The sequence below is a fragment of the Ammospiza caudacuta genome, chromosome 9, assembly GCF_027887145.1.
Source record: "Ammospiza caudacuta isolate bAmmCau1 chromosome 9, bAmmCau1.pri, whole genome shotgun sequence".
NCBI lineage: Eukaryota > Metazoa > Chordata > Aves > Passeriformes > Passerellidae > Ammospiza > Ammospiza caudacuta.
In genome coordinates this window covers 39,010,139-39,273,983 of record NC_080601.1, presented here as the reverse complement: position 1 = coordinate 39,273,983, position 263,845 = coordinate 39,010,139, and the positions used below count along the sequence as shown (strand labels likewise).

Here is a 263,845-nt window from a genome sequence, read left to right as displayed (position 1 = left end):
CAAGACATGAGATACACAAACAACACACGAGGCACAACAGACAAGTGACCCGAGACACACCGGGACTGCTCTGCCGTGCACACCTCAGCACCGTGATCAAAAGTGAGTTGGCTTTTATGGGGCCTAAGGGGCCACTTCATGAACACCCCCCACCTACAAAGCGGACTCAAAAATCCCTCCCGGTAATTCCCAAACCGGCACCCTGCTTTCATCCCCTCTGCGGGTCACATCCCTCTACTTATCTGAGACATCGGGGTATGCTGGTCCCTGTCAGGTGCAATAAAAAGCCACCTCGTTGGCTGGGAAGGTCCTGCTGGCACCGGGCTGGTGTCTCTCAGACATGTATTAAAGAAAACAAAACGTCACTGCCTGACCGTGGCACCCCATTGCCCAAAACCCCACCAGTCTGCTACTCACCGTGCTCCTAGGAATGCCCGGCGGCTCAGGCTACGCACTTCGCGCACGCTCAGAGACCGAGGCCATAGTCACAGGGGACACCTGGATTAAGAGAGAATAAGGTGATTTGGCACAGCTGAAACCTGAGCGAACCCTCGCTCCTCCTCCCTACTTCCACCGCTCACCAAAACATCTCGGCAGTTGCCGAAGGCCACGCAGATAGCGCCATTAAATAGAGGAGTTCAGGGCTTCATCGCCGGGTCCTGTAACACATGCGCAGGACTCGCATCTGCAGGAAACCCGGTGCATCGGCCGGATGGCGACAGGGGCTTGGCATGCTCCGAGTAGATTGCCTAAAGCACACCAATGAGAATGGAAACTTAGAACTGCATCAACAATTGAGAGCTGAACAATAACAACTACTTCTCTCTACTGCTCACCTTGACTGCTGGTATCCAGATTGACTTCCTAAAAAGAAAAACAAAGAACAGAGCTGTAACAGAGTCATCGGAACACTTCCGCTGTTGAGACAAATGATGCCTCACCTGCTTGTGGGAATCCCCTCACCCTGGATGGGGCCCTCAGGCACTGATTTAATCCATCTGAATCTGAAAAAAGTTAGGACAAGAGTCAAACTGCTGCAGGATAACTGATGAGCTCCAGACATCCTGTGTCCATCTACAAATCCCATCTAGGATCAAACTACACCCCACATTACACATCCCAAGCCCTCAGGACTTGTCCTATCGCACCAGGCTATGCAACAGGGCAGAGCAGCTCCAGCCCAAATGTGTGCTGACACCCGTGACACGGCACAGACAGGACGTGACAAACAAAGGGTACAACCCACAGACAAAAATCTCTTGGCAAGGAAAATGGCTGCAAGGACTGAGAAAATGCAAAAGGAGATGACTGACTTGAAACTGAAGGTCAGCTGCTGATACTCAGAGAACCCTGGAAGAAGAAGCAGCTAACTCAATGATTTATTGCAAGAACAGCAAAGAGGGATGCCTAGAAATCTTATGGTCAGAATCCTCTACCTAACCTCATATTATTACAAGTCCTAATCCACCACAATGGATCCAGGTGGGGCATAGCTGTCCATACAGCTCAGAACAAGACCTAAAAAGAGACCACATGGAATGCTTCCAAAGAGAGAAGAGAGTCTGATGCCTGTCTGAGCTCCCCAGTCAGAAGTTCTATGGCCTGCGTGCCAGCCCAAGGAATGCACAGATCACAGACGCTACCAATGATGCCAAGGCTTCCGACAGGCCTGCCTAAAGTAAAAGACATGGCATACAAAAACAACACATAATGCACAACAGACAAGTGACCCGAGACACACCGAGACTGCTCTGCCCTGCGCACTTCAGCACTGTGACCAAATGTGAGACTTGGCTTTCATGGGGCCAAAGAAGCCGTTTAATGAACGCCCCACACCTCCAAACTGGACTCAAAAACCCCTCCCGGTAATTCCCAAACCAGCACCCCACTGTCATCCCCTCCCCAGGTCGCAGCCCTCTACTTATCTCTCAGACATCAGGGGATGCTGGTCCCTGTCAGGTGCAAAGAAAGGCCACCTCGTCAGCGGGGAAGGTCCTGCTGGCACCGCGCTGGTGTCTCTCAGACACCTATAATTAAGAGAACCAAACATCAGTGCCTGATCTTAGCACCGCATGGGTGAAGAACTATGTGGGCCAGATACCTGCCAGGCAGCTACTTGCCCTCTCCTGAGTGTGCCTGGCTCCTTCAGGCTCCAGCTTCATCCCGATTCCCAGGCGGTGGCCTTCATTAGTGGTGGCACCTGGCTTAGAGAAAGGCAAAGTTAAACTGCATTGCTGTGAGTGCAGTGGAGGACCTTGTATGCTGTAAGACATGGGAACACCTATGTTAGGCTTCTGAGAAGCCTTGTGTGGGGGGGGCCCTCAAATAAACACCCTTTCTCACCCTGCTGCCTGCAAACCCCCTCCCAAGAACTCCTAAACTGGATACCTGCTCTCTCTCCCTCTCCCAGTCACAATCCTCAACTCACCTGAGGCCTCAATCTCAAACATCATCCTTGACACTGGGCAGATCCCTCTTGTGACACGATGAATCTCCTGAAAAATCTTTATACCTAAGAGCTGAGCACTACCAACTACTTCTCTCCGCTGCTCACCTTGGCTGCTGGTATCCAGATTGACTTCCTAAAAAGAAAGACAAAACACAGAGCTGTAACAGAGTCACCATACACACTTCTGCTGCAGAGACAAATGGGGCCTTACCTCCTTGGGGGAATCCCCTCACCTGGGATGGGGCCCTCTGGCACAGATTTAAGCCATCTGAACCTGAAAAAAAAAAATTAGGACAAGAGTCAAAAAGTTGCATGATAACTGAAGAGCTCCAGAGATCCTATGCCCATCTACAAATCCCATCTAGAGTCCAGGTACACCCCACATTACACATACCAAGTCTCCAAGACTTCTACTATCGTACCAGGCCATGCGGCAGGGCAGAGCAGCCCCATTCCAAAAGTGTGCAGACACCCGTGACACAGGACAGACCAGACGTGACAAACAAAGGACACAAGACACAGACAGAAATCTCTTAGCAAGGAAAACAGCTGCAAGGACTGAGAGAATGCAAAACAAGATGATGGAGCTGAAACCGATGGTGAGCTGATGAGGCTCAGAGAACCCTGGAGGAAGAGGATGCTAAACTGAATTCTTTCTTCCAAGAACTGCAAAGATGGATGCCTAGGAATCCTACAATCAGAAGCCTCTACCTAACTTCGTATTATTACAAAGTCCTAATCCACCATAATGGATCCTGGTGGGGCATAGCTGTCCATACAGCTGAGAACAAGACCTGAAAAGACAACTGACTGGATGCTTCCAAACAGAGAACTTTTGACTGGGGAGCTCAGACAGGTATCAGAATTGCATCTATGGCCTGGGTGCCAGGCCAAGGAATGCAGAGATGACAGATGCTACCAATGATGCCAGGGTTTCTGACAGGACCCTCAAAGGGCTAAGGAAAAAGACATGAGATACACAAGCAACACATAATGCACAATAGACAAGTGACACGATACACACCGGGACTGCTCTGCCCTCCTGCACACCTCAGCACTGTGATCAAAAGTGAGACTTGGCTTTTACGGGGCCTAAGGGGCCACTTCATGGACACCCCCAGCTCCAAGGGGACTCCAAAACCCCTCCCGGTAATTCCCAAACCGGCACTCAGCTTTCATCCCCCCTGTGGGTCATGGCCCTCTACTTATCTCTCAGACATCAGGGGATGCTGGTCTCAGGTGCAAAGAAAGGCCACCTCGTCAGCTGGGAAGGTCCTGCTGTGACCGCACTGGTGTCTCTCAGACAGCTGTATTATAGAGAAAACTAAACATCAGTGCCTGATCTTGGCACCACATCACCCAAAACCCCACCAGTGTGCTACTCACAGTGCTCCTAAGAAGGCCCGGCACCTCCTACTCCTAACCCTGACCCTCGGCCAGGGATGCAAGGCATCTGCACCTGAAAGAAAGTTAGAACATATGTCAAACACCTCCAGGACAACTCGCAAGCTGCAAACACCTTATGCCAACCTAGGAATAGCATCTACAGCCCAAGTACACCCCACATTACAAATTCCAACTTCCCAGGCTTGTCCTACTGCAGCATGCCACGCGGCAGGGCAGAACAGCTCCGGCACAAATATGTGCAGACACCTGTGACACAGAACGTGACAAACAGGGGGACATGAAACACGACACATCATGCTTGTGGTGAGGGGATTGAGGGGGGAAGGGAAAAGGGACCCCAAAGACACACTAGGGAACGCGGCACACCGGACAACGTGACACAGACCGGAGCTGTTCTGCACTGCCCGCCTAAAAGCTGCCATCAAAAGTAAAGCCTCTCCCTTTAGCTATCCTAAGAGGCCCTTGCAGAAGATTGCTTTTCCATCTGGTAATTTTTAAATCTGGCCTAAGAACTCCCAACCTGCTACTCTCTCATCATCCCATCTCCAAGCTATAGCCTCCAACTTATCTTTTGTTTGATTGGTGATGTGGATCCACATTGCACCTGAAATGAGTCTGCCTTGGACGGGCCTCGTGGTGGCCTGTTAGCTTCTGGGTCAGCTACAATGAAAAAAACCAAAACCAAAGTATGAGTCCAGAGTTATGTGGGCCAAATCCCACCAAGGCAGCTACTTGCCCTCTCCTGAGTGTGCCTGGCGCCTTCAGGCTCCAGCTTCACCCTGATTACAAGGCTGTGGCCTTTATTAGGAGTGGCACCTGGCTTAGAGAAAGGCAAAATTGAATAGCATTCCTATGAGTGCAGTAGATAACCTTGTGTGCTGTAGGACATGGGAATACCTCTGCTAGGCTTCTGAGAAGCCTTAGGGGGGGTCCTCAAATAAACATCCTTTTCCACCCTGCTACCTTCAAACTCCCCCCACCCACAATCATTCCTAACTGTATACCTGCTCACCCTCCCTCTCCTAATCACAATCCTCAACTCACCTGAAGCCTCTGTCTCAAACATCATCCTTGACACTGGGCAGACCCCTCTTGTGACATGACGAATCTGCTGAAAAAAGCATGGTACTTGACACAACCAGGAATCTCTGGAAGCTGCACTCCTTCTAAAAAAAAATACAAAACAAAACCATACCTAAACCAGAAATTACAAATGCACTTTACCACCCCTAAACACAAAACCCAAAATCGTGAACCTAAATGCGCCTTCTATTCCACGCTGTTTACTTCACAGAATCTTCAAAGCTTCAGTTCTTTAGATGCCCAGAAACACCCGCTGAAAAGAAGCTGAGATAAGCTGAAAGAGCCTCTTCACTGAAATGAGAGGAGAGCTCTTACCCCAGCACATCCCAGAGAGGGAATGAAGCCCCTCAGCCAAGGCTGGGGTTAATATACCCCTGATTGTGCCCGCCTCTCGTTCCCATGGCACCTGGGAAAAGGGAGGGGGCGACTCCCACCAGGTATAAAAGCCCTCAGAGCAGCTGCCGCTGTTTCGCCCCTCAGACTTGAATTGAAGGGGAGTGAAGGGCTTGTTATAGAAAAAAACTCTTCAGAAAAATAACAGCGCTTTCTTTTTTACAACAACTACTTGGAGCACAAGTGAGGAAAACTGGTAAGAAATAAAACTTTCTGTTTAGGCAGCATAACTAGATAAATTGGGTAATTGGCTGTTAACTTACGTAACTATTCCTTACTAACTACGTAACTAGTGGCTACCAAGTAGTACTTCCCATGTGATTAAACTGGGTGGAGAAGAATACTAATTATACGAATAGTCTAAGTCTCCTTGGGACCTCCAATTTTGGCCATCTACCTTATAAGCAAAAATAAGAAAGATAAAAGCCTCCCAGGCAGTGTTAGGGTTAAGTGCATGCCAGGCTCATCCTTCTCTGAGATACTTGGTCCTACAGCACAGAAAGAAGTGCCCTGAAATGTAGTTTTAAACCCTTAAAATGCTGAAAAAGGCAGAGCTTCCTTCAAGTGACCTCCTTAAAAAGAGGAAATGGGGCAGTTATCTCTACTGAAGGTAATGCAATAACAAATACCTAGTTTCTGCTATTTAATTTGCTCTCCTTAAGTATTGGGAAAAGAGGGGCTTTCCACACTTTTAAATCTCTCCAGTGATGAAAAGAGAAGGATTTTTCCCTCAGTTCAAACCCTTAGGATGGAGGGACAGCTGGGCTTCTCCCTCAATTTGGGCCTCAGGACAACAAAAAGGGGGTGGCTACCCTTACTTCAAACCCATAAGAAACATTGTCAAGATTTTCCCCTTTTTTTTAAACTGCCAAATAATAGAGAATGGGGACTCACTGTCAATTAACGCCCCTAACAGCATAGAAAAGGCAGGGATTCTTTCAACTGAGACCATTACAATTGCAGGGGAATCCAAGTCCCTACCAGTTTGAACACAAAAAGTAATGGAAAAGGAAGCTTTTCCCCTTTTCCCAAAACCCTTTTTCTCCTAATAACCCTTCTCCTTTCTGGGAGTGCTCTGGAGGGTCTGGGGCTTTGGAGAGGGACTGACACAGTAAAAGGGGACAGTTGCAAGCCCTCTCCTGGAACCCCACATGCTGCCTGGTCTGCTCAGATGCTGCCCCTTGGCAAAAGGGCTCTTCCCTTGGCGTTTTCCCAAAGTGATGCTCTGTGCCCGGGTGGGTCCGGCTGCTCCCTAGTCCGTGCTGGATGCTCTGACCATAGTTCATGGAGGGACACTTGGGATACCCCTGTTAGCCCCTCTGGCCGAGCAGCTCCCTGTGCACCTGTGCCCGGGTAACCCTCTGAAAGCAGCTGGTCACACGGGGCGCTGCTAGACCTTGGACTGGGGGTGGAGGTGAAGAAAGGTCCTGTGAGGAGCTCCTTCCCCTACACAGCCCTTCTTCTGCCCCTTAAACCATGGGGTGCCAGACTTTCCTTTCGAAGGAAATTAACAGCCTTTCCTCTCTGTGTGCCCATGGCTGAAACTGCGATTCGGCCTCCAAAACTGCAGAGAACAATTTCTCACAGCCCGCAGCTGCCGACACCAAGAATTCTCGCTGCCCTTGCAGTGCCACGTGCCTCTGACGTGGACACGCAGCAGGTGTGAGTTTGGTTTTACAGGGAAGACGCCGGCACAGGATTTCTCCAGGAGCAAAGATGCCCCCACCGAGAACTCGGGCTGCCCTGGCAGTGGCAAGCACCTCCTAGTGCAAACTGGCATCAGGAAACTCAGGGGGTGAGTTTTTCTGTGCAGAAATTCTCCCGGACCAAACCTGAGAGCATCTAACCCTAACCACAACAACTTAACTGGGTCTAAAACTTACAACCTTTGGACTGGCAGGGTGGGACCCGACCCACTGTGCCACCGCTGGCCCCTTTCTAAAGCATTCCACTGCAGTCCTAAAACTCTGCCTTTTCAGAGGGTGTTTCCTCTGACCCTGACCATAATCTTGAAAATATGCTAAAGAATCATAGAATGGGTTGGAAAAAGCCCCAACAATACCCTGAAAAGTCCCTTCCAAAATCTTCTAAATACCTTTAAAAGTCCTAGACAAAAAAACTCAAAAAGACGTGCTCGTCTCCGAATTCCACCTCTTGCTGTCTAGCCCACAGACGTCACCCCTACCTTTTTGCAGTGGGTCTGTTGGTCTCTGAGGGTTCTGTCATTGACCTGGTGTGTGAAGGCTGCTGTCTGGTCTCGCTGTTAGGGTTGCTGTGTTGTGCTGCTGCTCTTGGGGGAAAAGGCTGTTTTTAGGGGGGCTGGTTAGGCTGAGGTTAGGGCTGTCTCGGTCTGACCGCCTGGACCGCGGCCGCTCCGCTGGCCGTGCCGGGGGAGGGGGGGGGGGGGGTCCTGCCGTGCGCACCGTGGTCATCGCACGGAGCGGGGTCCCGTCTGTTCTCACTCTGCTCGGCTCCCTCCGCTGCAGCCGGCGTCAGTCCCGGCTTTGTCTCTGCCGGATCAGCCGCCGTGAGCCACGCGAGAGCCATGCACGCTCCAGCTCGGTCTGCATCGGAACGGCCCCTCCGCCGATCCCGGCTGCAGATCCCGCCTCTGGAGGACCGAAACCTGAGCTGTGCCCAGTTCCCCCGTCCCGCCCTGAGCTCCGTTCCCTTGGTAACCACAGCTCCGGCTGCTCAGGGGAACTTTCTAAAGGAATCACCTTCTCGAAACACTACAAGTTCAGTTAAAAGAAAGCCCTCTCCTGCTTCTTCCTAAAAGTACGGGAAGAAACCTATAGAGGATAAAAATCAAAAAAGAATGGGATAAAGGAATTGGTCTATTTCCATTAAAAGAAGCTCCCATAGGAGGGGGCGGACCAGGTAAGCAACACTCAGCCCCCCATGTTCCTTGCTGCGATTTCTGGAGCCATTTGGGACCCTAAAACCAGACTGACTTTACGGTGGTGGCAGCTTGGGTCAGCGAGGCATCCTGCGCAATGCAGAATTTTAGCAGGCTGATGGCCACGAAGGGCCCCCGGGGCCCTGAACGTGAACACCAGCCCTTTTCTAAGGTAAGCCTGACTCAGCAGCCCAGGTTCCTGATGGGAGATAGCAGGAGACACGTGCCGAGGCAAAAGCAGCTGGAGTTTTCACTGGTGCCAGCTTGGGTCTGGGAGGCACATTTGGCAATGCAGAAATATCAGCAGGCAGCCAGCCACTCCAGGCGAGGCCTCCTGAACACCAATGCCAGCCCTTTCCCAGAAGAAGAAAACTCAGCACCCCAGGTTCCTGATGGGAGATTGCTGGACACATTTGGGGACCCTCAAACCAGCCTGACTCTGTGGTGCTGGCAGCTTGGGTCTGGGAGGCATCCTGCGCAATGCAGAATTTCAGCAGGCAGATGGCCGGCCCCTCTTGGCCAGAGGCTCCTGAACACTAGTGCTGACGCTTTCCCCAGGTAAGCAAAACTCAGCCCCCCAGATTCCTTGTTGCAGATTGCTTGAGTCGGCTGAGGTGGCAGCTTGGGTCTGGGAGGCATCCTCTAACCCAGTAAGAACCAAAAAAAACCCCAACCCTTTCTTCTAAAAAATATTCAAATATATATATCCTTATGTTTTCATATTTACATTCACAATATGCATTATAAATATAAATGTATATTGCTTACTTATACATTTATCTTTATCAATGTCAATTTATAAATAAATTTTTATTCTATATCTACTCCAAGCACTTATTTATCTATTTTATACCTATTTTTACATATTGATTATATATTCCCCTGTCAAGATTTTTACTTCTGTAACACTTATGTTTTATTTTAAATAACATCTGCCTCTACTTAAATAAAAGCCAAAAAAATTCCTTTCCTTTGGAATATATTTACATAGTTTTATATTTTTATTCCTATTTATAATTTATAGTGCCCTATAATGTTATTTATATTCTATATTACAAATCTGCATTTTACTTACTTATGTTTATATTTAAATTTATATTCATAGTTTAGCAATTTCTCTTTATATAATTATTATATATTTCTAACTTACGATTCACATTTTTATAAGACTTATAGTATTTAAAATAAAACTCCTGCCTCTATAAAAACAGAGGACATCCCTTGATTTAAACAATAGTTAAAATTCTATTCACATCTACCTTTAAAATTTTTATTTATTATATTTATAGATATATATTAGAGAGAATACCTTTTATTATAATAATAGATGTATTATTTTTATATTATGTATTTCTTTTACTTATATTTATTCATATTAGATATTTATAGATATTGGTATATAAATTATATATTTGTATATCTGGATTTCTACTTTTATATTATTTCTATTTATATTATTTATTTAAAAAAACAGCCTACAACCTAAAAAAACCGAAAAAAATCTCCACTTTATTTTAACCTTTTTATATTTACATTCTATGTTTATATATCTTTCTTAATATATATAAATGATACTCCACTCTATATATAATGTTACAATTATATACCATATATTATACTTTTATGTATGTATCTGTTATCTATGTCTACCACTCTAATTTCATATTTATTTTTAAATTTATATTTATTTCTATTTTCATGTATATGTTAGACCATGTAAGTTCATTAACCCGACACATCAGAACCACAACAATACCGTACCTTTGTCAGCACCTGTACGCAGCCCGCGCTCATCCCATTGCAGCACATCAAAACAAAACCTATTTCTATTACTAAAGGAACAAACATCCCACAACATTGAACCCTAATAAAAACTCAAATAAACCTAACTGTAAATAAATTTTAAATCCCACTATAAGCAGCCCAAAGCCTCCACACATTCTCATCATAAACTTCCTCCTAAACCAATATCTCAAACACCCACAAACTCAAATACACCTTGAAAATGACACAACTACTAATAAAAACAAACACCCATTAAAAATTAAATCTAACCAACTCACTAGACTCAAAACTGTACAACTGACCCAAAACAGTACTAAGAAAAAAAAGCTCTACGTTTATGCACAAATAATAACCGATAATCTGGAAAAGTTATTTGAAAAAATTTTACAAATTAACTAAAAGCATAAAAATAAAAAAAAATCTAAACTATTAAAATACTACAAAATATCACTAACTAAATTTAAAAAATATTGCCTATAAAAACCCACCATATAAATGCCCCTCTCCCCAACAATAAAACTAAAAACACCTAACGAACCAGAAAGAAATCGGAACTTAGGAACACTAAAACCATAGCGTTCAAGAAGTCACACCACATCCCTTATCATACACCAACTACAAACAACATAAAACAATACAGTGAATTCTTAAAAACCACCTTAAAACCACTACATTGAAAAACATTTCAAAAATGAAAAACTGCATTTAACAAAAGCCATCTAATAAATTCACACCCAAAACTCCAGCAGCCCAGCTGGCCCTACCAAAGCTGTATGTTTATACATAAATTAAACAAAACCAAAATGCCAGTAATACCTATCAGAAGTCTATGAAAGAAACCTCTTGAAATTAATCCTAGCTCAAATACAAACCAACCCATCCAGAAAGTCAGCTTCACCCAAAAAACAACTTACACAGAGTTAGTTAATAATACCAAGAAATAAAACAACACACCATATACCACCAATGAATATAATAGTGTAGGAAAAAAAATACTCCACTTTTTTTTTTTTTTTTTTAATTTAAACTAACTTATTTTATTAGCTAGAACAGAAGCTTTTGCCAAGACTGTAACAACAACTTCTTTTTCTTCTTCTCCTTCTGAAATATCCCTTCTCACTCCCAAATTCCTCACAACTTCTGAGTTTAAATCCAAGCCAAAAGCAAAATTCGTGCACTTGTGCGTTCGATGCTCCTGCCAGATTCTCTGTTTCCCTCCACATCTTCTTACACTTTCAGTCTTCAGGCTGTCCTGCCGTGATGAGTTTGTCGGAAGAATGGGTAAAGAGAGGATTTCCCTGCCTCCCCCCCAGAGCTGGTTTCCTCAGCCATTTCACTCAATCCCAAGCCGGCAATGATGCACGCTCACCTGAAGCAGGGGAATAAATCTCTAAATGTCACTAAATACATAAAATGTACACAAAAATACATAAATGTCACTAAATACATAAAAGCGCATCCCCATTGTTCCAACACTCGGCAGCCCATGCGGCCAAGGTCAGAACTCTCTGCCCCCCGAGGACACGGCAACCAGCGGGGCCCTTTGTCCCTCTCTCCAGCACGGACCTATGAAGCCAGAGAGGAGTTTACAGAGACCGGGAGGCAGCGGGACGGGGCGGGCGCCCGGCCCGACCTTCCAAAGCTGGCGGCAGCGAAGGCGGGGAGCGCCACGGCCCCGCTCCGCCGCCTGCCCGCCGCCCCGGGGCCGCCCCGCCGGGCTTGTCCGGCCCGCGGTCGCTCCCAGCGCCTGGAGCGGGGCGGGCGCGGGCTCGGGAGCTGCCGCCCTGTTCCGACGCCGCTCGCCCGCCCCCGCCCGCTGCCCCGGCCCGCGGAGCGCTGCGACCGCACCTCCGCCGCCCGCCGAAACCGGCCCCGCCCGGCCGCCCCCGCCGCGGCCGTTCTCCTCGGCCATCGCATCCCTTTGCATGACCGAATGTCCTTCACCCGCCCCCCCCATTTACAGACCCTGGGCCGACCGCCGCTGGCTCCAGCGCCCTTCCCTCGCTCGGCAGCCGCGTCCTTGCCCCGCCCCCGGCACTCAGCGGCGAGGGGCAGGGCGCTGGCTCGGGGGGGTGCGACCCCGCTCTGTGGCCACAGGGGGAGGAGATTTATGGGGGCGTGCGATTTCCCCGCCCATTTCGCCGCCATCTTGAGAAGGTCAAAGAACGCCCGCGACATTTGCGACGCGCCCCTCCCAAAATGGCGGCCGAGGAGGACCCTCGGAAGAAATAGGGTTTTACCCAGATGCCTCTCAGCAACCCGCCTAAATATGTTCGCCCACGGCGCCGCTGACCACATAGGCCGTGTCTTATACACTTAAAATGCCACATAAAAATCCATCGGGGCCGCCGTGGCGTCGGTGTTTCATGCAGGCAGCCGATTAGACCGACGCTGGCCCTCGACTTCCCCGCCCTTCTCGCTGCCATGTTAAGAAGGTCAAGGAAAAGTCCGTGACATCCGCGACTCGCCACTCCCAAGATGGCGGCCTCGCGGCTGCCGGTAGCGACAGAGCTGCAGTACCGCGCTCTGCCCACAAGGCGGCAGCACTGCCGCCCGCCCCAGCCGGGGGCGCAGCGCGCCTCGGGGCTGCGGGCAGGCAAGGTGGCAAAAAAGAACAGGGGCGACCCCCGCCAAAAACTGCTCTGAAATAAATGCCAAAAACCTGCCTCTTACCCCACCAGAATCAAACAAGGCCCCTTGCTTTAAAGCCATGTTTAAATAAATTTTTTATTTCCATTTTTCGTATTTATATTCACATGCATAGCTATAGTGGACATTGATGTAGCATGTAATTTATATAACATTATTCTATTTCTATTATTTATATTTACTTATATTTTGTGCTTTTATAAATATCTTTCCACATTGATTGCATATTTCTATGTCTAAAATTACATTTCCATCATGCTTTCACTATTTAAAATACAAATCCCATCCTAACTAAATAAATACAAAAAAGCTCTATTCTTTTAAACTACATTGAAATATTTTTATATTTATAGCGCTCATGACTATATTCACATTTATATTTGCAGTTTATACTTAAGTATTATATTAATCATTATGTATAACATGTATCCTATTCAAATAAGAGATAAATTATTTTCCTAATTATGTACCATATCTACTGGTACAACTTATTTTTCCTTACATTTTTAATTTTTATATTAACCATCAGCTATTTATGATCTATTTCTATTCTTAGATTTCTACCTTTATATTATTTGTATTTATAATGTTTATACTAAAACACCTGCTTTTGCCAAATAAAAAAAAATCCCCTTTATTTTAAACTACTTAAAAAAACCTAGAGTATATCAATCTGGTATAACATATAACAAATGATAGATATGATAGATGTAAAATTGATATAAATATTGTAGTGTATTATAGGAAATAAATAAAAATCAATATGATCCATAACACAAGTAATACTGTATAAATGTTATATTTATGTTATTTTATATTTCAAATAATTTAACATTTCTTTATATATTTGCATATACTTGACAAACATTTCTATATTTATACTTGGGTTGCGATTTTTTTCTGGGTGTTTTCTGGGTCTTTTCTTGCCCTTCTTCGAATTTTTTTCTGGGTTATTTCTTGTCCATCTTGGGGGACAAGAAATTTTCTGGGTTTTTTCTAGGTTTTTTCTTGCCCATCTTCAGACTTTTTTCTGGTTTTTTTCTTGCCCATCTCAGAGTTTTTTTTTGGGGTTTTTTTCTGGGTTTTTTTCTTGCCCATCTTGGGTGATTTTCTGGGGTTTTTCTACGTTTTTTTCTTGCCCATCTGGGATTATTTTCTGGGGTTTTTTTCTCGTTGCTTTCTTGCCCATCCTGGGCTTTTTCTGGGTTTTTTTCTTGTCCATCATGTGGTTTTTTTCTGGTTTTTTCCTGCTCATCTTCATCTGGTTTTCTGGGTTTTAAGCCAAAATCGGTACATATCATGTCAGTTCATGCAAGACAACCCGGCTGGGGATTTTTTATTCTAAATTTAACAAGGAGTCGCAAAACCTGGAAAGCAAAAGTCACACACACAAGGTTAAATCCAGTCAGCATGCACTCACACACGCAGAGACGAGCAGACACAGACAGACACAGCCACGTGCTCTCACACACGCTCACACAATCTTTCCACTTAAATGCTCACTGCGGCCCTTACTCGAGATGCTGAAGAACGTGCTGTGACACATCTTCTGGCTGCCGCTCCTTGAGGTAAAATGGCAGATCCTGGGGAAATCAGCAGCCTCGGGGACCTGTGAGACGACAGGAAGGGTCAACGAGTGGCTATCTGACAGCTAGGACTTGTCTCCTCTCTGGACTGATAAATTTTCTACCCAAAATCCAATAGAAGACAGTTGTATAGGTACATAGAACATAAGCCACCATAGGCAGATACAATACAAGCCAGGACTTGCAAAAATTCTCTGGAAGATGAATTCTTGCGCCCTATTCCCTTTCAGAAGAAGGAACCTACACAACTACTGCAGTCATCTGAGGAGGTGCATCTGAAAAAAAAGTTAGGACAACAGTCAGACGGTTCAATGATAACTGAAGAGCTCCAGATATCCTGTGTCCATCTACAAATCCCATCTAGAGTCCAACTACACCCCACACTGCACATTACAAATCCCCGGGCCCTCTCCTATTGCACCAGGCTATGTGGCAGGGCAGAGCAGCTCGGGCACAAATGTGTGCTGACAGCCGTGACACAGGATGGACAGGACAGGACAGACAACGGGGACACAACACATACAGAAAATTCTAGGCAAGGAAAATGGCTGCAAGGACTGAGAGAATGCAAAAGGAGATGACCGAGTTCAAACTGATGGTGAGCTGATGAGGCTCAGAGAACCCCGAAGGAAGAAGATGATAACTGAATGATTTCTTCTAAGAACTGCAAAGATGGATGCCTAGGAATCCTACGGTCAGAATCCTCTACCTAACCTCATATTACGCCAAGTCCTAATCCACCAAAATGGATCCAGGTGGGGGCATAGCTGTCCATACAGCCCAGACCAAGACCTGACAAGACATCAGATGCGATGCTTCCAAAGACAGAAGAGAGTCTGACGCCTGTCTGAGCTCCCCAGTCAAAAGTTCTGTGGCCTGGGTGCCAGGCCAGGGAATGCAGAGATCACAGATGCTAACAATGATGCCAAGATTAATGACAGGCACCCCTAAGGTAAAAGACATGGGATACACAAACAACACACAATTCACAACAGACAAGTAACACGAGACACACCGGGACTGCTCTGCCCTGCTGCACACCTCAGCACTGTGATCAAAAGTGAGACTTGGCTTCTATGGGGCCTAAGGGGCCACTTCATTAACACCCCCCCACCTCCAAACTGGACTCAAAACCCCCTCCCTGTAATCCCCAAACCAGCACCGTGCTTTCAGCCCCTCTGTGGGTCACGGCCCTCTACTTATCTCTCATACAGCTGGGGATGCTGGTCCCTGTCAGGTGCAAAGAAAGGCCACCTCATCAGATGGGAAGGTCCTGCTGGCACCGGGCTGGTGTCTCTCAGACAGCTAGATTAAAGAGAACCAAACATCAGGGCCTGATCTTGGCACCGCATTGGCCAAAACCCCACCGCTCTGCTACTCACCGCGCTCCTAAGAAGGCCCGGCACCTCCTGACCCTGACCCTCTGCCACACGTGGAATGCGTCTGCACCTGAAAGAAAGTTAGAACACATGTCAAACATCACCAGGATAACTCACAAGCTGCAAACACCATATGTCAATCTAGGAACAACATCTAGAGCCCAAGTACAGCCCACATTACAAATTTCAACTCCCCAAGGCTTGTCCTATTGCAGCAGGCCATGCGGCAGGGCAGAACAGCTCCGGCAAAAAATGTGTGCACACACCCGTGACACAGAACGTGACAAACAGGGGGGACATGAAACACGACACATCATGCTTGTGGTGAGGGCCTCGAGGGAAAAAGGCAAAAGGGACCCCAAAGACACACCAGGGAGCACAGCACACCGGACAACAGGACACAGATCGGAGCTGTTCTGCACTGCCCGCCTGAAAGCTGCCATCAAAAGTAGAGCCTCTCCCTTTAGCTGTCCTAAGAGGCCCTTGGAGAAGATTGCTTTCCCCTCTGCTCATTTTTGAATCTGTCCCAAGAACTCCCAATCTGCTACTCCGCCATCTCCAGACCGTGGCCCCCGACTTATCTTTTGGATGATCGGTGAGGGGAATCCACGCTGCACCTGAAATGAGTCTGCCTTGGAGGGCTCTGTGACGGCCTGTGAGCCTCTCGGTCAGCTGCAATAAAGAAAACCAAAACCAAAGTATGAGTCCAGAGTTATGTGGGCCAAATCCCTGCAAGTCAGCTACTTGCCCTCTCCTGAGTGTGCCTGGCTCCTTCAGGCTCCAGCTTCATCCTGATTCCAAGGCTGTGGCCTTTATTAGGAGTGGCACCTGGGTTACAGAAAGACAAAGTTAAATGGCATTCCTCTGAGTGCAGTGGATCACCTTGTATGCTGTAAGCCATGGGAATGCCTCTGCTAGGCTTCTGAACAGCCTTGTGTGGGGGGGCCCTCAAATAAACACCCTTTCTCACCCTGCTGCTTGCAAACCCCCTCCTAAGAACTCCTAAACTGGATACCTGATCACCCTCCCTCTCCCAGTCACCATCCTCAACTCACCTGAAGCCTCAATCTCAAACATCATCCTTGACACTGGGCAGATGCCTCTTGTGACACGACGAATCTGCTGAAAAATTGTTGTGCTTGAGAGCTGAGCAATAACAGCCAATTCTCTCCACTGCTCACCTTGACTGCTGGCATCCAGATGGACTTCCTGAAAAGAAAGACAAAGAACAGAGCTGTAACACAGTCACCATACACACTTCTGCTGCAGAGACAAATGGGGCCTCACCTGCTCGGGGCAATCCCCTCGCCCGGGATGGGGCCCTCTGGCACACATTTAATCCATCTGAATCTGAAAAAAAAGTTAGGACAAGAGTCACACTCTTGTAGGATAACTGATGAGCTCCAGATGCCCTGTGCCGATCCACAGATCCCATCTAGTGTCCAACTACACCCCACATTACACATTCCAAGTCTCCAAGACTTCTCCTATCGCACCAGGCTGTGCAGCACGGCAGAGCAGCCCCATCCCCAAATGTGTGCAGACACCCGTGACACAGGACAGACAGGACAGACAACAACAGGGGACACAACAGGAAAAGAAATCTCTTGGCAAGGAAAATGGCTGCAAGGACTGAGAGAATGCAAAAGGAGATGAGTGAGCTGAGACCGATGGTGAGCTGATGAGGCTCAGAAAACCCTGGGGGACGAAGATGATAACTGAATGATTAATTCCAAGAACAGCAAAGATGGATGCCTAGGAATCCTACGGTCAGAATGCTGTACCTAACCTCATATTATTACAAGTCCTAATCCACCACAATGGATCCAGGTGGGGCATAGCTGTCCATACAGCTCAGAACTAGACCTGACAAGAAATCTGACTGGATGCTTCCAAAGAGGTAACTTTTGACTGGGGAGCTCAGACAGGTATCAGAAACTCATATATGGCCTGGGTGCCGGGCCAGGGAATGCAGAGATCAGAGATGCTAACAATGATGCCAGGGGTACTGACAGGGCCCTCCAAAGGTAAAAGACATTGGATACACAAACAACACACAATGCACAACAGACAAGTGACACGAGACACACCGGGACTGCTCTGCCCTGCACACCTCAACACTGTGATCAAAAGTGAGACTTGGCTTTTATGAGGCCTAAGGGGCCACCTCATGAACATCCCCCACCTCCAAAGCTGAATCAAAAACTCCACCCAGTATTTCCCGAAACAGCACCATGACTTCATCCCCACTGTGGGTCGTAGCCCTCTACTTATCTCTCATACAGCTGGGGATGCGGGTCTCGGGTGCAAAGAAAGGCCACCTTGTCAAACGGGAAGGTCCTGCTGGCACCGGGCTGGTGTCTCTCAGACAGCTAGAGTAAAGAGAACCAAACATCAGTACCTGATCTTGGCACCGCATTGGCCAAAACCCCACCGCTCTGCTACTCACCGCGCTCCTAAGAAGGCCCGGCACCTCCTAACCCTGACCCTCTGCCACACATGGAATGCATCTGCACCTGAAAGAAAGTTAGAACATATGTCAAACACCACCAGGGTTACTCACAAGCTGCAAACACCTTATGTCAATCTAGGAATAGCATCTAGAGCCCAAGTACAGCCAACATTACAAATTCCCCCTCCCTATGGTTCGTCTTATTGCAGCAGGCCATGCGGCAGGGAAGAACAGCTCTGGCACAAATCTGTGCACACACCCGTGACACCGAAAGTGACAAACAGGGGGACATGAAACACGACACATCATGCTTGTGGTGAGGGTCTCGAGGGGAGAAGGCAAAAGGGACCCCAAAGACACACTAGGGAACACAGCACACCGGACAACAGGATACAGACCGGAGCTGTTCTGCACTGCCCGCCTGAAAGCTGCCATCAAAAGTAGAGCCTCTCCCTTTAGCTGTCCTAAGAGGCCTTTGGAGAAGATTGCTTTCCCCACTGCCAATTTTTAAATCTGGCCAAAGAACTGCCAACCTGATACTCTCTCATCGTCTCATCTCCAGACCGCGGCCCCCGACTTATCTTTTAGATGATCGGTGAGGGGAATCCACGCTGCACCTGAAATGAGTCTGCCTCGGAGGGCTCTGTGATGGCCTGTGAGCCTCTCGGTCAGCTGCAATAAAGAAAACCAAAACCAAAGTATGAGTCCAGAGTTATGTGGGCCAAATCCCACCAAGGCAGCTACTTGCCCTCTCCTGAGTGTGCCTGGCTCCTTCAGGCTCCAGCTTCATCCTGATTCCAAGGCTGTGGCCTTTATTAGGAGTGGCACCTGGGTTAGAGAAAGGCAAAGTTAAATGGCATTCCTCTGTGTGCAGTGGATCACCTTGTGTGCTCTAAGACATGGCAATGCCTCTGCTAGGCTTCTCAGCCTTGTGTGGGGTGCCCTCAAATAAACACCCTTTCTCACCCTGCTGCTTGCAAACCCCCTCCTAAGAACTCCTAAACTGGATACCTGATCACCCTCCCTCTCCCAGTCACCATCCTCAACTCACCTGAAGCCTCAATCTCAAACATCATCCTTGACACTGGGCAGATCCCTCTTGTGACACGATGAATCTGCTGAAAAATTGTTGTGCTTGAGAGCTGAGCAATAACAGCCAATTCTCTCCACTGCTCACCTTGACTGCTGGCATCCAGATTGACATCCTGAAAAGAAAGACAAAGAACAGAGCTGTAACACACTCACCATACACACTTCTGCTGCAGAGACAAATGGGGCCTCACCGGCTCGGGGCAATCCCCTCACCCGGGATGGGGCCCTCTGGCACACATTTAATCCATCTGAATCTGAAAAATAGTTAGGACAAGAGTCACACTGTGGCAGGATAACTGATGAGCTCCAGATGTCCTGTGTCCATCTACAAATCCCATCTAGAGTCCAACTACACCCCACATTACAAACTCCAAGTCTCCAAGACTTCTCCTATCGCACCAGGCTGTGCAGCACGGCAGAGCAGCCCCATCCCAAAAGTGTGCAGACACCCGTGACACAGGACAGGACGTGACAAACAATAGGCACAAGACACAGACAGAAATCTCTTGGCAAGGAAAATGGCTGCAAGGACTGAGAGAATGCAAAAGGAGATGACCGAGCTGAGACCGATGGTGAGCTGATGAGGCTCAGAGAACTCTGAGGGAAGAAGATGATAACTGAATGATTAATTCCAAGAACAGCAAAGACGGATGCCTAGGAATCCTACAGTCAAAATCCTCTACCTAACCTCGTAATATTACAAGTCCTGATCCACCATAATGGATCCAGGTGGGGCACAGCTGTCCATACAGCTCAGAACAAGACCTGAAAAGACATCTGACTGGATGCTTCCAAAGAGAGAAGAGAGTCTGATGCCTGTCTGAGCTCGCGAGTCAAAAGCTCTGTGTCCCGGGTGCCAGACCAGGGAATGCAGAGATTACAGATGCTAACAATGATGCCAGGGGTACTGACAGGGCCCTCAAAGGCCTAAGGTAGAAGACAGGAGATACACAAAACAACACACAATGCACAACAGACAAGTGACACGATGCACACGGGGACTGCTCTGCCCTGCACACCTCAGCACTGTGATCAAAAGTGAGACTTGGCTTTCATGGGGCCTAACGAGCCGTTTAATGAACACCCCCCGCTCCAAACTGGACTCAAAAACCCCTCCCAGGAATTCCCAAACCAGCACCATGCCTTCATCCCCACTGTGGGTCGCAGCCCTCTACTTATCTCTCAGACATCTGGGGATGCTGGTCCCTGTCAGGTGCAAAGAAAGGCCACCTCGTCAGCTGGGAAGGTCCTGCTGGCACCGGGCTGGTGTCTCTCAGACAGCTAGATTAAAGAGAACCAAACATCAGGGCCTGATCTTGGCACCGCATTGGCCAAAACCCCACCGCTCTGCTACTCACCGCGCTCCTAAGAAGGCCCGGCACCTCCTAACCCTGACCCTCTGCCACACGTGGAATGCATCTGCACCTGAAAGAAAGTTAGAACATATGTCAAACACCACCAGGGTAACTCACAAGCTGCAAACATCTTATGTCAATCTAGGAACAACATCTAGAGCCCAAGTACAGCCCACATTACAAATTCCCCCTCCCTATGGTTCGTCCTACTGCAGGAGGCCATGCGGCAGGGCAGAACAGCTCCGGCAAAAAATGTGTGCACACACCCGTGACACAGAACGTGACAAACAGGGGGGACATGAAACACGACACACCATGCTTGTGGTGAGGGTCTCGAGGGGAGAAGGCAAAAGGGACCCCAAAGACACACTAGGGAACACAGCACACCGGACAACAGGATACAGACCGGAGCTGTTCTGCACTGCCCGCCTGAAAGCTGCCATCAAAAGTAGAGCCTCTCCCTTTAGCTGTCCTAAGAGGCCTTTGGAGAAGATTGCTTTCCTCTCTGCTCATTTTTGAATCTGTCCCAAAAACTCCCAACCTGCTACTCCACCATCTCCAGGCTGTGGCCCCCGACTTATCTTTTGGATGATCGGTGAATGGAATCCACGCTGCACCTGAAATGAGTCTGCCTTGGAGGGCTCTGTGATGGCCTGTGAGCCTCTCGGTCAGCTGCAATCAAGAAAACCAAAATCAAAGAGTGAGTCCAGAGTTATGTGGGCCAAATCCCTGCAAGTCAGCTACTTGCCCTCTCCTGAGTGTGCCTGGCTCCTTCAGGCTCCAGCTTCATCCTGATTCCAAGGCTGTGGCCTTTATTAGCAGTGGCACCTGGGTTACAGAAAGACAAAGTTAAATGGCTCTGAGTGCAGTGGATCACCTTGTATGCTGTAAGCCATGGGAATGCCTCTGCTAGGCTTCTGAGACACCTTGGGAGGGGCTCTCAAATAAACAAATAAAGACCCTTTCTCACCCTGCTGCCTGCAAACCCCCTCTCAAGAACTCCTAACTGGATGCCTGCTCACCCTCCCTCTCCCAGTAACCATCCTCAACTCACCTGAAGCCTCAATCTCAAACATCATCCTTGACACTGGGCAGATCCCTCTTGTGACACGATGAATCTGCTGCGAAATTGTTGTGCTTGAGAGCTGAGCAATAACAACCAATTCTCTCCACTGCTCACGTTGACTGCTGGCATCCAGATTTACTTCCTAAAAGAAAGACAAAGAACAGCAGTGTAACAGAGTCAGTTGAGAGGTGTAACAGAGTCTGCTGCAGAGGCAAATGGGGCCTCACCTACTCAGGAGAATCCCCACACTTGGCATGGGGCCCTCTGGCACACATTTAATCCATCTGAACCTGAAAAAAAAGTTAGGACAAGAGTCACACTGTGGCAGGATAACTGATGAGCTCCAGATATGATGTGCCCATCTACAAATCCCATCTAGAGTCCAACTACACCCCACATTACAAACTCCAAGTCCCTGGGACTTCTCCTATCGCACCAGGCTGTGCAGCAGGGCAGAGCAGCTCCGGCACAAATGTGTGCTGAGAGCCATGACACAGGATAGGACAGACAACGGGGACACAACAGGAACAGAAATCTCTTGGCAAGGAAAACGGCTGCAAGGACTGAGAGAATGCAAAAGGAGATGAGCGAGCTGAGACCGATGGTGAGCTGATGAGGCTCAGAGAACCCTGGAGGAAGAAGATGATTACTGAATGATTTATTCCAAGAACAGCAAAGACTGATGCCTAGGAATCCTACAGTCAAAATCCTCTACCTAACCTCGTAATATTACAAGTCCTAATCCACCATAATGGATCCAGGTGGGGCACAGCTGTCCATACAGCTCAGAACAAGACCTGAAAAGACGTCTGACTGGATGCTTCCAAAGAGAGAAGAGAGTCTGATGCTTGTCTGAGCTCCCTAGTCAAAAGTTTTGTGGCCTGGGCGCCAGGCCAAGGAGTGCAGAGATCACAGAGGCTAACAATGATGCCAGGGTTTCTCACAGGCCCCCCCTAAGTGAAAGATATGGCATACACAAACAACACATAATGCACAATAGAGAAGTGACACGATGCACACCGGGACTGCTCTGCCCTGCTGCACACCTCAGCACTGCAATCAAAAGTGAGACTTGGCTTTTATGGGGCCTAAGGGGCCACTTCATGAACACACCACACCCTAACCCCCCCCAAAATTGGACTCAAAACCCCCTCCCAGGAATTCCCAAACCAGCACCCTGCTTTCATCCCCTCTGTGGGTCACAGCCCTCTACTTATCTCTCAGACATCTGGGGATGCTGGTCCCTGTCAGGTGCAAAGAAAGGCCACCTCGTCAGCTGGGAAGGTCCTGCTGGCACCGGGCTGGTGTCTCTCAGACAGCTAGAGTAAAGAGAACCAAACATCAGTCCCTGATCTTGGCACCGCATCGGCCAAAACCCCACCACTCAGCTACTCACCGCACTCCTAAGAAGGCCCGACACCTCCTAACTCTGACCCCCTGCCACACATGGAATGCGTCTGCACCTGAAAGAAAGTTACAACATATGCCAAACACCACCAGGATAACTCACAAGCTGCAAACACCTTATGTCAATCTAGGAATAGCATCTAGAGCCCAAGTACAGCCAGCATTACAAATTCCAACACCCCACGGTTTCTCCTACTGCAGCAGGCCATGCGGCAGGGCAGAACAGCTCCGGCAAAAAATGTGTGCACACACCCGTGACACAGAACGTGGCAAGCAGGGGGGACATGAAACACGACACATCATGCTTGTGGTGAGGGTCTCGAGGGGAGAAGGCAAAAGGGACCCCAAAGACACACTAGGGAACACAGAACACTGGACAACACAACACAGACCGGAGCTGTTCTGCACTGCCCGCCTGAAAGCTGCCATCAAAAGTAGAGCCTCTCCCTTTAGCTGTCCTAAGAGGCCCTTGGAGAAGATTGCTTTTCCGGCTGCCAATTTTCAAATCTGCCCCAAGAACTCCCAACCCACTATTCTCTCATCTCCAGGCCAAGGCCCTCGACTTATCTTTTGGATGATCGGTGATGGGAATCCACGCTGCACCTGAAATGAGTCTGCCTCGGAGGGCCTCGTGATGGCCTGTGAGCCTCTCGGTGAGCTACAATAAAGAAAACCAAAACCAAAGTATGAGTCCAGAGTTATGTGGGCCAAATCCCACCAAGGCAGCTACTTGCCCTCTCCTGAGTGTGCCTGGCTCCTTCAGGCTCCAGCTTCATCATGATTCCAAGGCCTTCATTAGGAGTGGCACCTGGGTTAGAGAAAGGCAAAGTTAAATGGCATTCCCCTGAGTGCAGTGGATGACCTTGTGTGCTGTAAGACATGGGAATGCCTCTGCTAGGCTTCTGAGAAGCCTTGTGTGGGGGAGGCCTCAAATAAACAAATAAAGACCCTTTCTCACCCTGCTGCCTGCAAACTCCCTCCCAAGAACTCCTAACTGCTCACCCTCCCTCTCCCAATCACAATCCTCAACTCACCTGAAGCCTCAATCTCAAACATCATCTTGGACCTTGGGCGGATCCCTCTTGTGACATGATCAATCTGCTGAATAAAATGTTGTGCTTGACACAGCTTGGAATTTCAGGGAGTTGCACTCCTCAATTAAAACAAAACAAAACAAAACAAAAAAAAACCCAACAAAACCAATCCCAAAAACAAACAAAGAAAAAAACCAAACAAAACCCACACAAACAATAAATCCCAAAACACCTAACTCCCCACAGAAACAAAAAACCCACAGAAAACATCAAAAAATCCAAAACCCCCACAAAAACCAACTAAAAACCCCAAAATGAAAACCAAAAAAAACCAAAAATTCCACCAAAAGAAATCCAACCAAAAAAACAACCAGAGCAAAACTAAAAATTACAAAAGCACCTTACCACTCCTAAACACAAAACCCAAAATCACAAACCTAAATACTCCCTGTATTCCATGCTGTTTTCTTCACAGAATCTTCCAAGCCTCTGTGCTTTAGATGCCCAGAAACACCTGCTGAAAAGATGCTGAGACGGGCTGAAAAAGCCTCTTCACTGAAATGAGGAGAGCTCTTACCCCAGCACATCCCAGAGAGGGAATGAAGCCCCTCAGCCACGGCTGGGGTTAATATACCCCTGATTGTGCCCGCCTCTCGTTCCCATGCCACCCAGGAAAATGGAGGGGGCGAATCCCACCAAGCCCTCAGAGCAGCTGCAGCTGTTTGGCTCCTCTGACTCACATTCAAGGGCAGTAAAGGGCTTGTTATAGAAGAAAACTTTTCAGAAAAGGAACAGTGCTTTCTTTTTTTGCAACAACTACTTGGAGCAGAAGAACAGAAAACTGGCAAGATATAAAACTTTGTGGTAAGGTTACATAGCTAGATCAATTGGGTAATTGGGTAATTTGCTGTTACCTTACATAATTATTCTGTGTTTAACAAAAGCCATCTAATAAATTCACACCCAAAACTCCAGCAGCCCAGCTGGCCCTACCAAATCTCTATGTTTATGCATACAGTAAACAAAACCAAAATCCCAGTAATACCTATCAGAAGTCTGTGAAAGAAACCTCTTGAAATTGATCCTACCTCAAATACAAAACAACCCATGCAAAGTTAGCTTGACTCAATAAACAATTTACACAGAGCTAATAACACCAAGAAATAAAACAGCACACCATATACCACCAAAGAATATAATAGTGAAGAAAAAAGAAACCACTTTTTTTTTTTTTTTTAAAGCTTTTGCCAGGACTCCAACAACAACTTCTTCTCCTTCTGAAATGTCCCTTCTCTTTCCCAAATTCCTTACAACTTCTGAGTTTACATCCAAGCAAAAAGCAAAATTCGTGCACTTGTGCGTTCGATGCTCCTGCCAGATTCTCTGTTTCCCTCCACATCTTCTTACACTTTCAGTCTTCACTCTGTCCTGCCGTGATGAGTTTGACGGACGAATTGGTAAACGTTAAGAGAGGATTTCCCTGCCTCCCTCCCCAGAGCTGGTTTCCTTAGTGCATTTCACTCAATCCCAGGCCGGCAACGATGCACGCTCACCTCAAGCGTGCAAGGCTCACAGCTGCTCGGCTAAACGCGGCTGTAATCGGCTAAACTCGGCCATTGTCATCTGCATTCGGCTGGACTCGACCCTTCGGCACGGATCGCCTCGCTTCGGCCGAACTCGGAGCCGCTCTCTGCGCCCGGCGCGGCTCGGCTCGCTTCGGCCGAACTCGGAGCCTCTCTGTGCGCCCGGCGCGGCTCGGCTCGCTTCGGCCGAACTCGGAGCCTCTCTGTGCGCCCGGCGCGGCTCGGCTCGCTTCGGCCGAACTCGGAGCCTCTCTGTGCGCCCGGCGCGGCTCGGCTCGCTTCGGCCGAACTCGGAGCCGCTCTCTGCGCCCGGCGCGGCTCGGCTCGCTTCGGCCGAACTCGGAGCCGCTCTCTGCGCCCGGCGCGGCTCGGCTCTCTTCGGCCGAACTCGGAGCCGCTCTCTGCGCTCGGCGCGGCTCGGCTCGCTTCGGTCGAACTCGGAGCCGCTCTCTGCGCCCGGCGCGGCTCGGCTCGCTTCGGCCGAACTCGGAGCCGCTCTCTGCGCTCGGCGCGGCTCGGCTCGCTTCGGCCGAACTCGGAGCCGCTCTCTGCGCTCGGCGCGGCTCGGCTCGCTTCGGCCGAACTCGGAGCCGCTCTCTGCGCTCGGCGCGCCTCGGCTCGCTTCGGCCGAACTCGGAGCCGCTCTCTGCGCCCGGCGCGGCTCGGCTCGCTTCGGCCGAACTCGGAGCCGCTCTCTGCGCTCGGCGCGGCTCGGCTCGCTTCGGTCGAACTCGGAGCCGCTCTCTGCGCTCGGCGCGCCTCGGCTCGCTTCGGCCGAACTCGGAGCCGCTCTCTGCGCTCGGCGCGCCTCGGCTCGCTTCGGCCGAACTCGGAGCCGCTCTCTGTGCGCCCGGCCCGGCTCGGCTCGCTTCGGCCGAACTCGGAGCCGATCAGTGCGCCCGGCGCGGCTCGGCTCGCTTCGGCCGAACTCGGAGCCGATCAGTGCGCCCGGCGCGGCTCGGCTCGCTTCGGCCGAACTCGGAGCCGCTCTCTGCGCTCGGCGCGCCTCGGCTCTCTTCGGCCGAACTCGGAGCCTCTCTGTGCGCCCGGCGCGGCTCGGCTCGCTTCGGCCGAACTCGGAGCCGCTCTCTGCGCCCGGCGCGGCTCGGCTCGCTTCGGCCGAACTCGGAGCCGCTCTCTGCGCGGCCCGGCTCTCTTCGGCCGAACTCGGAGCCGCTCTCTGCCCTCGGCGCGCCTCGGCTCTCTTCGGCCGAACTCGGAGCCGCTCTCTGCCCTCGGCGCGGCTCGGCTCGCTTCGGCCCAACTCGGAGCCGCTCTCTCCGCGTTCGGCTGAGCTCGCCTCGGCTCGGCTCCCTGACGGCGGGCAAGCGGCGCCGCCTCACGTTAAACTCGCCCGGCTCGGGGCTCTCCTGCTGCCGCGTCCCGCGGGCGGCCCGGCCATCGCACGGACACGATCGGGAGCGCGGCGTGGCACAGGAGCTCATTGGGCAGTGACCGCACTCGCGCTAATTAGCGCGCACGAGAGCAGCGGGCTCGGTTCGGCTGAGCTCGGCTCCGTTCAGGCAGCCTCGCAAGCCTGGCCTCGGTTCGCTCGAGGCCGTCAGGTTCCGCCGGTCTCGCCTTGGTTCGGCCGAAGGAGGCGTCGTTCGCTCGTGTTTTTACAAATATCTTTCTATATTGACTGTATATTTCTATATTTAATTTTATACTTCTATAATACTTCCATTATTCCAAATAAAAACCCCGTCTCTAACCAAATAAATAAAAAAACCCTTCTTTTAAAGGATACTGAAATATTTTTTATTTATACTTTGTATAATTATACATTCATATTTTAATTTATCGTTTCTTTGGATGTATTACATTAATAATGATATATTATATATATATAATTTTAAAATAGATTTAAATTATTATTTAAATTATGTATAATATCTACTGCTACAACTAATTTTTTCTGATATTTTAAATTTTTATATTTATCTGTATGTATTTATTATATATTTCTAAACTTAGATTTCTACCTTTATATTATTTGCATTTATAATTTTTACAATCAAAACACTGCCTATTGACCAATAAAGAAAACCCGCTTTATTTAAGTATTTTAAAAATATTTTCATGTTTATAATTTTCATATTTATATTTATAATTTGTTCAATATTACATGAGAACACACCTGCTCCTGCACCGCAGTGGGGCCCCCTCTCCTGGGGACCTTGGGGTGCCCCAACGGCATCAGAGCCCCGAGTCTTCACCCCCTTCTCCTCTATTTAGAAACTACACTGGAACTTTTTTCTGGAAATAAAGACATTACCTAAATCCTCTCCCCGTGTCCTAGACAGATGGATATTCAGTTATTAGTTGGCTGGGCAGCAGTTTCTTAAATAGAATGATAAACAAGATGTGAACATTTCAGCTACAAGCAAATAGGCAAATCTGAACAAGGTACTGGTGGGCGACCACTGAAGTTATTTTGAAGGAATTTTTTAAACAATAAAATATTGATACCACAAAAATAAAGCAAAAAGCTAACTACTGGCTAAGAAAAAATTAACTTTTGACAGCAACAACATTCCAACCACACAGGCTTTTTCCCGATGTCATACCTTATAACTACCTCTCTTGGGAATTCTCATCATGTATCCCAAAAGGAATAAATACCTCAGAGCGTCCTAAAGCAAAAAGTAGCACACATGAGCTCCTCACACTCCCGGGAGGCCTGCACAGCGTGCACTGAGTCTGCAACAAATTCTGCTCAGTGAGAGTCTGCAAACAAAGGTTCAATTGATGAATTGAACTGATTGTAAAGGGAGGTTTTCTAAGCACAGAAGCACAACAAAGAACAAGCAAAAACAATTCTTAAAAAAAACCTGCAAGTTTTATTTAGCATATATGCGACTGATTTCCACCCTGTGGCTTCTCACTTTGATTCGCGTCTGTAGGTTCAGGAAGATGACAATGCACACTCTGCCCTCCCTGAGCCCCCCACAGCAGCTGAGCGCTGCTCCGTGCGCTCAGATCGTCAGGAACTGGATTGCCCGCATGGACTGGAACTGCTCTGCTGCAGATTCAGGAGAGAGAGGCTGGCTGAGGCGTCGTCCCAATTCCATTTCTGTGTGACGAGAAGCGGTTTGTTCCCAACGGGTGCAACAATCCCCAGCTCGCTTCCATGGTGAGTACCGATGGCACACAAATGGCAGCCTGAGGAAATCGTGTTCTGGGCTCTAAGTGGTCGGGACAGGGTCTGATTTTTTGTTTTGCATCTGTATGATGATTAGTACGACAGGGCCCTGATCGATGACATGGCAGCACAGAATTAAAAACTCCTCAATAGGATTACATCGACTTCTAGGAAAAGACAAAAGCCTAGGACCCTTCTGAAATCTATTTTTAATGCGAAGCACACGGATTGTCACTATGCTGTGCCTTCCAGCTTTTCAAAGCAGCTTACCTCTGAAGACCAGAAAACATTTATTTCTACAGAAACAATGGGCAACCCCCAGGCTAATCTCAGCACTACTGTTTAATAGGGGATCTGCCAGCGTGCCAGTCCAGCTTCAAGTGTGCTTTATTTCAGTCTAACATCCCCTCAAAATTCTTCTCACATCTCCCAACCCTGACATCTTATTTTTCCCTAAAGCTTCTCATCATTAGCAATTTCCAAGTAACATGGTATTTTTACAACATTCAAAAATGTCATGCTGGACTGTGCTAGAGAGTAATTTGCAAATATAAGCTTAGCAAAGTTTGAATTGACTTGTCCAGAGAAAAAACCTACAAGTGAACACCTACACCTGCCTACAAAGAGCTAACAAGCCCCTGGCAGCTGCCAGCATCAAAGCACAGCGGATGTTTCTAATACAGGGTAAGGATAACAATATCACCTTTTGTTCTCTCCAGCTTGTTTTCCCTGCAGTCATATTTTGCTTCTTATGATTTTTTTAGTCTCTGCATCTTCTTGGACAGCACCGAGCCCGACGACAAGGATACGAGAGTCTTTCCCTGCCGTAGGGAGAGAACCAGGAAAACAGTTAAAATAAGAACAGGGTAGTTTGAAATTCATACTTCCAATGAGAAGCAGCGCCTAACAAACAGAACAAAAGTAAACAAAGCATGGTACCTCCCTGGGGACAGAAGACTTACAAACTCTCCAGGATTTACAATTCTAGCGACCAACCCCTTCAGGACGGCAGCCAAGTGTCCCATGAGGTGGTGCTGCACCAAAGAACGATCTGAGAGGTTCCAAAGAGTGAAATGCACAATATTTTGCAAAGCCGTAAAATCTTGCAAAATAACAAAAATACAATAGATGTAAACTACAGGGTAAGAGTACAAGTGTTCACTTTAAGAGCTGGAACCATCCAGGTGAGCACCTGATAACTGGATCCTCACCAGAGTTTGAACCCTTCAGGACACAGAAGGGTTTTCCCCAGAAATTTCACAGACTGAGTTTTGATACAAGTATACTTGCCAGACCCTCAGAAACATCACCCATTCTCCAGGTGTCTGGAGAGAACTGCAAATGGCTCTCACGTAGTTTGAGCTAGCTCTGTAAGGTCTCAGGGTGAATTTCACCAGATGCAACCAAACTGGGCAACTCCCAGTGGGACAGAAGGAACCCAAAGCTTGGGTTCGCAGAGCTGCAGCAAATACTGAGGAAACAAACATAACAGCGTAAAAAATAATAAACCATCCTTTTTTTTTCTCTTGCTTTTGTTTTTTTCTTATTCAGATCAGCATAGCAATTAAAGAGAAGGTGAAAAACTCGCCATTACTGAACATTTCATCATCTGTAGGCTGAGCATCCTTAGCACAGAGGACTCCAAAGTTAAAATTCACCGATCCCTGGGAAATAAAACCAAATATTGTATGATAAACAATCAAACAGCAGACGTAAAAATTTGTTTCCTCTAAGGACTTTCGGGTACGTATGTACCTTTGCATACATCCAACACATTGGAACATACACTTTATACCATCTCCTAATAAGTAAAAATTTACCTTTAAACTTTGATAGTACAGCATAAAATTATGAACTTAAATTGGTGATCTGTTATTATTAAGTTGGTGCCTAAAGTTATTTCTGCTGTCAGGTTCAAAAAAACATTAATTTTTTTTACTGGAATGAGCAATTGATTTCAAAGTCATCACAAGCCCACCAAAACACAAAGCAGTATTCACTGGATGGGTCTGTGAGCTAGAAGTAGTTAGGCTTGTACTTCCCTCTTGCTATTCCAGAACCAATAAATCCTGTCAACAAAACCAGGATCTATAGCCCACTGCTGTGAAAGATTCTACGAGGATGATGGTTTGATTTGTGTTTAGAAGTTTTGATTTGAAATGGCCAGTTCAATGGATAAAGACAGTTTAGGTAGTATTACATTGCTATTATTATTATTTCTATTATTATTTTTACTGTTACTACTGCTATTGTTATCATCTGCTACTGGAAGAAACAAACCAGTAGTACCTATACTTAATTACTTTTATTTCCAGGAAATAATAAAGAAAAAGAACCAAACCAAAAAAAGTCACTTCCTACCTTTTATATCAAGGGATGAAAAATTTCTCTTGGGCTCTTCTCCAATTTATCAAGACTCATAGCACTGAAAGGCAAACAAAACAGTGCTTTATAGAAGGGCAAGTGCACATTTCAAGGCTGAACCACCAACTGATTGCAGTGACAGCAGTTACAACATGAATCCTTCCTAGAGCCTCTGTTAAATGGAATGTTCTGTGGAACTGCCGTTTCTTTCCCAAAACACTAACTTCCAACACTTCCTAATAATATTTTGTATTTTAAAACAAAAGAAGTTAGTGAGACTCTGTGCGGAGGTCAGGTTTAAATTTATTTCCTTCTAAAGCACAGAGCTCTGTTCCATCACCCTTCACTTCGGCTCTACACTGAATCGTGGTGAGCATTTGAGGAGTGCTCAATAATCAATTCTATTTCTCTCTTTTTCTAGCTCTCTCTATTCCTAAATCATTCCAGACAAGTCAAATGAAAAATGAAAAAAACAAGTTCAGCATCAAAGTCACACTTTTTCCCGTTGTCTGGTCAAGAACAGGCTCTAAATCCACTTACTGCTGCCTTCAACGATTCAGACTTGCAAAAGCATTCTTACATATTTTACAGGTTTATCATAAAACCCACAGAACGCAAGCTCTGAATTACAGGAAAAGGTACACAGGCAAATATCTAAAGGGATCACTTATTAGTAAATACATACCTTGGTAGAGATCGCACTGAGAACCTTTCTGAGGGACTCTAAGGGACGCATGTTTTCTGAGCACCCTATAAACAAGAAAAGCTAGGATATAGTACAGGACATCCCCACTTTTTCTACATATTCAAATAGTATTTTTAATAAAAACAATTCAGTTAAAAAAGAAGGAAGAAAACCAAGCTAATTTTACTCAGCTGTATTTACTGCCGATTTAGAGAAAAATGCCGGGCAGCGTCGGCCGTTGCGGCACACGTCGCGCCGGCAGCAGGGCCTGCCGGGAGTTGGAGTCTCGGGCTGGTAGCCACTCATGTGCCGCGATAGCCGTTGCGTCACACGCCGCGCCGGCAGCAGGGCCTGCCGGGAGTTGGAGTCTCGGGCTGACAGCCACGGCTCCGTCCCCCGCCACCGGGAGCTGCAGTCCCTCCCGGGCATCAAACGGGTCCTTCGCCCCAGGGCGGGGAAGGACCTGAGGCAGGACCGCTCCTCCCGAATGCCCTCTCTTTTCCCCTCCAACTCTTTTTCTTTTTTTAACGCTGTTTTTCACCCCTTTCCCTTCCCTTCCCTTCTGCTCTCCTGCTTTCTTTCCTTTCCTTTCCTTTCCTTTCCTTTCCTTTCCTTTCCTTTCCTTTCCTTTCCTTTCCTTTCCTTTCCTTTCCTTTCCTTTCCTTTCCTTTCCTTTCCTTTCCTTTCCTTTCCTTTCCTTTCCCCTTCCCTTTCCCTTTCTTTTTCTTGTATTTGTAATCTTGGTTTTCCTTCCTAGCTTTAGAATCAAAAAGCAGCAGTAGTAACTTTCAGGCTACCTGGGAGTAAAAAAACCCCCAAAACTATAATGATTGAAAGAAAACTATTTATTCCCTGGGAGCCTGAAATTTTCTACTGCTGCACATGACACAGAGCTTTTTATTCCTTCTTATATACAGTTGATATTTTATACTCGCTTTATACACCGCCCCCTGCCGTCTGCACCGGCGCTCTGCAGGCAGAGTGCTGCGGCGTCGTTCGGTTCTGTTTAAATAAACTCGGCTAAATTAGGCTTGGTTCGGCTTAGGTCTAAAATCGTTTCGGTTCGGCTTTTCGTCTAAATTCGGCTTTTCCGGCTCTTCGGCTGAACTCGGCCCGGTTGGGCTAAAGTCGGTCATATTCGGCTCTTTGTCTAAATGCGGCCAATGTCGGCTACAGTCGGCTATCGGTTACACTCGGCTATCATCGGCTCTTCGTCTCAAGTCGGCTGTGTTCGGCTACACTCGGCTCTTCGTCTCAAGTCGGCTGTGTTCGGCCACACTCGGCTCTTCGGTGAAACTCGGCTGTTTTCGGCCACACTCGGCTCTTCGGTGAAACTCGGCTGTTTTCGCCCACACTCGGCTCTTCGGAACAATTCGGCCCGGCTCGGCTCCCTCAGGGCGGGAAAGCGGCTGTCAGAGGACCCCGGCACAGCGAGGCGTTTCCCCACATGCCTGTCACAAACCCGCCGAAATACGCCCGCCCGCGGCGCCGCTGAGACCACAGCATGTGTCGAGTACACTTGAAACGTCACAGAAAATACCACCGGGGCCGCGCCGGGGTCGGTATTCCATGCAGGCAGTCCAGTGACACCCACCCCGGTCCTCCACTTCCCCGCCCTTTTCGCCGCCCTGTTGAGAAGGTCAACCAAAAGTCCGCGACATCCGCGACGCGCCACTCCCAAGGTGGCGGCCTCTCGGCGCAGGGCTGCAGTACCGCGCTCTGCCCACAAGGCGGCAGCACTGCCGCCCGCCCCAGCCGGGGGCGCAGCACGCCTCGGGGCTGCGGGCAGGCAAGGTGGCAAAAAAGAACAGGGGCGACCCCCGCCAAAAACTGCTCTGAAATAAATGCCAAAAACCTGCCTCTTACCCCACCAGAATCAAACAAGGCCCCTTGCTTTAAAGCCATGTTTAAATAAATTTTTTATTTCCATTTTTCGTATTTATATTCACATGCATAGCTATAGTGGACATTGATGTAGCATGTAATTTATATAACATTATTCTATTTCTATTATTTATATTTACTTATATTTTGTGCTTTTATAAATATCTTTCCACATTGATTGCATATTTCTATGTCTAAAATTACATTTCTATCATGCTTTCACTATTTAAAATACAAATCCCATCCTAACTAAATAAATACAAAAAAGCTCTATTCTTTTAAACTACATTGAAATATTTTTATATTTATAGCGCTCATGACTATATTCACATTTATATTTGCAGTTTATACTTAAGTATTATATTAATCATTATGTATAACATGTATCCTATTCAAATAAGAGATAAATTATTTTCCTAATTATGTACCATATCTACTGCTACAACTTATTTTTTCTTACGTTTTTAATTTTTATATTAACCTTCAGCTATTTATGATCTATTTCTATTCTTAGATTTCTACCTTTATATTATTTGTATTTATAATGTTTATACTAAAACACCTGCTTTTGCCAAATAAAAAAAAAAATCCCCTTTATTTTAAACTACTTAAAAAAACCTAGAGTATATCAATCTGGTATAACATATAACAAATGATAGATATGATAGATGTAAAATTGATATAAATATTGTAGTGTATTATAGGAAATAAATAAAAATCAATATGATCCATAACACAAGTAATACTGTATAAATGTTATATTTATGTTATTTTATATTTCAAATAATTTAACATTTCTTTATATATTTGCATATACTTGACAAACATTTCTATATTTATACTTGGGTTGCGATTTTTTTCTGGGTGTTCTCTGGGTCTTTTCTTGCCCTTCTTCGAATTTTTTTCTGGGTTATTTCTTGTCCATCTTGGGGGTTTTTTCTGGGTTTTTTCTTGCCCATCTTCAGACTTTTTTCTGGTTTTTTTCTTGCCCATCTCAGAGGTTTTTTTTTGGGTTTTTTTCTGGGTTTTTTTCTTGCCCATCTTGGGTGATTTTCTGGGGTTTTTCTACGTTTTTTTCTTGCCCATCTGGGATTATTTTCTGGGGTTTTTTTCTCGTTGCTTTCTTGCCCATCCTGGGCTTTTTCTGGGTTTTTTTCTTGTCCATCATGTGGTTTTTTTCTGGTTTTTTCCTGCTCATCTTCATCTGGTTTTCTGGGTTTTAAGCCAAAATCGGTACATATCATGTCAGTTCATGCAAGACAACCCGGCTGGGGATTTTTTATTCTAAATTTAACAAGGAGTCGCAAAACCTGGAAAGCAAAAGTCACACACACAAGGTTAAATCCAGTCAGCATGCACTCACACACGCAGAGACGAGCAGACACAGACAGACACAGCCACGTGCTCTCACACACGCTCACACAATCTTTCCACTTAAATGCTCACTGCGGCCCTTACTCGAGATGCTGAAGAACGTGCTGTGACACATCTTCTGGCTGCCGCTCCTTGAGGTAAAATGGCAGATCCTGGGGAAATCAGCAGCCTCGGGGACCTGTGAGACGACAGGAAGGGTCAACGAGTGGCTATCTGACAGCTAGGACTTGTCTCCTCTCTGGACTGATAAATTTTCTACCCAAAATCCAATAGAAGACAGTTGTATAGGTACATAGAACATAAGCCACCATAGGCAGATACAATACAAGCCAGGACTTGCAAAAATTCTCTGGAAGATGAATTCTTGCGCCCTATTCCCTTTCAGAAGAAGGAACCTACACAACTACTGCAGTCATCTGAGGAGGTGCATCTGAAAAAAAAGTTAGGACAACAGTCAGACGGTTCAATGATAACTGAAGAGCTCCAGATATCCTGTGTCCATCTACAAATCCCATCTAGAGTCCAACTACACCCCACACTGCACATTACAAATCCCCGGGCCCTCTCCTATTGCACCAGGCTATGCGGCAGGGCAGAGCAGCTCGGGCACAAATGTGTGCTGACAGCCGTGACACAGGATGGACAGGACAGGACAGACAACGGGGACACAACACAGACAGAAAATTCTAGGCAAGGAAAATGGCTGCAAGGACTGAGAGAATGCAAAAGGAGATGACCGAGTTCAAACTGATGGTGAGCTGATGAGGCTCAGAGAACCCCGAAGGAAGAAGATGATAACTGAATGATTTCTTCTAAGAACTGCAAAGATGGATGCCTAGGAATCCTACGGTCAGAATCCTCTACCTAACCTCATATTACGCCAAGTCCTAATCCACCAAAATGGATCCAGGTGGGGGCATAGCTGTCCATACAGCCCAGACCAAGACCTGACAAGACATCAGATGCGATGCTTCCAAAGACAGAAGAGAGTCTGACGCCTGTCTGAGCTCCCCAGTCAAAAGTTCTGTGGCCTGGGTGCCAGGCCAGGGAATGCAGAGATCACAGATGCTAACAATGATGCCAAGATTAATGACAGGCACCCCTAAGGTAAAAGACATGGGATACACAAACAACACACAATTCACAACAGACAAGTAACACGAGACACACCGGGACTGCTCTGCCCTGCTGCACACCTCAGCACTGTGATCAAAAGTGAGACTTGGCTTCTATGGGGCCTAAGGGGCCACTTCATTAACACCCCCCCACCTCCAAACTGGACTCAAAACCCCCTCCCTGTAATCCCCAAACCAGCACCGTGCTTTCAGCCCCTCTGTGGGTCACGGCCCTCTACTTATCTCTCATACAGCTGGGGATGCTGGTCCCTGTCAGGTGCAAAGAAAGGCCACCTCATCAGATGGGAAGGTCCTGCTGGCACCGGGCTGGTGTCTCTCAGACAGCTAGATTAAAGAGAACCAAACATCAGGGCCTGATCTTGGCACCGCATCGGCCAAAACCCCACCACTCTGCTACTCACCGCGCTCCTAAGAAGGCCCGGCACCTCCTAACCCTGACCCTCTGCCACACGTGGAATGCGTCTGCACCTGAAAGAAAGTTAGAACACATGTCAAACATCACCAGGATAACTCACAAGCTGCAAACACCATATGTCAATCTAGGAACAACATCTAGAGCCCAAGTACAGCCCACATTACAAATTTCAACTCCCCAAGGCTCGTCCTATTGCAGCAGGCCATGCGGCAGGGCAGAACAGCTCTGGCAAAAAATGTGTGCACACACCCGTGACACAGAAAGTGACAAACAGGGGGGACATGAAACACGACACATCATGCTTGTGGTGAGGGCCTCGAGGGGAAAAGGCAAAAGGGACCCCAAAGACACACCAGGGAGCACGGCACACCGGACAACAGGACACAGATCGGAGCTGTTCTGCACTGCCCGCCTGAAAGCTGCCATCAAAAGTAGAGCCTCTCCCTTTAGCTGTCCTAAGAGGCCCTTGGAGAAGATTGCTTTCCCCTCTGCTCATTTTTGAATCTGTCCCAAGAACTCCCAATCTGCTACTCCGCCATCTCCAGACCGTGGCCCCCGACTTATCTTTTGGATGATCGGTGAGGGGAATCCACGCTGCACCTGAAATGAGTCTGCCTTGGAGGGCTCTGTGACGGCCTGTGAGCCTCTCGGTCAGCTGCAATCAAGAAAACCAAAACCAAAGTATGAGTCCAGAGTTATGTGGGCCAAATCCCTGCAAGTCAGCTACTTGCCCTCTCCTGAGTGTGCCTGGCTCCTTCAGGCTCCAGCTTCATCCTGATTCCAAGGCTGTGGCCTTTATTAGCAGTGGCACCTGGGTTACAGAAAGACAAAGTTAAATGGCATTCCTCTGAGTGCAGTGGATCACCTTGTGTGCTCTGAGACATGGCAATGCCTCTGCTAGGCTTCTGAACAGCCTTGTGTGGGGGGGCCCTCAAATAAACACCCTTTCTCACCCTGCTGCTTGCAAACCCGCTCCCAAGAAATCCTAAACTGGATACCTGATCACCCTCCCTCTCCCAGGCACCATCCTCAACTCACCTGAAGCCTCAATCTCAAACATCATCCTTGACACTGGGCAGATCCCTCTTGTGACACGACGAATCTGCTGAAAAATTGTTGTGCTTGAGAGCTGAGCAATAACAGCCAATTCTCTCCACTGCTCACCTTGACTGCTGGCATCCAGATTGACTTCCTGAAAAGAAAGACAAAGAACAGAGCTGTAACACACTCACCATACACACTTCTGCTGCAGAGACAAATGGGGCCTCACCGGCTCGGGGCAATCCCCTCGCCCGGGATGGGGCCCTCTGGCACACATTTAATCCATCTGAATCTGAAAAAAAAGTTAGGACAAGAGTCACACTCTTGTAGGATAACTGATGAGCTCCAGATGCCCTGTGCCGATCCACAGATCCCATCTAGTGTCCAACTACACCCCACATTACACATTCCAAGTCTCCAAGACTTCTCCTATCGCACCAGGCTGTGCAGCACGGCAGAGCAGCCCCATCCCCAAATGTGTGCAGACACCCGTGACACAGGACAGACAGGACAGACAACAACAGGGGACACAACAGGAAAAGAAATCTCTTGGCAAGGAAAATGGCTGCAAGGACTGAGAGAATGCAAAAGGAGATGAGTGAGCTGAGACCGATGGTGAGCTGATGAGGCTCAGAGAACCCTGGAGGACGAAGATGATAACTGAATGATTAATTCCAAGAACAGCAAAGATGGATGCCTAGGAATCCTACGGTCAGAATGCTGTACCTAACCTCATATTATTACAAGTCCTAATCCACCACAATGGATCCAGGTGGGGCATAGCTGTCCATACAGCTCAGAACTAGACCTGACAAGAAATCTGACTGGATGCTTCCAAAGAGGTAACTTTTGACTGGGGAGCTCAGACAGGTATCAGAAACTCATATATGGCCTGGGTGCCGGGCCAGGGAATGCAGAGATCAGAGATGCTAACAATGATGCCAGGGGTACTGACAGGGCCCTCCAAAGGTAAAAGACATTGGATACACAAACAACACATAATGCACAACAGACAAGTGACACGAGACACACCGGGACTGCTCTGCCCTGCACACCTCAACACTGTGATCAAAAGTGAGACTTGGCTTTTATGAGGCCTAAGGGGCCACCTCATGAACATCCCCCACCGCCAAAGCTGAATCAAAAACTCCACCCAGTATTTCCCGAAACAGCACCATGACTTCATCCCCACTGTGGGTCGTAGCCCTCTACTTATCTCTCATACAGCTGGGGATGCGGGTCTCGGGTGCAAAGAAAGGCCACCTTGTCAAACGGGAAGGTCCTGCTGGCACCGGGCTGGTGTCTCTGAGACAGCTAGAGTAAAGAGAACCAAACATCAGTGCCTGATCTTGGCACCGCATTGGCCAAAACCCCACCGCTCTGCTACTCACCGCGCTCCTAAGAAGGCCTGGCACCTCCTAACCCTGACCCTCTGCCACACGTGGAATGCATCTGCACCTGAAAGAAAGTTAGAACATATGTCAAACACCACCAGGGTTACTCACAAGCTGCAAACACCTTATGTCAATCTAGGAATAGCATCTAGAGCCCAAGTACAGCCAACATTACAAATTCCAACGCCCCACGGTTTCTCCTACTGCAGCAGGCCATGCGGCAGGGAAGAACAGCTCTGGCACAAATCTGTGCACGCACCCGTGACACAGAAAGTGACAAACAGGGGGACATGAAACACGACACATCATGCTTGTGGTGAGGGTCTCGAGGGGAGAAGGCAAAAGGGACCCCAAAGACACACTAGGGAACACAGCACACCGGACAACAGGATACAGACCGGAGCTGTTCTGCACTGCCCGCCTGAAAGCTGCCATCAAAAGTAGAGTCTCTCCCTTTAGCTGTCCTAAGAGGCCTTTGGAGAAGATTGCTTTCCCCACTGCCAATTTTTAAATCTGGCCAAAGAACTGCCAACCTGATACTCTCTCATCGTCTCATCTCCAGACCGCGGCCCCCGACTTATCTTTTAGATGATCGGTGAGGGAAATCCACGCTGCACCTGAAATGAGTCTGCCTTGGAGGGCTCTGTGATGGCCTGTGAGCCTCTCGGTCAGCTGCAATCAAGAAAACCAAAACCAAAGTATGAGTCCAGAGTTATGTGGGCCAAATCCCTGCAAGTCAGCTACTTGCCCTCTCCTGAGTGTGCCTGGCTCCTTCAGGCTCCAGCTTCATCCTGATTCCAAGGCTGTGGCCTTTATTAGCAGTGGCACCTGGGTTACAGAAAGACAAAGTTAAATGGCATTCCTCTGAGTGCAGTGGATCACCTTGTGTGCTCTGAGACATGGCAATGCCTCTGCTAGGCTTCTCAGCCTTGTGTGGGGTGCCCTCAAATAAACACCCTTTCTCAACCTGCTGCTTGCAAACCCCCTCCTAAGAACTCCTAAACTGGATACCTGATCACCCTCCCTCTCCCAGGCACCATCCTCAACTCACCTGAAGCCTCAATCTCAAACATCATCCTTGACACTGGGCAGATCCCTCTTGTGACACGATGAATCTGCTGCAAAATTGTTGTGCTTGAGAGCTGAGCAATAACAACCAATTCTCTCCACTGCTCACGTTGACTGCTGGCATCCAGATTTACCTCCTAAAAGAAAGACAAAGAACAGCAGTGTAACAGAGTCAGTTGAGAGGTGTAACAGAGTCTGCTGCAGAGGCAAATGGGGCCTCACCTACTCAGGAGAATCCCCACACCTGGCATGGGGCCCTCTGGCACACATTTAATCCATCTGAACCTGAAAAAAAAGTTAGGACAAGAGTCACACTGTGGCAGGATAACTGATGAGCTCCAGATATGATGTGCCCATCTACAAATCCCATCTAGAGTCCAACTACACCCCACATTACAAACTCCAAGTCCCTGGGACTTCTCCTATCGCACCAGGCTGTGCAGCAGGGCAGAGCAGCTCCGGCACAAATGTGTGCTGAGAGCCATGACACAGGATAGGACAGACAACGGGGACACAACAGGAACAGAAATCTCTTGGCAAGGAAAACGGCTGCAAGGACTGAGAGAATGCAAAAGGAGATGAGTGAGCTGAGACCGATGGTGAGCTGATGAGGCTCAGAGAACTCTGAAGGAAGAAGATGATTACTGAATGATTAATTCCAAGAACAGCAAAGACGGATGCCTAGGAATCCTACAGTCAAAATCCTCTACCTAACCTCGTAATATTACAAGTCCTAATCCACCATAATGGATCCAGGTGGGGCACAGCTGTCCATACAGCTCAGAACAAGACCTGAAAAGACATCTGACTGGATGCTTCCAAAGAGAGAAGAGAGTCTGATGCCTGTCTGAGCTCGCGAGTCAAAAGCTCTGTGGCCCGGGTGCCAGACCAGGGAATGCAGAGATTACAGACGCTAACAATGATGCCAGGGGTACTGACAGGGCCCTCAAAGGCCTAAGGTAGAAGACAGGAGATACACAAACAACACACAATGCACAACAGACAAGTGACACGATGCACACGGGGACTGCTCTGCCCTGCACACCTCAGCACTGTGATCAAAAGTGAGACTTGGCTTTCATGGGGCCTAACGAGCCGTTTAATGAACACCCCCCGCTCCAAACTGGACTCAAAAACCCCTCCCAGGAATTCCCAAACAAGCACCATGCCTTCATCCCCACTGTGGGTCGCAGCCCTCTACTTATCTCTCAGACATCTGGGGATGCTGGTCCCTGTCAGGTGCAAAGAAAGGCCACCTCGTCAGCTGGGAAGGTCCTGCTGGCACCGGGCTGGTGTCTCTCAGACAGCTAGATTAAAGAGAACCAAACATCAGGGCCTGATCTTGGCACCGCATTGGCCAAAACCCCACCGCTCTGCTACTCACCGCGCTCCTAAGAAGGCCCGGCACCTCCTAACCCTGACCCTCTGCCACACGTGGAATGCATCTGCACCTGAAAGAAAGTTAGAACATATGTCAAACACCACCAGGGTTACTCACAAGCTGCAAACACCTTATGTCAATCTAGGAATAGCATCTAGAGCCCAAGTACAGCCAACATTACAAATTCCCCCTCCCTATGGTTCGTCTTATTGCAGCAGGCCATGCGGCAGGGAAGAACAGCTCTGGCACAAATCTGTGCACACACCCGTGACACAGAAAGTGACAAACAGGGGGACATGAAACACGACACATCATGCTTGTGGTGAGGGCCTCGAGGGGAGAAGGCAAAAGGGACCCCAAAGACACACTAGGGAACACAGCACACCGGACAACAGGACACAGACCGGAGCTGTTCTGCACTGCCCGCCTGAAAGCTGCCATCAAAAGTAGAGCCTCTCCCTTTAGCTGTCCTAAAAGGCCTTTGGAGAAGATTGCTTTCCTCTCTGCTCATTTTTGAATCTGTCCCAAAAACTCCCAACCTGCTACTCCACCATCTCCAGGCTGTGGCCCCCGACTTATCTTTTGGATGATCGGTGAGGGGAATCCACATTGCACCTGAAATGAGTCTGCCTTGGAGGGCTCTGTGATGGCCTGTGAGCCTCTCGGTCAGCTGCAATCAAGAAAACCAAAATCAAAGAGTGAGTCCAGAGTTATGTGGGCCAAATCCCTGCAAGTCAGCTACTTGCCCTCTCCTGAGTGTGCCTGGCTCCTTCAGGCTCCAGCTTCATCCTGATTCCAAGGCTGTGGCCTTTATTAGCAGTGGCACCTGGGTTACAGAAAGACAAAGTTAAGTGGCTCTGAGTGCAGTGGATCACCTTGTATGCTGTAAGCCATGGGAATGCCTCTGCTAGGCTTCTGAGACACCTTGGGAGGGGCTCTCAAATAAACAAATAAAGACCCTTTCTCACCCTGCTGCCTGCAAACCCCCTCTCAAGAACTCCTAACTGGATGCCTGCTCACCCTCCCTCTCCCAGTAACCATCCTCAACTCACCTGAAGCCTCAATCTCAAACATCATCCTTGACACTGGGCAGATCCCTCTTGTGACACGATGAATCTGCTGAAAAATTGTTGTGCTTGAGAGCTGAGCAATAACAACCAATTCTCTCCACTGCTCACGTTGACTGCTGGCATCCAGATTTACTTCCTAAAAGAAAGACAAAGAACAGCAGTGTAACAGAGTCAGTTGAGAGGTGTAACAGAGTCTGCTGCAGAGGCAAATGGGGCCTCACCTACTCAGGAGAATCCCCACACCTGGCATGGGGCCCTCTGGCACACATTTAATCCATCTGAACCTGAAAAAAAAGTTAGGACAAGAGTCACACTGTGGCAGGATAACTGATGAGCTCCAGATATGATGTGCCCATCTACAAATCCCATCTAGAGTCCAACTACACCCCACATTACAAACTCCAAGTCCCTGGGACTTCTCCTATCGCACCAGGCTGTGCAGCAGGGCAGAGCAGCTCCGGCACAAATGTGTGCTGAGAGCCATGACACAGGATAGGACAGACAACGGGGACACAACAGGAACAGAAATCTCTTGGCAAGGAAAACGGCTGCAAGGACTGAGAGAATGCAAAAGGAGATGAGCGAGCTGAGACCGATGGTGAGCTGATGAGGCTCAGAGAACCCTGGAGGAAGAAGATGATTACTGAATGATTTATTCCAAGAACAGCAAAGACTGATGCCTAGGAATCCTACAGTCAAAATCCTCTACCTAACCTCGTAATATTACAAGTCCTAATCCACCATAATGGATCCAGGTGGGGCACAGCTGTCCATACAGCTCAGAACAAGACCTGAAAAGACGTCTGACTGGATGCTTCCAAAGAGAGAAGAGAGTCTGATGCTTGTCTGAGCTCCCTAGTCAAAAGTTCTGTGGCCTGGGCGCCAGGCCAAGGAGTGCAGAGATCACAGATGCTACCAATGATGCCAGGGTTTCTGACAGGACCCTCAAAGTGGAAGATATGGCATACGCAAACAACACATAATGCACAATAGAGAAGTGACACGAGACACACCGGGACTGCTCTGCCCTGCTGCACACCTCAGCACTGCAATCAAAAGTGAGACTTGGCTTTTATGGGGCCTAAGGGGCCACTTCATGAACACACCACACCCCCCCCCTTCAAAATTGGACTCAAAACCCCCTCCCAGGAATTCCCAAACCAGCACCCTGCTTTCATCCCCTCTGTGGGTCACAGCCCTCTACTTATCTCTCAGACATCTGGGGATGCTGGTCCCTGTCAGGTGCAAAGAAAGGCCACCTCGTCAGCTGGGAAGGTCCTGCTGGCACCGGGCTGGTGTCTCTCAGACAGCTGTATTAAAGAGAACCAAACATCAGTCCCTGATCTTGGCACCGCATCGGCCAAAACCCCACCACTCAGCTACTCACCGCACTCCTAAGAAGGCCCGACACCTCCTAACTCTGACCCCCTGCCACACATGGAATGCGTCTGCACCTGAAAGAAAGTTACAACATATGCCAAACACCACCAGGATAACTCAAAAGGTGCAAACACCTTATGTCAATCTAGGAATAGCATCTAGAGCCCAAGTACAGCCAGCATTACAAATTCCAACGCCCCACGGTTTCTCCTACTGCAGCAGGCCATGCGGCAGGGCAGAACAGCTCCGGCACAAATGTGTGCACACACCCGTGACACAGAAAGTGGCAAACAGGGGGGACATGAAACACGACACATCATGCTTGTGGTGAGGGTCTCGAGGGGAGAAGGCAAAAGGGACCCCAAAGACACACTAGGGAACACAGAACACTGGACAACACAACACAGACCGGAGCTGTTCTGCACTGCCCGCCTGAAAGCTGCCATCAAAAGTAGAGCCTCTCCCTTTAGCTGTCCTAAGAGGCCCTTGGAGAAGATTGCTTTTCCGGCTGCCAATTTTCAAATCTGCCCCAAGAACTCCCAACCCACTATTCTCTCATCTCCAGGCCAAGGCCCTCGACTTATCTTTTGGATGATCGGTGATGGGAATCCACGTTGCACCTGAAATGAGTCTGCCTCGGAGGGCCTCGTGATGGCCTGTGAGCCTCTCGGTGAGCTACAATAAAGAAAACCAAAACCAAAGTATGAGTCCAGAGTTATGTGGGCCAAATCCCACCAAGGCAGCTACTTGCCCTCTCCTGAGTGTGCCTGGCTCCTTCAGGCTCCAGCTTCATCATGATTCCAAGGCCTTCATTAGGAGTGGCACCTGGGTTAGAGAAAGGCAAAGTTAAATGGCATTCCCCTGAGTGCAGTGGATGACCTTGTGTGCTGTAAGACATGGGAATGCCTCTGCTAGGCTTCTGAGAAGCCTTGTGTGGGGGAGGCCTCAAATAAACAAATAAAGACCCTTTCTCACCCTGCTGCCTGCAAACTCCCTCCCAAGAACTCCTAACTGCTCACCCTCCCTCTCCCAATCACAATCCTCAACTCACCTGAAGCCTCAATCTCAAACATCATCTTGGACCTTGGGCGGATCCCTCTTGTGACATGATCAATCTGCTGAATAAAATGTTGTGCTTGACACAGCTTGGAATTTCAGGGAGTTGCACTCCTCAATTAAAAAAAAAAACAAAACAAAAAAAACCCAACAAAACCAATCCCAAAAACAAACAAAGAAAAAAAACCAAACAAACAAAACCCACACAAACAATAAATCCCAAAACACCTAACTCCCCACAGAAACAAAAAAACCACAGAAAACATCAAAAAATCCAAAACCCCCACAAAAACCAACTAAAAACCCCAAAATGAAAACCAAAAAAAAACAAAAATTCCACCAAAAGAAATCCAACCAAAAAAACAACCAGAGCAAAACTAAAAATTACAAAAGCACCTTACCACTCCTAAACACAAAACCCAAAATCACAAACCTAAATACTCCCTGTATTCCATGCTGTTTTCTTCACAGAATCTTCCAAGCCTCTGTGCTTTAGATGCCCAGAAACACCTGCTGAAAAGATGCTGAGACGGGCTGAAAAAGCCTCTTCACTGAAATGAGGAGAGCTCTTACCCCAGCACATCCCAGAGAGGGAATGAAGCCCCTCAGCCACGGCTGGGGTTAATATACCCCTGATTGTGCCCGCCTCTCGTTCCCATGCCACCCAGGAAAAGGGAGGGGGCAAATCCCACCAAGCCCTCAGAGCAGCTGCAGCTGTTTGGCTCCTCTGACTCACATTCAAGGGCAGTAAAGGGCTTGTTATAGAAGAAAACTTTTCAGAAAAGTAACAGTGCTTTCTTTTTTTGCAACAACTACTTGGAGCAGAAGAACAGAAAACTGGCAAGATATAAAACTTTGTGGTAAGGTTACATAGCTAGATCAATTGGGTAATTGGGTAATTTGCTGTTACCTTACATAATTATTCTGTGTTTAACAAAAGCCATCTAATAAATTCACACCCAAAACTCCAGCAGCCCAGCTGGCCCTACCAAATCTCTATGTTTATGCATACAGTAAACAAAACCAAAATCCCAGTAATACCTATCAGAAGTCTGTGAAAGAAACCTCTTGAAATTGATCCTACCTCAAATACAAAACAACCCATGCAAAGTTAGCTTGACTCAATAAACAATTTACACAGAGCTAATAACACCAAGAAATAAAACAGCACACCATATACCACCAAAGAATATAATAGTGAAGAAAAAAGAAACCACTTTTTTTTTTTTTTTTTAAAGCTTTTGCCAGGACTCCAACAACAACTTCTTCTCCTTCTGAAATGTCCCTTCTCCTTCCCAAATTCCTTACAACTTCTGAGTTTACATCCAAGCAAAAAGCAAAATTCGTGCACTTGTGCGTTCGATGCTCCTGCCAGATTCTCTGTTTCCCTCCACATCTTCTTACACTTTCAGTCTTCACTCTGTCCTGCCGTGATGAGTTTGACGGACGAATTGGTAAACGTTAAGAGAGGATTTCCCTGCCTCCCTCCCCAGAGCTGGTTTCCTTAGTGCATTTCACTCAATCCCAGGCCGGCAACGATGCACGCTCACCTCAAGCGTGCAAGGCTCACAGCTGCTCGGCTAAACTCGGCTCTAATCGGCTAAACTCGGCCATTGTCATCTGCATTCGGCTGGACTCGACCCTTCGGCACGGATCGCCTCGCTTCGGCCGAACTCGGAGCCGCTCTCTGCGCTCGGCGCGGCTCGGCTCGCTTCGGCCGAACTCGGAGCCGCTCTCTGCGCCCGGCGCGGCTCGGCTCGCTTCGGCCGAACTCGGAGCCGATCAGTGCGCCCGGCGCGGCTCGGCTCGCTTCGGCCGAACTCGGAGCCGCTCTCTGCGCCCGGCGCGGCTCGGCTCGCTTCGGCCGAACTCGGAGCCGCTCTCTGCGCCCGGCGCGGCTCGGCTCGCTTCGGCCGAACTCGGAGCCGCTCTCTGTGCGCCCGGCGCGGCTCGGCTCGCTTCGGCCGAACTCGGAGCCGCTCTCTGTGCGCCCGGCCCGGCTCGGCTCGCTTCGGCCGAACTCGGAGCCGATCAGTGCGCCCGGCGCGGCTCGGCTCGCTTCGGCCGAACTCGGAGCCGATCAGTGCGCCCGGCGCGGCTCGGCTCGCTTCGGCCGAACTCGGAGCCGCTCTCTGCGCTCGGCGCGCCTCGGCTCTCTTCGGCCGAACTCGGAGCCTCTCTGTGCGCCCGGCGCGGCTCGGCTCGCTTCGGCCGAACTCGGAGCCGCTCTCTGCGCTCGGCGCGCCTCGGCTCGCTTCGGCCGAACTCGGAGCCTCTCTGTGCGCCCGGCGCGGCTCGGCTCGCTTCGGCCGAACTCGGAGCCGCTCTCTGCGCTCGGCGCGGCTCGGCTCGCTTCGGCCGAACTCGGAGCCGCTCTCTGCGCGGCCCGGCTCGCCTCGGCCGAACTCGGAGCCGCTCTCTGCCCTCGGCGCGCCTCGGCTCTCTTCGGCCGAACTCGGAGCCGCTCTCTGCCCTCGGCGCGGCTCGGCTCGCTTCGGCCCAACTCGGAGCCGCTCTCTCCGCGTTCGGCTGAGCTCGCCTCGGCTCGGCTCCCTGACGGCGGGCAAGCGGCGCCGCCTCACGTTAAACTCGCCCGGCTCGGGGCTCTCCTGCTGCCGCGTCCCGCGGGCGGCCCGGCCATCGCACGGACACGATCGGGAGCGCGGCGTGGCACAGGAGCTCATTGGGCAGTGACCGCACTCGCGCTAATTAGCGCGCACGAGAGCAGCGGGCTCGGTTCGGCTGAGCTCGGCTCCGTTCAGGCAGCCTCGCAAGCCTGGCCTCGGTTCGCTCGAGGCCGTCAGGTTCCGCCGGTCTCGCCTTGGTTCGGCCGAAGGAGGCGTCGTTCGCTCGTGTTTTTACAAATATCTTTCTATATTGACTGTATATTTCTATATTTAATTTTATACTTCTATAATACTTCCATTATTCCAAATAAAAACCCCGTCTCTAACCAAATAAATAAAAAAACCCTTCTTTTAAAGGATACTGAAATATTTTTTATTTATACTTTGTATAATTATACATTCATATTTTAATTTATCGTTTCTTTGGATGTATTACATTAATAATGATATATTATATATATAAAATTTTAAAATAGATTTAAATCATTATTTAAATTATGTATAATATCTACTGCTACAACTAATTTTTTCTGATATTTTAAATTTTTATATTTATCTGTATGTATTTATTATATATTTCTAAACTTAGATTTCTACCTTTATATTATTTGCATTTATAATTTTTACAATCAAAACACTGCCTATTGACCAATAAAGAAAACCCGCTTTATTTAAGTATTTTAAAAATATTTTCATGTTTATAATTTTCATATTTATATTTATAATTTGTTCAATATTACATGAGAACACACCTGCTCCTGCACCGCAGTGGGGCCCCCTCTCCTGGGGACCTTGGGGTGCCCCAACGGCATCAGAGCCCCGAGTCTTCACCCCCTTCTCCTCTATTTAGAAACTACACTGGAACTTTTTTCTGGAAATAAAGACATTACCTAAATCCTCTCCCCGTGTCCTAGACAGATGGATATTCAGTTATTAGTTGGCTGGGCAGCAGTTTCTTAAATAGAATGATAAACAAGATGTGAACATTTCAGCTACAAGCAAATAGGCAAATCTGAACAAGGTACTGGTGGGCGACCACTGAAGTTATTTTGAAGGAATTTTTTAAACAATAAAATATTGATACCACAAAAATAAAGCAAAAAGCTAACTACTGGCTAAGAAAAAATTAACTTTTGACAGCAACAACATTCCAACCACACAGGCTTTTTCCCGATGTCATACCTTATAACTACCTCTCTTGGGAATTCTCATCATGTATCCCAAAAGGAATAAATACCTCAGAGCGTCCTAAAGCAAAAAGTAGCACACATGAGCTCCTCACACTCCCGGGAGGCCTGCACAGCGTGCACTGAGTCTGCAACAAATTCTGCTCAGTGAGAGTCTGCAAACAAAGGTTCAATTGATGAATTGAACTGATTGTAAAGGGAGGTTTTCTAAGCACAGAAGCACAACAAAGAACAAGCAAAAACAATTCTTAAAAAAAACCTGCAAGTTTTATTTAGCATATATGCGACTGATTTCCACCCTGTGGCTTCTCACTTTGATTCGCGTCTGTAGGTTCAGGAAGATGACAATGCACACTCTGCCCTCCCTGAGCCCCCCACAGCAGCTGAGCGCTGCTCCGTGCGCTCAGATCGTCAGGAACTGGATTGCCCGCATGGACTGGAACTGCTCTGCTGCAGATTCAGGAGAGAGAGGCTGGCTGAGGCGTCGTCCCAATTCCATTTCTGTGTGACGAGAAGCGGTTTGTTCCCAACGGGTGCAACAATCCCCAGCTCGCTTCCATGGTGAGTACCGATGGCACACAAATGGCAGCCTGAGGAAATCGTGTTCTGGGCTCTAAGTGGTCGGGACAGGGTCTGATTTTTTGTTTTGCATCTGTATGATGATTAGTACGACAGGGCCCTGATCGATGACATGGCAGCACAGAATTAAAAACTCCTCAATAGGATTACATCGACTTCTAGGAAAAGACAAAAGCCTAGGACCCTTCTGAAATCTATTTTTAATGCGAAGCACACGGATTGTCACTATGCTGTGCCTTCCAGCTTTTCAAAGCAGCTTACCTCTGAAGACCAGAAAACATTTATTTCTACAGAAACAATGGGCAACCCCCAGGCTAATCTCAGCACTACTGTTTAATAGGGGATCTGCCAGCGTGCCAGTCCAGCTTCAAGTGTGCTTTATTTCAGTCTAACATCCCCTCAAAATTCTTCTCACATCTCCCAACCCTGACATCTTATTTTTCCCTAAAGCTTCTCATCATTAGCAATTTCCAAGTAACATGGTATTTTTACAACATTCAAAAATGTCATGCTGGACTGTGCTAGAGAGTAATTTGCAAATATAAGCTTAGCAAAGTTTGAATTGACTTGTCCAGAGAAAAAACCTACAAGTGAACACCTACACCTGCCTACAAAGAGCTAACAAGCCCCTGGCAGCTGCCAGCATCAAAGCACAGCGGATGTTTCTAATACAGGGTAAGGATAACAATATCACCTTTTGTTCTCTCCAGCTTGTTTTCCCTGCAGTCATATTTTGCTTCTTATGATTTTTTTAGTCTCTGCATCTTCTTGGACAGCACCGAGCCCGACGACAAGGATACGAGAGTCTTTCCCTGCCGTAGGGAGAGAACCAGGAAAACAGTTAAAATAAGAACAGGGTAGTTTGAAATTCATACTTCCAATGAGAAGCAGCGCCTAACAAACAGAACAAAAGTAAACAAAGCATGGTACCTCCCTGGGGACAGAAGACTTACAAACTCTCCAGGATTTACAATTCTAGCGACCAACCCCTTCAGGACGGCAGCCAAGTGTCCCATGAGGTGGTGCTGCACCAAAGAACGATCTGAGAGGTTCCAAAGAGTGAAATGCACAATATTTTGCAAAGCCGTAAAATCTTGCAAAATAACAAAAATACAATAGATGTAAACTACAGGGTAAGAGTACAAGTGTTCACTTTAAGAGCTGGAACCATCCAGGTGAGCACCTGATAACTGGATCCTCACCAGAGTTTGAACCCTTCAGGACACAGAAGGGTTTTCCCCAGAAATTTCACAGACTGAGTTTTGATACAAGTATACTTGCCAGACCCTCAGAAACATCACCCATTCTCCAGGTGTCTGGAGAGAACTGCAAATGGCTCTCACGTAGTTTGAGCTAGCTCTGTAAGGTCTCAGGGTGAATTTCACCAGATGCAACCAAACTGGGCAACTCCCAGTGGGACAGAAGGAACCCAAAGCTTGGGTTCGCAGAGCTGCAGCAAATACTGAGGAAACAAACATAACAGCGTAAAAAATAATAAACCATCCTTTTTTTTTCTCTTGCTTTTGTTTTTTTCTTATTCAGATCAGCATAGCAATTAAAGAGAAGGTGAAAAACTCACCATTACTGAACATTTCATCATCTGTAGGCTGAGCATCCTTAGCACAGAGGACTCCAAAGTTAAAATTCACCGATCCCTGGGAAATAAAACCAAATATTGTATGATAAACAATCAAACAGCAGACGTAAAAATTTGTTTCCTCTAAGGACTTTCGGGTACGTATGTACCTTTGCATACATCCAACACATTGGAACATACACTTTATACCATCTCCTAATAAGTAAAAATTTACCTTTAAACTTTGATAGTACAGCATAAAATTATGAACTTAAATTGGTGATCTGTTATTATTAAGTTGGTGCCTAAAGTTATTTCTGCTGTCAGGTTCAAAAAAACATTAATTTTTTTTACTGGAATGAGCAATTGATTTCAAAGTCATCACAAGCCCACCAAAACACAAAGCAGTATTCACTGGATGGGTCTGTGAGCTAGAAGTAGTTAGGCTTGTACTTCCCTCTTGCTATTCCAGAACCAATAAATCCTGTCAACAAAACCAGGATCTATAGCCCACTGCTGTGAAAGATTCTACGAGGATGATGGTTTGATTTGTGTTTAGAAGTTTTGATTTGAAATGGCCAGTTCAATGGATAAAGACAGTTTAGGTAGTATTACATTGCTATTATTATTATTTCTATTATTATTTTTACTGTTACTACTGCTATTGTTATCATCTGCTACTGGAAGAAACAAACCAGTAGTACCTATACTTAATTACTTTTATTTCCAGGAAATAATAAAGAAAAAGAACCAAACCAAAAAAAGTCACTTCCTACCTTTTATATCAAGGGATGAAAAATTTCTCTTGGGCTCTTCTCCAATTTATCAAGACTCATAGCACTGAAAGGCAAACAAAACAGTGCTTTATAGAAGGGCAAGTGCACATTTCAAGGCTGAACCACCAACTGATTGCAGTGACAGCAGTTACAACATGAATCCTTCCTAGAGCCTCTGTTAAATGGAATGTTCTGTGGAACTGCCGTTTCTTTCCCAAAACACTAACTTCCAACACTTCCTAATAATATTTTGTATTTTAAAACAAAAGAAGTTAGTGAGACTCTGTGCGGAGGTCAGGTTTAAATTTATTTCCTTCTAAAGCACAGAGCTCTGTTCCATCACCCCTCACTTCGGCTCTACACTGAATCGTGGTGAGCATTTGAGGAGTGCTCAATAATCAATTCTATTTCTCTCTTTTTCTAGCTCTCTCTATTCCTAAATCATTCCAGACAAGTCAAATGAAAAATGAAAAAAACAAGTTCAGCATCAAAGTCACACTTTTTCCCGTTGTCTGGTCAAGAACAGGCTCTAAATCCACTTACTGCTGCCTTCAACGATTCAGACTTGCAAAAGCATTCTTACATATTTTACAGGTTTATCATAAAACCCACAGAACGCAAGCTCTGAATTACAGGAAAAGGTACACAGGCAAATATCTAAAGGGATCACTTATTAGTAAATACATACCTTGGTAGAGATCGCACTGAGAACCTTTCTGAGGGACTCTAAGGGACGCATGTTTTCTGAGCACCCTATAAACAAGAAAAGCTAGGATATAGTACAGGACATCCCCACTTTTTCTACATATTCAAATAGTATTTTTAATAAAAACAATTCAGTTAAAAAAGAAGGAAGAAAACCAAGCTAATTTTACTCAGCTGTATTTACTGCCGATTTAGAGAAAAATGCCGGGCAGCGTCGGCCGTTGCGGCACACGTCGCGCCGGCAGCAGGGCCTGCCGGGAGTTGGAGTCTCGGGCTGGTAGCCACTCATGTGCCGCGATAGCCGTTGCGTCACACGCCGCGCCGGCAGCAGGGCCTGCCGGGAGTTGGAGTCTCGGGCTGACAGCCACGGCTCCGTCCCCCGCCACCGGGAGCTGCAGTCCCTCCCGGGCATCAAACGGGTCCTTCGCCCCAGGGCGGGGAAGGACCTGAGGCAGGACCGCTCCTCCCGAATGCCCTCTCTTTTCCCCTCCAACTCTTTTTCTTTTTTTAACGCTGTTTTTCACCCCTTTCCCTTCCCTTCCCTTCTGCTCTCCTGCTTTCTTTCCTTTCCTTTCCTTTCCTTTCCTTTCCTTTCCTTTCCTTTCCTTTTTTTCCCCTTCCCTTTCCCTTTCTTTTTCTTGTATTTGTAATCTTGGTTTTCCTTCCTAGCTTTAGAATCAAAAAGCAGCAGTAGTAACTTTCAGGCTACCTGGGAGTAAAAAAACCCCCAAAACTATAATGATTGAAAGAAAACTATTTATTCCCTGGGAGCCTGAAATTTTCTACTGCTGCACATGACACAGAGCTTTTTATTCCTTCTTATATACAGTTGATATTTTATACTCGCTTTATACACCGCCCCCTGCCGTCTGCACCGGCGCTCTGCAGGCAGAGTGCTGCGGCGTCGTTCGGTTCTGTTTAAATAAACTCGGCTAAATTAGGCTTGGTTCGGCTTAGGTCTAAAATCGTTTCGGTTCGGCTTTTCGTCTAAATTCGGCTTTTCCGGCTCTTCGGCTGAACTCGGCCCGGTTGGGCTAAAGTCGGTCATATTCGGCTCTTTGTCTAAATGCGGCCAATGTCGGCTACAGTCGGCTATCGGTTACACTCGGCTATCATCGGCTCTTCGTCTCAAGTCGGCTGTGTTCGGCTACACTCGGCTCTTCGTCTCAAGTCGGCTGTGTTCGGCCACACTCGGCTCTTCGGTGAAACTCGGCTGTTTTCGGCCACACTCGGCTCTTCGGTGAAACTCGGCTGTTTTCGCCCACACTCGGCTCTTCGGCTCTTCGGAACAATTCGGCCCGGCTCGGCTCCCTCAGGGCGGGAAAGCGGCTGTCAGAGGACCCCGGCACAGCGAGGCGTTTCCCCACATGCCTGTCACAAACCCGCCGAAATACGCCCGCCCGCGGCGCCGCTGAGACCACAGCATGTGTCGGGTACACTTGAAACGTCACAGAAAATACCACCGGGGCCGCGCCGGGGTCGGTATTCCATGCAGGCAGTCCAGTGACACCCACCCCGGTCCTCCACTTCCCCGCCCTTTTCGCCGCCCTGTTGAGAAGGTCAACCAAAAGTCCGCGACATCCGCGACGCGCCACTCCCAAGGTGGCGGCCTCTCGGTGCAGGGCTGCAGTACCGCGCTCTGTCCACAAGGCGGCAGCACTGCCGCCCGCCCCAGCCGGGGGCGCAGCGCGCCTCGGGGCTGCGGGCAGCGAAGACGGCAAAAAAGAACAGGGGCGATCCCCGCCGAAAACTGCTCTGAAATAAATGCCCCAAAACAACCGGGAAGAGGAAAAAAAAAACTTCTGCCTCTAATCTAATAGAACAAAACAAAACAAAACCTCAACAATTTCTTTAAAAAAAAATTAAATATTTAAAAAAATATTTTTTTCATATTAATATTCACATTTCTATTTACAATGTATATTGATGTACACTGTCCATTTATACATTTGTTTTTATGAATACATTTCTATTCCATATTGCATATATCCCTAAAACTTAAATTTATTTTTATATGTTTATACATATTTTTACATAGTAAGTATATATTTCTGTTAGGATTTTTACTTCTGTAACACTCACAGTACTCAAAATAAAACCCCTGCCTCTACCCCATACATGGCAAATAAAACCCCCTTTCATCTCAACTGTATTTAAATTTTTTAGAAAAAAATTTTTCAAATTTATATTTAAAATGTTTACTGATGTATGATCGATTTTGCATTTATATTTAGCGATTTATTTATAAATTTATATTCTATGTTACATGTGTTCCTATTACTTATATTTTTATATACTTTTATTCATATCTTTATATATTTATTATATCTTTCTGTGTTAGGATTTTTACATCTGTAACACTTACATTATTTAAAATAAAACCCCTGCCTCTACCCACATTAAAGCCAAAAAGAACCTCAGTCTTCTCAACTGTATTTAAATATTTTTTAAAATTCTGTTTTTCAGGTTCATATTCACTTTTACATTTAAAATGTATACTAATGTATACTCTTATTTGTATTCTCCATTACATCTCTTCCTATTATTTATATTTACTTACATTTTGTGTTTATATATATATATTTATATCTTGATTTTATATCTCAATATTTAGAAATATATAACAATAATATCTACATTAATATTATTTAAAATAAAAACCCTGCCTCTAACCCAATAATAAAAAAGACCCCAACCCTTTCTTTTAAAAAATATTTAAATATGTTTTATCCTTATGTCTGATTTTTATATTCCTATTTGTATTTATAATGTATATTAATGTCTATTGCTTACTTATACATTTATCTTTACCAATGTCAAGTTATAAATAAATTTATATTCTATATTACATCTGATGCGAGTAGTTATTTATATATTTTATACATATTTTTATGCATTGATTAAATATTTCTGCGTCAAGATTTTTACTTCTCTAACACTTATAATATTCAAAATAAAACCCCTGCCTCTACTTAAATAAAAGCCAAAACATTCCCTTTCTTTTAAACTATATTTACATATTTTTATATTTATATTCCCATATAATGTTATTTATATTCTATACTACAACTCTTCATATTACTTACATATATTTATATATAAATTTATATTCATACTTTAGCAATTTCTCTTTATATATTTATTATATATTTCTATCTTAAGATCCACATTTCTATATTACTTATATTATTTAAAATAAAACTCCTGCCTCTAACCAAATAAAAACCAAGGACACCCCTTTATTTGAACCAGATTTAAAATTTAGGAAGTAAATTTATTTTTCAAAATTTAATGATATTTATATGGATATTTTTATTTATTTTATTCATAGATATTATATATATTAGAGAGAATACCTTCTAATATAATAATAGATATATATTTTCTGTATCATATTTTTTTACTTATATTTATTTAATTTAAATAAATATATACAAATATATATATACAAAAACAACCTGATAAGAGACTAAGAACTTTTTCAACAGATAACCACAGTACTAATTTCAGACTTAGAAAAACATTTAGGCGTAATCACTACCACAAAATTAACCCAAAGTAGAAAAATTACCAGAAAACCAACAAAACAAGCTAAACTCATTTCTGAGCACCATAGTCCTTCCTCACTCACAATATGCAATTAATTCTCTCCTGCCATTTACATCCCCAGCATCATCCCATACTGAGCATTCCTGGCACCAGAAGTCACTCGGAGCCAATTAACATCCAACTTTCCCTTCCTCAGGACTGTGTGCTTTCTGTGTCTTTATGCACACAAGGAGCAGCTGTCAGACCCAACTCTCAGCAGCCTAACAAGCACTCAGATGTTCTCTCCAGGTTCAGGGGTTGCTCACTGTGAGGCAGCCTTCAATCCAGTGAGGATTGCCTCGCTTCTTCCCTGGCAGTAGCCTTGCACAATTACCTCAGCTGGAAGTCAGACCCCACTCCCTGAATTCTCATCTCTGCCTTTAAGTAATGCGTTGTGTGGAAGACTGTGCAGCGGTTTCTGAAAGAAAGTGATTTCAGGAGAAATGGGAAATTCATGGTGTCCAGTTTCTCAGTTAGTTGGTGTCAGGGGTCATCTAATAACAGCACCATCAACAGTTTCAGCACTACCTCTGTGCAACCAACACTTGTTAGGACATGAAGTGCAGTGCTGTCATGGCTAAAGTGAAGAGAAGTGCTGTCATGGCTAAACGCTTTCAGGGATCAGGGAAATGGGGAGGAAGCAGGAAGGCAGGAGATCAGGAGTTTCACAGTGCCTCTCACCATAGCTCTGTGCCAAGTACTTGACACTGGCAGGGGTCTGTGCACAAATCACAAACAGGGCAGGGCTGCTGGGAACTGCCTTGAGCCGTTTGATTTTCCAGCATCAGCCTCATTCCATGGTTACGGCAATGGGAAGATGCCACCAGCTCACATCCCAGGCAGCAGACCAAGAACTCAATGTCACAACTCACTTTATCAGTTTTTTGCCCAATCACACAAAGCAAAAGCACATTGACAGTAGCTCTATCCAACCACTGTAAGCACAGGTACCTTTGGTTAAACAATGCTTGCTTATTTCAAATACAATACCTGCTTGTGAGCCTTAAACACAATGCACAGAGCTCCAGTATTAAGCCTAGAACTTCCTAATATCTTGCTAGATAAACTTTCTGTAGCTTAGGGAGTTATTCTAGGCAAGTGTTAATACACAGACCATTGTTCCATTTGTTCTTGCTTTTCCACAGTTTAAATAGTTTTTCTGCTGACCAATCTCATGGCTGCTGCTCAGCTCTGATCACAGTTCTGCTGTCTCTGAGGCCTGCCTTTTGCAGCTTTCCCAAACCCCTCTGATTTTACGCATTCCCACAGTACTCAGTGCTGGATGAACCCTAGTGCAGAAACAGAGGAAGCAGGATTTAGTGAGTCTACTCACCCAAAGTACTGGGAAAGAAACTCCCTATCAGATGAGTTCTGCAGATCACAGACAGGAGGAAATGTAGTTACAATGGGTTACGCCTGAGAACTGTGCTCACATGCAGTTTCCCGGGGGGTTTTTGGCCCTGCTAGCAAACGTCACCCTTGGAAGCACATGAGCAGAAACAGATGGGTCCCCCAGTGAGCGCCTTGCTAAGATAACCCTCACAAAAAAACCATTCCATCCCCTGTGGTAAATTATAACTGCTGAACTGCCAGCTGATGGCATTGCTGCCCCAGGGCTCTGTGTTTGTAACTCTGCACACGTTGGGAGCGACAGCAGCTGAGCTGACACCTTTCTATGGGGAAGAGCCTTCAGTTTGCACGTCTTTTTCAACCATTTCAAGCAAAGACACCGGCCCAGGGTTACAAGGAATAACAGCTGTGAAACTTCTCCTTGAAAATGCTACAGCTGAAATAAAGCTGCCAAGGTGTGCTGATATGGGCCATTCTTGTTTCTCACACAGAACCTGTCACAAAACTAAATGCTGCAACAGGAGCAGACAGCATGCCAAGCAGGCACTGCTGATCTGAAATGCATCCAAAATAACTAAACCTCCTGAGCCTGGAAATCCTGGCTTGAAATTCCATTACAATAAACTTTCCAGCACTGGCACTCTGGGATTTGGAAAGTAGAGTCTGTTCTCTTGGTCTTGTTAATTCCTTGATTTATCCTCACTTTTGTGTTCAGCCCCAAATAAGCCAGATTCCACTCAATTACAGTCTGAACTGGACAATATTTCCCTACTCAGCTGAGTGGTGTTCCATCACAGTGAAATAAAAAAAAAGGCTACAGGTCTTTTCTTTCCTTAGCTTGCTATGCCTACTTTTTTATTACTACTCCATTTTCCTAGAAACCTACTTAGACTGGGAGAATACTACCAGTTACCTGCCTATCTGTGAAAGTTATCACAAAAACCAGAAGAAATAATCCAGATTAGGACCAAAAACAGCCCCCCCAAAAATTGCCACATCTGCAGAAAAGAATTCCACCAATAAGCCTGTTCTGGTGCAGATATAGCAGGCAGAATTTTTTCCCAAGCAAAATACCGCTGGATCTTGACTAATCCTTCACATTGAAATGAAGTTGTACTTTTGTACCTGGGAAAATCACTGCCAGTCTCAGTCACAGGTGCATTGACAGAATCCTAAAAGATGCTGAGAACCAGTCCTAAATTCATTTATGACTTCAGTTCTGTTAGCAGAAGGATAGCATCAGTTTTCTTTGTCCCTATCTAGTTTTCTTCCTCGATTTTCAATTTCCCAGAAGGGAAGCCCCAGACTCCCGCATTTGTCCTTTCCTTACTGGAAGCCTCCTCAGGGAAGATGAGGTATTATCAGATGTCATTTCTTCCCTTGTCCTGGGGACCCTCAAACACCACCACAGTCTGATTACTTGTTTAGAGACAAAACCATTTGAATTAGTGCTAGGAACCTTGTCCCACCTCTATTGGACCTCTATTTCTGCTTCTCTTGTATTTTTATTTCACCAGACTGCAACTTGTTCAGATTTGTTTGTCAGCAAACGTGGCATGTCAAAAAATTGTTCAACTGAGAAGCTCCATCTCAAAGTGCTTAGGCTATCAGATAACCCAGGCAATGTTTTAACTCACACCCTGATAGTTAAAACTATTAAACTTGCATCCCACCTAGCATGTTGACACAGCATTACCAGGAAACAAAGTTCATTTTGTCTATACATGCAAAAATCATGAGGTGAAAGACGTGGCAGAGCATTTTGACTGATACAGCAAAGTTCTTACAACATAAAGTAGTGTGTGTGGTTTTCCTGGTTGGGGTTTTTTTTTTGTTTTTGTTGTTGCTGTATCTTTATTTTTTTTAATAATACACAAAGTTCAGTCATTTGAGAAAATCATCAAAGAGTAATTGCCACACCAGCGCTATTTAGCATGTTCCTTTCTCCTTTTTTCCCTGACTGAAACCCACATCAAGTAATTACATGCAATTAAACATATTCTTTCCAATGCTTTTGCCTTGTTTTCTTTTTTCATTTCACTACAATTACTGTGAATTCTCTTTTACTCATCAACTTGCACTTTTCAAGCAAATTTTCATGCATTTTATGCATCAAAAGGGCCAATACCTCAAAGAGGAGGATCTTTGTAGCCTGCCCTGATGGAGGGCCATTTCATCCAAATCTCATCATTTTCATCCAAATCTGTTCTGCGCCTCATCAAGGCTCTGATAATGGGCTCTACACAGCAGAAATAGTCAAATTGCAGTTTGAACCAGAGAAATGTTTTTTATTTGCTGCAAAGTAGCAATTACACGAATCTTCAGCTACACAAGGGAACCTCTCAAACAACAGTGCTGTAAATCAAGCAGTTTGTTCACTTGAGATAGGAACCTAATAAGAGAAAAATAGTCTCCAAAAGAATTCATCCCATCATTGAATTTTTAGGCTGTTTGAGATACAGACTGTGTCTGGATGCCTAAGGGGGTCTTAAGAGCTACACAGGCAGTGGTATGGTGCAAATAACAAACACATGTGAGTCAGCACTGACAGACAGAAAGGGTAGGATCCCTGTCCTTTATCAAATCACTATGGACAGGATCTTCCTTGTCTCAAATACTTTAGGAGCACAAACACTCTTCAGCCTCCATTAAATAACATGGTATTGACTCCTCTCTATGCCAAGGATTGAAGAAACATGCTACAGCCTCACCTAGAGGAGTTATAACAACTCCCAGTCCTATGCACAGGTGACCTGTCCAATTACTAACTAAAACAGATTAATAACAGAAATATAGTCAGAGACCAACAGAACTAATAAACCTTCTTCTATAGAACATCATACTTGTTTCTCATCCTCTCCATGAACCAGTCGACACCAAAAACATATTGGGAAACCAGAGAGCCTGAAGGAAACCATTCCTCCATGCACTCCATGTTCTTAGCACTCAAAGCTCCAGGGAATTTTCCTTGAGCAGGTAAGGATATGGTGACAATGCACTTTGAGACTATTACTGCATGATGCTCCCAGGCAATCCATTCAAACAGACTGATTCACCTCAGCCCAGCTGAGCACACCACAGGAGCAGAATAACTCTGCTAGAGCTGGTTTCTGTATGGAACAGGCTGATGAGCTCCAGCCACTGTGCTGTGCCCAGTGATTCCAGCTCACCTCTCTGAATTTCTGCTGAAATGGGAGGGCAGGTTGCCAACACAGGCTGGGATTAGACAGAAGGCAGCACTGGAATCAGCTGGGGGCTCAGGACTCTGGAGCTCCCCACCTGAGAGCTCACATGTGTTTTGTTCTGCTGAAAATCCAATTTTGTCACTGGTCTGGAAAGAGGAGTGTTCTTGAATCATTTTCATCTGAGAAGCAGTTGAAAATATGTATATAAATATATAGTATTCATAGAAATATATCTTATATAGAATATATACTTTATAGATAATATTATATCTATTGTTATATATAATTATATATTTTATATATTATATATTATTAATATATATTATATCTAATTCTATATATCTAGAGCTATATCTAGAGCTATATCTAGAGCTATGTGTTAAACCATCCATTTTTGCCTGAACATCAGTTCCCTGTCTGAAGTTAAAATTATGAACAGTGAACATGTTATGGACAGTGGAAGCTGAAAGCCAAACTAATTTACAGATGGATCCTGAAAACTCAGCAGAGTTAGACTACTGAAGTCAAAAGGCTCCAATATTTTATTTTCTATTTTAACCTAAAAAGGATAGTCTGGTGACATTTCAGGTTCAAATTGAGGTTGGGACAACAATTACAATTGAAGAAGTAAAATGCCACAAGTTCTGTACATGACTGGAATCAACTTAGTCCACACAGCTATGAAGGGGGTGATACCAGCAGTAATCAATTCCTAATGTTATTTCCTGTGAGTACAATGAATTGTATAAACATAAATGCTCAAGAGTTAAGTTTATGTTTGGATTCTTCAAAACACAAACTTTTAGGGATTATAAAAACGCCTGGCTTTTCCTTCTTCCTCAGAGAATTCTCACCTGGTATTTTGCTTTGACAATTTATGCTTCTATTCTGAATCTGAAAATAATCATCAGTAACTCAAACGGGCATAGGAAAATACATTATTTTTTGCCAGTCAACCCATGATACCACTGCACAGTTTTGTGAGGGAAAGTTTCATTTGCCTTCCAGCCATCAGGCACTGGCAAGCATTCAAGCAAGCACATCCATTCAGATGAAGGACCGGCTTGTTGCATGACTGAGCAGCCAAATTCAATTCATACTTGGAGTGAAACTAATTAATATTTGTAAATAGAATATATACTTTATATATAGTATTATATAGATTATATAGAATTATATATTGTATGTATTATATATTATGAATATATATTATACATAATTCTATATAACATAGAGCCATACCTAGAACCGTATCCGGAAGCATACTGAATACATATCTAGTACATATACAGAACATAACATTCTGGAACGTACCTAGAACTGTATCTAGAACGGAACCCAGAACACACCTAGAACACAATCTACAAAGATTCATAGAGTCTAGAACATGTCTAGAACGCACCTAGAACGCAAATCTAGAGCCTAATACAAAGCAATCTAGACCGCAATTTAGAGTCTAGAACGTGCCTAGAACACAATCTAGCGCCCACCTAGAACGGAATCTAGAACATAGCTATAACGCGCTCCATAACGCGCTCTAGAACACAATCTAGAACACACCTAGAACACAATCTAGAACGCAATCTAGAACGCGTTCTAGAACATACCTAGAACGCGCCCTAGAACGCGCCCTAGAACGCACCTAGAACGAAATCTAGAACATATGTAGACCGCGCTCTAGAACACAATCTAGAACACATCTAGAACGCAATCTAGAACGCGTTCTATAACATACCTAGAACGCGCCCTAGAACGCACCTAGAACGTACCTAGATCGAAATCTAGAACATATGTAGACCGCGCTCTAGAACACACCTAGAACGCAATCTAGAACGCGCTCTAGAACACACCTAGAACGCAATCTAGAACGCGTTCTAGAACATACCTAGAACGCGCCCTAGAACGCACCTAGAACGAAATCTAGAACATATGTAGACCGAGCTCTAGAACACACCTAGAACGCGATCTAGAACGCGCTCTAGAACACACCTAGAACGCAATCTAGAACACAATCTAGAACGCGCTCTATAACATACCTAGAACGCAATCTAGAACGTACCTAGAACGCAGTCTAGAACTAGACCTAGAACTGTATCTAGAACCTACCTAGGGCCTTTTACGACAGTCGCGCTTTCCGGCTGTGTGTACGACAGTCGCGCTTTACGGCACCTTTTACGACAGTCGCGCTTTACGGCTGTCTTTACGACAGTTGCGCTTTACGGCACCTTTTACGACAGTCGCGCTTTACGGCACCTTTTACGACAGTCGCGCTTTACGGCTCGTTTTATGACAGTCGCGCTTTACGGCACCTTTTACGACAGTCGCGCTTTACGGCACCTTTTACGACAGTCGCGCTTTACGGCACCTTTTACGACAGTCGCGCTTTACGGCCGATTTTACGACAGTCGCGCTTTACGGCACCTTTTACGACAGTCGCGCTTTACGGCCGATTTTACGACAGTCGCGCTTTACGGCACCTTTTACGACAGTCGCGCTTTACGGCCGATTTTACGACAGTCGCGCTTTACGGCACCTTTTACGACAGTCGCGCTTTACGGCACCTTTTACGACAGTCGCGCTTTACGGCTCGTTTTATGACAGTCGCGCTTTACGGCACCTTTTACGACAGTCGCGCTTTACGGCCCCTTTTACGACAGTCGCGCTTTACGGCACCTTTTACGACAGTCGCGCTTTACGGCCGGTTTTACGACAGTCGCGCTTTACGGCACCTTTTACGACAGTCGCGCTTTACGGCACCTTTTACGACAGTCGCGCTTTACGGCTCGTTTTACGACAGTCGCGCTTTACGGCACCTTTTACGACAGTCGCGCTTTACGGCACCTTTTACGACAGTCGCGCTTTACGGCTGTTTTTACGACAGTCGCGCTTTACGGCCGATTTTACGACAGTCGCGCTTTACGGCACCTTTTACGACAGTCGCGCTTTACGGCACCTTTTACGACAGTCGCGCTTTACGGCACCTTTTACGACAGTCGCGCTTTACGGCCGATTTTACGACAGTCGCGCTTTACGGCCGATTTTACGACAGTCGCGCTTTACGACACCTTTTACGACAGTCGCGCTTTACGGCCGATTTTACGACAGTCGCGCTTTACGGCACCTTTTACGACAGTCGCGCTTTACGGCACCTTTTACGACAGTCGCGCTTTACGGCCGATTTTACGACAGTCGCGCTTTACGGCCGATTTTACGACAGTCGCGCTTTACGGCACCTTTTGCGACAGTCGCGCTTTACGGCACCTTTTACGACAGTCGCGCTTTACGGCCGGTTTTACGACAGTCGCGCTTTACGGCCGATTTTACGACAGTCGCGCTTTACGGCACCTTTTACGACAGTCGCGCTTTACGGCACCTTTTACGACAGTCGCGCTTTACGGCTCGTTTTATGACAGTCGCGCTTTACGGCACCTTTTACGACAGTCGCGCTTTACGGCCCCTTTTACGACAGTCGCGCTTTACGGCACCTTTTACGACAGTCGCGCTTTACGGCACCTTTTACGACAGTCGCGCTTTACGGCTGTTTTTACGACAGTCGCGCTTTACGGCCGATTTTACGACAGTCGCGCTTTACGGCACCTTTTACGACAGTCGCGCTTTACGGCACCTTTTACGACAGTCGCGCTTTACGGCCGATTTTACGACAGTCGCGCTTTACGGCCGATTTTACGACAGTCGCGCTTTACGGCACCTTTTACGACAGTCGCGCTTTACGGCACCTTTTACGACAGTCGCGCTTTACGGCACCTTTTACGACAGTCGCGCTTTACGGCACCTTTTACGACAGTCGCGCTTTACGGCCGATTTTACGACAGTCGCGCTTTACGGCACCTTTTACGACAGTCGCGCTTTACGGCCGATTTTACGACAGTCGCGCTTTACGGCACCTTTTACGACAGTCGCGCTTTACGGCACCTTTTACGACAGTCGCGCTTTACGGCACCTTTTACGACAGTCGCGCTTTACGGCCGATTTTACGACAGTCGCGCTTTACGGCACCTTTTACGACAGTCGCGCTTTACGGCACCTTTTACGACAGTCGCGCTTTACGGCACCTTTTACGACAGTCGCGCTTTACGGCTGTTTTTACGACAGTCGCGCTTTACGGCACCTTTTACGACAGTCGCGCTTTACGGCCGATTTTACGACAGTCGCGCTTTACGGCACCTTTTACGACAGTCGCGCTTTACGGCACCTTTTACGACAGTCGCGCTTTACGGCCGATTTTACGACAGTCGCGCTTTACGGCACCTTTTACGACAGTCGCGCTTTACGGCACCTTTTACGACAGTCGCGCTTTACGGCCGATTTTACGACAGTCGCGCTTTACGGCACCTTTTACGACAGTCGCGCTTTACGGCACCTTTTACGACAGTCGCGCTTTACGGCCGATTTTACGACAGTCGCGCTTTACGGCACCTTTTACGACAGTCGCGCTTTACGGCACCTTTTACGACAGTCGCGCTTTACGGCCGATTTTACGACAGTCGCGCTTTACGGCCGATTTTACGACAGTCGCGCTTTACGGCCGATTTTACGACAGTCGCGCTTTACGGCACCTTTTACGACAGTCGCGCTTTACGGCACCTTTTACGACAGTCGCGCTTTACGGCACCTTTTACGACAGTCGCGCTTTACGGCACCTTTTACGACAGTCGCGCTTTACGGCACCTTTTACGACAGTCGCGCTTTACGGCCGATTTTACGACAGTCGCGCTTTACGGCCGATTTTACGACAGTCGCGCTTTACGGCACCTTTTACGACAGTCGCGCTTTACGGCACCTTTTACGACAGTCGCGCTTTACGGCTGGTTTTACGACAGTCGCGCTTTACGGCACCTTTTACGACAGTCGCGCTTTACGGCACCTTTTACGACAGTCGCGCTTTACGGCACCTTTTACGACAGTCGCGCTTTACGGCACCTTTTACGACAGTCGCGCTTTACGGCTGGTTTTACGACAGTCGCGCTTTACGGCACCTTTTACGACAGTCGCGCTTTACGGCACCTTTTACGACAGTCGCGCTTTACGGCTGTTTTTACGACAGTCGCGCTTTACGGCTCGTTTTATGACAGTCGCGCTTTACGGCACCTTTTACGACAGTCGCGCTTTACGGCACCTTTTACGACAGTCGCGCTTTACGGCACCTTTTACGACAGTCGCGCTTTACGGCCGATTTTACGACAGTCGCGCTTTACGGCACCTTTTACGACAGTCGCGCTTTACGGCCGATTTTACGACAGTCGCGCTTTACGGCACCTTTTACGACAGTCGCGCTTTACGGCCGATTTTACGACAGTCGCGCTTTACGGCACCTTTTACGACAGTCGCGCTTTACGGCACCTTTTACGACAGTCGCGCTTTACGGCACCTTTTACGACAGTCGCGCTTTACGGCCGATTTTACGACAGTCGCGCTTTACGGCACCTTTTACGACAGTCGCGCTTTACGGCACCTTTTACGACAGTCGCGCTTTACGGCTGGTTTTACGACAGTCGCGCTTTACGGCACCTTTTACGACAGTCGCGCTTTACGGCACCTTTTACGACAGTCGCGCTTTACGGCCGGTTTTACGACAGTCGCGCTTTACGGCCGATTTTACGACAGTCGCGCTTTACGGCACCTTTTACGACAGTCGCGCTTTACGGCACCTTTTACGACAGTCGCGCTTTACGGCCCCTTTTACGACAGTCGCGCTTTACGGCACCTTTTACGACAGTCGCGCTTTACGGCGCCTTTTACGACAGTCGCGCTTTACGGCTGTTTTTACGACAGTCGCGCTTTACGGCACCTTTTACGACAGTCGCGCTTTACGGCCGATTTTACGACAGTCGCGCTTTACGGCACCTTTTACGACAGTCGCGCTTTACGGCACCTTTTACGACAGTCGCGCTTTACGGCTCGTTTTATGACAGTCGCGCTTTACGGCACCTTTTACGACAGTCGCGCTTTACGGCACCTTTTACGACAGTCGCGCTTTACGGCCGATTTTACGACAGTCGCGCTTTACGGCACCTTTTACGACAGTCGCGCTTTACGGCCGATTTTACGACAGTCGCGCTTTACGGCACCTTTTACGACAGTCGCGCTTTACGGCACCTTTTACGACAGTCGCGCTTTACGGCTCGTTTTATGACAGTCGCGCTTTACGGCACCTTTTACGACAGTCGCGCTTTACGGCACCTTTTACGACAGTCGCGCTTTACGGCACCTTTTACGACAGTCGCGCTTTACGGCCGATTTTACGACAGTCGCGCTTTACGGCACCTTTTACGACAGTCGCGCTTTACGGCCGATTTTACGACAGTCGCGCTTTACGGCACCTTTTACGACAGTCGCGCTTTACGGCCGATTTTACGACAGTCGCGCTTTACGGCACCTTTTACGACAGTCGCGCTTTACGGCACCTTTTACGACAGTCGCGCTTTACGGCTCGTTTTATGACAGTCGCGCTTTACGGCACCTTTTACGACAGTCGCGCTTTACGGCCCCTTTTACGACAGTCGCGCTTTACGGCACCTTTTACGACAGTCGCGCTTTACGGCCGGTTTTACGACAGTCGCGCTTTACGGCACCTTTTACGACAGTCGCGCTTTACGGCACCTTTTACGACAGTCGCGCTTTACGGCACCTTTTACGACAGTCGCGCTTTACGGCCGGTTTTACGACAGTCGCGCTTTACGGCTATCTTTACGACAGTCGCGCTTTACGGCTATCTTTACGACAGTCGCGCTTTACGGCACCTTTTACGACAGTCGCGCTCTACGGCACCTTTTACGACAGTCGTGCTTTACGGCTGTCTTTACGACAGTCGCGCTTTACGGCTCGTTTTACGACAGTCGCGCTTTACGGCACCTTTTACGACAGTCGCGCTTTACGGCCGGTTTTACGTCAGTTTTTTCTTGCCCATCTTGGCGTTTTTTCTTGCCAGTCTTGGGGTGTTTGTTCCAGATTTCTTCTTGCCCATCTTGGGGTTTTTTTTTGTGTTTTTTTCTGGGTTTTTTCTTGCCCATCTTGCGGATTTTTTCTGAGGTTTTTTCTGGAGTATTCTTGCCTATCTTTGGGTTTTTTTCCGGGTTGTTTTTTTTTTTTTTTTCCTTGGTTTTTTAAGGGTTTTTTCTGGTCCATCTTGGTTTTTTTTCCTGGGAGTTTTCTCACCCATCTTGGGGTTTTTTCCTTGGTTTTCTGTGGGTGTTTTCTGGGTTTTTTCTTGCCCTTCTTGGGGGTTTTTCTGTGATTTTTCTGGGTTTTTTGTGGATCTTCTCCTTGCCCATCTTGTGGTTTTTTTTGGGGGGGTTTTTTTCCTTGCCCATCTTGGGATTTTTTCCCTTTTTTTTCCGTTTTTTTTTCTGGTTTTTCCTGGGTTTTTTCTGGTCCATGTAGCATTGTTTTTCTGGGATTCTTCTTGCCCATCCTGGGGTTTTTTTCTTGGTTTTCTGTGGGTGTTTTCTGCATTTTTTTCTTGCCCACCTTGGGGTTTTTTTTCTCGGTATTCTCACCCATATTGGTTTTTTTTTCTTGGTTTTTTGGTTCTTTTCTAGCCTATCTTGTGGTATTTTTCTGGGTTTTTACTTGGCCGGGACCAAAAAAAAAAATCAGCCAGGGTGGAAGGCAGCTGGGGATTTTTTATTCTAAATTTAACAAGGAGTTGCAAAACCTGGAAAGCAAAAGTCACACACACAAGGTTAAATCCAGTCAGCATGCGCTCACACACGCAGAGACGAGCAGAAAGACACAGCCACGTGCTCTCACACATACTCCTTCCACTTACATGCTCACTGTGGCCCTTACCTGAGATGCTGAAGAAGGTGCTTTGACACATCTTCTGGCTGCTGCTCCTTGAGGTAAATGGCAGATCCTGGGGAAAACAGCAGCCACGAGGACCTGTGAGACAACAGGAAGGCTGCCAATTTTTAAATCTGTCCCAGGGATTCCCAACCTGCTACTCTCCCATCTCCAGGCCGTGGCCCCCGACTTATCTTTTGGATGATAGGTGATGGGAATCCATGTTGCACCTGCAATGAGTCTGCCTCGGAGGGCCCCATGATCACCTGTTAGCCTCTGGTCAGCTACAATAAAGAAAACCAAAACCAAAGTGTGAGTTCAGAGTTATGTGGGCCAAATCCCTGCAAGGCAGCTACTTGCCCTCTCCTGAGTGTGCCTGGCTCCTTCAGGCTCCAGCTTCATCCCGATTCCCAGGCGGTGGCCTTCATTAGTGGTGGCACCTGGGTTAGAGAAAGGCAAAGTTAAATGGCATTCCTCTGAGTGCAGTGGAGGACCTTGTATGCTGTAAGACATGGGAACGCCTCTATTTGGCTTCTGAGAAGCCTTGTGTGGGGGGGCCCTCCAATAAACACCCTTTCTCACTCTGCTGCCTGCAAACCCCCTCCCAAGAACTCCTAAACTGGATACCTGCTCACTTTCCCTCTCCCAGTCACAATCCTCAACTCACCTGAAGCCTCAGTCGCAAACGTCATCCTTGACACTGGGCAGATCCCTCTTGTGACACCATGAATCTGCTGAAAAATCGTTATGCCTAAGAGCTGAGCAATAACAACTACTTCTCTCCGCTGCTCACCTTGGCTGCTGGTATCTGGATTGACTTCCTAAAAAGAAAGACAAAGAACAGAGCTGTAACAGAGTCACCATACACACTTCTGCTGCAGAGACAAATGGGGCCTTACCTCCTTGGGGGAATCCCCTCACCTGGGATGGGGCCCTCTGGCACAGATTTAAGCCATCTGAACCTGAAAAAAAAATTAGGACAAGAGTCAAAAAGTTGCATGATAACTGAAGAGCTCCAGAGATCCTATGTCCATCTGCAAATCCCATCTAGAGTCCAGGTACACCCCACATTACAAACTTCAAGTCCCTGGGATTCTCCTATTGCAGCTGGCTATGTGGCAGGGCAGAGCAGCTCCGGCACAAATGTGTGCCGACCCGTGACACAGGACAGACCAGACGTGACAAACAAAGGACACAAGACACAGACAGAAATCTCTTGGCAAGGAAAACAGCTGCAAGGACTGAGAGAATGCAAAACAAGATGACCGAGCTGAAACCGATGGTGAGCTGATGAGGCTCAGAGAACCCCGAAGGAAGAGGATGCTAAACTGAATTCTTTCTTCCAAGAACTGCAAAGATGGATGCCTAGGAATCCTACAATCAGAAGCCTCTACCTAACTTCGTATTATTACAAAGTCCTAATCCACCATAATGGATCCTGGTGGGGCATAGCTGTCCATACTACTGAAAACAAGACCTGAAAAGACAACTGACTGGGTGCTTCTAAACAGAGAACTTTTGACTGGGGAGCTCAGACAGGTTTCAGAATTGCATCTATGGCCTGGGTGTCAGGCCAAGGAATGCAGAGATTACAGATGCTACCAATGATGCCAGGGTTTCTGACAGGACCCTCAAAGGGCTAAGGAAAAAGACATGAGATACACAAGCAATACATAATGCACAATAGACAAGTGACACGAGACACAACGGGACTGCTCTGCCCTGCTGCACACCTCAGCACTGTGATCAAAAGTGAGACTTGGCTTTTACGGGGCCTAAGGGGCCACTTCATGGACACCCCCATCTCCAAGGGGACTCCAAAACCCCTCCCAGTAATTCCCAAACCAGCACTCTGCTTTCATCCCCTCTGTGGGTCATGGCCCTCTACTTATCTCTCAGACATCAGGGGATGCTGGTCTCAGGTGCAAAGAAAGGCCACCTCGTCAGCTGGGAAGGTCCTCCTGTCACCGCGCTGGTGTATCTCAGACAGCTATATTATAGAGAAAACTAAACATCAGTGCCTGATCTTGGCACCACATCACCCAAAACCCCACCAGTGTGCTACTCACAGTGCTCCTAAGAAGGCCCAGCACCTCCTACTCCTAACCCTGACCCTCTGCCAGGGATGCAAGGCATCTGCACCTGAAAGAAAGTTAGAACATATGTCAAACATCACCAGGATAACTCACAAGCTGCAAACACCTTATGCCAACCTAGGAATAGCATCTAGAGCCCAAGTACAGCCCACATTACAACTTCCAACTTCCCAGGCTTGTCCTACTGCAGCATGCCACGCGGCAGGGCAGAACAGCTCCGACACAAATGTGTGCACACACCTGTGACACAGAACGTGACAAACAGGGGGACATGAAACACGACACATCATGCTTGTGGTGAGGGGATTGAGGGGGGAAGGGAAAAGGGACCCCAAAGACACACTAGGGAACACGGCACACCGGACAACATGACACAGACCGGAGCTGTTCTGCACTGCCCGCCTAAAAGCTGCCATCAAAAGTAAAGCCTCTCCCTTTAGCTATTCTAAGAGACCCTTGAAGAAGATTGCTTTTCTATCTGGTAATTTTTAAATCTGGCCCAAGAACTCCCAACCTGCTACTCTCTCATCATCCCGTCTCCAAGCTATAGCCCCCAACTTATCTTTTGGTTGATTGGTGATGTGGATCCACATTGCACCCGAAATGAGTCTGCCTCGTGATGGCCTGTTAGCTTCTGGGTCAGCTACAACGAAGAAAACCAAAACCAAAGTGTGAGTCCAGAGTTATGTGAGACAAATCCCACCAAGGCAGCTACTTGCCCTCTCCTGAGTGTGCCTGGCGCCTTCAGGCTCCAGCTTCACCCTGATTACAAGGCTGTGGCCTTTATTAGGAGTGGCACCTGGGTTCGAGAAAGGCAAAATTGAATGGCATTCCTAGGAGTGCAGTACATAACCTTGTGTGCTGTAGGACATGGGAACACCTCTGCTAGGCTTCTGAGAAGCCTTAGGGGGGGGTCCTCAAATAAACATCCTTTTTCACCCTGCTACCTTCAAACTCCCCCCACCCACAATAATTCCTAACTGTATACCTGCTCACCCTCCCTCTCCTAATCACAATCCTCAACTCACCTGAAGCCTCTGTCTCAAACATCATCCTTGACACTGGGCAGATCCCTCTTGTGACATGACGAATCTGCTGAAAAAAGCATGGTACTTGACACAACCTGGAATCTCTGGAAGCTGCACTCCTTCTAACAAAAAAATACAAAACGAAACAATACCTAAACCAGAAATTACAAATGCACTTTACCACCCCTAAACACAAAACCCAAAATCGTGAACCTAAATGCGCCTTCTATTCCATGCTGTTTACTTCACAGAATCTTCAAAGCTTCAGTTCTTTAGATGCCCAGAAACACCTGCCGAAAAGAAGCTGAGATAAGCTGAAAGAGCCTCTTCACTGAAATGAGAGGAGAGCTCTTACCCCAGCACATCCCAGAGAGGGAATGAAGCCCCTCGGCCAAGGCTGGGGTTAATATACCCCTGATTGTGCCCGCCTCTCGTTCCCATGGCACCCGGGAAAAGGGAGGGGGCGACTCCCACCAGGTATAAAAGCCCTCAGAGCAGCTGCCGCTGTTTCACCCCTCTGACTTGAATTGAAGGGGAGTGAAGGGCTTGTTATAGAAAAAAGCTCTTCAGAAAAATAACAGCGCTTTCTTTTTTACAACAACTACTTGGAGCACAAGTGAAGAAAACTGGTAAGAAATAAAACTTTCTGTTTAGGCAGCATAACTAGATAAATTGGGTAATTGGCTGTTAACTTACGTAACTATTCCTTAGTGGCTACTAAGTAGTACTTCCCATGTGATTAAACTGGGTGGAGAAGAATACTAATGATATGAATAGTCTAAGTCTCCTTGGGACCTCTAGTTTTGGCCATCTACCTTATAAGTAAAAATAAGAAAGATAAAAGCCTCCCAGGCAGTGTTAGGGTTAAGTGCATGCCAGGCTCGTCCTTCTCTGAGATACTTGGTCCTACAGCACAGAAAGAAGTGCCCTGAAATGTAGTTTTAAACCCTTAAAATGCTGAAAAAGGCAGAGCTTCCTTCAAGTGACCTCCTTAAAAAGAGGAAATGGGGCAGTTACCTCTACTGAAGGCAATGCAATGACAAATACATAGTTTCTGCTATTTAATTTGCTCTCCTTAAGTATTGGGAAAAGAGGGGCTTTCCACACTTTAAATCTCTCCAGTGATGAAAACAGAAGGATTTTTCCCTCAGTTCAAACCCTTAGGATGGAGGGGTAGCTGGGCTTCTCCCTCAATTTGGGCCTCAGGGCAACAAAAAGGGGGTTGCTACCCTTAATTCATACCCATAAGAAACATTGTCAAGATTTTCCCCTTTTTTTTTAAACTGCCAAATAATACAGAATGGGGACTCACTGTCAATTAACACCCCTAACAGCATAGAAAAGGCAGGGATTCTTTCAACTGAGACCATTACAATTGCAGGGGAATCCAAGTCCCTACCAGTTTGAACACAAAAAGTAATGGAAAAGGAAGCTTTTCCCCTTTTCCCTAAACCCTTTTTCTCCTAATAACCCTTCTCCTCTCTGGGAGTGCTCTGGAGGGTCTGGGGCTTTGGAGAGGGACTGACACAGTAAAAGGGGACAGTTGCAAGCCCTTTCCTTGAACCCCACATGCTGCCTGGCCTGCTCAGATGCTGCCCCTTGGCAAAAGGGCTCTTCCCTTGGCATTTTCCCAAAGTGATGCTCTGTGCCTGGGTGGGTCTGGCTGCTCCCTAGTCCGTGCTGGATGCTCTGACCATAGTTCATGGAGGGACACTTGGGATACCCCTGTTAGCCCCTCTGGCCTAGCAGCTCCCTGTGCAGCTGTGCCCGGGTAACCCTCTGAAAGCAGCTGGTCACACGGGGCGCTGCTAGACCTTGGACTGGGGGTGGAGGTGAAGAAAGGTCCTGTGAGGAGCTCCTTCCCCTACACAGCCCTTCTTCTGCCCCTTAAACCATGGGGTGCCAGACTTTCCTTTCGAAGGAAATTAACAGCCTTTCCTCTCTGTGTGCCCATGGCTGAAACTGCGATTCGGCCTCCAAAACTGCAGAGAACAATTTCTCACAGCCCGCAGCTGCCGACACCGAGAACTCTCGCTGCCCTTGCAGTGCCACGTGCCTCCTGTGGACGGACGTCGACACGCAGCAGGGGTGAGTTTGGTTTTACAGGGAAGACGGCCGGCACAGGATTTCTCCAGGAGCAAAGATGCCCCCACCGAGAACTCGGGCTGCCCTGGCAGTGCCAAGCACCTCCTAGTGCAAACTGGCATCAGGAAACTCAGGGGGTGAGTTTTTCTGTGCAGAAATTCTCCCGGACCAAACCTGAGAGCATCTAACCCTAACCACAACAACTTAACTGGGTCTAAAACTTACAACCTTTGGACTGGCAGGGTGGGACCCAACCCGCTGTGCCACCGCTGGCCCCTTTCTAAAGCATTCCACTGCAGTCCTAAAACTCTGCCTTTTCAGAGGGTGTTTCCTCTGACCCTGACCATAATCTTGAAAATATGCTAAAGAATCATAGAATGGGTTGGAAAAAGCCCCAACAATACCCTGAAAAGTCCCTTCCAAAATCTTCTAAATACCTTTAAAAGTCCTAGACAAAAAAACTCAAAAAGACGTGCTCGTCTCCGAATTCCACCTCTTGCTGTCTAGCCCACAGACGTCACCCCTACCTTTTTGCAGTGGGGCTGTTGGTCTCTGAGGGTTCTGTCATTGACCCGGTGTGTGAAGGCTGCTGTCTGGTCTCGCTGTTAGGGTTGCTGTGTTGTGCTGCTGCTCTTGGGGGAAAAGGCTGTTTTTAGGGGGGTTGGTTAGGCTGAGGTTAGGGCTGTCTCGGTATGACCGCCTGGCCCGCGGCCGCTCCGCCGGCCGTGCCGGGGGAGGGAGGGGGGGGGTCCTGCCGTGCGCACCGTGGTCACCGCACGGAGCGGGGTCCCTTCTGTCCTCGCTCTGCTTGGCTCCCTCCGCTGCAGCCGGCATCAGTCCCGGCTTTGTCTCTGCCGGATCAGCCCCCGTGAGCCACGTGGGAGCCATGCACGCTCCAGCTCGGTCTGCACCGGAACGGCCCCTCCGCCGATCCCGGCTGCAGATCCCGCCTCTGGAGGACCGAAACCTGAGCTGTGCCCAGTTCCCCCGTCCCGCCCTGAGCTCCGTTCCCTTGGTAACCACAGCTCCGGCTGCTCAGGGGAACTTTCTAAAGGAATCACCTTATCGAAACACTAAAAGATCAGTTAAAAGAAAGCCCTCTCCTGCTTCTTCCTAAAAGTACGAGAAGAAACCTATAGAGGATAAAAATCAAAAAAGAATGGGATAAAGGAATTGGTCTATTTCCATTAAAAGAAGTTCCCATAGGAGGGGGCGGACCAGGTAAGCAACACTCAGCCCCCCATGTTCCTTGCTGCGATTTCTGGAGCCATTTGGGACCCTAAAACCAGACTGACTTTACGGTGGTGGCAGCTTGGGTCAGCGAGGCATCCTGCGCAATGCAGAATTTTAGCAGGCTGATGGCCACGACGGGCCCCTGGGCCCTGAACGTGAACACCAGCCCTTTTCTAAGGTAAGCCTGACTCAGCAGCCCAGGTTCCTGATGGGAGATAGCAGGAGACACGTGGCGAGGCCAAAGCAGCTGGAGTTGGGATAAGTGCCAACTGGGTCTGGGAGGCAGATTGGGAAATGCAGAATTTCAGAAGGCAAATAACTGGCCACTCCGGGCCACAGGCCCCTGAACACCAGTGCTGACCCTTTTCCCAGGTAAAGAAAACTCAGCAACCCCGGTTCCTGATTTCAAATTGCTGGAGGCGCTTGGGAGTCTGAAACCAGCTCAACTCGGCACAGGTGGCAACTTGGATGTGGGAGGCATCCTGCGCAATGGGGAATTTCAGGACCTAGCCGTCCACTAAGAGACCCCTGCCCCTGAACATGAAGGCCAGCCGTTTTCTCAAGAAAGCGTACCTCGGACACCCTGGTTCCTGATGGCAGGTAGCAGGAGACACGTGCCGAGGCAAAAGCAGCTGGAGTTTCCACTGGTGCCAGCTTGGGTCTGGGAGGCACATTTGGCAATGCAGAAATATCACCAGGCAGCCAGCCAGTCCAGGCCAGGCCTCCTGAACACCAATGCCAGCCCTTTCCCAGAAGAAGAAAACTCAGCAGCCATGGCTCCTGATGGGAGATTGCTGGAGCCATTTGAGACCCTCAAACCTGCCTGACTTTGCAGTGGTGGCAGCTGGGGTCCGGGAGGCATCCTGTGCAATGCAGAATTTCAGATGGCAGACAGCCGGCCCCTCTGAGCCACAGGCTCCTGAACACTAGTGCTGACCCTTTTCCCAGATAAGCAAAACTCAGCAGCCCAAGTTCCTGGTAGCAGATTGCTTGAGGCGCTTGGGAATCTCAAACGAGATCACTTAGGCACAGATGGCAGCTTGGGGCTGGGAGGCATCCTGCACGATGCAGAATTTCAGCAGACAGCAGACCACTACGGGCCACTAAGGGCCCTGGACACCAATGCTGCCCTTTACACAGGAAAGTATAACTCACCAGCTCAGTGTCCTGATGGCAGATTGCTAGAGCCACTTGAGACTCTGAAACCAGCCTGACTTTACAGTATTGACACCTTGGGTCCGGGAGGCATCCGGTGCAATACAGAATTTCAGCAGACAGCCAGTCACTAAGGGCCCCTGGGCCCTGGACACCAATGCTGCCCTTTACACAGGAAAGTATAACTCACCAGCTCAGTGTCCTGATGGCAGATTGCTAGAGCCACTTGAGACTCTGAAACCAGCCTGACTTTACAGTATTGACACCTTGGGTCCGGGAGGCATCCGGTGCAATACAGAATTTCAGCAGACAGCCGGTCACTAAGGGCCCCTGGGCCCTGGACACCGATGCTGCCTTTTAGACAGGTAAGTGTAACTCACCAGCTCAGGTTCCTGAGGGCAGAGTGCTACAGCCACTTGGGACTCTCAAACCAGCCTGACTTTACGGTGGTGGCAGCTTGAGTCTGGGAGGCATCCTGCGCAATGTTAAATTTCAGCAGACAGCTGGCCGCTCCGGGCCCCAAGCTCCCGAACGCTAATGCTGACCCTTTCCCCAGATAAGCAAAACTCAGCCCCCCAGGTTGCTTGTTGCAGATTGGTGGAGGCACTTGGGACTCTCAAACGAGCTCGACTCGGCTGAGGTGGCAGCTTCGGTCTGGGAGGCATCCTGACCAATGCGGAACTTCAGCAGCCAGACGGCCGGCCGCTCCGGGCCACAGGCTCCTGAACACTAGTGCTGTCCCTTTTCCCAGGTAAGCAAAACTCAGCTGCCCAAGTTCCTGGTGGCATATTGTTCAAGGCGCTTGGGACTCTCAAACAAGATCAACTAGGCACAGGTGGCAGCTTGGGGCTGGGAGGCATCCAGACCAATGCAGAATTTCAGGACACAGCAGGCCACTATGGGCCACTAAGGGCCCTGTGCACCAATGCCACCCTTTCCACAGGTAAATATAACTCAGCAGCACAGTTTCCTGATGGCAGATTGCTGGAGCCACTCGGGACTCTCAAATCAGCCTTTATGCTGGTGGCAGCTGGGGTCTGGGAGGCATCCTGCACAATGCAGAATTTCAGAAGGCAAACAGCCACTCCGGGCCACATGCTCCTGAAAACTAATGCTGATCCTTTCCCCAGGTAAGCAAAACTCAGCCCCCCAGGCTCCTTGTTGCAGATAGCTGGAGGCGCCCGGGACTCTCAAACCTGCCTGACTTTACAGAGGTGGCAGCTTGGGTCTGGGAGGCATCCTCTAACCCAGTAAGAACCAAAAAAAAACCCCAACCCTTTCTTTAAAAAAATATTTAAATATATATATCCTTATGTTTTCATATTTACATTCACATTAATATTCATTATAAACATAAATGTCTATTGCTTACTTATGCATTTATCTTTATCAATGTCAATTTATAAATAAATTTTTATTCTACATTACATCCACTCCAAGCACTTATTTATCTATTTTATTTTATACATATTTTTATATATTGATTATATATTCCCCTGTCAAGATTTTTACTTCTGTAACACTTAGGTTTTATTTTAATTAACATCTGCCTCTACTTAAATAAAAGCCAAAAACATTCCTTTCCTTTGAAATATATTTACATATTTTTATATGTATATTCCTATTTATAATTTATAGTGCCGTATAATGTTATTTATATTCCATATTACAAATCTGCATTTTACTTACTTATGTTTATATTTAAATTTATATTCACAGTTTAGCAATTTCTCTTTATATAATTATTATGTATTTCTACCTTAAGATTCACATTTTTATAAGACTTATGGTATTTAAAATAAAACTTCTGCCTCTATAAAAACCGAGGACACCCCTTGATTTAAACAATAGTTAAAATTCTATTCACACCTACCTTTAAAATTTTTATTTATTATATTTATAGATATATATTAGAGAGAATACCTTTTATTATAATAATAGATGTATTATTTTTATATTACGTATTTCTTTTACTTGTATTTATTCATATTAAATATTTATAGATATCGGTATATAAATTATATATTTGTATATCTGGATTTCTACTTTTATATTGTTTCTATTTATATTATTTATTAAAAACAACAGCCTATAACCTAAAAAAACCAAAAAAAACCTCCAATTTATTTTAACCTTTTTTATATTTACATTCTATGTTTATATATCTTTCTTAATATATATAAATTATACTCCACTCTATATATAATGTTACAATTATATACCATGTATTACACTTTTATGTATGTATCTATTATCTATATTTATGTCTACCACTCTAATTTCATATTTATTTTTAAATTTATATTTCTTTCTATTTTCAAGTACATGTTAGACCATATAAGTTCATTAACCCGAAACATCAGAACCACAACAATACTGTACCTTTGTCGGCACCTGTACGCAGCCTGCGCTCATCCGATTGCAGCACATCAAAACAAAACCTATTTCTATTACTAACGGAACAAACATCCCACAACATTGAACCCTAATAAAAACTCAAATACACCTAACTGTAAAGAAATTTTAAATCCCACTATAAGCAGCCCAAAGCCTCCACACATTCTCCTCATAAACTTCCTCCTAAACCAGTATCTCAAACACCCAAGAAACTCAAATACACCTTGAAAATGACACAACTACTAATAAAAACAAACACCCATTAAAAATTAAATCAAACCAACTCACTACACTCAAAACTGTACAACTGACCCAAAACAGTACTAACAAAAAAAAGCTCTACGTTTATGCACAAATAATAACCGATAATCTGGAAAAGTTATTTGAAAAAATTTTACAAATTAAGTAAAAGCATGACAATAAAAAAATCTAAACTATTAAAATATTAAAAAATATCACTAACTAAATTTAAAAAATATTGCCTATAAAAACCCACCATATAAATGCCCCTCTCCCCAACAATACAACTAAAAACACCTAACGAACCAGAAAGAAATCAGAACTTAGGAACACTAAAACAATAGCGTTCAAGAAGTCACACCACATTCCTTATCATACATCAACTACAAACAACAGAAAACAATACAATGAACTCTTAAAAACCACCTTAAAACCACTACTGGTTTTGTTAAATGCAGAAAAACTGCATTTAACAAAAGCCATCTAATAAATTCACACCCAAAATTCCAGCAGCCCAGCTGGCCCTATCAAAGCTGTATGTTGATACATACATTAAACAAAACCAAAATGCCAGTCATACCTATCAGAAGTCTATGAAAGAAACCTCTTGAAATTAATCCTAGCTCAAATACAAACCAACCCATCCAGAAAGTCAGCTTCACTCAAAAAACAACTTACACAGAGTTAATAATACCAAGACATACAACAACACACCATATGCCACCAATGAATATAATAGTGAAGGAAAAAAAATACTCCAGGTTTTTTTTCTTTTTTTTTATTTAAACTAACTTCTTTTATTAGCTAGAACAAAAGCTTTTGCCAAGACTGTAACAACAACTTCTTTTTCTTCTTCTCCTTCTGAAATATCCCTTCTCACTCCCAAATTCCTCACAACTTCTGAGTTTAAATCCAAGCAAAAAGCAAAATTCGTGCACTTGTGCGTTCGATGCTCCTGCCAGATTCTCTGTTTCCCTCCACATCTCCTTACACTTTCAGTCTTCTCGCTGTCCTGCCGTGATGAGTTTGTCGGAAGAATTGGTAAAGGTAAAGAGAGGATTTCCCTGCCTCCCTCCCCAGAGCTGGTTCCATCAGCCATTTCACTCAATCCCAAGCCGGCAATGATGCACGCTCACCTGAAGCAGGGGAATAAATCTCTAAATGTCAATAAATACATAAAATGTACATACATAAAAATACATAAATGTCACTAAATACATAACAGCGCATCCCCATTGCTCCAACACACAGCAGCCCATGCGGCCAAGCCAGAACTCTCTGTCCCCCGAGGACACGGCAACCAGCAGGGCCCTTTGTCCCTCTCTCCAGCACGGACCTATGAAGCCAGAGAGGAGTTTACAGAGACCGGGAGGCGGCGGGACGGGGCGGGCGCCCGGCCCGACCTTCCAAAGCTGGCGGCAGCAAAGGCGGGGAGCGCCACGGCCCCGCTCCGCCGCCTGCCCGCCGCCCCGGGGCCGCCCCGCCGGGATTGTCCGGCCCGCGGTCGCTCCCAGCGCCTGGAGCGGGGCGGGCGCGGGCTCGGGAGCTGCCGCCCTGTTCCGACTCCGCTCTCCCGCCCCCGCCCGCTGCCCCGGCCCGCGGAGCGCTGCGACCGCACCTCCGCCGCCCGCCGAAACCGGCCCCGCCCGGCCGCCCCCGCCGTTCTTCTCGGCCATCGCATCCCTTTGCATGACCGAATGTCCTTCACCCGCCCCCGCCATTTACAGACCCCGGCCCGACCACCGCTGGCTCCCGCCCCTCGCCCTTCCCTCGCTCGGCAGCCGCGTCCTTGCCCCGCCCCCGGCACTCAGCGGCGAGGGGCAGGGCGCTGGCTCGGGGGGGTGCGATCCCGCTCTGTGGCCGCAGGGGGAGGAGATTTATGGGGGCGTGCGATTTCCCCGCCCATTTCGCCGCCATCTTGAAAAGGTCAAAGAAAGTCCGCGACATTTGCGACGCGCCCTTCCCAAGATGGCGGCCGAGGAGGACCCTCGGAAGAAATAGGGTTTTACCCAGATGCCTCTCAGCAACCCGCCTAAATATGCCCGCCCACGGCGCCGCTGACCACACAGTCCGTGTCTTATTCACTTAAAATGCCAATAAAAATCCATCGGGGCCGCCATGGCGTCGGTGTTTCATGCAGGCAGTCGATTCGACCGACGCGGGCCCTCGACTTCCCCGCCCTTCTCGCTGCCATGTTGAGAAGGTCAAGGAAAAGTCCGCGACATCCGCGACTCGCCACTCCCAACATGGCGGCCTCGGGGCTGCCGGTGGCGACAGAGCTGCAGTACCGCGCTCTGCCCACAAGGCGGCAGCACTGCCGCCCGCCCCAGCCCGGGGCCGCAGCGCGCCTCGAGGCTGCGGGCAGGGAAGGTGGCAAAAAAGAACACGGCCGACCCCTACCAAAACCTGCTCTGAAATAAATGCCAAAAACCTGCCTCTTACCCCACCAGAATCAAACAAGCCCCCTTGATTTAAAGTCATGTTGAAATAAATTTTTCAATTCTATTTTTCGTATTTATATTCACATGCATATCTATAGTGGACATTGATGTAGCATGTAATTTATCTAACATATTCGGTCTATTTCTATTATTTATATTTACTTATATTTTGTGCTTTTATAAATATCTTTCCACATTGCTTGTAGATTTCTATGTTTAAATTACATTTCTATCATGCTTTCATTATTTAAAATAAAAGTCCCATCCTAACTAAATAAATACAAAACAGCTCTATTCTTTGAAACCGTATTGAAATATTTTTATATTTATAGCTCGCATTACTAAATTCACATTTATATTTATAGTTTATATTTAAGTATTATATTACTCATTATGTATAATATGTATCCTATTCAAATAATAGAGATAAATTATTTTTTAAATTACGTACCATATCTACTGTTACAACTTTTTCTTATATTTTTAATTTTTATATTAACCTTTAGCTATTTATGATCTATTTCTATTCTTAGATTTCTACCTTTATATTATTTGTATTTATAATTTTTATACTGAAACACCTGCTTTTGCCACATAAAAAAAAAAACTCCCCTTTATTTTAAACTACTTAGAAAAACCTAGAGTATATCAATATGGTGTAACATATAACAAACGATAGATATGATAGATGTAAAATTGATATAAATATTGTAGTGTATTATAGGAAATAAACATAAATCAATACGATCCATAATACAAGTAATACTGTATATATATTACATTTATGTTATTTCATATTTTAAACAATTTAACAATTCTTTATCTAGCCGCATATACTTGAAAAACATTTCTATATTTATACTTTGGTTGCGAATTTTTTCTGAGTGTTTTCTGGGTCTTTTCTTGCCCTTCTTGGAATTTTTTTCTGGGTTATTTCTTGTCCATCTTGGGGTTTTTTTCCAGGTTTTTTCTTGCCCATCTTCAGACTTTTTCTGGTTGTTTTATTGCCCATCTCAGGGTTTCTTTCTTGGGGTTTTTTCTGGGTTTTTTTCTTGCCCATCTGGGATTATTTTCTGGGGTTTTTTTCTCGTTTCTTTCTTGCCCATCCTGGGCTTTTTCTGGGTTTTTTTCTTGTGCATCATGGGTTCTTTTTCTGGTTTCTTCCTGCTCATCTTCGTCTGCTTCTCTGGGTTTTAAGCCAACATAGGTACATACCATGTCAGTTCATGCAATACAACCCGGCTGGGGATTTTTTATTCTAAATTTAACAAGGAGTCGCAAAACCTGGAAAGCAAAAGTCACACACACAAGGTTAAATCCAGTCAGCATGCACTCACACACGCAGAAACGAGCAGACACAGACAGACACAGCCACGTGCTCTCACACAATCTTCCCACTTAAACGCTCACTGCGCCCCTTACTCGAGATGCTGAAGAACGTGCTGTGACACATCTTCTGGCTGCCGCTCCCTGAGGTAAAATGGCAGATCCTGGGGAAATCAGCAGCCTCGGGGACCTGTGAGATGACAGGAAGGGTCAACGAGTGGCTATCTGACAGCTAGGACTTGTCCCCACTCTGGACTGATAAATTTTCTACCCAAAATCTAATAGAAGACAGATGTATAGGTACATACAACATAAGCCACCATAGGCAGATACAATACAAGCCAGGACTTGCAAAAATTCTCTGGAAGATGAGTTCTTGAGCCCTATTCCCTTTCAGAAGAAGGAACCTACAGAACTACGGCAGTCATCTGAGGAGGTGCATCAGAAAAAAAGGTTGGGACAAGAGTCAGACTGTTGCATGATAACTGAAGAGCTCCAGATATCCTGTGTCCATCTACAAATCCCATCTAGAGTCCAACTACACCCCACATTACACATTCCAAGTCTCCAAGACTTCTCCTATCGCACCAGGCTATGCGGCAGGGCAGAGCAGCCCCGTCCCAAATGTGTGCTGACACCCGTGACACAGGACAGGACGTGACAAACAATGGGCACAAGACACAGACAGAAATCTCTTGGCAAGGAAAATGGCTGCAAGGACTGAGAGAATGCAAAAGGAGATGACTGAGTTCAAACAGATGGTGGGCTGATGAGGCTCAGAGAACCCTAAAGGAAGAAGATGATAACTGAATGATTTATTCCAAGAACTGCAAAGATGGATGCCTAGGAATCCTACGGTCAGAATCCTCTACCTAACCCCATATTAATACAAGTCCTAATCCACCATAATGGATCCAGGTGGGGCATAGCTGTCCATACAGCTCAGAAGAAGACCTGACGAGACGTCTGACTGGATGCTTCCAAAGAGAGAAGAGAGTCTGATGCCTGTCTGAGCTCCCGAGTCAAAAGTTCTGCGGCCCGGGTGCCAGACCAGGGAATGCAGAGATCACAGATGCTAACAATGATGCCAAGATTAATGACAGGCACGCTAAGGTAAAAGTCATGGGATACACAAACAACACATAATACACAACAGACAAGTGACACGAGACACACCAGGACTGCTCTGCCCTGCTGCACACCTCAGCACTGTGATGAAAAGTGAGACTTGGCTTTCATGGGGTCCAAGGGGCCACTTCATGAAAACGCCCCCACCTCCAAATTGGACTCAAAAACCCCTCCCAGGAATTCCCAAACCAGCACCCTGCTTTCATCCCCTCTGTGGGTCACAGCCCGCTATTTCTCTCTGAGACATCTGGGGATGCTGGTCCCTTTCAGGTGCAAAGAAAGGCCACCTCGTCAGCTGGGAAGGTCCTGCTGGCACTGGGCTGGGGTCTCTCAGACAGCTAGATTAAAAAAAACCAAACATCAGTGCCTGATCTTGTCACTGCATCGGCCAAAACCCCACCACTCTGCTACTCACCGCGCTCCTAAGAAGGCCCGGCACCTCCTAACTCTGACCCTCTGCCATGGATGCAAGGCATCTGCACCTGAAAGAAAGTTAGAACTTATGTCAAACACCACCAGGATAACTCACAAGCTGCAAACACCTTATGTCAATCTAAGAATATCATCTAGAGCCCAAGTACAGCCCACATTACAAATTCCAACGCCCCATGGTTTGTCCTACTGCAGCACGCCATGCGGCAGGGCAGAACAGCTCCAGCACAAATGTGTGCACACACCCGTGACACAGAATGTGACAAACAGGGGGACATTAAACACGACACATCATGCTTGTGGTGAGGGCCTCAAGGGGAGAAGGCAAAAGGGACCCCAAAGACACTAGGTAACACGGAACACCGGACAACACGACACAGACCGGAGCTGTTCTGCACTGCCTGCGTAAAAGCTGCCATCAAAAGTAGAGCCTCTCCCTTTAGCTCTCCTAAGAGGCCCTTGGAGAAGACTACTTTTCCCTCTGGTGATTTTTAAATCTGGCCCAAAACTCCCGATCTACTACTCTCCCATCTCCAGGCCGTGGCCCCCAACTTATCTTTTGCATGATCGGTGATGCGGATCCACGTTGCACCTGAAATGAGTCTGCCTCGGAGGGCCTCGTGATGGCCTGTGAGCCTCTCAGTCAGCTGCAATAAAGAAAACCAAAATCAAAGAGTGAGTCCAGAGTTATGTGGGCCAAATCCCACCAAGGCAGCTACTTGCCCTCTCCTGAGTGTGCCTGGCTCCTTCAGGCTCCAGCTTCATCCTGATTCCAAGGCTGTGGCCTTTACTAAGGGTGGGACCTGGGTTAGAGAAAGGCAAAGTTAAATGGCATTCCTCTGAGTGCAGTGGATGACCTTGTGTGCTCTAAGACATGGCAATGCCTCTGCTAGGCTTCTGAACAACCTTGTGTCGGGAGTCCTCAAATAAATAAATAAAGATCCTTTCTCACCCTGCTGCCTGCAAACCCCCTCCCAAGAACTCCTAACTGGATACCTGCTCACCCTCCCTCTCCCAGTCACCATCCTCAACTCACTTGAAGCCTCAATCTCAAACATCATCCTTGACACTGGGCAGATCCCTCTTGTGACATGATCAATTTGCTGAGAAATTGTTGTGCTTGAGAGCTGAGCAATAACAACCACTTCTCTCCACTGCTCACCTTTGCTGCTGGTATCCAGATTGACTTCCTAAAAAGAAGGACAAAGACCAGAGCTGTAACACAATCACCACATAGACTACTGCTGCAGAGACAAATGGGGCCTCACCTGCTCGGGGAAATCCCCTCACCTGACATGGGGCCCTCTGGCACAGATTTAATCCATCTGAATCTGAAAAAAAAGGACAAGAGTCACACTGTTGCAGGATAACTGATGAGCTCCAGATATCCTGTGTCCATCTACAAATCCCATCTAGAGTCCAACTACACCCCACATTACACATTCCAAGTCTCCAAGACTTCTCCTATCGAACCAGGCTATGCGGCAGGGCAGAGCAGCCCCGTCCCAAATGTGTGCTGACACCCGTGACACAGGACAGGACGTGACAAACAATGGGCACAAGACACAGACAGAAATCTCTTGCCAAGGAAAATGGCTGCAAGGACTGAGAGAATGCAAAAGGAGATGACCGAGCTGAGACCGATGGTGAGCTGATGAGGCTCAGAGAACCCTGAAGGAAGAAGATGATAACTGAATGATTAATTCCAAGGACAGCAAAGATGGATGCCTAGGAATCCTATGGTCAGAATGCTGCACCTAACCTCATATTATTGCAAGTCCTAATCCACCATAATGGATCCAGGTGGTGCACAGCTGTCCATACAGCTCAGAACAAGACCTGACAAGATGTCTGACTGGATGCTTCCAAAGAGAGAAGAGAGTCTGATGCCTGTCTGAGCTCCCGAGTCAAAAGTTCTGTGGCCCGGGTGCCAGGCCAGGGAATGCAGAGATCACAGATGCTAACAATGATGCCAGGGGTACTGACAGGGCCCTCAAAGACCTAAGGTAAAAGACAGGAAATACACAAACAACACACAAGGCACAACAGACAAGTGACAGGATACACACCAGGGCTGCTCTGCCCTGCACACCTCAGCACTGTGATCAAAAGTGAGACTTGGCTTTCATGGGGCCTAACGAGCCGTTTAATGAACACCCCCCCCTCCAAACTGCACTCAAAAACCCCCTCCCAGGAATTCCCAAACAAGCACCATGCCTTCATCCCCTCTGTGGGTCACAGCCCTCTACTTATCTCTCATACATCTGGGGATGCTGGTCCCTGTCAGGTGCAAAGAAAGGCCACCTCGTCAGCTGGGAAGGTCCTGCAGGCACCGGGCTGGTGTCTCTCAGACAGCTGTATTAAAGAGAACCAAACATCAGGGACTGATCTTGGCATCGCATCGGCCAAAACCCCACCACTCTGCTACTCACAGTGCTCCAAAGGAGGCCCGGCACCTCATAACCTTGCTCCCCTGCAACACATGGAATGCATCTGCTCCTGAAAGAAAGTTAGAACATATGTCAAACACCACCAGGATAACTCAAAAGCTGCAAACATCTTATGTCAATCTAGGAATAGCATCTAGAGCCCAAGTAGAGCCCACATTACAAATTTCAACTCCCCAAGGCTTCTCCTTTTGCAGCAGGCCATGCGGCAGGGCAGAACAGCTCCAGCACAAATGTGGCAGACACCCGTGACACAGAACGTGACAAACAGGGGGACATTAAACACGACACATCATGCTTGTGGTGAGGGCCTCGAGGGGAAAAGGCAAAAGGGACCCCAAAGACACACTAGGGAATACAGCACACCAGAAAACACGACACAGACCCGAGCTGTTCTGCACTGCCCGCCTGAAAGCTGCCATCAAAAGTAGAGCCTCTCCCTTTAGCTCTCCTAAAAGGCCCTTGGAGTAGATTGCTTTCCCCTCTGCTCATTTTTGAATCTGTCCCAAGAACTCCCAACCTGCTACTCCGCCATCTCCAGGCTGTAGCCCCTGACTTATCTTTTAGATGATCGGTGAGGGGAATCCACGTTGCACCTGAAATGAGTCTGCCTCGGAGGGCCTCGTGATGGCCTGTGAGCCTCTCGATCAGCTGCAATGAAGAAAACCAAAATCAAAGAGCGAGTCCAGAGTTATGTGGGCCAAATCCCACCAAGGCAGCTACTTGCCCTCTCCTGAGTGTGCCTGGCTCCTTCAGGCTCCAGCTTCATCCTGATTCCAAGGCTGTGGCCTTTACTAAGGGTGGGACCTGGGTTAGAGAAAGGCAAAGTTAAATGGCATTCCTCTGAGTGCAGTGGATCACCTTATGTGCTGTAAGCCATGGGAATGCCTCTGCTAGGCTTCTGAGACGCCTTGGGAGGGGCCCTCAAATAAATAAATAAAGACCCTTTCTCACCCTGCTGCCTGCAAACCCCCTCCCAAGAACTCCTAACTGGATGCCTGCTCACCCTCCCTCTCCCAGTTACCATCCTCCACTCACTTGAAGCCTCAATCTCAAACATCATCCTTGACACTGGGAAGATCCCTCTTGTGACACGATCAATCTGCTGAGAAATTGTTGTGCTTGAGAGCTGAGCAATAACAACCACTACTCTCCGCTGCTCACATTGACTGCTGGCATCCAGATTTACTTCCTAAAAGAAAGACAAAGAACAGCAGTGTAACAGAGTCAGTTGAGAGGTGTAACGGATTCTGCTGCAGAGGCAAATAGGGCCTCACCTGCTCGGGAAAATCCCCACACCTGACATGGGGCCCTCTGGCACAGATTTAATCCATCTGAATCTGAAAAAAAAGTTAGGACAAGAGTCAAACTGCTGCAGGATAACTGATGAGCTCCAGATATGATGTGCCCATCTACAAATCCCATCTAGAGTCCAACTACACCCCACATTACACATTCCAAGTCTCCAAGACTTCTCCTATCGAACCAGGCTATGCGGCAGGGAAGAGCAGCCCCGTCCCAAATGTGTGCTGACACCCGTGACACAGGACAGGACGTGACAAACAATGGGCACAAGACACAGACAGAAATCTCTTGCCAAGGAAAATGGCTGCAAGGACTGAGAGAATGCAAAAGGAGATGACCGAGCTGAGACCGATGGTGAGCTGATGAGGCTCAGAGAACCCTGGAGGAAGAAGATGCTAACTGAATGATTTATTCCAAAAACAGCAAAGATGGATGCCTAGGAATCCTACGGTCAGAATGCTGCACCTAACCTCATATTATTGCAAGTCCTAATCCACCATAATGGATCCAGGTGGGGCACAGCTGTCCATACAGCTCAGAACAAGACCGGAAAAGACGTCGGACTGGATGCTTCCAAAGAGAGAAGAGAGTCTGATGCTTGTCTGAGCTCCCGAGTCAAAAGTTCTGTGGCCTGGGTGCCATGCCTAGGAATGCAGAGATCACAGAGGCTAACAAGATGCCAGGGTTTCTGATAGGCCCCCCTAACTGAAAGATATGGCATACACTAACAACACATAATGCACAATAGACAAGTGACACAAGACACACCGGGACTGCTCTGCCCTGCTGCACACCTCAGCACTGTGATCAAAAGTGAGACTTGGCTTTGATGGGGGCCTAAGGGGCCACTTCATGAACACACCACCCCCCCCCCCCCAAATTGGACTCAAAACCCCCTCCCAGGAATTCCCAAACCAGCACCCTGCTTTCATCCCCTCTGTGGGTCACAGCCCTCTACTTATCTCTCAGACATCTGGGGATGCTGGTCCCTGTCAGGTGCAAAGAAAGGCCACCTCGTCAGCTGGGAAGGTCCTGCTGGCACCGGGGCTGGGGTCTCTCAGACAGCTGTATTAAAGAGAACCAAACATCAGGGACTGATCTTGGCATCGCATCGGCCAAAACCCCACCACTCTGCTACTCACCGCGCTCCTAAGAAGGCCCGGCACCTCCTAACTCTGACCCTCTGCCACACGTGGAATGCATCTGCACCTGAAAGAAAGTTAGAACATATGTCAAACACCACCAGGATAACTCACAAGCTGCAAACACCTTATGTCAATCTAGGAATAGCATCTAGAGCCCAAGTAGAGCCAACATTACAAATTTCAACTCCCCAAGGCTTCTCCTTTTGCAGCAGGCCATGCGGCAGGGCAGAACAGCTCCAGCACAAATGTGGCAGACACCCGTGACACAGAACGTGACAAACAGGGGGACATTAAACACGACACATCATGCTTGTGGTGAGGGCCTCGAGGGGAAAAGGCAAAAGGGACCCCAAAGACACACTAGGGAATACAGCACACCAGAAAACACGACACAGACCCGAGCTGTTCTGCACTGCCCGCCTGAAAGCTGCCATCAAAAGTAGAGCCTCTCCCTTTAGCTGTCCTAAGAGGCCCTTGGAGAAGATTGCTTTTCCTGCTGCCAATTTTCAAATCTGCCCCAAGAACTCCCAACCCACTATTCTCTCATCTCCAGGCCAAGGCCCCCGACTTATCTTTTGCATGATCGGTGATGGGAATCCACATTGCACCTGAAATGAGTCTGCCTCGGAGATGGCCTGTGAGCCTCTCAGTCAGCTGCAATAAAGAAAACCAAAATCAAAGTGTGAGTCCAGAGTTATGTGGGCCAAATCCCTGCAAGTCAGCTACTTGCCCTCTCCTGAGTGTGCCTGGCTCCTTCAGGCTTCAGCTTCATCCTGATTCCAAGGCTGTGGCCTTTATTAGGAGTGGCACCTGGGTTACAGAAAGACAAAGTTAAATGGCATTCCTGTGAGTGCAGTGGATGACCTTGTGTGCTCTAAGACATGGGAATGCCTCTGCTAGGCTTCTGGGAAGCTTTGTGTGGGGGAGGCCCTCAAATAAACAAATAAACACCCTTTCTCACCCTGCTGCCTGCAAACCCCCTCCCAAGAACTCCTAACTGGATACCTGCTCACCCTCCCTCTCCCAGTCACAATCCTCAACTCACCTGAAGCCTCAATCTCAAACATCATCTTGGACACTGGGCAGATCCCTCTTGTGACATGATCAGTCTGCTGAAAAAAACGTTGTGCTTGACACAGCTTGGAATTTCAGGGAGTTGCACTCCTCAATTAAAAAAAAAAAAAAACAAACAAAAAAAAAACAAACAAAACCAATCCCAAAAACAAACAGAAAAAAAAAAAAGAAACAAACAAAAACCCACAAGAACAATAAAACCTAAAACCCCTAACTCCCCACAGAAACAGAAAAACCACAGAAAACATCAAAAAATCCAAAAAACCCACGAAAACCAACTAAAAACCCCAAAATGAAAGCTAAAAAAACCAAAAATTCCACCAAAAGAAATCCAAGCAAAAAAACAACCAGAGCAAAACTAAAAATTACAAAAGCACCTTACCACTCCTAAACACAAAACCCAAAATCACAAACCTCAATACTCCCTGTATTCCATGCTGTTTTCTTCACAGAATCTTCCAAGCCTCTGTGCTTTAGATGCCCAGAAACACCTGCTGAAAAGAAGCTGAGACGGGCTGAAAGAGCCTCTTCACTGAAATGAGGAGAGCTCTCAACCCAGCACATCCCAGAGAGGGAATGAAGCCCCTCAGCCACGGCTGGGGTTAATATACCCCTGATTGTGCCCGCCTCTCGTTCCCATGGCACCCAGGAAAATGGAGGGGGCGAATCCCACCAAGCCCTCAGAGCAGCTGCAGCTGTTTGGCTCCTCTGACTCACATTCAAGGGCAGTAAAGGGCTTGTTATAGAAGAAAACTCTTCAGAAAAGTAACAGTGCTTTCTTTTTTGCAACAACTACTTGGAGCAGAAGAACAGAAAACTGGCAAGATATAAAACTTTGTGGTAAGGTTACATAGCTAGATCAATTGGGTAATTGGGTAATTTGCTGTTACCTTACATAATTATTCTGTATTTAATAAAAGACATCTAATAAATTCACACCCAAAACTCCAGCAGCCCAGCTGGCCCTACCAAATCTCTATGTTTATGCATACAGTAAACAAAACCACAATCCCAGTAATACCTATCAGAGGTCTGTGAAAGAAACCTCTTGAAATTGATCCTACCTCAAATACAAAACAACCCATGCAAAGTTAGCTTGACTCAATAAACAATTTACACAGAGCTAATAACACCAAGAAATAAAACAACACACCATATACCATCAAAGAATATAATAGTGAAGAAAAAAGAAACCACTTTTTTTTTTTTTAAAGCTTTTGCCAGGACTGCAAGAACAACTTCTTCTCCTTCTGAAATGTCCCTTCTCCTTCCCAAATTCCTTACAACTTCTGAGTTTACATCCAAGCAAAAAGCAAAATTCGTGCACTTGTGCGTTCGATGCTCCTGCCAGATTCTCTGTTTCTCTCCACATCTTCTTACACTTTCAGTCTTCACGCTGTCCTGCCGTGATGAGTTTGACGGACGAATTGGTAAACGTTAAGAGAGGATTTCCCTGCCTCCCTCCCCAGAGCTGGTTTCCTTAGTGCATTTCACTCAATCCCAGGCCGGCAACGATGCACGCTCACCTCAAGCGTGCAAGGCTCACAGCTGCTCGGCTAAACTCGGCTCTAATCGGCTAAACTCGGCCATTGTCATCTGCATTCGGCTGGACTCGACCCTTCGGCACGGATCGCCTCGCTTCGGCCGAACTCGGAGCCGCTCTCTGCGCTCGGCGCGGCTCGGCTCGCTTCGGCCGAACTCGGAGCCTCTCTGGGCGCTCGGCGCGGCTCGGCTCGCTTCGGCTGAACTCGGAGCCTCTCTGTGCGCTCGGCGCGGCTCGGCTCGCTTCGGCCGAACTCGGAGCCGCTCTCTGCGCTCGGCGCGGCTCGGCTCGCTTCGGCCGAACTCGGAGCCGCTCTCTCCGCGTTCGGCTGAGCTCGCCTCGGCTCGGCTCCCTGACGGCGGGCAAGCGGCGCCGCCTCACGTTAAACTCGCCCGGCTCGGGGCTCTCCTGCTGCCGCGTCCCGCGGGCGGCCCGGCCATCGCACGGACACGATCGGGAGCGCGGGGTGGCACAGGAGCTCATTGGGCTGTGACCGCACTCGCGCTAATTAGCGCGCACGAGAGCAGCGGGCTCGGTTCGGCTGAGCTCGGCTCGGTTCAGGCAGCCTCGCAAGCCTGGCCTCGGTTCGCTCGAGGCCGTCAGGTTCCGCCGGTCTCGCCTTGGTTCGGCTGAGCTCGTTCCATTCGGCCGAAGGAGGCGTCGTTCGCTCGTGTTTTTACAAATATCTTTCTATATTGACTGTATATTTCTATCTTTAGTTTTATACTTCTATAATACTTCCATTATTCCAAATAAAAACCCTGTCTCTAACCAAATAAATAAAAAAAACCCTTCTTTTAAAGGATATTGAAATATTTTTTATTTATACTTTGTATAATTATACATTCATATTTTATTTATCGTTTCTTTGGATGTATTACATTAATAATGATATATATATAAAATTTTAAAATAGATTTAAATTATTATTTAAATTATGTATATCTACTGCTACAACTAATTTTTTCTTATATTTTTAATTTCTATATTTATCTGTATGTATTTATTATATATTTCTAAACTTAGATTTCTACCTTTATATTATTTGTATTTATAATTTTTACAATCAAAACCCTTCCTATTGACCAATAAAGAAAACCTGCTTTATTTAAATATTTTAAAAATATTTTCATGTTTATAACTTTCATATTTATATTTATAATTTGTTCAATATTAGATGAGAACACACCTGCTCCTGCACCGCAGTGGGGCTCCCTCTCCTGGGGACCTTGGGGTGCCCCAAAGGCATCCGAGCCCTGAGTCTTCACCCCCTTCTCCTCTATTTAGAAAAAACTACACTGGAACTTTTTTCTGGAAACAAAGACATTACCTAAATCCTCTCCCCGTGTCCTAGACAGATGGATATTCAGTTATTAGTTGGCTGGGCAGCAGTTTCTTAAATAGAATGATAAACAAGATGTGAACATTTTAGCTACAAGCAAATAGGCAAATCTGAACAAGGTACTGGTGGGCGACCACTGAAGTTATTTTGAAGCAGTTTTTAAAACAAGAAAATATTGATACTACAAAAATTAAGCAAAAAGCTAACTACTGACTAAGAAAGAAGGAAAAATTAACTTTTGACAACAACAACATTCCAACAACACAGGCTTTTTCCCAATGTCATACCTTACAACTACCTCTCTTGGGAATTCTCATCCCAAAAGGAATAAATACCTCAGAGTGTCCTAAAGCAAAAAGTAGCACACATGAGCTCCTCACACTCCCAGGAGGCCAGCACAGTGTGCACTGAGTCTGCAACAAATTCTGCTCACTGAGGGTCTGCAAACAAAGGTTCAACTGATGGACTGAACTGATTTTAAAGGGAGGTTTTCTAAGCACAGAAGCACAACAAAGAACAAGCAGAAACAATTCTTAAAACAAACCTGCAAGTTTTATTTAGCATATATGCGACCGATTTCCACGCTGTGGCTTCTCACTTGGATTCGTCTGTAGGTTCAGGAAGATGACAATGCACACTCTGCCCTCCCTGAGCCCCCCACAGCAGCTGAGCGCTGCTCCGTGCGCTCAGATCATCAGGAACTGGATTACACGTGCCCGGATGGACTGGAACTGCTCTGCTGCATATTCAGGAGACGATGGCAGAGAGGGGCTGGCCGAGGCGTCGTCCCAATTCCATTTCTGTGTGACGAGAAGCGGTTTGTTCCCAACAGCTCCAACAATCCCCAGCTCCCATCCGTGGTGAGTACCGATGGCACACAAATGGCAGCCTGAGGAAATCGTGTTCTGGGCTCTAAGTGGTTGGGACAGGGTCTGATTTTCTGTTTTGTATCTGTATGATGATTAGTACAACAGGGCTCTGATGGATGAGATGGCAACACAGAATTAAAAACTCCTCAATAGGATTACATCGACTTCTAGGAAAAGACAAAAGCCTAGGACCCTTCTGAAATCTACTTTTATTCCAAAACACGGGGATTGTCAGTATACTGCACCTTCCAGCTTTTCAAAGCTTTTCAAAGCAGCTTATTTCTGAAGACCAGGAAATATTGATTTCTACAGAAACAATGGGCAACCCCCAGGCTAATCTCAGCACTACTGTTTAATAGGGGATCTGCCAGCATGCCAGTCCAGCTTCAAGTGTGCTTTATTTCAGTCTAACATCCCCACAAAATTCTTCTCACATCTCCCAACCCTGAAATCTGTTTTTTCCCTAAAGCTTCTCATCATTAGCAATTTCCAAGTAACATGGTATTTTTACAACATTCAAAAAAGTCATGCTAGACTGTGCTAGAGAGTAATCTGCAAATATAAGCTTAGCAAAGTTTGAATTGACTTGTCCAGAGAAAAAACCTACAAGTGAACACCTACACCTGCCTACAAAGAGCTAACAAGCCCCTGGCAGCTGCCAGCATCAAAGCACAGCGGATGTTTCTAATACAGGGTAAGGATAACAATATCACCTTTTGTTCTCTCCAGCTTCTTTTCCCTGCAGTCGTATTTTGCTTCTTAGGATTTTTTTAGTCTCTGTATCTTCTTGGACAGCACCGAGCCCGACGACAAGGAGATGAGAGTCTTTCCCTGCCGTAGGGAGAGAACCAGGAAAACAGTTAAAAAAAGAACAGGGTAGTTTGAAATTCATACTTCCAATGAGAAGCAGCACCTAACAAACAGAACAAAAGTAAACAAAGCATGGTACCTCCCTGGGGACAGAAGACTTACAAACTCTCCAGAATTTACAATTCTAGCGACCATCCCCTTCAGGGCAGCGGCCAAGTGTCCCATGAGGTGGTGCTGCACCAAAGAACCATCCGAGAGGTTCCAAAGAGTGAAATGCGCAATATTTTGCAAAGCCGTAAAATCTTGCAAAATAACAAAAATACAATAGATATAAAAGCTTTGGTAAGCAGAGCTCCAGCAAATACTGAGGAAACAGACATAACAGGGTAAAAAATAATAAACATGTGCTTTTTTTTTTTACTCTTGGTTTTTTTTTTTAAATGCAGATGAACAAAACAATTAAGGAGAATGTGAAAAACTCACCATTACTGAACATCTGTAGGTTGACCATCCTTAGCATAGAGGACTCCAAAATTAAAATTCACTGATCCCTGGGAAATAAAACCAAATATTATATGATAAACAGTCAAACAGCAGACGTAAAAATTTGTTTCCTCTAAGGACTTTCAGGTATGTATGTATCTTTGCATACATCCCCCACGTTAGAACATACACTTTATACCATCTCCTAATACGTAAAAATTTACCTTTAAACTTTGATAGTATAGCATAAAATTATGAACTTAAATTGGCGATCTGTTATTATTAAGTTGGTGCTTAAAGTTATTTCTGCTGTCACGTTCAAAAAAACATTAATTTTTTTTACTGGAATGAGCAATTGATTTCAAAGTCATCACAAGCCCACCAAAACACAAAGCAGTATTCACCGGACGGGTCTGTGAGCTAGAAGTAGTTAGGCTTGTACTTCCTTCTTGCTCTTCCAGAACCAATAAATCCTCTCAACAAAACCAGGATCTTTAGCCCACTGCTGTGAAAGATTCTACGAGGATGATGGTTTGATTTGTGTTTAGAAGTTTTGATTTGAAATGGCCAGTTCAATGGATAAAGACAGTTTAAGTAGTATTACATTACTATTATTATTATTTCTATTATTATTTTTACTATTACTACTACTATTATTATCATCTGCTACTGGAAGAAACAAACCAGTAGTATCTATACTTAATTACTTTTATTTCTAGAAAATAATAAAGAAAAAGAACCAACCCAAAAAAAGTCACTTCCTACCTTTTGTATCTCAGGATGATGAATTTCTCTTGGGCTCTTCTCCAATTTATCAAGACTCATAGCACTGAAAGGCAAACAAAACAGTGCTTTATAGAAGGGCAAGTGCACATTTCAAGGCTGAACCACCAACTGATTGCAGTGACAGCAGTTACAACATGAATCGTTCCCAGAGCCTCTGTTCAATGGAATGTTCTGTGGAACTGCCATTTCTTTCCCCAGATACTAACTTCCAACACTTCCTAAACGTATTTTGTATTTTAAAACAACAGAAGTTAGTGAGACTCTGTGTGGAGGTCAGGTTTAAATTTACTTCCTTCTAAAGCACAGAACTCTGTTCCATTACCCTTCACTTCGGCTCTACACTGAATCACGATGAGCATTTGAGGAGTGCTCAATAATCAATTCTATTTCTCTCTTTTTCTAGTTCTCTCTCTTCCTAAATCATTCAAGGCAAGTCAAATGAAAAATGACAAGTTCAGCATCAAAGTCACACTTTTCCCCTTTGTCTGGTCAAGAACAGGCTTTAAATCCACTTATTGCTGCCTTCAACGATTCAGATTTGCAAAACCATTTTTACATGTTTTACAGGTTTATCATAAAACCCACAGAAGGCAAGCTCTGAATTACAGGAAAAGGTAATTCACAGGCAAATATCTAAAGGGATCACTTACTTGTAAATACATACCTTGGTAGAGATGGCACTGAGAACCTTTCTGTGGGACTCTAAGGGAGACATATTTTCTGAGTACCCTGTAAACAAGAAAAGCTACGATATATTACAGGACATACCCACTTTTTCTGCATATTCAAATAGGATTTTTAATAAAAACAATTCAGCTAAAAAAGAATAAGACCCAGGGAATTTAACTCAGCTATGTTTACTGCCGATTTAGAGAAAAAAAAGAAGTCACGGGTGCTGCAAAGAAAAAAAAGTGAACCATAAACGCCTACAGTAGAATTTTAAAACACGTGCTTGGATGAAAGAATCTCATGGAACGTGAAGTAGAAAAATAGTGAAACCAGTATCAGACCTGCCTATTTTCTCACCATTGTACAAGAAAATCCTAAAAGCAGTATAAAGTCACTGCCTAAAACCGGTCATGGGATGTAACCAAGAACAATTTAGGCATTTGCTAATCTAGACAGAAACCTTCTCTGGATGCTAGTGTCAAATCACAGGTTTTGTCTTTCAGAAGCTCGACAATGCTGGAAAGCATTTTCCCTGGGGCTCGGGAGGGCAGGGGCGGAAGCGGGGATGAGTTTGCAGCTCGCACCTGGGCCATCCGAAGGATACAGCCCGCCGGCTCCCCGCGCTGGGCATTCTCCCGGCCATCTCGGGCTTTACCGCTCAGCGCCGCTCCGTCCGTTTCCGTGGCGGAAAGAGCCACGAGCACTAACGCGGGCAGCAGCCCCGTCACACCGCCGATGTCGCAGCGCTCCCTGCTCGCAACGCCCGACACGCGGCGGAGCCGCCTCCGCCCGCAGCACCGGCAGCAGCCCGAGGGAGACGGCTGCGGCTCGGGGGCTCCTCCGGCGCCTCCGCCAGCCCGAGGGCGGCCGCCCCACCGGGACCGCGGGAGCGCCCGGCGCCGCTCGCCCGCGGCGGCTCCTGCAGCTCCCGGCCCGCGGCAGCAAAGCACCGCCTCGCCCTCCGCCATCGGCGTGCGGCAGCGCTCCCGCTCTGCCCGAGCTGAGCCCCCGCCCCCGGCACCGCTGAGTGAGGCCGAGGAACCGGGCGGACGCCCCTTCCGCGCTGCTCAGCTCCGTGCGGGCGGCCGGACGGAGGCTTCGCCCCTCCAGCGTCGCTGCCGCGGCTCCGCACGGGAGAGGCGCCGGCAGCTGCCCGCGCACAGCCCGCTCCCCCGGCGCACGACCCCGCGCGGCCGCCTGGGCCCGCCAGCCACTCATGTGCCGCGTCGGCCGTTGCGTCACACGCCGCGCCGGCAGCACGGCCTGCCGGGAGTTGTAGTTTCGGGCTTACAGTCGCCGCTCCGTCCCCCGCCACCGGGAGCTGCAGTCCCGCCAGGGCATCAAACGGATCCTTCGCTACTGGGCGGAGAAGGACCTGAGGCAGCACCGCTCCTCCCGAATGTCCTTCCTTTTTCACTCCAACTCTTTTTTCTTTTTTTTTTACTCTGCTTTTCACCCGCTTTTGCACTCTCACGTTTCCTTTTACACTCTCACCCTTTTCCTTTTTCACGTACCTTTCACTTTCCTTTCCTTTCTTTCTTTCCCTGTATTTCTAATCTTCCTTTTGTTTTCTAGCTTTAGAATAAAAAAGCAGCAGTAGTAACTTTCAGGTTACTTGGGAGTAAAAAACCCTCCAAAACTATAATGATTGAAAGAAAACTATTTATTCCCTGGGAGCTTGAAATTTTCTACTCTGGCACGTGACATAAAGCTTTTATTCCTTCTTACATATAGTTTATAATTTATACTTTCTTTGTACAGAGCCCCATGTCGTCTGCCCCGGCGCGCTGCAGGAAAAGCACGGCGGCGGCGTTCGCTTCTGTTTAATTAAACTCGGCTGAATTCGGCTTGGTTCGGCTCTTAGTATAAACTCCTTTCATTTCGGCTTTTCATCTGCATTCGGCTTTTTCGGCTCTTCGGCTGAAATCGGTACGGTTCGGCTCAACACGGTCATATTGGGTTCTTTGTCTAAACGCGGCCAATGTCGGATACAGTCGGCTATCATCGGCTCTTGGTGTAACCTCGGCAGTTTTCGGCTACACTTGGCTCTTCGATAAACTCGGTTATTTTCGGTTACAATCGGTTCTTCAGCTCTGCCTGAAATTTCCTTTTGGGAAGGGAAAAAGAATCTTGCGAACCCAAAAAGAAAGGCTTACAAACACTCTGGAAAGGAGATAGGACCAAATGAAATGCAATTGAAAAAAACCTAAAAAAAAAAACCAGAAAATGAGGAGTTTCAGTGTCTTCCAAAAATAGGCTGTGATAAAATGAGCTGCATTGCAAAGGAACAAAACATGTGAAAACTAAGCTCACAGATGTTGCATAAGCAGGGGGAAAAGTCAAGGAGGAAGACAAATCTTGGAGGGCTAGATATAAGGGACATGGCATGGATTAAAAAAACCAAAAAAAACAAAAAAAAAAATTTTCACAAAGTCTAAAGGAATAGCCCGTGAGGAAATGGGCTGCATTGCAAAAAACCAAAACATGCCAAAATAAAGCTCAAAGATGTTGCAAAAGTAGGAGAAAAAGTCAAGGAGGAAGAAAAAACTTGGAGGGGAAGATATGAGGGACATGGCATGAATACTTAAAAAAAAAAAAAAACAAAACAAAAACAAAAAAAAAAAACAAAAACAAACAAACCAAAAAAAACCACCAAAAAACAAACAAAAAACCAACCAAATTTTTACAAAGTCCAAAAAAGTAGGCTGTGAGAAAATGAGCTGTATTGCAAAGGACCAAAAGATGCCAAAACTAAGCTCGCAGATGTTGCAAAAGCAGGAGAAAAAGTCGAGGAGGAAGACAAAACCTGGAGGGGAAGATATGAGGGACTTTGCATGGGTACTTTAAAAAAAAAACAAACAAATTTTTCCTAAGTCAAAGCCATCAAAAGGCATGGCATGCCATCAAGGGCAGGGACATGCACCAAAGATTCCTCTCTTGGTCCCCATTGAAATCGCAAGATTCCTTTTCCCTTCCCGACAGGAAATGATGGATCCTGTAACCACTGATCCTGGAGGGACTCTTGGGATACCTGTGCTGCCCCCTCTCAGCTCCCTGTGCAGGTGTGCCCGTGTAACCCTCTGAAAGCAGCGTCTGGCAAGAGCTGCTCCCTCCTCAACCTCACTGGTCACACCTGGGGCTGCCGCACCCCTGAGTGGGGGGCCTGAGGTGGAGAAAAGCCCCGGCTGTCGTTCCCTTCCTTACACAGCCCCTTGTCTGCCCCTGAAACACCAGGGTGCTGGGCTTTCCTTTACGTAGAAAAGAACTGGCCTTCTCATCCTGATGCCCGTGGCCAAAATTGTGCATTCTGCCTCCAAAATTCCGTACGTCCTAGCTTTGTAATTACTGAGGAAATTCTCCATGGATCGTAAGTGATTACGGGTAATTTTTCTTCCGTAATCATTACTAACCTGTGTTTCTGTCGAAGCATTTGACAAGTTCCTTGAGGAGTCATGGGTTTGGCTATGTTGTTTATGGCTAATCCTGATGAACCTGAGCACCCCCACGGTGCTGTGCCCTGAATTTCAGTCAAATACATAAATGCTCCCTTTGCCTGCTGCACAGTCTTTTGCTGTGCATCTGCAGGGAAAACATTCACTCCATCCTTTGATCCTGACCACAGTTCTCTGGCCCAAATGCCAGTTCTCACAGACACAAACTAAGCAGACAGCTACTACAAGTGTTTGCTTTCAAAGTAAAATTCTTATTGCATATGGCTGTGCAATTAGAATAAATACATGTATTGATGGTGACCAGAGGAAAGCTTTTCAGACAAGAAGATATCCATATTGGTAGCACAAATACCATTTTGAGAATATTGCATTTTTTGGGTTTGGGAATCCTGACCACATAAGAGATCCAAAAACTGGTATTTTGCAGTTTGATATTTTGAAATGAGATAATTTTGATATTTTGGAACTTGATATTCTGGTATTTTGAAATGGAATTATTTTGGTGCTTTGGAACTTGGTATTCTAGTTTTGAAACTGTGTTACTTTGATATTTCTGAACTTGCTATTCTGGTATTTTGAAATTGGGTTGCTTTTGTATTTTGGAACTTGGGTTAGGTTAAAATTCTGGTATTTTAAATCTGTGATTTTGAAACCTGGTTTTCTTTAGTATTTTTGAAATTTGGTTTTCTATTACTTTCAAACTAGGGCTCAAAACTAGGGTTTTGAACAAAAATACACCTAGGGTTGTATTTTGGAACCTATTTTTTTGCAGGGGGGGTTTTTGGTATTTTTGTAGGCTGGGGATTTGGTATTTTTGTACCTGAGTTTCCAGTATTTTTGTAACCCAGGGTGGTTTTTTTTTGGCAACCTGTGATTGCCAAGGGTTTGGGGCATCCTAGTTGAATGTCCTGGCTTCATTTTCCTTCTTCCACCACAATTAACTTGGCATGGGAACTGTTAAATCACAGACTATACAATGAGATGCTTCCTAAAACAGAAATAAATTTTAGCTTCAGCAAGAAAACCCAGAAAAGACCATACAGGAAGTAATTCCATTTTAATAGTCTCCCAATCTCCAACATGTGAAAGGAAAAATAGAGTAAGTGTGGCAGTATACAGGCATTACCAATAGAAGCAATGTTAGTCAGCTTCTCAACGTTGCTTTTATGTATTTTATGGGAAAAACATTTGGCCTAAAACTTCTTACGCATAAGTTGTTGCGGGTTATAGGAGATGGAACCTGACCCTTGGTACATTGCATGAGAACTGCAGCTTAAAGTTATTCGATGTCTTCTGGTCTTACAGGATGAGGCAGAGGTATAACTGATTTCTTCTCTGTATCTCTGGAAAGAGCTTTTCTCATATCTATAGCAACAGGAAAAAAATTCCATTATAGTAATTCATTGTACAAAGCCATATTAGGTGAATTCTCCATTAAAATAATTTTTAATCAAGAAAATTTCCTAGAATTATAAGACTACCTCAAGTTTGAAAGGACCCATAAGGGTGCAACTCCCTGCTCCACACAGTACTACCTAAAATTATACTGTATGATTAGGAGCATTGTGCAGATATTCCTTGAACTCTGATAAGCTTGGTGTCATGACCCTTTCCCTGGAGAGACCACGGCAGTTACCAACCACCCTCTGGGTGAAGAGCCCTCTAACGCGCACTCTGAACATGCCCTGACACAGCTGTGCTCCATCTCCTCATGTCCTGTCACTGGTCACTGGAGGGAGGAGATCAGCACCCCTCTCTGCTGTCCTCAGAAGTTACAGACTGTGACAAGGGCTTGCATCAGCTTTCTCTTCTCCAAGGGGCACAAACTCATGGATAGAAGCTGCTCCTCCTAAATCTTGTTCTTGAGACCTCTCACCATCTTCGTTGCTCTCCTCGGGACACACTGCTGTCCTTAATATTGCTCAATGGCAATAATATCAATTGATATAAAATACTGCATGAAACTCAGCCAAATGGAAAGGAAATGACAAGCTAAAGAGATAAATACATGACTTAAGTCACATGCGGCAATGGCAGGTGCCTGTGTGAGCCCTTGTATTTCACAGCGCTCCTACGTATCAAATAAACAGTGCAAGAACAGAAACGATACACAGCCTGGCCATGTAACCCTTTGGGAGGATAATTTTAAAAAGGACCAAGAAAGAGAAAGCACTTGGTAGTTCACTGTTAACATAATTAACATTAACATACTTGAATTTCAATGTTCCTTCCCTTTTAAATTGAAAATGCTACCCAATTCTTTGCCATTGCTGAACGCTGACAATTGTTAATTTATACATAGACATCTGAGAAAAACAAAGTTTCAAGTCCCTGTTATGGGATGAAAGGAAGAAAGCACTGACATTCCTTCTCAGTTATTCTTGTTCTGTGGTTGATTTTGCCAGAGATGTTACAAAATGTGTAAGTGGCAAGATTAAGTTTTGTAACTGATATAATCTTAATTAGGAAAAGTTGCAAAAATACAAAAATCCCATTAATCAGCAACTATCTCAAATTGTTTCATATAATTGTTTCAAATTGTTTCATGTTTTTAATGTGTTTCGTATTAAAAAAAAAAAAAAAACAGTTTTACAAACAATCCCAGCAACTTTCAACATGAGAATAGTTCCATTCAAGACCGAATAAGAACTTACCATAAGCATCTTCATCTGGCTCCCCACTGCTAGCTGAGTAGTACTCTAAAACTGTTCGGTACACACTGTAGCCTAGTTGCTTATACATATTTACAGCAACCTGATTTGATACTCTCACAAAGAGATCGACAAAAAATCCACCCTTTCTTTAGCAGGGGAGGAAAAGAAACAGACAAACAAAACCACATTAAGGAATAGCAGGTAAATGTACTTCTAAATAACAACACATAAGTTGTAATGCAACACAAGCAAGTCCAATGTAGTATACTAATTAAACATCTTTCCCAATGTAATAACAGATACATTCATTTACCAAGGGAAAATTCAATCATAGACAAGGGTTTAATTTTATTTTTATCACGTGGCCATTTTTCACCAGTCAGTGGGTTCAAAAATTTGATCAGAAAGAACAAGATGAGTTAAATGCCCCCACAGGCCTAAATCCAATTTTAAAAGTATCCACATTTTGCATTGCCTGGATTAGGAGAAGTGGAATCAGTCACAAAATTCAGTCGCCTAACAGGAGATGATAGACTCTTAATGCCACAAGGCAAAGTTTTCAAAGCATCATACTACTTTCCAGTCTTATCAACCATAGTGGGGTTGCCCTACTAGAATCAGTTAAGGACATTTCCCAGTGGGTTCATCTGACACCAAATTAAATCTTCTAAGGTACAAGTAACCAAGCAGGGGATGGCAAGAAAACTAAGATACTCTCTGGAGTACAAAATTTGTTCAGGACTGTGCCTGAGGGCATTGCACAAAGCCCACAGTTACTGACCAAGTATGTTGGAGGCCCTACAGGAAACAGTGCTGATGTTTCACAAAGCTCCTTTTCTGTCAAGGAAAGGATTTTAAACTGCTAAACAACTCTTTTTCTCCAACTATGAGGTATTTCAGAAAATCAGAACAACAGCTAAAGCCAAATTCTGCCAGGTAAAACAGAGACAGATTTCTGTAGAAATACTACTTTTAAATGTTACTTTAAAAGATAAATTTAAAGATAGCCATACTACTCACTTTTCTGAAATTTCTTCCAGAAGCTCCATCAATTTAGCAGCCAAACCCAGCCGTCGAAATTCTGGTGCAACAGAGAGAGCAGTAACGTGTCCGTGCCATTCTTCCCTGGCCACAGAGCCTTCGGCTTTGCCCATGACTGTGAACACACAGAGCATCAGCGCAGCGGCACCTTTGGAATAGTGCACTGCCTGCAGCCAGACAACTTCACAAGAGGAATAAGCCATGGATAAATGGTTATTATTAACATGATACAATGGTTGTGGTAAAGGCTAAAACGGGGATGTCTACCTTTTTACTCTATATTCAGCAGCCACTAAAAATGTCATTTTACTCAAATATTACAGCAGTTTCTTGACTAGTGTAAAAAACCACCAAACAAGTTTGCAAATTCCTTGCTTGAGATGACTTCTAAATGCAATTTTTAAGCAATTCTCATAAGTCTCACTGAACCAAAATTTAAAATCTGACTAAAATAAAGGAGGAACAGAGGGCTAGAAACCGAAAACTACCATCCCAGCAACTATTTGAGACTTTTGGAGATTATGAGGGAATAGAGCTTGGGAAGCTTTGCCAGTCTGGCAATAGAAAGCTAAGGCCCTGCAAACACAATGTGTTGAAGGAAAAAAAAAAAGAAAAAAAAAAAGTGGAGGTGGGGATGGCGTTTTGGGGGGCTTTTTTCTAGTTTCTCTCCTTTCAATCCAATGTTAGTTTATTAATGAACATTCACATTTCCACCCTGTGCTTTTAATAGATATTGCAGTCACTGCTAATAAGCAACAAGTGTGGAGGATACAGAGAAACATTCTATACAGCACACATACTTTCTGCTTTAGTATGTCAAATACTTTTAGTTCTTGGGTCCCTGCAAAAACCATTTCTCTGCCCCACCCCGTCTCCTGGCAGTTCTCTTTGGCATGATTTCTGAAAAACACAAATATTCCACAGCAAATTAGCAAATAACATCCAGGCCCAGAGCCTTCCTTTACAGGGCAATGCAAAACGCAAGCCCAGCACTTTTACTGACTGCGGGTAGGGACTTAATCTTCCAGATTACAGAAATACCCGTTCGCCAAATACGGGTGGATGTTACCACAGCCAAGGCTCCTCGCTGCGCTAGGAATATCAAACTGGAAGCTATGGCCATGAGTCCTGCATAATACCCTAAGACATTTAAGACACGGGAAGATGCAACGCAAGGCTCCTCTTCTATGTTGGACATTTGGTCAACGCGAAGAGTAAGAAAAGCTCCCGCGTTATAATCCCCGAAAGAGGCAACGAAGGGAGACGTTACCGCCGGGACACCCGGCACTCACTGTAACCCATCAGCTCCCCGCCGGGCGCCTCGGCGACGATGAAATACTCGGGCCAGTGGGCGAGGTACTGCAAGTAGAAGGGAATCCCATACTGGGCGCTTGGTTAAGGAGGAACTGCGGCCGCCAAAGCTGCGCCGCCCGCGCCCGACCCCGCGCCCCTGCCCCGGCGGGAAGGATACGGTCTCGGTCAGCGGGTCCAGATTGCTGTGGAGGAAGAGAGTGCAGCGCTCAGTACGGGCCCGGGCCTGGGCCCGCCCGCCCGGCCGGCGGGCGGGGCGCCGCGGGGACCCCGCGGGGTGGGGAAGCGCGCAGGGGCTCGGGGGCAGGAAGAGGGGGCGGCCGGCGCTCACATGTTGTTGAATCGGAAGAGGTCGTCGCAGGTGAAGGCGCGGAGCGTTGTCATAATGACGGTGATCGCGACGCTAACGCTCAGCGTGACGATGACGACGCTGCCCCGGAAACGCTCGCGCGCCCAAGGGCCACTCTCGCCACGGAAAGGCGGCAGACAGGGCGCCCCCGCCCCGCCCCCAGGAAGCCTTGCCCCGCCCCCAGGAAGCCTTGCCCCGCCTCCAGGCGGCCCCGCCCCGCCCGCAGGCCGCCCCGCCCCGGCCCGCCCGCAGAACCGCCCCGCCCCGCCCGCAGAACCGCCCCGGCCCGGCCGGCGCCTCAGAGCTGCCGCCGCGGGCCGCGCTGAGGAGGGACAGGGCTGCGCAGGGGGCGGCCGCGGGATCCCTGACCGACAGCAGCGGGCGGGCGAGCGGATGGCGCGGCTGAGCCGGCCCGTGGTGGCATGGGGCACGCTGGGGCGGGGCCCAGCGGGGCTGCAGTAGCCGGAGTGCTCAGAGCTTCTGTAGCTCCACCCCGAGCGCTGACAGGCTAACGTAACACGGCGTGACCGCAGGATGCGAGACCACCGTACACAGAAAAAATAATTCTTCCTCTGTAAAGATGCGGCCGGAGGAGGTCGCACACACACTGGAACATCGATTTAACTGGGATGCTGCTGCCATCAGCAGTAGATGACTCTTCATGATTTGTAACACAGGGCTGGAGATCATGCCAGCCAACACGGACCTCTTCCACAAAAATTCTGTCCTCAGTAGTGGACTACACTCACCTGTTGCACACCATCTCCAGTGGCACCCAAGAAAGTAAAGAAACAAGATGTCCAGTACGCCCATAAGCATTCATCTACTGTGGCTGGTACAGGTGCCAATGGCCTTCTTGCCCACCTGTGCACACCTGGGCTGATATACAGCTCCTGTCGACCAGCACCCCTAAGTCCTCTCCTGCTGGGCAGCCTTCCAGCCACTCTTGCCCAAACCTGGAGCATTCCACAAGGTTGTTGCCATACAAGCGGAGGGCCTGGTACTTGGCCTTGTTGGACATCACACAGCTGGCCTTGGCCCATGGATCCAGGCTTTGCAGAGCCTTCTGCCCATGAATCAAAATTCACACACAAACTGGTCCTTCCTGTGACTTACTGAGGATGCACTTGATTCCTCTGTCCAGACCACATGATGAGGATATCAAAAAGGACTGGCCCGAAAACTGAGCCCTGGAGAATCCCATTTGTGACCCTTCGCCAACTGGATTTAACATCACTCCCCAATACTCCCTGGGTCCGGCCATGCAGCCAAGACTGCACCCTGTCCAAGCCATGGGCTGCAGCCTCTCCAGGAGAATTCTGTGGGAAAGCACGTCAACAGCTTTACTCGAGTCTGGGTACACATATCCACTGCCTTTCTCTCATGTACTAGGCAGGTCACCCGCTCATAAAAGGAGATCAGGTTTGGCAACATTCCCAGAAAATACTGAACTTTCATGGAGGTGAAAGAGAGAGCTTTTTAAGGGGTATATGAATATGCACAATAGATCTAATCCTCAGAGAAAATGCCACCCGCAAACAGAGTGGGTTCAGCTGTGCAACTGACTTCCTCAAACACTAGAACATGGTCCAGCCCTTTAGACTATATGGGCAATGCTACTGTACATGACAACTGTAAGATAATTATACGTAACAGATTTAACTTTTTTCCTAATTTTAAACAAAGAAGGGGCAGTAAACCCAACACTTGTCAACAAAATTCTTTTAATATTTTCATGTGAGGAGGTGAATCCTCGCTACACCATTACTCCCGCTAATTATGCAAAATAAACAAGTAACTGCAACAGCCTTAAAAGTTGATTTTTTTTCACATTTACAGGCTAGGCGCACTAACTTTTCCCTGAAAAGAAAAAAATAGGAAAGGTAAATTTAAATTTAAAATTATCACCATGATGTAAATTTCCTGTTGAAAGAAATTATTTAGATTGTTTTTCTCGGGAGTTCCCTAAATTTTTCTAATTACACTACTGCATTTTCTTTTCAAGTACATTTTATTGAGCTTTTGTCAGAATTCACTGTCACCAAGAACAGTGTGTAACACTAGTGATTCTATCTGATAAATATGGTATGTCATCTGAAAACTGACTTTCCTCAAAAAATTAGGAAATTCTCGACAGGATTTCTGTCTTGTTTTATTTGGGCTCATTGATGGATAAATCTCGAACAGAGTATAAAATTAATATTTAGGTATCATTATGACTTCTATCAGAAACATGTGATAAAAATTCTTCACCGTCTCCATTGATAACCATTTCAAATTCTCATTCCACCATCAATATTCCAGCCCTGCAGGAGTTTTAGCTCCCACCCAACAATCCCCAGTCACTGTGCCAGACCCTGCATAAGTTCTCCTGGATGCCCACAGCCCCGTTCACAGGTCTAGCACCTTTTCCATTCTCATTCAAATTGCCAGCCCCACAGTCCACTTCCCAGCCCCACAGTGCGCCCCAAGAGGTGCCATCACAGGTGCAGGCAATATTCTACCATGGACGGGGTTTTCAGGCACAAGCTTGCAGCCCCCTTTTCCCACTCCACACATCCTGTTCTACTGTTAGTGGCAATACCCAGCCCCTGCATCCATGCCACAGGCCTACAGTGATTTCGGCGCAAGAACACTACAGTCAGTGTGCTAGCCCCTGCATATGTTCCCCTCGGGGCTCACAGTCTCATTGTCAGTCTTAGCTTCTTATCCATTTTCAACCACAATCCCAGCCCCACACTGATTTCAGCTCCATCCCTAGATATGCCATTACAGATCTAGGCAATGTTATGGCATCGATGGGGCTTTCCAGCGCAAGGCTGCAGTGACCTTTCCACTCCACACATCCTTTTCTACTTTCAGTCACAACACCCAGCATCCATATCACAGACCTGCAGTGAGTTGAGCACATAAATCATACAGTCTCCATGCCAGACCATTAGCTTCCATCCCATATGCAGTCTCAATCTCAACCCCACAGTTCCCCTTTCCCAGTCTCAGTGATCTCAGCTGTTGACCCACAAGCTTTATTTCATTGCCAGCTCTCTTCCTCCAGCTGCACTTGTTTCCAGCACGGGCAGGCAAAGCTGGTCTCAGGTTGAGACAACATGGTTTTGGCTTTGGCTGCAGTTGTGAGGTTTGCCCTCCACATTCAGTATCACCATTCTCACCCCATTCTGGCAATTGTCATTCTATTTCCAGCTTTTTCATTTTGTGTGAGTATCCCTACAGTGAGTATCCCTTTGAGCAGTGATTGATGATGCAGCACTGCAGTCCCCACCCTGGCCCCAGTGATTTCAGCTCCAGTCCCACAAGCTTTATTTCACTGCCAGCTCTTGTCTTCCACTTCCTGCTCAACGTCTTCACAGCAGTGCCATATAACACTAGTAACTGCTTCTCAAGGCAGGATCTTTGTTTTAGCTCTAGTTCTGTGTGGTTTGAGCTCAGATCGCAGCCCCTACAGAAATTTCAATTCCAACCATGCAGTTCACCTCCCCGCTCCACAATCCCTATCCCAGCCCCACGGGGGTTTTACACCAAACCCTGCCAATATTTCTGTCTCCTCCAGCTTTGCTGCCTCAGCTCCAGCTCCTCAGCTTCCTACTGGCTGCAGCTAAAAGCTGCTCATGCTTCTCACTGCACCTTGGGGCTGTTGATAAGGCCACAAATCAGTTACTGCCATCATTTCAATTTCAATATCTCTAGAAGCTGTCCCATCCACCCACCCACCCCTAAGTGGCATCCCAACTCTGGGGACACTGGAGGCCTGAAGCTCAACATTCACCCTCCCCCTCACCCTGGCTCTCAGCCCAGCACCTGCACAAAGGCCCCCTCACCTCCCCTCAGGCAGCTCCAGGGGCTGGGAATAGCCACTGGACTCCTGCCCCCCCCCATCCCAAAAGGCACTCTTGGGCTGGTTCTTGGGCCCTAGAACCCTCTGAGCCCCCACACCCTCAGCCCCTCGTTGGTACCACAGGGCAGGGGCTGGGAACCCCCAGGCATAACCTGCAGGCCCTGTGCTGCAGCTCCATGCCTTCCTCCCATGGCATTTATCTAGCCTCAGCATTTCCACCACTCCACATTGTTTTGGGCCTGGCTCATGCCAAAATCATTATTCCACACCCTGGGGTTTTATGTCCCCACTGCTCTCACAACTGGTGTTTCAGCCCCAGTCCCACAACCCTCACCGAATTAACATGAGATATCTAGTAAAGAAAACAAGCCAAACAAAAGTAATAAAACGAGCAATAATAAAACATCACAATAAAGAAAAAAATCATTACTATTACAAATGAAAACAAAAAAAAATAAATAAAAATGCAAAAAGAAAGCTTTATTCCCCGTATTCCGAACATTACTTTAAATCCAGAAACCGCGAAGCGGCTACTTCCCAGCCCCCAGTGACAGCAGGCGGTGCCCCCCCACCGCGCCACTCCAGGCCCCACACCAGCCGCCGGCTACCCGAGCCACGCAGGGAGCGGCAGAAAGAACTGGACACGGCCGGCCCCAGATACGGCCGCAGGCGTCGCGTCCGTGCTCACCGGCGCTCCCCGGATCAGCCGCCGCGGGGGTCCCGTCCTGGCGCAGCGCCGCTGCTCGGACCGCGCATCCGCAGCTCCCGTCGCTCCCAGCTTCACCGCCGAACTGACGCCATTGCCGCCGCCACGCACGCTATTTATGCCCCACGGGCGGACAGCCAGCCAATCACAACCCGAGGCAGCACCTGCCGGCTCCACCAATCCCAGCCCGCCCATTCCCGCCGCGCTCCGCTCCGCGACTCCCCGCGGTCCCCTCAAGCGCTGCTCCTGCCGCCGCCATTGCTGTGGCCGCGTCCGCCCGCTGCCCGCCGCCTGCCCGCTTCCCTGGACCAGAACCTGATCCCGACCAGGACCTGAACTGGAAGCTCCCGGCCGCCCTTCCCGTCCGCAACAGCGCCGGCCGAGGCAGCGGCAGCGGGGACGCTGCTCCGCCGGCTCCCAAAGCGGCGGTGGCGGGAGCGGCGCCTCAGACGTACGGGGCCGGTCTGACGGGACGAGCCGCGACTGAGCGGGCTGAGATTGGCGGGACCGCTTCCGGTTTGAAAGGGCGGCTGTGATTGGACAGGGCGGACGGAGAAAGGCGGGCCCTGATTGGCAGGCTTGGGAGCGTGGGGCGGAGCTCGGGCTGCCCGAAGGGCTCGCAGGCGGCGGCGGCGGCCGCGCTCGCCAAACCCCCGTCCCCTTCTCCGGCCTTCTCTCGTGCCCAGGTCCCGGCGAAAAGACCCCCGCAGAGCCTCTACCGGAGCGCCCCATCGGCACTCGGGGCAGGAGGCGGAGAGGAGTGTAGCCCGTGAGGGGTTCCGGGTCGCAAAGGCGGACTCTGCGGCGGCAGCAGCACGGACTAGGGAGCGGCGGCGACATGGTGAGGAGGGGGCTCGGCAGCGGCGAGTGGGGAGGGCGTCTAGAGCCCGCTGCGGGCTCTGGGTGCCTCTTCTACCGCAGTGCTTCCGCTTCTGCGGGGACTTCGCCTGCCCCGACTGGCCGAGATCAGCACTCTGGCCAAAGTTAAGTGCCCGCGTCCCCCTGCCCACCCTCCGCCTGCTGCGGGCCCGCTGCTCACCCTCCTTCTCCCCCACAGTGGTCGGATGTTACAGACGATAAAACAATATTGGCTTTCCCATTCATAGATTAGCTTTTTGCATCACAAGTATTTTGATACGGTACAACACGTACTGAACTTTTTACTGCTTTGTGTAGTGTAATATGCCAGTGTATATATGCACTGTGTATTTCATATGAATAGTAGTGTGATAAATATATCGTAGGCTTTAGCAAAATGTTAAAATAGAAACTAAAATACTTCTATGTAACTAACTCAGAGAATGGTGTAAAACAATTATTCTGTTTCTTCTATCTGCGGACTGGCCCTACCAAGTGATAACAGTGACAAAAACAGAGTCGATAAATCCTTCCTGGATGCTTAAGCTCTTATTGGCGTTATCAGGGCGTTATCTTTTTTCCTAAGAAATACTTCAAACCTAACATTTGGAAGGAGTTCAGAATACACACCCAGGACTGCCATGCCCCGCAAAGTGTTATCTCCGAGCAGATTGTCTCTATGGTAAACTCTGTCACACTAGAAATGGTAGGAAGCAGAATCCAAACTACAGCACAAGCACCTGTAAGGAAAAGGTACCTCTGTTCGTGAGATAGAATAACTTCCACCCTAATGTTTCAGAGTAAGTTGACATGAGGGCCTGTGGGAGGCCAAGGCCACCTACACCTCTACTTCCTAGAACCGCTGGTGTCAGAGGAATACTGCGATGTTTGCAGTTTTACAACTGGAAGGAAAACTGGCACTGGGTCGGGGGGCGGCAGTACCGCTCTTTGTCCACGAGGCGGCAGCAGTGCCGCCGAGCTCAGGCCTTTAGGGGCAGACAGAACGGAGGCAAAAGGTGCCAGAGAGCCCTTTCCATTCCCTTCAGCCCCTGCAGCTGTTCTTATGCTTTCAGGGCACTTGATTGGTTCATTCCTAGATGAAAACGTTATGTCTTCATTTTCAAAACTACTACCCATCTCTAGTCAGAGTTTCCTGTATACAAATGAGTGGATAGAGAGAGGGTTTCTTTCCAAATGAATTTAGAGATAAATTCCTATTATTTGCCAATACCTATAAAAATGAAAAACTTGACAGGTTTTAGCATTCTACACCCACCCCTCCCTGTGAAATTTCTGGCAGTTTTGGGTCCCTCTGGGGGAGGGCAACTCACTTTGACTCCCCCCTCGTTTCCCACTCACCTGCTCTCCCACTGCAGTGGAGCTCCGTCTCCTAAGGACATTGGGGTGCCCCCAATGGCATCAGAGTCCCAAGTCTTCACCCCCTTTTCCTTACCCCCAGAGAAGGCACAGAACGAGTCTAACTGCCCTGGACAGCAGCGCAGCACTTCTTTCAAGCCCTTTCCTCATGTACATCCCCCCAGGAAGGCGACTCTGATGCAACAAGAAAGAGGGGGCAACCCCCAGAAGGGCTGAAGTTCCTCCCCAGCCTCGCTGTCACAGGCAAGACGCAGAAACAGGAACTGACAGTGGAGAGGACACAGGAAGAAAGAACAGGGTGTAGGATGACATTGACCAAAAAAAAAAAAACCCAAAAAAGTCCCAACCAAACAAAACACCCCTGGGATGGGTAGCATGACAGAGATGGATTAAAAAAGAACAGCGACAGCGAACGTGACCCAAGGGTTCTGTGAGGAACAATGGCACAGGGAGCACCACAGAGCCGCACAGAATAAAAAAGGAACACGAGTGAGGCATGGAGGAGGACAGAGAAAAAGACTCAGTCCTACACACATAGTAAGGACAGAGGGTTACGAGATAAAGAGCGAAACAGAGAGGAAGTGACCATGGCAAATGCAGGTGGGGGAAGGTGGGCAAGGCGCAGCAGAGGAATGGAGAGAGAGGCATGGCCAGCAGGTCGGAGGCTTACCAAGAGAAGGGTACAATGAGCGACAAGGGCTGGGCCGCAGCTGCAAACAGGTACAGGCCAGCCAAAGGACAGTGAGAGAGACAAAGAAATACAGTCACAGTGCAGGACAAGATAAAAAGGAGAGGAAGAAAGTAGGAGAAATGAAGATGCGGGCAGGGAGGAGACAGACAAAAAGTAGAGGATAGGGATTGAGTAATATTTAATAAATATTGAGTGTTTATTTCTTGAAAAAAAAACCAAGAACAAGAGAGTGAAGTAGGAACAGAAGAGGGAGCACACAGAACAAGAAAGGAACACAAAAGACACACCAGACAGAGAGAAGAAAAGGGGTAGAAAGTTGGATATAAGGCTGAAAGAAAAACAGGAACAAACCCCAGGACTAAGTACTGGAGAGTGTGACTAATGAAGGTGTCAAAAAATCACCAGCTTGAATAGAACAGATTACTGTCATGGCTCGGCTGGGACCCTTTAATTAACGTCCGTCTCTTGGCAGGACCATAAACCCTCTGATAAAACATGAGGGAAAACTGAATGGTTGATGTGCTCCAATTTTGGTGCTGCTCAACCCTAATCCCAGCCCATGCCACCAGTGAACACCCTGATCTCTGAGCCTTTTCTTGGGGATATTTCACCTTTATCCATTCTCTTCCCCTCCCAGTATCTCTGTGTGATCAGAATGAACCTGATGAGAGGCTTCTCCATTGCAGGGTCTTTGGAAATCCTGCAGTGACTTCGAGACTGAGCAAGAGTAGTATGAGAAAAACTGGATCCTTTACCGCCAACTAATACCAAACACCTTACTCTGGAGAAGAGAGAACAGCTTGTTTTTACACATCCAAATTCCTTCAAGTTTTAGTATCATGTTTCCTGGCATTGTGAGAAGTGTTTAGCACAGCCAAGTGAATAAAATGGTCTCATTTTCAGAAAACACAACTGAACAAGAACAGACAGCAAAACTGCTTTGAAGCAATTTGGGCACACGTTTCCCTTTTTGCAATCTGAGCTTTCTTTTTTATCATGCCTGAAATTCTGAGTTCCTTACAGCTGCCCCAGTCCTTCCCTCTCAGTGCTGCTCTAAAATGATTTGTATTTTTTGTCAAAAAGAATTTTGTTCCTCAGAGAGGACAAATGCTTTTATTACAGGTATGTCAGGGTAGGGGAAACCCATACAGGATATGGTCATCCATTACCTGAATGTAATTTAGACTAATAATTAAAAATGTAACACCATGTGAAAAGACTGTACTAATAATGTGGGAAAAAACAGAATCATCTTGCAGTCATAAAAATTAGAACAGCCTATGTTACATGTTACTGTTGCTCATCATTTTCTCTGGGTGTGGGACAACTGGCTTCATATTTTTTCTTCAGGGCTTTCAAATATACACGCAAACTGTCAGGGTCCAGTCGAGAATTTCTGGCAGTCTGAACCAATCTCATTGCTAACTGGTATGCAGCTCTCTGTTTCATCATCTCAGGAGTGCTCTTCTGTCTGTGCTGTTCTTAAAAATATACATACATTAAAACACGAAATTATGTTCTATTTAAAAAAAACCAAACACTAGTATTAGCTATTTTCTAGCCTGTTTTTCATCTCCCAATTCTTGGTTTACATACAAACATTACACCTGTACTCCTTTACCCACAGGGACATTTTGTGTTGTCAGCTAACAGTGACCTTCAGTATAATCTTTAAGAACTGGCTCCAGAAATACAAAGTTTAATGAAATCTATTTTCATTAAAACATAGGCAAGCACTTGTCCTGTAACCTTTCAGAAACTGAAAATACATTTGAATAGTATAAAAACTGTGAAATACAGCATTAAAATTTTCTACTACATACCAAAATTTGTTGTGCAATGTGACTTGTGATTTCCTTTGCATCCAAAATTATGGATGATGGTAGGGAGGACACTTCTGCAGCTTTTAGTCCTAAACATATAAAACACAAATCAGGATTTTTAATATAATTTTTATCCCTACCTTCCATTTTATGCCTTCCAGAATTAACTTAGCCTGTTTTTCTAAGGGGTAAAGATTTAATTTTAATTTTTATTAAAATAATTTCAGTGTATTTTCTCTTTGTGTGTGGGGGGTTTTTTAGGGGCTTTTTTTGTTGGGGGGGAGGTGGTTTTGGGTTTTTCTTGTTTTGGATTTTTTGTTTTTGTTAATGAACAATAAGGTTTGGAGAGATACAAAATTAAATGTCGACTTTGTTTTAATGCTATCTCTGAAACACACCTCAACATCAAGCTAGTGCCGGTAATACCGTAAATGGGTAGAATGAGACATATTAGGGGGTTAAAAGAAAAAAAAAAAGGCACCATGGTGTTAACAGCTTTCTCGGTTTAGGTTTTTTAATTTGGCAGAAAATACAGTGGTTTTGCTAACTGCACTCTCAATTATATCCAGACATCCAGTGGACAGGGATGTAATTTTTCAACTTCTTTGTTGCCAACAGGCACACTTCCAGATATTGATGGTAAGAAAGAGATGTAGATATTTTTTCCTGCCCTAACATGATTTTTTAACTTCTTCCTTTATCCGCACCCCTGGAAAATCTGTGGTTCATTGGGTGGTTTAATACTACAGGTTTAAAAATGGAGAAGGGTCATGAAGAGCCCTTGCATCCTTTCTTAGAATGTGACTTTACTCCAAGTAAGGTAAAGCCAAGACATGAACACTCAGTTTCTAAAGGTCTCCTGTTCTCAGAAATTACTCTCTAAACATACAATTCAGTGGAGTTAATGTTGGTCTAGCATCTAAAATTGAGCTTGTCACGTGTAGCTAATTTCCTCTTGCTTAAATTTTACCTAAATCAAGCAATCAACATCTGAATCTAGTATTTGGAAACATACAGATTTCTTTAAATCTTTGTCATTCACTCTTGACCCATAATTAATCAATCTGTACAATCTATACTTTAATTTATTCTGAAGTTAAAAGATAAGTAAATCCACTTTTCAGAGAACACTGATGCTTTTGTAGACCCTCTCAAAATTGTCTTAGCCTAATAGCCTGTAAAATTCCTCTCCTTTTTTAAAGAACCTTGGTTCTTTTTTGCTAATCAAAAAGGGCCAACCTGCTGCTAACCAGTCATATCACTGCTTATGGCAGACACATCTTCAAGTAACTACAGAACCTAAAGATGTGTCTGCCATACATACATTCGTTCGCTTCCCTAAGTGCAGATAAAATGAACTCAAGCAGTATATGCTCAGAATTACCCAACTCATTCAAACAGACATGAATCGAGGAAATACTGGCATCAGTAAGACATCAGTAAGATTTTTTTTTTTTCACTACAAAACATCATATAAGTTCTTCATACTACCCTAAACAGCTATCTCACTATGTGGTTACCTAAAACACGTAATTATTTGGAACAAATGATAGACCAGCATATCATTCTCTCTCTTTGAGAGAGACACAAACTCAAGAGAAACCTGTCATCAGAAAAAACACTGTTCGATGCCTAATAACTGAAATAGTATCTTGTGTAACTTTTGCTAACTGTAAGTCACAGTGGAATCCATTACCATAGTTCTTTTCCTCTGTGTACCCTTTAGAAAGTGTGTAAGTGTAAGCAATTTTCTCCTTATTTCCAGCACTGCTTCTCACATGTTGCACTTCAAAATGGTAGTTTTCCACATTGGGATATAAAGCGTCTATATGACATAGTTCCAGGAAATGCGTAGCAAACAGTGTAAATGCCTAAATAAGGAAACAAGAAAGAAAATTTATTTCGGCAATGATCCAGAAATAAATTAAAATAAATAAGAAAAATTAAATAATCTCACAGATGTCCAGGTTTTCCTCCAAAACACTGAAAAGCTGTCTTTACACTACTAAAGCAAACAAAAATCCTTAAGGGATGCATTCTAGCACTGCCAAGTACATCTTTTCCAACTGAGAATTCTTCTGCTCATTTCTCAAAAGAAGGAAAACAGTATCAGAAACAAAGAAGAATCCACTATGCTTATAAAATCTGACTGGTGTGGATTGGAACGACTGTCAAATGGTTGCTTAATTCTCTCAATGAATTCTTTATTAAAAGTACAAGTGACAGAAAGTATCTGAGCTTTTCAAACCAAAACCCCCTCATAAGTACTCTGAATGAACTCTGAGGAGAAACAAACACCTGCACACTGAAAAGGTTCATAACAGCCCCCTGAGACTGATCACATAACTAGCAACAGAGGTGAAACTTGCAATCCATCTAAAATTACCTGCCACTTTTCTAAACAAGTTTCTAACCTCTGTGACCAATTCATAAGTTGTGTGGAACTACCACTGTACTTTGAAAGGTAGCCACCAGGTAAAGAGGTTCACTTTTAACATTCAAGCATAAAGCAAAACTAAAACTAAACTAAATAAGTAAAACTAAACAGACTGGGTTATTCTCTTTCTAGACAGAGTTACAAGCTTGCAAGCAAGCTGAAAAGATATGGTGACCGGTGTTCTAGTTTTAAATGCACTAGAGCTAGTTTTCTTCACAGTAGTTTGTGTTGGGCTGCTTTGGATTTGTGACCAAGACAGTACTACTAACTCACCCATGTTTTAGCTACTGCAGAGCAGCGTTTGCACAGCATCAAGGGCTGTTCTGCTCCTCACCCTGTCCCACCAGCAAGCAGGCTCGGGGGTGTTCATGGAGCTGCTGTTGGGGGACACAGCCAGGATGGCTGACCCAAACTCACCCCAGGGATATCCCACACCATACTACACCACCACAATAAGAACTGTGAGGAAGGAGGGACATTTGGCGTTCTGGTAACAGTCACTGTGAGCAAACGGCATTCCTGGGCAGGAAACGACTGAACATCTGCCTGCCAATAGGAAGCAGTGAAAGAATTCTGTATTTTGCTTCTGCATATGGCTTTCCTTACTTACTAAACGATCTTTACTTCAGCCCACAAGTCCTTGGGCTTGGGCTCTTGCTTGGGAGCAAGCAAGCAGCTGCGTGGTGTTTAGCAACTGACTGGGGCTAAATCACAACAATCAGTGAACAGAACTGCATCTTATGTCAGCATGTTTCCTCTATCACTGCAATTCTTACTATTCACTGGTTATGCAAAACACATATCCAGCCAAGAAATCTTTGCAAAACTGTTGTTAAATTATGAGAAAATACTGTATTTACTTTCAGGATGACAAAACAATTCTAAGGCTTAAATTCCTCTAAAACAGAATTACCTTTAAGTTCAACAGATATTCACAGGCAGCATAACAAATTCCAATACCTTCTTCAGCACTGGTACCTCTGCCAAGTTCATCAATAATGATAAGTGACTTATCATTAGCATTTTGTATGATGTACGTTATCTAGAAAAATATTCAAAGTGTTATCATTCCTACAAATGTGGATCTTTAAAAAGGAATTTTTTATGTTATTCAGATGGAACATAATGCAGAAATTAAAAAAAAATCTCTTAAGATACAGCAATTTTACCTTCTCAAAGCTTTCAAACAGCTGTCAATTCTAATCAAGCAGAGTCACACTACAGAATTCTTTCTCTTTTTTTGCTGAACATATCACTTACCCTCAAAATGATATCAGTTTGTGAGAGGAAACTGAGAGAGCTTAGGCCCCAACAAATGATAATTTAAGCTGACCCAAATATATTGAAAGTACTATCCAACAAAGCACTGATTTTTATTCACACTGGAATATCTTTCTATTTAAGAGATGCTTAGTTTTCCACAGTTTATCATAAAAGAGAGGAAGGCTGAATTTTTTACTGTTTTTCAAAGTACACACTTCCAGTGGAAACAGACTAGAACAATTTCTATTACCTTAACAGTACAAATGGGCCTTGGACCTGGATAGCTATATTTCATACCTCTTTCATTTCCTTCATGAATGTTGATGCATTTGTTTCAATATCATCATCCATACCTATTCTGGTAAAAATCTGCTCTGCGATTCGAAAAGAACAATACTCTGCTGGGACATAAGAACCTACAAAACAAATAAAATACAAGTTTCTCTCATCACTAAAACATTTGCCTGAATACGTCACTGGGAAAAAAAATTACTTTTACGCTTGGTTTTTGTGCACAGCAGAGAAAGCATCTCACTTGATAAAGTTTTGTAAATGATGTTCTGCCATTAATTTATAAGAAAAAAGTTATTATATAGATAGGATAATTAGGAGGCTTATCAGTGAAAGTTGTAAGAAATCATATGCCTGAAGCTGTTTGTCAGCCTAAAGGGATGCAGAACTCTAGGATTGTTTTACATTTCTGCGGCCACTGATTTACTAATCCTAGGAAATGTTAGTTTCCCAAAATCAAGATGATGTTGCCTTTATCAGACTTCAAAGCATAGTAGTTTTACTGAACAGGAAAAAACAGGAACCTTCTGCCAAAAACTTCACAGTCTGCTTTATTCATATTAAACTCACAGTTTTGAGAGCAATTCCTCAAGAACTTGCAGTTATTGGGGACTGAACCCACAAATGTGTGATGGATAAATTTTATTCTCCACTACTAAGTAGCTTCATTCTATAGAGTTAGGTCTTTGACATGTGCTACCAGACTTACTTTAAAAAAAAAAAGTCCTGAGGAATTCCTGAATAAGGGAAGGAATCTCAGTTAGACATTACGAATAGCTGGTTTCCTTTTACAACTTTAGTAACAGAACCTTGAAATATTTGTTACTACTTGTATTTGAAGTAGTTGATTATTTATCTACTAATTGTACTTGTCTGGAGACGTTTCTCTATGGAATTTAAGTATGCTAAGAGTCATGTGTTTCTTTTGGATGACTAACACGTGTCTGATCAGCATACTTGAAGTACATTCACTATCAATCTAGCAGAGGGTGCTAGATTGGATTAGGGTGCTCCAAAGAATTAGGGCATGCAACTGTGCTTCTCTGAGGACAGACGGAGGGGGGCTTCAAGACACAGAGATGAGGCCCCATATGTTTCCAGTGGCAGATGAAAAACCAGTTGCCTCTGTAAGCAATGCAAGAGCTGGTAGAAGAAAATATTCTACAAATTACCTGTTAATATTTGATTTAGCTAAAATGTTATTCTGGTAGCTAAATCACTCAACTTTTATAAATAATTTTAACCAGAAAAAAAATGTGCTGCAGAAGACGATTAATACTGTACACTCTTACTCACCAATCTGTGCCATAATTTGACAGAGAGCAATCTGTTTCAAGTATGTTGATTTTCCACTCATATTTGGTCCTGTAATAATGACAAAATTGTTGCCCTCTGTCAGGTACGTGTTGTTAGACACAGGTTTTTCCATAGCTATCTTTTCAAGAATGGGATGCCATCCTTGCTTGATTGCTAAAGTATCAGTAAATTCTGGACGAACTAAATGAAGAAAAAAGATGTAAAACACTGAGGAGTTAGTGTGGGAACCTTTACATTACTAAGCTAGTATGTTTTGAAATAAAGTTAATTCTTCCAGAGCAGAGCTCTTGGGAAGAATTACCAGCCACTTTCAGGTACAGATTCTCATTGCCATGCAAGCCTTCATGATTTATGACTATAAAAAGAAACCCATGACTGAAACTTTATTTCTAAATTAATTTTCTGTGGTTTTGTTCCCTAGTAAGTAGGACTGAACTCCAGTAATAAAAATGCAAAGAACTGAAGTATTTTTATAAAGTACAAGGGTTGTGGACTCCTGTTACTTCTAGGTATGTACTCTGTATTTGCATGCTAAACAGGAAAGTAGCATTCCTTCTATTTTTGTTATATATTACCATACTGATTATTTGGAAATGTACCATGCCTACAAAGATCCATTCGATGCCAGAGAACTATCTCTACGGATCTCTGTCAGAATACAGTTCTTTTCTGAACCAATTACACATGGCTCCTTTATCTACCAGCATTAATGGAACAGAAAAAGGCATAAACAGAGAGCGTCCATACACTTCATGCTTTTAAGTGGAATATGCTTAAACTGTCTATTTCAAGAAGAGTGACTGAGAAGGTTTATGGCAGCTAACTAGCAGAATTTAATTTCGATGAATGGAAGCAGAAAGAACATCAGCATAAAACTGGCAAAGACAGAGCAGAGACACCCACCTAAAGACTACTGAGACAGAAAAAGAATAGAACCAAACAAAATAGTCTGGTTATTCTCCATCAGAAGGCTCTTGATCTAACCCATAACAGAATCAAGGAAGAAACTTACCATAATCAGAAAGAGTGCAGGCGTGGGCAAAGGAAAGCAGCATATCCAGCATAGACACGATGTCGGACAGCTTGTATAAGCAATGAATGTGTTCATAGATCTCATTCAGTAGTTTACACACTATTCTGAAATAAGACATGGATTCAGCTGTTGCAGGGCACATCTGTCACTTTATACAGGATTTATAATGTCCATGCTGCATACCTTAGGATAAAAGGTCACTCATAAAATGCAACCGTATACCAGATGCGAACAAATGTATAAATTTCTTGGAAGTAAATTAAGATCTTGTACCATCATCTCAAGCTAACCTTCTGCTGATGAGACGTAAGACACACATCTCAAATACCAACAGGTCACATGAAAGCTTCACACAGAGAATGAACTAAAAACGTAGCTATGGAATCAAGTATGCTGTATTAACAAGGGAAATATGACTCTAATTCCCTTAGATCTTCATGTTAAAAAAACCCTACATGGTTGCTAGAAAGAATTTCCATTCAACTGACAGGTAACATTACACCTACAAAGTTGTGAATCAGAGGAGAGCACTATGACATGCAGCAAGGACAAGATATAGAAATAGACAGTTCTGCTCTAAATATAAGGAACTGACTAAAAATACCAATTCTGCATTACAGATTCAAAACTAATGCATTCATTGTGCCATTTTGTGCAGGCAATTCATGCATTAGAAATTTACACGATGACCACTTCTATTAATAAATGCCAATATATTTGCAAACATGTTTAATACAATACACGATTTACAGGGGGGGTTTTGTCTCAGGAGGTACAGTTGAACAGTGTTGCTTTAGAATATGGCCATAATTTAACAGAAAGAGAGCTTTAAAAGCCCGTGTACAGATAATTGGAGAAAATAAATATACTTAGCAAAGTATATTTATTTATTAATAAATATATTTATTAAATAAGTAAATTTATACAAATAAGTCTATTTATATAATAGTTTTAAGAGGTCTTACAAGTAGGTCATGTGATATATTTCTCTCAGGGACTCCTGACATCTTTCATTCATTTTTATTAAATCTGCTGAAGTGAAGCTGTATGTGTTTTTCATTTTCGTGATCTAGGGGGAATTGAAACCAACAGTAAGAGCTTGCCTCATTATCAGCAGGAAAAACAGCTTCTAAAACCAGAATTAGGAACCATATGGGGAAACAAAAGAGAAAAACAATGTCCAGTTTCATTTTTACTACATAATTTTTTATAAAAATTCCATTTAAGATAACAATTAGCAAGATACACAGCTTCATTCTTGCGCAAAACATAACTGCATGTACTTGCACATTTTTGATTATACAACTGAATATAGGATAGTTATAAAAACATCCCAATTAAAACTTCATTTACTTCTAAATATCTTCAGTGAAATTATTTTTATTGTTATTTACTGCATAATGTGCAATTTATTGATATATTATACAAAGTACATAAAGTATAGTAAATAAAGTAAATATATTATGCTAAAATATATTTTGAACATATACCTTTGTAAATTCTGAAGGAAGCTGGCCATTAGGTAAAGTTGAACAATCAGCATTCATCTGGATAAAAAATCCACGAGCAGAGCTGAAACTTGTTTTCATGGGTAGGCTGTATTTTTCAGCAAGTTGCGTTATCATACCTACATACCACATACAAAGATTTAACCCAAATTACACACATTCAGGTACATGCCTCTCCCTCTCCTCCTTGTGGTGGTACAAAGATGGAAACTGCTAATGGAAGGTTTCAGAAACACAAAACTAGTACCATCTCTATTTTTCACTATGTATGAATATAGGATTAGAATAAAACCGGAACTTCATGACATATGACAGGTGCTAAAGTTTCTGATGCTCTTTAAGGTTTCCAACTATAGACTAAACTAAGATGGTCCTTTCTAGAAATCAATAATTTAAACTAAAAAAAGGAAATAATTTTCAGACAAAACTTTTTTCTTCTATTTTGACATAATGATTAACAAGAAGGTTAGTAAAATGCAGAAATGCACATCATGCTAAAACTCCTTTTGTTCATGTTTTCCAACTCTTAATACCTTAGGTAAAAGGTAGTCCACAGATAGATCAAGACTGCTTAAAATATAAAGAACATTGAACACAGCTACATTAAATGAAGAAACTAAACCAAAGATTTACATGTTTTAAGCAGAATGTTTTAGATGGAGTAATTCTGCTCCATTACTTCAACTTTTTTGCACTTCAAGAGAACAAGGACTAGCAGAGCTTTGAATACAGGAATCACCATATAATTGTTCTATTTTATTAAGATAAAACTGAGGTTTTATCCAGAAATGGAGAATCTCAGTTGCTTATCAATGACAATCCATCCATACCAATACTAAATACTTTTTATATGTGAGAAGGTTATAACACATACAATTTCATGGCTTCTATATGTCAAATGCAATCTACTTTAAACTCCAAAAAATACAAATTTTAGTTTAGAAATACCTGCTATGTCATCAACAATTTCTGTGTATGTTCTACGAGCTATGTCGAGGAATTCATTGATGTTAGGCTTAACAGCGTAGCACTTCTGGGTCCTCATACTCAGACATCCTTTTGTGTATCTTGTATCATCATTAATTACACTTGTAATCTTTTCAAGTATAATTCCAAATCTGCAATATAAGTTGTCTTACAAATTAGATACATAATACTTTATGATTTTTACTTGCAGTACCATCCCCAAATTACAAGCAGCAGTATTACAAGTAAGTGAAGCTCCTTTTAAATGTTCTACTGTTAAAACAAAACACTACATTACATTTATATTTTCACCTCAGAATGAATCCTGACTGTACCGAAGCCTGAATAAAAATAAAAATACTATTCACATCTTTGGGAGATATAAATTATTTCTCAAATATACGTTTTTTTCAAAAACACAACACTTGATTTTTGCATTATTATGGAGACTCTAGGAAACCAATACTCGTCTTTTCAGAATTATTTCTAAGGGAGTTTAGTTTAGCAGCAACTTCACTATCACAGCCAGCTCTCTTGCTTTTATCCCTGTATGCATTAGCTGAAAATTAAGATTTTCTGATAAATAAAATCAGCTTTAAGCAAAAGAATTGAGCTATACTCATAACTATAAACAGGCAAAGATGCAGCATGCAACATCTTTTATCTTACAGGCATTTTTGAGATGAAAGTTTCCAACACAGTAGCTAAGTATTACGAGAAATACCTTGTATCTTCAAGAGAATTGTAATAAGCCTTTAGCAGCTGTGTGTTACAGCTTCTTAAAGCAGCCTGTTGAATATTAAAAATGGACATGACAGTTACTTCTTTTTGCAGCCTTTTTAAATGACTGAAAGTTTTTAGATTCAGTGAGGCTAATCAGCACTTTTGTAAATAGTCAGTGGAATCTGAACAGGAGTTTTAGTTAAATGTTTGGTATATAATCCACTATTCAGGTAATGATAGGAATCCTGCTCTTCAGAGCATAGACACAAATGCGTACTTCTGACTGGCATTAAGAATCAATGTTGGCAGTATGTTGGCAGTATTGTGTTCTGTAATTATATTATTTTTTTACTTTATCGATCCCTTCCAACTTGACATACTCTATGAAATTTAATAAACTGCACTTCACAAAAGGGAAAAATGGCCTGTAGTTTATTAAAAAACAAAAAACAAAAGACAAACAACAACCAAAAAAAACCCCAAAACAACAACAAAAAAACCAAAGGCCACTTACTTTCAGAGGCTCCACAAGTTCTAAGGTATGCTTCAGGTAGATTAAATTAGTTATTTTTGATTCAGCAGTTTTAACCTGTTGAAAAATTTTCTGAATATTGAACGCATCTGTATGACCGTTCTAAAAAGTACTTAAGAACTAGAAGAACTCATATTCTTACCAGTAAGAGGCTTACAGATTTAATAAAAATTCCTGAAACACTTCATAAGCTCACTTTGACAACTTTGCATCTGCACAATAAATGTTTACCTAAATTTTACAGTGCCTGGTGTGATAGTTTGTCCATCGGTAGTTAAGATTTTCCTATGTTTGAACTGATAATAACTGACTAAGAATACCCTGCTAGCCCAAGTTGTGAAAACTTTTAATCTTCTGTGTATACTTAACTCTATACAAGCTCTACACAATTTGTAGATTTTTTCAAAGCAAATACATTATGTATTATAATGAAGCCCACAACCTTTTCCATTAATGCTGTTAAACACAACATAACCCAGTTTTGTTGATTTCTCTTTGGTTAATAAACATATATCTTAGACATCTGATCATATGATAAAAAAAAAATCCAGTAAATACTTTAAGATTTTTTTCACAGTAATGACTGTTCTTCAAAATCTTTCATTCACAGAAGCCCTTGACCGACCTTGTTTTGTAGGCCCCTACACTAACACTCACGATAAAGAATTTTGCTGCTGACATTAGGGTATAACATATGCGGTACACATACGCTGTGCGAAAGAATTTTAAGGAAATAACACAGATAAATGTAGATAAGCACATGAACATAGCAGCATGACCCCATGTGAAATCTTTTCTCATTCATATATAATATCTCTTTACTCTTGTGGCTGAAGGCATCTCATAACTTAGTCATATAAAAGGTTTTTTTGTAAAGACAAAACTAAACAGTGCTAAATGCATGAATGAAAGAAGGCTAATCTCCAAATAAATATGGGGTCTAAGTCCCATGAAGGAATCGGGTATCAAAAGAACTGATGTGGTCAAACATAAAAAAGTGGTACTAGAATGGATCTTTGACTAACTAGTTTTTACAGGAATTTTAACTGAACTAGGGTCACAAGTGAATCACTGCACATGATACACTCCAACTCAAAGGCAGTAAATTATTTCACCATTGACATGATTTTTCAACCACACATCTCAACAAGACTGGATCAAGCAGTTTTTGAAGTTTAAGGCTTTTCTGCCTTGGAGTCTCCTTGAAGTGCAAGATGTTATTTATGCAATGAATATTATTTTTTTTCAAAAAAGACACTTAGTTCCTCAAGAAACAATGCTTTTTCCTAACTAATTTGTAACTGCATGACATAACCTGGAGAGAGAGCAGTAATTTAAAAAAAACGTGACCTTTCCCAACCTATTTTTTAAAGTACTGCCTGGGGAGGTGGTGGATTCACCGTCCCTGGATGTGTTTAAAAAAAGCCTGGATGTGGCACTAGGTGCCAGGGTTAGGTTGAGATGTTAGGGCATGCGTTAAAGCCAATGATCTTGAAGGTCTCTTCCAACCTGGTGACTCTGTGATTCTGGGTGAGTGACAGCCTCCTTCAGATAAAAGAATGTTCATGCTGAACATACCACTCACACATTTAGTAACTGAACCTGTAGGCTTTTCACATGTGCAGCTCATCTGCTGACTGGTGGAAGATTTACAATGAAAATTTTTATGGAGAGTAGAAACGAAACCTAGTGAATAGCCTAGTATAGCATTTGACAAAAGCAACTGAACTAGCATTTGAACAAGCATGTCTGTTGTGTGCATAGTATGCTCTGCTATACTGGAACCAGTCAACAGTAAAAACACTGCAGTAAAAATGTTTGGTGACATGGTCCTATGCATACATAAAAGCATCCTGTGAGCCAGTTTTAGTCATTAAGAAGAACTCATTAATCCATGTTACACATTACTACAAGGAAAGCTGCAAAAAATAAACATTCTGGGTTTTGATTATGTCATTAAAGAGATTTATCTGCATTTATTACTACTGTCCTGTTTGAGTCTGTACCTGATTTCTTTAACTAGAAGTAGACAAATCCTTTACCTAAGCAGGTAAATCAGCATGTGAGAAGACACTGAATGGTGAAAGAGTTGAGAATATCTAAGATGCTGGCACACAAGCATAAATATAAGCTCAAAAGCAGTGGCAGACATATCCAACTCAAGTACAGTAGGCAAATGTAACTTTTAACACCATGGTTTCAATATGCTTAGTGGAAACAGATCTGAGGTTCAGTAACCCCAATCCCACTGTAGTTAACTGCTGAATCTCGTCTCAACCAAGATTCACTGGTGAACTACATGTATTTATTCCATTTTGATATTTGTATTACATGTGTTAACATGCAGACCGATATTTGAGCCAAGGTCTAATGAAAAAATAATCTTGCTCTTAGACATAACAGTCACCAAGACTGTAAGTCACTAAACATTTTTTCCATTTATGCTGATGTGAAGAAAATTCCTCTCTCTCATCTGAGTACTGTTGAATAACATGTACACTTATGAAGAATAAACGTGGGGAGTGATGAAAGAGCAAACATTTTTGGAAGTACATTTGCATAAATCAGGATGAATTATAGACATCACATTTATATATTGCAAGTTATGGACAGATAATTGATTTTTCCAAGGTGTATTTTGAAACATACTGTATCCTGCTTTGGAATCTGTACCAAAACTGAAAGTAGCTGTTCTGTATCCAGGAATTTTGAGATAACTGTAAAACAAAAGTATACACATCAGAAATTAAACTGAAATTATAAGATGTATTTTCTTTGAAAGGACACAATTAATTAGCTATACTAATGCTAATCTTTTTCTTACATTCTACTGTCACAAATTATTTACAGGGTAAAACTAGCTTTAAAATAGCTAATGTCTGAATTATTTTGTCATAACTATACTTACGACTTACTATACCTAAGCATGCAGTGAATATGTCAGTTCAGAAATACGTTTTGTTTCTTAGATTGAATTGTGCTTCTCTTGTGACACAGATGAAGATTGTATGATCCAGTTTCAGGTGGACTAATTCTAGTATTGTATTTTGCCTTCCTCTGGATCATATGTTTTATGAAGCAACAGGAAGAAATATTTATACGCAAGTATTACTTAAGCAATATGTCTGCTTTTTCATTTATACATTATATATACTTGTATACATCAAACATAATGCATACCCAGCCATAGAGGTAAAGAGACAAACTCCAACTCTTTTAGAAAGCTGTTGGCTCACAGACTTCTATACACTGTTTTGGAGAAATTCAACTTTTCTAATCAAAGCACTTGAGAAAAGTATTGCTATGATAATATAGATGACTTTAAAAAATTAAGCGCTTACTATATCACCTAACAAACCATTAAAAAATACTTTTGAAACATACCTGAGGCACACTACATACTTTCCTATATTAGAAAAACAATGTTTAAAAAGAAATACAGTATTAGTTGTTACAATATAAACTACTACCTCCTTGAAGACCAAAAAAGAGCTCCTCATCCTGGAGTAATTCCTGAACACAGTCCAGTCTTGTGTTAATTGTTTCAGCATCAACTAGAGGTTCCAGGATATTGGATCTAAGTCTCCGACTTCCACCAGGAGTTTTAGTGTAATTTAGAACACCAAGAAGTGTGTGACTATTCCTTTGAAAATAAAATAGATGTGAAGAATACATACACCAAAAAAAGAGATGGTAAGTATCAGGAGACATTTAAAGGCTAGACTATCCTACAAATCTGAGGCATGCTTTGGCATGCTTAGCATCCCCCTGTTTGCCATGTATTATATGAACTCCAGCAGTTTAGGAAGCTAGGTAATTCAATGTAATTTGATATAATAATAGCCCTCAATTATGTAAGTATAGAAATACATTTGAACTTGGTATTTTATTAATATTTTGTAGTAGTATTTCATTGCTACTGCCATGGTAAAGTTCACATTTTCCCTCTCAATTAGATTAATTAAAATGAACAAACGAACCCTACACAAGGAGGCAAATTATCAAGTTATAATCAGAGATCAAATATTAATAGGAATAATTTACTTGAAATATATATCTGAAAATAATTTAAAACACTCAGAAGTCAAAAAGAGAAATCATTTTTTATTATTTAAAAACACATATTTCAGTCAATATAGGAGCTAAATAACATGCTTATAATTTCTACATATTAGTTTCAGCTTTATGGCTTTTACACGGTACATATCCTAGGGTTTCACACTTAAAGGTGATTGCATTTATGCAGAATAAGCCATCTATAATATTTCCACCTACTACACAGTCAAATAGTTTTAGAAACCTGAAATCTTCTATGCTATTGGCTGGAAGATGACCCACGAAATACCAGGGCCATAACAACACATTGATTTAAACCAGAACTTGAAAAGGAAGAAGCCTGATACAAATACACAAAACACACACCATGAAGTCAGATAGGTAGATAGGTAGGCAGGTAGTAAGATAGGTAGGTAGGTAGACAGAGTGAGCAGAAACACCCTGAAATACCATGGTATAAAAAAAGTAAAGCAACAGCCAAGAGAATTTTTAAAAAATGGGGAAATACCCAGTTGTATCAAGCCTGCATTTACTGCATGATGCAACCCGTGACAACACTTAACTGCAACTCGATATTTGGGAGAGTATCCACAGTGCCTGTCTTTATGCAGTTGAGGACTTATTTCCCTGCACAGTTAAATGAAGAGACAAGTCCCTCCAAAATTAAGACTGGCACCCAAATTTGACTTAGGTATTTCTGGTGTGCGCCTGTGCTATTAACTTTTACCTGCTGATACCTCTACAAAGATATCTAATCAGGCTTGGGGGGTAAGATCTATGTAATAAAAATAGCTATGTCTGGCTGGTTCAAATTTGCCAATGAATGGATCAGCAAAAATTCTGCATCAATAATGCTAAAAAACAAAAAACCAGAGAAACTTAAAGCAGTTTGCTCAGTTCCTCATGTAACCATCTTCCTCACAAAACCACCTGTGAAATTAAGAACAGAAAAAGATTTTTTCAGAAAAATATTGCTCCAAAAGTACCTTCCTATGCAAGGCATTCTGTGTTCTACTGTATCTCCCCAAGGGGAAAGCTCTTATGAACAGTACTTGGAGAGTGAGGAATCTCCAGGCTCCCCTTTTTATAAAAGGGTGATTAAGAAGACATCTAAATAGAGGTGGATCTCAGAACCTGACAGGTAGCAAAATGCAAGTTCCAGGTATTTCTCTTGCTAACCTTAAGTGTAATAGTCTGGAGAAGGAAAGACTTGACATTTCTTCTGCCTACATGGCAACTAAATGCCAATTAAGGAAGTGCTCCAAGCATTGATCTCAATGCGGAAAACCACCATGCAACCAAGTACCACATTGCACATTCCCATCTTTCCCACTATTATATCTAAAAGGAAACAAAACAACCTTTGAAGGCTGAAGCATGTCTCTTGTGTAAAATGAGTAAAAGGCAGGTGTTTCAATCCAACATAAGACACTCGCACAAATATTGCCTCTTTCCTTTCCCAGTCTGTAAAATTTTGCATAAATAAATGTTTAAAGTCTGAATAAAACATACACATCAATGTAAAGATGATTATGCATCATCTCTTTCTACAATTCACTTTAGGATTTCCTGTGCTAGAAATTTTGCGCTGAATTGTAACGTATTTCTCTGTCAAGATATTTTTATAGAAGCTCTGAATAGTATGCAAGTTCTCTCATATAGAAATAAATACAATGGTCAGCTCTTTGATACAAACGTCAAGGAAACTTAAGAGAAATCCATCTTTATAAGAACATAACTTGAAAAAGCTATTCTTACCGAGAATCTCTGTTATTAATCACTAGTTCAAGATTTTGTGCTGATGCTGAATCTATCATAGCTGTTTTCTCACTCCCCTGGAAACGAACCTTTAGTGATTTAGGAGCATAAACGGCATTTTGGATAAATTCAACGTATTTTAGCAAAGCTGCTGCAGCTGCAAGACAGTAATACCTTGGAAAAAAAAATCTTTTATGAATGTTGAATACTGCTAGAGAAATACCACAAAAGTAGTGCACTACAGAAATAACATTTACACTACTGTGGCTTGGCAACTACTGTGATAAATAGCACAGAAAAGGCAGTATATTTCAAATATGCACAAACCCATGCCTAGTGAACATATATTCATACAGATCAAATGTTCATAAATGTTTGAGTCTCTGTACACTTGACAGCCTCCACTATATCACTGGTATTGTGAACATACATATTTCAACAGACATATGTGATTTGAAGACCCTGGTCACCACGTATCAGCACTTAAAATTGTTGATACATAGAAAATGCTTGCTGAGGCCATAAAGAAAGGCAGTCACAGCTAGCTCTTGAAAGGTATCTTTAAGAAAAGAATGAAAAAGACAAAGTGGAAAGCTGTGAAAACTCAAAAAAACACTCAACTGTAACACGCTTTCTATTTACATTTCTACATATATCCAGAACACTGGAAGGCAAAATAAAAAGATCTGTTAAGAGTTTTCTAACTTTTGCAACATGACACAGATATATGTAATGAGTACATAAAATGATTTTGTTAAAAACTTATCTGGTCACGGTATGCTCTTCCTTATTTAAACATACTTTGATTGGACTTCCATGAAAATGGTGCTAAATTCAGATGCACACAATTGTTCTATGTACTCCAAACCCTTTGTTTCATTGAAGTATTTTCTCTGGACAGTTGTAAAAGTCACATTCTGTGAAGATGGAGATGACAGCAAAAAGTTTTAAAAGTTACATCAGAGACACTTCTGTATTTTTCTAGTGATACATGTTTCCAAGATATCTATCAATTGATTCTACAATCTGTCTTCATAGAAGTATTCATTCTAGCTTACTAGCACAAGCAGGTCAATGTAACTGGAGGTGTGTGATGCACAAGTGATTTATGTGAGAGAAAGAGAAGAGAGGTCAGGAAGTAGAAGAACACTCATGAAGAAGCCATCAGCTCTGCAGCAATGAAGCAATTCAGTAGTAATTAATAGGGTTTTTTTAAAGGTTCTGAGGCCTTCATATGCATAAATTACTTATACTAGTTCATTTTATCCTCTTTTACCCTGACAGTGCTCTTTTTCCGATTCTATGATACATCAGCCCCACTGATTTATCAGGTTGAGAGAAGGAGGGAGAATGCTTGATTTTTTCATTTCTGTATCTTTCCTAGGTTCAGTTTTACCCAATGCCACAAATTCAAAACTTTCAGCTTTCATCAGCAATATACCTATCTCTGTTATTGTCAGTATTAGAAATAGCAGCAGGGGAGCTGCATTTAGTTTATTCACTACCATTCTAAAATTAGACCTGAAAATCATAGAAAACAACATCTTCAGATTTTGAAAGTTGTGTAAAACTCTTAAATCAACCATCATATAAAAGTGATCAACAAGAACTCAAAAACATTGAATTTCAGATATTACCTTGAAATGCTCCGTTATCAGACTGAACAAATTTGTTGTATTCCCTGCATCACAGGCAGTGTTTGACATTATTATTTCTAGTGGTGTTAAAATCTTGAGTTTAGTAATAACCTGGACAAAAAATTCAAAATAACCCGTTAAAAACAAAACAAAACCTAAAATATTTTAAATAATGACCAGCAATAACAAAATACATAACTGTATTCTAGAATCAGTTCAAGTTTCAAATTATCTGCTAACTTCTACACTAGCATGTAGTGAGTCAAATTAAGTCAAATTAATATGTATCTAAATATACATGAAACCAAATTAAAAACAAACAAACAAAATTTAGAGCTTATCCACTGTTATTTGAACACAGAATTATGCTTGCTGTTGAAGCAAGAAATGAGTATTCAAAACTATCTTCCATAGCTATGATGGGAGAAAAGGACTTATTTCAACAGATGGCAGCTTTCTGGGTTGGCAGATGGAAGGTCAATGGTGCTCTGGATGATGAAGAAATAAAACATGTCTGAATACTACTAAATCTTTTGATTGATACTAAATTTTTATTTAGTTTTCATCTCCTCTAGATTTATCTCAGTATTAACATAGCTAAAAATGTGCATATTTTACCAGCTTTATGTTACGCACACCCCCTGTAAGGGTTATTAGTAGATTATATGATCTTCTACTGTATAAGAAAGGACAAACAACATTATGAGTTTACGTTCATTTATACCAGCATTCACAAATTCTCAAGGGAGAAACATGAAAAAACAGACTATAGTTTAACTGCTTACAAGTTAAGATGTGCAAGAAGGGACAGATGACATCCCAGTAAAAAGGTAAACAAGTACAAAAAATACACCAAAAAAAATTATCTAAGGGCATTTGGGGTCAGAAGGCTGTCACTGCCCTTCATAGCTGCTAACCGCTAGGAAATTTTTTTCCAGTAGCATCACAGTTCAGCAGATCTTGAAGAACTTAAAGAATACAAGAAAACTTTCCTGAAATTATCTGCAGAACATTCAAAAACAGAAGTATGCCCAAGAAAGAGAATATACAGTAGGCTGGATTCCAATCACTAGGCAGAGCATGGATTCTGAGTGTAAGTAAACAGCTGATCAGCAGATAACACAGAATTGTTGACAGGAATACGATTAATGTGCCTTTACAAACAGATTGTGTGAATCTGCCTGCAGATAGGGCCAGACTTGTAGATACAGAAGTAACAGGACAAACCATTAATTTCAAAATGTTACTAACTGACTCGGATTGCTGCTTAGCCAAGGTCATGCTCAATTCCTGAACTTTGAGAAGAACAAAGACTTAATAGGGTTATGAATATTAACTTCCCCAGCCAGGGCGGACTTAAAGCTAACTTTAATGGTCATGTATCACGTGCTATACAGGGGGGAGCATATTAAGGGGCACATTTAGGAGGCAGATCACGAAGTCTGAACCTCCCAAGTACCTCAGACAGTAGAGGACGGGCAAAGGTTCCGCAGCCAGGAAGATTAGGATAAAAAGCAGGTGGCAGTCCTCCAACAACTTGAGAGACCCCATCGGGAAATGCCCCATGGCCTCTCCCTTTGTTCAAGAATAAAAGGCACAGAACTCCTCTGTCTCCTCTGTGGACATCAACTTCTGACCATGGATTTTTTCACACATTGTTAAGGGTGTGAAAGATTAAGGCAAGAAATTGGGCTAGGGGAAAAGCAGTTGTACACTAGCATCTCTCTTTCTTTGACTGGATGGTGAATGCAGTATCTGAGCACAGAACGGAGAACTCAGTAATCTTAATGGAAAATTAGGAATACATGTGTACAAAGAAAATGCCACCTTTTATATTGGTAAGGCAGGAAAACGATGAACAATCTGACCATGGCCCGAGAGGCAGCTATAAAGGATGCTCAATAGGTAGCTAGGTATATTAAGACCAGAAGAGGTTTTATAAGCACTAATGCTTAAAAATAAAGAAACCCATTATACAACATTGTACATTATACAACTGTAACGCACACAATGTAGTACAATATACATTGTACAACATTATACAACACCTGTTTTAGTAAACAGATTAGATGGCTATTTACATCCTGAGTCAGAGCTACTTACTGTCCTAATAGAGCTTTTGTTTCTTTGAATATTGTAAAGATGCTACAAGCCACATTATTTTCTATCATGCATACCTACAAAATAACCCATGAAATAAGATGCCATTGTTGCATAAACCAGAGATTACTCACCAAATTAAAGTAAAATATGCAGTGCTGGCTGTAAATTGAGTGAATTTCCTTTCAATCTGAGATGGAGTATTTATGTAGCCAACGCCAGAACTATAACTACTCTATCACACACGCAGACATTTATGCACTTCTCAGAGTTGTTTTGCCTGGTGAAGAATACCTGCAAGTTCTACTACATGTATTGCCCAATGCTCTTCAAAACGAGGCATCTCAGTCCCACAGTGTATTTTCCAGAAAGGCTATTTTTCTTTTGAAAAACATTCTTGCCTCTTTAATATCTGAGGCACAGCAAGGAAAAGAGCAGTCTTGTCAACACTGCACATTTTCTAGAACTTGTTACTTCCACTGCTGAGAAATTTCTTCCACAAACTAGAAATTTAATTTTCCATTAGTCATAAGCTTTTTTCAAGAAAGTAAATCGCAATAATGAGACTATAAAATACCTTGGCGTAAGTTGTATTGTCTGCAAATTGTGATAATATCATCTCAGGATTTTTTAAATCTATACTGGCCATTCCTACTTCACCTCTGGCAAGGCCTCTTCCTTCTACTACAGCTACAATAACTGATGCAACAGTATGAGCAGAAACTGCAGAGGAGGATGTAACTGTAAAACAGTCATATATATTCAGTCACATTCAATACAGATTAACGAGAGATGGATCAACGAGCATCACAAACGACAGAGCAAGCATAAACAAATATACAGATGCAGGAAGGAATCATTATCAGTTCAGTCTTTAGGAACGTTAAAGACTGAACTGATAATCATTAGTCAGACTGTGAAAGAAGTAACTTTAAATCCCATTACTTTCGCATTATGAGAGCACATATGGATACATATAACATGGCACAAGGCATCATTACCCTGTAACACCATTTTGCTCATATGAAGCACTGCAAGATGTACCATCAGCTACTAAACATTCAGGAGAACTAGCGTTCTACACCTCTGAACACGTCAACATAAAATACATAAAACTTGCATCGAGAAACTTGATAATTATATATGATGTCTAATGCATTGCAAGGCTAAAAATGAACCCTGATTAGACATGTGTATGAATTTGGGCTCTTTAGTGACCACACTACATGTCCACAAATTTGGTTTTGGACAATTTGAAAGAAGTCTGAATTCTAACTACATTGATAATTCATACATGAATGCAAACTAAGTAGTAAGAGGATGCAATACCAAAACATCATCTTAGTACACAAAGTAGTGCATTCTTGTTTGTGTATAGTTTCTTGGCAGTATCCTCTGTGGTACAAAACACATTGTGTTTTGAGTTTGTTTTAGTATCTTAATATAATCACATAGAAAACTAAACTGTTTAATAAAATAACATCAGAAATATAAGTTGGACTGTTTCCTCTAAGAGCTGGTAATCTTACCCGAATAACCCATAAGTGGGGTATGGCTTCTGCAACCAGATCTACCAGAAGAGAGAGGTGTTTTTCCTATACATGTGCTATTCAGGCCTCGCACAGAAGAAGAACTCGTGAGATTCAATGTGTTAGCATTTTCTACACAAGAACTCTTGTCCCCAAAATATGATTCTGAGGGGAGAGAAATAAGTAGATTATGAAAACAGTCACCACAAATTTTTATTCAGAAAGCAATATACAAAAAAACAGCTTACAAAACTTCAATTTTTATTAGCAAAAATAGAGATATCCAAACAAAATGTCATTCTATGAAAGCTCTCCGAGTATAAAACGAAATAAATCAGACTGCTTTGAAAACAAGCTTGCATTAAAATTATTTTTTACAATGACATTACCTGCAGTGCTAATAAAAAAATTATTTACATTGTTGAACAAAAATAATACAACAGAAGTCACTTTACTAAGTATCATTTCATATGCTAATGAATTCTAAAATTATGAAAGAATGCTTTAAATCAACTTTATCTCACATTTACCCATAATTTGAAAAATCGTTATCTAAAACTGCACACGTGTTTATGAAATCCTTTTTTAAAAGCTGAGCTTTCCTTTTGAAAAGCAGGACAATAAAAGAAGAAAAAGAACCACTTGGGAATGATAACCCTATGAATTTATGGGGATCAACTCTCGGAACTTATACAGTAATCTGGGATGTATTTGTTAACAGCAGTTTCTTTCACACATGTATTTGAGATCGACCTACGTTTTTAAAGTCCTGCAAAATATCTTTGTCTCAGAACACTTTAAATTTTCAATAAATTATTTAAGTAATTTACTTCTTTTTAATTCTCTTGAGATTACTGAAGACATTCTTAGCTTAGATAACTGCTTTCTAAGATTTAAAAAATGAATGAAAATATAAACAGCAGATCCACTTTAAAAACTCCATGTATTATAAAACATGCAAGCACAAATGTTTCTGTTTCTTATATTACATTAAAAACTGACACACAAGACAAAATACATAAGTAATGGTTTTCAATGATCAATAAATTGCATGAGTCTTTATCGAGGCTGGCTGGTAGAAAAATATCTACTGTACTGGAATTCTGGAGTTTGTTCAGGTGAGGTGGGGTTTTCTTTGTGTTTGTTTGGTTGGGAGTTTTTTTTAATCTTAAAATTGTGACAAGTGATAAAAATATTAGCTCAGATCTTTGGCTGGGGACTTCTTTTGGAGTGGACATATCAGCATATTTTTTTTAAATAGCACTCACTCAGATTCTGGCCTAAGTTTAGTCAGAATTTTGGCAGAAGAGACTTCCTGTAGAAGGCACTGAATCTGGCATAACGGGGAAAAACAGTAATTTAAAAGACCAAATGAACCAAGTGATATACAGCTATTTCTCAAACCCAACATTTAGATCATCCTGTTTGAAGTAGCATTGTGTTTGGGTTTTTTTTTTTTTTAGGACTCCTCAGTAGTCATATATAATACCTAAACGCATTTTACCTCATTTCCAATTTATACACAATGGAGATACACGTACATCAGAATTCATTGCAGCGTTAAAATAATTTCCAACTCTTTTCATAGTTTCTTTTCGTCTGAAAATACCAAAATTTTAACTTCTTTTTGCTGCCACCAAGATACAGACTTTGATAGTAGATTTTTATAAAGAATGGCAAGTAGCAGTATTGCATTGTAGGAACACAACATTCTTACGGCACACCGACACCCACAGGTTCTTAAAACTATTTCAAAGCCAGGCGTAAAAATAAAAACAAAACCAAAAAGCAACAAAACTCCTGAAACAACCAATATATCAAACGCAAACCCATGTTTCGGTTCTCTCCTGTAAAGCAAACGCTGTGCAGCAATTCAAACATGTTTATTGGTCCCACCAGAGAGCTCAGCTACATCAAGGAACTATTTCCATAGTTCTGTCCAGCTAAATGACAAAGGTCGCTATGAAGCTTAGCTGCACCTGCCCCATATCTCAGTAAGGACCGCTTTTAACAGCTCTTTCGAACCCGACCCGAGCAAAGACAGCAGAAAGAAACAGATAAAGGCCCAGGCAGACAGCGTACCTCCCCTTTCGGACACGGAGGGCTTCACGGCGCTGTTCCCGGCAGCCCGGCGGGCTGCGAGGCCTTCCCCGCTGGAGCCGCCCGGCCGTGCCGCGCCGCTGGAGGCGCCTCCGGTGCTCTCCGAGCTGTGTGGCGTCTGCAGAAGCCCCAGGGTGTAGCGGGGTGTGTGCTCTGTCCGCCCGCCAACACTCGGCGTGGAAGAGCCGCGGCCCGTGTAGGACTCCGAGGCGGCCGAGGCGGCGGCCCGCCCGCCCGCGCCCGCCATGGTGCGAGCCCTCAGCACTGCCCCGGCCCGCGCCCACCGCCGGCAACGGCGGCACCGGGGCCCGACCTGCTGCACCCGGAGACGGGCTCTGCTGGTAAAAGCTGCCGAGCTTTACTGCGGCTGTAAACGGTACCGTCGTGCACAGAGCTGCTGGCCCTGCAACGGGTATCATTACAAATATGCAACGGCCATAGCCACTCAAGAGAAGTGCTTGCTCTGCTCTTTAAAGCAAGAGTACTGCGTTTCAAGGTATTTTACCTGGCATTAATTCTTCACCATTCAGACTTCTTTAGCATGAGCTTCAGCAATGTTTTCTTCCTGCTCAGGAGTTTGGTTACAAAAAGATCCCCAAAATAACCACAAAGCTAGTTTACCTCTGCAGTTGTCTTAAACACCTGCTTGTAGGAATGTTTTAGAACACTACAACTGCTTTGTATATTACCATCATGTAACATACACGACTAAAATGCTTTAATTCACATTTTGACTCGGCACAATTTTGTCTCTGGCACTAAATACGCCCGCATTATGAAACACTCCATATACTCACACCTTTTTTAACCTATAATTGTAGAAGATCTTTAGAAATCACAGTTGACTTAGGAAATTACATTGATCAAATTTTCATCAGAGAACTCCAATAATATTAACAGGATTTCAATCTAAAGTGAAATGTTCTACACTGCAGTGCAATATCACCCACATATTAATTTACAGGCTATCTACTACTAGCTACTAAACTGTGTTTTCCTGGATGAAAACGAGTGCACTTGCAAAGAAAACCATAATGAAATTTTAAAAAATTACTTTAAAATTGTTGGTTAACCTTTACGGTTAAATAAAACCTGATCAGTGCTCTCACACCCTCACACTCAACACGAGGTCTTTTTTGTAAGGCTTTTAACTTTTTTCCCAAACCTTGAAAGATAAAATTCCAGGATTTGACCAAAGAATTCATCAGGCAAGTGGGCAGTTAAAAGGAGTAGAGTTTTTACCTTAACTAAAAGCCTGTAGGCTTTAATAATTCATTAGAAATGCTTGAGCACTCAAATTCACATTCTGTTTTTGAAATCCATGACAAGTAAAGGTCTATCAAATATTGACTTTGTCCAGTTCTAGCTTACTCTCTGCTAACACAGCTAAAAGAACCAAGAACCCAGATATTGAGCCCCACCTGTAAAAGGCAAGGCACATTCAAGATCCAGCCACTCCACTACCGTACCAGCTACTGCTCACTGAAGGCCAGAGTCTAGCACCCTCAAAAGACAAAGATAACTGTGCGTGCTGTCTACAGCCCAGAGATTAACCATATGGTCTACATAGTAGACCAAAGTACCTACATAGGTCAACATACTATTATACACCACCCTGCGCCTGTGCTACCCTGTCTTTAGTACTGCTCCACCCTTGGGCAGGGCAGCTGCAACCGTGACAGAGACACCCAATACCGCAAGCACTGTGACTGTGAGCTGCAATAAGTGCACAAGCAACAATGACTTCCATAGGGAATATGGCACCCACCAGCAGAGAGATCCAACAGTGCCCTGACAGTGCAGGTGCTCTACAGCAGCCCCGGAAAGTGGTGACTGCTGTGGCCATCAGCAGAGATGTGGATGAGAGCCATCAAAACCAGAATGATGGATGAGCAAGAAGCCAAGCTTTAACAAAAGACTGTTATGGACATGGGGATGCAATCCCTGGAGACAACTCTGTCAAAAAAACCCTCACAGAAATGGAACTGAAGGCACTACCTGGCTCACCACTGTGAGGGATGACTGCTCAGAAAAATCTACAATATGACAGACACCAGACAGATCCACACCTTAAGCTGGAATTGCAAGACAAGAAAGGCTTGACAGGCACTAAGCTGATATGGCAATGCACTTGTAACTTGCAGGAAGGCTACCAAGGTGCCCAGTGATCACTAAGAGCTATGGAGACATCAAGATCTGAGGAAGGTACAGTGTACAATGCAGAAGACAGACTAACAGAGTTTATACAACGCAGACACATGCTGGAACTGCTTTCCTTGGCACAGTTCCCACATCCTGCTGAGAACTAACCTGCTCCCTTGACTTGCTCCAAGGGAATTGCTCCTGAACAGCTCTGTCCCCTACACTGACTTTAAACCCCTCCCTGCAATTCCCAACTTTGCCCCCTCTCCACAGAGACATCACCCCCCCTCAGCAACCTTCCCTCACCTTCACTTCAGAGGAATGGGGTTCTTAAGCCATTTTCCTTGCTACTCACCAGCAAGCCCAGGCAGGGGAGCCTCAGTACCACTGCCCTGCTCTGGGGCCCACCCACTGCTGGGTGTCCGTGCACCGGGGGCTGACTGCACACACTGACCGTGGTCATGACAGCACCACGGCCCTCATGACCAGGCAAAACCCCCATCGTGGGCCTCTGCATTGCAACCCTCCGATGCCAATCTGACCTCTCCTGCCGTGCCACCTTCAGCGAACAAGTGCCATCCACACCTACCGAGGCATCTCACTTGCCTCACCCATGTCCAGCAGCCTACGGCATCTGCTCAGAGAGGAGATGCACCCTGCGCCCTATCGTGACGCCCCTGTGACTGGAGAAAGGGGTGCAGCAGCACCAGATCCCAAGCACGGTGCGTCCACCAGCCATGCCAGGACAGCAGCTGAGGGCAGCTGGCAGGAAAGGAACAGCGCCCTGGTGGGGCAGGAGCACCCCGGGACCCCCCAGGTGAGAGCGGGATGTCCTGCAGCCATAGGGGAGCTCTGGCTGCCAGCCGTGTGGCCGGGCTGCAGGGCACCATCACAAGTGTTCATGCAAGGGGAGAGCTTCATTCTGGTCAAGCCATGATCAAAATGCTGTTTATATAAACTGAAGAAAAATAAACCTTTGATACAAATAAGTAACAAAATTAATGTAGCATACAATGATGTTTTTTATCTACAATAGCCAACAATACAAAGAATTAGATATAAAAGGTTTTTTGGTCAAAAGTTTACTATACATTTGGAACATCTGTCCCCCTATCTCAAGACTGATCAAATACAAAGAAATTAAGCATAAAGCTTTCCGGCCCTCAAGAGAGGCCATGATTCTAAGACTGAAGAAAAAAACCCTCAAAACCAAAACTACTGAGTCTGTTCTCCAGAACAGATACTTGAATAAAACAAAACTCAGAAAAAAAAATTAAGCTCCACCACCAAACATATTTGCTACAGAGAGCACTGTGATAAAAAAGGAATGTAGTTGATACTGAAACCCTTATGTTACCTATATGATTTAAAAAATCTGTCTTTGGGAGAAGTGAGGTCAGTTTGTAGATACTGTCTAAAGAAAGTGAAAGGGGTGGGAGGGAGAGAATTCTCATTGATGGGATAATTTTGTATTCATTGCACTGCAAAATGACCAAGGACAATGCTTCTGACGATGAAAAACAAACTCCTTCACCGTCAGAGATTATCCTGAAGCCTGAATAACTTCAGGAAATAATTATATCCTGTGTTTTCTCCCCAGTGTTTTCAGTTGGCATTTCTCTGAGGGAGAGGGAGGCTTTCATGAAGATACTTCATGCTCCCATGCTCTGAGAAGTCAGAAACAACATGATTGTCCCCCCTCAGCAACCACTTCGTTGTTAAGAGTCCTTCAATTCCCACTGGTCCACGTGCATGGATACGCGAAGTACTAATTCCCACTTCAGCACCTGCAGGAAACACCCAAAATAAAGGTAGTTAATCCTCTGACGATGTCCACTTCATACTAAATGTTTTTGTACCTCAAAGTAGAAAAATCTGCCTGCCTTTCAGGGAACTGCCATTTTCTCTCTGCTCCTCTCCAAATACCAGTTCCATTTCCCCAACAGAGAAGCTTGAGGAGATTAACTATAAATTATAATGCTACTATAAATTGCAATTAATGCAATTATAAATTGTAATGCTTATTCTTCTGGCTACTACAGTTACTTTCAGAAAGAAAGATGCAACAGAGAGAGAGAGGTATCTCCTACATTGCTCTTACACTGATCTAAGGCATAATCCTTCAAACAAGACAAAAAGCTAAACTAGTAAGGATTATGATCTTGCGTCCTTTTTTATCACATTGAGGAGATATTGGAAGACCTTAACTGGAACTTTTCAGTCAAATGGAACACTGTTCCAGCTAACACAGTAATAGCGTGTAGTAGAGACTTCTGATTTTCTACTTCTTCAAGGAATGTTTCCTTTATCTTCTGCAATTCACAGAAGCTGCACGTGGTTATTTAATCAGTTGATACTCAGTTTAGTTCCTACCCTTCATTCCTTAACACAGCAGGACTCACACACTGGACAGCACCTCAATCTGCCCAGCAGGACTGAAGCACAGCATTCTTTACAGCATCATTAGAAGGAGAAACAAAAGGAAAGCTGTTCAGCAGTTTCACAGCCTGTATTGAATTGTTCTATCACTATACGCATGCAGCATACTTTATTGCAATTGAATAGAGCTTCAAAGGATCCAAAATATCTTTGTGTGGATGAAATTTCTAGGCTTCAACGTTTTGTACAGTACCTTTCCTGAAAACCTTTTATTAGACAGTAAGATAAGAGACTAATCCTATCTTTCAAGAGTCATACTGTCACATTGTTGACACACCACAAAATTCTGCAGTCACAACCCTACAATATCTCCCCTCTTACCAAGTCCAAACCTATAGCCATCAGAGAATCGGGTACTGGCATTCCAGAAAACACAAGCGCTGTCCACATGCTGGAGGAAGAACTCTGCTGTTTTCTCTGGAAAAGAGGCAGAGAAAAATTAAATCCATTACATATAGAATGATCGTGTATGCCAATAAACACTGCATAAAACAGTGAACATACATAACAATACAACTTTCACGTGTGACCTTATCAGACAGTACTTAAACAGCCTGGGCTAAGCCACGCTCATTTTTACCTTCCTCCCAGTACAGTTATCAATTAGACACAATTGTAAGTCTTAGAATAAGCTCACAAAGATTAGAAGCAAGCAAAAAGATGTCTAATTCTAACTCCAGTTTAGTTAAAGAGAGGTTTAGTTGCATGACCAAGGAGAAAGAACAGCTGCCCCGAACAGCATTCTGAGACAGTTAAGCTACAGTCAGCTCTCCATAGTCTCAAACATGGAATTGTTCCAAATACTGAGAAATCCTAAACTCAATTGCTATTGCGAGTACTATTTGAGAACTACTAAGCAGAAATGCCACACATAAGTAACTTGGAGGTCAGTAGCCCTTAGCAACAAGACAGACATTCAAGAGCAACTCTATTTCCAATATAAATCACTAGCTCACCAGGTCCTGTGGCAGTAGTTATGGTATCGAATGCATGCCTTTTAGTGACAAGCATTTAAGCTCAGCAAGAAGTATAGAAACATAAGCCTACTTGACTCACACTGGCCAGCCACAGATCAACATGACCTTAACAGCAGCTGATTCACAGAAGTTCTGGGCTCGGTTTGGTTGGAGAGTCAACCTTTGTCTTGGCACAGCTCTAGTAAGGTTTTGAACTGGCACAGACCCAAGAGACGAACTACTACAATGTATGTAGTTAGTTCCACTAACACCAGGAATTAGCAATCAAACCAAAACAGCAGCTTAAAGAAGGAGCCAGGTCACTAACCATTCTCTGTGATAATAACATCCGTATGGGAACTTCCATACTTGTGGATATGTTCAACAGCCTCTTGAACGCTGTCCACCACCTCAATGCAGCACTCCAGGTCCCCATATTCTATGCGCAGAGATTTCACTTCTGAAGGACTGAATGTCAAGTAAGATGCAAACTTCGGGCCAGCATGAATCTTCACCTGCAACACCAGAAGCATTTTGTTTGTGGCTACTGACCAAACCAGAGCCTTTCAGGTGAAAGTGTAGCTTCTTGTACTCAATATGGGATGGATAGCAGTCCCTGTGGTGTTTTGTTTTGGACTTCTGACTAAACCAGTGTTAAAAACACACCGATGTTTTGGCTGTTGCTGAACAGGGCTTGCACAACATCAAGGTTCTCTCTTCCTCCCTGTTCCAACTCTGTGCCCCTGGTGTGAAGACTGGGAGTGTGCGGGAATTTGGGAGGGGATACAGCCAAGAGCTGACCAGAACTGACCAAAGGGGTGTTCCATGCTGTATAATGTCATGTACTGCAATACAAACTGAGGGGAGGGGGTTTTTGAAGAAGGTAGGCATTGCCCAAGAGACTGGATGGGCATTGTTTTTTAGTGGCAGACAGCAAGTAATTAGCTTTGCCTTGTGGGTATTGCTGGTGGGTTTTTAGTTTTGTTTCAGGGTTTACTTTTTTGTTGGGTTATTTCCTCCTCTTTGTCCCCTTTCTTCTTCCTCTTTCCTTCACTTATTAAGCTATCTTTCAACCTACAAGCTTCCTTGGTTTTGTTCTAATTTTCTCCTCCTGTCCCACTTGGAGCAGGGGAGAGCAAGCAGGCAGCTGGATGATGCTTAGTCACTGAGTGCAATTAATCCACAACATGCATGCAGTGTAAGAGAAATACACCTACACTTTGGGAAACTTGGCACATAGGTGAATTAGTTACGAGGTACAACAAATTACATGCTAGGTTGGCTACCTACCATGACAAACTCTAATCAGGACTCATTTGAAATTACTTAAAGCAATTGCATCACTCAGTCACCAGGCAGAAAAGGCCAGTACAGCACTGCTAGGAAAACAGCTAAAATACCAGCCTTTGTTTTAAGACAGCGACTGCAATGCAGAGAATAACGAAAGGAATGCTTCCAAGTTTGCACCTACAGAAATCTTAAGATCTTGAATTACTTTTGTCCTTTTACTTTATTAATTGATACCAGCCATCTCTGAAGCACATCTAAGACACAAAGGAGTTACTGGGTCCAAAACCAAAAAACCTCACACAGATATTTTTCATTTGTTATAAAGAAAATTTTAACACATTATCAACCTCTGCCAAAACACCTAGACAATGAGAGATAATTTAGAACAGATACAGCACAGAAATTCCATGCAGATGAATTTCCATTCAAACAGGAAATTTTAACAAGAGAAGCATAAATGGGAAATAAGGCATAAGTCTACTAAACATGAAGGCTTTTAAGACAATATCTGTAAACCAGCATTTTTTTGTGCAATTATGAATTACTTTAATTGCATAATCCTGCCCAATATTTGCATATTTCTTGTTGTCAGGTTAGATTAGACAGAGGTAATATCTTCCCCACTGTATAAGGAGATCGGTTAGGGTTGGTGGTGGAAATGCACTGGTACACATATTCCTCCCATCCAAAATACAAACATCTACCTTGCATTCTACCCTTCCCAAGAAACAACTCATCTAGACATTAAAGAGCCCCAAACATTGAGAATTTGCTCCTTGACTACTTACCAGCTTCTTTTAGTATAACCCTTTTAACAGCATCAAAACATATGACTTCTCTATCCTCCATTAATCACTGCCTGTGCACTGTATTTGTCAGATATACAGTACTGTTTGAAAACCCTTGATTTATGTGCAATTCATACTACTTCATGGATACTTCTTCCTGATGCATCTCTGCTATCATTAGTGAAAAAACATTGCTTGTGTCTAGACAACTAATTAGTATGCTGACCTTTTGATATCTTTTGACATACCAGGAGGGAAAATGGCTGGAAACAAAGGGCATCCAAGAGGAAAATTTAAAAAAAACACACGTATTAAGTAAATTCAGAAAGGATGAAAACAGAAGGGAATTCACTTGGGTAAGAAGCTAAATTAATAGATTCAGGAAGACAAGGCTTTGCATCTGACTAAATTTGAAAAGGTAGAGCATGTTTATGCTTTTATGGCAGAAGATTACTTTTGCTATATACAAGGAAGTATATAACAAAGGTATCCCAGTAATCACCTGCAGCTGTACTGAATAAGCTACTTTCAGATCATTTCTACAGAAACACTTGATGCTGTCTGGAGAACCAAAGTTCATTGACATGAACAAAGACACGTGGGTAACTAAAATGTTGTGCCATGGAAACAGGGCTACAATAGCCAGACCAAATGCTTCTAAAGTTTTAGAAAACAAACAGACAAAAAAACACAAAACAAAACACAGATATGAGTGACTAACCTGTTCTACTCTCAACATGTCTATGATCTGATCAAACAACGGGGTTCTCAGCAAGTCTCGATGAATTAAGAGAGTTTCCAGAGCATTACAGGCAGCAGGATATTCACACTTTGAGTCTCTGACTGAGGTTTAAGAGTACATCATTAGTTACATAGCATTTACAACAAAGATTTTTGGATAGTATATAAATTATAAATTACCATAACTACATTGCATACTCCAAAGTTCAATTACACCCATGAGATTCAAGTCACCCTCCCATAGCTTACTTATTCGTGTGACCTTCTCAACACTGGCATCCGTGTCAACATACACATGACAGATCCCTTCACTGTGACCCATCACTGGGATTCCCTTAGCTGCTTTCTGGATATTTCTGACTAGCTGTGATGAACCACGTGGAATGATGAGATCTATCAGCTTATCCAAACGGCAGAGATCTTCTACTTCCTCTCTTGTGTTCACCTGTAGGAGTTGCAATACAAAGAGCTTACAGTTTTACCTCTCAGGTTTTGCCCACACTTTTTATACAAACCATAGCAAACAAATAACTGATTTAACTCTAGGCACTTACCAGTTGCACTGCATCTCTGACTCCATGAATAGAGAGTGCTTCTTGTGTCAGATGATGAAGGATTTGATTGCTATGTGCTGCCTCTTTCCCTCCTTTAAGTAGTAAACCATTTCCACTGGCTATGGCCAAAGCAGACACCTGTCAAAGGAGTTTATTATTGGGAAAAAAACCCCAACTTCAAATGTATTGGGGTTCTTTTGTCAGAATAACACCTACAAAATAAAACCATGTTTTTTTGTTCAGTTGATTTATTAAATATTAATCTAGTTTTCCTTTCATGGCAGCACATTTAACTCCAGAAATTAAATACGCTAATTTCAAGAACAAACTTGAGTTTTCAGGGTGCTATTGCGATGGAGAGACTACAGTGAACAAGTCAGAAGAAACTGCGGACATAGGGCTTCATATGAATTGCACGGCTGTGTGGGCAATTACCCCAAGGAGAATAACTTTAGCTGCAAGAACTCTTGTCTCTAACCATTCCAGCAGAGAGTGGTAAATAAGCTCTTCCTATGAACAGGAAAAACATTTTCATCATGCTGTCTAAAACAGGAGTCATAAGCAGACAACACTTGCTCTAAGCAAAAATAATAAAAAAATTGAGACAATAGGCCCAGCATCATCTTTGCTTCCATGTTTATCACCAGAAGAAACCGACAGATATTGCTGTCCTCCTGTTGAAGGTGTTAGATTTCACCCATTTAAGTCCAGCGACGCAAGAGGGTTTTGCTCCTTTCCACCTTGGAGTACATCCCATGCAAAAAGCTCTTTTCAAAACTTATTTTACTTTTGTATTCTTTTTTGTATTCCTCATTCCAACTTTACTATGGCCTCACAATTTGTCCACCTACTTAAAAAAAGTTTAAAAGTATGCACTCCTTTGGAAAACAAAATCACCTCCTCTCCAGAGGTGAGTTTATTCTCTTTAGAATAAACAAACTCAGTATTTTAAGTTATTTTGCTGTATTACTGTCTTCTGGGAAAGTATCATTATCATCACCTGTATGTATCATTATCATCACCTGTATATATATATTCACCAAACATACACTCATTAAAGTATCTATTGTATATTGTTGAGATGCTGATGTCAAAATTAGCCAGGCTCTCATCTAATAAGAAGTTAGCTTGGTGGCACACTTCAGATCCTGATTCATAAAATAACCAGCCAGATACATCTTTCCCCTTCTAGTATCAAATAGGTAATAATAATCAAAATGCTTGATAATCTACCTCATTTGAAAAGAATATTGAAAACAAGAAACACATTAGAAAAACACACTGAAGTGTAACCGTCTGGGAAGTCTGCCTTACATAACCATCATGCGTCTTTTTAACTTATATAATTAGACATCAAAAAGCCATCTGATTGTATTTCAAAAGTACCTTCTATCTGGCCCTCCAGATCACTATCACAAAAGGAAACTAAACAAATAAGCTTATTTAAGTAAAGAGGCATAAGATTAAAATAAAGGTTTTGACCTGGTTTGAAAAAATGAAAAGAAAAAAATACCAAGAATTAAGACACAAAAATTTTTGTGATTAAAAGTAGAACACCAGGTAAGGGGGTTTCAAAATGGTTCAGTCTCAAAGACTAGTAGAACATGATTACACTTCAGAACAACAACTGGATTTGGTGGAATCTATGCAATACAGTCTCTGAGGGATGCTTGCAATTTCACCCTGTAAGTTTTAGAGGCAAACATGCTGTTTGTATATGTTCACTTGAAGCTTATTAAATCTTAACCCAAACAAGCATGAGATGCAGTAGTAGACTAAGAGGAGAGACTGCTCCTCTCAATCAGAGACCCTCCTACTATCAGATACAGGATGGGACAAAAATCATGCAATTCAAATGCAGAGTTATCAAAGATTATCCTCTGAAGTTGCATCAGGAAGCCTAATGTGAGTATGAGGACAGGAGGTTAGCAAGAAGCAAAGCAACTACCAAGACAAGCTATCCCAAGTCTGTAAAACAAAGCAGGGGAAGGGAGGGCAGGGCAGGGAAGCCAGCAGCAGTCAGTCTAGTGTAAGTTTTAAGATACAACAAAGAGAAAGAGGAAGGCATCACCTATGCAAGGCAGGAGACCTGGGCTGAAGCCCAGGAAGACAGACACAAATGTTCCAGTATGTTCAACAAGGTAACATACTGGTTATTTGTAACAGTGCTGGTAGTCAAGGAAGACTAGTGCCTTTTTGTTTCATAGGAACTTTTCTTACCGCATACTCCTTTTCACTGTAAGCAGGGACTATTCACAAAAATCTGGCATGAAGTACGAAGCTGTCCACTCATTGAGCCTCACATCCTCAAAGTGGCTGTACCCATCATTTTCTACTCAAACACCTGCTCATTAGAAAACTCCTCAATCAAGCTTCCTAGATACCTAATGTTAATTGTAGGAAGAAATGTTGCTAATTGGGTTTTTTTTTGTTTGTTTGTTTTCATTTTAAAATCTACTTCAGTTGCTCAGTAAAGTAGTTGGGAGTTAGAAAGTAAGACCAAGGTTGCCTCTGCAACATTAGTTAAGCACCCGTATTTTCATGCATTTTTAACAGGACTTACTTATCGCAACACTTCCACACAGTGCTGCAGAGGAAAGCATTTGCCCTTAACATAACTGCCTTATTCCTGGTATAAGACAAATGATTAACTGAACACTGCAGAAGCAAGTCCTGAAAACACCTCTACATAAAAAACAGTGATGCCAAAAAAATCAATTGTAGAAGAATCCAAGCAAGAGTCCTTTGAAACAATACTTTTTGTAGTCTCTTGTTTGCTTGCCAAAAGCAATACTCAACAATGTAATCTACCTAGCTTACAAACCTGTGGAAGACAGTCAGGACGAGATTCGAAGATGACGAGAAGGACACCAATTGGCACTGTAACCTGCTCCAAATCCAGGTCTTTTGCTATTCGAGTTCGTCGAATTACACGGCCGACACTGTCCTGCGAGGATGCTGCAATCTGACGCAGACCAATAGCCAAGCTGTTTAGCTTTGAAGTAGACAGACTTAGGCGTTTCAACAAAGGGAGGGCTAATCTTCCTAAAAGAAAGAAAAAGTTGTGCTGAAGATAGACTGGTCTTCCTAGGCTCAAGCAGAAATTACTTAAATGAGTGCTGAACCTAAGGAAATATTTCCCACACCCTAGCAAGTAATCTACCTGAGATTAAAAACGCATAGCAGCAAGTCTAGTAGTCACAATAAAACCCCTCAAATAGGATGACTACCTCACACACCACATTTTCAATTAATGAGGTTTAAGTGCTTGGTACATGAAGCAACCACACAAACTACCAACATCCAGAAAGATAAGGTTTGTCCTATTTCATGTACTGAATGCATGACTGAATTTCCTACAAACTTCTACCCTTGCAGTATTTCTGGAAGGTCTAGGCAGTAATTGCATCCTTCTGTTTTACAAACAGAAACATCAAAGCACAGACACATAGCATTTCTGTGCAGACTGGGCAAGAACAACTTGAATTTTCTAGTCTGAACACATTCAAACAGTAAGTTAACCCAGCAAATGTCCCCTCAAATACTCTGGTCAGTGGTGCCTTCCACATAGTGGAATTCATGATGTGTCCTTTTCATATACTTGTTATGCCACCAAGTACGCATCTCAATCCCAGCTTCTCAATGAATGTATCAGACTAACACAGAAGAGGGGGTTTCATCTGAGGCGCCTAAAGAGAACCTTCTTCAATCAGAAGGGGACAACTGATGCTTTGGCAAGCATCAATTTAAGTGTAGAGATGATAGCCTTCCCTTCAGGAACCAAACATCACATTAACCAGCCCAGAAGATACTCACTTTGTTCATGACAGTTACAGAGATATTTGTTCCATTTTTAAAAAAAATTTTTAAAATACACTACTTGGTGTTTTACACTGCCTCAGTATCTTCTCTGATGAAGGCATCTGTTTTACGAATGAAGGAGGCTGCGGCTGTTTACACTGCCAAGTTCTCAAAGTCCTGGGTTCAATAATCTGTGTCAGCAATACTGCCCAATCCCAGGTGACAGAAGATTCTAGTTCTGCTCATTTGTCTTGAAGCCTAGAGAGGTCCAAGATGACAGTATTACTATGGAAGGCTTGAAGCAATACCTTTATTTTCAGCCTCCTCTAAGTCCTTCTTGTTTGCCAAGAGAATTTCTTCCCTCTGGTCCGTTAGTAAGTCAGCAAGACGATAAATAATCTCTGCTCTCTGAAAGAGAAAACATTTTCTAAACTGACTCCTTACTCAAAGTCCATGCTGTTTGACACCTAGTTCCTATAGTCCATTTATGCTGACCACATCCTCTCACTATCTTAACCTTCCTCATACTTGGGCAGCTGATTTTTCCAGCATCACACTGAAAAAGAAGACCAAACACTGCTTCAGCCTTTACCTTGCTCTTTATTATCTTGCTTTCCTTTCCCAGTCTTCTTCACCAAACTCACATGTTCTCCCTTTAAGACTACCTTGTACCACATCATACTCACCTAGCTGCAGAGTATTAATTGTCTACAGCTCCACTTTTGTATACATGTTGTATGCTAAACTCAGGTGTGAATGGAGCAAGTTATTCCAGCCAATTCTTCAGCAGCTTGAATCACAATTCACTTCTGTTTGTTACTTGATGCTATCAAAATTTTTAAAAACCCCACATGAAAGCTCATATTACTTCACAACCCCAAGGAACATGATCTTTGCTTTTATCATCTTTAAGCAGGCTACAATACAAACAATGAATATGACACAGAAATAACAGATTCTTGTCCCAAGAGGTTCATTTATGTTATAAGCCTATGTTGTAAAACTTGCCACACATGCACATTATTAACAATTTGGTCATATCGTTCTGTCACCTGCTCAGGCTGTAGAGCCGCCAAGGTCCTGCCACCAGCTCGAGCCATTTCAGCCTGCTGTTCCACAGTAGGGCCTGCAAAAAAACCCCAAAAATATTGTATGCAGACAAAGTAACAGCACAGGCAGAATTGAGCGCTAGCCCATTTGTCTTCCAATTCTTTATTAGAGCATATTTAGAGCATGAAACAGCTTTTAACAGACAAATTCAAGAAAAATGTTGTATTCTAATACAGAAAAGTCTGTACCTGACACAAAAATACTGTTATGGTCCCTACATAAACAATCATCACAAAGATTCTGTCTCTGTGTAACAGCAAGTGTGCAGCATGGATCAAAAAGGCTCGATAAAGGCCAAAAGAACAACAGGATACCTAAGTCACTAGGGCATAGTAGGCTACTGAAAGAAAAGAGGCAAACTTTGATAAGTTTAAGTATCCAGCTGAGGAATGTATGCATGGGAACACACAAACAATAATGGAAACCAAAACCCTAGTAACAGCTTACAGACAAATTGCTTTCCCTGCCTTTGCATGTATGCATTTTAGAAGCAAGGTGCGGAAAATAGATTGTGCTTCTGTTTCAAGTCACCGTGTTCAGGCTGCATTTCTGCAAAGAATTCTCAAGTAGCTTGTGAAAAATCTGCCATTTTCAACTCTCTTGAAATAGCCTGTAAATCAGGTATCTTGAACCCAACTTCCATTTAAGAAGAGTCCCGTGGAAACTGCCAGAGTAGGAATTATAGAGAGGTATAGAGGGAAGTGTAAGAAAAGAACGTGTGGACATGAGAATAATTGGACTAATTTAAGACATCTTAACCCAGCTTCTTGAAGTGATTACAAAATATGGCATTTTTTATTATTCTTGGAGAAAAATTATGTATGAAAGCAGATATACTTGACTTTTTAAAGTTACTTGAATTTCCAAAGTGTGGCTTTTGGAAGATAGAAGACAAAGAGATGACCGGAATAAAGACCACAACAGTCCACAGGGACAGACTTTTGCTACTTACAATATTTGTGACTCAGAACGGGACCACAAGATTAGAATCTTTACTGCTGATACCAGCTTATTATAGTGAGGCTAACCAAAAAGGTACTTGAGCATAACGACACCAAGTGCGTTCAAAGGATGATCTGACATATTTATACAAGAAATCCATTAAGGATTCCTATACACAAAGAAATTCACTTGGCTAAAAGTGAAAGTCAAAAGTACCACCCCAGTATCTATTCTGCTAAGGTGAAGGATCTTTGGTCTGATTTTATCACACAGTTCCAGCAATGCAGTGACAGGAAAACACTCCTACCTACCATACTAGAAGACTGAGTCATAAAAGAAATTAATGATAAAAAATAAACCTAAACACTACCTTAGTTAAGTAGCACATTCTATATCCATATTCTCAGAGTGAAATCATGGATACTTGATGATAACTCTTAAGACTAAAAAAGGCAAAACTTCTACTCTACTCACTGAATTCTTCAAATGCAAGTCTGATGTACCACTTTATCAGCTGGAGGGAAGAAGAGCAGGGAATTCAGCAGTTTCTACCCCTACTTCAGAAAATATCTTTCAAAATCCATTTTGCAAACAGAGAGTGGTTTTCTAGTTATTGCACAGCTCTAGACAAATTTTAACTCTAATTTTTCAGGAAATCTCCACAACTTCAAAGTACACATTAACTCTGTACTCACCTGCAGGTTTTACCTCTGAAAAAAAGGTTCCTACTTTTTTCCCTTCTACAATATCTGTGATGACATGACCTGAGATCTTTGGGTGAGTTCCATTTGCAATCACTACTGAAGTGCCTCCTTGCAGGGCCCACAGAGCTGCTTTCACCTACAGGAAAGGACAGAGCCAGTTGCAAGAGATCCACTGGTTATTTCAATCACCGCTCTCAACAAGAGTTCTTGGTCCATTCTGATGGCCAGATTGATCACTTATGCTTTCAAAGAGCATTCAACACACTTTGGGAATCTCTGAACTTCAGTGCTGGAATACTGATATTTGCTTAATCCTTCTACAGTATGCTAAGTTTGCATAATTATTAGCTCATTAGTAAGGGTCCTTTGAAATCCCTGTGTACTGACTGGTCCTAAGATTAGCCTCTTTGCACATTTTTGAGCAGAATATTATTTCTCTCAAATCCCAGATGCTATCTGCTGAAGAGGTACTGCCAGTGATTTCCTTCATTTATTTTCCCAGTCAAGTATTTGCCAATATGGGCAATATTATCCACTACTTATATTTAACTATGTGTCATTTATTTAATTGCAAAAGCTTCTCTGCTTACTCACTTCTATGCTTTCCTAATACGATTCTAAAATTTGGTATTACAGTCCACAGTCACTATGAGACACAAATGTAAGATAGGCCTATTCCATCAAACTCAGCTACCAAAAGATCATCAGCCACTTCATTATTGCTCAAATTTCACACTAAAAAACAAGATTTGTTCTTTGAGCCACTGTTTTCTATTATTGATGCTACAGTTTTCCAAAAATGTCTCCTACATTCTCAACTGTAGTAAATTTTTGTTACAACATCTGCATCAAGATTTGCCTCTATGTGACTCAAAAGACACCAAGTAACTTTTACAGATTAGTACTTCCACAATAAAGTACTCTCTAACCTTGGCAGCTTTACCTTCAATACCTGGAATTATCTGAACTATCCTACAAGCCAGATAAAAGAAAGTCATTCCTGAATAAGCTTTGTACATTCCATAGTTACAAATGCCTCCTCTTTTTGACACCTTCCAGCCCATGCTCTGATACCTAAGCGTTCAGAAAAGGGAATAATCAACAACATAACTGGTGAAGAATTTTACTTTGGTCTTTTCCTGCTTAGTCAAGATCTGCTTTGGTTTTTACAGACAACTTTGAGATACGTCCCAGGGAAACCTGCAGCAATTAATACTACAGCAGTGCATATCTCAGCCTCATGAGAGACATATGCTGCAGTCAAACACACCCATGTTTATCTACTCACAGCAATGAATACTGAGACCACTTGACTGTACACAGGACTAAAACCCATTAGCCCTCCCACCTCTACTAATCTTGCGCTCAAAAACTGAAGTACCTTGGTCTCCACCAATATATCCTTCAGAAGCAAACAGTACATTGTACAAACTCAGAAAGGAGAGGGAGGTACCATATCACATTTAAGAGACAGAGATTCCCAAAGTCTTTGAATTATCACACATGAAAGAATTGAGACGGACTCTAAACCACAAAAATACAGATCCAAATGTCACCTTTTAAAATCTACTTGAGTGTAATTCTTTACTTGCTCTTTTCAATTCACACTGACCTACAAGAAAAGCAAAAGGAATCCACATACCATTTCAGGGTACTCAAAAAATAGTTGAGGCTGGAAAGGATCCCTGGAAATCATATAGTCCAACTGCCTGCTCACAGCAGGGTCAACTAGAGCAAGCATCATCCAGCCAGGTTTTGAACATCTCCAAATAGAGAATCCACAAGTTCTCTTGGCAACCTGCTCCAGTGCTTCAGCAACCTCATTGTAAAATTCTCACATTTCAGTTTATTCACTTGTATTTCATTCTGAGCCCATGGCCTCTTGTCTGTTCCCTGGATACCACCAAGAAGAATCTTGTTCTGCCTTCCGTAAACTCTTCCCTCAGTTACTTCTAGCCAAACCTTCTCTTTTCCAGTGTAAACCATCCTAGCTCTCAGCCTCTCTTAGTGTGACAGTGCTCCAACTCTTTAATCATATTCATGTCTCTCTGCTGGTTTCACTGTAGCATGCCATGCCCTTCCTGTACTGCAGTATCTAGAACCACACACAACTCTACAGATGTGGTTTCACTAGTGCTGAGTAGATGAAAGTAATAATTTTCCTCGACCTGCTGGCTGTGTTCTTTTCCATACAACCCTGGTTAGCTTGCTTTGCCCAAAGGCCATATTGCTGGTGTACATCCCATGTGGGGTCTACCAGGATCCCTATGCCCTTTTCACTGAACCTGCAGTGAAAGGCAGTCAGTTCTCCAGCTCATACCAGTGTCCCTAGGCATAAGACTCAGCATTTCCTTTTATTGAATCCTAAGGTTCCTGCCTGCCCATTCCTGCAACCTGCCAAGATCCATCTGAAGCACAAGATCCATCCAGCAGCACAAAGCACAGCCATCTCATGTAGCTCCCTCTCCTTCCCAATTGTGAAGTAATTATTCCATATTTCTACCTTGGCTTCCATGCCACCCATTCCCACTCGGGATTTGGTTCCAAATGTTACGGACTGCTGATCTCCTGGGTAGAATATGTCAATAAGCTTTGCGTCATCAGACCCTGGAGGGCTGTCAAAGAGTCCTGAAATAAATCATACAAATCAGTTATATACCTTCATGTGGAAAGCTCACCCATGAAAAAAGGAAAAAAAGAGAAAACAACAAAAGCAACCAACATGAGGATAAAAAGCTGTGTTCTGCTTTATAGGACTGAAAACTTCCACTGAATCCTTCTTGTCATGGGACTCAAAGCATAAAATTCTTAACTGGCAGACCCAAAAGGTATAGGTTTATTGAAGACCTAAAAATAAGAAGCCAAAAGCCCATATGCTGAATAGCAGCAAGCAAGCTGGAAGGTAATGACATTTGGTTGAGGTTTGAGACAGTTTGCAGCTTTCAGATGTTCAAAATCGGGCCTTACACACACCTCAACTGAACTTACAAACCCTAAACCGAACTGGCAAAGAATAGTCCTCCTCATCAAACACTCAGACAATATTCTTGAAAGGTGGATTGCACAGTGAGAAAACAAGCAATTCAGAAACACGTAAAAAGGATAACTATTCAATTCTACTAAGAAGAAACAACAATACAGAGACATGCTCTTATTAGCATTTTTTAAAATCAAGTAATTTAATGTCACTACGCTTGGAATTGAATGACACTTTGATTTACCCAACATATTAAACTTCAGCTCTACCACTACACTTCCCAGAAATGCTATGTGCACAAATATTGCCACAACAAACTAGAGAGCACACGTGCAGTCTGTCTGTGTGCATCCTTGATAGCATGGGAAGTAGAGGACATCTCTCCATAAACAAGCTGTCACATTGAATTAATAAGCTTGGAGGAGAGGTGGGCTGGTTTGGGTTTTTTTTACAAACTCTTTTGACTATTTCTGAGTTCTAAGACAGTCATTTTGACCAGGATCAACCAGGTAGAACAGAATTAACCAGCTAGACTAGAATGAAACCCAGCTGCATCTGCTAAAAGAAACAGTGCTTATGGAAAGACACCTCTTTCCTCCTCAGGGCCACACGCATGTGCTGAAGGCCAGGATCTACTGAAAGAAATCCATCTGGAGAAGATGAAAAGAATATGTGACTAAAGGTGACCTGGACTGCATTGACCTGAAACTGTACCCATTACCTGCCTCTCTCTAGAACAGGAAGTTCAACATCCATAGGTGACAGGCTTATGTCACAACACCACAGCTCAGAAGACTAGAGCAGTGTAAGTCAAAAGTAAGAGAGACAGAAAAAGCTAGCAAGACCCAGGTACCTGGAAAACAATGACCACGACTTGCTATACACTGATAATTCACTGACAGAACCTGCTGTCAGAAGAAAAAAACTATTGTAGAATAGTATTTGGTTTATACTCCTGATTCAAGACACATAGCTTTTATCCTGCATACTATTCCTGACTATCATACAACTCTGAGAAGCTATCAGAAGTACCATAGTACATGTGGTACTCTGGGATCTGGAACAGGTCTCAGGTTCACATGCATTCTCACCCACTCAGATTCAACAGTGTGTCAGTCAGTGTTTGGTTTGCAACGTACTACAATAACTCCTTAAGGCCTTTACCCAATGTTGATGCCACAGCATCAACACTGGGTATAGGCCTTAAGGAGTTATTGTAGTACATTGCAATTGTCCTTGAAAAACAGATGAACTGAAGAGATAAGTAAAACTGGAAAAGAGGTTGGTTTGACAATCTGACGCGTTTCACTAAAATCAGAAATAAAAGAAATTACTCACTAACCTTCCACATCTGAAAGTACAATCAGGAGATCGGTTTTCATTTCCACAGCCAGTCGTGCTGCCAGACTGTCATTATCCTTCACACTAATTACCTGCAATACACATGCATATCAGAAGCAGTGAATAGTGTGAGGAACTAAGAAGTATTTGGTGCCAACATAAAAAAGCAATTTACCTCAGTACTAACAAGTCCTTCTGTGCTACTTTTTTCACACCCACTGGAAACTTCAAAGGTGATTTTTGTGTGAAAGTACATATGCTTCAGTAAAGTGGTATCCAAATGAGAAGCAGTGTCATCAGTACTTCCATTTCTCCACCTTGGTGCCCAGTGACAGGGCAAGAGGCCCTGTCTAACTGACAACTGTTTTACTAAAAACTAACTGACGCTGTTTTAAGAAGGAGTGCTGAAGAGGCATGCTTGCTTTTGGTAAAGCAGACAATATTTGCCGTGGTTTCACCCCACAACACTGTATCATGCCAAATACAGAGAGTTTTCCAGCACTCTCTGTCCACATACTAATTCTGTATCTTTGTTTCTCTGCTGCAGACTTCAGAGTCCCCTGTTATGGCATTAGTCAAGTACACATCAGTGCTGCACCATCTGCAAGCAGGACCCCCCTCCATTGCAATACTTTACCCACATTTACCCCCTGCAGATCACTGTTTGGCTCTGGAGGTGGAACAACTGCATCGTTAGTGTTAATTATAGGGACAATATTCATCCTTAAAAGCTCATGTAATGTTCCATTTAAGTTGCGACGCTTCTGCTCATCGTGGAAATCCAGATTGGTGACTAAAATCTAAGAGGAAAAAAGAAACTATTTAGCCTACCACCTTTCCTGTAAGAACATCATATAAACCTATGTATTTACATGTCATAACAGAGCAGTCATGCCTTTTGGGTCACTACAGAAACATACAGAAACAAAAGCCCCACATTTAAAAGATATAGAATAAAAGTGAGAAATATTCTTTCCACAATATGAGCTGAAGCTGAATTCCACTGAAGTCTGTAATAGCCTATCTCAAGCTGGTAGGTCACACGTTCCAAGAATGAACTTGGAAAACAAGATTGAACATAGATGCTCATGATAACTACTAAGGCCGTGGACAATTCAATTTTGAGATTGCTCAAGGTGCTGCCTTTCCAGTTTTTCCTCCCTTTTTAATACTCCTACTTGTAGCGAGCAGAAGGGGTGCTCTATATCAAAACTTCCACTCACTAGAACTCACTTGCTCTTCTGAAATAATCTTGCCTCCTGCATGTAGATAGCACCGCTTTCTTTTGGTTGTTTTTTGTTTTAAGACAAAAAACACCCTCAATGTCTGCTCTGGAGAGATTTATTTTTTGTTTTTACTCTGTCGTTGGACATTTGAGAACTAAGCAAACAACTCCACCACTCAAATGTACAATAGCACTTGGAATCAATGTGTATGCTAAGCTTTTTGGCATGGGCAATGAATTATTTTATATCAAAGGAATGATGGTTATCTACAGATTTGAACAAGATTACAATCCAGCATGACCTATCATGATTTTTAGCTATGTTATAAACAATTTGGACATATTGGCTCTACCATATTACAGTAAGGAGTTCCTCCAAGAAAACATCATACTAGGCTCCTAAATTTGTTAGAAGTGTCTAAACAAATAAGGCCTTACAGTTAAAGCAATTCTGCATTTTCAGAGTATCTAAGATACGCAAAGCCTGTTTAAGAGTAATTCAAGTGATACAAGAGTAATTCAACTTGCAGCCTTCAGTATAAGACCCAGGCCAGGGATACATCATCCATAAGTCGGAAAGGTTCCAAGAGGAGATGGACAGCAAGATCTGAAGTGTGGATATGTACTTCTGTCAGCTTTACAGAAGGCATTGCAGTTTAGCCACTTGTAGTTTTTAAACCCTCCCTTTGGACCATCAACTTCAGGTTTTGTGAAGAGATCTTAACAGATCCTCCCTGCCTATAAAAGAGCAGGACACACCTGAACTCCAAAAAGAAAAAGCATATTCATTTTGTCTTAATAATAGATAACTCAGTTTCCAAAATATTTAGCAAGGCACTCTCGTATACTACCATTTATGTGACAACAATAAGGTCCAAAAGCATCAAGTCAATCTAGGAAAGAAGGAGTGCCTTACTTGAGCTGCACAGATGCTGTACTGTGTAAACATGGCCTCATACAGAGCCATTAATCCACTCTGCCCAGCTGCTGCACAGGCTCGGGCCTCCAAGACCGGAATAGCCTACAAAGACAAAGAGCAGCTGTTGAACAGGCAGTACCCAACAGTCAGGGAAAAGCAGGAGTGCCACCAGCCTCTCACCATATCTTTTAGCTGACTCTGGCCTGAATGAAGTGCTTGTCTCACACTCTGAGAAAGCAGTATCTCATGACGCAACCGCTGCTTTCCAAAAGCTACAGCCCCACTGGTGACAATCATCATCTCTCGGCCCTGATTTTGCAGCATTGAGACCTGTAAGTACAGGAAATAAGAAACAGTGCCTGGCATATGATCAGTGAGAGCAAAACAGTCCTGGCTACTATAACCTTGTGCTCACCAATTCCTGCTGACACAAGGATTTTGATTTCTCTATGGATGTGCAAAGCAAGGCAATCGCCCTTCATGATACTTCTACACACTTTCCCAGCCACTTGGAAGCTATGCCAAGGATTGCATGCAATCTATAACTTCTTACAAACCTTCTTTTCACAAGACCAGCTTTTGTGACAGAAAAATACTTGAATCCCTCCATTCCCAAAGCTACCATTATACAGTAACTGAATTCTAGAAGTGAAGAGGCCAACTTCCAATAGTAAAGCTTTTGATTACTTCCTCCTTACATTTATCAGACCAGATTCCTTTCAAAGCCCCAAAGCTAAATATCTTACATGAGTTACATGTATTAACTTAACTTTACTTCCCAGAAAGGACATGTTCAGTGCTCACCAAGATAATCCTTTCATTTTGGAGAAGAAATACACGAATTGATCCCATCAGTTTTTCCTACAAGTAATGAGGTTTCAGGCTTTTCTTTGGAGGAACTCTGCTAATGCTCAGGTGATCAAGAAGGGTTGACTCATTTTGCAGAGTTCACATCCTTCAGTGCCACCTTCCCACTACAGACAACTAGTGCCCCATGTCTTACTTATTGCACAAAATTATCACTGTGCAAATTTCTCCCTCTATACTGGGTTTGGCCAAGATGGAGTTAACGTTCTTTACAGGGGTCTGTATGATACTGTGTTTCAGATTTCAGTTCTAAAACAGTTTTGGTAACATTCCAATGTTTTGCCTATTGCTAAATAGTGCTTGCACAGCATCAAAGCCTCATCTTTCCTCCATGAGGAGCAGCATTAGCACCGTCATCAAGGCTTTCCTTGTTCCACTATGTTCGATCCCAGCAGGTAAGGTAGCAGCTGGACACAAAGTTCAGACAGGACACATTTGAGACAGCTAACTTACACTGGCCAAAGGGACTCCTCACATCATATAATGTCACACACAGTAATAGAGTTGCAGAACAGCAAGATGCAGGAGGTTATCTTCCAACGTGGCCATGACTCAAGAACTAGCAGGGCATTGGTCTGCTTGTGTGAGGCAGCGATTGCTATCACAGATTTCTTTTCCCCTCTCCTTGACTTATTAAATCTTTATTTCAACCCATGAGTTTTCTTACTTTTGCTATTCCTGTTTTCTTTCCAATCCCACTGGTGGTGGGAACAGGTGAGGGGAGCAAACAAGAATCTGTGTGGATGCTTAGCTGATAGTCAGGATCAACCCACCACACCTTCAAAAAACAATTTACTGAGTTACATGGTCTATAGTACTGCAGCATAAGGGGTTGAAAAGGGAAAGGCTAACACATTGTTTTAAAGAGTATCAATATTTTATGATGGTTTACTACAATCTCCTGTAGCATCCAACAATCACTGAATACCTGAAGTAAACACAAACGCTCGGAATTACCTGCTCTACAATAGAAGCCAGCCTCCCAAGGGCCAAGCCACACTCATCCCCTCGAGTAACAACAGCACTACCCAGCTTTACTACAATCCGTTTTGCATGCTTCAGCTCACTGCGGTGAGCAAACGATTTTCCATGTGCACGGCTGAGTGGCACGGTGATAAATGGAATGTTGCTCCAACAACGGATGGATTCATTCCTTAATCTTTGGCAAGGGAGATCTGTGGACAGAGAAAGAAATAAAAAAAACCAAACCAGTTTTAAGTGTTTCACTGAGACTTTTGACCCTTCACAATAAACTTCCCTGTAACTGAGAATGAGAAGGTAGCCTTTAATTCACTGAAACAAAGTGAGAAACAGGAGTATCAGAGCAGCATTAACCATTCCTAAGGTATAGAAGGCAATATCCCATGCAACACAGAGCTCTGACTCTGGGAATCTAGAAGACCAAACTAAAAGACACTGTAAAAGAGCCTATATAGCTCACATCTCAAGGACTAGTTTTAAAAACAATCTACTTTGCCTTGCCTCATTAGATAACAGCTTCAGAGAGTTTTCCTGTCTGAAGTAGCATAGAAAGCCTGATTTTTAGAAAAGAAACATAGCTTTTACAAAATCTCTAAGCCAGGTATTTTTGCACATTGCTTAACTAGCGAAAATGAAGGGGCATGACAGATATATGAATTCCAAGTCCCATGGTGACATGGTGTCGTTCAAGCCCTTGAACAGGCCTCTTGAAGATGTGTTTGTGCTCCAAGCCTGTCAATGCTCAGGAGGCATTTGGACAATGCCCAGAGTGTGCTTTAGCTTTGGGCAGTCCTGAGGCATCAGGCTGTGGGACTAGCTGACCACTCTAAGTGTCTTACAACTAACTATTCTATTCTAGTCAATCCTAATTAATGTATCATCTGAAGATGAAGAGGCATCTTTACAAGTCAGTGAACATTACACTCTACTATTTAGTACTGCTATTTCGCATTTGCCTAACCTACACAGTATAATCAGAAAGGACTTCCAGTTCTCTTGGCTTCAGGGTTTAGAAGGTTCCAAGAAGGTAGCTGTTGAGAGCTAACTAGTATCTGAAAAGAAACCCTTTACTTTTTCAAAGAAAAATAAAGGAAAAGACCACAGCTCTAGAACAAGCAGAGAATTCAATTTATCCTCACTAAAGTCCTAATCATTACTCTTGTTCTACGGCCACATAAATCTACATAAGTCTTTTAGTCATTTTACACTGTACTGAGGTGTGAAATTGTCTCCCATGTTACACATGTAGAACATTTATGGAGATGCAAGTCCATTAATTTGCTCCACATGCAATTAGGAAGGAACTGACATAGCCATCCAGTCCAGGTTTTGGACAAGTAGGCTTAAAGGGATTCCAGTTTTTATATCCCATACCTGTCAACAGTTTCACTTCCTTAATAAAGGGACACACATGAAACATACTTCAGTACTGCAGATCCTTCACTGTGTAGCCTGCACAAGGCTTGCTTCTCAGGAGTAAAGAAGCAGAATTTCAAAACACACAAGTGGAACAGAACAGGAAAAAATGTGGAGAACAAACAGAAAACAGTGGAGAACAAAAAAAAATCCCTGTCATAAATGATGACTCCAGCTTTAGACCACAACTGATGAAGTGACAGGAGTCGCTCCACTGCTGGATACTACCAATACTTGGGAACAAACTCCTCATAGGTAGCACTGTGAAAATTACTGACTTCAGAAAATGAGGAATACTTAGAAATGTTACAAATACAGAAGTCAACAGAGCTGTAGCTCATAAATAAAAAGTTTAGAAGTTTCAAGATTTTAATATCCAATTCATATAGTTATTAATAAAGGAAAACTATTAGCAGATAGACCAGTGGGAAATAATTCTTGCATGCAATGGTAAACAGCTACTCTCTTGATCTAATAGAGTTTATCTATCCTTACCTTCCATATTTCAGACCATTAATCAAGTAGACATTTAATGGTTCTCTTAAATGAGGTTTTCAGGGAAGAACTATTAACAGGGCACCTATGTATTTAAACTATATAAAACCTGCATGCACTTTCCACTTGAATTTAATACAAGTAAATTTGAGTTTTGTCCTTTGCTTTACTCAAGACAACTGAAAATGCAGGAGCAGACACAATCAGATCTTGTTTTCCAGGAATGTATGAGGTTGAAATAAGGAACTTATACAGCAGCATTACTTTTACAACATTTTTTCCTTGAAATGTACGTCAGAATGAAAAATACACAGACATCCAGCTGAATATTACTGAGTTAAGGGAGAAAGTAACATTGAGAAAGTAGAGCTTCAACTACAGCTCACTTCAGAGATTGTAAGTTTTCAATGATGTTAATGAGGTGGTTTTCCTTCCAGCATAGGAAAGAGCAGAGGCATGCCCAGACACATACTGACCAACGTTTTAGGAATGTGTGCTTTCTCTCATACATACATAAACGAGAAATGGCTGCGGTGACATGTGGCGGTGAGACAAAGCACCATCCAGGGGAACGGACAAGCGGGCTCAGAGCAGCTCGACACAACATTTTGAGATGCCTTCTGCAAATCAAGGATATCTGCAAGTTAAAACGAAGGGAGGATGATTAAATAACAATGACTTTTCATCTATATTTCTCTCCTCGCCCCCTCCCTCAGTCCAACTCCTCTTTTCCTGTACCATCTTAATACAATTTCCTTGTGACAACTCTCCATTTTGCAGAATTTGCACACAGACTATGACATAGAAGAACTGAAGGCCCCTCCTCCTTACTTGCTGCCAGATCTTTATTAAAGGTAAAGAATAAAGCATGGCTCCCTGAGAAGGGAAACCACTATTAGTGAATGTACCTACAATGGATAAAAGTAATATTTTTATCATGGAGAAGCCTGGAAGAAAAAGATAGAAGTAGAGAGGTTCTATCATATAGACTTCTCTGTACACCTCACAACAGAGCATCTTACTAGATTTTTCATGAATCTCAGCCCTATTCAATACAGGAAATATGCTCATTCACTTTTCCCTGAGCACTATCAAATTACTTATCCATGATTACAAGTAAAGACACAAATTTCCAAGCACTTGGCATCAGTTTCCCTTGACTGAACCTTTAAACACTCAGAATTCTTCTAACTCTAAAGTTCACTAGAGTAAGTACACAGCAACCAAGGGATATACAATTACCCATCTCTTATGACAGGTCAAGTTCAAGTAATGCATCCAGTTTCACCATGGAAACAAATGAGATTAAGAAGAACCCAGTTCTCCCAGACAGACAGTATTTAAACCACAAAACCTCTCCTTCCCCTTTTACAAAATTTTCCTTCCTTTCATTGCTTTCAATCCATTTTCCAGCAACATTGAAATAAAGTAAAAAAACTGCACAAACTGTGATACAGAGGAAGCATTGAAAAGAGGACCCTTGAAGAGGCCTCATTACTCTGCATCAGGGTACTATTATCCCTCATTAAAATCCTTACCAAAATATACACATCTACATTAGACAAGGCAGCCACCAGCACATAATGCTCCTCCTGTTTTGTCTAGTAAAGCTTACATTGCATGGCACTCTAGTAATATTAATCTGCAATGTCCTTCACAGTTCTGTATTTCCAGGATGAGGCAGACAAAGGATTCTGAGCAGATCATGCAATGCTGTCACAAAGTTCTCTTCTCGTAACAGGGTAAGCTTAAAGCAGGGGACCAGTAGTACCTAGACAAAGGTTTCCCCCTCTGAACCCTCACCAGGCACCTCATGCACCTGCCTCAAGGGCTGCACAATTCCCACTATTCATGTTTCAACCTTCCACCTTGAAGCTCACCTTGACCTCTTCTGTTAGACATTGTCTTCTCTGGGGGGTCTTAGCTGGGTCTCAGAGATCCAGCACTCCTGACACGAGCTGGCAAACAGCAGGTTCTTTAGCCAGACCCCTTTCCACAACAAACGCCCTGAGCGGAACTGCCCAGTCCCCTTCAGCTCCCTCTGCAGACTATGCCCCTTAAAGGACAGAAACACCTGAAGTTTCAACCCCAGACACCTCCTCTTACCTCTCCAGTCAGACTTTCAGCTCCAGCTACAGTAATAACCTCCCGGCATTCGCTGTCACAGAATACAGACCCACACTGGCCCGATCAAACTGTGCCATCTCCTTTGCTGCTCCTGCTGATCTGCTGAGAACCACTACACAGCCTCACTACAGGCTGCTTGCAACTAAGAGCAACCTTGTCCTTCTGGAAGGCTGTCTCCCGTCTGCTGGAGACACCTTTGCTAAAAGCAGGCAGACAATGAAGAGTGAGGAGCGTCAGTGTGGATCTTTTGAAGGAAAAAGATTATAAAATATAGCATGTTTTTGAAAGCGGGTTGTGAGACAAGGTAAGGACAGCAAGTTAGCAAGAAAACAGAGTTTAAAACAGCAGCAAGTATCAGTATGTGAAATGGAAATGGATGGTGCCTGAAACCACAGACAGAACGCAGTTTAGGGTATGTAACTACAACCTTTCTTTCAGGCTAACAAACTCCTTCTGTCCTTTCACTCAGTCAAGGATTTAAAGTTAATTTTAATCCTCATTTTCCATTCCACTCACATTTCCACCACTTCCACAGCTGGAAGGGTTCCAAGATTCAGTGACAAAAAAAAAAAAAAGGTGTAGAATTAAAAACATTTTTTTGAAAAATAAAACTTTCCTGCCTTACTTGGAGGAAGCAATAAAAAAAAGCAAAATGCATTATTCAGGTATTCCCCCTAGCATCAGCTTAAATTTTTTTTTCCACTACCAGAAGAACCTAATTCTTCCAAACTAGTCTCCAAATGTGACCTTTAAAAATATAATTTTCCTACTACCTTTTTAAATAATGAAAGTTATCCTTGTATTATTGCTCAGAGAAAGCAATACCATGACCTACTTCTCGTGTACTTATTATCATAAAAACAGCTGTTAAGTAGCAAAGTACATTTAGATGCTGTTCCAGATCAGTGTAAAGAGACTTAGTTACCCTCCAAAGCAACCAGCGATCTCAAATTCTAAAATTTGTGTCTTGAAAACCAGAGTCTGTAACACTGCTCGTTCAGTCTGTTGGCTGCAGAGCCATAGCATGTCCACAATTACTTTTAGTAAATTGACTAAACTAAATAAGCTGTTTTCACAGATTTAGATATAAAGGCAAATATCTGAGCATTAAAACATCCCGCAAGTGAAAAAATCTGGAAGTTAAACTCTGATCGATAGAACTATTTTGCGAAACACTTGAGCACAGAAATAGAGATAAAACAAGTTCAAAGGAAATGCACACAATTTCTATGAAGTCTTTCCCACAACACAAATTTTAAGTCTTCGGTAACATACAGAAGCTTTTATTATTTAAACCGCTTCATTACCTTACGAACTGCAAGGGGGGGGAAAAAACCAAATCTGAAGCTCTCCCTGCAAACTTTAACCCTAGAAACATTCCCAGAGAGAAGCCAGTTCAGAAGAACTGACTAAAATAAATGAAAATTTCAAATAAATGGTATTTAGAGCAGCTTGCATATAGGTTCACCGGGTTCTGCAGATGGCAAAGGCGCAGAGAAGCGGCATTCAGAGCAGCAAGCACCATGCGATTCCTTTCTCTCAAGAACGCACCCCAGCAGTGCAGCGCGGTCACGGCAGTATTGCTTGGCGCGGCAGAGCAGCACCTTGTCCTGGCCTGGGAACCCTTCCGAGCGCTTCACAGGCAGTACCCGCAGGAGCCTGGCGTTAGTTCGCTCCGCCAGATCCAGCCTGTAATGAGCTGCGCAGCACAGGAGGGGCTGTACGGCGGCGGGGCAGGGCCGGGCCATGGGCGCCCCCCTGAGGAGGCAGCGGCGGCCCGGGGCTCTCCCCGGCGCTCTCGGACCCCGCGGGCTCCGCGGGCCCGCCGAGCAGCACGCGCAGGCAGCCCGGCCACGCACGGGCGCGCTCCCGCCGCCGCGGCCCCGCTGACCCACCGCAGCCAATCCCCGCCCGGAGCGGCCTCGGCCGCAGCCAATCCGCGGCCGCGGCCGCAGCCACGTCGCGTCACCGAGCGCCGCCCCGCCGTAGCCGCCCGCGCTCCTTCCCCCCGGCGCCGGCGGTAGATGATGTAACTCCACTCCACGTTGCAGCACAAAATCCTGGCCTTTGTAAGTTACAGCATTAACAACTGTTAAGTCTAGCCCCAGACTAGTTCAGACAGCCCCACCCAAAGCACAAGCTGCTGAGCCATCTCCCACAGCGGCCTCCCTTAACCTGGATTCTCCTTGCTCTCACATGTTTGCCGTCTGGTGCACAGCAGATGAAAGGGATCTGCAGCCAATCTTCTGAGACTGGCTTTAGCTCCTTAAACCGTTTACATCCTTTCTTTTCTCCACTGCAGCCCAAAGCTCTTCACAAGTGCAAGAGTGCTGGCTTTGCTCTCCACTTACTTCCCATATCTCATTTGAAGTCACTTGTAAATTAAGGGAATTGGGGTAATTTAGAACCATTGAATATCCTGAGCACTGAAGGGCTCACAGAGATCATCAAAGTCCAGCTCCTGGCCCTGCACAGGACAGCTCCAATCATCACACCACATGCCTGAGACTCGTCCAAATGCTTCTTGAGCTCTGTCAGCGTTGGGCCCATGACCAGGGCCTGACCGCCTCTAGGGGATGAACCTTTTCCTGATGTCCAGCCTAAATGTCCCTTGACACAGCTCCAGTGGTTTCCTCAGGTCCTGTCACTGGCCGCAGAGAGCAGTGGTCATTGTCTTGTCCCTCCACTGCCCCTTGGGAGGAAGCTGCCGAGTGCCATGATGTCTCCCCTCAGACTCCTCCAGATTGAGCAAGCTAAGAGCCCTCAACAGCTCCTCCTATGGCTTTCTCTGGAGACCTGTCACCATCTTTGCAGTCCTCTTTTGGACACGTCCCTAACTGCAGTTGCATCCCTTGGATGCAACCAATCCGCAACCGTGGTGGCCCTAATACAACCCTAAGCATCACACCTACACAGATAGGAAAAGCACTGCCAGCTGCCACGGGCACTGCCTGGTGCTTTAGATCCCTCCAGGGATGGCGAGTCTATCACTGCTGTGAGCAACGGTCGGCAGTGCCTGATCACCCTTTCTGTGAAGACATTTTTCCTAATATCCAACCTAAACCTCCCTTGGCACTTCTTGAGGCCATTTCCTCTCATCCTGTCACTGGTTCCAGGGGAACAGAGCCAGACTCCCACCTGGCTGCATCCTCCTGTCAGGGAGGATGGCACAGAGCAAGGTTTCCCCCGGGCCTTCTTTTTCTGCAGGCTGACCGTCCTCAGCTACCTCAGCTTCTCCTCATGAGACTTGTGCTTCAAACCCTTCCCTTGCTCCATTCCCTTCTCTGGACACACTCTAGTCCCTCACTGTCCTTCTTACAGTGGAGAGCCCCAAAACTGACTTCAGGATTAAAGGTGCAGGCCTCACCAGTGCCCAGTGAAGGGCAGTGGTCACTGCCCTGGGCATGTGGCCACACCTTGGCTGATGCAAGCCAGATGTCATTGGTGTTCTTTGTCCTGCGGGCTCATATTCAGCCAGTCGACCAGCACACCCTGCCCTTTCTTGTCATTCTTCCCCCGGCCTTGAGAAGTCCATGGGCCTGCTGTCACCCACGGGCGGGACCAGCACTTCACCTTGTGGGCCCTCGTACCACGGCCCATCAATCCAGCCTGTCCAGATCCTTCTGGAGAGCCTTCCTGCACAACAGCAGACAAGCGTTCCTGCCCAACTCGGTGTCATCTTCAAGCACTCAGCACTGCAATGGGTAGAAAGCACAAATCTACAGCTTCTCATCTTCAAAGACACGACCAAATCCACAGTAATGCCCCAGTTTAACTCGGACACTAGTTATACTGTTTCCTGTCCTCACCTATGTTATAGTACCACTGCTATATTCCTATTAGAATTCAAATAAATTCCAACAGTATAAATTCCCATATTGTTGCACAGGAGTTGTTCTGTGGGCCATTTCTGTTAATTTGAGGGGCTGTTTATTTTTTAGTTTTGTTTTGTTTTCTTAAATTGTAAATATCACCTTCTGGGATCAAGTAACAATCTTAAATGAAGGTCTCAAAATTGCAGAGAAAATTTCACAAAGAATGTAGAATATTCAAGTGGTGGGAAGTGGAGTTCAAGACATTTGGAAAAACTTCAGTGTCTCAAGAATTAACAGAAAATCAAATTCACAATTATCTGACATTAACATATCACTCTCTCCAAACAAGGGAAATTAAACAACTCCCCCAGCTCCTGCTAAAAAGAAGAAAAAATATCAAAACCATAAGATCCTCCCCATCCTTCTCCCCCCAAAAACCCCAAGCAAACAAAAAAACCATACCTCAAAAATAAGGTCTTCATAAGGTCTTTGTCAGAAGACTATTTGGAGATCTTTACTTTTCCCGAAATGGAATTTGGTTTAATCATCATAATGCATATAAGCCCTGCTCTCCCCTCTTCCCCACTCCAATTATTAGCAATTGCAGAGTAAATCAAATGACAACACCAGAATGCTGGTCACTCACAAAAAATTAGAATGGTAACCAAAGGTATATCACAACAGTAGACTTATTTTTTCTTGTATTAAGACAAGCCTTTTTTCTATATTAAGTCAAGCCTTTCAGGACTTTGCTGATCCTTGTAGGTCCCTTCCAACACAGAATATTCTGTGATTCATTTCAAAAAGCTAAAAAAAAATGGAAATGCTCTCATTTTAAGCTCACCTGGCCAATTTTTAGCATGTGCAACTTCTATAAAATGTGCTTCCAAATAAAAAGCAACAGGTTCCACATAACCATTGCAGATACTGAAGAGCTGCTTTTTCAAATATTTGAATAGATATTGAATTGGTAAGAGAAAATGCATACAAAATAAATCAGTACTTTCATTTGCCACACGAAACCAGCAGTTTTTATTGAAGGACCCTTTTTAGTGGCAGGGAATCCTAAATTTCCTATGTGGTCAGCAGTTACTTACCTTAGTGTACTTTGCAAGCATACTAAGAAGTGAGCAATGTAAAACTGCAGTTTCAGACAGTTAAAGGTAGTGAACCTTCAGTAATCCCAAAGAGAGCTCCATATTCAAGAAAAAGCATGGAACTAACCTAATGGTAATACCATATGTGTAGGCACACATGCTTCAGTCCACCTGCCTGCATCCCAGACATAATTGCAAGAAACACGAGTACATCTCTGTGCAAATATTTTATTCCCCAGCTAATTAAAGACAAAAAAAAGAAGAAAAAATCATAGAGTATCTGCTTTAATCAAACTTTCTAAGTGAGGAACATAAGGATAGGTTAATTTAATCAAGCATGATTAAACCACTAATAAACCTCAAGATAGGATTAATTAGCATCTTTCAAGCATTTCCTTCTTCCTAACATCTTTTTACTCTTGCCTCAATTAAATCTTGCGACTTTCTTCTGTCACCTGTTTTGAGCACTGAGGAGTAAAACATCAGGTTGCACCAGCTGTTAAGATAAAGATGATACAACTAGCATCCCATTCTGCTCCAGTTTCCTTACATCCATCAAATGAAGGTTGTACAATTGCCAGACATAGCATAAGTAAACAAATAAAATAAAACAAACTCATAGATAGAACAGCAGTCTTTCAGATGCCCAGATAAAGTACACGCACAGGACAAGAAAGCAATCAAAACTAGTACAATACTCTCCAAGTTTCCAGCTTTGTGGAGACTGGGGTTATTCACCTTCATATGACTGATGATTTTACAGACTTGCAGTGCAACTACCTCCTCATTCCTCCATCTGCTGTCATGCTCCAGTTGTCCCTGAACAACCACTTTTGCCACCTTCTGATCAAAGCTGCAATTCCTGTCCTGCCACCTTCTGATCAAAGCTGCAAAGCTGTCCCCAAGCAAGACACCTTGATCATGGTCATACTCTGGTCAGAGACTAACTGACCCACCCATCTATACAAGTCAATATTAGCACCAGAAAGAGAGAAGCACAGCAATTCCTTAGACTACACTGCCATTAAGACATCAGCATAGGATGCTCTTGCTTTCCTTATATCAAGGCTATTGCATATATATGTAATGATCTCCACTGCTCTTCCTCCACCTCTTTGATTAGTGCAAACACAGTGCCACATGCCAGCCAAGGGAGAGTCCGGAACGGCAGTAGAGAACAGAGCACTCAAATTTGGATGAAGGATTAATATACTGGCATAATACGGTCTTTTATTCTGCATTTCATACCTTAAGTGATAATTTCTATTATTCTATTTACTTTTTTCTTTTCCACTACATCTTGAACTGACTTTTCAGAGTATCATGCACAGTGACTCTCAGATGTTTTCTTCCCCAGATGCTGCAGAAATCCATAAAATACCATTGATTTTGTATTCCTAGTAAAACAACGTGCAATAAAAACAGCTGAACAATTACTGAAGCTAAGCTTGAAAGATGCTTACTTTGCTATTGAACACAATTTTTATGACAATCATGACAAAACAGTAGCTTAAGAGCAAGGAAATACAGCAAAAAAATAAACCAGCAAAGCAGTTTACACAACCAAAAATATGGACTGACACAAATATGGAACAGGCGATACTGTTTCCAAAGTGAATAAACAAAAATAGTTTACTACAGAGAAGAAAAGAAGAAAAGTTTATTTTAACCCTTTGTAAATTTCTTCTCAGTATCCTCAAGAGCAAATCTGGGAAGAAGTAAACAGTCGAAGTATCCATCAGTTTTAGGGTACAGCATCGGCATAGGCATAAGCAGGGGGAAAATTTTTATAAGCATATGGAAATATTTGAGTTACTTTTCATTAAAAAATTAAAACTCTTGACTTCATAATATGGACACAATCGTCAAATAATTCTAGTAAACCATTTAAACTTTGCTTAAGTCTCCATTATCTAGAGTTTGATTACTCTTTCCAGAGAGCTATCAGGTTTCTTAAAAAAACCTCTAATCTGATCCTGTTCTGTGTACTGTGAAGAAACAGTATGTGAAGAACACAGGCTTATCGCAAAGTTGGGTCAAAACCTAGGGAGTGACTGTTAGCTGCCATGCAAGCGTCGCGGGGGGTTAAATACTTTCTTTGGGCATGGAGGAATCTTTTAAGTAGGCACAAGAAGGTTTCTTTTCTGGCAAGGAAAAAGAAACCTCTAGAGGAGCAACAGATGTGCTCTCACAGATCTCCGGATGGATGAGGCCCGCGCAGCTCTTACCAATTCGTCGGGTGCTCGCTGGGGATCAAACTGCAATTCCACACTGCCGGTAACTCCCCGCAGCAGTGACGCTCTGAGACCGCCGAGAAAAAGCGACCCCGAATCTGGAGAGCCTGCGGGCTCCGGAGATCGGCGGTGTGCGGCGCACCCCGGCAGTTCTCAGGCTGAGCTCACTTCTTTCCGCCAGAGCCCTCAACCTTCTGTCACGGGCCACGCAGGAGCCGCTCCCGGTTCCCCACGCGGCAGGGAGCGCCAGCACGGACGGACGGCGGCCGCCCCCAGCACGGCCCGGCCCTCCGCCAAGGCTCCCGGGGCGTGCCCCGCCCGGCGGGCCAGAGCCGAGCCGCGGCCCCGCGCCCTTCTCCGCTGCGGGCACCACCGAGGCCGCTGCGGCCAGCCCAGCCCGGCGCTGCCCAGCCCGGCCCGGCCCGGCCCCACTCACCCGCACGGCTCCGCACGGCGCGGCCCGGCTCCCCGCTGCCTCCCGCCGCTTCCGGCCCCACCCGCCCCGCCCCTGGCTTCGAATATTGCTCCTGCTTTCAAATTTAAAATTACGTCTTCTAAAGAAACGAGGGGTATGTTTGGAAAGGACTTGAAAAATTACCCAGAAAAGATCGTCTCCACTCGGACAGTGCAAAAACAGACTTACTGCCTCAAAAAAGGGAGATGTTGGAAAGATGGCTCTGGCTAGAATGCTAGCAGCAGAAAAAGAGTTTTGTCTCAGCCCTTTGACATGGTGTACAAACACTCCATTCCTGTACATCTGACATATGAGTCTGCCTTGTGTGTGGTAATGTCATAACGTTGCCTGATACTGAATTGCAACACAGGCTATTTCAGATCAGGCAGGGGGGAAAAACACAGCATGATAAAGTAGACACGAAAATGCATTGCCATAGGAAACTGCAGATTCTAAACCCACAAGCACTGCTGTCATGTGGCTAGAATTTGAATATGCTTTAAGGCAGAATATGGACAAGGCTCTTTCCAGCTCTTATTTCTTGCTATGACAAAATGTGAAAGGAGACAAGCATGAGCTAAAAATTAGGACGTTGGAGGTCAGATACTTACAGTATAAAAGGTGATGTATACTCACAGCATTTCACGTATTTGCAGCCCACAGATTTCCTGTGTGATGGTAGATGGCAGTCTAGATAATCAGACCACCTTTAACAGCAAAACCAATAAATTTATTTCCTAGTCCCAGAGAGTGAACCAGAGGTAAGGTATTGCAGCAAGCTTCAGTCTCAATACGTCTACAAATTTTCCTAAAATATTCAAAGTTTTAGCTTCAGAACTATTCACAAGTCTCTCTGATGTGCTACTAGAATTTCAGTAGTTACCATTTTCAGTTCAGTTCCTATCTGGAACAAGAGAATGTTTGTTATCTAGGAAAAAGTCTATTCAGGCCCATTTTTTCCAGGGAGAAGAAAAATATTAGGAAGATGTTTTGACAAACCACTAAAATTCAATGTATTTCAGAGCATTCACAATTGCTTTGTTCTGTGCAACAGTGTTGCTAATGTAAAAAGTGATTAAACCATGAAAATTTCAATTGAATATCTGTATTTGAAAAGACACAAAAAAAGCAAGATTCAAAAAATCTCACAGAGTTGCGGTTGTCATCATCTAACAAGGACAGGTTAGGGATGACTGGCACACATGCTTACTCATAAAATAGAATTCAGGCCACCTGGGCAAGCTCCTGTATTTTAAATGTTTGATTAGTTTCACATAGAAAAATCAAATGCTTCTCCAACAGGAAAGCAGCTCCAAAATCAGATGCTTCTCCAACTGAAAGGAGCTCCAAAATGCTTTGATTGAACTTTGCTTCTCTCTCCATGCTCCCTGGTTTAGAGAGCATTCTTGGTTTCTGGGAACACGGAATAATATTTTTAACATTCTCTTCCTAGTCCCTCATTAAAGCAATGTTCCTGGATCTCTACATTTCTCAAGTGTGTCACTGCAATGATGTTCACACATAGTTCACATACAAACAACAGAAACATGAGAGGACAAGCAGCCCACATGGCTTAATCCAAGAACAGAAGGCACACAGGTAACACAGAAATGGTATAAAAACCTGATGACAAAAGTCCATCGTCTGGGTCATATCCTGAATATATCAATTCACTCATCACACTTTAAATACAGACTCCATCTATTTCAAAAGCAGAAAATACTAGACATTATTAGAATCAACAATAAATACCCAGACAGATCACCTCTGTAAGTTCTTTCTACATTCAGGGCTACCTTGAATGGAAAAAAGATGTCAAATGGGAGTTTCCAGTGCATTTGGGGCTGGCCTCGCGGAGCTTCTGGCCAATCCGTCATGTCAGTGAAGGTAACAATAGTTGTCAAAGGTACCATGCTCATGTCTAGAAACTGCAGCAAGAAGGGAAGCAAAAGGAGTTTAGCAGTCTTAATACAACAGGCATACCCCTTCCCAATTTTTTAATGGGGAACACACTGTAGACGACTGGCAAGCATGATGTCTTTGGGATGGTAAGAGTTCAGTGTCCTAGGAGTAAGACCTCTTTCCCAAAATTGATACTTAGCAGGTAAATTGAGGATGTAGTAAAGATCAGTAGCTACTGTGTATCATATGCTAGAGATCTCCAAAATGGCAGCAGTGACTTAAGCTCGGCTACAGTAAGCCTTCTACTCAGAGGAAAGACATACCAAATGGTTAGTAATAAGAACAGATACAAGCTAGCTTTATTTTTTATAAATGATCAGCTGGCTCCTTGGGCAAGTGCTTGCTACCAGAAAGAACTGCCACAAGATGCAATCCTATCAATAAATGTCAGTAAACTAAAGCAGGGACCCAATACAATATAAATTTATTGCTCACATGACAGATCAGTGAAGATCACACAGGGGACTGAACCTCTAAGGCCTCAGTTCTTTTCTGTTTTAATGGAATGCAGCAAGAAAACTAATACACTAGCTCTTTGAACTGCATGGAGTTTCATGGCTACCTTGGGCTGCTTTAAGACCATGCTGCTGCCAAAAGAGCAACCTCACTCTCTGCCCCACTTCCTAGCTCTGCATGCTAACACTGAGAGGGCATTTACTGGCAGCACACTTTCTGTGCTTGCACTGGTTTATGCCAACCTGTGAAATTACCACCTCAATCACTTCCCTGAGAAGAATTTCAAAGATTGCCTTCAGAGAAAAATTCTGTATGTAGGAAGCACTCAAAAAATTTGCAAGATAGAGTTCATGGCTTTTAAGAAAAAAATACTGCGACTCCTATTGGGGAATTTTGTGGCATCCTCAAGGTGAATTAAAAAATAAGTATGTGCCTAAATTAAAAAAAAAAAAAAAAACAAAACAACCACACAAGATGAACAATGCATTGAGTACAGTCTTGGTTCTACAGGAGTGTGAAAAGAGGCATCATGAGCAGATTCCTTGTGCACCTTTGCATCTGCAGCACCAGTCGTGAGAGCATCAGCACACGGCCCTTCAGCCTGCCATGGGTGCACTCCCCAGGCCTGCTCTGCTGCCCAAAGCTGGCCCCTGAGCAGTTCCCATTCCAGAACAGCTACAAGAAAATGCTGAGGCTATTTCTTCTGTCATCACCTGGAAACTTCACTCACTTGCAAAGTGTCCTAATGTTCCTCCTTCCAGCCAGTTTACCACCTTCTTGCCCTCCATGCCAGATCAGTCCTTGATCACAATTCACCACTGCTGAGCAGTTACAAATAGAATTTTCCAAACAATTCTGATACAAGTTCTCCTATCAATGAGTAAACACACTCAAAAATAGGCCAAGTTGCCCTAGTCAACAAGAAGCCTCAAGATGATCGATTTAAGTGTCTGGACCTTGAAAAACTGCCTTAAAATCAGAGAGATGAGTGCAGGGAAAAAAACTCCATACATAATCCCTCCTAAACAGCTGGGAGAAGGCAACCATTAGCAACTTCCAGCATGCTCTTGTAGAACTCCACATCATTTTAAAACGTCCTGTATTTTCATCAAGCCCAAATATAACTGTGATCAGATATTGTGTATGGGTGTTGAAATCAGGATGTCTTTCCTGGATTCTCTGTTTTCTGGTCAGTTACTTAGGGAACCTTCCAGTGACACAGTGCTGTATAAGTAAAAAAGGTTTCTCTAAAGAATATCAAAGGAACTAAAGCGTAGTTCTCAGATAGAGAATCTGTAGGCTAAAGCTGGGAAGTGACATAATTTGAAAGTAATGTGCAGTCTAGTATGCTTGCAAATAGTTGGACTTCATAACTGCTGACTATAGAGCAAGTTGGTCCTTTCCTAAAATGTCTTTACTAATGATCCTAATTTGTGGATTTGTGATGTCATTGATGAAGTCAGTACTGATTTTAATGACATGGGGTTTTTGCTATCAGAAACTTGCTTTCTTATAGTTAGCCTTGCAATATACCTTAAGGGTCTAAAGTAATTAGCATCAGTTGCTCAAGCATATCAAATCTGAATCTCATTCTTCTTGATTAGCTAATCCTGAGGGCTTTGCACCCTACACTTTTACTAGGAATGCAAATCTTCCTCAGACAGAAGATTTTTAAATTAATTTTATTAGTAATTTATTTATTAATGAAGCCATGTAACAGGTGATTTTAAAAATATTTTCATGGGGTGGGAGTATCACTTTGCCTCAGGGCAATATGAGTTTTACATGGTTAACATCTTCCTATCCTCTTCTCTTCTCTTCATGTATTTTGCAAGAAGGGAGAACAAAAGGGTACCATGAGATGCATTCAAACAAGTGTGTAAAATCTCATTTAGACTGAGTCTGAAGTTCAAAGAGTGTTAACACATCAGACAGATACCTTCCACATAGTCATGAAGATGCCTGGGTGGATGCCAGCTGCTTCCCCTAAGCCCTTACAGAGAAGTGTAAACCTTGAAATATTTCTGCTGTCCAAAAGATTATGTGATATCAAAAACAAAAAAAAAATCACAATGGGATCCACTGACACATGCTTGAAAAAGACTGCTGATTGTCCTCTGTGGTCATGTTAGCTGACATCACAAAATCACAGAATGGTCAGGGCTGGAAGGGACCTTTAAAGGCCACCTAGTTCAAGCCTTCTATGATGAGCAAGGATGCCTTCAACTAGATCAGGTAGTTCAGAACTCCATCCAACCTGGCCTCAAATACCCTCTTTCTGGCCTACTGCCTTCCTCCCCAGTTCTCCAAATATGCTGCCACCAGCATTAGTCACTTCCTCAGCTACCTGATAGTGATTTCAGAAGCTCTGGAGGAACAGAAATCTTCTGCACAGATTATCAGCATTCTGTGGAGTCTCTGAAATATTACTAAACTCAAATCCCATATTAAGGCTTTAAGAGACAACTAAATATTAAACATGCAGTTACTGGATGTTTGTAAGTACAACTTTATACCAACCATAACTGTAAGTTTAAAAATTGAGTCCTAAGTGGCAGAAAGTAGTTCAGGGTTGAAAAGAAGGTATCTTTTCCAGTTACACAACTGAGTGAGGACAGTACTGAAAAAACCACAAAACAACCTTCCTCTGTAGAAGGCTACCATTGCAGCCCGACAACTGCTAAAATTCAATAAATCTCAACTTACTTAGTTTCAAGACCATTTGATTCCTTGGTTCTTAAAAAAATTGTAAACCCCCTTTAATTACCTCTGTGTGTGAGGGAGGGTTTTTGATTCCATACCTTGAGGGGCTGACAGTGGTAAAAGTGCCGTGTACCCACTACTTGAGCTTGTGGGTTGGACAAGAGGCCCACTTTAGTCCACAATATCTGTATCTCCAGGGTCACAGGAACCATACAACAGGAAGTGCAATTCACAGCCTGAAAATAAAATACACACTAATTATTGCATGACTTGTGAGGGTTCCTCAGGGTGAGAGAGATAGACAAGAATCTTGGTCTCATGATCAGAACGCTGGATTTATTAATTTATGATATATAATACATTAAGACTATACTAAAAGATTCCTATTCTATTCTTAGCATAGAAGCTTCTGCAACTTCTGTCTCTATTCCTTTTAGTATAGTAAAGCTCTCTGAGAATCTGTCCCCGAGCTTGGTCCTGTGATTGGCCCTTAATTGTAAACATGGAACATGAGCCAATCACAGGTGCACCTGCTACATTCAACAGCAGCTGATAACAATTGTTTACATTTTTCTTCTGGTGCCTCAGCTTCCCAGAAGAGGAAAATTCCTAAAAGAAATTTTTATGAAAAGATGTCTGTGAGAGCTAATCAATTTAATATAGTATTTTAAAAGCGATAAAGGACCATTATGGCCAAAGTCTAATATTTTGGATAATACAGGTCACAGAACCTGAAACAATCACTTCAGTACTATCTCTGTAACTTCTGGTCATGTCAACCACCCATTTTGGAGCTACATACATCTCACTGTCATCTCAGTTCCAATTAGAATTAATCTCAGCTTTACCTCTTGGACTTCATATTCCACTTTGCTATTCCCCCACACATTAAAAATTATTACAATGTAATTGGCTCACAAACTTTAACCTTATTAGGAAATATAATAGGATATAAATGTCCCTACAAAAATATTCCCTATTCTGGAAAAGCAGAAAGGATCATAATAATAATTAATACGAAGTAGCCAGCTACTATCAGTTCCAAAAGGCTGTCAGAAAATTATATAACACTGGATTCAGTATTTAACTCTTTTTGCCCATTTAAATAGCAGGACCAGGATTCAAGAGATAGGAAATCTGTCAGGGTTTGTTGGGTTTGAGGGTTTTTTTTTTGCTAAGTACTGTAATAATATAAACATGAACCATAATGATGCTTTCACATATTAAGATCCCTGTTTCATTATACAAAAAAAGTGCAGATACCCCCACCTCCCTGAGGCAATACAAAGATATGAAAGGAAAAATATTTACAGTCGGTCTGTCTGCATTCATATTACCTCCACACTGCAGTTCTCAATTAGAATGGTCATCCACTCTTCTGCCTGGGTTGAATGAGCACTGCCAGTTACAGCAAAGTCTTCCGTTCTGTTCATCCCCTGAAAAGCCTCGTGTAACTTCTGCTGTATGTAACTACAGTTACTGTCTTCCAGTATTGGGGATAGGCTGGAAATGAGAAAAGAACACCTTTAAGAAAGTGATTTCCAGGACAAGAAAAAAAAATCCAAACCACTGTCAACATCCTTTCTTTGCAAGAAGTATTTCTTCTGCTCTTATAATGAGTCAACAAGTATTGGTATTAAACAGATGCAGTTTCAATCCTTTCAGCAACAAGAAAGGAGAAAAATACGGCAGGGATAATGATAAGAAAAACTGACAGCTCTTCAGCCATCTTATCACATCAGTGGTCCTACACTTGCCATGTCAAAGGAACAATCTAAATCATCAAAACAACCACTTTTTAAGATTCACTCCTCAACTCTACTCTTGCCCAAGACATATTGCCAGACTAGAGCCTCAAAGTGTCCCAGAAGACCATCACAATGTTCAGATTATTCTAGCAGTCCACCATCTTTACTATATTCATGTTCTCTTAGGAGTTTGTGAAAGATCTGTAGAGACACATTGGTGACCTCAGGGAAGGACCTAGGCTCCACAGAAGTACATGAGAGACTACAGAAAAACATTCTGAGTCCACAACTTCCAACTGTTGGAAAGGATGACTGCAGAGTGTGTTACCTGATTTTGCAGCCTGTTCTCATATTCCTTCCAAACTGTACTGTGTGCCTGAGGAATTGTGAACAACTTCCATCACTTTCACTCCTTAATATGCTCATCTGACAGACTGCACATCAAGAAACCAAACAAAAGTACAAACAGACAGCATACAACACTCATCTCATTTAACAATCCACTCACCCCATATTCCTCCTTTTCCCTCTTAGGGCACTATAAAAGTTCAGACAGTGCAGTAACAGAAATCAAAAAAAAACCAGTGATAAACAAAAACTCATAGCAGAAAAAGGATACATGTTGCTTGGCACCACTGTTTGCAATCAACAGTGGTGCTCCACTGATATAGCCAGGGTTTCCGCTTCTAGGCAACATATGAGAGAAAGTCCTGGTCTACAAAGCGACAAAGAGAAGAAATAGAGGAAAAAATTAGCATCAATGACATCCATTCATCCCAAAGATCAAATCTGCATTCTCAAAAATGTAAATGTAAGCTGTTTTTTGAATGACAGATCATTATACACTACTTAAACTATTTGTTTCCAAGGACTCTTTCTTACCTGGCCAATTTCATTTGCAGTCCAGGAGGTAAAAAACTAAATGTCAGTATCCTGAAACGTGGATAATACCAGGAGAGCTCTCAATACAATGAATTGCTATTGCTCAACATTTGTCTCTGAGGAAGTGAACAGATCAGTCAGGGCAATTCTACAGAAGAACTGCAGAACAAACTCTGCCTTGACCCTGATTCTTAGTGGACCATTCTACTTCTAAATGTTTGTATGGCAGTCTGGGCATAACTTCAACAAAGTTGCATTGCACACTTACCGACCCCTGAGGTCATCACTTATTCAATTTTACATTGAATTACATAAATCATGGGACATGATTTATGTGAACTTAACACACATTAGTATTTCCCAGATTTCTACCCCCTTCAAAGCAACTTTCTTTCCTGCTACACAGGCAAAAGTGTTAAGTACCTGGAATAAATTTAGTAACTTCTTTCACAAACACTAAACACATCACATACAACCTTAGCTTCAACCCTTTCCCTCACAAGGCCATGCTGATGACTTATCTTCCATTTTACCTCAACAAACAAACAAATAAGAACAAAAAATACCCCCCTCCAAAAATACCAAACCCAAATCCCCCAACAAAACAAACAAAAAACCAAAACAATACTTCCAAAACAAACAAACAAAAAACCCAAACAAAATAAAAGTGCCAAAAAGCCTAAAACCAAATCAACCAAACAAAAAAAAAACCAAAATCCCACCCTCAAAAAACTACCAAAAACCCCCAAACAAATAGAAAACACCTAAAACCAACCACCAAACCAAACCAAGAGCAAAAATCATCATATAAAAATACTCAGCTCCTTGAAATTTTTGCAATGAAAGACTGCATGCTTGTGTTGAGGCTGGACCTTTCCACTAGCATGCTTTATTTGAGACCAGAAATGCCTCCCCTCTTCAATCATCTGTATCCCAGGGCTCTGTTACTACTATATCACAGTGAAACTGCTCTAACTTCTCCAGGTATCTTCTGTACAAAAATTAATCACAAGCTAGACTACAAACTTGGTAAAATTCCAAGGAGGATGGGGATACTAACCCAGAAGTGCATGGTGAAGTGCTGCTGCAGAGAGGATCTGGAGTTCACAGAGATGTTGTTGACTTTGAACTGGACTGAAACACTCTGAATCCCACTTGTGCCACTATATTCTATCTCATAGATCACCTGAAAATCCAATTTAGAGAATAACAGGGGACAGGGTAAGGTAATAGGGCAATGGCTTTAAGCTTGTGGTAAGCTGCTTGAAAAGGAAAGAAGATGCACATACCTCAGAAACAACATTCATGCATGTATTGTCTTTCATGTGGGGAGCTCCAGGTGGTGAGACTGCAGTGACATTTACCTGGAGAAAGTAAGTATATTAACAATCAGTAACTGTTTAAAAGGAGAGTGCTCTTTTTACTCTTCTTCACTGCTTTTCCATCCAAGTCAGATTTACCTCCTTGCTGTGATCTGGGGGGCACATCACACTGCTCCAAATCCCCAATCTTTTTCCAGGAAAATAAGCTGCCTCCATGCCGTTAGTCCTATCTATGCCCATTCATTCAAAAATACACCCTTATTAGGTCCTTTTTTTCTATAATGTCTTAGTTTTGTCAAGAAAAATCTTGTCTTGGACATAGCACATTCCCACTTTCCCTTCAGAACCAGAAATGAGACTGACCTTCATGGATGGCATAACAGTGTCATTAATTGGGACCTGGGGAAAATAAGCAAACCGTTTTACAATTCCAGTAAAAAGTGAAGTAAATTGCTGTGTTTGTGACTAAAGCCATAAAATCACTACAAAAGAACCTGAATAGTTATTGACAAAATTACTTTGTTTATTCCAGATGTGAAAACGTCATCATTTTGCAATTTATAAATCACAGACATAGTTCACAGAAGGCATTTTAAAATACCAAAAGACAAATTTAAGCTTGGCCTAGTTAATGTCCTGCAGAATGCAAGTACTTTTAAGTGCCACATCACTGATCCATTCCTGAAACTCCATCTTCTGCAATCAAGTACTTCAGTGTCCAGTTAAGGAAAAACTGTACTTTGGCAACAGCGACAAAGAAAGTCCTGAAAACATTAATTAAATCTGATCAATAGACTATTCTCTACTAGCTAAGTAGATTTAGATTTCCAGTAGAAGGGTATACTGAGTCATCAGCCTTAATATGTACTCCTATTTACAATGTTGTTTCCTCTTGGAAAAAAAGAAAAACTCTACAAGCTGAGGGGAGACATTTTCATGTAAGCTTTCAGTAAAACGAGTGGGATGAACCCAGACCAGTAAACTGGTTACTTTGAATTTATTGTCAGGATAAATAGTAGAGAAATTGATATGGACATAAATAGAGCTAATATTAATAAGGGGGCATCAGTATGATTTTAGAGATCGCACTTTATGTAAAAAAAATCACCCTAATTCTTTACTGAGAACATGTACTGCTTGGTTGATCAAGCTGATGGAACAGACAAGATATACTTTGATAAACAATCTGTTTAAAATGCGAGAGAATTTTAGATAGGCCATTAGAACTATGAAGTATCAATGAAGTACCTGTTAAATACATTAAGAATTTGCTAATAATGGAAGTTTATTGGAAAGTAGTTTGAATTGAAGGATTACCACCAGTCATGACATTTTTAACAGGTTTCCTGTTGTAGCACAGCATCCCTGATGAGGTGATAATTAGCATTGACTCTATGATTCTAGAAGGTTGATCAATCACTTTATTATACCACACTTATTAAGAAACTCATTGTCCTTACTGATGGTCCAATACCGTTTTTCTTAACTGGTCCTTGAATCCAAACACTATCGCCATTGGCCAATTACAAAATCACCCTCTGGTAAACAAATCTCCATAACACATTCCACATGTTCACAACAACAGGTACAGCAAGTGAAGATAAGAATTGTTTATCATTATTTTCTCTGATCTTCTCACAGTCTTCCCTGGGACAATGCCTGGGAAAGTTGTGCCTGCTGCTCTCTGTGGCCAGAGAAGAAGGCCTCAGCTATTGGAAGATCAGGAATGACATACCAAGTGACCTTCAGTTTTACAGTTATCTGAAATCACAGTGGAAGGCAACGCAAAGTCAAACAACTAAGATTTTGAACAAAAGCAAAAAATTTGAAATGCACCTTTAGCACAGTGAAGTCACGGTAGTAGGAAGCAGCATCTAGGGCAGGGTCAGTCATGCAGCTCTTGCTCAAGTTGGCAAAAATCCGAGTACAGCTTGTGCTTTTACTGTCCAGGAAGCCTGGGTGAGTTAAGACATGACAACAGATAAAACAGAAGCAAACCACCCTAAGATATTCTTCCCCCTTTACTAACCAGCAGGATTCCCATCAACACAAAGTCCACTGGCTCCCATTTTTATTGGCTGTCTAAGCATGCTCAATACAGATGACGAATCAAAGTAGATGAGGATTGGATCACCAGCCTGAAAAGAGAATGTGGAGAAATCACAAAGTTACAGCAGAATACTAATGCCAAGGGCAAAAGACATATCTATACTTCTTTGTGCACACCTGGTTTTGTCTAAAAGGTTGTCCAACCTCTTAAATACAAGGCAACTGACCAGAAATACTTTATACACTAAGGTATGGAAGGTACTGAGAGATAAACAGTTCAACAATGTGCTCTGGTAGCCAGGAGGGCCATCTGTGTCCTGGGTGCATCTGGCTCAGCATCACCAGGTGCTACCACTCTGCTCTGCACCATGCTACGGCCTCACCTTGAGCCCTGAGGGCGCTTTTGGGTGCCACAACACATGCCATAAAGCTGTTGGAGAGCATTCAAAAGAGGGTTACAAAGATGGTGAAGGGTCTCCAGGGGAAACCATACAAGGAATCGCTAAAGTCACTTGGCTTGTTGAGCCTGGAGGAGACTGAGGGGAGATCTCATTGCTCTCTGCAGCTTCCTCCCAAGGAGCAGACACTGATTTCTGCTCTCTGTGACAAGGGACAGGACTCAAAGAAACTGCTGGAACTGTGTCAGGGGAGGCTCAGGCTGGGTATCAGGAAAAGGTTCTTCCCCAGAGGGTGGCTGGGCCCTGAACAGGCTCCTCAGGTAAGGGTCACAGTGCCAAGGCTGACAGAGCCCAAGAAGCGTTTGGACAACGCTCTCAGGCACAGGGTGGGATCGCTGGGCATTCTGTGCAGGGCCAGCAGTTGGACTTGATGGTCCTTGTGGGTCCCATCCAACTCAGGATATGCTATGATCCTGTGATAATATGGCTTCTAGGTACAAAATAAGAATCTTTCAATCTGTTCTCATTAGACAACATTACAGACAGGTTAGTAAAAGCATATGTGCAAATTGATTGCTTTTTATTTTCAACTCACGCGGTAAAAAGCAGAGAATGATGGCTGAACTTGTGATGGTGCTAAGAAAGAGTGCCTGCCATACTTCTCTAAGAACTCCGCAAAATCAGATTCTTTGACATCCTGCGGCTGTTGAAAATAGTTCAGCTTTGCTAGAGTTTGAAAAGAAAAACAAAATAAATCCACCAACATTAAGTTACTAGAGAAGATAAGAGTAAATACTGTGCCAATATTTTTAAAAGAAATAACTTTAGTAATTGTAAGCTACTTGGTGCCTTATATTAATTAATCCATAGTAACACTTATAATAGGCTACTACGATCTACAAAACAGGATGATATCACGAATACAGTTCATAGGAAACAACTATTAATACACAAAGCAACTTTCCAAAAAGCATGAGACTCCTTAACAGCTATATTAATATGTGCTGTAATTTCCGTGAGGTGCCCATATTAGACACACGTGAAATCTGAATTACAAAATTAATCACCCATTTGTGAGTTCACAAAAAGCAATATTAAATGGATTCAAAATAGTTAAGTAAAACTCAAGATAAGTATGAATACACAATAGGCATCCTAAAAAAAACCCCAGACTTTCTATCGGTATCCTCTTATAATTTCTTTGCTCTTCCTTGTATGCAAAACACTCAGACAAAATCTGAAAAGAGCTGAAAGCAGGACAAGATAATAAAAAGCTAACCTTGTTTTGACCAGCTGTTGTACCTGTTAATCTCCTGAGCCCCTCCCAACATAAAATACTCAAAAATTTAGGTCAGAAGCAGATGGAACTGTGGGTCACAATTCCCAGACAACTCAAAAGAGAAAATGGTAAGTGCTCAAATGTGAGACCACAGCAATTGCACTGAACGCCAGGAACTGGACATTGAATCACTCAAATGAAGTACAATGTGGAAAGCAAAAAGAGAAAAGAATGTTAATGGCATATCCTACAGGATATATGATTACCAGTGAAAAAAAATCACCAGCACCAGAGAAGAAAGGCAGAGAAGAAAGGATGAAAATAAGTATATATAATAAAGAATCCAAGACACAATAAGAAAAACACTTTCTGAAAATTATAGTAGTGGGATACTTTAAACATCAACCCTTATCTGCTGCTCTATGTGTAGCCCACTAAGTACGGTACAGATACATAAGCAATTGATAAAGACTTATTTGTACTCAGCCAGAAACCCTACCCTTAGTAACAGTGCAAGGATCTTTGTCTTTGGTGCTCAAGACCCTGATTCACTATGGTCTCTCCGAAACTGTAACAGTCAAAATAATTAGCCACAATTGCAACGTGCAGTTCAAAACAATATTCCCTAAGCAAAGGCAATCAAAATATGCGAAAAGAAAGATTGCTTACAGTCATCCAACTGCACACAGAACAGTGGATCTTGTCCATCAGGATCAGAAACGATGTCTGTAGAATAAGGGGTATTACTTCTGAAAATCAGTGACTTTTCCACACACACTTGACTCACAGACCTGTAAAGACAAGCCCCCCAACCCCACCTATAAAATGGACCATACTTGCATAATTTCATCTTTTACATTATATAACGAGAAGAACGCAACACAGTTTTATTTGATGAAAACAAAGTTTTCATCAGTTAAATGAGCTGTTTTACAATCTGCATTGATAATCAATTACAGAAAGCCTCTCTTGTCATTGCAGTAACTTTGTGGACACTCGGTTAGCATAATTAAAAATCACTCTGACACTTCCTGGGAAAAAAAGTGATTGAAAAGAAAATCAGTGCCCATATATTACAGCTCCTCTCGGTCCTCACCACAAGGCCAATCTACAAAGACAGATTTTACTGTCTAATAGCTGAAACAATCTTCCACACTGACAGCATCTTGCGGTCTGTACTTGTTTGACCATCTCCTCACAGCACTCTAAAGTACCTTTTACTTAAACCCAGACTTCCCAGCTCCCACCGCCAACTGTCTCACTGCGGAGTAACCAAGCCTCGCTTCATCTCGGCCACTGTGCTGTGGGCTCTGGGAAGCCTTTCCCAGTCCCCGGCCCAGCGCTAAGATGACCCTGGGCCCGGGGGCGCGGCAACACCACCGCGAAGCACAGGCGGCCAAGCCGCAGCTCCCGCCGGGAGCGCGGCCCGAGCCCGGTCTCCGGGCCCGCCCGGGCCCGCCCCGGCAGCGGCAGAAGCCCATGCCCTACCCACCTGCTGCCGCCGGAGCGCCGGGCCGCGCCCGCGGGGCTGAGGGCGGGCAGCGACGCCAGCAGCAGGAGCGGCAGCGGCGGCGCGCGGGACCCGCGCATGGCCGCGCACCGGCGCCAGACCCCGCGGAGCCACTGCGCCTGCGCGGCACGAAGAGGCGGGGCCGGGCGGGGCGGGGCGGGGCCGGGCGGGGCGGGGCGGGGCCGGGCGGGGCGGGGCGGCGCTCCTGTGAAGTAGCGCGTTGGAAAGAGTCAATGCAGGTAATTCACGTTAATGCAGGTAACCGCCGCTATCTGTGGTGACAGCTACTGGCACTCATCTACTGTTAATGAATTCATGCTACGTCATAATGACTGCGTTAAGAGCAGTTGTGTCTAACATTCAACAGGAGCTACCCTATTCTGCGATCATTTATATAATTTATGTTAAATTACAAATTGAGTGGGTCACTAAGCAATCACTGCTTTACCTTACGTTAGAGGGCATAAATTGGTCTGCAGAGCTGCCTAGATAAAAACACAGTGTTTCGCTAATTCTAGGCTTTGTGTCACAAGCATTTCTACACAGTGGACCAGATGGGAGAAGATTCTTAATTTTGACATCATGAAAATTTTTCCCAAACAAATGCCCGAGCTTAGTTAAAATTCCACACATTAGAGTGGAATCTCCATAAGTCCTGGGGGCGTTTGGCTTTTACAGTTATATCTTTTCAATAAAAACTTTTTTCGAGGTACTTTTTATGAGGTTCTTTTTCATGCGATATGTACCTAACATCTGAATCTGACTGGCGCAATATAGTGGCGATTAAAAAGTCAGTATGTGTTCAAGGAGTCAAATAAGCCAAATTCATGAAAGGAAGCATGCCAGAGGTCATCAAAAATGCAGGTACTGTAACAGGGCCTGCTCAAGTTTGCTGGTTTTTAGCTGTTGCATCCTTCAGGGATTCCTTACTCTGGAAACATTGCAATACCCTGTTTGAAACTCTTCCTTAGCCTTCTGCTGCTCATGTCTGCCAAAGGAAAGCTCACTGGCTAGGCCTTTGTTCTGATCTAGTTTCATTCCTACGTTCAGTGTGTACTAAATTTTCATCAGAAGCAAAGATGGAGAAGAGATACCTTAAGCCATTACATTTTGGCAAGTAAGGACAGCACAGACAACAGAGGCATTGTTTCATTGGATATTTACTTATCATTTACTGTCTGTCATTCTATATAAAATATACCCACTCCTCAGTAGATTAACTGCTTCAGTGATTTTGTTATAAGTGCTTTCTAGGAACAAGTGATTAAAGTTAAATAAAACCAGGTTGATTTAAACTTTTATTCAGATTGATAATGGAAATAATAATAATACAAGTTATGTGATCATGATCAGTTTCTGAACAAAGAGAATAAGATGCATAGTGTCTATAGATAATACTTCCAGTTTGTCTAAATCTCTTTGCAACCTTTGGTTTTCCCCCTTCATAACCCTTTATGCGCATTCATGGCTCTACATTAGTATGCAGTTGGGGAATAAACAGAATCTATATGCCTAGTCTCCTCAGGGTCACACACGAATTCCACTTTTCATTATATAGCAGCCAGTAATTTTCCATTGAAATTGGAGATAATACATCCAGACTCTTAGCACAGTGTCAGAGACTGAAATATTATAGTTTATGACTTAAAATTTTTCATTAAAGTCTTTTGTCTATTGTAGCAGAACTGTACTACAAAAGCTGAAGGGAAGACCACCACACCCTGACTGAGGCTTTACACGGCTCGCTGATGAAGATAAGATGAAGCAACAACTCAGGGCTGGGGACATTCACAAAGCACAACCTTAACACCTTCAGGGCGGAGAGCAGAGCCCCAGGGCTATCAGCTGCCAGGCTTCGCACAGACCCTCGCACCAAAGCGTGGGAGGAAAAAGGGGGTGTGTGTGTGTGTGTGTCTGTGTGTGTGTCTGTGTGTGTCTGTGTGTGTGTGTGTGTGTGTGTGTGTGTGTCTGTGTGTGTGTCTGTGTGTGTGTGTGTGTGTGTGTCTGTGTGTGTGTCTGTGTGTGTGTGTCTGTGTGTGTGTGTGTGTGTGTCTGTCTGTGTGTGTGTCTGTGTGTGTGTGTGTCTGTGTGTGTGTGTGTCTGTGTGTGTGTGTCTGTGTGTGTGTGTGTGTCTGTGTGTGTGTGTCTGTGTGTGTGTGTGTGTGTGTGTCTCTGTGTGTGTGTGTCTGTGTGTGTGTGTCTGTGTGTGTGTGTGTGTGTCTGTGTGTGTGTGTCTGTGTGTGTCTGTGTGTGTGTGTGTCTGTGTGTGTGTGTGTCTGTGTGTGTGTGTGTCTGTGTGTGTGTGTCTGTGTGTGTGTGTGTGTCTGTGTGTGTGTGTCTGTGTGTGTGTGTGTGTGTGTCTGTCTGTGTGTGTGTCTGTGTGTGTGTGTGTCTGTGTGTGTGTGTGTCTGTGTGTGTGTGTCTGTGTGTGTGTGTGTGTCTGTGTGTGTCTGTGTGTGTGTGTCTGTGTGTGTGTGTGTGTGTCTCTGTGTGTGTGTGTGTCTGTGTGTGTGTGTCTGTGTGTGTGTGTGTGTGTCTGTGTGTGTTGGAAAATCCTCTGGGCAGTGTCCGCCCATCCGGCACTGTGCAGAGGAGCCCAGCTCCGGGGAAAAGGCCCAGCGGGCCCCTTCCCCCCGGGAAAAAGCCCTTGGTTTCGGGATGACTTTCGCGGTCAGGGTGAGAAGGTCTCCAGCACCTGTGCAGGCTCAGCACTCTGTTCCTCAGTTTAGACATCACTCTAATTTCCCAACTCTGTACTGGCTTGTTGTTTTGGAGGTCTTTTCAGTGTGTTTGGAATAGTAGCTTCTCCTGGCATGCTGGTCCCGAGTTATTTTGCATGTGCCCCCCTACGTCTCTTCCCCTCGCTGTCTGGGGAGGTCCCCGCCCTTCACTGTCTGGAAAGCTGAGCCATTAACTCAGCCGCAGCCGGGGCCTTTACTGATACAAAAACAGCTATTAACGACAACGACTTGTAATTATCATAACAAACAAGTAACACTTCAGCAGCAGAGCAAGAGTGGTCTGACTAGTTTTTGTAACTTTTTTCTTCGGTGAGGCTGCGGAGTTGAACACCAGGAGGCGCCACGCCCTAAAGGCTCCCACGAGGACGGGAGCTGATCACTTTCAATAAAGGCATTAAAAGGAGAAAAAGTATCCTGGCCTGTTTATTTCAGTCATCTGTGCCTCAGGCAGAATAAACTGTATATAAGCTGCACGCTGGAAACACTCGGGGTGAACCTTTCAGGGGAAGCTGTCACCCTGTCGGTCGAACCTCTGGTTTCACCCAGCGCCTGTTTCCAGGACTGACACTGTCTCGATTGTGGTGGTTGCTCAAAATTCTATTTTTTGTAATTGACCCAATAAATAGTTGTTAATTTTTTTTATAAATTTGGCTATCGATTTGATCATGTATAACCTATATATATTTAAATATATATCTCACAGTAAGCCCCAGTAAGCCTTTGTTGTTATCTAACATGATTACACAAGACCAATATATTGCTTTCCGCTTCAGAAATCAACACAGGCTTGCTATAGGGTTTTTTTCTTGCCCATGTAATTTCAGATTAGTTTTATTTCTGTTCATCGATATTCATAGAAGCAAGACAGTTGCTTGATTTAAATGAGTACTGTGGCCAGGGAAGAGTTACAGGTAGTAGTAGTACAGGTAGGGATTGAGTCTACTGAATTCTTTACAGACCCTTGTACTGGAACAGCCTATTGGTACAGAGTTGCAGTCTAGTTCGAAGTGCAAAGGGTTTAGGTTTAAAATTGAATTTATGTACATAAGCCTTTAAATTGTTTTCATGACCACAGTGATTTCTCTCACAGAATCTGGTATGACTCAGTAGGTGAGGGGCAGTGGTGAGGTTCTAGACGCTTCATTTGGTATGTGTTGATGTCAGTGCAGTCAGGCAGCTTTCCTTTTTCCTTTCCCTTTTCCTTTCCTTCCCTTTCCTTTTTCCTTTCCTTTCCTTTCCTTTCCTTTCCTTTCCTTTCCTTTCCTTTCCTTTCCTTTCCTTTCCTTTCCTTTCCTATCACTTCTTCCTGCACTGGCAGATGTGATCCCAACATTCTTGGTCATTTTGTTCTGCTTTAGGTCGTGTATGCTGTATTTCCAAAGGTTTCACGTTAGAAGCTCTCAACACGGGGACAAAGATTACTGGTGACAGCATTTCTTAGCTCTGCGTTCATCGTCAGGAAGGCGTCAGTCGCTGCCGGCGCAGCCCGTGAGCCGCGCCCGCGCCGCCCGCTGCCGCGCCGGTTTGCGAACGGCCGCTCCGCCCGCGAGCGCAGCCGGGGCCGCGGGGGCGGCCCCTGCCGGCCGGCCCGGCCCCCGGAGCGAGGCCAGGAGGGAGGGAGAGAGGGCGGGCGGGTCCGCCTGTGTTGTGGGAGCGCTGCCGGGATACGCGCCGGTGCCGTGGGAGCGCCGCCGGGGTACGCGCCGGTGCTGCGGGAGCGGCGAGGGCCCGAGGGGCCGCTTGCGGACGCCGGGCGGGCGCCTCCGGCAGCCGGGGCCCCGGGCTGCCCGGGCAGGCGCCCGGCACCCTCGGGAGGGCCCCGCGGCTCCGAGCGGCGCTGGCGGCGGGGCCCGTCCGGCCGCGGGATGGACCTGGCCGTGCGGGAGCAGCTGCTCGCCGCCGAGAGCGCCGGAGGTGAGCGGGCGGCCGGCCCCTGCGGCCGCGCCACCGTCTTTAAAACGAAGTGAAATTAAAATCCGACTTCAGATAGGAAAACAGCTTGATCCTAATCTGTTTTCTAAATTCTCTTCCTAATGTGCTAACGTCGGTTACTTTAAATAGTAGGAGAGTTGTTAGTTGTTATGATGTTGCTTCATCTTAGAACTATGCCTAACTTCGAGCAACGTGTGTGTGACATTATTTTCCTTAAACGTTCTTCGTTTATTTCTGCAGAGGAGAGACTGGATGTCGTGTAGCTCATTTGAATGCAATCATGTCAGGACACCTGGAAACAAAGATTCCTTTATTCCCTTTTTTTAAATTTCAGATGTTCAGGCTTTGAAGCATGCTTACAAGTTAATCAAATCAGCCAGTGAAAGAGAATCTGCACTTAATTCAACAGATAACATCAGCACCTATTTATATGTTTTATGTGCTGAACAAGCACTTCAGGTTTGTAATTTAGGTCTTTAATCTGTATTAAATAAAAACATGTATATGATGCGCTGCATTTACAGCTGTTACAGTTACTATTTTAAATATCTCAGAACTGCCCAACAAAAGTACTACACCATTCTGGTTTTGGAGAGCAATTGTTTAAACATGCATTTTCCGTTAAAACTCTGTGATTTGTGAATTTTGTAATCGTACCCAAATTACCAAGGTGTACTGTGATATATAGAAATTTTTTTGCCGTGCATGTTTTTTTCTTGGTATGGAAAACTAAGCATTAAGCAATTTGGTTACAGCTGAAGAAAATACATTTGTGAACATCTGTACCCGGCAAAAGAACCCTAATAAAAATAATCATAACCCTGGTCGATTCTAATGATGAAAGGCTGTTGCTAATTGAAATTACTTCTATAAAATGTGGTTGAGATTTTAAAATTTGAAGTATTTGTTAATATTCAATTTATGATCATAAGTGATTGGGTTTTAAACAGGCAGTTTGTAGTAAAACTTTTTTTTTCCCCCAAGCTGATATCCAGTCAAAATCTGCCTGTGGTCTGAAAATTGAGATGTAGCACTAACAAATCCTGCTTCCTTTAAAAAAACCCCTTAAAATTATTTTAAGAATTTTTTCTTTATGTTAGCAATTGTGTTTAAAAAGGAAACACTTTTTGGATACTGTAAGCAATTCTATGACTGAATGAGTAGTTTTGTTAAATAAAGAAGCTTTTTCTGTCAAATACATTTGGAATGACAAAACTATGCCTTTCATAAATGGTAATAGGCTTATATCACAACTGGTATGCATCTCTATGGAATATTGCTTACATACTGGTAAGGAGTTAGATGTTACCCTTGATTAGGCATGCATTTAAAAAAGCTAACAATTCTTAATTATTTGCTGCAATTTTTAAAATATTGAAATGCCTTGTTTTGGTTTTAGCTGGGATATCTGGAAATTAGCAGTGATTGTCTACAGATGTATTTTAAAGGAAGATTTCCTGTGAACCAGTTTCTTGGCAGAGCATATTTGTGCCAAGGCCAGTTGCATGCTCCACGCTCTACGGATAATTTGGTGAGAAATCATGAAGGTTTTCTATATTAAGCCTGGTTTTACAGGTATTTACTACTAGGTTTTTATGTCTTGCTTTCAGTCATTTAAAATACACAAGGATAATCAGGGCTGTGCCAAAATCCAGGGAAATATATTAACAAGTAATTTGCGAGTAAACAAAACTTACCATCTGAATCAGACTAATATTTCAAATATTTTGGAGAAGACAAAAAAAGAGAAAGAGTGCTTGTACAGGTGGTTGATTGTTTTAAGTCACCCTCTTAACTTTTTACTTAAATATGATACCTTCAGACCAAATTAGCTGTAACTTGAAATAATCACAGATTTTATTTGGGAAGCATTTCATAGGCTTCTGGGAAGTGGAGGACTGAAGAGGCCCTCAGAGAGGTTGTACAGCTCATTTCTGTGGCAGTGTACTTCCATAACTGATCAGTAACATGTCCGTGTAGTACTTGGATGTGGCTTTTTGTAATGGGAGGTGGTAGCATCTCAGCAGGATACTTCTGCTTCTGTGTATTGCTTTGAGGTGTTACAATTCCCTATATATGAAAAGTAGTTTTTATCTCCCACTGCTTTTAAAATGGAGCGGGATCTGTTTTCTGTCTTCAGTATTTCACTTGTCCTTGTACTGTGATCAGTCAGCTTTGATCATCTGTAAATGATATCTAGCCCCCCAAAACAGCTTTAACAGATGTTTACCATCATAGAGTATTCCGAGTTGGAGGGGACCCACAAGGATCATCAAAGTTCAACTCCTGGCTCTGCACAGGACTACTCCAAAAATCCCACGCTGTGCCTGAGAGAATTGTTCAAATGCTCCGTGAGCTCTGTGAGCCTTGGGGCCATGACCCCTGCTCTGGGGAACCGGTTCGGTGCCCGACCATGCTCTGGGAGAAGAACCTTGTCCTGAGGCCCGGCCTGAGCGCTCCCTGGCCCAGCTGCAGGGGCTCCCTTGCATCCCTGGGCACAGAGAGCGGGGCTTGGAGCTGCCCCTCCGCTGCCTCTGGGGAGGAAGCTGCAGAGTGCAACGAGGTCTCCTCGCAGACTCCCCAGCCTGAGCAAACCAAGGGACCTCACCCAGTCCTTACGTGGCTTTCCCACTAGGCCTTTGCCATCTTTGCAGCTCATCGTTTGTGTTATTTGTGTTCACAAATATACCTAAGAAAAGTTTTAGTAGTTTCTTTGAATAATGTGTTTGAAATAACTTTCAAGCTAGAATCTTTACCCTGTTACATTTTCTGTATTGTCTTTCTTCTGTGAGCACATATGCAGAATAACTGGTCAGTGGTCACTTTAAAACTTCATGCATGTTTGAAACATCCAGTGTTCAGTTATATTTCTAAATTAACAAGCTATTCTGTCATGTTTTGTGAATCTCAATCAATATTTGCTGTTCTCTTCTTGGATCTTGCTGACTTCTTTGAAGTTAAAAATGGTGCCAGATTGTACTGTCCTGGCTTGGTTCCTTGTGTTGTTTGTCGTGTCTTTTAAGATCCACTTTGCATCAGTTGTAAAGTTTTTCACTGCTGTGTTCCTAGATGATTTATGAAAGTACGAGTCGCACAACATCTCATGCTGTGTGACTAAGTAATCATCATTCACTTTAAAAGATAAATTTGGCCTAGTTTTGATTTTCATCCTAAGGAATCCTTCTTAATTAGGATGCTTGTATTCTTAAGGGCCAAATGCAACTTCTCTACTTTAGTACATTTAATACATATTTAATCTCTGTTTTTCTCTTTATCTAGGCAGCTCCCATTTATTGCTCAGTACCCTTTTTATGGTATCCCCGAGCCCAGTAAGTCAGTCCCAATTCTCTTGGAGATTTTAGTTTCTCTTTTCTTGCATACTGTGGAGACCCCTCTGGCGTCATCCCATTCCTGCTCATTCAGCTCCACCTTGGCTTTCCTATTTGCACTGCATCCTTCTCATGCACTTACAAAAATCCCTTACAAAAAATAAAAAGGGCATGCCTGCTACAACTTCTTTTGTTGACAAACTCCTGTTGGAGCCTTTTTGAAGAAAATAATTCCTTGAGATTTTTAATGGGACAAATGAATACAACTTTTTTCCCTGCTTGATTTGCTCTTGGATATTTCTGAACTTTCTTTGCTGAAAACTTAAAAAGTATGCAGCTTTCTAGTTTTGGAACATTTCAGTCCTGATAATTAATATTTGGCAGAAATAAAGTAAGTTGAAAATACCATCTTAAAATTTAAATTCAGGAAAACTTATACATAGGCTATCAACCAGTTTTTAGTTATTCTGTTGCTATATCAACAACTTATTTTGGCAGTGTATTTTAGTTGAGATTGGTCTGAAAATAAAATTTATGAAATATGTTCATATTGAAATAGGAAAAAAATCTACTGATTTATAAAATCTATATTCAAATTGCACTTGCTTTTCTTTGTTGTGTTCTAGGAAGAGTTTGAAAAGTTTGTGCTGTTTTTTATGAAGGCAATAGATTTTGCAACCCATGAAAGAAGGTAGGCTCTACTGATGGGATTAACAGGAAGTGCTACTGATCTGTCTTTTCAATTGTTTGTCTTGATTTTCATTAGGTAGCATGGAGTTGTGTTGTTTGGGTTTTTCCTTTAGATTTTTCCTTCCATTTCGTAACTTCTGTTACTGCTGTGTGTGCTGTAACAACATAAGGAGACTGCAGTCTTACATTGACAAAATGTAAAGTCCTGTTTAAAGCTGTTAGATATCTCAGCGTTTCTTACCCTTTTATAGTTATGACCTATAGAATGAAAGCAACATGTTAGCTTATTTTTAAGTGGTGAATTATTGAGTAGAGTATAGTTGCAAGAGTTACCATATTCTTCTTGTGCTGTATTTGTCTTCTCAGTTCCTAGTCATGATTGCCTCCAATGAAAAGTCAAAGTTGCTCTTTTTAACTTCTCAGAAGTGTCTTACAGTACTCAAGCTGTACTTTTATGTTTATTCAAGTTCATGAAATACTGGATTTTTTTCATTCTTGTTTTCCCAGGTATTTTTTTTTGGTATATAATGCCTCAGTTCTTTATTGGCAACTTGTGAGGCCATTTCTAAAGCCTGGATTCCGCTATTGCCTTATTCCCAGCCTTTCACAGATCGTTACAGCATTAAACCAAATTGAAGAGCAAGACCACGAATGGCGAGCAGAACTTATGATGTAAGTTTAATTGTATTTTTTCATATGGGCATTCTGTAGTCCTTTTGGGACAGCTAGCTGAGGTAGCCTTTAATAAGGTATATTTCACTGGCCATGTTGTAGCTGTATTTATTGTGAAAAGCTTAATTAATAACTTTTTAAAGAGACATAAATGTACTGAACGTAAAAAGATGCTTCATTTCTGTCTTTACTTTAAGCTTGAAGTTTTAATGACAGAGACAGCAGTGCCCTAGACCGGATCTGAAGTTTCACAGTAATTTTGGATGTAGTGTTTGAGTCGTTGATAGTAATTGGAAATAAATGGTGTATAAATAGCAATGTATTGCCATTCTCACATTTCCTGAGCAAAGCTGGAGCATAAACCTTGAGATAACTGTACTGAAAAAACCATTTTTATGTGCAAAAGGAGCAGTGTCTATGTAATTTTTCAAGGCCCCACAACCTTTTGGCAGAGATGTTTTGATCCCCTTTTCAACTGACTGATTCCAGCTCCTCTTGCACTCCTACCACAGTTTTTTCCCTTTCTCTCAGTGAAATATTCTGTTTCTGTGGTCTGTGACTGTGGTTTATTGCTATGTAGCATTTTCTTTATGAACTGAAACTGGAGGGAATTAACAAAACATTCCAAGGGGTGTGCTAAGGACTATCTGTAATACCATGCATGCAGTTTCCTGGTATCAAACTTTTGCTGGGGCATTGATGAAAACAAACAAATGCACAGTGTGTTTGTGTTATAAAACTAATGGTTGTATTTTTTTTTTAAGTTGTATTTCTTAATAAATTTTTTTAAATTATGATTGTTGGTTTTGTTAATTTATGTTGTGGAGTCACAGGCTCTTTTTCAGTCAAATCAGATAAAGTATAGAAAATCCAGTAGATATGTTGCTGTTTCCAGCATGAATAGTTTTCTTTTGCTAAATGGCTTTGAAATACCAGCTTTTACAGTAGTTAAGGGAGAATCTTAAAATACATATCACAGAAATTTTTTTTTATACACTTTTAAATAATTAATCTTTTTAATTCCAAGTATCTTGTTGAGAAAAGTTTTCACAAAAAACCTCCAAATTTTCCAAGATTCTTATTGTGATCTTCACTAAATATGTGTATATATCTGGAAGAAGCAAAAATGTAGAAATTAGAAGGTCTCTTTTTTCTTGAGTCAATGCTTTATAGCACTAATTGCTTGTAGGGCATTTAGAAGTGGTATCTTGAGTACAAAGAGTGTTTAAAAATGTAACTAAGGATTATTTTGGAAAGTGTTAATAAATGTTTAATACATTTATTTGATCTGCAGAAATTTACTCGAGTGCTTCCTTGATGCTTCAAAACTGAAAGAAGCAAAAGAGTTTTCATCTGCTGCAGCAGCCTTTATTAAGGAAAATGTTCCAGATAAATACTCTCAAATATTTTCTTTAATGGTAATGATGAAAAATATTTTAAATTCCCACTAAGACAGGAGCTCTCTCTACCTTTCATAAGATCATAGTTATAATTGTTATATGTTTTCTTCATTTAAATTTTGTGATCTACCAAACAATTCAGTACATATGCAGAGATTTTCACTAATTGTATATTTTTGATACTATAAGCTAAAGAGCTCCTTGCTACTCCTTGTTCTTTTGACACATCATAATATAATGGGAATAACTGTGGCTAACCCTAAAAATTCTGTTTGGGACTAATTACTGTAGAAAGAGAAGGTGTAGTAAGGGCAGTTTAACCTGACTTATGCCACTGAGGGCATATTTAGTATCTATTTAGTATTTCTCATGCTGATAAATACTTCATTGATTCACCTTGAACCCTTCAAATAATTCTGAAAATTTGAGGATATGACAATAGTTCACATTTCTTGCATGCCCTTAATTTAGGAAATAAGAGGGCAAAAACAAATGTGGCAAAAGCAGAAAAAGGCAAATAAAACTCAGAAGTTGTGTGCAGGCATATTTTCTTTCATTCTGCTACACTGTCAGTTGTCTTCTTCTGTCTGCTTCGCAATCACTGCATTCCAAAAGTGTATGTTTACATTACAAATTTCTCTAAGGTTTGAATTAAGAGAACCAATATGCAGCACCCCAGAGGTGTGATAATAATGAAAGAATCACCCTGGGGCAAGCTTGAAATTGCTTTTGTGTTTTGATAAGAATTATTGAGCGGAGCAGAGCCGTTTGACAGTGTCCTTAAAGAGAAGAATGAAGTGGTTGTAAAGCTGTGCTGGGCTACAGAAGTCTGATCCAAGCTGTGCAGTGCTTTAGGGGCAGCAGTGCTGCAACCCTCAGTGTTCCAGAGCAGCTTCAGTAATCAGTTTGGATGGCTGTGCACACTCAGCGTGAGAGTCAGAGCAAATGACCTGCGCACTGCTAATGTGTAACTCTACAGCTGAATTGAAGGAACTGCAGTTTATTGTAAAGTCTTAACAATATTTTTTTCCCTGCCTGTAATATATAGGTACAGATAAAATTTAATTGTTTGTCTCAGCTGGATGAGATGATTTCAGAATGAATTCTACCACAGCGTGTTAAAAATGCAATAATTAGGATTCTAACTCAGAAGGCAGTTCCACATTTATATTTCTGCTTATAGTTCCGATCCTGACTCTTGGGAGGTCAGTATAGCTCTACTGGGTGATATTTGTATTATCTGTGCAGAACAACATAGATTATGATAGTAGCCACATTGCCCTTAAAGTCTATGAAAACAGTCTACATACCTGCTTCATTTTAGCCCTGTTGAGTGTTGGTCTTTTGCTAATTTAATCAAATAATAATTACATAATTATTTTATAGGTATATCACAAACTAATGGATATTTCCCAGGTAGAGAAGGAGACACAAAATTCCACCTGTCTTTCAGTTATTTATAAAATGCAGGTGTTAAAGTTGTAAGTATGAAAATGTGTCCTTTCACTTGTGCTTTGATGCTGCGTGTTACAGAGCTAGGATCAGGTTCAGGGATCCCACATGCTTGTAGAAAAAATCAGCTGCAGAGTTTAATTCCTCAGAAGGAAAATCACGAAAGTTTGGGTAGCAACAGCCAAGTCTGTCTAAACAGTCTCATCAAAAAAGTGAGCTAGCTCTTTGGGAATGTAGGGATTAGTATGTTGTACAGATATTGCCAGGAGAAAGAATTTTGGAGTCTGAAAGACATTTTAATATCAAATGGACTCCAGTTCCATCGCCAAGCTGTGTACAAGAAAGTAAAGATGAAGTGGGGAAATCACCTAAAATACAATGTACAAATCATGGAGCATAACGCTTTTAAAATGCTTTACATTTTAAAGGTGTAAGAAAAATTTGAAAATTAGACTTCATAGCAAAATCTCATGTAATTTTTTTCAGTGTCTCAAGATTTCCTCATTTTAAAAATATTATTTTCTTGCTAGCAGTGGATTAACCTCTACTGACATTATGGAAATGGAGTCTTACACACCTGTTTTTGTTCTTCTGAAAAAAAATTAAATAAAATTTTCTGTCTGAAATATTAATTCACATACTGAAGTTAGGTTTTATAGATTTTTTTTTTCTTGATATTTCAATATCCAGGTAGGCCACTGATACCTTGGAATAAGAACCATCCATTCTGAAGTTAGGAGAGTTATTTCAAATTTTTAATGCAATAACCTTTCTCACAAAGATTATGACCCAATTCCTCATATGTTGCAGGAAGTGGGACACAAATGTGTTTCCAAGTGACGCCACCGCAAATCTGAATTCTTTATATGTGCTTTTGAAACAATGTGATGTACCTCCAGCGTCTGTTCTCAATGTGAAGTGAGTTTTATTTGTCATAGCCCCTTGGAAATTGATGATGATGCTGATCCTGCTTCCATTCAAGTCTGTCAAAATTCCTGATGACCTTGCAGAGATTGAACTCCTACTTAGTTGTTTGTGTTGTGTTAAAACATAGGTCATCTTAAAAAAGGACAAAATCCTATTAAGCTTTATGACAGAACCCAAGATTAAATATCTTTCTCCATGCAACTGTTTGTATAAAGTGATTAAATCTTCCCATAATAATTTCTTTTTGATAAAACGAGATTTTTAGAAGGTCTTAAAATTGACACGTATTTCAGACTGTAGTTAATTTTTAACTTCTACTGGAGCCCTTCCCAACTCTTCAGCATAAGTTTGAAATACTAAACTGATCACTATTCCAATAGTTACATCACAGCTGTTACATATGGAAGTAATATCACATTTTTACTTGTTAAGGTAACACTCTTTGACAATATTCAGGTGTCTCATCACTTCTCCTGTTCCAGACAGTGCACTGTGCTCATCTGGTTATTTACAGACATCCAAACAGTTACAAAATATTCTCCATCTCTGTGTCTGTGTTCTTAGTTCCAGAGTAGTAGACTTAACACCTATGTGGGCCAGTTCATTGAATTGTATTTACAAAATTTTCTGCAATCTGAAGTTTCTTACTTCTCCATGTCTGTGCTTCATGCATTTAATTCTGTATTTCTTGTCTTCTTCGGGGACTGTTTGTGCAGACTGCAAAGGAGTATGCTAATTTTATTTTCCATAAACAGATTAACTTTTGTATTTTTCAGGTAGCCAACTTTGAACTCTTTCTTTTTTCCTTGTTAACTGTGAGCATTGCTAGTATAATTATAATATTGATAGTTATAATATTTAACATTATAATAATAATTCCTGTAATATTCATATGACTTCAAGGTTTTCAGATGCATTGCATAGTTACTTTCAAAGAGTGTTTTTTTGATTCCATGGAAGAACAATATCAAAATCTCTGAATTTATTTTCTTTTGTATTTTTGAAGGATTCCTTTGATTCTGGAATTAGCTCGTTTTTCTCTGAAAGTAAACTGCACTGACCTTGCAGGTCGTTGTATACTTGATTTGAAGAGTGCACCAATTACTGTAAGTTTTAATTATGTGAGTTTGGATTTTTGGATTTTTTTTTATACACACACCCACACTCCCATACCCCTTTTGTGGTTACATTTAAAAAATAGTAGTAATGATTCTACGGTGTTCTGTCCATCTGTGTATTGTTTATATATTCATTGATACATAATTATTGTGATACTTGATGTCTTCCTAAACTAGAGAAGTAGTTGCAAGGTCAGAAAGTCGGCCGTGGGTAAACTCAGGTAATTAGCAGTACAGTTTATTTTGGCAAATAAATATTAACTGTAAATTTTTGCTATGTTTTTAAAATGTTACCTATGCAAGAATGATAGAAGTTAACTTCTATGATTAGAAGTTAAACTCCAATTTCTGTTATAATGATCCCACTTAGAGTTACTCATAAAATTCAAGTTATCCTCACAGATTTTTTTTTTTTAATTCCAAGTGTCTGATTCAGGCTCATTATTCTGAACATTTCCTGAAAGTCTAAAATCATACACAAATCCATAGCATTCCACTGGAAGATGTGTTTAAATCCCTAGATCAAAGATTCACAAGGATTTAATCTAAGTATTTCTGTAGACAGTAGTGGGGAATATCTGTTGTGTGGCAGCAACAGAGAAACTTGCTTTCTATTTCAGTGCTCTGCATTGGAGTTAATGTGTTTTTAAGTGACCATCTGATTGCTCAGCATCACTTGACAATGATTTCTTGTTACAGTAGACTTAAGGAAAATCTTATGTCAAAATTTCAGTTCCTTGTCTTTTGCCAAGTACTGGCAAATTTCTCAATCATAACATGAATTCCATCTTGGTGTGTATTTGTCATTAAGTTTTTCATGATCTCTTTTCAAGTCATGGGGATGTTCAGTTACCAAAGGTCATGCTGAGTGATTTGATAATAGCTCATAATGAATTAGGAATGGAGAGGTTGTCTAAATTTCCTTACTACACCAATTTAACCCAAATACAGCATAACTTAGGTGTTTCTATGATCCATACATAGAATTTATATGATTTAATAGTCAGCTCTTTCCTAAGCTGTTAGAAGTCTAAGCTCCTTTTTTGCTTAAAAGTTTCACTGCCCGTCAAACTGAATCCTTTCTGTCTTGACTCGTGCCTGTTTATTCCAAGCATGTGCCTTTTTAATAGCATTAATGAGTCAATGGGAGAAGGCAGATTTCAGTCAGGTATTGTGGTAGTGGAGAGGCCCTGGCTCAGGCTGCTCAGAAATGCTGTGGCTGCCCACGCCTGGAAGTGTTCAGGGTCAGGTGGGATGGGGTTTGGGGCGTATTGGGGTACTGGAAGGTGTCCTTGCCCTAGCAGGGCGTTGGAACTGGATGGGGACTGGGGCCCTTTCCAACCCGAGCCATTCTGTGATTCTATCGGAACTTAAATCAAATTACAGTATAGGAGGATCAGGTGTACACTGTTTTTCTTACTGCAAATTCTGGCAATGAGCAGCTTAAAAGTTATTTTGCACCTTCCAGTGAGTGTTAAGGGACTGCAGTTCAAACAACAAATTCCATTCCCTTTGTATCATTGCAGTTAACTCACTATTATGGTGGGATTTTCAGTAGGAAAGTACAGTGCTGTGTTACTGTAATTGCATGGGTTTAACCTTTATGATATTTCTTTTTAATTATTAAAATTAGCATTTTGTGTATTAATACTTTGTAGGAGCAAGGGAAACTTATTGAGATAGAATGTCTGGAATATGAATATGAAATGAAGAAAGATGGCACTGAATTTGTGACTTATACCAAAGGAGTTGTTGAGGTACATTCTTGAACTTTGAGAAAAAAGTAAAAGTTTTCATTTGTTAAATGTGGAATATTGCATTTGACTGTGTCTCTTAATTACATTATACTGATAAGGAATTCTTTTAACCTTTATACTCTTTTAAATTGAATTTTCAATAAGCAAATGGGGAAATATAAACCATAGTTGTGTGTTGCTCCCTTAAGTTTTCTGTCTGACTGTAAAGGTTCGTAATATTTTGCTTTCCAAGAGCAAAGATGGTAGCATTGAGGCATGTTTTCATATTTTGCCTTTATGGGGCCTCTTTTCATGGAACATCTTGGGTTGCGAAGGACCACTAGGGATCATTGAGTCCATCTCAACTGTGATTGCCTGTTATGGTCAATGTAATACAAATTCTTACGTCAGAAATGTGGATTGTTCCTGATCACACTGGGAAGGATTTTCTTGAATTTCTGTGGTTGGTTGGCTCAGTTGTAATTCTGACCATCAAAGTCAGAAGCCTAAATATCAATATTATTAATGGTGTTAGAGAGATACCTGCAATGAGCAGTTTACACCAGTTGTTAGTCACCTTAAGTTCCTTCAGTGGGAAGTAGGAATAAGTTTAATGAAACTTGGTAGTGCAAAGACTTACTCCTATCTAGGACTATAACAATTTTGGAGTTCAGACATTCCACTGACCTTTTGAAAGAACACCCTCTTGTTATGAATTCTTCATAATATGAAGCACTACTAATAGTAAATGTAAAACAAGATATTTAGGTATTCCTAATTTTTAAGTCTACAGTGTATGCAATTGGAGAGGGATTTTGTTTGATTTTTTACAGATTTTTTTTTTTTTTTACTTGCATAACCTCTAAAAATAATGTAATAAATTACAAGTCTGTTACTGTAGATAATATTGGCTTCTAGATTTAATAAGAACCAAGTTTAATTGACAGTATGGCAAATTCCATTATTAATATTTCTTTTTTTCTCTTTGGTGCTGCATCTGTAGCTGAATTTGAAAAAAACCCCAAAGTGGCTAAACCTTCTGAATTCACAGATATTCACAATTATCAATTTTTGTTTATCATAAGAATGGGGAGTAGCTGACAGACTTCTGCCAGAAATATGTGATAGCAGCCTGGAGCATCTAAAAGAAATACTTTCCAAAGTTTGCTGACTGAGGGACTGCTTTCTACTGAAAACAGTCCTAAGATTAAAATTTTGAGGAACATGTAAGAAATTCTATTTATTTATGCAGTGGTGCTAATTAATTATTCATGTATGTAGGCTCAGCTGAAATTGATCAAAAATCTTGAATTAACATTAAAACGTGCCATTCAGCTGGGAGATCCTGGCGTGATTCAGGTTGTTTGTGCAACCCAGTGGAATCTGTGCTTGCCACTACTACAACACAATTTGCACCAACATCTGCGAAAGCCATTGATCTCAGTTGCTGATGTCCTTGAGGAGATTGACAGGTAATTTTCAATGCTGTGTAGTATTTTGAAAGGTCTCAAAGCATCAAACTCATTTAAAACCTCAACCTTAATATCTGTGATATTAAGTGTCTTTGAGAATTTTCCACTAGCTTGTAATAAATGCGTGCCTGCATGTTGCATACATTTCCCTGTTAATCATCTAAATATAGGTTCCTTTCAGGCACAATCTTACACTGTTTAATGACCTGTAACAAATATTGAAATACTTTAGGAATTGAAAAATAATTAATCAAAATTATGTGAGAAAATTCCAAAGCTGCAGCATAAGTGTTGGACTGTGGTCTAGATTCTTGTGTTAACATTGCTTTTGTTGGTTACAAAAATAAAATTTTAAAAATTGCTTCTGAAAAAAATCATGGCTTCTATAGTATATGTCAAAAAAGACTTACAAGATACTACTTTTGTATCTTTGATGATAGTTTCAATGTTTTAAAAATTTTTTTCCAGTTGTATAAAGAGTGGATATACTCTTTACACTATATTGTATTGCTGTGCTGTTGTTCTGTTTCCATATAGAGAATTCAAGATCAGCATAGGCAACTTTGAAATTTGTACTAAATGTTAGTAATGAGAGTTTTTCTCTGAAAGCCTGCAGGAGAGATGAGGGTTTGAGAGTATGTCACATGTATATTCTTAACAATCCAGCAGACTCAGCCTCAATTCTGATGTGGTACTGTCTCTAGAGACTGAATGAAGTAATTTGTGTCTATTAATTTGCCTGTCTTAATTTTTGGTTTGATAGCAACATTAATTGTGGCTACTTGCTCAGTCAGGCTGGCTCTGATGTGGACATACATTAGTTCTGTGGCATGATATTTGATAGGCTTGAAAACCTTTTTTCTCTCTCTTTTTCATAACATTGCTTAAATTTATCTGATTTTTTGTTTTTCTTCCTGAAAATAATCAATAGTATTATGTAGAGGTCTGAACTGTCGTGAGCAGCCTCCTGGAGCAGGTGATGGATAGGGAGCTGGGCGTACCTGAGGCTGGAGAACATGCAGTTTTTGGTGAAGGCATGCTGGCTTCATAGAGTGAAGTCAACAACACCTGGGTAGAGACCGTACTTAGAGTGAATGTGTGTGCCTGAGGTGAGCCCCATCTTTGAAAGAGCTGAGCAAATATGACCAGGGCTCCAGTTTCAGGAGTATTAGCATCTACTTAAATGTTAGGAGCAGAGAGTGAACTTTTGTCAGAAGTCCTTATTCAGCACATTATAGTTTCTCTGTCAGTTAACTACTTTTGAAAACCTCTTCACCTAAGCAGTACTGAAAAAGAGTTCTACAGATATATAAAGACCAGTTAGTCCACAAGATGGATGTGTTGCATTCTCCTACAGGGTCAATGAAAATAATATGCAGTTAAATTTTCTTACTAATTTCAGTTAAAAAGGCATGGTAGTGAAAATTAAAGCAACAAGTCAGTTAAAAAGAGAATATCAATTTTGATACTGGAGTCGCTTTTAATTACTGAGTTTCACCTTTGAGTGAGTTTTTGGTCTAAGAATTTTAGTGTGCTTTATTTTAACAGTTTACACTTAAATTTGTAATCCTTAGCATGTTGATTTTACTGCGTTGTCAAGTTCATATGGAAATAGCTCGTATTGAAGAAGATGGGGATAGACTAGAGGCTGCTGTGGAACATTTGCAAAAAGCTATGCACCTGAACAGCAGTGGGCAGTACCAAGAGCATCTGAGACTGAGCCTTAACCGCCTTCGTTTGAGTGCTATGCTGTACGAGTCACCTGAGCATCTGGAGGATCAGGCAGTAATGCTGATTGAGCAGGTGAGCGTGGAGAACAAACTCGGTACCTGGAATAGGCTTGCTTATTAAATTCCAGCAGACTGCTGTTTAGTAGAACTGCATATTCGTGGAGCCAGCATCAGTTTGTTTTCAGCAAACTGTCGTTGCTTTGTTGCCTTGAAGTGGTTGTGGTGCTTCACAGTCTGAAGATCATAGTAAAGGATTTTTTCCCCCATTCTTTCAAAGTTTATTTCTTGGGAAAGGCAGAGAGCTATTAATTAGCAAAAATATCAGCAAAAAAAAAAAATAGCAGTTGTCAATAATTAGGATTTCATTGCATGAAACCGTTTTATTTAATGAGAAGCACAGTGTCCAAATTGCTAAACATCCTTGCTGGCTATGAGATAAATCAGTATCATATGACTCTCACAAATGCCACTAAATAATATACTCTACAGTCACAATATGGGCACTGTCAAGAGTGACTCCATCTAATTCTGTTGTGCTGCCTTAGCACCTGAACAAAAATCATACTGGCAACTGATTGTTTTCCTGGTTCAAATGCTTTTCCGTGCAAGCTTACTCAGTTTAAATGTTGCATCAAAAACCCCATGCCCCCTCTGACTTTAGTTAGTTCTTAGCAGACAGGGATCTTTTTCTATTTTATAGCAATTCCTAGCCACTGCACACTGGATATGTTACTGTTGGTTGTGAATAAATTCTGTTCTTTGTTTGGAAAGGTATAACATAATGTCAGGTTATATACTGAGGAATATATTGTAAAGATTCATGAGAAGCAGAAACGGCACTTCATATTAAATTATCTGTGGTGTAATCATGGATATCAACAGAAGTTCCACAGTCACTTTCAATCACAGTCATGCTGTAGAATTATGTGTAAGATACCTAGAGATACACAAGTCTATGGGTATTTTTTTGGTAGTTGCAAGTTATATGATGTATATTCTGTTATGTTTAGTAAATAAGATCTAGTTGGAATATAAAATGAGCATTATGACAATGAGTTCTTTTCTTTCTGCAGGCTAAAAGGGGAAAACAAAAGGATAATATGAGGAAAAAGAGATCACTTCTGGTACGTGCAGGTCTTGCATTAGCTCCTGACACATTTCAAATAGTCCTTGACAGTGAAAATGAAGCTAAAGGTAAAGTACGTGAGTGTGACTAAAAGTTTCTAACTTTGCTTTGCACATTCTTAAAGGCTGGACATTGCATCTGGTGGCAACATAGAGGGAATATTACAATACAGATGAAGTGATAGTTCTGCTGAATTCTGTGGCAGACTTCCTATTATTTTCATTAGGGATAAAAATGTTGTATGGTGATACTGGAAAAGGTGTTGATTTCCCCTCCAAATTCCTCTGAATCCCACTGTTGTGCTGTAGTGTGGTGTAAGTAGTTCTATTTTCACTAGGTACAATTCCTGGATGTTTTTAACCAAGGTCATTTTTAAGTGGTGTTTTCAGAAATTTCATGCAATAATACCCAATGTTAATTACACCAGGTATTCTTTCTATATTGTACTGGTTTTTCTCTTCTAAAATCTTGCCTTTGAGAGCTCTAGTTTTGCACAGAGATTTAGGTGGGAATTCATTGATTACTTTCTAAAACATGCAACATAAATGGATACATTCCTTACGCCCCACACAGAAAAACAAAATCAGTTTGTGATTATACAGCTTCTGGTTGAGGAAGAGTGGGCAGGGAACACACTTTCCAGATTGCTTAAACTATTTTGTACTATCGTGGCAATAAATGAAGTGTGTGTATGTGACTAATTTTACTAACTTTGAGTAAAACCGGTGTACTCTAGCAGAGCTTGTGCTGGAGGCAGGGAATGCTACAGGAAGCTCTGCTGCTTCCAGAGCAGATGTGTGTGCTGTGGAACACCACGCTCTCTGTTCAGCCAGGTCACAAAGTTCACCTTTCATATCCCCATTTCAAACTCGACCAACTAATCACTTAGAAGCCAGAGTCATATTTACAGATCAACCATTCGACTCTGTGCAGTCCTTTTAAGAATGTGAAGACTATAGTGCTGGAAAACATTTTCATAGATTATTTAAAGTGATATAATTTATCGTATTTGTGAAATGAAGAGAATTAAAATCGTGGACATCTCCTTGCTGTTAAATTTCAACTTGAAAACTGTACAATTACTTTTGAGATTCCTCTGAGAATAAATCTGAGCACACATTAGCCTTCCAGGCTGAATCTTTAAAATGAGTGAGATTATTACAACATTGAAGCTATTACAAGACTTCTTTTGACATAATATTTATATCATTTTGTTCTGAAAATTTTCAGTTGTTTCTTAGGCTGTCATCCAAGCAGTGAGTTTTTGCTTTTTCTATGACTTAAGTTGCCATAAGCTTATACATGTGCATTGAAGGAGTAAGAAAATACACATGCAAATTTATTACATTAAATGTACATAGGACAGAGCATCAGATTTATATGGTTATTTTTTCTTTTCAGTTGCATGAAAAAACTTTAGATTTTCAGATTGAGTGTGTACTTTACACACATGGTTCACTTGCTCTTGAATGAACCTAACGAGAGCACTACATGTCCTGTAAGAAAAGTGGCCTATTTAAGATATTTGGGCACTAAACAAGCATAGATCAGTTTTGGATGGGACAACTGTATTTCAAGATACAGGAAAAAACCAAAATAGATGTTGGTAGAATACACGATGGTTGGTTTTATGTTGGTTGGTTGGTTTGGGGAAAGCTTGATGGAATGAGAAAAGGGCTGGATTTTGAGTGTTTCAGCAAGGAATTATGTGTCTAATTCCTTGCCATTCTTGTGGATTTAAAAATTTCTAATATATAAAAAACTACCGTTATTTTTATTTCTTCACCAAGTTTTCTCAGGTAAAAGTAATAGTCAAATAAGCTACCTCTGTGCAAAAGCCCAACATCATACCAAAAGTGTGAAGAAAGTTGATGAACATTTGAAACACTTAAAAAATGGAAATGGCAGAGAAAGGTAATTGCTACAGACCAGAAGCGTCTCTTTCATCTTTTGTAGAAGTCTTTAAGAGGAAAGGTTCTGTCTCTGAGGTTTTTAGTGGATGGTACCTTGTAAGAGGTTGAATATTTCAGCCTCTGGCAACATAATTTCGTGTTCAGAAAGCTCCGTTATATTTCCATGCTATGCAGAATTTTATTCTTTCCCTGTTTCTAATCTGCTCTCTCACATGTGCACTTAAACTCACCTGTTCTATTGATATGAGCCCAACCTACAGAGGGGTGTGTGGATTAAGGCTTGTACTTGATGAAGAGTTGATACTTGCAAGTGTCTTTTTAAGTCCTTGTACCTAAGAAGCACATCATGTAATACAAATTTTTTGGTAAAAAAACTAAGTAGTTCATTCTGAGAGTCAGAGAGATTAATCTGTAGAAAAATGACAGGTTTCTTTGTTCTATTTATATATCATTTTGTCATTCTTTAGTTGAAAGGATGTGTCTACCTTTTTTCTGCACTAAAAAGTCCTGTGCTGAAATTTAAAGGCAGTTGTTTTTTAAAAGATTCTAAATCCCAACTAGTTTTCAAGACTTCTTTTTAAATTCTCAACATTAGTTTTGAAATATTTAGTTTACTTTATGAGATAGAAAATGAGGGTTGTCACACGTGTTTGGAACTTTAGTAGAATTACCATCCAAGAGAAGAATTCTGTCTCTTATTAATGAAGAGATTATTTTTAATAGATAAAGTAATAGTGTTACCTTTGCTACTGACAAGAAGTCTTCCTTTTATTATTTCTATTAGATGTAATTTTTTTTCCTGATGGCCATCATTATTGACAAGATTATTTTTGTCAGTCCTGAACTGTGGAACCTAATCCTGCTTATTAACTAATTTTATTTATGCTTTTTCTTTGGTAGAATTATACTTTGGGCAGATTTGGCAAAAGTTGCATGTAAACAGGAAGTGTGGGATGTCTGTCGTGCAGCATGTCGATTTTGCCTCTTGTATGATGATATTTTGTTTAGAGAGGCAACAAAGCATAAACAAAGTAAGTGACAAATCATTTTCAGTCTTGTAAGGAACTTTTAAATCATTTATTTAAGTTACTAAAAGGAGACAGACAATATTATTTTATTTCCTCCCATTCCCAAAGTTCCCCGAGTTTCTTTTCTGGCACTGCATGTTGGCATACATGTTGAACTTCTAGAAATCGGACATTACTTTTTTTTGTAGAAGCCATACTCTGCTGTCAGAAGTGTTTCACCATTGCTGTAGAGAAGCACTTCTGTGAAATCCATCTGCCTGTCTAAAGAATGCAGGCAAATTCCCTCATGGTCATCCAGGTCCATATCATTCATGTCTGATGAGCTGAAGAAAAATGGGTTGTAAGCCACTTTGTATGAGGCTCACATGTTAACATTTTTACCCCGTAATCCCCTATTAGTGAGCAGTTCCTCTGAGGTATCCAGCATTGTACCTTGTTCCTTGAGGGTCTGCTGGAAACCTAGCGCACGTTAAGGGTCTTTAACTTGGGGCAAAGCCCTTTCAAATCACTCTCTGCTTACTGGCTTTTAAAGTTGTCAGGGAATTTGTAAAACTCATATTTAAGAATAGATGAAATGGTTTTTCTTTCACTAGCCAACGTTAATCGAACCTATTCCATATTTTTTCCAAAGTCCACTTAAAATAGCACATCAATTTGCTGGTTTTCTTTCACAAGTTTTGCATCTTCAGACTAGCCATGTTTAGTCTTCTGTCTTCTTTCCAAACAAAATAAGGGAAAAATAAATACACTACCAGAAACTGAAGGCAACCATGCACCAAAAGCATCATGAGTAGGAACTGGTAGAATTACAGAATTTGTGTTTTTATTAAAACAATCTTAGTCCTTTCTCTTCATTATTAAACGAAATTCCTCTTTAATAATGTGTGCACTACCAGAAAGTCAACCCAGTCCATGATTTAAATGTAAAAAGACTTTAGCCTCTGCATAATCCACTTCTATGCTCCACTTCCATTTATGCAATAAAATTGAACTAGAGGCCATGGAGTCTATTCATCTATTCACACTGAAATTTCAGTATGTCTACTATGACTGGAGCAAGTTATTTGCTGCAAATATTGAAGATTATAAATAAATTGAAATGCAGCAAAATCACAGGTAACAAATGCCTCAGCTCTGCTTGAGAACAGGCTTTGAGTGCAACAAATGGCAGTAATGTAAAAGTTCGTTACTTGAAATAATTAAAAATCTTTTCTTGCTAACTATTCCTTGTGAATTTAAGAATATGTAGGGATTTGTAATTGGAAAATGAAGACAATCATTTGCATGGAAATAATAATGGGTTTATTTATTTTTAGCACAGAAGAATAAAGTTAATGCAACTGTGATGATGGATGGTCGAGGTCGAGCTGGCAGCTCATCAAGAAAATCATTGCTGCCTGCTAAATCCTTTTCTTTTGAAGCAGATTTACTCAGAATCCTAGCAGAAATAAGATTTATTAATGCAGAGGTAAATAAATTACATAACTGTCATTCATATTTGTTTAGTTTTGTTTTATATACAAATCTTGAAGCACTGGAATTTTGAGTTTAGTTATTTTCTGTCTCCATAGGAAGTAAAGGAAGAAGTGGTTTCATGAAGCAACCTTATCAAAATAATGTGTGAAAGTAACTGTAGCTATAGTTTTACTCCAAGTGCTGATAACATTTCTTTACAAGAGTTTTACTGTAAATTTTTGACATCTGACATTACATTTCTGGATCCATGAAGTTCCAGCATAATTGAAAAACTTACATATATAAATTATGTTTTTTTTCTCCATGTAATTATTTAGTAAAATTAGCTGTAGACAATTTTAAGCTTATGAAGTACTGAGCATTGTATTTCATATACTTGTACATGCCTGTACAGTATTTGAAAAAACATTTTGGTTTTTTTTTAATTTTTGAAGAGGTAACAGCACTAATAGGAAGAAATAATCTGTTTTTACAATGATAACCTGGGTAGACAATTTATTTCTCTGTGTCTTTTCAGGCAACTGTTCATTTATTAAGATTGCAGGGAGTCAAACTGAATGATCATGCTGTACCTCCAGCAGCTGCATACCAGTGTCGTCCAGGACACGTTTCATATCTTCCTGACAGTGATCCAGAATGGAAAACATACAGGTACTTTTTTGTAATACATATCAAGACCAAGGAACTCTTAACAGGTGATTATTATGAGACACTGCTGATAACTGCAAAAACTGTTTCTCCTTAGTAAAATTGTCACCAGATTCTTCATTTTTGTGGGTAGTCATGGGAAACGGGAAAAAGATCTAAAAAATAGTTTGACATATTTTTCTTAGGTTTCCTTTCATTCTGGAGTGTGGATTTTATTTTTCATTTAACATTTATTTCTCTGAAAATAGAAGCTGGTGTTCCAAGCTGAAAAATAATTGTTGTACATTGACACATAAATAATTAAATTCTGTATTTAAAAATGTGTTTTCTCAAATCAAAAAGCTCTTTTTGTCTTGCTTTATAGCTCCTATACATATAATGATTATATAGTACTGAATGCATATGATGAATTATTTCAGTTTGCAAATCTAGCGTGCTCCATCCAATCAACTGAAATGAATTTGGGAGAGTAGAATATAGCAAGCACTGTTTTTCACTAGTCTGACATGATTATTTCTTGCGAAGGAGAAGAAGGAGGAGAGAGATTTCTGAAGACGATGCTTAGACTCTCTGCTGTTCGCATTCATAGTCATACCAGCCTTACTCTTACAGTGGTCATGTCCTGGGAGATCAGGATGGCAGAGTTGTGTCCCTAGGTCTGTTCATGAAATCTGAAAATTAAGTCAAGTTTCTCGCACTGTCTGCTTGCAAATGTTCAGTAGAATGGGAAAAATTATAAACTGATCAGAGCCAAGGGGCAAAGAAGATGAGAACTCTGTTCCAAAATTTGCTACTAGCTGTTTTTGAGTTTATCTAATTAGATTAAAAACCCATGGAAAAAAAGGACTTTGGTCTGGTACTGTGTCCTGTACCACTGCTGACATAGTAATACCCATTGTCAGTTTGTGCTTTTGACTTTATGACTTTGGAACCGTGGCAATTCTGTATTATCATTCAAGACTGTGTTTTTAGTATTTTTTTTTTCAAAGTAATAGTACATTTTGATAATTAAGAAAGAAAATAAATTTATTGAAGGAAAGTTATTGCACAGACTGTGAAGAAAATGTTATTCTATTTTAAAATATTACAGCATTTCAAAGCACCTGGAAATGTCTTTGAGTGCAACAACACATGCAGTTTTGAGTAAAAAAGACATGTCCTTAACTGCCAGATGGCATGCCTCACTCGTATCTATGTTCAAGTAGAGCCTTGACATGGTTATTTGATTTCTAGCACTGATGGGTGGATTCACACACGCATTTAAAAATCCCAAACATGCGGATGAAACCTGAACCATAGACACTGTTTTTTTAGCTAATAGCATTTCAATTTCAGAGACTACTCATTTTATGTTGATACTACTTCCTTTTTGAACCATCTTCTCATTGAAGTAAAGTATAAGTCAGTGGATGAGAACTTAGTAAATGCAACTGAAAATTGATTACATTTTTGTTCTTGTTGTTGGTAGTACTGCATATTTAATGTTGAAGCTTTGGAATAACAGCTTCTTTATACTAATTTTATAGTTTATGGATAGACAGCTTATCTCAGTATGCTATGGAAAACTTCCAACGTGCAGCTGAAATAGGAGAAGAATTGAATGAAGCCTGGATTGTTCACAATGCTGTGGTGTATACCTTAAATTATAACAGACATGTGATTTCTTCAGGAAGACAGAGGGACATTATTGAATATCTGCAGACTCTTCTTGGAGCCATCAAGACTGTCAGGCATGATGGGTAAATTGAGATGCTTGGATATGAATATGAACATCCTCTTTTTTCTAAAACACAGAAAATATTATTGCAAATATCGAAAGTCACTTTGTGCTGTGAAATATTTATTGCTGGCTTTCATTGGCAGTGAAGGAGTTTTGGTATATATAGAGTAGCTCAGGAGATAAATTGTGAAAATTAGGTGTTAATCCTTTTTGTTTGTTCTTTGTTACTATACACTGTAAACCATGCTAACTTTGGACCAATAAATATTACTTTCTCTTCAGTGTGGAATAGGAACATGTGCATGCAAAATAGTATTTTGTTAAGTTAGTCAGAAAATTGGGAAAATTCTCTGAGACTGAATTTGCACAACAGCTCAAAATGCATTTGCCTGCTGTCAGTTCTCTGATCTTGAATTATTTTGTAACGATAGTTCATTGCAAATAGTTCTAACCAGTGTAAGCAGATTACTACTGGTTCTGAAATATGAGAAAATAGAAGACAAAGGAAATAAAGGGAATGTGCTCATTAGTAGACCATGAAAATGGGAACATGGATTCCACAGTGGTTTAGAGAAATCCTGTTCTGCAGTAAATGCAATGGGAGAATGATCAACCATTATGGAGTAGATACTCTAGTCAAAATCTGACTATCGGACAAATTCCTAGATATTTTGGAACTTCCTTGGGAGTGACCTCACCACTAGGCAGAGTAACGACCAGCAGCAAAGAAGTCTCTATTAACAGTACTGGGGAATAAAATTAAAATTTCTGTTTGTGCAGAGTTGAAGACTGGTAATACCTGCTAATTTATTTTGATACTTACATCAATATGTACTAGCAATAATCTCTTAGATATAATTAGGTTCATGTTTTCTGACAAAAAAAACCCCAAAACACCAAAACACAAAAACCCCAAAAATTTCAGCTTGGCAGTGGGTTGGCATGATAACCACAAAAAATGTGAAGGGCTTGGTTTAGGATACTTTTTTAGAAAATAGTTGTTCTTTTCATATGAGAAAAATGGATGTTAACTGAAAATTGATTCTGGGTTTTGTAGTTTTAATCACTAAACTGCTTTACCAACAGGCAGATTTTTTTGGGTAATATCCATAATTTTGCTTTCTATGAAAAAACTAGATTTTCAAGTAATGCTTACTTCTTGAAATCAATAACTTTATTCCTGCCTTTTTATTTTGATCTGATGCGGTATGCACTTCTGATTTTTGTTTTCTTCTACAGAAGTACTGAAATTTTACTGATGTTATGTAATGCTTTGGCTCGAGCCCTAATTATATCTTGGATTCCAAAGCCAAAACCTGCTGAGAAGATGGAAGATACAGCAGTAGAGAGTAGCAGAAAAGCTGCAGCAAAGAAACAGGAAAAAGAAAATATCCTCCAGTCTTTTTCAGTAGATCCTAGTGGACTTCCTGACATCAAAGCTGCCTTAGAGGTGCAAACCCCTGATTTTTTGTAGTCCCTTTCATTCGTCTGTCAAATATTGCAGCATAATGAATTCCTATAAATTCAAGGGTAGAAGTTTGTTTCTTTTTAAAGCTACCTTCTTTTACAGTTTCTGTCATCACAAATCCTTCCCAAATGCACATTGGAGCCTCCTTACCAGCTTGGGGCTGAGGACTGTAACTTCTGTTTGCCTTGGGCTGCCTGGAAGCAGCTGTTGTTCGGCTTAGAGATGCGTGCGCAATAATCTAAAAATAACCGATGGATAGCGTGTTCCATAAAAGAAACATACAAGAAACTTTCCACATTTTCCTGTATTTCACTTTTTTTTTTTTCTCTTCTTGGTGTTTAGATTTGTGAATTTGCCCTAAATGCAATGACTAAGACCGTACCTAATGAAAAAGTCTCTATTGCTGCACATCAACAGATCATTGCTACCTGGGTGAAAGCCAAGCAGTTAAACCAGCAGCAGATCAGACATCAGCTTGGGACTCGGGGGGAGGTATGATTTCCCTGAAATCTGCATAGTGTTGAAACTTTACAAAGAGAAGTTAAATTCATAAATTGATTTAATAATGACTGAAATTATCAAGGTACATTTTCTTCTGTATATTTGAACGTAATGTAAAAATAAATTTTGTCTGCAGCTCCTTACAGAACACAGCAAATTTTTGACATTGGGTATAGCAGTGAGTCTACGTTTCTTAACTCTTCCTTATGATGTTAGCTGCCATGGTGATGTTTGTCATATGATGACTGTTGAGCAAAATTGATTTTGAATTCACAAATGTAAAATAATAAAATGGCTGCATTAAAAGTGTTAAGAAAAATCAGCTATATTAATGTCAACATTTACTATGGCCTCTTTTTATATATATACATTATAGACCTAGTAAGCTGGAAAGAAATATTTAATTCTTATATTTTTATCTTATAGTGTCTTTAAAACTGGAAACTTTCAGTGGTATATGAAATTTGCCTTCATTGTATTCTTGATGTGGGCTTTTAGTGTTTTGGGCTCTGAACTATGTGGGCTTTAGTTCTGAGTTCACACTGTTAATTAAAAATATATAAATACAAAAAACCAAGGGTTTTAAGGAGACAGTACAGAGCAGGAATTGCTTAGAGCAAACTGAGGTTTTCAAAATTATTATTATTATTATTATTATTATTATTATTATTATTATTATTATTATTATTATTATTATTATCTCAATTAATGTCCTTCATAATATTAACTTGCAAAAAATCTGAATATGAATTTTTTTTTTCTGCTTAGAATAATGATGAAGTGCAAAATCTTCAGGCGAGAATTCTTGTTGGTCTGGAAATGTATTCATGTAATGGCTTGGGTCTCATGGATTTCACTCTTCCTAGCTTATCTCAGGTATTTAGGGTTTATTTTATAAGCTCTTGAGTTTTAAGAAATTGTGTACTATGAATTTGATTTCAAATTCAATTTTAAATACAGTTTAAATTATTTTTGAATCTTTTATTGTACCATTATTTTCTTTACCGAGAGATCAAATATTTATGGCAGGGAGGAGATTTTTGTGACAGAATAATTTTATTTATCCAAAGATCAGATACCATTAGAATATAAATATTCAGTTTATGCTTATGTTGCTCTGGCAGATTGTTTCCATCACATGAGCACATAACGGGTTCGGGTGAATTCTGTACAGAACCATACTTCTAACCTTTCTTTTTTCTTCTGGAGAAAACTTGATAGAAGCTTACAGTTGTTTAGTTTAGAGAAGCCCTCCGAGATGACGGAGTCGAGCTGTTCCCCCAGAACTGCCAAGGTCTCCAGGTGCCACATCCACACAACATTTTAATTCATCCAGGGATGAGGACTCCCTTTCAGTGAAGAAATGTTCCCAGTATCCAACCTAAACCTCCCCTGGTGTGGCTTGAGGCTGTTTTATCTTGTCCTGTGCTTGTCACCTGGGAGAGGACACTGACCCCTCCCTGACTCCAGCCTCTCCAGGTAGTTATAGGGAGGTTTGGGTTTGTATTGGGAGCATTCAACATTTCAACAGAAAACTTCACAGCAGAGTGAATTTTCTTTTGACAGTTGCAAGGTAGAACACGACTACACTTGGTTACTACTGATTGACTGTGTAAAATAAAACTAGCAGGTTGGCAGGACAACAACAAACTATTACTGATAACTAGGAACTAGGTCCTTATGAATAAATAGGTATCTAATTCTAGTTGGTGTACAGATTTATGTCAAATATTATGAGTTAACTTTAGCTATCACTTCACTGGCGTAGTTTTGTATAGCAGTGTTGTAGTACCTTCATTTGGAGCAATTCATTAACAATTACCACTGTCCTAAAAAGGTGGACCTTTGACATGTACAAAAGAAATGAAATTAAAACATTTAGATGCTACAATGAAACTACATGTGAAACGATCTGTAATTATATCTATAGGTATGTATGTATGTTTAGGTTGGAAAAGACCTCTAAGATTATGGAGCCCTCCTGAGCTGCTGCATATATAACAGCATACAGAGCAACTACTTATTACAATTACTGGTTGTTGCAAAACCGCTCCTGTGTCCCATTCTTACTTTCATCTTAACTAAAACGGGCTCCGAGTTTTGAAAGTCTTATTCCACTGGTTTTTGAAAGATGACTGAGGGCATAGGACAAGTCCTGGCAGACACTTCTGGCCAGAAGGCATGCACAATTATACCTTGATTTGCACACATTATGTTAATACTTACTACACTGTGAATGAGGCCTCTCTGTTGTATATTTTGATTGTACTTGTAGCTCTTTCATTTTCTAGATGGCTTTATCATATACTTGTTCCATGCCCAGGTGAGTTGTAAAAAAGAGCATATAAAAACCTTCAATTTTAACCTTTCTTTTTTTAATCCCAGTTACTGGATTTGGCTTTAGAATGCAGTTGGTCAGATTCCTTAGTGGAATTGCAGACACTGACACGACTTACATATTTTGCGTATGTATCACAAGACTATGAAAGAGTGATGACTTGTTCCAAAAGGATCTTGGAATCAGATGAGAATTTTGTCCTCAATAGAAATATTAAGAAATATGGCGTGTAAGTACATAGAATTTCCTGTGATATGGTAATGTACTTGAACGAAGTTTTGAAAGTAAAGAGGGTAAATGTGTCTGGTCACAAACAAAAATTGGAGAATCTTTTTTCCAAGAAAATTGTGCTGCTACAGATGAAAATGAAAGTAAAAGGCAGTGGGAGATCCAGATTGTGGCTCTGGACCTCATTCAGATAGATGAAGCTTGCTATCCAAGGGAGTCAGAAGCTTGTACATTTCTGTGTTTGGGCGTCTTCCGGGAGCACTGCTGCTCTGAAATGATCTCTGGGAATCACAGTATTTTGACTCTTTTATAATCTCTAGGCAGAAAATAGGTGATTCTACTTCTTTTGATGAAGCAAATTGCTTTCAGTGCTCATCTGGCTCTAATACACTGAAGGGCTATGTAGTTCATGGACCAGCTTGAAGCTGGGGGTGATGAAAGATATGAGCAGTTCTGTATTCCAGGCTCTGCTGTCAGGTAGTCTGACAGTGCTAAATTGCCATCTATGCATGTGGGTACAATAGGAATGTAACTAATTCCTCTAAAACCCCAGTCTCTAACTTAACTGATATTTTGAACCTTGGCTTAAAAAAAAAAAAAAAAAAAAAAAAAAAGGCACATATAAATGGATCTAGTGGTGGAGCCCTTTATTATAAAGAAGGTAATACTCTTTGAGCCCTCTATTTTGAAAAATAATTTCCTCCAAAAGCAGAATTTAATTTTACCCAAAGAGGAAAGAATCAACTCCATTTAAATAGCAGTTTTTCTGAATGTAGGAAGTCAAACTAATGAAGGATAAAATGTTTGATTGTGCAGTCATGTATTGCCAATGCTGTTTCCAGAGAACGGAGGACAGTGTATCCGTGGTAAAGCGCACAGTTGTGGTTAAAGGCAGAATTTTACCCGGTTGGCTCCTGCTGTGGGCAGGGTGTGTGGTCAAGGCGGTTAAGGCGGAATTTAACCGGTGAGCTCCTGCTGTGGGCACAGTTGTGGTCAAGGCGGTTAAGGCGGAATTTAACCGGTTGGCTCCTGCTGTGGGCACAGTTGTGGTCAAGGCGGTTAAGGCGGAATTTAACCCGGTTGGCTCCTGCTGTGGGCACAGTTGTGGTCAAGGCGGTTAAGGCGGAATTTAACCGGTGAGCTCCTGCTGTGGGCACAGTTGTGGTCAAGGCGGTTAAGGCGGAATTTTACCCGGTTGGCTCCTGCTGTGGGCAGGGTGTGTGGTCAAGGCGATTAAGGCGGAATTTAACCGGTTAGCTCCTGCTGTGGGCAGGGTGTGTGGTCAAGGCGATTAAGGCGGAATTTAACCGGTTGGCTCCTGCTGTGGGCAGGGTGTGTGGTCAAGGCGGTTAAGGCGGAATTTAACCGGTTAGCTCCTGCTGTGGGCAGGGTGTGTGGTCAAGGCGATTAAGGCGGAATTTAACCGGTTAGCTCCTGCTGTGGGCAGGGTGTGTGGTCAAGGCGATTAAGGCGGAATTTAACCGGTTGGCTCCTGCTGTGGGCAGGATGTGTGGTCAAGGCGATTAAGGCGGAATTTAACCGGTTGGCTCCTGCTGTGGGCAGGGTGTGTGGTCAAGGCGATTAAGGCGGAATTTAACCGGTGAGCTCCTGCTGTGGGCACGGGCGCCCTCTCGTGGACACAGCCGCGGCCGCACGCGGCTCTCCCGGGGCGAGCTCCGCGCTGCTGTGGGGGCGGCGCTCGGTGACAGAGACGCTGAAAACTCCTGCAAATCGTATTTATTCTTTTCTTACTAAATTGCTATTAATCAATGATATTAACCAATGGTATCAGTTTATTTCTGTATTAATTTTTAACTGATTAACTCTGGAACTGAAATCTATGTTGTTTTCTTCTACGTGTAGTGGGATGGGATCCATATCAATTTCTCCAGAGCCCTGAGCATACTTTACTAGACACAAGCATGACAAATCTCAAAATAAAGTATCAAAATTGTCTAATTTTCCTGATTTGTGGTTTTAATTGCTTGTTGTATCAGTTCGACTTAGACCTAATATTTTTTGATGTACAATAGTGAAAAATAGGGAGAAAATGACAAATCTATGTTCTTTCCTTGCTGAATATAGATAATAGTTTTTTTAAATATGATTTCGCAGTTATTTTCTGTAAAGGTGTGAAAAAGATATTTTAGTCTACTTTTTTACAAAATATTCCATTTTTAGGAATGTTTTCTAATTTTTAAAAGAAAACTCAGTAAAAGGATCTGTAACTTTGTAAGCAAGGGACATCTATATAGAAGCAACTTGAATACATCATTAATAGGCATTGTTATGATCTTAGCCTGTAAGACTTAGTGCTTCTTGAAATGTTTGCCTTTATGCAGGCTTGGCAACAGCGTGAGACAAGAAATGTTAAGCATTGCAGCCTGTATAAAAGGAAAGAGCATAATGGAGAACTTGTCTGGAAGAAAACATCTGCGTGTAGCAGCATCACAAACCTTTGTTCAGAGTGCCAGGTGTGTTTTCTGTTGAGAGAAAACTAACATAAATCTAAAATTTAGTTACAGTTTTGGGGATCATCATATTTTCTCCCCAGACTGATAAAAATCAGCATAATTGCGAATTGGAATCTTTAGCAAAGGATTTGACAGATTTTTGCACTTCAGTAAATTTATCAACTACTTTCCACATAGCTGACTTTATAGTGTCAGAGAATCACACCATCTTCAGAAGGGATCTAGTTCAGAGTCCTGCTCAAAGCAGGGCCAGTCCAGGCCTTTATCCAGTCTGACTGTGAAAACCTCAAGGAATGGGGACATGCAACTTCTGTGAGTAACCTGCTCCCCTGCATGGTTGTACCCATGGGGGACACTTCTGAACCTTTCTCGTTTAACTTATGTTCTTGCTTGTCCTGCCATTCACTGGGAAGAGCCTGACTGTTGCTTCTCAATAACTTTATTAGGTTATTGAGGTAATTAGGTTACAGGGGTATACTTCCCCTTTAGGGCTCCTAAAGGACCTCTTGAGCTAACCCTCTTCTCAAGGCAAGTGCAGTCCAGTCCTTAGATCATCTCAGTGGCCCTTCACTCAGTGCCTTGTGGTTTCTCTGTGTCTGGCAAGTGTTGGGTGGCCTAAAACTGGATATAGCAGTCTAAATGTGATCTAAAGAGTGCCGTCTAGATGGTGATCATATTGACAGTTTCAAAAAACTGCTTTTTTTAAAACAGTAACACTAATTCAATTGGTGATTGCATTACATCAATCTGTAATTTTTCACTGAAATGCCAAGCTTCATTCTCACTCACATGAGTAGTGTGTCACAATATGGAGGATTATTAACTTTTATTAATTCAAAGTATCATTTGCAGAAATATGCTCGAACCAATTTGGATGCAGCTAGTGGCATTTGGGCCATATACTTGTGTTACAGTGGTACTATACTAAGCAAAATCCATAGTACAGTAATAATTAGTATGTTTTGTTTTTTAATGTTTTTTTTTGAATGAGAAATTAACGTTATAGGAAGCCAAATAAAAGTGCATTATTTCAATGAGAACATCTTGAGGAGGCTTCTGCTATTGTTTAAATGAATGCTCCTGAGCTAAGATTATGCGGAAATACAGTAAAATTAATTATTATCATTAATATGCTACATATTTATTCCTAGTTCTGCTGAGTGTGTGAAATTGTTTGGGATATAAAAATGGAAAATAGCTTTTGTATGAAGCTCTTATGCTAAGTCCTCATTGCTGAGGTGATCCACAGATCAGCTAAACCCAAATGTTCCTAAAAGTAAAATTCTTTATTATAGCTAAAGTGTGGCTGTTTTTCCTTATAAAGTTCTATTTCCCTTTCTTCAGGCATGCAGGTGAAGCTGGAAATTATTCCCTTGTAATGTTTGCAGCTGCACACTTTTGGAATGCATGTTTACCTTTGCTAGGCTCACCACATGACAGAGAACAGTTTAAAGGGCCTACCAAAATAATTCTTAAGAGTATAATTAAAGCAGAATCTAAAAACAAACAGGTGAGAATTTCTAATAGGTATTGCTTGTTTTTAGTGATTGGTGCTGATGGTAAAGAAACTTCAAGATATTTTCCTAAAAGGCAAAAGTGATTTATTTGTCATAAACACGTTTCTGGTTTCTTACCTGCAGTTGCATACTCTTGTATTTGATTTGGTGATTCTTTTGGTTTTGGGCAATTGTCAAACTCTCAACAGTTTTCTGCAAAGTAATTTGCTGTCTGATTTTTCACTGTACTGTTTCATTTCATTAAGCTTACAAAAAAAAAATTTTAGAAAATATTCAACATCCAGGAAAAAAAAGCCACTTCTGGCAAGTTTGATAATAGATTTGGAAAATATGATAATAGATCCTAAAACACTAACTCAGGAAAAAACAAGTTACTGTCTGAGTTAAGGTTTCTCCCACCTGCAGACTCAAATTTCTTCTACCTGCAAAAGGAAAGTTTTACTTTTCATATCTTCAGGTTTTTAACAGACTGTTTAGGACTTTGGCAGTAGGAAGGAGTCAAAATTTAGACTGTGCTGGGAATTTATGATAAAATTAAATACTTATTGATGATGAACAGCATGTGTATTCCAATGAAGTTATCCTCTCGAAACACTATGCAAGTGATGTGTGTCATATAAGACATCTCACCAGGTGGAATTTCTTGTGCTTTTACAACTTTTCTTGCTTTAAAACTCCATGGAGCTTATCCATTTCTCTTTCTAGATTTGATTTACACGTCAGTGGAGCTGCTGTATATTTCCATAGGCACAATTATTGATGGCTTTTGCATCCAAGCTTAGTGGTACAAATATGAGTCTGCATCTCAGATCATCAAGCAGGATAATACAATAATAGAAACCTTTACTTGCTTTCTTGTCAAGCTGTGTATAAATCACAAATAATCAGTAATGATGACTGGCCTGATTATTCTTGGTGTGTAGGAACTGATGAGTACAATGTGTACTTTAAAAGCACAGTGATAATTGTGAGTTTAATTGGAACTTTGACAGTGTGTAGATACATAATGGTAATTGCCCATAGAGACAGTCCTAAAGTTTGTTATTTGTACAGATACATTTAAAACCAGTAAAAAGGAGTACTTCATTATGTGTATGTCGTTATCTCTCCACCGCAGCATAATTTCAGAGTGAATCCTTAAAAAGTAGTATTAAAAAATAATTATATGTAGATAATGAAAATTTACAGTTACAGGTAGCATAGGCATTTTTTTGTCTGCAAATGTTAGTAATTCTTATGAGTTAGAAGTGAGTGACTTCTGATAGCAGTTAAGGAAAAAAATTCCTGTTAACAGAGTGCTCTATATTTGATTATTTCTGGAGTTACTGAGTTTTTAAAATACATATACACTGTAGGAACCATTGTGAGAGGCAGGAACTGATCTCCAGTGATCATCCTTGACCAGGATAACTAGTCAATTTTTAAATGCAGTCATATCTGGAGAAGGATCTACCAGCAGTTGTCCAGATTCTCATCTACCAGCACTCCCAAATCCTTCACCACAGGACTGCTCTTGTTTCATCCCCTGGGCTGCACTGATACTGGGGTTTGCCCTAACTCAGGTGCAGGACCTTGCACTTGATCTTGTTGAACTTCTAAAGGTTGCCTTGGGCCACTCATTGAGCATGTCAGTCCCTCTAGGTGACATCCCTTCCCACACCACTCACCTCGGCGTCATCAGCCGATTGCTGGAGGTGCACTCAATCCCCTTGCTGTGTCAGCAAGGAAGATTTGAACAACATTGGTTCCAGTATCCCTGGTATTGGTATCCCTTGAGGCATACCACCTGTAACTGGTTTCTGTGGATACTGAGCTGTTTGGACACTGAGCCAGTGACTGTAATTCTTATCCATCCATCAAACTTCTATCTGTCCAGCTGAGTAGCAGCAAGGTTATGGAGGCCATATCAAATGATCCAAGTGGGTGGCATCTGCAGTTGGTGTCCGTCGGTGCAGCCGCTCCATTGTCAATCCCTCTAGGTGACACACTGAATTAGACAAACTTTGTGCCTTCATGGAAGTAAATGCTTATTAGACCAAATCTGATAAACCTTTGATGATGCTAATGTAATACTTCCCAAATGTTGTGGCTACGGTTTGGTTAACATTTAGCATCATCCTACATGTATTTAATGGTTAGTGTGTCATATCTGAATCTATTTGAGAAACTGGACAGTTATTTTGTCTTTGAAGATGCAGAGTTGTGGTGTAGATGAGAAGGAAACAGCAGATCTTTGACCTTTGGGTGAGAATTGCGATTGTCAAATGTTCACAGGTGAGGAGTGGAGCCTGCTTTAGGCAGGCATGTAGGCAGACAGCTCTGTAGGATCTCTGCCAACCTCAGCTGCTCTGTGACTCTCTGAGAGCACTTCAGGATCTAATGTTATTTAATGAGTGTAAGGAAGTTAATATTTCTAAGTCTGGTTATTTTTGTATTGGGTTTGTAGTATAGGACTCACTCTGGAGAAATGCTTGTGGCTTTCATCTGGTGAAGAAACTTTAAGTTGCAGGTAACTATTATGAAGATACTATTCATGTCTGATATGGACTGGTTCACAGGCAAAACAAAAGTTCAGTGATACTTAGAGACATATGTTAACTGATAGATAGAGGGGGTTCTGTGTTGTTTTTTTTTTGTGTGTGTGTTTTGATGTTTATTGTTTTTCATTTTTTTTTTAAGGGAAAGAAAGATACATGTCCTTTGCATCAGTGGATTACAAAGGATTTTCAAAATATTGGGTTATCAGTTGGATGCTTTCTCCCAGGCATGTTCTTCCTTCTGTTGATCTGGTAATAAAAGAAACCCAGTATTTTGTAATCATTATTCTAATTCTGCAGTATATTAATAAATAATTTGAATATACTTCAAAGGTGCTGAGGAAGATCTGGCATTAAGAACCTCCTTATATGGTCTATTATTCCACATCTATGCTGATAAAGCTGACTGGGAGACAGCACTAGAACTGCTGGATGAAGCTATCCAAGTTTTGCCTCAGACAAGACACAAACTGTAAGCTAGTTGACTTATTTTTATTAAAATAAGCATTTTGGTTCTTAAGAAGTATAAGACTTTTGAGTATTTTTCATTTTATATACATTGGGAAAGTATTATGATTACTTTTAAGCAGTCTGTCTTTGCAACACAAAATATTCTTGTGTCTTTTCCATGAAAAAGACACACATAAACAGTGCTTCCTATTGTTAATCTGCTAATACTTGTAAATTTAATACTTGTAAATTTAATTTTTAAAAAACTTATATAAAAGTAGTATCTTACTTCCCAAGCAAATAGATGCATGAAGTGTGGCTATATAGCAGAAGTTTTAGTTTTCCTAACTGCAAACCCTTCTTCATTAAATGGAAACAAAATTATCTAGGATACTGCTTATATAATCTTGTCTGAGTTGGTTTCATGCCCTTTTATGCCAGTTTATAAATTTTGCATCTTTGTACTGTTACAGATATGAGCTAGTATGTGTGTCTTACTCACAAAGTAACTTTACAGGTACAGATGCAAGTAATTTGTAATTTGTTTGATCTTTATTCTAGCCTGATTTTCAAACTTATGGCTACAGTGAGGGCAGGATCAGGATGCAATTTTACCATGGCCATTCAGAAAGCCAGTCAAGAAAGTGAAGATTACTTGTCACACATGTGGCGACACTTGGTGACGGTCTCCAGAAGTATTGTTGGACAGTTAAGCTGTTTTCAAAATGCGATCATTGCCTTGCAGGTTTGTCAGTTCTTTCTGTTTGTTCCCATGCTGATAGAACGATTTTTCTCAAGTGATTCATAGGACTGCAAGTTCCTGAATGGGTAGGGAGGCCATATACTTGACAACTGCTTTTTATAACTTTGAGATTACTCTTCAGTAGGAAAACTCTCTGTGGTTGAATGTTTATATCCAGTAAAATTTTCATTGATTTCTTCCAAAGAAAAATGCCTAAGAGTAGTAAGCGGTTTTAATAAAATGAAGATTTAACTGGTGGTGGAGTTTCCTGTTGCATTCTGTTTATCATAATTCTGATGCCAATAAAACTGCTTGATGTCAAATTATTATTTTTTGCTTCTGTTAAGACTACATGAAACTTTAGAATATAATTTTGATGGCTTACATAAACAAATACAAATTAACTCCTTTATTACTTTTATAGAAACAAGAAGATGAATGGCAGAGAGTTGATTACCTGATGGAATTTGCTGAATGCTTATATTGTAATCAGTTTCCCCTCAATGACGCTATTAAACCTCTGCAGTGGGCAATAGATCTTATGCTTTGTATGAAATTCCCTATGCAATCCTCACAAGATGAAGGTATGTAATGGGTGTTTCTTCTTCAGAGCAATTTCTCAGCAGGAAACACAAGTGAGATTTTAAATTTGCAGCTTAGTTATTAAAAGGAATGGCACAAGTTTGCTTGTATTTTCTTGTGCACCTACTGTCATTTATTCGATGCAAGTTCAGTTTATTTGTGAATTCTGTGTGAATTCACAAATAAACACAGGGATTCACAGGGATTCCTGAGATGTGAGATGCTACCAGAAAGCTGTGTTGGACAGTTTGCTTCAAGTGAGTTCTCATGGAGGGACAGATGAAACTGAAGGAAATAGTTTCTATGGCAAGATTTGGGTATCTAAGTCCATTACCCTTTCCTTGGCTGTATCTTAGCATTAATTTTTCAAAAATGACTTTCAAAGAGATGTATGGCTTCAACTACTTTGTAACTGTAAGAATTCCTTGCTCCTTTCACACAAATATCCACTTTTACTGGTATGACCGTAGTGACCTATTCTGATAGGATAGAATTCTGATACTCATTTGGGGAAAAAGTATCTGATTTCTGGAACTATACTGTCCAGTGTGGCATTAATGAACATCTGCTCTGCTGGGTTTTCTTGCATGGATGCATGACATGGATCAGATGAGTACCTCTGGTATTTTCATTGAGAAAGATAAATATGCAGTGTCTCTATCACACAGTTGATTAGTAACAGTTACAACCTTCTCTTCATACTTTTCTGTTAGTGGTTTTGTTTTTGGTTTTTTGTTTTTTTTTTTTTGTTTTTTTTTTTTTTTTTTTTTTTTTTTTTTTTTTTTTTTTTTTTTTTACAGTCCTATGGTAATTTAAGTTTTTATGGAATTCCCAAAATCACTGGGTTGGAAGAGACCTTCAGGATCATCGAGTCCAACCCAGCCCCAACCCCTCAACTAAGCCCTGGCCCCCAGTGCCACATCCAGGCTTTGTTAAGCACACCCAGGGATGGGGACTGCACCCACTCCTTGGGGAGTACAGTCCAGAACTTTATCACCCTTTCTGTAAAATTTTTTTTCCTAATATCCAACCTGTATTTCCCTTGGTGCAGCTTGAGGCTGTGTGCTCTGGGTGTGTCAGTGCTGCTGCAGAGAGCCCAGCCCCAGCTGAACACAGGCACCTTTCAGGAGCTGTGAGAGTGATGGGGGCACCCCTGAGTCTCCTTCTCTCCAGGCTGAGCACCCCCAGCTCCCTCAGGGGCTCCTCACAGGGTTTGTGTTCCCAGCCCCTCACCAGCCCCGTTGCCCTTCTATGGACATGCTTGAGCATCCCAAGGTCCTTCCCAAACTGAGGGCCCAGAACTGGGCACAGCACTCAAGGTGCAGCCTCAGCAGTGCCCATACAGGGGCAGAATGAGCTCCCTGCTCCTGCTGGCCGCACCATTCCTGATCCGGGCCAGGAGCCATTGGCCTTCTTGGCCATCAGGGCACACTGCTGGCCCACGTTCAGCCGGCTGTCACCAGCACCTCAGGGCCCTTTGTGCCTGGGCCCTGTCCAGCCACACTGTCCCCGTACTGTAATGCTGCAGGGGGTTATTGTGGCCAAAATGCAGTACTCAGCACTTGGATTTATTAAACTTCATCCTGTTAGACTCAGCCCAAACATCCAACCATTCCAGGTCCCTCTGCAGAGCCCTCCTACCTTCCAGCAGATCAACACGCGATCCCAGCTTAGTGTTATCTGTGAACTTACTGATGAAAGACTCAATCCCTTCATCCATGCCATTGATAAAGATATTGATCAGAGCTGGCCCCAGCAGAGAGCCCTGAGGGACACCCCTGGTGCCCGGCTGCCAGCTGGATGCAGCACCATTCACCACCACTCTCTGGGTCCAGCCATGCAGGCCGTTGTGAGCCCAGCAAAGAGTGGTTTTTTATTAGTTCTGTAACCCACCCACTTTCACCAGTTTGCTTATGATTACTGTCATTGCAAAGCTCTTAATGGAAACTCAAGTATTATAATAAGGGAAATTAGATTTAAATATAAAACAGCCCAGGTTGGAAGGAACCTCAGAAGATCATCTGGGCCAGCCTCATTCGGATTTAATTTCTCTATCAGGCTTACATCATTTATTATACAGAACTGTTTCATTGTTGATTAAAAACATGGCGCAAGTAGCATTGCATCACTTTAACAAGAACATCTTCAGCAGATGGATTTCCATTTTTCTTTTTTTCCCCTACGTATTTTCATTTTCAATTCAGAAATTTTAACTTTTAAATGCATTTTTACAATGCTGTCACTGTGAGCATGTGTTCGCTGCTTTTTTTTTTAACAGAAAGCAATGCTATACCAGAATTGTTGCCTACAGAAAATGCTAAGATGGACAATGGAGCAAATGGTACCACATCCCAAATGAATTTGGAAGATTTGAGTAATATTAAACAACTGGAAGCTTTGTTTAGAGCACAGACATTAATGGCTATATTTTCTGGTCATGGATCTTCTTTTCATCAGCAGCACTGTTTGATGGCGTATGCCTGTATCATCCGTATCTGGCAGGTGCGATTATATGAGATTATATGTTGCATTGTGTTATAATAATGTAGCTAGTATATTTCACATTTCCTCGTGTAATTATGGTAGCAGCTATTAATTTGGTGTTTAGCTTTGCCCTTAGGGTTTTCTGTTGTATGGTGCAGTTAGCGTGTTTTCTCAGGTTTAAGGACTAAACAAGAAAATTGTTTCTCTCAGGAAAATGGAGGGGAGGCACTAAGGGTAAAAGCAGTGGGCTGTTGTTTCTCAGGAGTCCATTCATATGTTTTGTGCAATATGTTCTCAAATTTTGTATTTTTTAATTTGCTAAGGAATCTCAGTAGTGGCAGAATACATACTGAAGACGTTTCTGTCAGTTCTGAAGGTGGACCTTCATGAAATTGAGTCAAAAGGACTGTCATTTGACTGAAAAGGATTGTGGAATCTGGCAGTGTTCACTGATTGATTTCTCTAATTACTTTTTCATAATTAGAGCATTTCAAATCTATCAAATATACTTCACTTCTCATAGACATGCCCAATTGAAATGGCTATTCAGAATCACAGCAATGATCATATGAAAACAATTATATGTTAAGTAAAGTAAATATTTGAAGGGACTAAATATGTACTTGATAATAGTAATGCAACAAATCATTATAGGAACAGTCTCAGTTGGGACCTACCAAGTAGATTGGTAAGCTGTGGCTTGTGTATAATTTTACTCCAATTATTAGTGAAAGCCTGCAACTTGTTACCACTTATTTGTGGTAATTATGAGCAAGAATTTAAAATAAAATAAAAATCAGTTTAACATGTGATGTGAGACAGGAATTTGCAAAGTAAAAATGGAATATTGGTGTTTTCAAATTTACACAAGCGTAACTTTTAATATCCAGCACTTGACTGTGCATCTTACTAGGGGAAAAGACTATCTGAAGAGAGTACTACTGTTTGAATAAGCTATTAAAACTAAAACTTAGAGTTGATGCTGCCATCAGTGCCAGTTGTAAGATAATGATAGTAATTTTAAGAATCATATTTACAGCTGAACAGTATTATGAGAAAAGAACCATGTGGTATTAAGGGAATTAAAGTACTTCAGGATACCTTGTTTTGGCTTTACAAAGTAAAGCAGACCTGACTGCGGACATCTGCTTGAAAGCAGGCTCTTTAGTGTTAGGACTCCATAAATAGGTCAGTAGAAGATTTTAAAATATTTTACAAAAAAATCAGCTGCCTCTGACTTTTTAAAGATGTGTCACCTTTTATTTGAAATTTTATTTTGTTTTGAGTATCCAGCATTATTTTTTGCTTCGTATTTTGTATTCTACTCTTGATTCCTCCAGCAAAACATATTAGTCTTCTCAAATTAATGTGGCTTTTGGTTTTGTTTTGTTGTTGTTTGGTTAGTTTTTTGTTTGGTTGGTTTTGGTTTTGTTTGTTGTTGGGTTTTTTTTTGTTTCTTTTTAATTTTAGGTAAAATTAGAATCTGTGCTCCTGCTTGTACAGAGAAAGTTTTGGTTGATTCTTTTGTATGCTTAAATATTTAGAATTTTTTTTAATATAATGTTCAGTAGTAGCATTGTAAAAGACTGACCCAGAAGGAGTACAGAGTGACTTTGCTGTTTTGCAGATTACCTCCTTATAAAATTCATCCCTTGTAGAAAATGAAGCTGGTTAGACTAATGGTTTGGAAAAAAAAAGAATTGCATTTTCAACCATATAAGTTAAAAAAAGGTATTGTAGTATTTATCCAAGAGATGATCTTGTCTTTTGACAGTTCTGCTGCTTAATTGCATTGCCATGCTTGTACAAAAAATTCAAGCATCCGGGAGTCTCTGAAATTGTTATTTTACTGAAGAAAACTATTATGCAAGCAGACTATATGTGACAATTGTTAATAGCTGTAGATACTGACTTGCAGTGGATAATAACTATTACTGGAAAGTGAGATTATTATTGTTATTAATATTGCAAATTGAAATTAATTTAATGTAATTTTTTTATAATCTAGGTATCATTGTCAGCATCAGGGATTATTACAAAAGCATTCTTAACACAACCTACAAGTCATCAGAAAGTGCAGTCAAAAACTCCTAAAAAAGACAAGGACAAAAAGAAAGAGAAACAAGTAAGACCCACGTTTATGTGGAATTAAAACAACCCTCTCTTTCTTAGAGGTGTTTCCCTGGGCTCATTTGGTGAATAGTTCAGATGCTTTACTGTGCCGACTCTCATAACCTGGGGAGAATTTCTCTGTGAATCTGTGGATCATTCCTCTACTCTTGATCACAGTCTTGAGATATCATGAATTTACAAATACTTTTTCTTTTGTTTGTTGCCTTGGTCAAGACGCTGCTGTTTTGTAAAACCCACAGTCTAGAGATGCAAAAACCACCCCAAATTTGACAAAACTTCAAAGGACATTAAGCAAATGTATTCAATTTTTAGCTGAATATTTAACACCAATAGGATTGCTAGTTTGATCTCATAAGTGTTCTTGCTTTTATTATAGGTAGAAGTTTCAAAGGAGAAACCTAAAGGGAAAGAATCAGTTGATTACTTACCAGAAAATGTGGAAGAATGGGCCCAGTATGACTGTCCCAATGAAATCAGAGATACTTTTAAACAGAAAACGAATAGTTATGGTATTCACTGGGATAATTTCCCAAAACCTGTAAGTATACTCCTCAAAAATCTAGAGCATTTACTATTTAGGAGTAAATCAGTACCAGAAAATGGTTTTATTTTAGTTTTTCTGTCTGTGTGTTTTCAGACAGTTGTCTCAAATACTTTTGTATTGTAGTATTCATTAATACTTCAAGGTGTTAGCCTGTTCTCTGCATGCTGAAATGAAGCTAACTTCGAGAAGGCATTTGCCAACTTTCTGTGTACCTTGCTGCTCTTTCCTCTAGAAAGTTTCTTTATGCCTTTTTTCAAGTTTATTTTGGAACTGAAGATGTAATCATTAATTTAAAATTTATTTTCTACAAAATTAAGTTTATACTGACTGAATTTTAAAAAATTTCTTTTCAGACTTGCACTTTGTATTTTATGGACCTTTTATCAAAAGAACTACAGAAAATTTTTTGCCCCCACTTGACTCTTCCAGTCTTTCAGCTAGCTGAAGTTATTGCTAGTGAAGTGCTGGAGTGTAGAAGTCTGTCTGATCTCTATCGCCTTCGGTTTGTATCCTTTATTTATTTTAAATAAAAGAGAAACTGAATGGAGTGGACCATCCATTAATATCTCAACAATAGTAATAAGAATTTTTTGTGACTTACTGTTTTATATTTGTAATGGATTTTTATTTATTTTCTTTTCTTTTTAATGCATTTTAATAGAATTTTGGTGAATAGGTTTGTGGAATCAAAGCCACTAAATTTATTTGTTACAAAAAATGATCTCCCATGTGGAAAACATATGAGATTATGAAGTCACACCACTTTCATGTGAAAAATTTTCGAAATGCCTTATTGTCATCTAACTGAAAAAAACACAGTCAAATTTCTGTAAAAGTCTTATCTGTTAAGTATTCAAAAGGCAGACTCCCTATTTGCATCAAAAATAAATTCTCCACCATAAGGGCACAAAGAAGTTGCCCTGGTAAGTGCATAGAGAGATTTGTCTTTGTGACCAAAATTATGTTATTTTTTATGGATACTAACCCCTAAAAGTTGTGATTTAAAAGTATTTAATATGCATGCTTTTGAAATTCTTGCTATTTTACTTAAAGCATTTTATAATGCTTTTTTGGTAGGTATTAAATCATGATTGCTTAATAAGTAATGGTCATAAGCAATAATTGTTTGCTTATTTTCTGATGGTTTGTGAAATACCACATAATGAACCTTTAAAATGCCTGAAACTGATTCCATCGAGCAGAGTAGATGTTCATGTATACAAATATACCTGTTTCTCTGCCAATTGATTACTGAGTTGCTTTCTTACAAGACTAAAAGGGACTTTCTGGTAGGAAATTATTTTCACCAGATTCAAAGATTTGCCAGACAGGTTTTTTTTTTGTTGATTCCTCAAGACTTGTGTTTATTTCATGGTATTTTATATATATCTATGACCTGATGTCTATATATGATTAGACAGATGTGTAGGAATATATTACTCTTTAATCAGGACAGAAAAGTAGATTAGCACATACGCATGGAGGGGCAGGGTGGAAGTGGTTGCATGCTATTGTGAAACCATAGAAATATTTTTGTAGTTTTAGTACATAATTTTTGGCATTAAGCTGGAGTGATACAGGTTTGATGAACTAGACTGGGCCTACTGGTGGATGTCCCATCCCTGGAAGTGTTCCAGGTCAGATTGGATGCAAGGGCATCTTTCACAAAGATCATCTAAAGATAAGATATCTTTAGAAGTTCCTTCCAGCCCAAACTATTCTTTGATTCTGTGACCTCTGTCTATAGGTAATTTTCCCTGCTTTTATTTACAATCTTTGTTATTGCCAGCATTAATCGAGACATGAGAAGGTAGGATTGACAAAGGAGGAATATGTGCTATGTATATATAATGTACTTATATGAAGCAACATATAAAGGATTCAGGTTGTTTCTTAAACATTTCTTCTTTTTTATTTGTAGAATTGCCCTGATATGCTCAGATTTAAAACTGAATCAGGCATCTGTGTATCATGAGAAAGCTGCTGGAGACGTATACATTAGTGAATTAGAGCAAGCAATGTATGTATTTTCACTTCTGAGGGGGTATTTATTTGGGACTGTTTTCCCTACAGTTAACGAGTGTTGTTGGGGGAAAACAGGGCAAAAAATTATCTTGGAACACACCTGTGGTATATTAGCTATGCCCTAAAATTCTGTGCAAGTTTGGTTAGTGTTTATCTACAGGGTAGTATATGGTAAGGACTCCTAACACACTAATACTTTGTTATGTATTCTATTTCAAATATACTTGAGTTTACTTTTTTGTTCCTGTGATTTAGGTGTAGGCAAGAGATTGCACTGGAAAAAGAAAAAAATGTATGCATGAAGACAGAAGAAAGAAAAGTACTATTTGAAAATGCTCAGCTTAATGGTAGTAGGAATGAGAATGTCCTTACTTCAAGGGAAAAGGTTTTTATTTCTCCTTCAGTTTCTATACTAAGTTACTCTTTCCCTTTTTTAATGCACTTGCTAGTTTGTTTTTAGATAATACTTGAGAAATATATGAACACAAAAATAATAAAAAAGTGCATGCTATCTAAATTCTGCTAGCAATCATCTGAAGCTGAGGTTTGCTTGGCATACTATTTATATCAAGGAGAAACAAGATTGGAATCTTTATTCATACAAAGTAAAACTACTTTCCTGCAAATGGATTTGGGGACTAATGCAAATGGATTAAAAAGACTGAGAAGCAAAAAAGATACTGTATTCACTCTTGGTCTTGTTTTTTCTCTTCTTTCTCCATTACATCAGCATGTACTGTTTTGCTTCTGCTTACATATTGTTTTAAGGGCATGCCAGTATTTCAGCTCTTTCCTGTCTCTTTTTTAAGAAGATAATTGCCTTACTGATTCTTTAACGCTTACCTTCACTTTGCTCTTTATTATGGCAATGCTGTCTGGATTGTCATCACACCATTTTGCTCTTTTTGTATATTTTTCCCAGTCTTGTGCATTGTATTTCTAATTACTAATCCCTCTCAATTCACCTCTTTTAGCTGTTGTAAAAAGTATTCCTCTTTTAGTTTTAGTTATTACCAAAAGTCAACTTTGTGACAGCAGCATATCTGAAGTAGGTAATCTGTCATCCACTTAGTTTAAATAGTATCTGCTTACTAGTTCAATGCCTTTTGAGGATTGTAAAATCCAAATCTCATAAACTACCTGTTGTTCTTGTAATATAATGTTAAATTTTGAAGTTAGAAAATACAAATACAGCTGAGGTGTGGGATGTCACAGCTAACAACTTGTATTCTGTCTAGGCTTTTTGACATTTATGAAGATGTAATACTCTGATTTTTTTCAGGGTTTTGAGGTAAATGCAGTAACAGGAAAAGGACTGAGTGCACTTTCTTTCCCTCGCTTGTGGATTGAAAAAGCTGAAGTACTAATTCAGCTAGGCTTATATCAACCAGCAAGGCTTCTGCTTTCAGAGGCCCATGCTGCAGCTCAGGTACAATACAAATTAAATAGAAAAAGAAACACTAATAACATGTGTAGGGAAAATGCAATTATTTGTTGGAGTAATAATAATCGAACTGCAAAGCCAAGCCTTCTCCCACCACCCCAAACCAATTTCTCAACATATGTAATATGTACATTTAAATATATGGCATTTCAGTCCAACTTTATGGGAGTTGTCTGAAGGTTATATACATTTCTGAAGTAGTGTCAGCCTTTCTGTCTGCTTTGCAGTAGCCTTGGAAGATATGGGTATATTTCGACCTTATTTGTTTAAATAGGTGGGAAAAGTTCAAGGTTTGTTCAGAAGAGAGAGAGAGCATTTAGTCCCATCCTCTCAATATTTTGATCATTTGAAAGTCTGATTATTTAATTTTGATCTTCATTATGGATTGACTGCAATTTTTTGATAAAACTGAAATTATTTCCTAGAGTTCTGGCAGATCTGAAATAAGTGTCCATATGTTCCACCTAACAGATTCCTATCATCTCATTATTATGAAGGATTATACATTACAGATGTTTTCCCTATATCTAACATTTTCCACTTTAGCCCTGTGCATCATTATAAAAGTTTTTGAAATATAATAATTGCAGTAAAACGTTTACTTAAAGTGTAATTGATATCCTGTTATTTTGTGTACTATTTTTTCTCCTGTAAGAAAACACAGCCTATGTAAATTTAGTACAATCATGAATACTTTGAATAATAATATATGAATGATATTCATGAATAATACATGCCCCTTTATAAAGCATTAATTAAGCATTGTATATTGAGGAAAGCTCAAAATACATTAGTGAGGACAGTAATTTTAATTTTGTAATTCGTCAACAGAATCCTCTATGTCTGTATGCTAGTACACAAATATTATACAATATTTGTTCCTTATACAGGACCAGTTACATAGCTTATAACTAGTGTAAAGCAACACTGTGAATTTGCTGGATCTCTAGTGTATCTGTACTGTTGACAAAAAAATCTTTCATCATCACATTTCTTCATCAGACACTGACAAACACTAGCAGATATATACTTACTAAATAATAGCAGAAAAACAGTTTATTTGACTGGTGAAATAGAAGGTACAGGAACAGAAAGAAATATGAAGTAGATGTACCATAAGGAATAACTAAGAAGTTCAGCAGATTCTTGGGGAAATAGCATTCACTTTTTAATTCTTTAAGGTTAATACAAAATATGGACAGACAAAAATATGAATAGCAGTAGTGGATTTTTAGTGTGTAGAACACATCTCTCTCTTTCTAGGAGCTGAGGGCCCTATCTGATATGTCAAAGTGCTTGTACTTACTTGCTGTGTTGGCTAACCTGGAAAGAAACCACAGACAAGCTAAAGCACTCCTTGAGAAAGCACAGCTTCTGGGAGGAGATGAACAATTTTGGTATAACAGTACCCTTAGTCTAACAGAAGCAATTCTAGAGGAAGAGGGGGAAGGAAAACAGAGCATGGTAAGGAAATTTTTTGGGTTTGGAGATTGTGGTTTGGGGTTTTTTTCAGCAGTGCTCTCTCTCAGTGAAATATTACAGCCTTTCCATTTCAATAAAAGCAAAATTAGGTGTTAAATATAGTTAAATGTAGTTAAATGTTGTCGTTTTCTCTGAGCATATAACAGACATTAATTACAGGTTCCAAACAGCTGCAGGACAATCAGAATGAGATTCTACCCACAGAAGTTTAGAATATTTTTATGATAAGCTGTATGTTCTCCTATTGCAATAAAACCAGTTATAATCTAGTATGTATGACTAAACTCCCAGAGATCTGATTCTCTTAACTGGATTATTTTGTATCAGTATTATTTTCTATTATGCTTTTCCTTCCCAAGTGTTTCAAATAGTTTTACAAATATTATTTCTAGATTCTGGAAGATACTTCTGTAACACTTTTTTTTTTTTTTTTACTAAAGCCCTATAACATCAAAATATCCATTTACTGTTAAACCCTTAACTATCATGAGTTTCAGCATAAATAAAGTCTTACGTCTGTGATGATCTAACCTGTCTTGATAAACTGTTCAAGGCTGTGTCATGTAGAGGGATTATTTTGATTTTGACTAAACTCCTATTGTCTTTTGCTGTGTACCTCCAAGATGAATCTGGCTCCATCTTCTCTCCTTGTATGTATGTGCACCATTCATGTAATCATCAAAGTATGATCATAACACAGAGAGGAGGACAGAGTCTTAAGCTGTGCCAAGGGCAATATAGGCTGGATATTAAGAAAAGGTTTTTTTTGGGAAGAGTGATCAAGTACTCAAATGTTCTGCCCAGGGAGGGGGTGGAGTCACCATCCCTGGATGTGTTTAAAAAAAGCCTGGCTGTGGCGCTTGGTGCTATGGTTGAGGTGTTGGGGCTGGGTTGGACTTGATGATCTTGAAGGTCTCTTCCAACCCAGTGATTCTGTGATTCTGTAACTCAAACTTTCTAGACTTTACAGTTATCAAGAGCTAGCCATCTTCAGGATAACTAACATGTTGTGTACAAAATTTAAGCTTTCTAAATTAATGTTTATTATTATCTGTAGACATAAATAGAATTATGAAAATTCTGGTGTTACCTGCAGGCTTGTGAGATATTGGAACATACTGTAAGTGTGCTTCGATCTACTTTGTTGAAGAGACCTGGCAGACAATCAGAATTGGGTTTTATGATTGCATCCCTTGAAGCCAGGTAAGCTGTATTTTCTCTAAAATTTGCCCAGCTTCTACAATGCAGCTACATTGCAAATATATGTACTTTTTACAATGCTTTCTTATTTTAGTATGGCAAATTCTGTGAATTCTCAAATATTTTTGTTCTAAGTAATTTATGTGGTGGTTTGGTTTTTTAAAATTTCAATTTCTTTCCTAAATTCCGTATTTCCTTCTCAAATGCTTGCATGTAGCCCCACTACCTGTTGTGTTGGTAAACTAGACACCACAGCCTATCGTGCATAGCTTGCAGTGCAGGTTACCTAAAGGTGCAGTGTATATTTGCCTGTGCAGAGGTACCTGTTTGAACACTCCCACAACACTACTGCAGTCTACAGTATTGACTTCTGCTCTCAACGTGAACCAAGAAGCCTGTTCTTGGTGAAACTAAACAATTATTTCAGTTATACTGAAATACAAGCACAGAGACCTTAAAATGTGTTGAAGGGTGAGTGTACAACACTTACACTCCTGTCTTTCCATAGATGGGGAGCTTTTCTAGAAAAGGAAGACTGTTTGGAGTCTCAGTTCATCTGTTCTTAGAAGACTGATTAGGAGGAAGATGGAATAATTAAATACATGGAACAAGTGATACCTCTTCTCTAATCTCAAAATATAATATTTGCATTTTTTCAGAATTACTATAATTTTAAAACACACAACTGTGGTACTTTTTGTAGACTTCTTAGAATTTAAAGGAAGGCAGAGAGAAATGTGTTTGTTCTCAAAAAGCCTGTGCTTTCTGATTGCTATCTTGTATTTCATTTTTCTTTCCAGAAAAACACTTATTCAGATACATTTTGCCCAGGATCATATGACAATAGATGCCAATTCTGCTCAGCTGCCACACATTCTACAGGAATCCTACAATAAATTACTTCAACGTGAGCAGGACTTTCTTCATCATGGGCATAAAAACTACAGTGCTGAAATACTGCTGGAATGTGCAAATATTTGTTGGTACGAATATACCTCTACTGAAAAAATTTATTTAGGTTAAACTAGTCCATGAAGTGTCTTGTTTACTTTTTATAGTCTAATTAAGATGGAAAAGAGCAGATAACATAGTTAGATTTTGTATATTGGTGCTAGATATCTGTTTGCATTCCTCATGTGTTCTGTATTCAGAAACATACTGTAAAATCAAAAATTGTTTACACTGAAGGGAGAGTTCTCTTCTGTTCTCTTTTGAGGTCAAAACAAAGTCTTTGTGTCTCTTAAATCAGATTTTTGACTTCCCATTTGTAGACATATTTTAGCAGCCACACCAATCATTCTCTAGTATTTACAAGCTTTTGCAATTCTTACTGTTGAAATGTTTGTCCTGGATTGCAAAGCAAATTGTATTCAATTTGCCATGTGTATGGCAGTTGTCTTCTGTCAAGTGGGCAGTTTTCCTTATCTCTTCCACACCCACTCCTCCCTCTGGGGAGACATTTGCTGATAACAGCTATTGAATGTCTCTGCATGACTGATAAGAACTACAGCATCCCATTGGGAGATGTGAGCCCAGAGGGAGGAGCCAAGCATTCCTACCTGGATATAATCTGGAGATTCTGGAACACCAGCACAGCTTCTCCACTGGATTCCCAGAGGAACAGCAGCTGCCTGTTCTCCCACTGGATCTTCAGAGGAAGAACACATCCTTCTCTACAGATCCCCCCGCTCCAACAGAGCCAGCCCTGACACTGCAGGAGGGCTGAGCCACAATTCCAGTGGGACTGCTGCCACCAGCCTGACCCACAGGGTGTCAAGCTGTGTTCTGACTCTGGCAGCGTTGTTTTAGTTTACTGCATTGTTTATTTTATCTTTTTATATTCTTCCCTATTAAAGAACTGTTATTCCTGCTCTCATATTTCTTGCCTGAGAGCCCCTTAATTTAAAATTTATAGCAATTTGGAGAGGGGGGGTGTTTATATTTTCCATTTCAGGGGAGGCTCCTGAAAGGTGCAGACACCTGTCTTTCCAAACCAAGTCAATGTTTTTCTAGAAACTGCTGCAATAGTAAAAGTGCATAACATGGTATGCTGGAATCCCAGCTGTCTGCAAGGCACCCCTTAAAACCACTGAGATATGTTTTGTACCTGATATACTGCCATTGTGTTCCTGCTAAAAACATCTTCTAGAATATGATCTGCCTTTCTTCTCTTTGAGTTTTGGCATCTTCTTGCATTGCAGCCGTACAGTTCTAAGAGTAAGACCTTGGAAAAATAACTTGTAAAGGTTCACTTATCCTATTTTTGTACATTTCAAAAACAAATACAATACAAACAATACAAATTTAATAATTTTTTATGTATAATTAAGCTATTTGATCTATTAATTGATTCATTATTTTATTATGTATGTTCAACAGTGTTGATACTGTAAAAATAAGCACTTTCTTATGTTAGTTCTTTTGAGTTTATGGTGTTGTTGTTTTTTGTTTTTTGTTTTTTTTACAGGAAGACTGCCAAGCAGGAAAGGAACAAAAGAAACAAACACAGTCACTATTTAGATGCTTATAGTTTAGCTCAGAGAGCAGTATCCAAAACAGAAGAAGTATTTCATAATGTTTGTAGTTTATTTGCATTTAATGAGGTATTGGCTTTTTTTACCTTAATAGTGGAAAGGAAACCTAGTTTAGTTGTAATATTCACTTATTCTTGGATAATCTCATTTGGGGCTTCCAGGATTTATCTTCTTGTAACGATAAACATTCTTTGTATATAGAAGGAAAAATTGCGTGCCAAAAGAAATTACATTTGAAAATTTATGAAGAGAGGATTTGTTTGGTCTTTGTCAAGTTTATTTAATTCTGGCATTTATCTAATAGCTACAAAAGCAAAAAGTATAAATTTGGAGATATTTTTAATTTGCTAAATACTTGAAAGTTTAAAATTCCTTAAAATGTGTTTCTTCTCAAGAAAAACAAAAAATCTTCACAAAACATTATAAATAAAGAATATCTGTCTTCAAAATTGTGTATTTTGCATAATGAAAGCCTGCAGCCTACTTTGCTAGTGTGTATGTAGCATTATTAGATATTACATATTTGTACCAGGTATATAAAACATGAAAAACAAAAAGCCAGCTGCTCTTACTCTATGGAGCTACTTTGATTGCCTTGTGATGTATTTGACATCATTGAAATTTTTGTTTTAAATTACTTAAATATCTTCATTGCAACATTTCTTCTCTGTCAAGGTGGTAATGCTAAAATGTTTGTTTCTGTGGTTAAAATAAATACAATATTCTAACTTCTTATGAGGTTAATTTGCAAAAATATTTGAAATTAAAATTGTATTTTCTTTTGTATTTCAGAGTAAAAATGTTAGTATCCCATTAATGAGACAACTAGCCCTTAGAAAAATAAATCTTGTGGAAATTCTTTTGGATATTTTTCATCTTGTCATTACTGAAAAAAAGTTTATAAACCTGGGAGAAGAATCATTTCATGAATTTATGGAGGAAATCATCATTGAAGGTGATGCAATAGAACAGGTAATACAAAATGTTTAGTCCTATGACTTGCATAAAAGGTATAACAAGGTTTTCCATAGCACAACTTCTTCCGCTACTGAGGAAATGGGTTCCCAGAGCAGTCATGTAGTTTTGTAGCAACGGAGGTTGAAGTGTGTGGTTTCAGTCTTGGGGATGGTTTGCTGGCCTCCCTGCCCTTATCCCACATTTTCCTTGGCACTGGTTGAACTTTGATTATGGATGTCACATTGAACTTTTTTTTCTTAATCAGTTGGTAATGAATTCGTACATCTATTAAAGATAGCTCATTTGTAGTTGAAAGTATAATCACATTTAGCATATGAATGTGTATGTGAATACATATGTGTTGCATTTTTTTAAAATGCATTCTTCTGTCTGTGTGGGGGTATATGAGCAAATAAATATAAATATGTATTTTACCAGGATTGGAAGTGTATGAAACGCACCATGGCTCATATTGCACTGGCTCAGTTGGCAAACATACAGAATCTTTGCAAAGGCTGTCCCAACATCGAATCCAAATGCCTGTATTTAAGTGGAAAAACACTTCATTTACTTGCCATCAATGTAGATCCCATATATTCAGAGATTTACTGGAAGCCAAATGTTACGGTATGCATTCTTTTCTTCAGTTAAATTTATTTTTCTGTGTAAAGTTTATCTGCTCTAATATTTTTATATACATTTGTATAACAGCTGCTCTTTATGTAGGGCTAGGTTTTATATACTGCATGCAAGCCGTAATAAAAATGGATTGTAAAATGAGTAATTTCAAAAACATATTTTTGCCTGCATGCTATCCTCGTGCAGCTAATTTTTGATTTGTTTGTGAGGTATGCTAATTACAACATTTTCAAAAGAGAGATAGAAAAATTCCTCTAATGCCTTAAAGGGTGAGTGAGGTACGGTCTGTGAATCCATGCAATCAGGTATTGATTTGCAGGTTAAAAGTTTGGGTTTGCAAGTTGCTTCTGTGTTGCAGTAAGAACCCTTGTGAAAAAAGGAGAATTGATAGAGGCATTATACATTCAGTGATGAATTAAAGTTTTCAGAAGAAATGAGTGGAGGACAAATATGAGAAAGTCAAACTCTCAGAAGTTGTATGGGGGGGCTTTTTTAGTTTATGTTGGTCATATTGCCTTCATAACACTAAGAAATTTTGATGGTTGATAGTATTACTAAATCTCTTACCGTGAAGGAATTAAGATAGTGATTTCTTTTAAGATTAATTCAGTTTCCACAAAAGCTTTCATGAAAGAAATGAAGCCTGCCTTACTTAATGGAGTGATTAATTGTTCATTTTTTTTTAACTGTGATGGGTAGGAAGATGCTATATCAGACACCAGAAAATCTTCGCTGACTTCAGCAGAATGCAGTGAACAGGACATGACAGAGAGTGGTTTATCAACTAATAAATGTCAAAATGATGAATATAGGAGGAAAATACAGGAATTAAAGGTATATTACTTTATGAGCTTGCATTAGACTTTGAGTGCTTTCTTTTTATGGAATAATACTCAACTTATCAGTTCTGTTTAAACTGATAATGGAAATGTTGTAACAAAAACTTGATATTAAAAACAAAAAAACCTACGAAACACTTTCCAACAAACAGCTTTCCATCACTCTCTGCTGTGTAGCTCAGTCCTGCTCCTCAGTCGATTGTGTGGGAGCTCCTGAATGAGCTTATCCAGTTTCTCTCAGAAAGAAATAATTTCTCCTTCAGTGGTTTCCCACTGTTTGAGCATGTAGCAACGAGGACTGAATGCACAGGCAGTTTCTTTCTGCCTCACAGATATGACTTCTTAAGGGAGCATAACATTTTGCAGACTGGGAACAAATAAAGAAATTACTTCAGTCACAAAACCTTTGTGAAATTCAGCGAGCTGATCTCTGTTAATTACTGCTGTTGAAAGCACATAAGGAATTGGGAATGTACAGTTTGTGTTGCTAGTAAAATCAATAAATACCTGGGGTAAGAAATGTGTGGGTTCATTTGGACTAAATATGTTAACTGTCCAAGAAACAATTGTATTGATCCTTGGTTCTGAACTGCTCATATTGCCTTGAATTTAAAGTCTCTTCTGCTGAGTACACCTTTTATATTAAAAGAAGTTTCTTTGTTATTCCAAGTATTTTTTAATGTTGTAAAACAGATGTTCAAGTCTGCTAAAAATTAATCAGTATTTGCATATTTTGATCATACATTAAGTGCCTTAAAAGGAAAATAATTTAAAATTGCTCATTAAAAAGCAATATTTATCTTCTCTAACATGCTATAATCAGTATATGTATAACAAATCCTTAATATTAACCAATTTTAATATAAAGCTTTTTATTTTTTGTCATCTAGACACAACAAAGGATGGCTCAAAAGTATCTTTCTCAATCCAATGAGGCTTTGCTGCAGTCTGTGGCTATTGCATTCAATTATAATGTTACTGATGTACTGGCTCTTGCTAGTTTGGAAATGGCTGAATGCTTTCAACAGTTTGATCCAATTTTAACTAGCCAGTATTTGGCACTTCATCAGGTAAGGCAGCCAATGTTTGTGCTGCTTTTCAGTGGGAGGATGTTTGAAGCTGCAAAAATGAAACTGTATTTGCATAGTCTGAAAATTGGCCATAGAGAGCACATGTAGGGTTCCACATGTAAGAACCAGAGTGTAATATAGGTCATCAAATATATGGTATATTTGCCAAGCTCAGAACATCAGATCAGTGGTTTGTTAACAATTCTATCACCTGCTGTGTTTGACCTGACATTTTCATTGATAATTGCATACATAAAAAAATTTTAGTAGGAATAAATTACTATATTGTCATTAGCAAAGATAAGACATTGCCACAAAATAATTTCATCCGTCCCTAACAAATAATTTTAAAAATGTTTCTCTGGATTTGTTCAATCATTATTTTGCAGTGGGTAATTCAGTTTACGTTCAGTTTCTCGGATTGATGCCTGCACAGCATGGTCCCATAGATGGCTTGAAGGTGTATGCATATGAGTATGTGCCTCCATCAAAGAAAAGATGCAGAAAATCTGTAGGGATTATATTCCCTGTATCAGGAACAAATAACCCACCTTTCCCAGTTCAAATGACAGGATTAGTATGTTTGCTGAAAGAAAAGTTTAAATCGTCTTACCCATTATTTTGCATTTTGTAGAAGTCTGCTGTGTGGTATGATGGGCACAGAAACAGAAAAGCACAGAAACAGAAAAGACTCAGCTTACTTGAAAGGCTAAGCTAAGAACACAGTATTTACCATTCCATGTAGACCTTAGATGACTAAATGCAGGAACCTTGATGGTAAATGCAGACAAATAAATTAATTCCAGCTATTTGTATTTAAGAAATCTTCCTTAGTTATTGTCAGACTGTTTACATTAATCTGTAAAAACAAACAGAAGTCTTCTACTGGTTCATCTCACCTTTCAAGGTAGAGAGCTTCTCTTCAACATAGATATATATTATAAAAACATAGCTTATATATTTATTAATTTTATTTTTGTGAAGGCAAATAAACAGATGTAAAAATTTTGCAGAGTTGTTCAATGTCTGTGATGATGAAGAAGATCCTTCTAACTGCTACGTCCAACACGAGCAGCTCTCAGCTGGCAGCGTTGCTGCATCTGCAGAATCAGTTAAAACAAAACAGAAACACAAGTGATCTTCTAAAATGTGTGGAACAGCAGCTGACTGCTAATTCAGTGGTAATTTCTGAGCTACTTATTAGGGGTCTATTATGTGTTATATAAATGCACACAGAGAGATATATGTGTGTGTACAGGACATGAGTTGGTGGTGGGTTGGCAGTGCTGAGAGAGTGGTTGAACTTGATGGTCCCTGAGGGCTTTTCCCACCTGAAAAATTCTGAGATTCTAAGAGCCACCGCTGCACCTTCCCCTGCTATCAACATCTTGCCGTGTAAACCAAATACAATTTTATACAGTGTTTGTTGGTGAACTGTCTCTAGCAAAACTTTTTTTCAAAAGTAAACATTACTATGAATTATTCTATCATTTCCTTTACTAATACTCTGCTATTGTTTGATAGCATTTTAACTTCAGAAACTGTGTAGTGGCCGTAAAGATCATGTTGGTATGGAGAGTGGACTAAGATACAGTATTTGTTATTTGTTTTAAATAATATTTATAAGTTCTTCTGCACTGCACAAAAATTACATGATCATGGAATGGTTGAGGTTATAGAAAATCTCTGAAGGTCATCTTGTAAACCCCTCCTCCTCAAGCAAGGGCCACCTAGAGCTTGTTGCCCATGACCACGTCCAGATGGCTTTTGCATTATCTCCAGAAATGGAGGCCCCACAGCTCCTTGGACAGCTTGTGCCAGAATTTCCTCTTGCTCAGACAGAGCCTACTGTCCTGGCACCTCTGCTGAGTGTGTGGACTTTGAGTACATTCTTTCCTAGAATAACTATCAGTTTTCTAATGAAAGAACTGAGAATGGCATTTATAAAGTCTATGAAAATAATAGTGCTTTTGAACTACTGTACAGGCATGGAGAAACCTCTGTATTCCTGTTGAACATTTTAATATAGTGGATGAATTGCCATCCAGTTTCTGCATAGTTATTCTCCAGCATTCAGAAGACAGGTATAAAATTTCATAATTTTGATCTGTTTGTTACAAATATAGTCTTTTTTATGTGGTTGAATATTGCCTTTCACTTCTAATTTTGATGGATTTGAATTTTAGGATAATGAACTAATTAATATATAAATAAAACTGCCTGTGGCTCAATGTTATGTTTTCTGTTCTTCCCATTTTCCTAATTATCTCTCAAATCCCCAGAGTCACTTGAAAGGTTTCAAGTCATTCTTAATATGATTCCTAAGTTCTATTGAGAGTTTCCTGCTTTTATTGCTTATGCTCTTGGAAATGTTAGAAGGGGTCATGTTTAGCTTTATAAAGCCACTAATTATCTGATTATAGCAGCCTAATTAGCTGCAATAAACGAGCTCATAAATTGAGCAACTGACTATGAGAGCATTCACCAATTTAAAAGGTCTTTAACGCTTGTCATGGGACAAATAGAAATCTACCTTACTGGTTACACAGTGATAAAAGAATTTCCCTTACCACTCTCAGTTTGTTCCAGCTAGAATTTGCAGGTTTTTGCATCCAGGGTGGGGGTAGTTACTGCATCATGAGAGTATTTGTGAGCACATTAAATTAGAGGGCAGTAATTACTCATCTAATAAATCTGAGTCATATAAACAAGGCTAGACAGTCAAATAATCTATTCAGCTCTTTTCTGGTTTCCACAGATCACAGTTGTACAGTTCATTGATTGAGGTGCCCAAAGTAAGTACTGCAAAGCAGAAAGGAAAACCCCCTCAGCGGTTGGGTAAGTACCTCTTACTTTCAAGAGACAAAAATCATTGCACTGATGTTATGAGAAGGCTCATGTCTTTCACTGTTGCAGTTAGCAAACATTTTAGATACTTTTAAAAAGAATTTTAACTCTTCCTAATTGCCAAGGAACATAAATTCGTAAATATGTGTCTCATTATCAAATGTCATGTATCTAGTCACAATTTATATAACTTTTGTTTGTAGTTCAATGCTGAAGTTGTTACAAATAAATGAGTTTTTTTCATTGTACATATCTGTATATGTTTTCTGCTTATCTATCTAGATTTTATTTTTAAATAATGCCATGACTGATGGTGTTTATGCAATCATTTCTTCAAGTACAAATATACTCTTACAAGGGTGTTATCCTTCTTTTAACAGTGCAGGCAAAAGTTTCTCGATTTCCTGTGAATCCTGATGCGTTTCGTATTTTGTTGGAAAAAATGCATCTTTACAAGGACAAAAGGATGAAGAATCATCTTAAACAAACTCTTATTCACAACTTGAAAGACCGTGTCTCCGAAACAGATGTGGTAATATATTTTAGTACCTTATATTTAAAATCGGATGAAAAACATGTACTAAAAATATGATAGACATTCTTTATGCAGAATTTTTCAGTTCGTTCCAAGTGTCGCATCCCTAGTCTTCACAGTTACTGTACGCTTGGTACTCTGCTTCAGAATTTAATCTTACTGTGCTACAGTTGCTGTATTTGTCATTCAGGATCTTTGAAATGTTCGGTAGTTAATCAGAATTAAAATGGTGCAGTTAAGATCAGTTTACTTGAAAATGGGCCAAATTTCAGAGATTTCTGGCGACGGTCACTTGGGCCTTGCTCTCAAGAGCAGACAGCAGGGCAGCTGGCTGGGGAAGCTCATTGCCTTGTCACCTCTGCTGGGCACCCTGGGTGGCCACACGGACCTGTGCCACTCTGCTGCTCTCTCAGGGTGCCAGCGGCAGACTGGCACTCCCGGGATGTGAAATGCAGGATTTGATTCACCTCTGCTGGGCACCCTGGGTGGCACACAGAGCAGGGCCAGGCTGCCCCTCTCGCTGGGTGCCAGCTGCAGACTGGCACTCCCGGGATGGGAAATGCAGGATTTGATTCACCTCTGCTGGGCACCCTGGGTGGCACACAGAGCAGGGCCAGGCTGCCCCTCTCGCTGGGTGCCAGCTGCAGACTGGCACTCCCGGGATGGGAAATGCAGGATTTGATTCACCTCTGCTGGGCACCCTGGGTGGCACACAGAGCAGGGCCAGGCTGCCCCTCTCGCTGGGTGCCAGCTGCAGACTGGCACTCCCGGGATGTGAAATGCAGGATTTGATTCACCTCTGCTGGGCACCCTGGGTGGCACACAGAGCAGGGCCAGGCTGCCCCTCTCGCTGGGTGCCAGCTGCAGACTGGCACTCCCGGGATGTGAAATGCAGGATTTGATTCACCTCTGCTGGGCACCCTGGGTGGCACACAGAGCAGGGCCAGGCTGCCCCTCTCGCTGGGTGCCAGCTGCAGACTGGCACTCCTGCGATGTGAAATGCAGCCTCTCGGGGAGGGGAGGCTCTCATAGCAACCTCCCAAAGAAATGCGAGAGAAAATGCAAAAGGGAGCCTCCTCCTGCACTGCCTCAGCTCCACAGCAAAGGCCACGGGGCAGGAGAGAGGCGAGAGAGAGCGACGGCACGCGAGAGCTCTGCTTGGGTGGTGACTTTTGCAAGGCGTCGGCACTCCCGTGCCCTGTGGTTCTGGTTCTGGCTGCAGGGCCTGAAAGGAACAGTGACAATTTTGTGCACATAGAGATACAGGGTACAGTAACAGTCTGGGTTACCCTGCACATTGACGAATCTGGTTCTTGAATTATAATTCTGATTTATTCATCCTGTTACCATCTTTCGGTTAAGATACCAAGTACTGCAGTTGGTTGAAGTGTTGATGATCACTTTCTCTTGCCTATGGCCAGACTTTGTTGTACTGGCAAGTTTGCAAAGATTGCTGTATTTGGGTAAGTCAAAAAAAAGGTGCTAAGATAGTGTCACGTTGAACAGGTGAAAAAAACAAGTGACTTAGCTTTTTAAAAAGCACATGAATTAAACTCCCAGAACTTATGCATGCACCCTATACTGAGCCACACAAGCCTTGGATGAGGATTTGATTCATTAATAGCAACATTCTTCACCATTTAGTTGAGTTTGTTCAGTTAGTGGATTTTTGTCCATCTAGGCTGATTTTACAAACCTCAGTTTTCAATGTCTATCTCTCCGGCATGATTCTATTTTCTTCTTCTCCGTTTTCTTTTCTGATTAATTAATTGGCTCCACTGATCTCTCCATATGCTTTCATTTGCTTCTTCTGTATTCTTCATACAGTTTCTGTTCACTTCTTAAAGTTGTCCTTATACAGTTTCTTCTCACTATTTGAAGGAACACATTCTAATTTCTTTCTGCTGTAGTTTTCTGCCATTTTCCATTGAAATTACTGAAGTATATTAATTGTTTAAATAGTAAGTATTGACACCTTCTAGTAATTCTAATGTTATTTTGCAAAATGCTGGTACAAAATTTTGAAATAAAGTAGTTTTGAAACCAACTTCTTATATTTGTATTTTCCATTTTATGATCTTTCACACTATTTTATTTAGTCTCTGATTTAAAATATTACAAAATGTGTATATAATATGGTATTTAACAAGAATGGAGTTTGAATTGACTTTCAGTTTACAATTGAAAGTATTCTAATTTTTGTTTTTGTGTGTGTGAAAGACTCCAACAGAGAAAACAGGTGATAGTGACCTTGATTTGACATCATGTTTCTCTGAAATAATAGAAATGATGGAAGAGTATCTGAAACCAACCTTGTCACAGTTTGATTTTTCTGCTATCAGGTAAGATATATTGACTTTGATTATCAATTGTGAAAACAGACCTGTGACTCAAGTCCCTCAAATAAAGGAATGATTTTAGAAAGGATACTCTGTTGAATGAAGGTTCCATGTCTTGAAAGAGAGTAGAGTCAGGATATGTCAGACTAAGGGACTGAGCAATGTGAAGGACAAATGGCCATTTCTGAGAAGCATTGTTCTCCAGCTTAAGTTATATTTAAGTTGAAACTCAAGATGCAACAGTATAATTAAAATGATTAAAGATGGGATTTCTAAAGGACAGGAAATTCTAAGGGAGAGTGTCCTTTATGTAAAATTTCATTGAAAGTGATGCAGAAATTGAAGCTGGTAATATTTTCCAATAATTTCCTCTTCCCAGAGAATCCCAGTGTGTATCAGTTTCAGCATCTGAAACAGGAAAAAAGAAAGTGAAAGATAAGGACACCAAACAAGGTGGAATGCAGGGTATGTCTTCCCTTGAGTTGTGTGTGTGTCTGTGTGTATGTGTGTGAACTGATACTAAAATCCAGTAATTTAAATTTTAATTTTATTTAAAACAAGGAGAGGACAAAGGCTTTTTAGCATTGTTTTTTTCTGTTTTATTTTCTATATCAAGTCAAATGTTTCAGTATACTTTCAAAGACAGATTTAGATGCTGGAGCAATGCTTCTGCATTTATTTAGAGTCTTCCAAACCATACAGTCTGTAGACACCTAAATGAATGGCTTTATCACAAACCAATTTTCAGGAGAAGAGCTACAATAAGGAACTTTCTTAAGCCGGTAGATCAGTAAATGTCTTTGTTTTGTCCTTTTTTTTTTTTTTTTTGCTTTTAGCTTTATGGACTCTCACAGGATGATAGTTGCATACAAACCTAATGCTACAGTATGTCTCTAAACACATCTCAAGAATACACATCTGCAAAAACTGGATAAATTGTCTCCCATGCATATGCTCTTTCTCTGTAGAGCAGAAATATTGCCATCATAATATTTAGTACTTTTTTCCTTAAATAACAGAAACAAAATTTTTCTACAGAACAACACAGTATTGGATAAGAGTGCCTTTACAACTCTATTTTTTGTAACCAATCACTTCTGTGGCAGTTTTGCATTTCCAAATATTGTTTTCCTGAATGTGTTTTATATACCTGAACTTGGACCTGAGATGGTTGGTTATTAATTCAGGGATGTTATTCCCTCTGAAGAATTGGTGTTAACAAGTGCATAGAAATTTGACAACATCTTAAGAGTAATTATGTAAAAAGACATATTTTTTCTTAATGCACTTAATCCACAGTACAATGAAGTTCACGTGTCATACAATGGAGGAAACAGGTTTTTGCATCTAACTGCAATTGTTTATAGACAAACTGAGAACTAAATCTCAATCATGTTCTGTCACATCTCCTTAGATACACCCCTGGATTTAGGATTGTCTGTGGTATTACTAGGGGACACATTATTGATGGAGTTGCCTTTGGAAGCTCTGAGTGTATTTAAGGATGAAGGAATAAGTTCTCTTTCCAGAGATTTTTCTCTACAGTTTCTCTACAATCGACTACACTGGACTGAGTCAGGTACTATTAGATAAATATGTTTTCCTTTAGCATAATGATGCATAAAAAAGATACTTTAAAATTTAAATATGAATTGTGGTGTATATTTTACTGGAAGACAAGCACATGCAGTAGGTTTCCAGTATCTTAGGTGGACTAGATAGAGCAGTAGACTTATTTCAGTAATGTACAGGCTGATTATAGGAGCAGTGATAGCTAATTTAAAAAAACAATGACACTTTACAGAATTATGTAAAACTCAGCAGGATCTAGAACTGTAAAGAAACTTAGAAGCATGTTGTTAAATCTTCAAAGCTATTTTCAGCTGCAATGAATAAAAGGAAGTAAGAATTCACACTTCTGTAATTTTTTTTATCGCTACTCTAAGACTTTGCTTTAAATACCAAATGTAAAATTTTACTGTCTGAAATCTTTCCTCTCAGTTCTTGTGCTACACCTGTGCAAAATCAAATCCCCACAGGCTTTAGGAACTTTCCCTACTGCTGGCACTTACACCCTACATAAACTCTAGCAAATTGAGGTTAAATAACGTAGTTTGGCAGCGCCTAAACTTCTCCTTATGGCATCTTAAAACTCATTTTTTAGATGTAGAAGTGAGTAATAAATGCACCAAGCCATTTTTGTATGAATCGATGATACCTTCTATTAATAAAGTTAAAAATTTTAAGCTGCATTTTTCTCATAGGTAGAGAAAACCACATAAAATTATTAAAACTAGTTGGTCCATGATAAAAAATAGACCAAGTATAGAAAATCTCACTCTGTACCATGAAACTATTCTGTTCTAGAGAGGTATTTGTATTGTGTCCATATCTGTAATATTTAGCCTCCAGTATAACCTATTCTGTTTTTTCATTTCACTCCTTCTTTCTAAAGGGAAAGAATTGTAAGTAATGTGAGATTAGCATATTTTTACTTTATGTACTATTACAGGCCTTTTAGAAATACAAGTTTTAGAACATGTAGGTTTTTTCTATTTCTGTTTTTCCCTTTTTCACAGTGGAACTTATGGTTACATAATTTTAGAAGTAGATAAATGAGAGGAAGCAGAGTTGAAAAGTCTCTGTTCTTTCAATTGTGGCAGATGAGCAGTATGATCTCAAGCTTCCATGAACTTGCAGGGCACTCAGCAATAACTGGCTGAGGTGTACTCTTGGTGATAATCATATATACAGTGAGAAACATAAGACAGTTTTCTATGCTTTTTAAAATTCCCTTAAAGAAATAAAAAATCCAATTCAAATATGAAACTTCCTTTTTCCTTTAGATCTATGTCCCACAGAAACTTCAGTGATTACATTTACATCAACAATTAATAGATATGGTAAACTACTTAGAAAGTGCTTTGATGATCATTGTTCAACCCTATCCAAAATTGGCAGTGTAATGAAGCATTTCATGTCCAAGGGATCACATCTCCTTGTTTTTCACTTTAAAGCCTTCATTTTTAGGCAAGAAGGCTTGGATCCTTACCTTGCTGTGTTTTGAAATGAATTGTTATATTTTTATGTAATCTATTGTTGTTATTATTTTTATTATTACTGCTAGCAGTACTATTACTACTACTACTTAATGATATTAAATATGTACAGTCCTTCAAGGACATTTATTTGCGAAGCTGCCCATATATTAATTTTTTTTCTTTTCGTTTTCACAGAAACTGAATTAAAAAAAAAAGTTGAAACATCTAAAGAAAAAACCACAAAAGCTCAACAGAAAAAGAATGTCCAAATGGTGAACTTTTCACATTTTTTGTAAATAACCAGAGAACTTGCGTAGAAAAGTGTGAAAGTGGGTTGCATAAAAGCTCATTATGTGTGCTAGAATTCTGAAATTGAGTGAATGTCTCATAAGTCTGAAAGAATCTTGCTTCCTGTTGATTTTGCAAGGAGTTTTTCTTTGAAGAATCACACTTTATAAATGGGACATATTCAACAAACCACAAAGGAAGCTGTTTAAAGTTACTGAAAATAATTTCTGCAAAAAAAATTTTATTTTATATACTTATTGCATATGTTTTTATAAATTTATATTTATATTTGCATATATATCTATATATGTGCCCACACGTGTGTATATATGTGTAATATATGTATATGCATTGTAGCTAATGCAGAATAGTTATTAATTTCCACTGATAATTGAACACCATGATGCTTTTAAACCCAGATTCAAAACTCTGTCAATTGTTTGATGTGTCTTTCTCTTAGTTGTTTGACACAAATAATGCAATACTGTTAGTATTTAATTGATGATTTAACATATGTACTATTTTTCATTGTAGGCACCAATTAATCGTGATCTACCTTCTAATTGCTTGTCTGTTGATACACGTAATTTAAAATGTATCCTTTCACAACCTATTGGCTACGTGTATCAGCTAAATTTCCTTCTTTTGTTGTTTGAATACATTGTTTGTGATTAACTGTTTATCAGATATTGTGGACCCCTATAATGAAGGAAGAGAAGCAGGTAATATATATTAAATAATATTTTATTTACGATCTACCAATGGAATTTAGAATTGTTTTGTACCAAAAAATGAAGTCATGACATCAAGATGTTGGCAACAAAGCATTCCTTTTCACCAGAACAGCACAGCTTATCACCTGTATATGGTGCATGTGTGCAACAGCACAACCAACAGTTAATGGAGGGTTTTAGCTCCAGAAAGACAGACTGATTTGGGTTGGAAGGGACCCCAAATCCCCCCAGTGCCACCCCTGCCATGGCAGGGACACCTCCCACTGTCCCAGGTGCTCCAGCCCCAGTGTCCAGCCTGGCCTTGGGCACTGCCAGGGATCCAGGGGCAGCCACAGCTGCTCTGGGCACCTGTGCCAGGGCTGCCCACCCTGCCAGGGAACAATTCCCAACTCCCAATATCCCATCCAGCCCTGCCAGGGAACAATTCCCAATTCCCAATATCCCATCCCACCCTCACAGGGAACAATTCCCAATTCCCAATATCCCATCCAGCCCTGCCAGGGAACAATTCCCAATTCCCAATATCCCATCCAGCCCTGCCAGGGAACAATTCCCAATTCCCAATCTCCCATCCAGCCCTGCCAGGGAACAATTCCTTCCTGATATCTAACCTAAACCCACTATGTTTCAGTGTGAAGCCATTTGCCCTTGTCCTGTCACTGTATGTTCTTGTAAATAGCCTTTCTCCATCTGTCTTGTTGGCTCCCTTCAGATGTTGAAATAGTTACTAACTCTAAACACCATGCAAAAGAAGCCACAGAACAATCAGTATCATACAGAGTGTGTCTCCATGTGTTTGTAATTCTCCTTCAGAGCAGATCAATATGAAACACTTCATGTGCTCAATATCTGATTTTAACTTTTATACTAGTATGAAAATGTAGTCAAAAGGAGAAGATTGTTTATCATTAAATGTGCAATGTCCTTGGAGAGAAGGGGTAATTTTGGAGTCTTGTTTTCTAAAATCAGGACTCTAGAAACTCAGTTAGTTTATCCACCCACTTAAGTCCTCTCTGAGCCTCTGCCACAGAACTGTATGACAGTACTGGTTTTCAATTCTTTACCCTTTTTTCAGGATACCTAAAAGTTTTTCTTTGTGTCCTTAACCCATCTACCAAATAATCCTTGTTCACTGTAAAAGACACCATTCAAATGGGCATCTGATTTTGTTCTGAAAATGTCACAATTGTTTTAATCTTAAAAGTCAGACTTAGGTTTCAAAAAACATAAAATCTAATGATGACTTAAAACCCTATAAATATTATAGTGACATTTTAAAGTTATTGAAATTGAGATTGCCCAAAGTAGTTTGTAGTATGTTACATTCATAATGATAAAATTCTGTTGTTACAGAAGCTCTAAGTCCTTCCCGAAAAATTCAGGAAATACTAGAAAAATACCGTGCCCTATTTAAAGTGCAGTGGGAAGGTGTCATTGGCCATATGTGTGCTCCAAGGTATGTAATATTCTGTCTGCTTTCTTGTTTTATCCATATTTCTTGTTTAAAACTGTGCCTATTTTCAGAGAATTTGTCCATAAAATAGGGTCACATTTCGCTGAGCTGATAAACACATAGCAAACCATTGTTGTTGTATCAAACACAGATCTAGGTTTGTAGACAGAATATTTTAGGGATCTGAAGCAGAGTGCTGCAAAGTGATTTAAGCAGGCTGGTTTTGTCAGAGTAGCTATATATGTAAATAATCTAATTTTGATGGAAAGTCTTCTGGTGCAGTCTTTGGTGAATACACATATGTGAGCAGAAGTGTAATTTCTGGCTTTGGTCATAATTGTTTGCAAATCTGAGTCATAAAACCATAGCATCTCCATGCATCTTCAGCCAACTGCAAATGGGAGCACAGATTTCAGAAGCAGAGTAGTGAAGGTACAGCACACAGTTTCCAAATTCAAACATTGACCATGAAGCTACTGCCATTCTATCGAGTCTGCTCATAAACACACTTTGTTCTTTATAGAAATAGTTCACTTTTAAGATCATAGCCATAGGGAAATAAAAGGGACCTCAAGAGGTCAAACAGTGACAATCCCTATGAGATAACATGGCCATCACTGGACCTTCCTTCCTAACTGCTAGTTCAGCAGTCAGTCCTTTGGAATTTTACCTCTGAGTAGGTACTCCACTATTTTTTCATAAAAATTGCGAAGATCATTATTATCAAAGTGCAGTTTTTGCTGCCAGCTGGCCTGATTACCCACATCTCTTTTTAAAAACCAATTGCTTATGTCCTGGTGGGTATACACACGACTGCTCCCTTTGAATGTTGGACAAAGACTCTATTTTAAAGCTGTACCATACATACAGTGATGATTTTTAAAAATTTTATTTTTTTGATGGAGAGGCTGGTATTTATCTAAAAATACACTATGCCTCTTGCACACTATGAGATGTTACCGAGTCATCATTTTAATACAAGGACATAGTATTAATAATTCATATGAATTATTATACTTCGCACAGAATTCTGCAGCCATGTTTATCTTCTTGATTTGCATGGTGACTTTTGTTATCATTATTCCTGGAGTAAATTACACTGAACTGTTTGCTGTGGATAATTTCTGAAAAGTATGCCTGTAAAAGAGTAACATAAAAGTAACTTATTCTCTTCCTTCTTCTTTGCTCTCAGCCAAGCTGAATGGGAGCAGCTGCTGACAAGCTGCAGCGCATTTCTGTTCTATGGGATGGAGAGATTCATGTCTCATGTGTTGCTTAATTGGTTGGTGGCTATGAACATCCCAAGTAAGCTAAGCAAATTGAGAAATATATTTAATTACACCAACTTTTATTCCTAGATGTGTCCTATTGTATCATTATCACAATATTGATATGGGCAATTAAGGGCTTTTTTCTAGATCCAAGGTTTTTAGTCAGAAAACCTTTGTATTATGTAGGTTTTATTCTGTTGCACAGCTTTCTCGTAAATCCTCACAAATAAGCTTAGTCCTTCTTCCTTTCCATGTGTTGGGATTTCCTAGGTTTCAAAAATTAAGTCAATATCTAATGGTTTTCTCAGTAAACCGTCTAATTTTCTTTGGAATTTAGTATTTGGTTGCAAGATATTTTTTAATGGTAAGAACAACCTCTGCAGTGCCACTTCAAGTGCCAAAATTTGTAAGTCTCTGCTGAGGCAAGCAAGAATTGTCCATCAGGGCTAGGTTAGTGCTGAAGGATTACTCTGGTATTACAGAGCGTTTGTAGATTCTGTAAAGTCTCTGTACCCTCTGTAGAGGGTATTTTTTCTCTGTTTCTTCACAACTAATGAGTCCTTCTGTTGTAACCTAAGGCTTAGATTCAGGACTGGTTTTTCAGATTAACAATCTTCATTTCTCCTCCTGTTTTCCTTGCACATCTGGAAGAAGCTTGATTTCAGAGTTGTGCTGAATTTGTCAGGGTAGCTCTATTGTGTTGACATGTGAAAGACGTGAGGACAGTACACATCAGATTGTGAAGCCCTGTAGAGAAACAGGAAGCTTCTTTATGAAGCTTTGATTTTAAAAGTGATTTTAATATCTATATGTAAATATTACAAGAAATAAGAAAATATGTTTTCTCTGGATTCGTGGATCGTGACTGAAGATGGTATTTCAGATGTCCATAGACCAGATATTTACAGGTCTGGCAACTTTTGGAAAGTTGTTAAACCTTGCCCTTTTTCCTACTCTTAAAATATGCCAGGATTAATTCTGTCTGAGATTTCTGAAAGCTCTAACCTAGACCAAATATTATGAAGTATTTGTTTTGGTCATGTACATGACGAAATAAAATAGATAATTGCTAAATCTGAGCATGAGACCAGACTGACAAAGAGAATACAGTGGTTTAGCAAATCCTGAAATGCAAGATTATGATGCAAATTTATGCGGAGTGTAATTTGGGAGAGTCTAGTGGGAGATATTATGCTTGAGGGAAAATAATCAATTAATCATTAATAAGGTATGACTGCTTAAGGGGCAGAGTTACAGAGCAGACTCAAGAGATGGATCACAAATTAAGCAACGTACCCTTGCTAGTGTTAAAAAACCCCCAAGGTCTGTATGGGGTAGCTATAGAGGAGTGTCATGTGCAAGCTGTGTGAAATAATTTCCCACTCTACATAATATTCCTAAGGTCTCACCAGGAGGAAAACATCAACCACATAGAGTAAGTTACTGCTAGAGAACACTAGGAGTGGTCAAAAGGCTGTACCACAGCTTTTGTGCTTAGTTTTATTAATAAATATGTACGTATTAATATGTTCATATGCATTTAAAACATGCTTTCAGAGGAAAGATTGACATATTGAGAGGAGATGTGATAGACGTTTTAAGTGTGTCAAAGACTTTGCAGGCAGAGAAGTAATTTACTTCTCATCTGCTTGGGATAGGAGAATAAGTAACAGATTTAAGCTACAGCAAACCAAGCAGTAGACAAAACCTTTTAATTCTGAGAGGATTCTGAGTTGTTTTACTGGAGACTTTTAAGGAAAATAAGGTATGTTAGGGACGTAACTTGGTTGTACTTTGTGGAGAGGAGCTGTGGTACAAAAAAATTTCAATACCTGCATACCATAAACATCCAAGAGTTTATAACTATAGTTGGGTCATACAGGTCATTGGCTGGTAATAAGATGGTATGTGGACTTCATTAACAATTATGCTAATGTGGCATAGGGAAAAAAATCCTGAAAAACATGATGGAAAAGTGTAGCAAAATTACATTAAATAATGCTAGGATTACTATTAGTGTACTTTCACACAGTACTTGACAATTGCAGCTGAAATATCTAGGTTTTATATTAGTGGTTTAGACTGTGTTCAAGAAAGTAATTAACTTACAAAAGGCCTGATTTACTTTAATTATTATACTGGGCATTATTATCAGTGCGAACACCATTGCTATATTTTTTTCCAGAATGCCGTTTGGTGATTCTTCTGGATCTGGTAAGATCACAGCAAAGTTACCAAAGAATTGCCAACGCTGATGTCCACAAAAGGTAGGTAAAGTCAGTTTCAGTAAAGTCCACAATAAAGTAGATTATTTCAAAGAAAAGTTAAAATTTTGACTTATGAATATTATCCTTTACTTCTGTAAGAAAAAGAGCTTCTTTTTAGGACTAAATAGGATGAAAGCTCTGTTAGAAGGCAATGATAAGAAAATATGACACAGAAACCTTGCTGTATTACACATACCTCACAAGTCTGAGTACAAGATTCTCAAAATGTTCTAATTGAATACCTAAATTTTCCTTTGACAGATAAACTGCTATGAGTCCCTCTGAGGGTTCATACGTGGACAAGTTTAACAATCAGATTTTTATTTAAACAAATTATTATAGCATGTAAAATAACCTGTTCAGAATTTTTTTGTATGAATTGCAGCTTTTTTTAATCTTTAAAAGCATTTCATTATTATCATTGCTTTTAAGTTGGCAGGTTTTACATTCTTTTATTGCATGTCCATTGTGAATTCTTGACAGATGCCAGCGTGTCCTAATTCTATTCATTAATTATTTAGACCATGCCGAATTTTCAGATAAGCTGATCATACTCTTGAGGGATGAGATGCCTTGCAGGGGGTGCAGATAGATTGGAGCATTGGGCAATCAGCAGTGACATGAAATTTAGCAAGAGCAAATGACAGACTCCTCGCTGGTGCCCAGGTAATGCTGGACACAGGTGTGAACCTGGAGAGGGGCAGCCGGAGCGCAGCCCTGCAGAAAGGCCCCTGAGGCTGGGCCAGCACCGGGCCTGGGCAGCGAGCGAGCAGAGCACGTCCTGGGGACAGAAATATTGACTGTTCTAGTTATTCATTCAGTGAAGAAGAAATAGAAAAAAATTGTCTAAAAAATACTGTTTAATTAGTGCAACAATGCATAAATTAAATCTAGTTATATGTAAAATAGGTTATATACATATTGACATATGTAAATATGCAGATGTCTGAGTGTATAAACAAACTCCTGGTATTTTTTTATATCCTTTTTGATCCCAAACAGCCATTTCTTAAAGTAAACCAAAACACAATTCCTTAAGCTAGTTTTTCAAACTCAAAGATTTTGAAATCTCAATTCAATAGTTTAGTGAATTTATCAATAAGAGTTACATGTTTAAGTCCAAAAGCTTCCTGAAAATTTAGAATAACATTTATTTAAAAAATGAGTCACATAAACTCCATAGACAATCAGATAGCATCACCCCAAAAGATTGCCGAAAACTTTCATTATCATGTTTTGATGAAGTTACTATAAAAAGCAAGTCTGAATAAAACCAAAGTGCAACCTTCTATTTACTGCAGTTTCAACGTTAGAGTATCACTCCCCTTTTATGACTAAAATAATTTTGCCAAAGATGCTGAAATATTCAGCAGTAAAAACTCGAAACCCACATTGCACACGATTTGCTATTAAGCCTCCGAATCAACACCATACTTACAACAAAGAACAAGGTTTCAGTTCCTGCAATATTTTGTCTAAACATGTCTAAACATGTCTTTTCACATCTGAGTCTCAATTTTTTGACTGTCTTATAAAAGGTATTCTGCAGTGTTTTGTAAAGGTTAGGGTCATACTACTCCTTTCAGATTTCCAGAGATGTCCAGAAGTACAGTAACATGACAAGAGAGTAAATCCTGTGGTAAAACTGCATAAGGAAAAAATGTTGAGAGAAGGTTACCTGAATTCATTGTATTAAATTCATTGTATTAAATTCAAAGTGCTGTACGAGTGTTGGAAAACACTTGATGATCAGCGTACAAGAAAATATACTCTGACATTCTTTCTCCTTCTATCAAAAAAACATTGTATATTTAGTCATATTTTTATATACTATGCGTTTTTATATATTATTGATCTCTTTCTTTAGTTGTCCACGTATTGCTCTAGAGAGACCAACAGAGACAGCAATGCTTCTAAGCCTGACAGGTGTTGGTTCCGTAGTAGCCACGCAGTGGTACACAAACCTGGAGGAGAATGCAGGAAGGCTGGAGTCCTTGTTTGAGAGTGAGTGTTTGTGTTGCCCCAGCTGCTGTGAGCATCGCTCCAGGGACTGTGTGTACGTGCCTGTCTCCTGTCGCTCCTTTCTTTGCTCCTCACCAAACTCTGCCTGCAGTTTGTGTAGGAGGTGAACTGCAGCAGCAGCCACCGTGTGCTGGACAGGTTGATCTTTCACACAGAGCAATAACCTTCTTAAAACAGATTTGGTGGGGGGTTGTTTATGGTCATGTGGTAAGAATAGGATTTATATGGTGAGAAGCACTGCCCCAGGACATGGCCATCTCTAGTTACATAAACCATGGGGAAAAAATCCCCTGGATGTAACTTATATCTGCACAGATACATTGCTCAAATCTGTAAAGATACCCTTTTTCATTGCCTTTTAAATGGAAAACCATTTCATGGTTTTCACCATTTCATGGTGAAAGCACCAGACTCTATGGTTGATACTTTCTTGTTTTTCAAAACTTTCATTAAAAACTCACAGAAACTAACATTTCTTTCCAGATTTGCTAAGCTTTGGTAGAACGACTGGGCAGACAATTCGTGTTCTTCAGAAAAGTAGAAGTCATGGGAAAAGACATTCCATGAAAGGTAAGCATTACAAGGCTTGGTATAAAGACTGGCTATAAACACTAACTAGAACCTTTAGATCGGTAGTTCACAGGTGTAAGTGAAACCTTACAGATGAGCTATTACAATTTTCTCTGAAACTACTTAAAAGAGCTGGGAGTCAGAAGACCACTGATACAATATCATAACTGGAGTAGCCATATTTTATATAAATAAAATTCTAGGGAGGCTTTGACATAGCTGACTAAAGGCTAAAATTTTTTCTCCACTGAACAAATCAGGTAGTGTTACTAACAAGGTCAATCAGGAGCACAACATAGACAATATAAATGGTATGGGATTATAAGCTGCAAAAAGATCAGTAGGATCTCCAGTGATTTTAGACAGTCTGCATTGTACAGGGCATACTACACATAAGAAATATCTGGCATCTTGTTGGAGAGAGGGGAAGAATTTCTGAGTAAAACAATTTCTAATATACTGTCTATAAAATTGTACTGCTATTTTTCAATGTACAGGACTTATCTTTTAAAATAAGGTTTAATAAAATTAATTTTATTTATAGTTTGAAATGTCATAGAATTGAAGAAAGAACTCAGATCAGAAATATTTCCTAGTTTTCTGTTTTTCTTTTTCAGAAAATGCTTCTTCAATATAGTGGCCGTTGTCAATATTTTTAAAATAATGTTAAAGAACCATAAGTATTAATCAAAGAGAAGATGTGTTAAATTATAGTATTTACAGCATTCTTATATTTAGTCATATTCAGAAATAACAATGGTTTTTAATACATTTTTATAGTGGAAGCAGATTCTCGCAGCTCTCCTGAAGACAAAATAGAAGAGCAGACTCTTTGCACTTCCTCAGATCCTCCTGCAAGTCATCCATCGTGTTTTAACTGTGTGCTCTATGGTTTACCCAACATAATTCTGATGTAATTTGTGTCAATATTTTCATACTGATCTAAGGAGAGGTGAGATTAAGAAAATGTGCATATTGCTGTTTCAGATGTAGACAGTTTGATATTAGCATGTCAGGAAAATAGCATATATAGCTCAGAAATTTCAGTTAGTGCTCTAAGGTTTTTTTATCTTAGTGAATCCTTCAAAAATTTGGTACGTACCAACATATTTTAAAGAAAAGTGGGCTTGATGCATGAATGGAATTGGAATGTATCAATGTCAGTGCTTCCATTTGGAAAAATATTTCCTTGATGTATTTTATTTTTGCATGGACTGTTCATCAGAAACATACCTAGAAAATTTACCAAGTGACCTTATTCTGAATGAACTGATCTTTTTATGTGGAAGTAGTTGTAGTTTAATTAGAAAACAAATTAGTCTTAAATAAAACGGTTGATAATTTTTGCTTTCTTTATTTTCCTGTGTTTTTCTTTAATAACATTCCCAACATAATTCCTTCCCAATCTCCCACCCATCCCTGCCCTCTGGCACTGGGAGCCATTCCCTGTGTCCTGTCCCTCCATCCCTTGTCCCCAGTCCCTCTGCAGCTCTCCTGGAGCCCCTTCAGGCCCTGCCAGGGGCTCTGAGCTCTCCCTGGAGCTGCTCCTGCCCAGGTGAGCCCCCCCAGGTGTCCCAGCCTGGCTCCAGAGGGGCTCCAGCCCTTGGAGCATCTCTGTGACCTCCTCTGGACTTGCTCTTATACTGGGGACTCTTGAGCTAGATGCAGT

At 42.0% G+C, this 263,845-nt stretch overlaps 5 protein-coding genes and 2 long non-coding RNA genes across 13 annotated transcripts; 1 reads left to right on the top strand and 6 right to left on the bottom strand.

The window, feature by feature from the left end:
• Positions 1-29,465: 29,465 nt before the first annotated feature.
• Positions 29,466-32,009, bottom strand: LOC131561475 (uncharacterized). Its single transcript, XR_009275068.1, has 3 exons — positions 31,814-32,009; positions 31,126-31,189; positions 29,466-30,428 (listed from the first exon to the last, which is right to left on the bottom strand). It is a non-coding gene; the product is annotated as an uncharacterized LOC131561475 (long non-coding RNA).
• Positions 32,010-93,381: 61,372 nt separating this feature from the next.
• LOC131561515 (uncharacterized) lies at positions 93,382-96,486 on the bottom strand. 2 transcript variants are annotated; one of them, XR_009275075.1, is made up of 5 exons: positions 96,418-96,486; positions 95,733-95,796; positions 94,968-95,035; positions 94,388-94,505; positions 93,382-93,783 (listed from the first exon to the last, which is right to left on the bottom strand). It is a non-coding gene; the product is annotated as an uncharacterized LOC131561515 (long non-coding RNA). The 2 variants fall into 2 exon arrangements; XR_009275074.1 differs by having other exon boundaries at positions 94,388-94,786; positions 96,418-96,446.
• Positions 96,487-100,912: 4,426 nt separating this feature from the next.
• Positions 100,913-105,353, bottom strand: NAA20 (N-alpha-acetyltransferase 20, NatB catalytic subunit). Its single transcript, XM_058810443.1, has 6 exons — positions 105,212-105,353; positions 105,041-105,065; positions 104,862-104,952; positions 103,549-103,684; positions 102,529-102,674; positions 100,913-101,239 (listed from the first exon to the last, which is right to left on the bottom strand). Exons 1-6 carry the CDS (start codon positions 105,262-105,264, stop codon positions 101,154-101,156), a joined length of 537 nt encoding a protein of 178 aa, XP_058666426.1. The 5' UTR covers positions 105,265-105,353; the 3' UTR covers positions 100,913-101,153.
• A 7,983-nt stretch (positions 105,354-113,336) lies between these two features.
• MSH4 (mutS homolog 4) lies at positions 113,337-138,814 on the bottom strand. Its single transcript, XM_058810537.1, has 20 exons — positions 137,770-138,814; positions 135,688-135,852; positions 134,736-134,899; positions 132,059-132,169; positions 131,223-131,338; positions 130,422-130,595; positions 128,078-128,250; positions 127,257-127,324; positions 124,590-124,664; positions 124,077-124,141; positions 123,335-123,504; positions 122,369-122,505; positions 121,844-121,947; positions 120,858-120,982; positions 119,825-120,025; positions 118,535-118,653; positions 117,888-118,016; positions 116,234-116,408; positions 114,538-114,626; positions 113,337-114,190 (listed from the first exon to the last, which is right to left on the bottom strand). Exons 1-20 carry the CDS (start codon positions 138,032-138,034, stop codon positions 114,005-114,007), a joined length of 2,811 nt encoding a protein of 936 aa, XP_058666520.1. The 5' UTR covers positions 138,035-138,814; the 3' UTR covers positions 113,337-114,004.
• Positions 138,815-140,907: 2,093 nt separating this feature from the next.
• ALDH18A1 (aldehyde dehydrogenase 18 family member A1) lies at positions 140,908-173,093 on the bottom strand. Of its 6 annotated transcripts, none has more exons than XM_058810229.1 (18): positions 172,743-173,093; positions 163,989-164,112; positions 161,541-161,758; positions 159,897-160,046; positions 159,714-159,818; positions 158,214-158,372; positions 157,574-157,664; positions 155,758-155,882; positions 153,246-153,390; positions 151,551-151,624; positions 150,807-150,906; positions 149,522-149,742; positions 146,698-146,835; positions 146,393-146,588; positions 146,124-146,245; positions 143,653-143,839; positions 142,690-142,785; positions 140,908-141,716 (listed from the first exon to the last, which is right to left on the bottom strand). In XM_058810229.1, the coding sequence occupies exons 2-18, from the start codon at positions 164,080-164,082 to the stop codon at positions 141,535-141,537; spliced, it is 2,403 nt and encodes an 800-aa protein (XP_058666212.1). In that variant the 5' UTR covers positions 164,083-164,112; positions 172,743-173,093; the 3' UTR covers positions 140,908-141,534. The 6 variants fall into 6 exon arrangements, with proteins under 6 accessions (XP_058666212.1, XP_058666214.1, XP_058666211.1 ...); XM_058810231.1 differs by having other exon boundaries at positions 163,989-164,095; XM_058810228.1 differs by lacking the exon at positions 172,743-173,093 and adding an exon at positions 169,176-169,232.
• Positions 173,094-173,727: 634 nt separating this feature from the next.
• On the bottom strand, positions 173,728-187,602 carry TCTN3 (tectonic family member 3). The gene is made up of 13 exons (XM_058810604.1): positions 187,494-187,602; positions 186,671-186,792; positions 185,318-185,448; positions 184,305-184,413; positions 184,112-184,230; positions 182,639-182,674; positions 182,243-182,317; positions 182,014-182,139; positions 180,691-180,786; positions 180,400-180,497; positions 179,661-179,826; positions 178,422-178,559; positions 173,728-175,130 (listed from the first exon to the last, which is right to left on the bottom strand). Exons 1-13 carry the CDS (start codon positions 187,589-187,591, stop codon positions 174,909-174,911), a joined length of 1,536 nt encoding a protein of 511 aa, XP_058666587.1. The 5' UTR covers positions 187,592-187,602; the 3' UTR covers positions 173,728-174,908.
• Positions 187,603-188,251: 649 nt separating this feature from the next.
• On the top strand, positions 188,252-263,424 carry CFAP46 (cilia and flagella associated protein 46). The gene is made up of 64 exons (XM_058811010.1): positions 188,252-188,305; positions 190,077-190,187; positions 191,647-192,166; positions 192,519-192,643; positions 193,584-193,715; positions 196,140-196,204; positions 196,711-196,875; positions 198,170-198,293; positions 199,662-199,756; positions 200,538-200,645; positions 201,661-201,760; positions 203,431-203,529; positions 204,790-204,980; positions 206,555-206,783; positions 207,784-207,904; positions 209,627-209,750; positions 210,650-210,780; positions 212,094-212,245; positions 212,771-212,904; positions 214,428-214,640; positions 215,861-216,071; positions 216,432-216,581; positions 217,359-217,466; positions 218,976-219,157; positions 220,001-220,062; positions 220,144-220,235; positions 220,720-220,889; positions 221,499-221,630; positions 222,975-223,140; positions 225,827-225,911; positions 226,018-226,156; positions 226,696-226,879; positions 227,301-227,460; positions 229,737-229,960; positions 231,951-232,067; positions 232,452-232,613; positions 232,973-233,121; positions 234,541-234,639; positions 234,900-235,029; positions 235,927-236,073; positions 237,352-237,552; positions 238,667-238,773; positions 239,571-239,753; positions 241,238-241,373; positions 242,097-242,276; positions 242,700-242,888; positions 243,600-243,734; positions 244,630-244,809; positions 245,823-245,990; positions 246,796-246,893; positions 247,568-247,647; positions 248,037-248,188; positions 250,412-250,533; positions 250,910-250,995; positions 251,945-252,109; positions 253,767-253,843; positions 254,394-254,454; positions 254,546-254,581; positions 255,947-256,049; positions 257,239-257,351; positions 259,503-259,584; positions 261,452-261,588; positions 262,090-262,176; positions 262,957-263,424. The coding sequence occupies exons 1-64, from the start codon at positions 188,252-188,254 to the stop codon at positions 263,091-263,093; spliced, it is 8,877 nt and encodes a 2,958-aa protein (XP_058666993.1). The 3' UTR covers positions 263,094-263,424.
• The last annotated feature ends 421 nt before the right edge of the window (positions 263,425-263,845 follow it).

What these genes read in the sequence shown, in the direction of transcription:
- NAA20 (XM_058810443.1), bottom strand. Translation starts at nt 105,264, where the DNA reads ATGACAACGCTCCGCGCCTTCACCTGCGACGACCTCTTCCGATTCAAC. An exon ending in TGGACCCGCTGACCGAGACC is followed by an intron (nt 104,953 to 105,040) that starts GTATCCTTCCCG and finishes CCAAGCGCCCAG; the next exon opens with TATGGGATTCCCTTCTACTT. An exon ending in CTGGAAGAAATTTCAGAAAA is followed by an intron (nt 102,675 to 103,548) that starts GTGAGTAGTATG and finishes CCCCTGCTAAAG; the next exon opens with AAAGGGTGGATTTTTTGTCG.
- MSH4 (XM_058810537.1), bottom strand. Translation starts at nt 138,034, where the DNA reads ATGGCGGGCGCGGGCGGGCGGGCCGCCGCCTCGGCCGCCTCGGAGTCC. An exon ending in TTCATGGAAGTCCAATCAAA is followed by an intron (nt 130,596 to 131,222) that starts GTATGTTTAAAT and finishes TTTTTTTCCAAG; the next exon opens with GTATTACTGTCTTGCAGCTG. An exon ending in AGATTCCAAAGCAGGATACA is followed by an intron (nt 124,665 to 127,256) that starts GTATGTTTCAAA and finishes ATTTTTCAACAG; the next exon opens with GTTAAAACTGCTGAATCAAA.
- ALDH18A1 (XM_058810225.1), bottom strand. Translation starts at nt 169,044, where the DNA reads ATGACATCTGGCTTGCATCAGCCAAGGTGTGGCCACATGCCCAGGGCA. An exon ending in CGCAGCCATTTCTCGTTTAT is followed by an intron (nt 161,759 to 163,988) that starts GTATGTATGAGA and finishes CTCTGTCCACAG; the next exon opens with ATCTCCCTTGCCAAAGATTA. An exon ending in TGAGAAGGTCACACGAATAA is followed by an intron (nt 146,246 to 146,392) that starts GTAAGCTATGGG and finishes CTTAAACCTCAG; the next exon opens with TCAGAGACTCAAAGTGTGAA.
- TCTN3 (XM_058810604.1), bottom strand. Translation starts at nt 187,591, where the DNA reads ATGCGCGGGTCCCGCGCGCCGCCGCTGCCGCTCCTGCTGCTGGCGTCG. An exon ending in CGGCGCTCCGGCGGCAGCAG is followed by an intron (nt 186,793 to 187,493) that starts GTGGGTAGGGCA and finishes TTGTCTTTACAG; the next exon opens with GTCTGTGAGTCAAGTGTGTG. An exon ending in TGTTGATGGGAATCCTGCTG is followed by an intron (nt 184,231 to 184,304) that starts GTTAGTAAAGGG and finishes TAACTCACCCAG; the next exon opens with GCTTCCTGGACAGTAAAAGC.
- CFAP46 (XM_058811010.1), top strand. Translation starts at nt 188,252, where the DNA reads ATGTACCTAACATCTGAATCTGACTGGCGCAATATAGTGGCGATTAAA. An exon ending in ATACCAAAGGAGTTGTTGAG is followed by an intron (nt 203,530 to 204,789) that starts GTACATTCTTGA and finishes TCATGTATGTAG; the next exon opens with GCTCAGCTGAAATTGATCAA. An exon ending in CTCCAGCATTCAGAAGACAG is followed by an intron (nt 246,894 to 247,567) that starts GTATAAAATTTC and finishes TGGTTTCCACAG; the next exon opens with ATCACAGTTGTACAGTTCAT.